We start from the raw sequence: 228,031 nt of genomic DNA on the forward strand, positions 1-228,031 counted from the left end.
TGATGCACATGTGCACAGTTTCTGTTGGGATGTGCTGTGGCATTCCTAATGGTCATTGCTGGATCATTGGGCTCAGCTTTCGTAGCTGCTACAAAACATGTTTCAACTCCCGTGATCAGTGTATGACCAATCTGGTTGCTCCACAACTTCACCAATACTTGGTTTTGTTAGGCTTTGTAATTTTAGCCATTCTAGAGGTGTAGTGGTATTGGGTTGTGGTTTTAATGTTCATTTCCTTGATTTTCAATGAGGCTGAGAACTTTTCACATAGTTATTGGCTATTTAGATAGCTTTCTCAGGATTTGTAATTTTAGTAATGTACTTGTTCAGATTGCTTGCCCATTTCTTACTGGGTTGTCTGTTTTTTTCAATCAGTCCACTATTGATGGATATTTGGGTTTCAAGTATTTTTCTGTTACAAAAAGTGCTACCACTGTTGCCGAAACATGGCCTCTGTACCCCACTTACCAAGTTGAGACTCAGGGACAGAGTTTTGGATGAAGTAGAAAAGGCAGCTTTGTTTCTTTACCAGGCAAAGGAGGTCACAGTGGGCTAGTGCCTCTAAGACTGTGAGCCTGCTGGGGAGAGAAGGCAGGGGGTTTACAGTAAAAGTTCAAGAGCTCAAGGGGCAGAGCTGGTTTCCACAGAGATTGTACACACAGTAACAAATTGTTGCAAAGTTGTTCTTGTTTTTGTGGATGCAATAGTCTCCTTCCCTCTGCTGGGTATGAAGTTCATCTCCAGCTTTGGGACTTTCTTAATATTCTTACACCTAGAAGGAAGGGGCTCCATGGAAAAGAGCTCTAGAGAAAAACTTGTGCAGTTTAAAGTCAGGTTGGTAAATGCTTTTAGCCTTTTAAGCAGACTGAGGCCCAGGACTTCCTGCTGCAGGCTGAGGCCTACAGCCGGAACAATACCCTACTGTCATTTCTGAGGTGTTGGGGTCAACAGCAAGGCACTGGGGGCAAAAGCAGGGCACTAAGCATGATCCCCTCACCCAGCACCACGAGGGGGTTGGGTGGAGCACCCAAGCCTCCTTCCTCTCCAGCCCAACCCTAGTCAGAAAAAGCATGAGAAAAACCCTTTAAGCCATTATACAGTTAAGCAGTTACAAACACCATTAGAGATATCAGATGGTCCTGATGACAATAGAGTCCTGCTCAGTTACAGTTCCTCCCTTTTCTTTGATACTCCTCAGTCTTGAGGAGGAACAGGTGTGGAGCAAGAGAAGTTAATCATAAACTTGGCAGAGGAACTTGGTCTTACTTTCCATCTCTGTTTCAATCTTTCCCCAACTCTTTGAAGGAATGGTGTGACAACTGAGCTCTGGTTGCTTCCGGCTGGGGCGTAGTCCTGCCTAATTTGGGGAATGGATACAGAGTTGGAAATAGTCTCAAATTCCAAGCTTAGTATTAATATTTGTATTATGGTAATAGCACCTAGACAAACATTTGAAAATAATAGACATATACAATGAAGGTAATAGTCAAAGTGCATCTTTGTAGTATTTCCCAAAAGGGAAATTTTAGATGACAACCAGGAAAATAGGTTTTGGAGTGTTTTTTCATGTATATTTAGTAACAAAGTAGCCTTTCAAATTATTCTACATTTGGATTTTAACATTTCTAGAGGTATTATTTATACATAACAGGGGCTACTGGCCACTACACATTAATTCTCTCTTGTTAATATCTGATATAATGCAATTTCATTGTCTAAAAATGTACTAATTAGAAGAGGAGACCTTGAAATCACAATGACACAGCTTTGAGAATGGCTGGTGGAGTCCCAAGTCTGACATAGCTCAGAAAATTCAAGTTCTCAGCAATAGAGAGATTTGTCTGAAATCATGTCCAAAATGGCTAACCTAGTTTTACCTTGGATATCTGAGCCACAGCTATTCCATTCTGACTTTCAAATGCATTTCTCTCCTTAATGGCCAAAGCAGATGTACAATGCATGTCTGAAAGGCCAAAAACAGGATGCTTTGGTCAGTAAAGTTTAAGTTAAACCATATATGAGCCAGAAAGACTTCCCCATATCTCATTTTCCCATCATTTCCGCTTCTGATTGCAAATCTTTCAACAGACCAAAACATGTCCTTCGAAGTCAGTCAGGGTGGCCATCACTTGCTTGCTGTGGGTCTAGATCATGTCCCTCAGTGCCAGACCTTTCTCATATTTGCCTAGTTATTCATGTTGGGGGAAAACTGATCAGATATGATGAACAGGCTCAGAGGAATGTTAAAGGGGAAACATTTTATAGGCTATACACTTTACTATTTATACCAAATTGTTACACAAGCATTGGACATGCACTTTTAGCAGCAGACTTTTAAGACTTTAGCAAGCAGTGATGTGTCATGAGTAGTTACACTCTGTGACAATGAAGGATTATGAAGCAAACTAACAAACTGACTTCCCTGATGCCAGAAATGTTTGCTGATTCATTCTTTACTGAGAATAACTTTAACCCAGAGGTTATGCTCCAGGAAGGAGATAACAGGCTGATAACCTCAGAATGGACAACTCCTCTGGAGCTCCCCCCAAAGATTCACTGAAGTTAAGGGGAATGTAGCACCCTGTAAGATGCCCCTATTGTTATCACCTTTTCTGTTCCATCCAGTTTTTCTATAAAATCTCAAGACCTCGAACCCAAGATGGGCTCACAGTCTTCAAGACATTAGCCTGCTATGACTCCCTTTGCCTGGCAAAGCAATAAAGCTTTTCTTTTCTATCCTCCCAAAACTCTGCCTCTGACTCAATTTAGTTATTGGAGTACAGAGGCTGATTTTTCTGCAACAATTTCTGGTAATCACAAAGGGATCCCCTTTCCTCTTTCCTACCCCTAGACACCTCAGCTTGATTGGATGCTCTAAGGGCAACCCCTGCACCACCCTCCCTTGGGAAGGCAGATAGTTGAAGGAGCCCTGCGAGGCCAAATCACCCTGGTAATCTGGAATAGGAGAGGAGAGAGTCTGTGTCCAAGTCAGTCACTCAGGTTGCTGTAACCAATGGCCAGGACTCTGAGGCAGGAGGACGGGAGCAGAGGAGAATGAGCCCCAGCAACTGCTGAAGACTTTGCTTCAAGGACTATTCCTTCTTCCAAACTCAGTCCTGATCTCTGGCTACTTGAAAACTTGAGAGAGAAAAGAATGCTAGGGACATCGAGACTCCTCAGCCAGGACTAGGGTAAATTTCCCAGTGATGACAGAGGCCGCCTCGACCCTATCTGGGGACTCCCTAAGGCAGGCAAGGGATTCCCACTTGACGGGGCTCTCTCCTTGAGAGAATTCCCATTTGATAGGTGCTGATTGGATGGATAGCATTCACATAGTGAAACTAGGAAGCTGCTGTTTTGATTTGTGTCAGCATTGAATTTGTGCCTGCTTTGAGGTTTGAGGCTTCCATTTGCTGGCTGAGGTTCAGATCTCATGGTGTGTGTAGGAGCATATGCCCACAGAAGACCAAAATGTGAGGTACTGTTTCAATTCCATTGGACAGTCCTTTGGATCTGCTGTTTGTGTTTTTGAGTGTATTGTTTTGGGGTGAGTCACTTTGGGCTGCATCTCATTTGGAACAAGCTGATGAGCTCTAGGAACAGGTTACATCTACCAGAGTGCGCTTGGGCAGCTTTTCCTTTTTGGCCAATAGATTCTGATGTGCATTTGTCATGGAGGATCGTTTGTGGGCACCAAGTACACTTTGGGCCAGGGTGCCACTTGGGCCAGTTGGCTCTGATGTGCATCTGCTATTGAGAGTCTTTTGTTTAAAAGGAAAAGTCTGTTTAAGACCCGGAACTGGTCATTTGGATTTGTGATGGCCATGTGAGTTTTGTATCTTGTGTCTTGTGTTTTGCGATTACCCTTCTGTCTTGTAAAATGGGAAATTCTGCTTGTGTTCCTCCACAGAGCCCTTTGGATGAATTCTGCCTGGATGGAAAGATTTTAGTTGCTAAGATCACTTAGAATCAGATGATAACTGCCTTTGAATGGTTCATTGAATTATATATGCTTGCAAGTACTTAATTGGGAACTAAAGGAAATCAGGCCATAAAATGGCCACGTTGGGGTTCTTTTGACACTCCAAAACTGAATTTTGAGTGTGCAGTTAAAGCTGGCAGTCTTCTGTGCCTGTCGAGTCTACTGGAAATAACAGTGGTGTTTTTCTCTTTTTAAAAATAAGATTAGCAAGGAAAAATATTTGTACAGCTAACTCCATGGACCCTTTGAAATGGAGAAACACCTAAATTGTGAATATTTTAGAGAGCTTGAAGGAGGATTAATAAAATGGCCACATTTAGACTAACAGGTTGCTTATTCTTATGCTTGCCCTTAAAAAGGTTAACTGACCTGACTGACTGGTTGCTACTCACAGGTCCGGGCCCATTATTAAAACTAAATGTTAATTTTATGGTTTCTGCTTTATGCCAGTAATCAAATGTAATAATCACACTTGGCTTCTGAGTTGTTCCCCAGGGATAAGGTCACAGAACTGTAACCTTACAAAGTAGGCTCAATACCAAGAGGACCATACCTTGGGTGCTTCTGAGATAAGGAGATTGAAAAAGTGACAACCTCTAGCTTCTATAGAATTGGTGCCCTGGAGGCATCATGACACCACTCTAAGTCTTATGAAGTGAAAATGATTCTCTTGATTGTTTATTGTTTGAGCTGTGGCTGTATAACCAACCCTGCCCCGTCCCCAAGGGGGGTGTACAGCTTTGAAGGCACCAGCCTGCTGTGAGTCTTCTTTGCTCAGCTAAGTAATAGAGCTGTCTGTTTTCTTCTAAGCTCCAAGACCCTATCTCTGAGTTATTTAGGCTGATCTTTGGGCCACAAGCTCTTGTCTTAAACTATTGCACCTATCTTAATTAGTCTGTGGAATCCCCCCATAGCCTCAATTCTAAAACAGCTTAACTGAAAGATTTGTTGTAGAAGGCCAATGAAAGCAATGATATAAAAGTTACCTAAAATTTTAACTACTGCTCCCCTCTACCTTTTATTTGAGTACTAATTTTAGTAATCTCTGAATTGCTTTTCTACTCAGAAGGCACTATTAAATAGGACCCTGTGAGGTTGTAGACAAGCCTCTTCAGATCAAAGGCTTGAACTGAGGGCCATAGTTAAGAGAAATTTTAAGACCTGGGGAGGATCCTGAAAAGTGTTTGTAAATGGATTACCAGAATGAGAGGCCACTGGTCTGACTACATCGACCATAGCTGATATTCAGAGTCTGACAGAAATTTTGGGGGAGGCCTTCTCCCCTAAGCTAAATGAGGAAAAGTAAAACAATCCAACATATTTGAATAGGTGTGTCAGTCCTTTGATATCATGAAGGCCACCCAATTCTTTGAGGAAAACAGAAAAACCTCCTTATTTTATAAATCTAGTCTTTGCAGGACAGGAGGTGAGGCTCCAGAAATAATCCAAGGCCCACTGATCCTTTTACCACTCCCAAATCTCCCCTACTTAAGAGACTTGTAAGTATTGAGGGAAAAAAACCCAAACAAACCTTAAGGGAAGGAAGTCATCTAGGAGGAACTCACCTTTCTATGCCTTTGAAATGCAAGTGTTCTACTTGGTCTTCTCCAGGAATTTTTATTTCTGCCATCTTTTTAAAATGTAAATTTTGATAAAGGGGGTAGGTAATTTGGAACTTGGCTTAATTAAAGACAAATAGAAATCTTAAATGTCTTCCATAGAAGTTAGTAAAAATATTTAGCCATCTAGACAGGCAATTTTGATTTGTTCCATCTGCCAGAAACCCAATTTGAATCAAACCTCTTGTAACTGATGGGTTTTACATTGTGTACTGATGTAAATTAAGTGCTTATATAAATATGCAGAATATAAAAAGAAACTAGCCAGAATAAAAATCAAGTTTACATGATCTAGAAAATATTCAGTATTGAATTGTAGTAGAGAATAACCTTTGTTTTGTTGGAGGTTTACAGGGATACCATGACAGGGATGGCTGCAAGAATAAAGAATGCCTGCAGCAAGAAGACTACAACAATCAACCACACCCCCTCCCTTATTTTTTGTATAAAAGGAGCCTGTATTCTGACTAGAACAGGATGGTTCTCCAAGACATTAGTCCGCCATCTTGTCGATCTGCCGGCTTTCCGAATAAAGTCGCTATTCCTTGCCCCAACACCTCGTCTCTTGATTTATTGGCCTGTCATGCGGCGAGCAGAATGAGTTTGGACTCGGCAACAGAATCAATACCTAGTATTGAAGCTAGCTTAAATCTATTGGTTTGATTAATATAGACATGTCTTTAGAGTCATTAATGTTAAGCATAAAACTTCTATTGTACCTAGGTTTAATGGAAGTCCAATTTTATATCTGTTACCAATTTTTTCAGCAAGGAAAATAACTTGATATGATGAAATTCTTGTAAGTAACTTAAATGCAAATGAGAAAGAGCTTTTGGGTAAACTGTTTAGGGATAATTATTTCAGGACTGTCTACTCAAAAATGATTTCTCCAGATATTTAGTAACATTAAATTTTAGAATTGTGCTAAATTAAATTAAATGATGAAGGCTTATTAGCTAGATAATTTTCAAAGAAAATAAGATACCGTAACATGAATTGGTTTCACTTTGCAGAGAAACTAAAGGTATTTGGGACTGTTGATGAATATGTTTCGTGCCAAAGTGAAATATCTTCTATTAAAAAAGAAGCTCATGGTTTTTAGAAATTATTATTGGTATTTATGTTTGCCAGTCTACAGAATGCTAATGTAAAAGACAGTTCAATAATTGCTTACTTCTTAAAGTTTTCATTAGAAATTAAGGTTTTTAGTGGTTAAAATTATAATATATGTAATTAAAGCTACTGAAATAATAAGAGAAACATCATCTCAGTATGCCAGGAAAGTAAGATGAGTATTTTCAGTAAAAGAAGGCATGAGGAATGAATTGTATTTTGTTAAAGGGAAAAGGAATATTTTTGTCCTAAGAGTTGGTTGCTTCTGGATGGAAAAAATAAAGGACAAACTAATATGAATGCAGAAAGTGATGAAAGTTTGTGAAAGAGGTATCCTGAAAAAAAAGTGCTTTGTTAATGATCATGATTGATTAAATTTAGATTGATTTAAATCAGTAAGTGGATTTGGTTATTAAAAGTAAGCTAATGTAAAACTAGAATTTGATTCTCTCTGTAAAAAGGACAAAGTTTTCTTAAGATGTTAATCTGCTTTTGGTAACAGATTGTAAAATTTCTTTTACCACTTAAGTGATCTGCTCTGTATTTGCCTTTGAAATATTTTATTGTAATCTGGGGAGTAAGTGTTGGTTCACAGTGACCTATGATCTTATCTGATCAAGTGTTTTAAAACTTTTAAACAAGTTTCCCAATACCAGACTCTGATTAAAGTTATTTTGACCTAGGGAGAGGGCATAGCTCAGTGGTAGAGCACGTGCTTAGCACGCATGAGGTCCTGGATTCAATCCCTTGCACCTCCATTAAAAAACAAACAAACAAAATACCCCAAAAAGACAAATAAAAAATAAAGCCTATTTAAATAAATAGTTATTTTGACCTCCAGCTAACTTTGGGATGCTTCAGAGAGTCCCTGAAATATCCCACAGAGAGATATTAAACTAAGTAGGTTCATTTGGTATGTTAAATTGCATGAGAAGTATTATAAATAAAAAATAAATCTGCTTAGGTTATATTGTATCAGAAATACTATTAATATGGATATTCTAAAAATTATATGGAATTCCTAAAAATCTGGTATGTCTAAAATGTTATCAGTCATAATTCTGGTTATTGTAACTAGGTTTCTTTATCAATTACAGTGTAACCAGGTGTTCAACCATGCTTCTTAAGTCTTTAGTCATTCATAGGCAGTTATGGCTTTACTCTGATGCCTTTGAAAACTGTTTCATCTTCAAGAAGATTTATAGAAAGGACTTTATGACAAGTACAGATTTCTGATGACTTTTAAATCATATGGCTGAACTAGGTAAGAAATTTAAAAGGTCTAATAGAAATTCTAATTTCATAAAACTGTTAACAAAAAGGAATAGCTACATGGGACTAAGTAAACTGATGAATATGTCATAATGTTTGGTTTTGTCTAAAATATAACTGGCTTTTAATCTGTGTTTTCCAGATATAAAGAAACCTTTCTCAAGCAAATTATGACTTACAGCAACTTGGTAAACTATACCTTCGAAAGCAGATTTCAAACATTTATCTTTTCTCTCTATCTGACCCCTCCAAAGCCTGGACACTCTTAGGTTCCCAGCAGCTATACCAGGTAAATTAGGAAGGCCACCTCCTAACAGGTGCAAAAATTTCAAGGTATTTTGGGGACCTCAAAAAGGGAGGAATTCACTTAAGTCTGTAAGACAAAATCTGTAACAGTTCCTTGATGTGGCTTTCCTGGCCTTGAAAGTCCTTTTGGGAATTCAGTCTGAGACTCCTGAGGAATTCCAATACAGCCAATTTAAAAGAGCCTATGATCAATTAATCTTTATTTGGCTATATTTGATTTAAAATGAGGGTAATTATAGAGAGAGAAAGATTATATTTCAGTGGATATTAAATTCTAGTTTTGTTAATTGAGGTCTGTATTTACTAAGACTCACTTCCCAGACCATTCCTTGCTGTTATGGTATATCGTTGCAAAGTTTAATTGAATTATTAGAAGGACAATCTAGTTTTGTTTTTGAAGCTTAGTAATCTATCTTTGGATGAAGATCAGATGCCCCATGACCTGAAACCAGGAAATTATACATACTGGGAATGACATAATTTAAAGTCTATCTCCAACCTAGATGGAAGGACCTTTATCAGATACTCTTAACTAGCTCATATACAGTAAAACTGAAGGAAATTGACTCTTAGATTAATTTCCACTCAGAAAGGGCCCCTACACTGGACTGGCATATAGAGAGGACTGCTACATGTTAGTACAATGCTCAAATGGAGAAGAAGCTACCAGACCAGGATGAGAAGGAGATGACATCCGAGGTAGACAACTAGCCCAAGACACCAGACCAGGTCTGTATACTGGTTACTCTGATAACTGTAAACTTTTGCTTAGAAACTAAATGTATCTCACAATCTTAAGTAGAGCTAAAATTAATCCAATTGGTAGGTTTATGGTCAATTATATCCAGTACTTCTGGGTAACCTTGGTGGATTTATCCACTCCAAGGCTCTAACTGGATAGCCTTTAGGAACTTTATTTTAGAAGAAAGAAGTTATAGTCCTATTCAGGCCACTAATGATATTACTAGGTAGCATCCCCTCACCTGGCCAATTAATAACACCTGCTCTGATCCTGGCCATAAATATGAATTTTCTTATAAGATCACTCAAGCTCAATAAAGGCAACAAGAAAATTTCAGCCAAAGAATATAACCTCCCTCATCAATTGCGGGATGGACTTACATGGTTGACACCAGACTATGGTCATTTAAGTTCTCTTATGTTGGGAAAATTAAATCTTAAGGATACCAGCCTAATAATACTAGGAAATTGGGCTGGGTGCCTTATGGAAAATGCCAATGCATAATTTCCCTTAAAAGATAAGGACTGGTGTGGAACAGACTAAGTCAGACAACCTGGGGATAAACTAGGCTGCACCTAAGGGAAGTTCTTAACTTAAATTCTTACTTATGACCTTACTATACTGCTAATATTTGCATATTGCCTGTTTTATGAAATTGTTTCTTACATTACCAAATATGTGACTGAACCTCTGATAAAATAATGACTAGACAACTTGAAGCAGTTGACCAGATATATAGTTCTATACAAGATTTGTAATTATAATAGTGTAACTCTAGATTTGTGAAGAAGCAACAAGAGGGAATATTTTCCTGGAATATAACAGACTAGTAAGGCAGGTGGTCCAGAGACTTTTGGCTGTTAACAAGGCCTAGTCCAGTAGTAGCATACTGAGTGGCCTATCAACGAAATCCTCGCCTGACCTAGGAATGAGCATTCCTAACACTGTGGGATGAAATGGGCATGAAATGCCTCCCAAGCTATGGTCGAATTTATGATCATAAGTAGCCCTGCCAACTACAATTGGCACTTGCCATCTGCCTCTACAAGGAATAAGTCACAAGCCACTGCAGTCGCTGACCTTGCTGACCTTCAGCGCACCCTGAAAGGAACTCAGGGTAGAGATCAGGAGGACAGGCCTTCAGACAGTTAGATATTTTCAGGAGAAGATTATCTGAGCCCAAATTCTTGCATCTTCTCATATCTAGAAAAACACTACAATCATTAACAGTGACATCTGCTCTGGCCATTAAGGAGAGGAATCCATTTGAAAGTCAGAATGAAATAACTGTAGTTCAGACATCCAAGGTAAAACTAGGTAGCCATTGTGGACGTGATTTCAGACAAGTTTCTGTATTGCTGAGAACTTGAGTTTTCTGAGCTATGTCAGACTAGGGACACCACCAGGCATTCTCAAAGCAGTGTCTGGTGGCAACTTACAGCTGCAACCTTATGATTTCAAGGTCCTCTCTTGTAATTACTAAGTTTCAGACAGTGAAATTATTTTAGATCAGATATTAACAGAAAAGACTTCTGTGTAGTGGTCAATAGCTCCTATTACGTACATGTAAACACCACATCAAAAGTTAGCATTAGACAACCGACTACCTGGCTTTAAGTCTCCCAAAGTGACAAGCCTTCCCGAGGGGTCATGGTGACCTGGAGAGATAAAATGAATGATGACAGTTAATAAAGGAAACCCAGGGTTCCTGGCAGTCTTAAAGAACCCAGTAACTATAGCTTCTCAGGAACCCTGGATAAAACTGTGAATGGAAAATATTGCAAGCTATATCAGTAAACAAAGAATGCTTAGGCCATCAAGTCATCAGCTGCTACCACTAACCCTGACAGTGAGCTCAGGACACAGACAAGCAGGCAGCCCAGCTTCGGGAGCCACCCCCTTGGTGCATCCTGAGGGAACTCCGGATGAGAAAGAACAGGATCCTGGCCCTAGATAGCTAGGTGCACATCAAAGGAATGATTTCAATGAGCCCATACCTTTTGCACCTTCCCATACATAGAAAAGAGCTAAATTCCTTAACTTGAGCTATCTAGTTTTCTTTAATTAACAGTATTTTTTGTTGATGTTCTGACCACCTGGTATTTGTTGTAAAACTCCTATATATCCTGACTCCTCCCCTACCTCTTCACAGCAGTCTCTCAGAGTGATCTGAAAGGCTGTCATCGAGTCCTCAGAAATGTCCGCCCAATAAAACATCATTCCCAACTTCTAGGTTATGCATTTATTTCAGTCGATTCAACTAACAGTGGGGTCTCAATTAGTTGGTTTCTTAGTGGACACTGGTGCCACCTACTCTGTTCTAAATTGTAAGTTAACCTCTTTAGGCAAGACCGCCATTCCAATCTCGTGGGGGTAACTGGGTAAGCACAACACCGAAGCCTGTTTAATGCAAAAGGGTTTGCAGGACAGCCAGTGGAGCCCGTCTCTGCTGAACACCAGGGTCTTTAAGGAGGAAAGTGGCATCACAAAACCGGATGCCCTTAGATGTTTCACTTGCCTCACAAGGAGGAGCTTGCGCTGTGATTCACACTTGCTGTTGTACTTCTATATCTGATGAATCAAATTCAGGACAAAGGAGATGCAGAGGCCTGTGCATCAGAAGTGAGTATCAAAGTCCCTGACCGACCGGCCCCGGGCAATGCCCCAGTTCAGCAGGAAGCAGAGGGAGGAGGGACGACTCCTGTTCCCCTATTTCCATAGAAATGGAAGAAATGAACTAACAGCAGGGGTTTGAAGGAGTAGGAAGCAAACTAACAAACTGACTTCCCTGATGCCAGAACTACTTGCTGATTCATCCTTTACTAAGAATAACTTTAACCCAGAGGCTAAGCTAGAGGAAGGAGATAACAGGTTGATAATCTCAGAAGAATGGACAGATTTCCTCCTGAAAATTCACCGAAGTTAAGAGGAATGTAGCTCCCTGTAGAATGCCCTGATTGTTATCACCTTCCTGTTCCATCCAGTGTTTCTATAAAACCTCGAGACCTCAATCCCAAAACGGCTCGTGGTCTCTGAGGCATCAGTGTGCTGTGACTCCCTTTGCCCGGCAAAGCAGTAAAGCTGCTCTTTCCTGTCCTCCCAAAACTCTGCCTCCGACTCTCAGTTTGGCTATCAGGGTACCGAGGCTGATTTTTCAGCAACAATAACTCACTCGATAATTTTCTTTTTCTCCTGAACATCGGGGTAAAAATGTGGCTAACACAATAACTTTTATAAATACAGACTTTAGTTAACAGAACTAGAATTTAGTATCAATTTTTTCCTCTAAAGTTACCTTCATCACCAAACACAGCCAAATTGAGGCTAACTTGTTTCCAAAATAAGCCTGGTCAATTGACCACAAAGGCGCTTCCAAACTGGCTGGGGTGGAAGGAGTCTCAGACTGAATTCCCCAAAGGCCTCTCAAGACCAGGAAAGCCATGCCAAAGGCCTGCTATCAGATTCTGCCTCAGTGGATTCTGCCTCTTCTAGTGGTCCTCAAAACATCAAGATTCCCGCACATGCCAGGAGACAGTCTTTGCCATTCACCTGATAAGGCTGGTCAGAAACCAAGAGTTTCCAATTTCTGGAGGGACCAGGCAGAGAGAAAAGTAAAATATTTCAATTTTACCCACAGAGGTATAATTTACCAAATTGCTATAAGTTGTGAGTAACTTGAGGGGAAATGCTTCCCTATGTCTGGAAAACGCAGATCAAAACCAGTAATATTCCAGACAAAAACCATAAACATTTAAACCATATTTACCAGTTCACTCAGTAACCAATCCTTTCCTTAACTTTTTATGAAATCAGAGTTTCCATTAGACTTTTAAAATTTCTTACCCAGTTTAGCAGTATGATTAAAAAGTTATCAGAAACCTGTACTTGTCAAAAAGTCTTTTCTATGAATCTTACTGAAGATGAAGCAATTTTGCAAAGCATTAGTTTAACTGTCTACGAATGACAAAAGACTTAAAAAGGCACAAACATCAAATGACAAAGTAATTAACAAACTTGGTTATAATAATTAGAATTATGACTGATAACATTTTATCAGGATATACCAGATTTTTAAGAATTCCATATAATTACTAGAATATGCATATTAATAATATTTACTCATACAGTATAAGCTAAGAAGTTTTCTTATCACTCATTTGACAATACTTGCCATGTAACTTAATATACCAAAGGAACCCAATCATTTTAAAATCTCTTTTTGGGATGCTCCAGGGGCCCTTTGAAGCATTCCAAGGTTAGCTAGAAGTAAAAGAACTTTATTTCAAATTTGATATTTGGGAAGTTTGTCAAAGAATTTTAAAACCCTTGGTCAGATAAGACCATAGGTCACTGTGAAACAATACTTGTTCATTAGTGACAATAAAAGATTTCAAGGGCAAACAGGGAACAGATTGCTTAAAGGCAAAGAAATCTGAGAGATTTCTGGTCAAGATGGTGTAGTAGTAGGACCACAAGCCCACCTCCCCTCGCAACTACAACAAAGCCACAACTGACTGCTAAATAACCATTGGAAAAAAGACTGGAACCTAGCAAAAAAGATCTTCAACTGGAAGCACAGAGGGAACCCCAGCAGGATGGTAGGAGGGGTGTGCTCATGATATAATCAGGTCCCATAACCCCCAGGTGGGCGACCCACAAGCTGAAGAATAATTAAGTCACAGAAGCCCTCCCATAGGAGTGAGAGTTGAGCACCACGTCAGTCTCCCCAGGCCAGGGTTCCAGAAGTGGGAGGAGGAGGAGGAGACCCCAGGATATCTGGTTTTGAAGGCCAATGGGGCTTAACCCCAGGAGCCCCATGGGACTGGGGGAAACAGAGACTTCACTCTCTTGGGAAGTAAACACAGACTTTTGTGTGCACCAGGTCCAAGGGCAGAGGTAGTGGTTTCATAGGAACCTGGACCAGACCTGCCTGCTGATTTTAAAAGGTCCCCTGGGGGGACAAGGGGTGGCTGTGGCTCACCCTGGTGACATAAAAGCTGGTGATGGACATTCGGGGAGTGTTCATTTATGTGAGCTTTCCTGGAGACTGACGTCTTAGGTCATTAGCACCAAGACCTAGCTCCACCCAATAGCCTGTAGGGTTAAGTGCTAGGAAGCCTCAGGCAAAACAATATTCTGGGTGAGAATGCTGCCCCACCCATCAGCAGACTTCCTGACCCCACAGCTGCCCCTAGACACAGCTCTGCCCACCAGAGGGCCAGGACTAAGCTCCATCCAGCAGTGGGCCTGCATCGACCCCTCTTAACAGGAAACCTGTGCAAGCCTCTAATCTGGCCTCACTACCAGGGGACAGATACCAGAAATAAGAAAATAACAATCCCAAAGCCTGTGGGAGGAATTCACAAACACAGGCCAGATACTAACCTGGGATCTGCTGACCCTGGCCCTTGGGTGACAAGAGAGGAGTGCACTGCTGGGATGCATAGGACAAATGTCTCCCACAGAGGGCCACTTCTCCAAGGTCGAGAAATGTAACTACCAATCTAAAAATACAGATAGAAATTTAGACAATATGAGGCAGAGAGGAATATGTTCCAGGCCAAGGCACAAGATAAAATCCCAAGAAGAAATAAGTGATGAGGAGATAGGCAATCTATCCGAGAAAGAGTTTAGAGTAATGAAGGTGAAGATGTTCAGAGAATCTGGGAGGAGACTAGATGCACAGAGCGAAGTTTTTAGCAAAGAGCTAGATAATATAAAGAATACCCCAACAGAGTTGAAGAATACAATTACTGAAATGAATAATATACTAGAAGGAACCAAGAATAGACTAAATGAGGCAGAAGAATGGATCAGTGAGCTAGAAGACAGATTAGTGGAAATCACTAGCACACAACAGAAAAAAAAGAAAAAAGAATGAAAAGAAATGAGGATAGTTTAAGACACCTCTGGGACAACATGAAGTGTACTAATATTCACATTATAAGGGTCCCAGAAAGAGAAGAGAAAGGACCTGAGAAAATATTTGGCAAGATAATAGCTGAAAACCTTCCTAGCTTGGGAAAGGAAACAGTCACTCCAGTCCAGGAAGCGCAGAGAGCTCCAGACAGGATCAACCCAAAGAGGAACACACCAAGGCACATAGTAATCAAATTGACAAAAATTAATGATAAGGAGAAAATATTGAAATCAGCAAGAGAAAAACAACAAACAACATACAAGGGAATTCCCAAAAGGTTATCAGCTGATTTTTCAGGAGAACGTTTACAGGCCAGAAGGGAGTGGCACAATGTATTTAAAGTGATGAAAGGTTCTTGTTCAGATTTGATGGAGAAATAAAAGCCTCACAGACAAACAAAAGCTAAAAGAATTCAGCACCACCAAACCAGCTTTATAACAATAAAGGAACTCCTCTAGGTAAAAAAAGAAAAAGCCACAACTAGAAACATAAAAAGTAATCATGAGGGGGGGAAGGTATGAATTCAGGGTATCCAAAATGCATCTGAAATTAAGAGTTCAGCAACTTAAAACAATCATGTGTATGTGTATGTGTATGTGTATGTGTATGTGTATGTGTGTGTGTATATATATATATATATATATATATACACATACACATATAGACTTCTATACCAAAACCTCATGGTAACTGCAAACCAATGTAACTCTACAGTCATCAAATCACAAGAGAAGAGAACAGAAAGAAGGAAGAAAAAAAGGCTTACAAAAACAAATTGAAAACAACAAAATGGCAATAAGAACATATGTATTGATAATTGCCTTAAAAGTAAATGGTTTAAACATTCCAACCAAAAGACATAGACTGGCTGAATGGATACAAAATAAAAGACCCATATATAAGCTGTCTACGAGAGACCCACTTCAAAGCTAAAGACACATATAGGAAAGTGAGGGGATGGGAAAAGACATTCCATGCCAATGGAAACCAAAGAAAGCTGGAGTAGTAATACTTATATCAGACAAAATAGATTTTAAAATAAAGACTGATACAAGAGACAACGAAACACACTACATAATGCTAAAGGGGTCAATCCAAGAAGATATAACAATCATAAATATGTATGCACTCAATATAGGAGCACCTCAATATATAAGGCAACTGTTAACAGACATAAAAGGAGACATCGGCAATAACAGTAATAGTTGGGGAACTTAACACCCCACTTACATCAATGGACAGATCATACAGACAGAAAATCGATAAGGAAATACAGCCCTTACATGATGCATTAGACCAGATGGACTTAACTGATATTTATAGAGCACTCCATCTAAAAGCAGCAGAATACACATTCTTCTCAAGTGCACACAGAACATTCTCCAGAATCAATCACATGCTGGCCCACAAAGCAAGCCCTGGTAAATTTAAGAAAATTGAAATTATATTGAGTATCTTCTCCAACCATAATACTATGAGATTAGAAATCAATTACAAGAAAAAAAACTGCAAAAACCACAAACACGTGAAGGCTAAACAACATGCTACTAAACAACCAATGGATCACTGAAGAAATCAACTTTGAGACAAATGAAAATGAAAACACAATGATCCAAAACCTCTGGGATGCAGCAAAAGCAGTTCTAAGAGGGAAGTTTATAGCGATACAATCTTACCTCCGGAAACAAGAAAAATCTCAAACAAACCACCTAACCTGACACTTAAAGCAATTAGAGAAAGAAGAACAAACAAAACACAAAGTTAGTAGAAGGAAAGAAATTATAAAGACTACAGCGGAAATAAATGAAATAGATACTAACAAAAAATAGAAAAGATCAATGAAACTAAAAGCTGGTCTTTGAAAAGATAAACAAAATTGATAAATCTTTAGTCAGGGACTTATCAAGAAAAAAAGGGAGAGGGCCCAAATTAATAGAATCAGAAATGAAAAAGGAGAAGTTACAATCGACACCACAGAGATACAAGTGATCATAAGAGGCTACTATGATCAACTATATGCCAACACAAAGGACAACCTGGAAGAAATCAACAATTTCTTACAAAGGTACAATGTGCCAAGACTGAACCAGGAAGAAATAGAAAATATGAATAGAGCAATTACCAGTACTGAAATTGAATCTGTAATTTTAAAACTCCCAACAAACGGAAATCCAGGATTAGATGGCTTGACAGGCGAATTCTACCAATATTTAGAGAAGAGTTAACACCTATTCTTCTGAAACTGTTTCAAAAAATTGCAGAGGAAGAAACACTTCTAAACTCTTTCTATAAGGTCACCATCACCCTGATATCAAAACCACACAGAGATATCACAAAAAAAGAAAATTACAGGCCAATATCACTTATGAATAATACATGCAAAAATCAACAAAATATTAGCAAATCTTCTTTATAAGATATGGTATATTTATACAATGGAATACTACTACTCAGCCATAAAAACTGACAACATAATGCCATTTGCAGCAACATGGGTGCTCCTGGAGAATGTCATTCTAAGTGAAGTAAGCCAGAAAGAGAAAGAAAAATACCATATGAGATCACTCATATGTGGAATCTAAAAAACAAAACCAAAAACAAACAAACAAACAAAAACAAAGCGTAAATAAAGGACAGAAATAGACTCAGAGACAGAGAATACAGACTTGTGGTTACCAGGGGGGTGGAGGGTGGGAAGGGATAGACTGGGATTTCAAAATTGTAGAATAGACTACACTGTATAGCACAGGGAAATATACACAAAATGTTATGATAACTCACAGAGAAAAAAATGTGACAATGAGTGTGTATATGTCCATGAATAACTGAAAGATTGTGCTGAACACTGGAATTTGACACAACATTGTAAAATGATTATAAATCAATAAAAAATGTTAAAAAAATATTAGCAAATCTATTCCAACAATATTTTAAAAGGATTATACATACATCATGATCAAATGGGATTTATCCCAGTGATGCAAGGATTTTTCAATATCCACAGATCAGTCAATGTCATACATCACATTAACAAACTGAAGAATAAAAACTTTCTCTAACACTTAAACAAAAATAAACTCAAAATGGATTAAAGACCTAAATGTAAGACCAGATACTATAAAAACTCCTTGAGGAAAACATAGGCAAAACACTCTTTGATATAAATCATAGCAATATTTTTTTTTGAACCAGCTCCTAGAGTAATGGGAATAAAAGCAAAAATAAACAAATGGGACCTAATTAAACTTAAAAGGTTTCGCACAGCTAAGGATACCATCAACAAAATGAAAAGACAACCTACAGAACGGGAGAAAATATTTGCAAATAATGTGACTGATAAGGGACTAATTTCCAAAATATAAAAACAGCTCATACAGCTTAATATAAAAACAAACAAACAAACAAAAAACCACACACACACAAAACAAGCAACCCAATCAAAAAATAGGCAGAAAATCTAAACAGACATCTCTCCAGAGAAGACATCCAGATGGCAAACAGGCACATGAAAAGATCACTAACTGTGATCAACATCACTAATTGTTAGAGAAATGCAAATCATGACTACAATGAGGTATTGCCTCTCCAGCATTTGTCATTTGTGGACTTCAAATGACGGCCATTCTGACTGGTGTGAGGTGATACCTCATTGTAGTTTTGATCTGCATTTCTCTGATAATTAGTGATATTGAGCATTTTTTCACGTGCCTATTGATCATTTGTATTTCTTCCGTGGAGAATTGCTTGTTAAGGTCTTCTGCCCATTTTTGGATTGGGTTATTTTGTTTTTTTTCTTATTAAGTTGTATGAGCTGCTTATATATTCTGGAGATCAAACCTTTGTCAGTTTCATCATTTGCAAAAATTTTCTCCCATTCTGTAGGTTGTTGTTTTGTTTTACTTATGGTTTCCTTTGCTATGCAGAAGCTTGTAAGTTTAATTAGGTCCTATTTGTTTATTCTTGCTTTTATTTCTATTGCTTGGGTAGACTGCCCTAGGAGAACATTTTTGAGATGTATGTGAGATAATGTTTTGCCTATATTTTCTACTAGGAGGTTTATTGTATCTTGTCTTATGTTTAAGTCTTTGATCCATTTTGAGTTTATTTTTGTGTATGGTGTAAGGGAGTGTTCTAGCTTCACTGATTTACATGCTGCTGTCCAGTATTCCCAACACCATGTGGGGAAAAGGGAACCCTCCTACACTGCTGGTGGGAATACAGTTTGGTGCAGCCACTGTGGAAAAGTACACAATATGGAGATTCCTCAAAAGACTAGGAATAGACTTACCATATGACCCAGGAATCCCGCTCCTGGGCATATATCCAGAAGGAGCCCTACTTCAAAAAGACACCTGCACCCCAATGTTCATAGCAGCAGTATTTACAATAGCCAAGACATGGAAATAGCCTAAATGTCCATCAGCAGATGACTGGATAAAGAAGAAGTGGTATATTTATACAATGGAATACTATTCAGCCATAAAAATGATAACATAATGCCATTTGCAGCAACATGGATGTTCCTGGAGAATGTCAATTCTAAGTGAAGTAAGCCAGAAAGAGAAAGAAAAATACCATATGAGATCACTCATATGTGGAATCTTAAAAAAAAAAAAGAACATAAATACAAAACAGAAACAGACTCATAGACATAGAATACAAACTTGTGGTTGCCAAGGGGGAGGGGGTGGGAAGGGACAGACTAGGAGTTCAAAATTTGTAGATACTGACAGGCATATGCAGAATAGATAAACAGGATATACTGTATAGCACAGAGAAATATATACAAGATCTTGTAGTAGCTCACAGTGAAAAAGAATGTGACAATGAATATATGTATGTTCATGTATAACTGAAAAATTGTGCTCTACACTGGAATTTGACACAACATTGTAAAATGACTATAACTCAATAAAAAAATGTTTCAAAAAATGAGGTATTGTCTCACATCAGTCAGCAGGGCCATCATTCAAAAGTCCACAAATGATAAATGCTGGAGAGGGTGTGGAGAAAAGGAGACACTCCCACACTGTTGGTGGGAACATAAATTGGTGCAGCCACTATGGAGGATAATATGGAGGTTCCTTAAAAAAGCTAAAAATAAACTTACCATATGGCCCAGCAATCTCACTCCTGGATGTATATCCAGAGAAAAATATAATTTGAAAAGCCACATGCACCCCAATGTTCACAGCAGTATTATTTACAATAGTCAAGACATGGAAACAACCTAAATGTCCATCAATAGATGACTGGATGGTAAAGAAGTTTTGGGATACAGACACACACACACACACACACACACACACACACACACACACACACACACACACACACACACACACACACACACACACACACAGTGGAATACTACTCAGCCATAAAAAAGAATAAAATAATGCAACATGGATGGACCTGGAGATCATCACTCTAAGTGAAGTAAGCCAGAAAGAGAAAGAAAAATACTATATATTATCACTTATATGTGGAATCTTTAAAAAGGACACAAATGAACTTATTTATAAAACAGAAACAGACTCACAGACACAGAGAACAAACTTATAGTTACCGGGGAGAAGTGGGTGGGAAGGGATAAATTGGGCATTCAAAATTTGCACCTCTTGAGGAGGAATGGAATTGTTAAGTGTCTCAATTGTGGTGGTAGTGTAATTGGTGTATACATCTATCAAAACTCATCAAATTGTTACATCTGAAATATGTGTCATTTACTGTACAGAAATTATTCCACAATAAAGTTATTTTTAAAAAAAGAGGTAAAAAAAAACCCAGTTTTACCAAAATTAATCTTTCCAGAGACATGAAAAGCCAGAATAAACCAATTCCCCTTTATATTATAGAACATTAGTTTTAATAAAATTACTTCATAAAGCAATATGACTATAATAAAAAACTAATAGAAAGCTAATGCTAATGATATATATTACAATTGAAATCATTAAAATGAAATAACAATGAGTCTTAATTAAACCATTCGGTGACCTTAAAAAAAGATAGACTTGAGTATCTGACAGAGTTTTTCCTCAAAAAGAACAAAGTTAGCCTTCACTTTAAGGAAAATAACTGACAAATTAGAGACAAATGATAAAATCCAAGCCTTCAAGGGAAAAAAATGCATCTGTCACCATATGCTTAACAACTTCCTAAGGTTTTCTGATGAGATCAATGTAGAGACTTATGACTATGATTTTTTTGATATTATATAAGGAAATGTTTCAAAATTTTGGGAAAGTCGAATAACTCAGTGAACCAATATTTTCCAAATGTCTCATGCATGGTGTTAAAAAAGAAACAATGAATAGGTAAAAGATCTATTCAAAGTGCAAGATAGATCAACAGATTTTTAGAAGTTTGTTGATATGGTTTCAGACTCCACCTTGCAACGAACCTTTAAGAAACTACCATGTGTAGAGTTTTGCTGTAGTATTAAAAAAGAAGATTTGCATTTATCTAAAAAGACTGTTACTTATACCCCTATATTATAATTGCTTGTATATGTGAGGCCAGATTTTCTTCATATACTTCAACCAAAACACACTGAGTGCAGAAGCAGAAACAAGAATCCAATTGTTTTCTACTAAGCAGGACATTAAACATGTTTGAACAACTCAAAACAATGTCAATCTTCTTAGCAGATTTTTTGGTGTGTGTGTGTTTGCTTATGGTTCTCATTAGGATTGATTAAGCCTACTATATGTAATCTCTCACTGATTACAACTAAAAGCTCTGGCCAGAATACATAAAGCAACTATATGAGGCCACTGAAAAGTAATTGAGGGCAGGCAGATTGGGGAAGGAAGTCAACATCTAAAAATTACTATTAATACAACATTGTAAATTAATAATACTGCAATAAAAAAAGATTGCTGACATGGCAGTAAAGTTTCTGTGGTTTTTTTCCCCTCTTATATCTCCCTATTTTAAACAGATGGTGATCCAAAACCCAGACAATAAATAAATTAAAGCAGCAAATAAAGACAGAAAAATTCTGAGAAACTTTCCAGTCAGAGGACAGGGAAGGATCATCTATAAGCAGAGGACAGGGAAGGATCATCTATAAGACCGTGTGTGTGTGTGTGTGTGTGTGTGTGTGTGTGAGGCAGGTTGTGGGGAGGTTGTTGGGGAAGCCAATAGAGAAATTAAATGGAAAAAAAATCAAACCCAAAACAAGGCAAAAGAGGGAAAGATAAGAACAAAATCCAGAGGGAACAAAGAGAAAAATTGTAAAATGGTAGACTTAAGTCCAACTTATGAATAATTACATTACAAGTAAATGGTTTAAGCATACCAATTAAAAGGCAGAGATTGTCAAGTTAGATTAAAACTATATGCTATCTGACTTTAGGAGTGACTACAGCATCATGTCTGCCCTCTTCAGTCCACAACCAGTAAAACATCCATAACTCAACAAAGGTGCCTCTATCCAACACATTAGGATGCTGGAGAATTCCTCACATCTGTACATCTAAGGGTGAGTGGACTGGAACACATAGAGGAGGCAGAATGGGGGTGGGAATGGCAGAGGTGTTTCATGACCTGATCCCTGGAACTCGGCCATGGTGGTTGATCCTGCAGCCCCAGAGACCCCAGTAGTATCAGGAGAGGCAGTGGGCATGACCTCAGCCTCCTAGCTTCAGTAATGCCCACAGCCACATGGCACTATGCCACAGCAGCAGTAGCAGAAGGGCCTGTGACCCTGCCCATCTAGCTACAGAGGCACCCATAACTCCAGCTCCTGCCTTGCTCACAGCAGCAACCCTGGTCATAACAGACTCCTGCCACCCTGGCTCCCATGACACCCTGAGACAGAACCTGCCACCCAAGAGATCCCAGATATGGTGGAGGCACCCACCACCCCAGTGCCTCAAGTGGTGATGCCACCATCACTGGCAGCAGCAAGGCACCAACGACCCCAGAGGCACAAGTAGTGACAACTAGGGCACTGAGGGACTGACAGAGGCAGTAGAGGGTGGGAAGTACCCAATCCGGAATGTGTATAACCAGAGGTAGCACAGGTAAGAGAACCCAAAAGCTTGTGCCAGGGCGCCACCTACTGGAAAGCAAAAGAAAGGCCTCTAGTTGCTAACCTGTTGAACCCAGAATCAAGGGGTTTTTTGCTTGTTTTTGTTTTTTTAAAGCTTTACCTAAAGAAGAAAATTGTTCACTACTCGAAATGCACCAGCTGAGTAACAACTTATAAAGCACCATGAAGAACCATGGTAACATGGTATCACAAAAAGAAAATGACAGTTCTCCAGAAACCAAACTTAAAATCACAGAATATTGCAATCTGAGAGAATTCAATAGCTGTCATGAAGAAACTCAGTGAGCTCAGGAATAAAATTAATGAACAGAAGGAATACTTTATAAAAAGAGATTGAAACTTTAAAAACTAACCAAACAGAAAGTCTAGAACCAGAAGAACTCAATAAATGAGATGAAGAACCATTAGAAAGCATTGGAAATAGAATAGACCGTATGAAAGAGAGAATTAGTGAGCTTGAAGATAAAAATCTAGAAATGACATAGGTAGAAGAGAGATAATTAAGATATTTAAGGAGCTATTCGGGGTTTTGGGGTCTCTCCCATGTGTACATGTTCCTAAACTTTGTTTGATTTTCTCCTGTTAATCTGTCTCACGTTAATTTAATTCTTAGACCAGCCAGAAGAACCTAGAAAGGTAGAGGAATATTTCTTCCTTCCTGCTTGTCCCAGTTGGCAACAAGGATGGAATGCAACTTCACTGGCTGAACACTACTCATCCTAAGGCTACTGCAGTTAAGAAATCCTGGGATACCTAACAAAAGCCAACAAAAGGTAAGAATTCTTATTTTGTTAGTCAGTCTCCCAGATCTCTGCCTGAGAGAGGTTCTTTAGGAAACAAGAATGGTAAGAGTTTTTCTCTCTTTTAAAAATTAGATTCACAGGGGAAAATATTTGTAGAGCTAGCTCCTTGGACTCAGTGACTCTTGGTTTGAAATTTGGCAGGGTACTCTTGGTTTGCGGATCCTTTTCCTCCCTTTTTCTCCCATTGTTTCTCTTTGTCTCTGTCTTTTGTGTCCTTTGTCATAAGGAGGAAAACCATTGGTCTGACTAGGTGTTCCTTTTGTCTTGCTGTATGTCCCAAGAATCTCACTTGTTGACCAGTGAGAATATTCTCTCTGGTCTCTGCCATCCAGAAATTCCAGGTACCAACACACATTTGGTGGTCAGTTAAATAGACTGCATTTCCAAGCTGGGAGTGTTCTTTATCTAACTGTGTCAGCTCCCAAAGCAGTTTTTCATCAGGATCTCAGTCCATAAGGGGCCTCTGCATGTCAAATTTTGTTGTTTCTGCTTGTACAATGAAGGTCTTTGTTTACACTGTTTTGGGGAGTGCACTTTCTGGATCTTGTGAGGATTGCATCCTTTGAACTCTCTTGTGGGGACACCTCTTGTATCTTATTGGTTTGAGTTGCTATTAAGATGATGGATCCTATGAACTTGAAAATTTTCCAAATTGGTAAATTTTTAGAGAGTTCTTATCCTAAACAAGCGTATCTATTTAAATTGGTATGCAGAAGCCCCAAAAGGCTTCAAAATTCCAAAATAGATCCATTGAAGGATTTGTCATAGAGAGCTAATGAATGATTAAAGGTATAAAAAATACATAAAAGACCAACATAGCTTCTACTGCTCCCCTCTAGCAGAAATAAATGAAATAGGGACAAAAAAGACAATAGAAAAGGTCAATGAAATTAAGTGCTGATTCTTTGAAAAGATTTACAAAATTGACAAACCTTTAGTTAGACTCACTAAGAAAAAAAGAGAGAAGACTCTGATAAATAAAATCAGAAATAAAAGAGGAGAAATAACAATGGATACCACAGAAATACAAAGGCTTATAAGAAAATATTATGAACAGCTATACTCCAACAAATGGGACAACCTAGAAGAAATGGGTAAATTCTTAGAACAATACAATGTCCAAGACTGAATCATGAAGAAACAGAAAATATGACTAAACTGATTACTAGTAAGGAGGTAAAACAATAATCAAAAATCTCCCCAAAAAACAAAAGTCCAGGACCAAATGGCTTCACTGGTGAATCCAACCAAATATCTGAAGATTTAATATTTATCCTTCTCAAACTCTTCCAAAAAATTAAAGATAAAGGAATGCCTCCTAACTAATTTTATGAGGTCTGTATCACCTTGACATCAAAACCAGACAAGGACAATACAAAAAAAAAAAAAAAGAAAGAAAGAAAACCAAAGGCCAATATCTCTGATTTACATAGATGCAAAACTCCTCAAAAAATATTAGCAAACTGAATACAATAATACACGAAAAGGATCATACACCATGATCAAGTGAGATTTATCTTAGCAATGCAAGGATGGTTCAACATCAGCAAAATAAATCAATGTGATACAGCACATTAACAAAATGAAAGATAAAAATGGTATGATCATCTCAATAGATGCAGAAAAAGCATTTGACAAAGTTCAACACCTATTTATGACAAAAAGAAATATCAATAAAATGAAAGGAATGTACCTCAAGAGAATAAAGGCCATATATGACAAACCCACAACTATCATTCTCAGCGGTGAAAAACTGAAAACTATTCCTTTGAGATCAGAACAAGACAAGGATGTCCACTCTCATCACTCTTATTCAACATAGTATTGGAAGTCCTAACCAGAGAAATTAGGCGAAGAAAAAGAAAGAAGTCTAAATTGGTAAGAAAGAAGTAAAACTGTCACTATTCATGGATGACATAATAGAAGACTATAAAGACTCCACCAGAAAACTATTAGAAATAATAAACAAATATAGTAAACCTGCAGGGTACAAAATCAATATACAAAAAACAACTGTTTAATTTCTATACACTAACAATGGGCTAGCAGACAGAGAAATTAAGAAAACAATCCCATTTACAATTGCGGCTAAAAGAATAAAACACCTAGGAATAAATTTAACCAAGGAGGTGAAAGACTTGTATACTGAAAAATATAAGACATTGTTGAAAGAAATTGAGAAAGACACAAATAAATGGAAAGATACTCTGTGCTCATGAATTGGAAGAATGAACATTGTAAAAATTGTTCACATTAACTAAAGCAATCTATAGGGCTAATGTAATCCCTATCAAAATCCCAAGGACATTTTTCACAGAAGTGGAACAAAAAAAAAAATCCTAAATTTTATATGGAACCACAAGACCTTGAATAACCAAAGCAATCCTGAGAAAAAAAGAACAAAGATGGACACATCATACTCCCTGGTTTCAAATTATATTGCAAAGTTGTAGTAATCAGCACAGCACTGTATTGGCAGAAAAACAGACATATAGATCAATGGAAAAGAACTTAAATCCCGGAAGTAAGTTCACCCATATATGGACAATTAATTTACAACAAAGGAGCAAAGGACATATCGTGGAGAAAGTATAGTCTCTTCAATAAATGTTATTGGGAAAACTGGACATCCACATGCAAAAGAACAAAACTAGACCACTATCTCACACCATACAAAAATCAACTCAAAAGTGGACTAAAGACTTAAATGTAAGACTAGAAACCATAAAACTCCTGGAAGAAAACATAGGCAGTACGCTTTTTGACATTAGTTTTAGCAATATCTTTCTGGTTATGTCTCTTCAGGTAAGGGAAATTAGTAAGTGATTTTCACAAGGTCACAGGATAATATGCAAAAGTAAATTGTAATTCTATATACTAGGAACCAAAAATTGAAATAAAAAATTTAAATACCATTTAAGGATTATTAAAAATAGGAAATACATAGGGATAAATCTGACCAGACATGTACAACATCTGTACACTAAAAACTAAAAAACAGTACTGGGAGAAATTAAGAAATACCTAAATATAGTGGAAAAATATACCAAGTTCACAGGTTGGAAAATTTAATGTTAAGGTGTCAGTTTTCTCCAAATTAAATGTATAGAGCCAATGTGTTCCCAAATCCAATCCTGTAAGGATTTTTTTTTTTACAAAAATTGAAAAGCTGATTCCAAAATTCTTATAGAAATGCTAAGTACTTAAAATAGTCAAATAATTTTGAAAAAGAAGGATAAAATTGGAAGACTTCCACAACTAAACTTTCAAGATTTATAAAGCTAAGACAATGTGATTTTGGTGTCAAGATAGAAAAATAGATCAGGAGAACAAATAGTCCACAGATGGATCTAAATATGCATAGTCCACTGAATTTTGACCAAGTTTCAAAGCAATTCAGTGAGAAAAGAGTTTTTTCCAACAAATGGTGCTGGAACAACTGGGTATCTATATGCAAAAAGATGAACTTCGATCAATACTTTGTACCATATACTAAAAAAAAAAACCCTCAAAATGAATCATAGATCTAAATGTAAAATATGAAACTATAAAATTTTTAGAAGAAAACATAGAGGAAAAATCTTTGGGAATTTCCATTAGGCAAAGAGTTTTTAGATACAACACTGACAGCATGATCCATTTAAAAAATGGATAAAGTGGATTTAAAATCCAGAACATCTTCTCTTCAAAGATCCTATTCAGAGAATGAAAAGGGAAGCCACGTAATGGGAATATATTTGTAAATAAGATATCTGAAAAAGGGCTTTTTTTTTTTTTGCACAAGATTCTGGGTCAGATATCACCTTTAAAAGTCAGTAAATATCTAATACTCCAATTAAAACACATTTTTACTTGTTACGTTGAAACGTGGGCCTACAACCTGATGCCTATAATTGTGAGATGCTAAGAAAATTAAATTTCAATTGCCCACTTTACTTTTCTTTCTTTTACTTAAGCATCACTTGTTATTGGGCATAAAAATAACTGAATTCCTTTGACAAAACTCATAGAATGTACAACATCAAGAATGAACCTTAATGTAAGCTATGGACTTTGGTTGATAATAATGTGTCCATGTTGGTTCATCGATTGTACCAAATATGCCACACTGATGAGGGATGTTGAGGGTAGGGGAGTATAGATGTGGTGGGGGGAGGGCTGTGTGTGAACCCTCTGTATTTTCTGCTCAGTTCTACTATGAACCCGAAACTGCTCTAAAAAAATAAAGTCTATTAATAAAAAAACTGTTTTAAAAAGAATGTCAGGTATGGATGAGATCAAGTTACAGTTTTAGATTTTATGTTTAGCTTATTAATCTGGGAGCTAAGCAAACTAGAAGCAGAACAGGCTTTAAAATATCTGACTCACTATTATAAGTAATAACTGTTACCCAGCCCATTCCATTTACCTTTTCCTCAATGAAATTCTCTATAATAAAGAAGCACTCATATACTAAAACAAAAAAAAAACCAAAACCTGCATTCCAATTGTTTCTGGAAAGCAAGACTGTTAATGGACAATTTAGGCTGACATGAAAAAAATTGTTTCTCTGTTGCTTTGTTGTATCATACTTATTCAGGAGAGTTAAAGTTTTGTCAGCCTCAAGATTAAGTGTTTTTAAGAATGTAAACATATATTTTTGTATTTTTATGGTAATTTTGCATACTACTTCTAAGAATTGTTGAGTGTCATGGACTGAATGTGTCTGTCCCAAAAGTCATTATGTTGAAGCCCTAACCCCCAGCGTTACTCTATTTGGAGACAGGGTCTGTGAGGAGGTGTTAAGGTTAACGAGGGTGAGGTCTTAAGCCTGGGGCCTAGTGCTATGAGGATTGTGCCCTTATTAGAAGAGAGAGGGACACCAGAGCTCTCTTTTTCCATCCTGTGAGGACACAGTGAGAAGCAGCCATGTATAAGCCAGGACGAGCATCCTCACCAAGATTCAAATTGGCCAGCACCTTCATCCTGAGCCTCCAGAGCCTCCAGAACAGTGAGGAATAAATTTCTGCTGTTTAAGCTACTCAGTCTGTGATATGTTACAATTACAGCCCAAGCAGGGTCCATAACCAGGATAAATAAGGAACTCTTGAAACTCAATAATAAGGAAATAAATAACACAATTAAAAATGGGCAAAAGATTTTAAGAGACACTCCACCAAAGAAGATATATGGGTTGTAAAAAAAAAAAAGGTTCAATACTATTAGTCATTAGATAAATTAAGATTAAAACCACTCCTATTAGGATGCCTAAAACTGAAAAGATAGATGAGAGGATCAGGGAGTATTTTGTGAGGATGTGGAGCAACCAGAACTCTCACACTGCTAATGGCAATGTAAATGGTACAGCCAGTTTGGAGACCAGTTGGGCAGTTCCTTAAGAAGTTAAACAGCCACCTACCACATGACCCATTTCACTCTTAGATATTTATCCAAGAGAAATAAAAGCACATGTCTGACTTGTACATGAAAGTTATTAGCAACTTTACTTGTAATAGCCAGACTGTCAATCAATACAGGGGAATATTCAGCAATAAAAAAGAATGCACTACTGATACATACAGTAACACGGATAAATCTAAGAATAATGCTGAGTGAAAGAATACATACTGTACGATTCCATTTACATAAAATTCTTAAAAGTGCAAATGAATGAGAGTTTTCTGGAATGGAGGCAAGGAGAGGGCAGGAGGCAGTACAAACAGACATGAAGAAACTTTTGAGGGTAATAGATATGTTCATTGTCTTGACTCTCGTGATGGTACTGTACATGTATGCCCAAACTTATCAAATTGTATACTTTGAATATGTGCAGTTTTTGGTATATCAATGGTACCTGTTTTTATAAAAGTCCTATTTTAAATAGCTTGAAAAAATGTAATAGGTATAAATCTACCAAAATATGTGCAGTATCTGTATACTGAAAGGGACAAACGCTAAAGAAGGAAATCAAAGAACTAAATAAATGGAGAGATATACTACTTTTATGGATGGAAAGACTCAATATTATTAAGATGCCAGTTCCCTCAGTATTTATCTATAGATTTAATGCAATCAAAATAAAAATCCCAGGAGTGGTTTAAAAAAATTGTGGCAGTGTGCATGTCTGTGTGTGTATATATATACACACACACATGGCTAGATATACGTATAATGTATGTGTATACATACACGCACATATAAGAATGCATGTATAGAGAAAAGAGAATGGTAAAACAAATGTGTTAAAATGTTAACATTTGGGGAGTCTGGGCAAAGAGTATGTATCATTCTTACAAGTTTTCTGTAACTGAAATTTCAAAATAAAAAGGGTTTTTGAAGGGTTTATAGTTTATTGCTTTGTCATCTTTCTCTTTTAGGTATTACTTATTTTGTGAACACATGGCATATCATTAAATATTCCACACCATTTTTTGAAACTGTGCAATAGCCTATAATGGATGGTTTTATTTAACCAATCAGTTATTGTCAGACATTTATATTTGCTTTCCCCTGCATTTAATACTTACATATCCTTTACTCCATATTCTTGCTGCCTTCTAAATGGTTCGGACCCCTCCCTCCACTTCTACCCTAGGAGTAAGTAAAGGTCTTCATTTCTGGGCCTTTGATAGTAATACTGGGGACAGGTGTCATCTATCTTCTGTATGAGGCCCACACGTGAGTTTTATTTGGCCTGCCTGGTGTTTTTAAGTGTTTGAATTTACTTTCAACACTTAGAAATTAGAAGACTTGACTTGAAAATCTGGATTCTTGACTTCTGTTGAAACATCAGATCTGGCAACAATGGGCCAACACCCTTGGCATGGCTCTTGTGGCTGGAGTTGCGTTTCAGCCATTCTCTGTAGATGAGGAATAGGTTCTCTGCCACTCTAGTTCTCTTTCTTGACTTGTCTGCAGGCCCCTGAATGCACTTAGCCTCACGCAGGGCTATAAAGACACAGATTCAGGAACAGCCTCACTCAGAAAAGGAGCTGCTGGGGACTTTTGTTAGAAGGCAGCATAGCTGAGAGGAAGCCCTGGGCTTGAACCAGAGAGTTAAATTTTAGTCAGCTGGGCTGATCCTGGCTCTCATTTGCCCACTGTTAGATGACCAGATGTGTGGTTCTTAACTGGGAGGTGGAAGGGACGGGCATAATGATAGGGTGCAGGGAAAGGCGGTTCTAGCTTGCAAAAACTCCCTAATTGATCTGATGTCCTCCTTCTTGAGAACAACTAGCCTACCTGTCGAAGATCATCTACAAATCCAAATGATAACTATCAGGTGAGGTTAAGAGCACAGACTCTGGATTTGAATGCCAGTTTGACTATTTACTTGCTGTGTGATCTTTGGCAAGTGACCTCACCTTTCTAAGCCTGGTTTCTCATGTAGGTCCCGAGAAAGAAGGATGTAAGCCAATAGCTCCCACTTCAAATCCCACTTGAATCTGAGATTAAATTATGATATGTGTAAAACACTTAAGCATACCTGGAACAAGGTAAGGACTCTGTATAAATGGGTACATTTACTACTCACTTCCTAAGGTTTTTGTGAAGATTAAATGAGATAGTGAGGTAAAATGTTTAGCAAATAACCAAGTACATAGTCAGTATTCAGAAAATGGCTGTTTATGACTATTCTCCATTAAGATTCCAAAGGGAAACATTGATTTACCATTGACAAAGGCTGCAGAGAGAATCTGGAGACAATTTGGGCTTGGGGGAATAAAGGCAAAGCTCTCACTTAGGTTAGAATCTGAAGTCTGGAAACTGGGAGAATAGGGAACAAGAGGCAGGGGGGCCGATAATGGATTCCACTTTAAGGTATAGGCTCTAAGGCTCAAGTAGAAATCCGGGATGCCTTTTGGGTGTTAGGTAGAGACCTGAAAGACAGAACTGAGAGTTGTCAACGCAGAGAAAAAAGGAAGGCGTTGTTGCCATTGTTTTCCCTTTTTTTTGTGGAAATAAAGACACTGGGAACTTAAACAAGGAAGACAGGGACCAGATTTGATCCTGGGTTCCCCCTGCATAGGGCTGGGACTGAGCAGGAACCAATAATTCTCTTTGAGTTAGTGAAAGTGGCTTTCCCCTGTCTGAGAGTCAGTTTCCTCATCCGTAAAGTGAGGAAAAGCAAACCTACCCTTGAAGGTGTTGTAAGGATTCAGAGTTCATGGTTTGGAAATTGCCTGGCTAAAAGTAAGCGCACAAAAGGGTGCGACAACCCATCACACCCCCGAGAATGGAAAAAAAAATATAAAGACAAAGAATATCAAATGTATGCTCAACTGGTGGGAGTGTAAGTTAGTAAGGTTTAACAGTGTCTGGTAAAGTTAAACACATAGCTGTCCTCTGACCAGCAATTCTGCTTTTGAGTGTATTTTTACGTTTACCAAAGAAATGTGCTAGAATATTCATAGCACCAGTATAGCCCCAAACTGGAAAATACTCAATTTTAGGCATATTCACACCACGCAAACCATATAGAAATGAAAGTGAAAGAACTATCCCTTACACACAGTATGAATCTCACAAACGTAATGTTAAGTAAAGGAAGCTAAATACTCAGTACACACTGTATGGGTCCATAGAGAGCTTAAAACAGACAAAAGTAATTCATGCTGTTAGAAATCAGGTAAGCGATAATTTCAGAGGGGATGAGGGTGGCAGAAAGAGTACGCGCGGAGGTTTTGAGGCCTGCTAATATTTGCTTTCTTATCTGACTATTGGTTATATGGGTGTGTTCACATTGTGTAAATTCGTTGAACTGTACACTAATGATATGATATGAGTAAGTATGTATCTGTATTTGAATGAAAAGTTTACTTAACAAAACTGTAGCTGGTGCGATGAGCAGCAGTGTATCCCTGGGGGTCAGGCACAGGCTTTGGGGACAGACAGATGTGGGGCCCCGTGTTCTGGTTTCTTTCCCTTTAAGAGGGAACATAGTGTCTGTCAAGATTCAGTGAGTTGAGCACGTAAGACAGGGCCTGGTATAGATCTGCAAGGTCTCCTGCATGACCCAGCTCCCAGCACCACTGCCTCACTTTCTCCATCCCTAGTGCGTGGCTTCTACTTGATTCCCGGTAATGGTGGGCTTGGGGCTCAGCACCCCCGGGATGGAGACAAGTAAGAAGTACTTCAGGGCAGCCCGGGTCTTCTCGCCCCCGCATGGGGGCAATTCTCTGCCGCAGCCCACGTGGAGACCCCCTAAAAGACCTGTTCTACGGAACCCAGCCCAAGGTATCTTCAGTCCCGCCAGTAAACAGGAAAGAGCACTTGGCCATCAGACTGAGATCTCTGAGAAATTCCTCAGTTGAAAGAACAATGAGGGCAGCGCCGCCTGCTGGCGAGAACACGCGCGCTTGAAGATGCCCCGCGAGACGGCGCCACTGCGCGCTACTGCGCACGCGCGTCTCCCTCGGCCCTCCAACGCTCCCGCGAGGTACGGAGTGCGCAGGGGTGTATCTTAAGGGCGGGGCCCAGGACGCGGTCGCCCCTCCCTCCACCTTTCCGGCCCATCCGGCCCATCCAGCCCGCTCTCAGCGTTGTCTTAAACTACGTTTCCCAGAATCCACTCAGGCCCTGGCTTTCCGGTGGCGTCAGCGGAAGCGGTGACTGGATTAGGCCGGGCCACACAGAGGCCGGCTTGGTCACTATGGAGGAGATAGGCATCCTGGTGGAGAAAGCTCAGGTCTGGTGGGCCTGGCTCGTGGGGAGAGGGCGAAGCCTTCCTGAATGGGGTGCCGAGTGACCTCGGAGATCCAGGCCTGGATCTGGGTGATTTCGGAGGCCTCAGGGAAGAGCTTCGTGCCGTCCCGAGGCCTGGGCTGGATGTCTGAGTGATGTTAGGAGGGCAGTAAGGCTTGGAAAGCGGGGCTTGGGAATGGATGACGTTAGAGGTGGTTTGGGACTGAATGATTTCAAGGTCTAACTGGGAGTGCTCAGTGACATTTGTCGCCCCTCGGGATTGGGGATGGGTCGGGTGGTGAGTGATATATGGGACCCTGCCATGGGGCCCAGTGGTATCTGAGGCTGGGCTGGGGAGTTGACTGATAATCGGGGCTCAGCTGGTGTTGGAGGGCCAGGTAATATCTGTGGTCTGGCCGAGTGATGTTTGGGGCCTACCTGGGGAGATGCATGACATGAGGGCCTAATGTGAGTTGGAGTTCTGTGACATGAGGGGTCTTTTGGCGGTAATGGAGTAATACCAGGGCTGTTTGAAGATATGGCAACTTCAGCAGTCAATTGAGAGAGCTGTATGACATTAGGAACCTGTTGAGGAGGGGTGGAGGGTATTGGGGTCTGGTAATGAGTTGATGACACATTTAGGCCCTAGTTGGGATTTGGGTGACATTGGGAACATGTTACAAGTAGCATATGATAACAAAAGATCTGTTTGGAAGGCTGGTTGACAGGGGCCTGTTAGGAGCTAGGAGACTTCAGGAACCTGTTTAGGGGGCTGAGAGGTTTACAGGATCTATTTAGGAAGCTGAATGATAGCAGGAGCCTGTTAGGGGCCAAGTGACTTCATGGTGAAGTGGGGAGAGGGATCTCAGATTCTTTCACGAGGGGACCCTCTTTTCCCAACCTGAGTTTCCCTCCTTACTCTAGGATGAGATCCCAGCCCTGTCTGTGTCACGGCCCCAGACTGGCCTGTCCTTCCTGGGGCCTGAGCCTGAGGACCTGGAGGACCTGTACAGCCGCTACAAGGTACATGCAGCCCCAGTACGGACCCTGCACAGGGCCTAGTATCCCATACTTCCTCTGCCTTCTACCACTCCCTGGCTCAGCAAGGCCTGGAGTCCATTCCCTACCTGTCCTCTCTCTGCTCACAGAAGCTGCAGCAAGAGCTAGAATTCCTGGAGGTGCAGGAGGAGTACATCAAGGATGAGCAAAAGAACCTAAAGAAGGAATTCCTCCATGCCCAGGAGGAGGTGAAGCGAATCCAGAGCATCCCACTGGTTATCGGGCAGTTTCTGGAGGCTGTGGATCAGAATACAGCCATCGTGGGCTCTACCACAGGTATGTGGGAAAGAGGAGATGGGGGTGGGCTCATTCAGCCATCTGTTCACTCATCAGCTGTTAACTGTTTCCTGCCATGTGCCCGGAACTTACAGTGGCAAAGGAGATAAGACAGTGTAATGGTGTTTTTCAGAACATTATGAGCCTGATGCAAAAGTGGAAATATATTTTATGTTCTCTCTCTTTCTCAGTGTGTATGTGTATATAACTTATATAATAAACCAGACGATAGTTGGCCTTACTATGTGTGACATGCCCTAATTAGTTTTCCATTCTGTTCTAGTCTGCTTTGTTTTAAACAATGTTCTGGTCATAATCTTCTAAATTGATTTCACAACTACTACTAGGTTGGGATCTACAAATTTGAAACTGTGGGTGAGGTGTTAAGAGACTGAGTTCTGGTGAGGACTCGATATACTGTAGCTACTTTTATTAATGTGGGTCTGGGCTCTACCTTCATGATGGCTGTTGTCCCTGTGTCTTGTCTGTCTTTTCCTGCTTCTGGCCTCTGCTCCTTTGGACCAAGCCATATTCTTGTAAAGCCTCTGGGGAAAGATGTGTGACTGGGCCTGGACTTGGACTGATGGTCTGGTGGTGAGGTAGTGAAGGGGGGCAGATACCTAAAATGAGGCCTGTGTCTTTGATCTGTAGGACTCAGGGGGACAGTGAGGCTATCCCTGAGATGGTGACATGGGCAGAAAAGTAAGTTTGCAGGGAGACAGTGAGGGCAGTGTGAGACACCACAAGGAGGTGTCTGAGAGGCTGCTGGACAGCCAGGTCTGAAGGTCAAGGGAGAAACTGAGGCTAGAAAGAGATGGGTGTCTCTTTTCAACATAAATGTTGAAAGTGGACTGGAGAGGTGAGACTGGAGGCTGGGTGAGCAAGGAGTCTGGTGCAGAGACCTAGCTGGGAGAGGATGGGGCTGAATCAGGGCAGGTCCCTGGGGAGGAGAGAGGGGATTGGTTGGAAAGATATTCAGGAGGCTGGTGGAAGGTCATAGTGACTGATGGGCTGTGGAGGGAAGTGGAGAAAGATCTAGGGGGAGGCTTAGGGCTCTGGCTGGTGACTGGGGACCTTGGTCCTCCCTGAGACAGAGACCCAGGGGAGCAGCACAAATAGGGGAAGGGTACTGAGAACAGAGTGAGACACAGTGAGTGAGACATACCCTAGGGACATCCTGGGAGATGAATTTCAGGAGGCTGCTGGTCACTCAGGGCCAGATCTCAGGGCTACAGACAGACGGGGAAGTTGTTAGCATGAATGTGGGGGATGGACTGGAGGAGGCAAGACTAGGGGCCAGAAGGGCCATTTGGGGTCTTAGTGAGCAATCTGGGTGGCCTGGAGGTGCAACTGTGAGGTCGGGGGAAGGGGACAGTTTTGAGGTTCTGGCACTTCTCACTTTCCCCCTCCCTTGTCCTCTTCGCAAAGGCTCCAACTACTACGTGCGCATCCTGAGCACCATTGATCGGGAGCTGCTCAAGCCCAACGCCTCGGTGGCCCTCCACAAGCACAGCAATGCCCTAGTGGATGTGCTGCCTCCTGAGGCTGACAGCAGCATCATGATGCTCACCTCAGGTGAGGGGGAGCCCAGGGCCAGGGAGGCCTGAAGGGACCCTGTGGGCCAGGCTGGGAGCCCCAGCTCTGCTCTCCCACCAGACCAGAAGCCAGACGTGATGTACGCGGACATCGGGGGCATGGACATCCAGAAGCAGGAGGTGCGGGAGGCCGTGGAGCTCCCACTTACGCACTTCGAGCTCTACAAGCAGGTGCGGAGCTGGGGCTGGCAGGGGAGAGGGAGAGGCTGGCTCCACTGGGGCTCAGGTTGACAGACCCCTGGCTCATCCTTCTTTCCCCACCTCTGTGCTTCAGATCGGCATTGACCCTCCCCGAGGCGTCCTCATGTATGGCCCGCCTGGCTGCGGGAAGACCATGTTGGCAAAGGCTGTGGCTCATCATACGACAGGTGAGCCGCTTGGCTTCTCCCCCAAGCTCTGACCTTTGGGGCTTTTCTGACCTTGCTTTCAGCTCTCATCATCCTCCCCAGGAAGTGGCGTGGCCCAGTGGCAAGGGCTCTGGGGTCAAAGCCCCAATGTGGGTCTTACTAACTGGCTGTGCCTTACTGGGGAGGTGACTGCACTGTTGTGCCTCATCTAATAGGAGACTCCTTCACAGCATGATTGTGAGGAATTAATGAAATAATGCCATGTTTTTCCTACAGTAGCTCATGACCCATTAGTAATTATGAATTCAAATTCCTGGGTTGTGGGGAGGGTATAGCTCAGTGGTAGAGTGCATGCCTAGCATGTACAAGGTCCTAGGTTGAATCCCCAATACCTCTATTAAAAACAAACAAACAAACCTAATTACCTACCTCCAAAAAATTAAAAAAAAAATCCTGGGTTGCAACCAGCATTTAAAAAAATGAGATAGAATAGAAAACCTCAGAGTCCACCCCACATAGTAAGAGCTCGTATTGTTTGTGAAACATAACACACACACGTGCACACATGTATGCTGTGGTGGTTTATAAGTGTGCTTCTACTTGTAGGTTTCCAACAATGTGTCTGAAAATGTCTGAAAGTCACTGTGTGACTGCAAAGCCTAAGGACAGGGCTCTGCGCATCTTAAAATCTTAGCACACATAACCCAGGGAGCAGTAGAGAGCAGTGGGTTGAGCAGTGTGTTTTCTGGGCCAGGCTGCCTGGGTTTGAAATCTGGCCCCCATAAAACTGCTTATGTAAGTTAGTTTACGTAACTACTTGGCAAGTTAGCCTCTCTGTGACTCTCATTTCTTAATTTTCTGGATTATTCAGAGGATTTAATCAATATAGAGCTTCTAGAACCATACCTGGCAGGTAGTAAGTGGACCGTAAGTGTTAGCCATTGTCACGCTTATTCCTTTGCTTGAACTTCACTGAACTTCTGCTCTCCCAGGTGCTGGGATACAGTGATGAGTCAGACATGTCCCCTGCGTTGGAGACTCTCCCTGTGTGGCTGGGGAAAAAGGAAATAAACATGTAGAACTCAGTCATTCAGTTAATATTTATTACACCTAATATGTACCAAGTTGTGTTCTGGGTGCAGAAGACATGGCAGTGAACAGAACAAAGTCTCCATTCCTCGTGGAGCTGATGTCTTAGTTGAGGAAGCACTTAAACAGAGAAATAATTAGATTATATGTTGTGTGGTGCTAAATGCCCGAAGAGAACAACTAAGCAGGGCCGGGGGATGAGGAATTAACAGGGGTTGCAACTTGAAGTGCTGGTACTGGGGCTGGTCAGAGAAGACTTTTCTGAGGTGACATTTACATAAAGACCCAGAAGAAGCCTTGAGGGAATAAGTCCCATGGACGTCTGGGGGTGGGAGTGTGTCAGGCTGAGGGACTCTGTGGTGTAAGGGCCTTGAGGCAGGAGTGTGCTTAGTTTTCCAAGAACAGTGAGGAGGCCCCTGCAGCTGAAGCCAAGTGAGCAAGGGGGTCATGGTTGGAGGTGAGCCCAAATGGGGACAGTCTGCAAAGTAGCAAATGCTCCAGGGAAGCAGGGAGGGTAGTGGGATTGCCCTAAGGAAGGCTGTCAGTCCATCCTGGGCCTCTCAGGTCGGGGTTCCCAGAGGAGGCGAGGCAAGAGGACTCTGTCAGGCACACAGTTGGGAGAGGGCATCCAAGACAGGGAATAGCCTGTGCAGAGGCCAGGGGGTGGGAAAGAACTCATTTGGGGAGCCCTGAGTTGACTGTGACTAAACTCCACAAGGGCAGGGATCTTGTGCATTTGTCATTTTTTCCCCAGTGCCCACCCAATAACCGCACTGCGGTTGGTGCTCAGAAAATAACTGTTGAATGGGCTGTGCAGGTCCAGGAGGCGAGGCTGAGGAGATCAGAAAGGGCGTGAACAGACATGGTCTTAGTGCTAATCCAAGAGACTTCATTTGATGTCCTGAGAGCAAGGTGGTTTTAGACAGGTAGGGTTCAATAGAAATATAGTTGACTCTTGAATAACAGGGGCTTGAACTGCAGGGGTCCACTCACATCGGGTTTTTTCACATGATCCCAAGTTGGATGGATCCACAGATGCAGAAGTGTAGCTATGAGGCCAGCTCTAACGTTATACCCGTTTCCTACTGCACAGAGGGTCGGCACCCCAAACCCGTGTTGTTCAAGGGCCAACTGTACACTGCAAGCTACACATATAATTTAAATTTTTAAAGTACTCATGTTTTAAAAAAACAGGTTAAAAGAAATAGGTGAACTTAGTCTAAAATAATTTTTTTATTTAACCAGCATACTCAAATATTATTTTGACACACAGCAGATACAAAATTTGAGTTTTCCTATAATTTTTTTAACATTTATCGAGTTATAGTCATTTTACAATGTTGTGTCAAATTCCAGTGTACAGCACAATTTTTCAGTTATACATGAACATATATATATTCATTGTCACATTTTTTTCGCTGTGAGTTACCATAAGATCTTGTATGTATTTCCCTGTGCTATACAGTATAATCTTGTTTATCTACTCTACATCCTGTAATTTTTTATTGCAGTAAAATATATATAACATGAAATTTACCATTTTAACCAACTTATAAACATTTATAAACAATGTTGTGCAACCACCACCTGCATCCATTTCCAGAACTTGTTCATCATCCCAAACTGAAATCCCATACCCATTAAACTAACTCCGTTTCTCCCTCCCTGCAGTCCTTGACGACATCTCTTCTACTTTCCGTCCATGAATTTGCCTGTTCTGGGTACCATATATGTGGATGAATCATACAGTATTTGTCTTTTTGTGACTGGCTTGTTTCACTTAGCATAGTGTCTTCAGGGCTCATCCATGTCATAGCATGTGTCAGAATTTATTTCCTTTTGAAGGCCAAATAATATTCCACTGTGTGTATACAGCACATTTTATCTACTCCATTCATTTGCTGATGGACAATTATTGAGATATATTACTTTTTTGGTCCTAAGGCTTTTGAAATCTGGTGTATATTTCACATAGCACATCTCACTTTGGATCAGCCACATTTTGGTTGCTCAGTAGCCACATGTGGCCAGTGATCACCATATTAGAGATGGGCAGGGCTGTGACTTGCACAACTCCTAGTTTATGACATAAAACCACCAGGTCTACATAGTGGACTTTGTGTGTCCCTTCTCTATGGTAGCTGGAAGGAGGGTCCTGGAGGTTGCTCCCTGCAACATCCAGTCACTAACAAACAAGCTAAAATCTAAGAAGAATTAGAATGGAGAGGGAGGCTCAGAACAAACTTGTCTTCAACCCCATTGCCACTTGTTGATTATGTCCGAATAAGTACTTGTGTACTTGACTCTTGCATGATATTCAAAAGTGGGTCCTTATAGCAAATGGAACTGAGCTCTTGGTGAGGCAAGATGCTTTAGTGTATGGAAAATCTGTTTCTTATTGATTTTTCAAGCACTCTGGAAATCTACTTTTTTTTGTATGTTGGATTCCATGAATGTCTCTAGCTCTAGTTTTTTAGGCATATTGGAGCACAGACACATTTTAAAAAAAAATCCTGATTTTTAAGTTCTGGGCAAAAAAACGACATAATTGTGGGCAGAATTTATTATTTGGGCTGCTGGGTCGCTGTGGGGTACAAGAGGGAGCTGGTCCTCCTGCCTGGATCTAAGACTCAGCCCAGGGCTTGAGAGAATGACCTGGCTCTTTGGAGTGGGTGTCCAAAGAAAGGGACATCCTCGGGGAGTTCTCAGTTTTGTTAAAGCAGCACCAGGCCCTGCAGGAGACCTGTCCTCATGTAACCCCTGTCATCCTGCCATCAGCTGCATTTATCCGGGTCGTGGGCTCGGAGTTTGTACAGAAGTACCTGGGCGAGGGCCCCCGCATGGTCCGGGACGTGTTCCGCCTGGCCAAGGAGAACGCGCCTGCCATCATCTTCATAGATGAGATTGATGCCATCGCCACCAAGAGATTCGATGCCCAGACTGGGGGTGAGTGATGCCCAAACAGGGCCTGGGGTCTTGGGCAAGCTTGCTGAGCTGCTGGCTGACCGTGTTACTCATTCACCAGCTGACAGGGAAGTTCAGAGAATCCTGCTGGAGCTACTGAATCAAATGGATGGATTTGACCAGAATGTCAATGTCAAGGTTTGGAGTTCAGGATGGGCAAGGGGAAGTGTGGTGTGAAAATCAGGGAAAGGTGGAGGCTGGCAGATGAGGAGGCAGGTACCACGATGGGATGGAGGGTATAGTGGGGACAGAGGTCTGAGCCGGCCTGTCCCCCAATGCCAGGTGATCATGGCCACAAACAGAGCAGACACCCTGGATCCTGCCCTGCTACGGCCAGGACGCCTTGACCGTAAAATTGAATTTCCACTCCCTGACCGCCGCCAGAAGAGACTGATTTTCTCCACTATCACCAGCAAGATGAATCTTTCTGAGGAGGTTGACTTGGAAGACTGTATCCTGCTCTAGAAGTGAGGGGAGGATCACAGCTGGGAATGGGGATTGGATCTTCATCTCCTCTGTCATCACCACCACCCAGATTGTGCAGGTGGGAGGCCAAGGTCCAGGGAGGAGTGGTGGTGACAAAAACACCCCAAGGATGACTTCTGGCTCCAGGCATTCACCGCGTCCGATGCAGGGAGTGATTTCCTTAATTCACTTGCCACAGATGTGGCCCGACCAGATAAGATTTCAGGAGCTGATATTAACTCCATTTGTCAAGAGGTGAGTAATGTTTTCTCTCTGGATGGGGCAGAGGGTGTGAGAAGACCCTTCCTCCTTGAGACCACTCTGCTGCAATCCTTCTGTCCCTCCTTCCCTCCCTGGCTCTTGGGCTGAGTCTGTCTCTTCCTCCATCATCACTAGGGGCGGGGAGTGAAGGGAGTAGATTTTAACTCTCATTCCTCAACAGAGTGGAATGCTGGCTGTCCGTGAGAACCGCTACATTGTTCTGGCCAAGGACTTCGAGAAAGCATACAAGACGGTCATCAAGAAGGACGAACAGGAGCATGAGTTTTACAAGTGACCCCTCCCCTCACACCACAGGGGCCGAGGACTTCGCTCACCCCCAGCCTCTGTCCTCAAACCTAGTTTTCTTTTCTCTTTACCCAGGATTGATTTATTCAATAAACAGACAAGACTGAATCTGCGTAATTTCTTCTTACAAGTTTAACTCCTTTGGAGAACCTGGGATCCTCTGCCCATCCTGTTCTCCTGGCAGATAAGCAGTTGACGTACATGGCCTGGGTTACAGCTTGAGAGAGAAGCAAAGAATTCGAGCTAACTGACTTCACAAATTTGGGGAAAGGGGTGGAAAATGAACAGACTCCGACCCCTGACCATAAAATAAAGCCCCTGTACATCTATCTCCCCACCCCATTCCCTACAGGTAGAAGACCGTTAAGAGTCCTGGGCAGTTCCTGCCTTCTTCACACTCAGAGGGAGTATCAAGGACAGACAGCCCCGCAGAGTCTCCCAGAGCAGGGATGAGGGGGGAGGTTGATGCCTGGGGGTTCTGTGAATGTCTCTGCTCTTATCCATAGTCTTGTTGGGGCACAGATGCATTTGGTTGGACCAATTCTCACTTTCTCTTGAAATCTCCATTTAGACACTTCTCCCTCTGGGGAGCCTTTGCTGGTGCCGAGTCAGGAAGTAACCTTTCTGTGCTGCCCTGGCATCGTGCACACGTTCTGCTTGGCACTTCTTACGTCCCCGAGTGATTGCCTTCTCCAGACTAGAACCTCATGTGGAGTCGTCAGGGATTGTAGCTTGATCACAATTCAAGGCCCAGCACCTACATGTGGTAGGCATTCAGTTCATGTCCTTTGAACAAATATATAAATGTCACTATATATTTGGGTGTGAGATGGGAAGAAGGTATGAGGAAAAATAGTTGGGGAATCGTAGGTCCTTGAAGGGACGGGGTGATTCCTCAGTAGGTAAGCAGGTTGAGCAGAGAAGTTAATTCTTCCTTCCTCCTGGAACCTCACTAAAACCAGAGTAAGGTATAAATTCACAAGGACACTGGAGGAGAGAGGAGATGGCAGCAACACAATTTTGGAAGCAGGCTCACCGATGTAGCAGACCTGAGGAAGCGTGAACCTGAGCTACAGGGAAGCCCAGAAACAAACAGAGTCCCTTTCAGAAACCAGAGGAGCCAGGTTCTGAAGGTGAGGACTACCTGAAAGGCTATATAAAAACCAGGATTCATAATACATCAGTTGTGCAGGAAACAAATGAGCGGTTGTTACTCCAGGCCCTGTGACCTTTCTCCAACCTGGCTGAAGACCTCAGATTTACTCTGGAAAGGCTGGGCCAGCAATGTCTGGGCTGGAGGGCCTGGAGTATGGATGAGAGGAGTTGCCATGCTGAAGACGGAATGAAGTGAGAGCCCTGGGCAGGCAATTGAAGGATTCCTTCTGAGGAAACCAAGCAGCATGAGAGAAAAGAGAGGAAAGCAGGCTGTTAGGAGACATCTTTCGCATTCAGTAGCAGCTAATATCTAAAACTGGTGAGTGTACAAAAGCATATAATTTAGAAAGATGGAAGTAAATTTCAAAAGAAATGAGAGGATGGGAAGTCATTGCCTCTTGGAAGTAGACAGGGAACTACGGGGTGAGGGTGCCATGGGAATGCTTTTTGTTACACACCTTATACACAGTTGACCTTTCAAATTAGGTACTTAAAACAACAACACAAAACTATAGGAGGAAAAAAAAGGATTTTGCAAGTCAGTTGGTATTTGGAAGGAGGAGGGTAAAGGAAGGAAATTGCTAAAGTGACAAAACACATCCTAAATATCAGCGATAAAGGGCAAAAAGTCTGGGAAGAGAACAGAACCATGTACCCCAGAAATGACAGCAGACCAGAGTGAGCCTAAAACTCTAACTGGCAAGAAGTAGCAGCCACTCACATTAGCTGGGAGAGGGGGTATTTGGTATATTTTGTGGGTTGCCTAGCAAACTTGTTTTTGCCTGTTCTTAGACAAAATTATTAAGTGGCCTCCCATCATTATGGTCTCAGAGTGACTTTGATGTTGGTGTTCTGTGAGACTGTTTATGTCCAACTGGAGAATAACATGGCCTAGCTGTGAGCACCAGGCCAGCTTTCAATACCAGTGAGGCCTACCTGTAAGTGTGAGGTGAGTTCCTGGATGTCAGGGGCTGCTTTTTTCTGTTCTCAATTACATGCTACTGTGTGAAGAGGGAAAAAGTAAAGCCAGTTTGCTGAACAGCCCAGGCACCAGTACATTTTGGAAGTGGAGTTTTTAAAGCAAGTGTTTCCCTGCCAAGGGAGACATGTATCCCTTTTCTCTGTTCCACTCTGCAAAGACAAGAGGAAGAAAAAACTTAAATATATGTAAATGTTTTTATTTGTTTTTAATTGTAAAAATAATACACATAAAAGTGCCCAAAATATAAATGTATGATGTAACAACTTATTATAAATAGAACACTTGTGTAAGCATCATCCAAAGAGCAGGCAGTAGGTTTCCACTGAGAAGGAGATTCCTGCACAACTGTTTGCCCACAGGCAGTGATGATCCTTTGTGTGAATACATCTTCTGCAGTTACTGCCATGGTGAGTGAACCCCAGCTTGATACAGCAACAGCTGGACACATGTCGACTGTTTCCCCAGGTTTCATGTATTCTTCAGTAACATTTCCTTTGAGGACAACCAGAATCTGTTAGCATATCTCAGATGAGACTACAATCTGTGTACTGCTACGTTGTTAAAAAGGACTCTGTTGATCAAAAATGACTCTGTACCAGTACAACAACATGACAAATGTCACCACTGTCTGCACAAACCAGAAGCCATGTCTGATGGCACAGACCACACCACAGCCATCCCAGAAGACTCAAACACCGTCTTCCATGTCAGCCTCAGAGGGAAAGGAAGATGATGAAGCAGAAGCAGCAGCCAGAAGAAGATGGTGCTCAACGCCACGATGACTGCATCACTTTTTTTTTTACTTCTCCTCACAAATTATCCCTAAACATTACTTGGACATTTTGCCGTTTCTTCAGGATCTTAAGATATATATGTTGTCTTATGTGATAGGACTGGGGGCTCCAGTGGAACGCTCAGCACGCTGACTCCTCCTGCTGAAGCAGGGACACAACAGGCCAGGCAGATGCTGGAACCCAGAGCCCTGAAAGGGAGAGCAGGGTTCTCCGCATAAGTGAGCTCGGTGACCTCCGCAAACCAGAACCTTCTTATTTTTATTTTTATATCAATCCATATAGACAATAGTGAATTCATACATTACAGCTAGTTTCAACCTACCATCACAAGGGTCACTCTAGTTCGCTCCTTTTCCATGTCTCTACTTCCCCGCTGACAGGGAGAAGCCTGCCTGCTCCCGCTGCCCTTCATATATTTACTAACTTGATAAGCACCTTCACCCCCATCGTGTATAACAGACTCCAATAACTCTGCCACCCCGCCCCCATGCTTTTTTCACCCTACTTGGGTTCTGACACTCATCGCCTCCTGTTCAACCAACATGAATGTTTCCAACACCGCCATTTAGGTTCCAACACCCAATACTGGACAGTACCCATTCCCAGAAGCCATCTTCACCCTGCTTGGGCTCTGAAATACCATTCAGAGCCTTCCTCCTGTGTGGACACCCTCCTTATCCTGGTTAGGCTGACACCATGATAGTCTTTTCCACCACTTGGAATGCCCCCTTAGTAAGCCTGGTCACCCTGCACCAAGCCATCCCTGCATGGACACCTTCCTCATCCTGCTCAAGCTCCAAGACTCTGCTCTGAGCCCACCTTATGGCTTTAGGACTGAATTCTTCAAAAAAGGAGAGGAAAAGCAAAATGTGTTATCATCTGACTTAAATTGTGGCCTATCCTACAGCACACTGCCTTCCCAAGCATAAAGCTATTTCCTCATTCAAGGTTCTCAAATTTATCTGCCAGGGACCCCTAACAGCACAGAAGAATGGAGAGGATTCCTTCATATTTTAAAAAAGTTACTATAACTTACATTTTTCTCCATGAAAAAATTCATCTTATTTCCTACAAAAAGGCAAAATTATTCGACAGATTGGAAATCTTTGGTCCAAATCTTGAAATAAAGCTGAAGCTGCAGGAAGATGCAACGTATTCTCATATGATAAGCCTATGGCTGCACACGATCACACATAGCACACACACCCAGTCATGAGGCCACTGGCACCCGTGATGTCCCACACGCATTCAGGATCACACAGATCCACCTTCACACGGCCTCGCTAGCACCTGGCCGCTCAACCACTCCAGTCACACAGCGCCCCGCACACACCGCCCATCACACCCGAATCACCCGGGTCTCAGTCCCGCACAGCCACAATCTCCCACCGTGCCTCTCACCTCACTGCTCAGTCACGAATCACATTCCCAGGCTACTTTCTCTGGCCTCCCTCCAGTCAGGCGCCGCTGCAGGCACACACCGTCTCGCACCCAAAGAATTACACACACGCAGAAGCAAGACTCACTCTCGGACAAAGAGGCGCGGTCGGTCCCGCAGCGCTCACACATACACACACGCTCACGAGGCCGGGGACCGAGGGCCACGCACCGTTCTCAACGGTACACCTGCAAAGCTCCCGCCGCAATCTAGGCGCAGGGACTCCCTCGGGGAAGAAACTGACAGAAGACACTTCGCACGCGCCCGGCCTCACGGTGGCACCCATGGGTGCACTGCGCGGGCCAGCCCTCTGGGGTCCGGCGAGGCGGCACAGCCCACACAGCCCCCGGCGGCCAGTTCTCTCAGCTTACCTTACTGCGCGTGTCCGCGGATCTGGCGGTGGGAGACGGCAGCAGCCGGGTCCGCGCGCGCCTGCGCCTGCGCACTCTGAGCACAAGCCCACCAGCCGTGGACTACATTTCCCAGAAGCCCCGGCGGTGTTAGTCTCGAACCCTGAGGGCCCCCAACCGTGCGTTCTGGGTGGCTCAGCCCCCGCCCAGGAGTTGGTGGAAGCCTGGGAAGAAGTCTGTGCTAGGTGAGCTGGAGCAGTACTCGTCTCGGGTAGGGATGGGATGGAGCTGCCATCCAAAGCGAGAAGCCCAGGGGGCATCGTGCCCGGAGCCTCAGGCCTGTGCGGGCAGGAGGAGCAGAGGAGGGGGATTGCGTGATAGGGAGTGTGTCAGGGTGTGTGTGTGTGTGTGTGTGTGTGTGTGTGTGTGTGTGTGTGTGTGTGTGTGTGTGTGTGTGTGTGTGTGTGTGTGTGTGTGTGTGTGTGTGTGTGTGTGTGTGTGTGTGTGTGTGTGTGTGTGTGTGTGTGTGTGTGTAGCGCGCGCGCCCACGCTTGCCAGGACCGAGGCAGGCCTCCTGATTGTGGGCGCGGCTCAGTGGTGGTGTCCCTAACCCACGTTCCTACTACCTTCCCTTCCCTCCCATCTCAGGTCCCAGTGTCTGCACAGAGCTATGTCCCCAAGAGGAAAGTCAAATGTTGAACCCTAGAATGAAGGTTCTCAGCAAGAAGGCAGAGTCCTGGTTTTGGGGTGGGACTTTTAGAGCTAGAAGTGTCTCCAAGACAGACTCCTGGGACGAAATGATGGCAGGGCTCCCTACTTAGCGGCGCTGTGGGTGCTGCTACATTTTTCAGAACCTCAGTAGTCCCATACCTCTGATCCTCGGAATCTGCTGTGAATTCAAAGGCGGGTTCCAGCCTCCCTCTTCCATCTGGTTATATGTGCGAGGTCAGGACTGATGGGGCTCTGGAAGGGACATTCTCCGCCTGAGTCCCAAGAAAAGCCTGATGTCTCATGATTTTCTTCTACCCCAGTCCTGCCATTCTCCAAAAGAAGGATCCTGAGGAGGACAGAAAAATTGTTGTTGCACATCTAAAAGTACAGATCAGGTGAGTTTCTATTTCCTCTTTGTTCATAAGTGCATTTTTGTTTTTGAAACATGGAAACATTTGCTTTTATTTTCCTGAAATGTCCAGTGGCCTATTCTAGGCCTTCCTTTCCAGTGAATGAGGGGTCAGGCAGGTGAATCTCATTCACTTTTTTGTAGTAATAAGAAATACTCATCCTGGAGTCTAAAGTTAAGCTTTGTTTTATTGAGATTAATATTTAGGTGGAATCACCTCATTCGTCTTCTCCAGAACCTCAGTTTAAAGCAATGCAGTATCAGAGGTGGTTTGACTGGTGTCAGTAAGTGAGTGACATGGGCATCTACTTTTTAAGGATTTAGAAACAGAAATGTGAATTCAGGTTTGAGCCCTGCCATCATGGGCAGGGATTTTTTCCAAGGAATCAATGGGTTTGGATTTACGTTTATAAAGAGTTTGTCAAAAGAAAAAAACACATGTAATGAGTAAAGTAATACTCGTTGTGATGAACAATAATACTTAAATTTTATATGAATGTCATTTACTAATATTGGGGTTCAGAGACATTTTACAAGGGTTATATCCAAAGTGATATTTCAGTTGATTATTTAGTGGAGGAGAAAGAGAACGAAACACTGTTCTGTCTGCTTTGCCCAAATTTTATTTAGTTTGCAGATGCCCCTCACCTGACATGTCCGTTCAGAACAGAATCTTGTCAGTAAAAAGGTCTTATTGTTTTAAGAAGAATGTTCAAAAATTGGTAGGCTTTACTTATAATGGTCACATTGATTGCCTTACTATTCCCACACATGTCAAACTGAATGATTCAAGACTTTAAAATATTTTAAAATTGAGTATCAATTTATTGTATACTTAATTGGAATTAATGGTCATTTTTGGAAAAAAACAGTTACTCAGTTATATTACTTGAGGGACTTATTAAAAAGAAACTAAAACTAGCACCAGCATCACTATTAATATTTGGGGGAGGTTTATTTTAGCAAAATTTTTCTGTGCACCTGTGTATGTGCTTGTGTGTGGGTGTGTGTGTTTGTGTGCAGAATAGAAATTGTTCTAATTGAACATTTAAAGGACACAGACTATCCAATTCCTATTTAGAAAAATTATTTCTAACATAGTTTCTTTCTTTTCCTTTCTGGTGGGGGTCAGTTATCAGGTTTACTTATTTATCTTTTTAATTTATTTTTTTTTAAATGGCAGTACTGAGGATTGAACCCAGGACCTCGTGCATACTAGGCACTCTACCACTGAGCTATACCCTCCCCCGACCATAGGTACCTCCATGAATATAGGAAGAAGAGGAAAATGCCAATGAACCCCTCTAGTTTGATAAACCTTCCAAGTATTTACACCTCCAGATTTACACCATTTAGGGTTATGTAAATCAGTTAAGAGTAATTATTATGGCACAGTTGTCAAATAAGGTAGCCCTTCAGGATGACACTTTTCTAGATTTTTAAGGTTGCTTTCACAGGACATCACAATACCCTCCCCAGTCCACATATCTTTTAATGCAAGTAAAATTTGTAAGACAGATTTATAATAGTACAAAACAGAATAAGATGGTAATAACTATAAATATTCATGTACATCTTTACATAGGATGGGAGAATGAGATTGAATCCCTTATTAAAGTTCTCCATTTAAGGCATTATTAGGTTCTTTCTGTTAGTTTTATGTTGAAGAATGGTGTCTCATCTTTGGTAGCTGCAGGGACAATGAGTGATTTCTTGGTTAGCTTTCTAAGAATTGTTTGGCTAATATTGTTAAAAATATTTGCATTTCCAAAATTGGCTCTAAAATATTTAAGATGTCCTTATAAAGAAGAGTGGGTTTGAGCCTCAAATTTTACCATAAAAAAGAAAATAGAAAATAATTTTATCTAATAATATGTAATTCTTATTAAAATATAGGACATTACATGTCCTTTAATACTATCTAATTTAGTAATTATATGTCATTAAGTGGTATATATGTACTATCCCAATCTTCATGACAGCTGTAGGAGATAGGTGCTATTTTTACCCTTTGTTTATCAATCAATAAACTGAAAAGTTAGTAGCTGTCAAAGATTCACATTCTACAAGTCTGACAGCAGAGTCTGTGTTATTAATGACATTATAATCCCTCCCATAGTTTTAGAGACTTCTTTAATTTGCCTGTATCAATAAGTAATTCATCATGATTGTCTTTCTCCAACAATAAATATGGACCAGTATAATCTGTATTAATAAGGCCTTAGAGTGCCATCACAGCTGACTAGATTTATTTAACCTGTTGCCTCCTGTAGCTGTAGTTCTGTTAGAAATATAACCTCAGTTAGTTATTCTAACATCTTGTGCATGTATCTTAATGTGAGTTTATAGCCATTTCCTAAGAAAAAACTGCCTAAAAATGGAATTTTAGTCAAAGATCAGACATAAAGGCTCATAGTATGCTGAATCTTGTGATAGTAACTAGAGGAATACAAGCACTGAAAGCATTGTTACTGCCGTTAAGTTTCTTGTAATACAGCACATAATATAAAATCAGAATAGACTGAATAAGCATGAGATAGGAGGTAATAAAGCCATCTGGGGAAATTCAGGTCACATGCCTTGGGAGTTCATAGGAAGGAGATGTTATTTCTCTAGCTATCTCTGTCAGTTTTTGACCAAATTATTCTGAACTCAGGGGACCTCCGTGGCGATAAATGGATTTTATGCTGTATGCTTCATACCAGCTCTGTCCAGTAGAACTTTCTGTGATGATGGGTATGTTCTGTATCTACATTTTCCAAAATGGTAACTACTAGCCACATCAGCAACTAAAATGTGGCTGGTGCAACAGAGGAACTGAACTGAACTTTTAATTTTATTTCATTTAAAATTTGATTTGATTTAAATAGCCAAGTGTGGCTGTTGGCTATCATACTGGACTGCACAACTTCTTATCTTACAGTTTTTATTCTAATTATGTTAGACTCAAAGTGAGACTAATGGGACAGTTGCAGATCAACATCATCAGAAATTTGGGTGAACTAGAGACCCTTCTGCTAGAGTGCCTGGCCTGGCTGCATGCAGGAGGCCTCTGCACAAAAAGGCCTGTGTCTACACTGGTGCAGGTGGTTCCCTGTGGTATAGTGAGGACTTGGCTTCATCCAAACTCCCTCTTGTCTCTCCTGATTTGTATGTGGGGCACTGTGGGGATGGAAGTAGAAAGAAGGCAAAACAGGATGATATTAACTTGGATTATATTAACGTAAGTCATTTGGGGATTTCTGAGACACACCTGGTCACAAAGTCTCTTGTTCCTCCCTCAGCCCTGGCTTCTCTGTACTCTGTGCTTTTCCAGTGGAGAGAGCCCAAAGAGGACTAACAAGGTCTTGCAGGGCTATAACCATGGCCTATGTAAGTTCACATTTCTCCTCCTTGAAATGCTGTGGTTTTGAATTCATGTGATCATTTTCTTTTTTGGGGAGGGAGCGGGGGAAAGGTAATTAGGTTTGTTTGTTTGTTTGTTTATTTAATGGAGGTACTGGGGATTGAACCCAAGACCTTGTGCTTACCAAGCATGCGCTCTACCACTGAGCTATATCCTCCCCACCCCTTTGTGATCATTTTTATTATCCTGAGACTTCTTCCTAAGACAACCCTATTGCTGCAGCTGCTTGCTCGCTAGTTACCCCAATCACAGTGAAGGATGGTGTCACACAATCTAGTCTTCTCATTTGCCTCTCTTGTCTCTTCCTGTGTCCACTAATTCATCACCTCTCCAAGTACTCAGTCTCTCTCAGGAGCATTGATGGAGCTGTGATGGGTGAAGTTGCTTGAGTGAAATACTTGAATTTCCCTCGTTAGAGTCATGATTCCATGAAAGAGATGACAGTCCCATTAGACTTGAGACTTGCAGGTTGATAAGATGGAATTTCGTGTTGAGAGTTCTGCATGTGTGAAATCTCATTCCTTGAGAGGCTTATAGGACTAGATTGGAGTGTGATGGAGGGCCTGCTTGTGGGGATTTCAGGGATCTATCCAGGGGTACCCAGAGGAATGAACAACAGGACAAAGGTCACTTTTGTGAAGAGGTTGTGCTGGTCTCTGGTGACATCTTCATCAGCATCCTCCAGCTCCGGGTCAAGACAAGCATCCTGGGGGATGGTGGTGACAGCAGATAGGAGAACCCTCTAGATCCTGAGTGGGAAATGAAGAGAGGCTAACGTGTTTAGGGGAGCCCTCACACACTTTGTACAACCTAAATGCCTAAATGTGACAGAAAGATTCGTCTGACATAATCACAAGATAGATGATTAGCCAGATAGTAAATAAATTAACTAAAGGTTTTGTCACTTGTTTTTGTTTTTAACATTTTCTTATTGAGTAATAGTCATTTTACAATGCTGTGTGTCATTTGTTAAACAGGGAAAATGCTTATGACATTACATAATGATAAACCTGAATTTTGTTGAAATCAAATGTCAGTCAAGTCCTACTTTCTAGGCCACAGATTTTAGAGTGCTTTTGGGGAAAAACAATGCATTACTTCTTTTTAAAATAAAGTTTCTTGAAGGGAAAAGAGAATGGAACTCACGTTTATTCAGTGCTTAAAATGCAGGCATGTGATAGGCAATGTGCCTATTTATCTGAGTTAATTTCACTGGGAAACTTTGAAAACTACTTTATTCATTCCCAGAACCATGTTATCCCATGGTATACAGGACCTTTTGTTCATACCAAGAGTATCCTTTAAAAGCAGATAGCACTCCACTTTAGAAATAACTGATTTTCTTACTCTTCCCTGCATGTCACGAGCTTGAACCCCAGTTTACTGCTTGCTGTATTATTGCCTCTTTCCTGCAAAGTGGCTTTCCATCTTAAAAATACATTTAAAACAATGTTTACAATACATGGGTCTGTCATTTCAGATGTCCTTGGCATTCAAGGATGTGGCCATAGACCTCTCCCAGGAGGAGTGGGAGTGCCTGGACCATGATCAGAGGACTTTGTACAGGGATGTGATGTTGGAGAACTATAGCAACTTGGTCTCATTAGGTAAGGGTATCTGTGCAGATAAGTTACATCTGTTTTTTGGAATATCAGTTTTCTCCATTGTTGAATTTCAGAGCTCTAGCTGAACGTCTTTTAAAGTACAAGCTGAATGTCTGCCCCCTATTTCGAAAGAAATGGTTCCAACATTATTGGGTTGGAAATGGGCCCATGTGTTAAGCACCATCTTCCCCACCCTTCAGTGACCTTCACTCCTCTCTCTGGCCCTTCCTACAGTTGTCTCTTTTTCTTTTCTTCTTCTTCTTCTTTTTTTTTTTTTTGCTTAGGTTTGTCTCTTTTTCTAAATGATTCCCAGTCTACAACATTTTCAGAGAAGCCAGGTTTCATACAATGTGTATGCTCAGAATTCCTATAGCTGCTCTGTGTTCATGTCTGGCCCTTCTGCAGACAGATTAGCTAGTCTCAGGGTTCTGCATTTTTCGATCATCAAATGAGCCTCTACAGTTTATATAGTGGTGGACTGGGTTAACAACATCCATTTAAAACTCAAGCAAACACATCCCATCCTTAAAAGAGACATAGTCTCTTTAACCTACTTTGTGGTTGAAAATTCTAGTCTGAATTTTATATTTTCTTTTGAAAGAATTCTAAGGAAGAAGTTGGAAGTATTTTAGGAAACAGTATTTTTCTTTTAATAAACTAATGAGAACAACAACCAAAATAATACTGCATGTTAGGCATCCTTGTAAGCCCTTACATATATTAATTCATGTAATTCTCACAAATGCCCTATGAAGTAGGTAGTATTTACATTTGATAAAAGCATAACACATGGAAGGAGTAACACCTAGTGGGTGACAGAAGACTTGAACCCAGGTCATGGGGCTCCAAGGTCTGTGTTCTCAACCTCTTTCTATACTGTCTTTAGACGCAGAGCAGACCTTTTCCCTCCCCTATCTGGCCTCTTTAGTCCTCTGATCATGAGTCCATCTAAATGTCAATATTCTTCAATGACCTTTTTCATTTTAAAATATACAATTCAGATCTACAGTTTAATATAAATGTAACCAATTCTAGATTAAGACATTTTTGAACTTACGTTTTCTTTGTTTGTTCTAAATCCTGTGACATTTCTTTCCTGTGAGTAGGATGTTCCACTCCTAAGCCAGACGTGATTACTTTATTGGAGCAAGAGAAAGAGCCCTGGATGGTAATGAGAGAAGGAACGAGAAGTTGGTACACAGGTGAGTGATGGCAAATCAGGCGAGGGGGATGTCGTCACACATTATAGCCCCCTGGGTCAGGGAGAGGCACGCCCCTGAGATGTTTGGAAAGCTCCTTTCAAAAGTCCAAGGCCTGTGGAGTGAAGGCCTGAAATGTGGGAAAACATTAATATCCTCCAACATGACCTCCCAAAGGCACTTCATCTTTACCCCCATCTGCCATGCTCCTTGTTTCTCTTCTGTTTCCCTCCCATTTCAAAGAGGGAACTGCCTTCTTTCTTCCCCATTGAAACCATTTTACCTTTGTTTCCAAGTCCTCTTTTATAGTTATACCTCTGTTCACTTCTCCATTGCCTATGATTATGTTATTCAACACTTATTTCCTATTTACTTGAAACCAGCACTGTGCTCAAGTCCAGGCACTATTGACACAGGTTTCTATTGTCACGGAGGTGTTGATATTGTAGGAAGGGAGCTAGGTAGTAGAGATAAGTAAAGTAATATGTGATACTTTGTTTATCTGTGCTGATATGTTTGAATTGTATTCTAAGAGTAAAGAGAAACCTTAGGAAAAAGAATTAGGTACAGATTCTCAAAATGGTCTGCATCAAAATCATCTTATGAGAAAGATTAAAAATGCAGACATTCAGGACTTGATCCTATAGATTTTGATTCTGTTGGTCTGGGTCAGTGCCTGAAGAGCAGTATATGTAAGGAACTCGCCTACATCCACCCTAAGTAGGAGGACCACTGATTTAACTTGTTCCGCTAATCACTTATTTTACCTTCTTTTAGAGTCATATTATTTTCTGAAGTCTTATGCCTTCTTTCAAATTGCTCTACAATAATCTAGCGTTTTCTCAGTCAGATTCAGGCAAACTAAGGCCCATGGGCCAAACAGCTCACCATCTGCTTTTGTATGGCTCAGGGGCTAAAACCAGTTTTTACATTTTTACTGGATGAAAAAAAAAATCAAACAAATATTTTGTGACACATAAAAATTTTGTGAAATTCAAATTTGTGTCCATAAATAAAGTGGTATTACAACATAGCTACACTTATTCAATTACATTTTGTCTGTGACTGCCTTTGAGCTGTAACAGCATAGCTGAGTAATTGTAACAAACACCATGTGCCCTACGAAGGCTACAATTTTTACTCTCTGGCCCTTTACCGAAAAAAGTTTGCCGAACCCTGCTCTGAACCTTTACTTCTAATGTGTGTTGTTTTAGTTTGCCTTTCATTTCAACTATGAGATGCAATCCCTTATTCCACCTTCAATATAGAAAAATCCCATCACAGCATTTGTTCCTTTTTGCTTTTTTTTTCAGACTTGGAGTCTAAGTATGTCACCAAGGAGTTATTTCCAGAAAAGGATATTTGTGAACTATATTTATCTCAGTTGCAGACAATGGACAAAAGTAAAACTTACACCCATGAGGACACCATTTTCAGAAGTGATTTGCAGTGTAAACATGAGTTGGAGAGACAAAAGGGACATCAAATGAAATGTGTTAGTCAAATGATAATCCAAAAACATACATCTCTTCCACTACATCAGAAGATTCATGCTAGAGAGAAATCATACGAATGTAAGGAATGTTGCAAGGCTTTTAGACAGCAGTCATACCTTATTCAACATCTGAGAATTCATACCGGTGAGAGACCCTATAAATGTCAGGAATGTGGGAAGGCCTTTTGTCGTATGGGGGACCTTCGAGTACATCAGACAATTCATGGTGGAGAGAGACCCTATGAATGTAACGATTGTGGGAAGACCTTTAGACTTCATTACCACCTTACTGAACATCAGAGAATACATTCTGGTGTGAAACCCTATGAGTGTAAAGAATGTGGGAAGGCCTTTAGTCGTGTTCGAGACCTTAGAGTACATCAGACAATTCATGCTGGGGAGAGGCCTTATGAATGTAAAGAATGTGGGAAGGCCTTTAGACTTCATTATCAACTTACTGAACATCAGAGAATTCATACAGGTGAGAGGCCTTATGAATGTAAGATTTGTGGAAAGACCTTTAGGGTACAACGACATATTAGTCAACATCAGAAGATTCATACTGGTGTAAAACCCTATAAATGTAATGAGTGTGGGAAGGCCTTCAGTCATGGCTCATACCTTGTTCATCATCAGAAAATTCATACTGGTGACAAACCCTATGAATGTAAAGAATGTGGTAAGTCCTTTAGTTTTCATGCGGAACTTACTCGACATCATAGGATTCATACTGGTGAGAAACCCTATGAATGTAAGGAATGTGGAAAAGCCTTTCGTCTCCAAACAGAATTGACTCGGCATTGTAGAATTCATACTGGGGAGAAACCCTACAATTGTAAGGAATGTGGGAAGGCCTTTATTTGTGGCTATCAACTTACTTTACATCTTAGAGCTCATACCGGTGAGATTCCCTATGAATGCAAGGAATGTGGGAAAACCTTCAGTAGTCAGTATCATCTTACCCAACATTACAGAATTCATACTGGTGAGAAACCCTATGGATGTAAAGAATGCGGGAAGGCCTTTCGTCTTCAAGCAGAACTGACTCGACATCACAGGATTCATACTTGTGAGAAACCCTATGAATGTAAGGAATGTGGGAAGGCCTTTATTCGTAGCAATCAACTTATTTCACACCAGCGAATTCACAACAGTGAGAATACCTATGAATGCAAGGAGTGTGGGAAGACTTTTAGTCGTCGCTACAATCTCACTCAACATTATAAAGTTCATACTGGTGAAAAACCCTATGTATGTAAAGAATGTGGAAAGGCCTTTCGCTTTCAAACAGAAGTTACTCAGCATCACAGAATTCATACTGGTGAAAAACCCTACAAATGTCAGGAATGTGGGAAAGCCTTTATTCGTAGCAATCATCTTTCTCAACACCACAGAATTCATACTGGTGAGAAACCCTATGAATGTAAAGAATGTGGGAAGGCCTTTAGTCGTCACTATCACCTTACTCAACATCACAGAATCCATACCGGAGAGAAACCCTACACATGTAATGAATGTGGGGATGCTTTTATTTGTAGTTATCAACTTACCTTACATCAAAGAATTCACACTGGTGAGATTCCCTATGAATGTAAGGAATGTGGAAAGACTTTTAGTCGCCGGTATCACCTCACTCAACATTTTAGACTTCACACTGGTGAGAAACCTTATGGGTGTAAAGAATGCGGGAATGCCTTTCGTCTTCAAGCAGAACTTACTCGACATCACACAGTTCATACTGGTGAGAAACCCTATAAGTGTAAAGAATGTGGGAAAGCCTTTAGTGTTAATTCAGAACTCACACGACATCACAGAATTCATACTGGTGAGAAACCCTATAAATGTAAAGAATGTGGGAAAGCCTTTATTCGTAGTGATCAACTCACTTTACATCAGAGAAATCATATTAGTGAGGAAACCCTATGCATAATGTAAAAAGGATACAGTGGCCTTTAGAAAATGCCTTTTATAACAACAGTAAATACATATTTGATTTAAGAAAAATTTTGCTTGTTAGGGAACATGTGGGAATCCCTTTTGCTTCATGCTCAAAACTGAACTGAGAAATAGTTTTACACTATCTATCTATCTATCTATCTATCTATCTATCTATCTATCTATCTGTCTATCTATCTATCTATCTATCTAGATTTAAAGGGCTTGAAAAATTGTAGCATTACCCAGTCTTGGTTAACTTTTGCAGACTGATACTGGTACAGTGCACGCAAACCAAGATGAAGGATGTCTTCCCCCCAAAAAAACTGTTGTTGACCAATACTTTGCTAAGAACAATGAAATTGGGTAACCATGAAAAATGAAATTGAAAGACAAACAGACGTACAAAATGAAAGTCCCAATTTTTTATGACTGGATTTAACAGACATAAATTAGTTCTGTTGTGTTTATGTAAATGTCTCTAAATGTTTGCTCTCAGTGTTTGTACCTTAACTCATGGCAGACCAGAAGCAAACAATCTGTGGACCAGCATCAGTACGTGGACCACACTTTATATAGCATTATAACAGAAAATAATTCTGTTAATGTAACAGATGTGGGGAAAGATGTTAGCCATAGCGTATCTTTACTGTAATTCTCATAATTCCACCTCTGCCTGTGTGGTATTGGCAAAACACTCCTCCCTTCTGTGCCTCAATTTTAAAGAGGTAACTAGAATATCTACCTAATAGTACTTTTGTTAAGGATGAAGTGTTAATAAAAAACAAAACCTATAGAAGAGAATGTGTTTATATGCATTATTTTTATCAATAGTGATATTAGGTAAATTCACGTGAGAGGATGACCCTATGAATGTAAAGAATTTGTAAAAACTGCCCATTACCTTTTACTTCTTAAATGAATAATTATGGATAAAATCTAGTAACACAAACTTTCATTCCTAAAAACAGCACTCATTTCTGAAAACTAAGGTGAGAAAGAAATCTCCAGAACTGATGAATGTGGACATTAAGAGAGTAAAGCGTTTGAAGAATCAGGGAGAGCTGTAATGTTTTTTCTTTTATAAAAGAAACATGTAACATGTCCTTAAGCAGACATATTACAGTCTGCTTTTTCTGCCCCAAATTCATGATAAATTTGAAAGTAACAATGAAAAAGGCCACTGTCCACTTGGAAAAAAATAAAAGAATAGTACAATAAATGCTGGTATGCCTTCTCTAGATTCAGTTATTATTAATATGTTGTCATATTTGGTTTGCTTCTGTATATTTTTGATATATATTTGCTGTAGTATTTGATGGTAAATTATAGACATCATGACATTACACCTTTCTACATATATCATGCAATGCCTAAGAATAAAAGTTGTGTTCTACTTAATCACTATATAACTGCACACCTAAGGATATTAACAGCAATTCCACAATCCATAATATTACAGACAGATAACCAGTGCCTTAACCCAACATATCGGAAAGAGTGTCTCTGGGAACAGTAGTATTTAATGGTACTTAAAAAATGTTCTGTGCTCACGGACTTAGGAAGTTCTGAATACTAAAAGCCCTTCTAGGGGAAAAAAAATGCTTGTTTTCAGGCTATCAAAGGACTTGAGTCCTACAATAAAGAAAATTTGTTGTTCTTTGTTTATCTTCTACTGTAACTCATACCTTACCAAGGAAGTCCCATTCACAATACCTAATACTGAAAATGCTGCCATAACCCCCCAAAAAGTGACCCCAACGGATGGACTGTCCAGATATCCTGGCAGATGCTTAGCTATGTTGAGAAAGGAAGTGCATGACATACTTCTCTGCTGCTCACATCTTCCTCTGCAGTCAGCTGCTTGCTAACCGAATGTAGGGCTGATACTTTTCTACAAAATTAAAACCCACTTGGTCCAGTTTTTTATATGAACAAAGCATAATGTATTTAAAACATCTTTTTTTTTTTTAGTGTTTAGGTTTAGCAATTTTTCACTATTTCAGATATACTTCAGTGAATATCCTTGTCTGTGACCATTGGTTGGTGTGAGCTGGAATGTCTCTCATTCTATACATGTGGGAGTAGACTTGAGCATACATTTTATACTCTTTCCGTTATGTTAGATATTGCTGAATTGCTCATGGGTTACGTACACTTCCAGTTGTACTAGATATTGCCAGATAGTTCTCTTAGACTCCTATCAAATTGAGTATTCCAACATCCTCACCTTAGATATATGTTTTAATATATTTTTTCATAAATTTCAATTTTAATTGAGCGTATTTTTCAAACATGTTTCTTGGCCAATCATTATTTCTTTTCTTTGACTTTCCTATTCTTGACTTTCTCCGTTATTTTTGTTCTTTTGTTTGTTTGTTTGCTTGTTTTCTAATTGACTTGAATGTCATTCTGGATACTTCATTTGCTATTTTGATGCAAATATTTTCTACATTTAATATAGCATTAGTTATGTAACCACTGAACACTCATTCTATTTTTATTGGACAGAATTTTAGGTTATAAGTTGTATAATCTACATATTAACAAATTTAAGTTATTTTTCAGTATTTATATTTGTTATACTGTTTACTCTTCTTGCAATAGCTTGAGAAAAGGTCAGATATTATGGTGATAGCAGTCATCAGTTTCTTCAAATTTAATGGAAATTTCCCAACATTTAATGATTTTCTACAGTGTTCACTCTGTGGATAAATTCTCTTTGTTGCCTCTACTAATCTCCTTCAATATATGTAGGGGACCAGAGGATACCTACTTTGGTTGGTAGTGACTGCTGAATTTTGTCCAAGACCATCTTGTTATCTGTTGATATAATCTTATGATTTTCACTTTAAATTTACTGAAATATTGATTTGTTTATTAAATTTTAAACAATTCTTGTATATATTGTGATTTTTGTCATACTGCTGGAACCATTTGGTAATATATAGAATTTTTCTACCTATAATCATTTGTGAGACATTATTACAGTTTCCTTTTTCTTTTATTGGTAAGATTTTGGAATTATGATTAACTTCTTTAAAAAACAGAAGGAGCTTGTTTTTAAAATATAATGTGTTTTTGTATATTGGCTTTGTATTTTATGACCTTGCTATAAATTCACTTAGTTCTAGAAGGGTTCATTTTTTTAAAGATTACTTAAGAGTTTTCTATAAACACAATCAAGACATATTTGAAGATAGTTCCTTTTTCATTTTCATTTTCTTTTACGTCCTCCACTTGCCTTATCACACTGGCTAGGACAGTGTTGCATAGAAGCACCCAGAGAGGACCTTGTTTCTGACTTTAGGAAAAAAGTATTCAATACCTTGGGAAATGTATGGTTATGCAGAGAGAAACTGGAAAGTTTTTTACAGTTTAGTATACCCACAGTTCCCTGGGGAGAATATAGCAGGTCATGCAGGATCATACTCTAGGGAAGCATCAGGGTCATATACAAGGCAGAGGGAGAGAGAACTGTGCATAAGCACCTTTATTGTGGTTTCTGTGGAAAAGAATGGACACAAGGTAAGGTAGTCATGCTTATGAATGCTACTTTGAATAATTTCAGTAAGCTCTGGGGACTACAGTCTGTCCTTAGTTGTCTAGTACCTGGCTTTAGGGCAATAAGGGCAAAAGGATAGTGGCCTAGAGTGTGAGAACCCAATAAGGGAAGTGGTTAGGGTGTGAGAATTCTACCAAACATTTAGAGAAGAGTTAACAATAACCCTTTTCAAACTATTTCAAGATATTGAGGAGGTAGAAATGCATCCAAACTCATTCTACAAGGCCAACATCACCCTAATACCAAAACCAGACAAAGACACCACCAAAAAACAAAAAGAAAATGACATCACTGATGAACAATATTACTGACGAACAGTTACAACAGATCCTCACCAAAATTAGCAAACCGAATTCAATAACATATTAAAAGAATCATACACCAGGATCAAGTGTGATTTATCCAAGGAATGTAAGGAAGGTTCAATATCTGCAAATCAGTAAATCTGTTACAATACATTAACAAGTTGAAAAATAAAGATCATAGGATCCTCTGAACAGATGCAGAAAAAGCTGTTCACAAAATTCAACATCCATCTATGATTAAAAAAAAAAAACAACTCTCAACAAAGTGGGTGTGAGGGGAACATACTTCAACATAATAAAAAGGCCAAAAAGACAAACCAACAGTCAGCATCATACTCTAATGGTGAAAAGCCAAAAGCATTTTCTCTAAGATCAGGAATAAAACAAGGATGCCCACTCTCACCACTTTTATTCAACATATATTAGAAGTTCTAGACATAGCAAGTGGACAAGAAAAATAAATAAAAGGAATTCAAATTGGAAACGAAGAAGAAAAACTGTCACTGTTTGTAGATGATGTGATACAATACATAGAAAATCCTCAAGATGCCACCAAAAATCTATTAGAACTAATAAATGAATTCAGTAAAATTTCAGGATACAGAAATCTGTTGCATTTCTATCTACTAATGTACTATCAGAAAGAGAAATTTGAAAACAATCCCAGTTACAACTACATCAAAAAGAAAAAATTCCTAGGAATAAATCTAACCAAGAAGATAAAAGACCTATACTCAGAAAACTATAAGACATTGCTGAAAGAAACTGAAGTTGACACAAACAAGTAGAAAGAAAATTGTTCTTCTCACGAATTGGAAAAATTACTGTTCTTAAAATCACCATACTCACCAGGCAATCTACAAATTCAATGAAATCCCTATCAAAATACCAATGGCATTTTTCACAGAATTGGAACAAATAATTCTGAAATTTGTATGTAAACACAAAAGACCCTGAATAGCCATAACAATCTCAAGGAAGAAGAATAAAGCCGGAGGTATAGCACTTCCTAATTTCAAACTATACTACAAAGCTACAGTATTGTACTGGCACAAAAACAGACACATAAATCAGTTGGACTGCATAGAGAACCCAGAAATGAACCCACACTTACATGGAAAATTAATCTATGACAAAGGAGGCAAGAATATATAATAGGAAAAAGACAGCCTCTTCAACAAATAATGCTGGGAAAACTGGACAGCTACATGTAAAAGACTGAAATTGGAACATTTTCTTATGTTCTAATTTCAACGAATACAAATACAAAAATAAACTCAAAATGTATTAAAGGCTTAAATGTAAGCCCTGAAACCATAAAACTCCTCAAATAGAACATAAGCGGAAGACTCTTTGACATAAATCATAGCAATATTTTTTGGACCTTTCTCCTAAGACAAAACAAACAAAAGAAAAAATAAACAAATGGGACCCAATTAGCTGAAAAGCTTTTGCACAGAAAAAGAAACCACTGATATAAAGACTATCTACTGGGGATTTTCTGGTCAAGATGGTGGAGTAGCAGGACCATGAGCTCGCCTCTCCTTGCAACTACAACAAAACTACAATTGACTGCTAAACAACCAATGAGGGGAAAAAGACTGGAACCTAGCAATAAAAGATCTTCTTCAACTGAAAACATAAAGAGGGAACCACAGTGGGATAGTAGGAGGGGCGTGCTTGCAATATAATCAGGCCATTATCCCCCAAATGTGGGACCAACAAAGCTGAAAAATAATTAAGTCACAGAGGCCCTCCCACAGGAGTGAGAGCCCCACATCAGGCTCCCCAGCCTGGGGTTCTGGCAGTGGGAGGAGGAGACCCCAGGACATCTGGTTTTGAAGGCCAGTGGTGCTTAACTTCAGGAACCTCACGGGACAGAGACTTCATTCTTTTGGGAAATTTACACAGAATCTCACGTGCTCCAGGTCCAAGGGCAGAGGCAGTGATTTCATAGGAACCTGGGCCAGATCTGTCTGCTGGTTTTGCAAGGTTTCCTGAGGAGATAGGAGATGGCTGTGGCTCACCCAGGGTACATGAAAGCTGGTGGCAGATATTCCAAGTAAGTGTTCACCTACATGAGCTTTTCTGGAGGCTGACATCTTGATTGGATCATTACCACCAAGACCCAGTCCCACCCAACAGCCTGTAGGCTTAAGTGCTGGGAAGCCTCAGGCCAAACAACATACTGGGTGGGAACACAGCCTCACTTGCCAGCAGATTTCTTGAGCCACAAACACCTCTTGACATGGCCTTACCCACCAGAGGTCTAGGACCAAGCTTCACCCAGCAGTGTGCAGGCACTGACTACTCCTGCCAGAAAACTGGCATAAGCCTCTAGTCCAGCTTCATCCACTAGGAGGAAGATACCAGAAATGAGGAAACAACAATCCCAAAGCCTTTGGAAGGAATCCACAAACACAGGTCAGACTCTACCCTGGGACTGGCTAGACCCTGGCCCTTGGATGACAAGAGAGGAGTGTACTGCTGGGATGCATAGGATGTCTCCCACTGAGGTCCACTTCTCCAAGGTTGAGAAACATAACTAACCTACTTAAAAATACAAATAGAAAGATAGACAATATGAGGCAGCAAAGGAATATCTTCCAGGCAAAGGCATAAGATAAAATCCCAGAAAAAGAAATAAGTGATGAGGAGATAGGCAGTTTATCTGAGAAAGAGTTTAAAGTAATGATGGTGAAGATGTTCAGAGAACTCAAGAGGAGTATAGATGCACAGAGTGAAGTTTTAGCAAAGAGTTGGAAAATATAAAGAATATCCAAATAGAGTTGAAGAATAAAATCACTGAAATGAATAACACACTAGAAGGAACCAAGAATAGACTAAATGAGGCAGAAGAATGGATCAGTGAGCTAGAAGGAAGATTAGTGGAAATCACTACTGCAGAACAGAAAAAAAGAAAAAAGAATGAAAAGAAATGAAGATAGTTGAAGAGAACTCTGGGACAACATGAAGTGCACTAATATTCGCATTATAGGGGTCTCAGAAAGAGAAAAGAGACAGAAAGGACCTGAGAAAATTTTTGAAGAGATAATTACTGAAAACTTCCCTAACTTGGGAAAGGAAAGGTCATCCAAGTCCAGGAAGTACAGAGAGTTCCATACAGGATCAACCCAAAGAGGAACACACCAAGGCACACAGTAATCAAATAGACAAAAATTAAGGATAAGGAATAAACATTAAAATCAGCAAGAGAAAAGCAACAAATAACATACAAGGGAACTTCCATAAGGTTATCAGCTGATTTTTCAGCAGAAACTCTACAGGCCAGAAGGGAGTGGCATAATACATTTAAAGTAATAAAAGGGAAAAACCTACAACCAAGAATACTCTACCTAGCAAGGCTCTCATTCAGATTTAATAGAGAAATCAAAAGCATCAAGAAATCAAAAACAGATAAGCAAAAGCCAAAAGAATACAGCACCACCAAACCAGCTTTAAAACAAATGTTAAAGGAGCTTCTCTAGTCATCAAACCGTAAGAAAAGAGAACAAAAAGAAGAGAGAAAGACCTACAAAAGGTTGCTTTGGCAATTTGGGGTCTTTTATGGTTACATATAAATTTTGGAATTATTTGTTCTAGTTCAGTGAAAAATGTGGTGGGTATTCTGACAGGGGTTGCATTGGATCTGTAGGTTGTTTTGGGTAGTACGGCCATTTTGATAATGTTGATTATTCCAATCAGCACAAGATATCTTTCCATTTCTTTGTATCATTTTCAATTTCCTTCATCAGTGTTTTACAGTTTTCAGAGTATAGGTAACCCCCTTGGGTTAAGTTTATTTCTAGGTATTTTGTTGGTTTTGATGCAATGGAAATGTTTATGCCAGTTATAAAATTCTGGTTTTTGAATTAAAAAAAAGTGAATGTAGGGCTGCAAATGGCAAAATATCCTTCCTTCTTATGGACATGAGTTGTATTCCATTACATATATGTGCTATATCTTCTTTATCCATTCATCTATTGATGTGCACTTAAGATGCTTCCATATTTCGGCAATTATAAATAATGTTGCTTTTTTTTTTTTTTAAAGAATCCTCTATCTTGCAAAACCGTCCTTCAAAAGTGAGGAAGAAATTAATACATTCTCAGGTAAACAAAAGCTGAAGGAGTTCATGACCAGTAGATCTACCCTGCAAGAATAGCTCATGGGAGTTCTGCCAGGTAAAATGAAGACACTGAACAATTAACTCAAATCCACAGAGAGAAACAAAGATCTCAATAAAGGTAAATATACAGACAATTATGAAAGCTAGTATATAATGGTTTATAGTTCTTTTTTTGCTTTCTGCATGATTTAAGACACATACACTTAAAGGAAAAAATTATTGGTATAAAAGCTAGTGAGGTGTGTCTGAGATTAAGCTTTCTGATTGCAGAGTAAGTGCCTGGCATAAGGCTTTTGATTGCTGAGGCATCTATTTCAAAGGACATTCATCTTGAATAAATATACTGTCAGCAGTTTGACACAACTACTAGCAAAACAACAAGATAAGGAATTAGGCTGCCCCACCCATGAAGTTCCCTCTTTCAAAAATTCCTGGGTAATCTAGATAACTGTCCACTTGAGTGAGCCTAATTCTCCCTTTCGGTGCCCTAATTTCTGCTCTTAGGCTTTATGTTAGCCAACAAAGAGTGAACCTATGAAACCCTACACACTCCATCCTCAATCCCTAATAAAGGCAGAGCACTGGGTCTGCACTCTCTACATGCGATCTCACCATGTGGCCCTTGGACATGCCGTGCATCCTCTAGGACCTGTGAGTAATAAAACTGTTCTTCAAGGTTCCCTGATAGTTGTTGCTGAGGTGTGTACATAATAAGAACTACAAGCACCAGTCTAGTCACAACAGTAGCTCTAGTGGGGGAAATGTCTGTGAGGATTCACTACAAGTCATATGGGCTTCGACAAGTATCTCAGGTATTCTTAGCCAACAGTATCACTATCAATAGGCTGGGAATGACACAACATCTAGAATTATTGTAACTTTGGTTTGTAACTTCAAATCTTATTTTCTACATAATTTAAGAGACTAATGCATTTAAAAGAATACTAGCTTATGTTTTGGGGCACACAAGTATAAAGACATAATTATGTGACATTAGCAACTCAAAGGGGTGGAGCAGGGCTACAAAGGAGCAGATTTTTTTGTAGGTTAATGAAATTAAGCTGGTATAAATTCAAATTAGGATGTTAAATGTAATCCCTATGGTAGCTACAAAGAAAACACCTATAAACTATACATAAAAGGAAATGAGAAAGGAATTTAAACATTTCACTACAGAAAAAAATCAACTAAACACAAAAGAAGACAGTAATACAGGAAGTGAGGGACAAAAAAGTTATAAGGCATATAGAAAGCAAATAGTACAATGACATAAGCAAGTCTCTACTTATCAACAATTACTTTAAATATAAATGGATTAAACTCTTCAAATCAAAAGACAGGTATTGGCAGAATGGATTAAAAAACATGATCCAACTATATGCTTTTTATTAGAGACTCACTTGAGACCCAATGACACAAAGAGGCTGAAATTAAAAGGATAGAAAAAGATTTTCCATGTAAATAGTAAACAACAGAGAGCAGGTGTGGCTATAGTAATATCAGAAAAAATAGACTTCAAATTTTAAAAAGTCACAAGAAACAAAGGACATTAATATATATTAATAAAAGGTTCAGTACAGAAAGAAGATATAACAATTACAAGCATTTATGCACCTAACAACAGAGCATCAAAATATATGAAACAAAAACTGACAGAACTGAAGGAAGAAACAGACAGCTCTATAATAATAGCTGAAGACTGCAATACCTTACTCACAATAATGGATAGAACAAGACAGAAGATAAGTAAGGAAACAGATGATTTAACACAATAAACCAACTAGATCTACCAGACATACAGAACAATCTGCCCAACAACAAAATACACATTCCTCTCAAGTGCACATGGGACATTTTCCAGGATACACTATATGTTAGGCCACAAATTAAGTCTCAATACATTTAACAAAACAGGTATTATACAAACTATCTTTACTGACCACAACATGATAAAGCTAGATATTAGTAACAAAAAACTGGAAAATCCACAAAATTGTAGAAATTAATTCATTTTTAAACATCCAGTGGATCAAAGAAGATATTACAAGGAAATCATAAAATACTTAGGCATGAACAAAAACAAAAATACAACAGACCAAAACTTATGAAATGCAGCAAAAGTGAAGCTAAGAGGAAAATTTATAACTAAAAACAATTACATTAAAAAAAAACAAGAAAAATTTAAAATCAACAACCTAACTTTAAAACTAAAGGAATGAAAAAAAAGATGAACAAATTAAATCCAAAGCCAGAAGAAAGGAAATAATAAAGATTAATATAGATAAGAGAGAGATTTATTCCTAGGTGTTTTATTACTTTGGGTGCTATTTTAAAGGGGATTGTTTCTTTATTTTCTTTTTCTGTTGATTCATTGTTAGTGTAAAGAAATGCTACTGATTTTTGAGTGTTAATCTTGTAACCTGCTACCTTGCTGAATTCTTCAATCAGCTCTAGTAGTTTTTGTGTGGACCTTTTAGGGTTTTCTATATATAGTAACATGTCGCCAGCATATAGTGATACTTTTACCTCTTCTTTTCCAATTTGGATCCCTTTTATTTCTCTCTCTTGCCTGATTGCTGTGGCTGGGACTTCCAAGACTATGTTGAATAGGAGTGGTGATAGTGGGCATCTTATACACAGAAAACTATAAAACATTGATTAAGGAAATTAAAGAAGACTTTAAAAAATGGAAAGATATCCCATGCTCTTGGATTGGAAGAATCAATATTGTTAAAATGGTCACACTGCCCAAGGAAATCTACAGATTTAATGCCTATCAAATTACCCAGGACATATTTCACAGAACTAGAACAAATCATAATAAAATTTATATGGAACCACAAAAGACCTAGAATTGCCAAAGCATTACTGAAGAAAAAGAAAGAGGATGGAGGAATAACTCTCCCAGACTTCAGACAATACTATAGAGCTACAGTCATCAAGACAGCATGGTATTGGTACAAAACCAGACATATGCACCAATGGAACAGAATAGAGAGCCCAGAAATGAACCCACAAACTTTTGGTCAACTCATCTTTGACAAAGGAGGCAAGAATATACAATGGAATAAAGACAGTCTCTTCAGCAAATGGTGTTGGGAAAACTGGACAGCAGCATGTAAAGCAATGAAGCTAGAACACTCCCTTACACCATACACAAAAATAAACTCAAAATGGATCAAAGACTTAAACATAAGACAAGATACAATAAGCCTCCTAGAAGAAAATATAGGCAAAACATTATCTGACATACATCTCAAAAATGTTCTCCTAGGGCAGTCTACCCAAGCAATAGAAATAAAAGCAAGAATAAGCAAATGGGACCTAATTAAACTTACAAACTTCTGCACAGCAAAGGAAACCATAAGTGAAACAAAACGACAACCTATGGAATGGGAGAAAATTTTTGCAAATGAAACCAACAAAGGCTTGATCTCGAGAATATATAAGCAGCTCATATGACTTAATAAGAAAAAAACAAACAACCCAATCCAAAAATGGGCAGAAGACCTAAACAAGCAATTCTCCAAGGAAGAAATACAAATGATCAACAAGCACGTGAAAAAATGCTCAATATCACTAATCATCAGAGAAGTGCAAATCAAAACTATGATGAAGTATCGCCTCACACCAGTCAGAATGGCCATCATTCAAAAGTCTACAAATGACAAATGCTGGAGAGGCTGTGGAGAAAAGGGAACCCTCCTACACTGCTGGTGGGAATGCAGTTTGGTGCAGCCACTGTGGAAAACAGTATGGAGATTCCTCAAAAGACTAGGAATAGACTTACCATATGACCCAGGAATCCCGCTCCTGGGCATCAATCCAGAAGGAACCCTGCTTCAAAATGACCCCTGCACCCCAATGTTCATAGCAGCACTACTTACAATAGCTAAGACATGGAAACAGCCTAAATGTCCATCAACAGATGACTGGATAAAAAAGAAGTGGTATATTTATACAATGGAATACTATTCAGCCATAAAAATGACAACATAATGTCATTTGCAGCAACATGGATGTTCGTGGAGAATGTCATTCTAAGTGAAGTAAGCCAGAAAGAGAAAGAAAAATACCATATGACATCGCTCATATGCGGAATCTAAAAAAAAAACAAACATAAAATCAAAACAGAAACAGACTCATAGACATAGAATACAAACTTGTGGTTGCCAAGGGGGCAAGGAGTGGGAAGGGATAGACTGGGATTTCAAAATGTAGAATAGATAAGATTATACTGTATAGCACAGGGAAATATATACAAGATCTTACGGTAGCTCACAGAGAAAAAAATGTGACAATGAATATATCTATGTTCATGTATAACTGAAAAATTGTGTTTTACACTGGAATTTGACACAACATTGTAAAATTATTGTAAATCAATAAAAATGTTAAATATATATATATATAGAGATAAGAGATAAACAAAACAGAATAGAAAAACAAAAGAGAAAAACAATAAAATCAAAGTTGGTTCTTTGAAAAGACCAACAAAATTTACAAATCTTTAGATATACTAAGAAAAAAAGAGAGACACTTCTAATTACTAAAATCAGAAGTGACTGTGGGAACATTACAAGTGATTAATCAGATATAAAAAGGATTATAAGAGAGTATTATGAACAACTGTATGCCAACAAACTGGATAACCTAGGTGAAACAGACATATCCTAGAAACATACATTCTACCGAGATTGACTGTGGTCATAATTCATATGAAGAAATAGAAAATCTGAACAGACTAATAACAAGGAGATTGAATCAATAATAAAAATCTCCCTATAAAGAAAAGCCCTGGACCCGATGGTTTCACTGGTGAATTTAACCAAACACTTAAAGAAGAATTAATACCCATCCTGCTTGAACTCTCTCCCCCAAATTGAAAAGGAACATTCCCAAACTCATTTTACTAGGCCATCATTATACTGATACCAAAGTCAGATCAGTACACTACAAGAAAACTACAGGCCAATATTCCTGGTGAATACACATGTAAAAATTCTCAAAATACTAGCAAACCAAATTTATCAGCAAATTAAAAGTACCATATACCATGACCAAGTAAGATCTAGCCCTGGGATGCAATGATGTTTCAACATACACTGGGGATCAAGTACTGAATAATGACAAAACAAGGTTCTGGTCAAAAGAATCTTGGTTTCCTGTATATACTTGAAGGATACAGATTTTTTACAGAATGCAGCTTCAGCCACATTCCATAAGTTCAATTATGTTGACATCTTAATGTCATTCATTCCTGAATAGTCTATTTCAATTTTTATTTCTGTTTGATCCAGGATTTAAATACACATGATTATAAATTTCCAGAGAGATGACAAAGTCTCTCCACACAAATTGCTTACCAACTGCAAACCACATCTTTACAATGGAGATCCAGAGCCATTATCTCAGTTTCACTAAGAATGGGATGGCCTGTCCTTAAATGTTTTCTGATGTGTTGCAGTATGACAAACATAACCTACAAAGTACTCTTCCCTCAAACATTTAATGTGAAACTAATGAAACCTCTAGACATAACTTCCTTTGTACAGAAAATAACAAAGGTCAGAGTAAGGCTAAATGACATTATAAAGAAACAAAAAAACCTAAGCACACGGTAGATAATTTTCCTGGATTTCTCAAAAAGTCAACATTATTTTTTAAAATGAAGAGAAATGTTCTAGACCAATGGCTCTCTAACAGTGGTGCCCATCAAAATCACCTGGAGAGCTAGTGAAATATTCAGAGGCTCAGAGTCACTGAGGTAGGATAAGGCCTGGACCTTTGTAGTTTACCAAGTTCCACAGGTGATTCTGATACCCAAGAAAATTTGAGAGTCACTGTTGCAGACGAAAAGAGGCTAATGAGAGCTAACAACCAAAAACAATGCAGAATCTGGAATTCATTCTCTCTAGAAAATAAACAGCTATAAAAAAGCATTTTAGACACCAATGAAGAAATCTGCATACAGAATAGTTATTATTGAATTATGGGTAATTTCCTTATGGGTAATTATGGTGCTATGGCTATATCTAAGACTGTCTTTATGTTTGGGAAATACATACTGATGTAATAAGGGGTACAGTATCATGATGTCTAAAACATATTCTCAATGGTACAACAAAAAATACACAGAAAAATAAAGATGTTAAATTGCTAACAACTTTGAATCTAGACAGGAGTATTTGGGTGTTTATTCTTTATGCGTAACAATTTTCATGATAAAGAGCTGGATAATATATGTGGATAGTTTCTATTTTTGCTGTTATTAAATTGTCTTTACTTCTGGACAGAGAACATAAATTACACATTTTCTGCCTGTTGAAACTTTTATAGGCAAATCATTTTAAAAACTCTCCCAGATTCTTCAACAGCTGTTATTTTCAACATTTTCCCATTCACAAAATCCACAGGGTTTCTTTCCAGCATTAACTTTTTGATGTAACTTAAGGAATGAGGCCTTACTGAGAATCCTCTCACGTTCTTTACCTTCCACTAGATTTTATCAAGTATAAGTTATTTAAAATTTAATTACAGATGAATGGATGTGGCTCTTCTAAACTACTCACAATAATACAATTTTCTCTCACATCAATAACAGTAATGCAAGTGAAACAACAAAGTAAAGCCATTCTTTATGAGTACAGGCATGTGCCAAATACTATTTCAAGGATCTCGTAAGTACTACAACACATTTATTCCCATAACTGTGCTACTAAGTACTCTTTATTGTTGCCATTTACCAATAGTGCAAAATGAGGATAAAACATCTAGCCTCATATCACACAGGCAGTGAAATGGCAATGATAATAAAGTATGTGCTTCAGGTAGACCTTTTCCTACATTTCTTCCAGTGAGTTTTTCTCTAGTGAATTTGAAGGCTTTTCCAAATTTATGAAATTAACATATCTAGTAAAATATATTTATGGTTAGTAAATTATGACTATGAAGGCTACCCTATATTCTCACTAGAGAATGTCTTTTCTGAACTCTAAGGTGTTTACTGTGATTGTAAGTCTTTTAACGTTACTTAATCTGACTTCTTACCAGTATGAATACTGCACTGTTGGGCAAACATCAGATCAGGATGAAAGGTGTTTCCACATCTTTTATAGTCATAGGATTTCTCACCAGTATGAATTCTCTGATGCTGAGTAAGTTGTTCATACCCAGTGAAGACTTGTCCATATTCCTTATATTCATAAGACTTCTGATGATTATGAATTTTCTGATGTTGAGTAAGCTGATCATTCATAGTAAAGGGTTTCTGGCATTCTTTACATTCATAGGGTTTCAGACCTGTACGAATTCTTTGATGGGCAATAAAAACTGAACTAAGTCTAAAAGCCTTACCACATTCCTTACATTTATAAGGTTTTTCACCACTATGAATTCTCGCATGTTGAACAAGGTTTGAAATAAAACTAAAGGTCTTTCCACATTCTTTACATTCATAGGATTTCATAGCAGTATGAACTCTCTGATGCACAGTAAAGACTTAACTAAGTCTAAAAGCTTTCCCACATTCCTTACATTCAGAGAGTTTCACACCAGTATGACTTCTCTGATGTACAGTAAGTTTGTAATTATTGCTAAAAGCCTTTTCACATTCCTTACCTTCACAGGGTTTCTCACCAGTATGAATTTTAACATGTTGAAGGTTTAAGCTATGACTAAAAGCCTTCCCACATTCCTTACACTGATATGGTCTCATTGGTATGAATTCTCTGATGTACTCTAAGGTCTCTACCATCAGTAAAGTATTTCCCACATTCCTTACATTCATAGGGGTTCTCACCAGTGTGATTTCTGTAATGTCTGAGAAACTGGTAATGGTGTTGAAAGGCCTTCCCACATTCCTTACAATCAAAGGGTTTCTCACCATTGTGAATTCTCTGATGCTGAACAAGGTTCAAGCCACAACTGAAGGCTTTCCCACATTCTTTGCATTCAAATGGTTTCTCATCAGTATGAATGTACTGATGTTGAGCCAGCTGTATCAGAAGACTAAAGGCCTTCCCACATTCCTTACATAAAAAGTGTTTCTCACTAGAATGCATTTTCTGATGCTGTATAAGGTTTGGACCATGATTAAAGCCTTTTCCACATTCATTACATTCATATGGTTTTACACCTGCATGAATACTCTGATGTTGAGCAAGGTATGAATCATGATTAAAGGTCTTATCACATTCCTTATGCTTAAATGGCTTCTCGCCTATGTGAATGTTTTTATGATGATTAAGCTGGGTGGGAAGACTAAAAGCTTTCCCACATTCCTTACATTTAAAGGGTTTCTCACCAGTATGAAATTTCTGATGTTGCGTAAGTTATACATGAAGTCTAAAGTTCTTCCCACATTCCTCACATTCATATGGTTTCTCTCCCATATAAATACTCTGATGCTGCATAAGATTTGAACCATGACTAAAGTACTTCCCACATTCCTTACATTCATATGATTTATCTGTATTGTGAGTAAGAGAAGCATAATAAGTAGGCATTTTTTCATAGCTGCTTATCTTTTGACTGATGGATCCCTCTTGATGTCCCTGTTGTCTCTCAAATCTCCTTTTATATTTTGAGTTATTTCTAAAACTGAAGGCTTTGAGGCCAAGGGTTTTACTTACTTGCTTTATACCTTGTTCGAGCAAATTTATTTCATAAATCTCATTTTCTGGTGATAACTTCTCAGCTCCATAATTTGACTCAAGATCTGAAAGAAAACACATATTTTCCTGTAACACACATACAAAATCCATTAAAGAATGGCTTAAACCTAAAATACTTTCAGAGAATTTGAAAAAAGGATTAAGAAGAGCTCTAATAACAAAGATAATTTATGTAAGATGGTGATGTTCACAATAGGGGAGCAGATTAATTTTGTGGAATTTAGCTGTTAATCAAAATCATTTCATAAACTTGTTACAGGTATTGATATTCAAGTAACTCAGATAAACAGAATAAGAACTTTTAGGAATAAATCTTGAGAAGCTGTATTTTTAACATCTCTATCAGATGATTCTGATGCAGATTAGTTTAAGAATCTGTATTTAAAATTGGTTTGAATGCTTCGTTTTTACTATAAAAATCCAAAACCTTTACCATGGATAATAAGAATTCATATCAAGCCACTGTGCCTTATGTCTTTCACGCTGCCTCTTTTTTGTACCTAGAACATGACACAACCTTTTTTCCATATCTTCATGCTTTGCTCAGACCGTTTCATCTCCCAAGAATCCTCTGGCCTGTGCTCTTTGTAAGAAACATCCTTTTTATCTTATAAGTCTCAGGGTAAATGTCTTCCTCAGAATAGCTGTACCTGCTGGGCCCTACCTAAATAAATCCCTGTCCTTTACTCTCTATTCTAGAGCTTCATTCCTTGCCTTCATAACTGTGTTTCAATTACATTTTCGTTCATTCATTCATTAACTCATTTCTTATTCTGCATATTGTCTTATCCCCAAATCCACAACGGCAGACACAATCCTAATGGCATTCATCACTGAATAATAAGTCCATAGCACATAATGTGCTAAATAGATTGGAGAATTACTGATAAATAAAGGAAATTAGGCTGAGAGTAAAGGTTTATAATACAAAAAATAAGCTACTGGGAGAGGCTTATCATAATGAAAGAAAAAAAGACTGAAAAACAAATGAACACAGCAACAAGGACCAGGACGACAATAAAAAAAGTTCTGACATTAACATCATTAGCATCCCAGAAGAAGAGGCAAAATGTGCACAGCAGAAAAAAGTGTTGAAGAAAAGGGGCTAAAACCTTCCCGAGTTTGGCAAAACTCATAAACCTACAGACAAAAACCTCATTGCACCCCAAAGAGAATAAACCTAAAGAAATCCATACCCCTACTCATCATAATCAAACTGGTAAAAACTAAAGCAAAGGAAAAAAATACTTGAAAGCACCTTAAAAAACCCCAAACTCATTACCTATACAATATCCAAATAATGATTCAAATGACTCTAGGCTTCTCATCAGAAACCATGGGGGCCAAAGGGAAGTGGCACAACATTTTAAAGTGCTGAAAGAAAAATTCAACTCCAAATTCTATACCCTGAAAAAATACTGATCAGAAATGAAGATGAGATAAAGACATTTTTAGATGGTAGAAAACTTTGTCACCAACAGGCCTACTCTAAAAGACTTGCTAAAGGAAGTTCTTCAGACCAAAAGGAAATGATATCAGAAGAAAACGTGGAACACTAGGAATGAAGGAGAAGCAAAAGAAATGGTAAATATCTGAGTAAATTTAATAGACCATTTTTTTCTCTTGAGTTCTTTAGAGCATGTGCAATGGTTGAAAGAAAAACTGTATCATTGTGTGATGGGGCTTTCAATATATGTAGCTGTAATGCTACTATAGCATTCATATAAAACAAGAACAACATAAAGGGAACTATATATTGATATGTGATAACCACTGACTGAAAAAAGCAGGTTATAAAGCAACAATTTCAGTATGATCTCATTTTGCTCGACAGAAATAACTATATGTGTGTGTAAAGGTGTAGGAGGAGGGTGCTGAAGTAGGAATTACTAAAAAGTGTGATTGTCGGGGTTAAATTTTTAATTTGGACTAGTCTCTACCAGTTTTCTATAATGTACCTGTATTATGGCCATTATTATAAAGAGATATTAAATATTCTTATGCTCCTAACAAAATACAAAGGAAAATAGAGAGATCCATAAACTGAATGGGAGATTCTAACATACCTCTTTCAGTAATTTGCAAAAGTATGTATTTTTAAAAATTAAATAAACAAATTTACATAAAACACAAAACAAACCTGACACTACAAATACATGTTCCTTTTTCAATCACACACCACTTTATATAATTTGAACATACACTGCACTATAATATAAAGAAAGTCTCAACATACTTCAAAGGAGTAAAATCATATATTCTCTGATTGACCATAATATATTCATGCTATTATTAATTTATTTGGAAGTGGTTGATCAAAATTATAGTAATCTATACAGAGACAGGATATTATGTGATTCTTCACAGAATGCTATTGGAATTATGCATCCACCATGGAGTTTTCTGAACCAACTTAAGAGAAAATGTTTAAATCACACCAATTCAGAATGCCATGCTTTAAGAAAACTGGCCTGGATTTGACTGAAAAAAAAAAAAAAGCCAAAGTAAAAGAAATAATAAAATAAAACAATTTTAAGGTACAAAAGTTCTTTAGATTAAAAAAGGACTAAAGAAACCTAACAATAAATCAATTCATGAACTTTGTTTTGACCCTGAATTGAAACATGCTCACATAAAACCAAAAATAATAGTAATAATAATAATAATAAAGAAAAAGGAAACAGGAGAAATTTAACTATCAACTATACTTTAGAACATAACCCTGAAAGAATAACTTTCCTAGATGTGATAATGATAGCTTGTTTAGTTTAATTAGGATAATGAAATTAATTAGGAATAATGAAAGGTTATTTAGGATAATGTCCTATTCTTAGGAGATGCAAGCTGAAGTATTTAAGTATCTGGTGTCATGACTTACTATCATATGGTTCAGCAAAAAAGGTTTAAATCATTTAGATACATAAGTACATACAGCAAATGTGGGAAAATGTCAGCAACTGGTGAATCTACATAATGGTTTTAAATGGAATTCAATTATTATTCTTTTAACTTTTCTCTAGGTTTGAACATTATCAATATAAAAACCTGGGAAATAAAAGAAAGAGTACTCTTGATTCAAAGAAATAATCATGAAAATTAGAAAATATATTGAGGGAAAATGAGGAGTTACTGGGTATGGGATTTCTTTTTGGGGTGAATGAAAATGTTTAAAAATTGATTACAGTGATAGATGCACAACTTTGTGAAAAACTATTTAATTGTACGCTTTAAATGGGTGAATTTTACGGTACGTGAATTGTATCTCAATTGTTATATTTAGAAAAAATAAGACTGCAAACTGTTATCAAGATACAAATACTCTGGGAATACTGTTCCTGTGACCACTTACTTCAGAGTCTAGAAGAGAAAAAAGTTCAAGCAACCAGACTGACTAGAGATACAATCACGCACACATACATTCATACAGAATTAACACAAAATGAAGATTATTAACATGAGATTACAGTATATAATGGCTATTTATTTTGAAATGTAGATAGAGTAAAACTAGGAAAAATGGGAACTTGCAGGAAAAACTCAGGACTCTAATGAGTTCTTGTTTCTACTTACGGTTTTGTTTCTTTTATTTCCCAATCCTTGAACTAACACTAAGATGTCTATTTTTATCTGTTAGAATAATTTCTAGGAAAAATGTCTATAAGTCCATAAGCAATATCTTGTATGTGTCAATGACAGTCTCATTTGCTGCTTCTTTCATGTCTTCTTCACAAAGGTTTATTATGTTTCTGAACCTAACATTTTAGCTGCGATGTCCTCTTCACAACTGCTGAATCATCTTCTGTTAGGTCACTTTGCATCTAACATATTTAGAATTTCAAAGTAAGGTACAAATCCTACCACATTATTTTATTTAACTCTACAGAAATCCTATGGGCTTACTATAATTTGGTCAAAGTCTGGTGAATATAGACTAAAAAAAATGTCAATTTCCTGTAAACTCTCAAAGTATGATAGATGACTTTCTCTAATGGACTTTATAATAAATACTCTGCCATTCTTATTCAGATTTGATCTTCTTTACTGGATAATAAGAAATTTAAATATGGTGGCAGTTTCTTTTTAGTCATTACATCTTCCAAATATCACACTGCAAGTATCCACCATATTGCAGGTACCTGACCATCTTATGATTAACCCAAATTCCAATTCTAGGAATTTTCCATAGAAAACAGCTATGAAAGCACACATAATAAATGCACAAGAATGACCATCAGAGAATACCACATGATAACCAAAAATCAGAAACTTTAATATCTAATCAGCTGGCAGATAGTTAAATAAACTATGGTCTGCTATATGATGGCATATCAGGCCATTTTTCATTTATGATGTCCAAACAACTGATGAAGAAAAAAGTTAATGATGAATTACAAAGTGAGGCAAGCAGGATTTTAAAAGTATACCTAATTTCAGATATGGTACCCTGTCATTAGTAAAACAAACAAACAAATTTTGTTTTCGTATTCAGGATGTGAATCTGAACAAGGACAATTAGTAACTGCTCAGTGCCTGTTTCCTTATTAGGAAAATAAAAATAAGAGTAGCACAAAGGGTTGTCGGAAAGAAAAGTAAGAAAATGCAACTAAAATACATAACTACATATTAGTAACTGCTTGTATGTATTATTATTATTGAGGATAAAGAAAGTCACATTTGTTAAAGAAACTTAATTCTACTATTTTCCTTTTTCTTATATGTCATATAGTAAAATATAGTATAAGGCCTGCTTTCCTCGAATGCTACACAAGAATATTCAGAGCCTTGCCTGGAGAATGCAATTCCTAAATAATAATATTAGCAAAAAGGGTTCTCACAGAGACTAGAGAAAAGGTGCCTTCTGGCACAGACGCTTCAGAGGGAGAGGCACTGACACTTTGCTCTTCTCTCCACAGACCCAGAAATGAATGAAAACCGTGACTGAATTGGATTCGTTTTTCAAACTGATTCTCACATACCCACACAGAAAATACAACTGGAAAAATATAAACCAAAACATCAATAATGACCATCTCTAGAGTGGGACTATAATACTAACTTTCTTCTTTTTAAGTTACTTAGTAAGAACAGCTCCACACTATTACATCATCAAAAATACACAATAAAGCTACTTCCAAATTAAAAATAAGAACAGTTATCATGAAGTCAATACTTCCAACTATTAAAAAACTGAGCTTGTCACAAGGGTCATCAGAGAAATCAAAGTGACTTAAAGAAATAATATTAACCCGTTCTAATATCCTTTAGTTGTATCTTACCAATATCATTAGACACTTTTATTATCAAGATTCTTCTGTGAAAGAACACAATGCAGTAAGTGGCATCTGCAGACTGAGTTAAGAAAATGCGTGAAATATATAGTATTTCAGTTCTCTTCTGCACTTAATAACCAATTAAAATATCATTTTGGATATCATCCTTACAAAATGCTTTATAAAACCCTCATTTAGTAAATAAGATTCAACTACAATGGAACATTTTCTTGAATACTATTGTTCATAACATGAATACTGCTTAACATTATATCAAATATTTTTTTCATGATTCCTTATAAACTTAATTTTATTAAGCATATAATATTCTACCACATGAGTCTAGTGTGATTTGTTTAACTACTCAGTTTGTACAAGATCATTTTAAATGTCACCCCAGGTATCATAGTCTTTTGACTCTAGAGTAAGATTTCTAAATCTTGGCATTACTGACATACTGAGCCCAACAGTTCTTTTTGGGGAGTTGGGGTGAGAGGGCTATTCTGTGCATTGCAGAATGTTTAGTAGCATCCCTGACTTCTACCCGCAGGATCCAAGTACCATTGCCCCCCAGTACAGCAACAAAAATTGTTTCTAAGTATTACCAAATGTCCCCTGGAGGGCAATCACCCCTGGTTGAGAACTACTAGATCACTGTCATGCACACTTTTGATATTCTCATGAAATTACTATATACTTTCTCTCCCCTCAAAACCCACATTTAAAATGTTCTAACCATGTCAATATACTATTTCAAGGGGTTTGTGGTCCCCTGAAACCATAAATAGAATCACAGGAACTCAGGTTAAGAATTTCTATTCTAAATCACTTGAGTATCTCACTCATTTTCTTAAAATGCAGGCAGCAATCACAATGTATCACATATTACTAATGTTCCTGTTGTGCAGAAAGTTGAGGGGAATATGCTAAAATCCCACTCCTGGGCATATATCAAGAGGAAACTCCAATTCAAAATGATACATGCAAAAAAAAATGATACATGCACCCCAATGTTCATAGCAGCACTATTTACAATAGCCAAGAAATGGAAGCAACCTAAATGGCCATCAACATATGACTGGATAAAGAAGTTGTGGTATACTTATACAATGGAATACTACTCAGTCATAAAAAAGAATAATGCTATTTGCAGCAACATGGATGGACCTGGAGATTGTCATACTAAGTGAAGCCAGAAAGAGAAAGAAAAATATTATTCATCACTTATATGTGGAATCTAAAAGAAAAAATGACACAAATTAGCATATTTACAAAACAGAAACAGACCCACAGACACAGAAAACAAACCTATGGTTACCAAGGGGAAGGTGGGGTGGAGGGATAAATAGAGGCCAGAATTTGCAGATACTAACTAATACATATAAAATTGGTATGTATTTTCTACTTTTTTCTAGATATATATTTTCTATACAATAAGGTCTTACCTTGTATAGAACAGGGAACTGTATTTAATACCTTGTAATAGCATACAATGAAAAAAATATATACTGCTTTTCATATTATATATTATATATATTCCTTTTCACTATATATATAACTGAATCACTATGCTGTACACTAGAAATTAACACATTGTAAATCGATTATACCTCAATAAAAAAAATTTTTAATGGCCATACATAAAGAACAGCTAAAACTTACTATATGCCTGGCAATGCTCTAGGGGGCTTTACACATTTAACTTACCTAATGTTCATTACAAGCCTGAGATAGCTAGAAAGAGACAGAGCCATGATGCCAATCCAGATACTCTGGATCCACAGTCCCTATTCTTAACCACAGCACTGTACTCCTTCTCAAAAAGGCACATAAAAAAGAAGTCCAAAACATAAGTTGAGTTGCCAAACCTCAAAGGAGACCTGCACTACAAATTTAAACTGATGAGACTCCCTGCCTCCTACTAATACCAACTTCTGTGCTATTCCTTTCCCACTCCTGAGAGACTAACAGGCTGATTGAAATCATCTATCTCCATTCTTCATTTGCTTTGAAAAGTATGCCCTCAAAAAACAAGATATCTGATGTGGAATTCTGCCTAAACACTAATTTCCTCCTTACCAAATCAGGGTCTGAAACATAGCTTTAACATTCATCTCTGGCGGTTTATTTCCATATCATCTTAGAAAAAAATCAAGTGCACTGGAAGAGGTGAACGATTTGCCAAATGACTAAATTAACAGTTAAATGGAGAGATGAGGAATAATGGGGTACCACAATGGTGGGCTGCAAAACTTCTCATAACATCTATATTGAAAAAGTAAAAGCGCATTTCCCAAACAAAAACCAAGTATGAACTCACCCTTGACTTTCAGACGTGTAGCAATAAAACTCATCCTCTTTGGGGTTCTTTTGGATAATGGTACGACTGGAGCGGGAGAAGTCAAGCATGACTCCCTAGGCTTTTCTTGCAACCCAGACTAAATATGAAAGCACCTTCAGAGCCACACCTTCCCTCACATTGCACAAAATGGGACGGAAGTAAATAGAGGAATCGGTCCCTGAGTTCGCATCTGATTCCTGGGGACAGAGCTCTGAGAATGCTGTGGTTCTCAACGCATAGCTGTCCTCCTGGGGGACCCTCAGAGGCACTTCCAGCTCTTAAATTCCCGTCCCAGTTCCAGGTCTGTGCCTTCTTAAAAAAAACGTTTCATTCTAGGCTCAATATCTGACCTTCCTACTGGGGCCATTGCTCTCCTGCAGCCCCTGTGCCTGTGAGGGAGAAACAAAAGAGGGCCACGGGTCCCACTGACATTCACACAGCCACAGCAAAGCACACCCAGTCTCCCCGCCACAGCAGCACGCGGGAACCCTGCACACCGTGTGTGGTGCACGATGTGCACTCTCACGCCCACACTCTGGTCGGCCACTTGGGAAGGCACGCTCCCCACCCCCGCCCCTCCTCTCCTCAGGGCTGCACGGCAGCACGGCAGCACTCTCCATCATGCGTCAGTCATCGCCCCCAGCTCCTCCTCCTAAGCGCCCCTCTCTCCCAGCCACACTGACCGGTCTGTAGGACTGCAGAGGCCTCACACAGACACTAAGTTCTTCCTAGGACCTGAAGGCCTCACCTCACTAAGTCAACGACCATGGGGAGCAGAAGTGGGCCGCTAATTCAGCGCGGTGGCCACTGGGAAATACAGCCCGAGAGGACCGCCTCCCAAGCCTAGAACTGGGCTGGTCCGATTGATCCCAGCATGCAACTCGGGCCTGCCACGAATAGTGCGCAGGCGCAAGCTGCTGCCACAGTGAGGCTCGCTTGTCTGAGAAGAGTTGCTCTTTCTTGAAGCATCGCCTAGCGTTCTTTTCTCTTAATGGAGAAAAAATGCACTTGAGCATAACCACTAAAGAAGAAAGAGCCTTATATATAGAAAGCCCTAAAAACTTCACCAAAAAAACTGTTAAAATAAGCAGATTCAGTAAAGTTGCAGGGTACAAACATACAAAAATAAATTGTTTTTATCCATTTACAACAAACCATCTGAAAAAGAAATTAAGAAAACAATCCATTCTCAATAGCATCAAAAACAATAAAATACTTAGGAATAAATTTAGTCAAGTGTACACTAAAAACTAAAACACTGATGAAATAAATTGAAGAAGACACAAATAAATGGATAGATATTCCATGTTTATAAATTAGAATAATTAATATTGTTAAAATGTCCATACTACCCAAAGCAATTTACAAATTTGATGCAATCCCTGTCAAAATTCCAATGGCATTTTTCATAAAAATAGAAAAAACAATCCTAAAATTGGTATGGAAAAACAAAAAATCCTGAATAGCCAAAGCAATTTTGGGCAAGAACAAAGCTGGAGGCATCACATTGCTGAGTTCAAATTATATGATAAAGCTACAGAAATCAAACTATAATACTGGCACAAAAACAGACATAATGGATTAGTAGAACAGAGAGCCCAGAAATGAATCCACACTTATATGGGCAATTAATCCATAACAAAGGAGGTGAGAATATACAGTGGGGAAAAGCTAGCCCTTTCAATAAATGGTGTTGGGAAAACTGGACAGCTACATGCAAAAGAATCGAACTGGACTGCTTTCTCACACCATATATGAAAATAAACTCAAAATGAATTAAAGACTTAAATATAAGACTGGAAACTGAAACTCCTAGAAGAAAATTCAATTAATAACAGTTTTCATCCTTCCTTTCCAACTTGTATGTCTTTTAGTTCTTTCTATCCTCTTATTTCAATGGCAAGGACCTTGAGTACAACGCTGAGTGGAGATTGTAATAGCAGACATGCTTGTTTTATCCTTAATGTTAGGGTATGCTTTTAACATTTCAATATTGAGTATGATGTCTTTTGTAGTTTTTTGTTTGTTTGTTTTGGGGGATATTCCTTAACAGACTCAGGAAATTACCCTCTAGTTCTAGTTTGCTAAGAATTTTCATCATGAATGGGTCTTATATTTTGTCAAATGCTATTTATTTATTTCACATATCAAGATGATTGTATAATTTTTGTCTTTTTCTTTGTTAGTGGTAAAATGTACTAAATGTTAAAAAAAATTATTTCCTGGAATAAAACTCACTTGTTCATGATGTAGTATCTTTTTGTATGTCACTGGTTTTGATTTGCTAATAGTTTGTTAAAGATTTTTGCATTTGTGATTATGAAAGTTTGGTCTGTATTGTTTTCCTTAAATAGCCTCATTAGATTTTGGAAACAATTTTATTCTAGACTTACAAAAAAGTTAGGAAGTGTTCCCTTTTTATATTTTCTGTAGGAGTTTTTGCAAGATTGACACAATTTCTTCCATAATGTTTAGGCATAGGGTTTTCTTTATGATAAACTGTTTTTTTTTCTTTTTTATATGATGAATTGTTAAACAGACCACTCACATTTTCTATTTCTTCTTCTGCTAAATTTGTAAGTTTTTTTACAATGAATTTGTCCATTCACCAGATTGTCCAATTTACCACCTTCACATTTTTCTTTTCTTTTTTTTTTAAACATTTTTTATTGAGTTGTAGTCATTTTACAATGTTGTGTCAAATTCCAGTGTAGAGCACAATTTTTCAGTTATACATGAACATATGCATATTCATTGTCACATTTTTTTTCGTTATGAGCTACCATAAGATCTTGTATATATTTCTCTGTGCTATACAGTATAATCTTGTTTATCTATTCTACATTTTGAAATCCCAGTCTATCCCTTCCCACTCCTTGCCCCCTTGGCAACCACAAGTTTGTATTCTATGTCTATGAGTCTGTTTCTGTTTTGATTTTATGTTTGTTTGGTTTTTTTTTTTAGATTCCGCATATGAGCGATGTCATATGGTATTTTTCTTTCTCTTTCTGGCTTACTTCACTTAGAATGACATTCTCCACGAACATCCATGTTGCTGCAAATGACATTATGTTGTCATTTTTATGGCTGAATAGTATTCCATTGTATAAATATACCACTTCTTTTTTATCCAGTCATCTGTTGATGGACATTTAGGCTGTTTCCATGTCTTAGCTATTGTAAGTAGTGCTGCTATGAACATTGGGGTGCAGGGGTCATTTTGAAGCAGGGTTCCTTCTGGATTGATGCCCAGGAGCGGGATTCCTGGGTCATATGGTAAGTCTATTCCTAGTCTTTTGAGGAATCTCCATACTGTTTTCCACAGTGGCTGCACCAAACTGCATTCCCACCAGCAGTGTAGGAAGGTTCCCTTTTCTCCACAGCCTCTCCAGCATTTGTCACTTGTAGACTTTTGAATGATGGCCATTCTGACTGGTGTGAGGCGATACTTCATCATAGTTTTGATTTGCACTTCTCTGATGATTAGTGATATTGAGCATTTTTTCACGTGCCTGTTGATCATTTGTATTTCTTCCTTGGAGAATTGCTTGTTTAGGTCTTCTGCCCATTTTTGGATTGGGTTGTTTGTTTTTTTCTTATTAAGTCATATGAGCTGCTTATATATTCTCGAGATCAAGCCTTTGTTGGTTTCATTTGCAAAAATTTTCTCCCATTCCATAGGTTGTCGTTTTGTTTCACTTATGGTTTCCTTTGCTGTGCAGAAGTTTGTAAGTTTAATTAGGTCCCATTTGCTTATTCTTGCTTTTATTTCTATTGCTTGGGTAGACTGCCCTAGGAGAACATTTTTGAGATGTATGTCAGATAATGTTTTGCCTATATTTTCTTCTAGGAGGCTTATTGTATCTTGTCTTATGTTTAAGTCTTTGATCCATTTTGAGTTTATTTTTGTGTATGGTGTAAGGGAGTGTTCTAGCTTCATTGCTTTACATGCTGCTGTCCAGTTTTCCCAACACCATTTGCTGAAGAGACTGTCTTTATTCCATTGTATATTCTTGCCTCCTTTGTCAAAGATGAGTTGACCAAAAGTTTGTGGGTTCATTTCTGGGCTCTCTATTCTGTTCCATTGGTGCATATGTCTGGTTTTGTACCAATACCATGCTGTCTTGATGACTGTAGCTCTATAGTATTGTCTGAAGTCTGGGAGAGTTATTCCTCCATCCTCTTTCTTTTTCTTCAGTAATGCTTTGGCAATTCTAGGTCTTTTGTGGTTCCATATAAATTTTATTATGATTTGTCCTAGTTCTGTGAAATACATCCTGGGTAATATGATAGGGATTGCATTAAATCTGTAGATTTCCTTGGGCAGTGTGACCATTTTAACAATATTGATTCTTTCAATCCAGGAGTATGGAATATCTTTCCATTTTTTTAAAGTCTTCTTTAATTTTCTTAATCAATGTTTTATAGTTTTCTGTGTGTAAGTCTTTCACCTCCTTGGTTAGATTTACTCCTAGGTATTTTATTACTTTGGGTGCTATTTTAAAGGGGATTATTTCTTTACTTTCTTTTTCTGTTGATTCATCGTTAGTGTAAAGAAATGCAACTGATTTTTGAACGTTAGTCTTGTAACCTGTAACCTTGCTGAATTCTTCAATTATTTCTAGTAGTTTTTGTGTGGACCTTTTAGGGTTTTCTATATATAGTATCATGTCATCTGCAACAGTGACACTTTTACCTCTTCTTTTCCAATTTGGATCCCTTTTATTTCTCTCTCTTGCCTGATTGCTGTGGCTAGGACTTCCAAGACTATGTTGAATAGGAGTGGTGACAGTGGGCAGCCTTGTCTTGTCCCAGACTTTAGTGGGAAGCTTTTGAGTTTTTCACCATTGAGTACTATGCTGGCTGTAGGTTTGTCATATATAGCTTTTATTATGTTTAGCTATGTTCCCTCTATACCCACTTTGGCGAGAGTTTGTATCATAAATGGGTGTTGAACTTTATCAAAAGATTTTTCTGCATCTATTGAGATGATCATGTGGTTTTTGTCCTTTCTCTTGCTGATGTGATGTATTACATTGATTGATTTGCATATGTTGAACCACCCTTGTGTCCCTGGGATGAACCCCACTTGATCATGATGTATAATCTTTTTTATGTGCTGTTGGATTCTATTTGCTAGTATTTTGGTAAGGATTTTTGCATCTATGTTCATCTGTGATATTGGCTTGTAATTCTCTTTTTTGGTGGTATCTTTGCCTGGTTTTGGTATCAGGGTGATGGTGGCTTCATAGAATGAGTTTGGGAGTATTCCCTCCTTTTCAGTCTTCTGGAAGAGTTGAGAAGGACTGGTATGAGTTCTTCTTTGTATGTTTGGTAGAATTCCCCAGAGAAGCTGTCCAGTCCTAGACTTTTATTTGTAGGGAGGTTTTTTATTGCTAATTCTATTTCATTTCTAGTGATGTGGTTTGTTCAAGTGGTCAGTTTCTTCCTGATTCAGTCTTAGTGGACTGTATGTTTCCAGAAACTTGTCCATCTCCTCTAGGTTATCCATTTTGGTTCCATATAGTTTTTCATAATATTCTCGTATGATATTCTGTATTTCTATGTTATTTGTTGTAACTTCTCCATTTTCCTTTCTTATTTTGCTTATTTGTGCTCTCTCTTTTTTCTTCTTTGTGATTTTGGCCAGAGGTTTGTCAATTTTATTTACCCTTTCAAAAAACCAGCTTTTGGTTTGATTGATTTTTTCTATTTTTTTAAAATCTCTATTTTATTTATTTCCTCCCTGATCTTTACAATTTCCTTTCTTCTGCTGACTTTTAGGTATTTTTGCTCTTCTTTTTCTAATTCTTTTAGCTGGAGGGTTAGATTGTTTACTTGAGATTGTTCTTCTTTTCTGATGAAGGCCTGTATTGCTATAAACTTCCCTCTTAGCACTGCCTTTGCTGCATCCCATAAATTTTGTGTGGTTGTTTTCACCTTCACATTTTTCATAGTAGCTAATTTATGTTTTATAAATTATGTTTGTAATATCTTTGTAATATGTGTTAATGCTTCATTTTTCATTCTTGATATTGCTAATTTGTGTTTTCATTCTTTTTGTTGGACTAATCAATTTCATAAATAACAGGATTTTTAACTTGGTTTTTCTCTTGCACATTTTTTCTATTTCACTGATTTCTGCTCTTTATTATTTCTTTCCTTCTAGTTTGTTTAGGCTTGATGGGATGATCATTTTCCAGTCTCATGAGATTTGGAAACTGAATTCTAAGTAGGAACATTTTTCATAGCCTGTAACTTATAATATGAAACTTAGGTTCTTTGATGTGAAAGAATTGAAAGCTGGCCTGAATTAGAAAATGAAAATTCGTTAGGAAGATATCACAGTAATTCAGGGCAAAAATAATGGGTTAGACGAATGTGGAAGTAACAGATATAGAGAAACTGATATAAGAAAGGTCATATTTTATAAATAAAGCCAAAGGCACTAGTGAATAAACTGGATTGTAAAAGAAAGAAAAGATCACTGAAATGTGTATTTTCCATGTGTCCCTCCAGATCTACTCTCCACCCATCTCTGCCTTGTTCTGTGCCTTCAAGGCTAATCATTATGGGCTCCATCAATAGGCTGGACCAGTTTAAGACTGGAGAGCAGGAAGAGTGAAACTGGATTGTATATATTCCCTGGCTCCCTCCCTACCTTATCAAAGTTGGCTTTGACCCCCCACCAAAGGTCACACATCTTATTTGAGGATCCCTATTTCCTCTGGGTCCAGTAACTGCTCCTTGCTTTGCCTTTTCAAGCTTGGACACTATAATGGTTCCCTCATGATTGGAAGCCTCAGAAAACCATACTATGCTTTATTGTTTCACCTTAACCTGTCCACACATTTGTATATTGTCATTCTGTCAAATTCTCAGCAATCCTTTAAGACCTTCACTCACATAAGAAGTAATCAAGACTGATTTCTAAGGGATTTATTGGAAAAATGTATGGCCTCCTAGTGTCATTTGCTGAGATACAGGAGAAAGAGAAAATGGGTGAGGCTAGTAGAAAAAAATAATTCATTTTTAGATACATTACTATTAGACATCTGGGGGAGGGTATAGCTCAGTGGTAGAGTGCATGCCTAGCATGCTCAAGGTCCTGGGTTCAATCCCCAGTACTTCCATTAAAGATAAACAAATACATAAAAACATAGTCACCTCCCTCCCAAAATAAAAAAAAAATAAAAATTTGTTAAAAATTAGAAATTCCATCAGATATCCAGTGAATAGCAAGTATTAAGCTGAAGAGAAAGATTACTGCAAGTGTTGTAAAAGTCATTTACATATGGGAATGATTTGGATATTTTTTAAAGCCAAATAACCAGATGTGCACACACAAAGAGAATATGAAGCTACAGGCGAGGAGAACAGTCCCTGGTATAGTACAGAGTTAACAGATCTAGCTCAAAAGGAGTGGGTAGCAAAGTACAGTGGGAAATAGCCACCACTGGGGCAGGAAAGAACCCAGAGAAGGTGGCAATTTAGAAACTATGAAAACAAAGTGTATCAAGAATCAAAGAGTTGCCAGTTGTGTCATTTTGCTTCAACAGTAAATAATGTGAGGCCTGAGATCTGCAGATAGTATCCGCAAACACAGCAGTCACTGATGATTTCTTAAGAGCAATTTTAGGGGGGAGGTATAGCTCAGTGGTGGGGTGTGTGCCTAGCACATACAAAGTCCTAAATTCAATCCCCAGTACCTTCATCAAATATAAATCAATCAATAAATCTCATTACCTGCCCCTCCAAAAATAAAAACCATAATGAAAAAAAAAATTTTTAAGTGTTATTTTAGTGGAATGAGGAGGAAGAATGCTCAATTATAAGAGCATGAAGAGAGTCTAGTAAGTGACATGTGGAAACAATGACTACAAATTGCTATTTGAGAAATTTTAATATCCCAGAGTCTGACTTTTAGTTTCAACGAACCAAGTAGTTGTTCTTGAAATTATGAAAGTTATGCACTTACGGTCACATGGATTTACCCCACAACCACAGGGAAATACCCTATGATTCTTCTATTGTGGCTTACATAGTTTCCATACATCTAATTGATCTACCTCAGATATCTACCACGTGGGGGACCTGCAGAAGCTGGCACTCTGCCGTGGACTGCACACACACCTGGCCCAGCACTAGGAGCCGAAGGAGGACACCGGGCAGGAGCCAGCGGGGTGAGTCAGCAGAGGAGCAGCCACCTGGAGCCCGGGGCCCGCACTGCCCTTCAGAGCATATGGCTACTGCTTCTCTGCTAAATTCTAAATATGGCGCCAATGTCACCTCTGCCAGCCCTAACCCAAAACCATTCAGGAGGGAAGTTCTTGGAAACATGGTTCCAGCTTAGCTAAATTGATACAGTATAACACTATCACCATCATTTGTTCCAAAAAAATAAATCTGATCATGTCATTCATCTGCTCAAAAACCTCTAGTGGTTCCCTTTCTCTTTTGGGATGAAAGTCAAAATAGTGACACTGCCTACAACACTTCACATAAGCTGGCACTTTTAACTCCTACTACTTGCTCCTCCCTGTGTCTCCCTGCAGCCACACTGGTCACCTAACACACAAGTAATGCTCCTTTCTGTGTCTTTCCTCTACTTGTCCCCTCTACCCTCTACATTCTTGCCACCAGCTCTGTGCCTTCATTCCTCCCTCAAGTCATTCTAGACTCTTCAAATATCACAGTTTCAGGGAGGGATCTCCTGACCAGATTATTTAAAACCAAACCAGCTGAGGCATTCCTGCTCCCCCGCCTTCCTATCCCTTACTTTTTACTTTCCAGCAGAGCACTTAACCATGAACTGAAATACTACAGTGTTACCTGTTCAACATTTTCTGCCACTCCCAGTAGAATGTAAGCTCCATAAGGACCATTATTTTTTTCCAATATTATTTATTACTATATCCAAATTGCCTATAACAGTGACTGGCCTATAGTAGGGGATCATTGAATATTCTGGATAAAATGAAAAAATGAATTAATGAACTGAATGTATAGCTGTATGTTCTCCATCTGATCTTTAAATGAAGCTCACCACTCTCGAGTTCCCCTTTCTCTTATTTCAACCCTACCTAAGTTCCTATTACCAATATATGTTGTTGACAGCCAAGTGTGTATTTCCAAAGCAAACCTTCCATCTTTGTTCCACTCACATATACGTGTGCGTGAACTCTGATTAGACATGTGCATAATGCAGATGCCTTAGATGCCTTTTCAGCACTCCACGTGCTAAAAAGAATGTGCAATATCGTTAAACCCAAGCTACAATTCCCCTGGTTTCTTGATATCAAGAAATACCACCACAACCAATTCAGTTGCTCAAGTTTTAAGAGAATTGTAAGTCATTGTCCACACCAGCTTTAAACCACCCCTTATGACACAGTCACTAAATTTAGTGCATGCTTCTAAGGAGGTGTGTCTCAAGTCCATGTGCTCCTCTTTTGTGTTTATTTTCATCATATTTATTAGAATCATCATCTTCTCTCATCTGGTTTGCTTCAAAAGTCTCCTAATTCTTTTTTTCAAGTTGACTCTTGCTCAATTCAATAAGCTATGCTCATAATTTTTAGGCAAACTGGATAATTTTTTAAATGCTCTCTTTCTCCTTGATAAAAAACCTTAAATCATTTTACCTCCTTGATAAAAGCCTGAAATGACTGTTGGGATTCATGGTACACATTCTTAACCTAACCTGTAAAACCCAGCAAACTGTCATCTGACCCTAACTCAGTAACCTCAGCTCATGCCAAATTCTCTTGTTCTTGGCACCTGAGGCACACGGGCTTTCTTTCAGTTCTTTGTATGTCCTATGTTCCTTCCTGCAAATGGCGTTCGAATGTGCTTTCCATTTGCCAAGAACACCCGCAAAGCTGATGAACTCCTCCAAAATATTCAGGGAGTAGCCAAAGCTGCAGACACAAAGGGAAGCTTTCCAAGATCCTGAGATATACTATTCCGAATGCCTCATTGCAGCACCTGTACAACTACAATTACATAATTATTTGTGTAATTGTTTGTCCAATGTCTGGATTCCCCACAGATACCCTTGCTGTCCACCACTGTGTCTAAAACACGAGTGGTACAGAGAGGGTACTTCACAGAATGAGATGAATGGATGAATGACTATTGTGCAGTGCTGTCAGTAACTGGGTAAATTCTATAACTTCCTCAGCAGGAAAAGCAGAGGCTGGAGACATGGGTGTTACTTTTTAAGAGCAAAAAGGGACTGAAGGTTGGAAAACAAGATGCTAGGAGCACATTGGTGTTCACAAGCCACAACTGTAGATTGTCAAAAAGGTAAGTGTATATTTCAAAGGCAGAAGAGAGAGAATAAAATATGAGAAAAGTGCTCACAAGTATCATGATGGATTTTGTGGCTCTAGCCTCTGGGGACATTTCTGGGGGTTGCCTAGTGCTATGAATGTATTGGACTTGCTGTTTGTGCCTGTGAAGAAAAAATATAGATCCACTGGCCCATATCTTGAGTCCCAAACAAATAACATCAACACAGGAGTAAATAACTGAGCATATTGATTCTGTAATTGTGTTCATAAACAAACAGGAACAATACCCAAAATTTAACTTCACACTGATGTTTCTGCTGTTCTTCTGTCCAATCATTCTCATGGGAACCATGACATTTATCAGCAAATGAAACAGCCAGCTCAGGATACATGGAGAATTGATATACTTCGGGGATTTGAATTTGAGTTCTGCCCACTTGGAGTTCATGGGGTTAATACTTAAGGCCTGGAAGCCACCCAAAAGACAGGTGGTGCTGAGGGAACTTCCCCAGGCCACTCTGTGAAAATAAAAGACAAGTTTACATCCTATATCATTTAGGAAATATTTCAATCCAAAGACTGCCATTGTTGGAGGGATTCCTCCACAAAGAAGGGTCAAAGTATTGACTAAAGCAAGATGGTTGATTATTTGCTCTAATGGTCTCAATCCATGCCTCCTTAAAAGACAGCAGATGTAATGACAAAGGAGTGAAACATTCCCCACAGTCCCTATTCCACTCTGAGCGAGGATGACCATACCCATTGCCATGTCAACAGAAATCTTCTCTCGGGGGCTGAGGTATGATGATTTTGCTCAAATCCACAGAACCTGGGGAGAAACAGAACACATGTGTGAATTTCTTCAAGTCAAGTGAAATATGGTTCTCACCATAATTTCTTTAAAATCTCCTTTCTGGGACCCTAGTCTACTGTCATGCATAAAAATCCATCCCTAAAGTTTGTTTCTCTTAATCACCTAGTATATCTGTCATAATACTTATAACAACTGAAATTATCTCATTGGATTATCTTATTTTATTGAAGGATGACAATTTCCTCTGATAGAAACATGAGGGCCATGAAAGTAGGGATCTTGTCTACCTTGTTTTCAGTCCATGTCTAGGGTTGAGAACATTCCGTCACTAGTAAGCAGTCAACAAATATCTATTAGATGAATAAATGAATGGAGTCATTATTTTCATCTCAAAAGTTATTTTAATATGTCTTTTATGTTAATAGATTTCTTAACATGGAATGCAGATTCTCTACTTAATAATTTAAAGAGTGCATTAAGCTCACTAATTGTGTTATTCAAAACTGCATATCCTTGCTTGGTTGGGAGGTTTTGTTTGTTTTTGTTTATGTAAAAGCGTGGTCTTCCTGAAAAACAGATGATCAAGGGTCTTATGCTGCACCGGATCCTATCAAATACTCTTTGTCCAAAGTTATCTTTCTATAAACCAGTTCAATCTTTGAATAGAACTTTTGAGTCAACCTAGACTGAATTGAGCAGTATATCTTAATAAAAATACAACATAACAAAGATATTTTCCAAGACTATACATGGTTAATGTGACAGTGAACATTCAAGCAATCTCATTCCATTAGGAAGAAAAGACTAACATGACCCCAGGCACACAGTTATTCAGTATTTTTCTAACTTGTCCAAAAACTTGGCAAGAAAAATTACTCCTCTTTGAAAACTAGATTACTTTCTGTGTTACATTCAAAGAACCAGCTGAAATACTTTAGAAGTAATAAGCTAGTAATTTGCCCAGATATTACACAAATATGCAAAATTTTAAAATAGACTGTGCATAAACACTTCAAAAACCTTAGGAATAAACTAGGTCAGTGATACGTTGGAAATATGAAAGTAAAAAAAAAATTAAATAGCGTAAAAGAAATCCTTAATGAGTGGAACTAAATTCCATGTTCTTGGATGGGAAGATATAACATGTTGTCAAGATTTGAAGTTTCCTCAAATGTGTAGATTCAAGTCAATATCAATCAAAATAGTAGATAACTTGGGGGGAACTAGGCAATTTGCCTTAAAATTTAACTATAATTGCAGAAGAAAATTCAATTCATTTTCCCCAATACTTTATTATCAAAATGTTCAAACATACAGAAACCAAGTCTTTTTTAAAAAATAATAATGATTAAGTGGACTGACCTACCCAATTTCTTAAAATTTAACACAGCAGTTAAAGTATATAGTACAAATGATAAACAGCCAATAGGCACAAGAAAAAATGCTCAATATTGTTAATTATCAGAGAAATGTAAATCAAAACTACAATGAGGTATCACCTCACACCAGTCAGAATGGCCGTCATTCAAAAATCCACAAATGACAAATGCTGGAGAGGCTGTGGAGAAAGGGGAACCCTCCTACACTGCTGGTGGGAATGCAGTTTGGTGCAGCCACTATGGAAAACAGTGTGGAGATTCCTCAAAAGACTAGGAATAGACTTACCGTATGACCCAGGAATCCCACTCCTGGGCTTGTATCCAGAAGGAACCCTACTTCAGGATGACACCTGCACCCCAATGTTCATAGCAGCACTATTTACAATAGCCAAAACATGGAAACAGCCTAAATGTCCATCAACAGGTGACTGGATAAAGAAGATGTGGTATATTTATACAATGGAATACTACTCAGCCATAAAAACTGACAACATAATGCCATTTGCAGCAACATGGATGCTCCTGGGGAATGTCATTCTAAGCGAAGTAAGCCAGAAAGAGAAAGAAAAATACCATATGAGATCGCTCATATGTGGAATCTAAAAAACAAAAACAAACAAACAAAAACAAAGCATAAATACAGGACAGAAATAGATTCATAGACAGAGAATACAGACTTGTGGTTGCCAGGGGGGTGGAGGGTGGGAAGGGATAGACTGGGATTTCAAAATTGTAGAATAGATAAACAAGATTACACTGTATAGCACAGGGAAATATACACAAAATGTTATGATAACTCACAGAGAAAAAAAATGTGACAAAGAGTGTGTATATGTCCATGAATAACTGAAAAATTGTGCTGAACACTAGAATTTGACACAACATTGTAAAATGATTATAAATCAATAAAAAATGTTAAAAAAAAAGAAGTTGTGGTATATTTATACAATGGAATATTACTCAGCCATTAAAAAGAATACAATAATGCCATTTGCAGCAACATGGATAGATCTAGAGATTGTCATTCTAAGTAAGCCAGAAAGAGAAAGAAAAACACCATATGGTATCAATCATATGTGAGATCTAAAAGAAAAAAGAAGACACTAATGAACTTATCTACAAAACAGAACCAGACTCACAGACACAATAAGTAAACTATGGTTACCAGGGGGAAAAGGGCTGGGAAGGGATAAATTGAGAGTTCAAGATTTGCAAATATTAACTATTATATATAAAATAGATAAAAAAAACAAATTTCTTCTGTATAGTATAAGGAACTTATTCAATATCTTGTAGTAACCTATAATGAAAAAGAGTATGAAAATAATATATGTATGTATATGTATTTACATAGGAAACATTATGCTGTACACCAGAAATTGACACATTGTATGTAACTGACTATACTTCAGTAGAAATAAAGTATATGGTACATATAAGAACAATCAAACACAATGGCTTAGAACGAAGTGTACAGAAAAATATTATAAATAGGAAATTCAACAAATGAGAAAATAACTGCTCAGTGTAAGAGATTGAAACTGGTGAGTGATTTGGAAAGTATAAAGTTGGACTGCCAAATCAAATCTTACAGACAAATAAATTTCAGGGCTGAAAAAAAAATCATCAAAAGAAGCAGGAGCCAGACACCTACACACAGAAAGAAACAGTAGCAGAGGTGCAACTGACCAAGAGAGTACCGTGGCCGATAATGAATCCTGTACAGTCTCTGTGCTTGAGCAAAAAGTGTGGCAAGGCCTCCCTCAAGTCTATTTACCTTGAGGTTTATCAAGATTTCATTAAATTATTAAATCCTTGTGAGCACTGACCCTGTACTGACCACTGTCCTGATCTGTCATATTTGCTTTCAAGATTTTTATGTTCCTCTGAAACAGAACAGAAGACAGGATCCACATCAGATGCCTGATTGTGAGACCAATATAATATCTCAGAACCAAGTCTTGGACCAAAGTATGCTATTTGGAATGAGAGACTATTCAGCTGTGAGAATATTCACTGGTAAACATACATCTTCTGTAATTGGGTTTGGCATTTATTTCAAGGTGTATTATTTTGATCTGAAGATCAAAATTTACAATAATATAATTCCCTAATGCACCAATTCTGATGAAAATTCAGACAATGTATTTACATCGTCATACAGTGGACACATAGAATTTTTCAGAGTAAACTAATTCCCCAAATTTAGTCTCACCCAGACGAGGTCCAGTGGAAACAAAAGACATAAACATTCATTTAAGATAGTCTGTGCACCAGGCCTATAATTTGCTCTATTACACATTTAATTCATCTTGACCCCATGCTTAGGGAATCTCAGACCAAGAAGGTTTAATCAAAGGACGCAGGTGAAAATTAGGACAGAACTAATGCAGAGGAAGACTGGAGATGACACTATAGGCACATGGATGAGAGGGAGAGAACCTCTGCAGGATCAGAGAACAGCCCTTCACCGGGGCTCTCTCAGGGACTCTTGTATATTCTCACGAAAAGGTGTTACTATCCAGACCTTGCGTAGATTCCCATTTTCAACTAGTCACTTCTTTTTTTCCCAGACAATTTCTAAGTCCAAAATAAAACTCCACTCACCTGAGTAACCTTTGTTCCAGGATGCTGGACCCAATGTTTACTTGATTTGTTGTGGGAGGGAAAAGCTGAACCCTGTTATAGTTTTGGTTTTCCTGACCTCATCTCTCTAGAGCTGTGATTATTATGTGTGTATTATTATGTTACTTTTAGCATCAATGACAGTGCCTCCAAGAAAAATCTCTAAACATTTTTTCTCAGCACTAATTATCTAAATTATAATTATAAGTGTTTAAAGCAACTATCCCAAGATGCTGTCAGAAGTAACTGGAAGAAAACATTTCTTCTGTACTCCCTATAGGGATGAGGTCAAATAATTGTGAAGCATAAAAAGTGAGACCTTAGAGAATAAACATATGACCTTGACTATGCTCTGAAAATCTCTGAGGGGTATATTTCCTGGAAGAGAATTCTTAGATTCCTAAATACCTTGATTAAATACCTATTAAAGATCTGGTAAGAAAAAAAGAGGCCTTCCCAAAGAAAGAGCGTGGGGGACATCTAAGTAAGGTAGCAGGTATTGACAGAGAATCCATTATAAAAGGTAAAATAGATAGGGCTGTGTGATGGAAAGTCAGCTTACTATGGACTCACAGTGCATGGGAGTGAGGAAATGGAGGGAGTACGATCATGCTCTCAATAAATGTAAGTGTAAAAGGGTAACTAGCACTTTATGAGGTAAAGGGAGACTTTAAATACTGATGGGTAAGAACTAGTAGATCAGGATTTGTTGAATTACGGTAAATATAAATTCAATACTCATGAGATCAAAGTCTATTATTAGCAAAATAAAAAAAGAGTGGGATCCATGCTCAAGAAATTAACCTTAGTTTTAAAAAGGGATCTATTACCAATTTAATATAAATTAGGGAAAAAGAATAGATGGAAAGGGAGGATTATTCTGAATTGTGGAAGGAAATGGAGGGATTTCTCAACAGATGGCTTCAGCTTCTTTATGATGCAGGAGACAAGCATATCTAGAAAGAGAGGGAGAAGATTAGAGATGAAGATAACTAAAAATATTTGAAAGCATAGCAATAGATAATGGCATAAAGAGTTGAGATATGAAACAGAAAAGATCTGTTGGGCAGAATCATAAGAGGAGTTCAGGTTATTAGCAATGAAATATTTACACTGACATCAATCTACCTAGTTGTGTATTCAGCTGCACAAAACTACCATAGTGTATCCATAGGGATAGAAATGGACACTACATTCAATTCATGCCGAGGTTTCTCCAGGTCAGGGTGATGGGATGAAATAAGAAAAGAATTAAGGCTATTGAAGGAGACTGAAAGGATTGACCAGAAAATTTCACAAAAGAGAGAAAGCAAGAAATATTGGTATAAATTGACATGACAGAAAAGTAAGAATATATATATTGGGCTCAAAAGGCAATGAGAGAGAATAGGGAGCTATGTAGAAAAAGAACTCCAGAAGTCTGCCTGGGGCTCCCTTGAGTCTTTGCTGAACACTAAGTTGTGCATGCATAGGGTGAAACTCCATAAAACTGCACATATACATACCAGGTAACTTTGAACTAAACAGTTTCCAGAGTTCATTCAAAGCTGGAAGGTATTCAAGATATGACCACCCAGAGAGCAGAATCTTCACTGATTACTTAGGGCATTCAACAGAGACACCAGAAGGGTTACACCTTAGTAGTTGGACTAAGTATCTCTATAAAAAGATTATTCAAACTCACTTAACAAAGCTTAAATGTAAGCTTTGAAAGAATCAAACTGAACCACAAGTAAATTAACTGCATATCAGAAAACAATCTAATACTTCTTTTTAAAAAGAAAATAAAAAATAAAACCCAGGCACTCAATGAAGTAAAATTGACAATGTCCTTCACCCAATTAAAAATTATTAGACAAGCCAAGAGACCAGAAAAATACGGCTATAAATAGGAGCAAAAATAGTCAATAAAACTGATCCATACGTTCTTTCTGTGTGTTGACTTAAGCATTAGTTGGGATTAATAATAGATTACTTCCTGGAGAAGAAAAAAATCAGTTAACTAGAAGAAATATCAATAGAAACTATCCAAAATGAAGCAAAATAGAGAAATAAAAAACTGAATCTTAAAAAAGTAACAGAGTTTCATTTATCTGTAAAATAATATTAAGTGGGCTAATATATACATAATTAAAATCCTAGAAGGAAAGGGGGAAATATACACACACACACACACACACACACACACACACACACACACACACACGTATATAATTTTCTAAGTTTGATGAAAACTATAAACTCACAGATCCAAGAACCACACTGAAGCTCATAAAAATTGAATCCCTGAAAACTAGAGTTAAACTTAAAATCTTAAAAGTGGCCAAAGAAAAACACATTTAGTAAAAGAGGAACAAAGATAAGAAATACTGATGATTTCTCATCAGAAATCATGCATGCATAGTATATCTTTACAGAGCTGAAAGAGAAAAATTTCAACCTAAAATTTTATACTCAAATAAAATATCCTTCTCAAGTGAATTTAAAATAATTTATCCAATGAACAAAAACAGAGAATGTATCACAGAGAACGCATCATCAACAGAACTTCACTATATGAAAAGTTAAAGGAATTTCTTCAAATGAAAGAAAAATAATACCAGATGGAAACCCAGACATACACAAATAAACAATAAGCACCAGAAGTGGGAAATATGTAGGTAAATGCAAACGTTTTAATCTTTGATTTCTTTAAAATATTATTTTTAAAATAAAAATTATAACAATTTATTTTGAGGTTTATAACATAGGTAGAAGTAAAATACATGACAATTGCATATGAATGAGTGGAGGAATCGAAATAGCTTGTAGGGTTATCATATTATATGTGAAGTGGTCCAATATTATTTGATGGTAGACTATGATAAGTCATCTACTGTAAATCTTACAGCAGCAACAATAACAAAACAACAACAACTAATAAGCCAATAGAGGGGATAATAAGAAATCCTTTTAAAATACTCAATCCAAAAGGCAAAAAGGAGGGAAAATAATCAACAGAAGGGGAAAATAGAAAAAAAATTTTAAGGTAGATTTAAACAACAGTATCAATAATCAGATTATAAATGTTCCAAACACTCCATTAAAAAGTAAAGGTTGCTAGACTAGATAAAAAAAGGACCCAACCATTAGCTATACAAAAGAATTCATTTTTTAACTTCATAAAAAGATATAGAGAGCAATTCCACACCCATATGCAAAAAACAAACAAACAAACAAACAAACAAACAAACAAACAAACAAACAGTACTTGTACCCATACCTCACACATTATACAAATATTAACTCAAATTTGATCCTGGGACTAAATATATAAGTGAAAACTCTAAATGCACTAAGAGAAAATACTACTTCCCTGAGGTAGGTGTGGAGTTCTTAAATAGCACAAAAGAAGTACAAACCACAAAAGAAAAATTTGGACTTCATCAAAATGAAAGGCTTCTGTTCTTCAAAATTCACAATTAAGACAATAAAAAGGCAAATCACAGATGGGAATGAAATATTCACAATACTATATCTAACTGGTATACAGAATATATAAACAACTCTTGCAAATCTGTGAGAGTCCAAACAACTCAATTGAAAAATGAGCAAAACATCAGTCACTTTCCAGAGCAGATATATAAATGGCCAGTGAGCACTTGGAAAAGTATTCTACATCATCAGTCATCAGGAAAACACAAAGCCACAGTGAGATCCCACTATACAACCACTCAAATTGTTAAATTTAAAAGACAGATGAGAAGGAGTAACCGGACCTCTCAAATATTGCTGGCAGGAATGCAGAAGTTACAAGCAATTTGGAGGACAGCTCAGCAATATTTTATAATGTTAAACCTATACTTACCACACAACCCAACAGTTTAACTTCTAAGTATTTATCCAAGAAAAAAAAATGTATGTCTACACAAAGACTTATACATGACGTTCATAGCAGCTTTATTCATAATAGACAACAACCCAGGGAATAGACAAGCAAATTATGGTATAGTCACAGACTGGAACACTGTTCAGCAATGAAAAATGATGTAATTGAATGGAATTCTGCTCAAGAATGGACAACTGATACAATTACCACAGATAAATCTCAAAAACATTTTGCTGAATAAATAATCCAGGCACAAGAAGGTACATACTGTATGATCCCTTTTCTGTGAAATTCTAGAAAAGTCAAAGCTAATCTGCAGTGACCGAAAGCAGATCAGTGGTTGCCTAGTTGCTTGTAACTGGAGAAGGAGGTGGAACTGACTACAAAGGACCATGACAGAACATTTTGGGGTGATGGAATTATTTTATATCTTGATTGTAGTGATGACTGCATGGGTATATACATTGGTCAAAACTCACTGACCTGTATACTGAGAGTGGTACATTTTACTATATGTGAATTATACCACAATAAGGTTGATTTAAACAGAAAAAAATCAGAAGACATTCACGTTTCGGTAGGATGGAGTAGTTTGAAGCAAGTCAATGCTTCTGCTAAAAGCAACTGGAAAAGCCTTATCAAGTACTATAATCATATTTGAAAGGTATTAAAGAGCTGTGACAGCAGCAAGAGTTAAGGAAATAAAATTCCAGAGAGGGAAGAATCTTCAGACAAATGCTGAGGATACTCATGTCTCTCTAGGGTCCTTTGCCAATGTTGGGTATGGTCCAAAGGTGGTGAATCTGGGCCTCGTGCAGGGCCACTTCTGAAACATAGAGAAACCAGTAGAACTTCTGGAAGCTGTGTGAGGGTAGAGGGATCAACTGGAGATCTGAGAGGCTTCAAGAAACTGATTTCCTATTTAAGACATTTGCTGAATTGCAAAACTTGACCAGGCAGGAGGCTAAATAACTAAACCAAAATCTCAGAAAACTGGAGTTGAATTTCTCATGGTATCAGGTACATAGAAGACAGTCCCATTACTCGGAGGGGCCTTGAGAAGTACAGGTGAGATGGGGAAGTTCTCTAGGGTGTGGTAAATTGCAACTGATGATAGACAGTGACTTTCTCTCTTGGATTACCTGCCAATCTAGACTCAGAAACAGGCTGAGAAACTGTGGTTTTTACTCCAGGCAAAAGTTTGCCTCCAGAATTCAAAAAGAAATCCAAGTGGCTTCTTCCTCAAGTTTCTGTATGAAATTTTTGCCTGGCCCAAGGCATCAACTCAGGCACAGCACACTCTGGCTGGGAAGCTGAAGCTGACCCCAAAGCCTTCCAGGGCTGAGGCAGTGTCAGGGCACAGCACACATGAAAAGAACCACCCCAGAGGACACACATGGTACCCCTGGAAGCAGAGTTTACAATTGTTAGGGTGCCCTGAGCAGGACACGCATTGGTCAGGCAGAGGGGTTAACAGAGTCCCCTGTGTGGCCTCCTGCCCTGGGCCTTCCTGCTCCAGGGTTGCCAGTCCAGTCCTCACTTTCAGAGCGAATGCCCAGGCAGTCAGTTACCACAGTTTGCTTTTCCATTACACCAGCTCATCTGCCTCATGAGTGTGGATGTCTAAAGATGTTTTGCATGGAACATGCAATAGTCAGGGCCACCTCCCATTGTCTCCTAATCAGCTGTCAGGTGTGTTCATAGGGTCCAATGTGAGAATTCAAAGCACATGAAGCACTTTGGAAAAAAGAGCAGGGGTATTTTTCTTTAGGAAGGGAAAGTTTCCAGGAACAGTTTTGAAAAACAAAAGACCATTAATGCCCTCCCTTGCTCTCATGCTTTCCCCGGATGCTGGGATTTTGGAGGGTTTTTTCTCCTTCATTGATACAGAGTTAATGTGTCACTCCACAGTCAAAACATTACTTTTTTTTTTTTATTCATTCCCTACTCTCACTCAGATCCTTCCTCTGGAAAAGTTGTGTGAAACAGAAACAAAAGTATTTTCATAGAAAAAAATTTTTATATAACTTAAACAGAATGACACATTTATGCAGCAATTGGTCAGGATAGAATCCTGAATTTTCAAAAATTTCAAAATTGGGTTACATATCCTCCTATCCCTTTACTCCTGACTATTTATTCAGTAAGTAATCTACAAAAGATCAATCCCTTTCTGAGATAAGTGCATTTAATAATCAAGCTGCCTTCCTTAGGGTCTTTGTACCAGAAGAAAGCTGAAAATGGTAGAGTTAGGCTATCAGTCTGTTGTTGCAAACTGCAACTAATCCAGAAAGCTGAACACAAGTGAACAGAAATGAGACATCCCCCAAGAGAGGGGTCAAAAGTTAGATCTGTCAGCAGTGGGTGGAGGGGTCACAGTCCTTGTGATGTCCTCCTCCAACATGCAGCTTTGGGGCAGGAATCACAAGTTCGGAAGCGATTACTCTGCATCAGAAATACAGAGCTGATCAGGAACCATTTCATTTAATTTCATTTTTCTATGGAAATACTAGGGATTAAACCCAGGACCCTCCTGCACGCTAAGCACACGATCTACCACCAAGCTATACCCACCGATCCACCACTGCTTGATCTTAATTTTAGATAGTCCTCTCAGAGAATAAGCCCTTTCCTGTGAGCACTTGTAAGTGACCCAGATGGTCCAGCCAGCATGCACAATGTTCTCACAGTTCTGGCCCCCACAGAGGGATGCCCTAAATCTGTAACACTCCTAGAGGCTGAATTCTATTTATTCAGCCATATCTGCCTTCAATTCAGCACAGCTTGTAGCAGGTTTTCACTTAGACACAGGACCAGGTTATAAGGCTCTGTTGATTCAGATTTTTTAAAAGCCAGCAGGTTTTCTTCAGCAGCAGCAAAGACACTACAGGGCCAGACAGTCATGTTCCAGGCATGACTGACAAGGAAGATTTCCCTAAACCCTTTTTATATTGTCAAACTTTGAGTTCAAATTGATCCACTCAAAATGTGCACCTCAGGCCAGAAAACCATCAGCCTCCAAAAGTTGTCAGATATATGATCTCATAAAAGCTCATTAGCAAACTGAAAACTGCTGCTTAAAGCTCCAAAAGTGTACCTCCATATGGAGATTGCCTCTTTTTCCCTTAAATTCCAACAGGCAAAAATCATAGTAAAAATCATCACCTATGGAAATTTGTTTGGTTTCCAATACTCAGCAAATTTAAACCTAGTCCACCCATCAGTGGCAAAAAGGAATTTGTGTCCCTCAACACTTCTTTGCAGCTTTTTCTATAAGGATGATCCCTCTAGCATTTATGAAATTAAAATCATTTAACATTTTATATCAAAATTTTTCATACATCCATATACAAGAGTAACAAGACACAAAGCACTTAAAATATACCCCTTTTCTTTCTCATTGAAAGTTTACTCAAACCTCTAGAAGTACATGTAACATTTACAGGTTAATATTACAGCTTTCAGGAAAAAAATCATGGCTGGAATGCAAGTGGAGAAGGGGAAGAGAGGATTTAGGAGCCCTTTCTCCTCTTCCTGGAGGAGACAAAAACTAAAGGCATCACTCAGGCTGCATTTCCCCCCTCACTTCAGCCAGCATGGCCAAAAGCAGCCAGGGCATCCAGCAAGCCAACTGTCCTGGAGATGATCTATTTTTTCATATTACATAAGTAACTTTTACCTCTCATAACAGACTGCAGCTCAGTGCTGTTTCATACCATGGATGACTCCACAGTCACCCAGGAACCAAAGTTTCATCATGCTCCACCCTTTCATCTTCATTTCCTTTTCCCAAATAATGCTTTTGCTGAATTTCAGTGAGTCATGGGGGAATCTAACGAATCCCACTTCTGACACCAACTGTATCAGAGGTCCCCAAGACCACCACCCCTGGGTTCAACAATTCACTAAGAGGACACAGAGGATTAAGCATCTAGTCATACTCTTGGCTGTAATTTATTTTCCTCATTAAGGGATACAAAGGATACAAAGCAAAATTAGCAAAGGGAAAAGGTCTGCAGGAAACTACCTACAAGCTTATGAGTCTTCTACCAATAGAGCCACACAGAATGTGCATAATTCCTTCAGCAATGAGTTGTGTGATATACTGCACAGTAATAAAATGGATGAACTGCTGTTATATACAGCAAACTGAATGAGTATTCCACATATAATGTTAAGCAAATCCAAAAGAGTACATACTGAATGATACCACTTACATAAAGGTTAAACCCCAGTGAAACTCATCTAGGTTATTAGAAAATAAGATAAAGTTTACCTCTCAGAAGGAGGAAAGAGGTAGTACTGGAAGAGACACGAGGGGAGCTTTCTGAGATCCTGTTACTGTCCTATTCCTTGTTTGGGTGGTGGCTACATGGGTATACTCAGTTTAGAAAATGCATCAAGCTGTGCATTTATCAATCATGCATTCTTCTCTGTTACTTTTCTATTAAAAAGTTTCTTAAAAACAAAAAACTGTTAAAATTTCCATTATTTTTATTTTGTTATATTTTTCATCATGCAAAATTTTTGATATGCTGGTCATAATTTTTATTTTTATGAGAACGCTAACGAATTTACTGTACTTATAAGTAACTAAATATGAAAACTATACTATAGTTTCTAGTATCAGATCTAACTCCTCCAACTCAAAGACCTGTGATAACCTTCACAAGTGTAAATAAGAGGAAGTTCTGGCATAATTCTAAGTCTCCTTTTCTATGTCTTATACTGGGATTTTTCTACCAATTTGTGACAGGATGTCTCTATACACACCCACAAAACACACACACACACACACACACACACACACACACACGGATTTTCTTTGTTTTACAAATGTAGTATTATATTATATACCCATCTTTTGATGTTGATATTCCCACAACACAACATAATGGTAATATCTCTACTTTGACTTGTATTTAACTCATTCTTTTATCTGTCTGCAAAGTATTTCATAAACTTGATGTACAATGATTAATTCAACCACTCATTAATGGTGATTATGATTGCTTTAGTGTTCTGCTTCTATAAACTCTGATATAGTGAAAATCTTACACATATATCATTAAGTACTGATACTTCTGTCATACAGTAGACTCAGAATATTTCTGGATTGAAGGATATGTGTATTTTTTATTTCAATGTAAAATGCCAGATTGAAAATCTCAAATTTCTCTAACAAATCACACTGCCACCAGCAATATGTGAGAGGATCCTTTTCCCAGCATTCCAACCAGCACTCACTCTATAAGTCACTTTCTGTTTTGCCAATGAATGGCTATACAATGATGATGTCTCATTTCTGCTTTAACTTCCATTTCCCTGGATACTAAAGACAGACCATTTATCGTATGTTCATTCACCTCTTGTGTTTTTTATTCTATAATTTGTCTATTTATATCTTTTGCCCAATCTTCTACTTGGTTAGTATGCTTTTATTTGTACAACTATCTGCATTGTTTATGGTCATCACCTGCCATGTGATTTTTATTTTGTCAAATATATTAATATTGTAATATATGGACTTGAGCTTCCTTATCTTAGCTAAAGGGACCTGCCCATCACAAAATTGTATGTAAAATTTCTTCAGTTTTCTTCTGAGATCTTTACTGATTTTTTTTATCCGTAAATATTTTGACCATTTGGAGTTTTTCTGTACTGCATGATACAGGGATCATACTTTATTTTCTTCCAGTTATACCAGCAACATTTTAAAAATAAGTCATTCCCCTCCCAAATTCGAATACCATCTTTACGTGTGATAAAATCGTATCTTTTTTAGGATCTATTTCTAATGTCTGCCTAGTCACATGGCAGTGCTACACTATTTGCATTTCAATGGCTTTAAGGTGAGTTTAAATATCTAATAAGATTAACCTTCTCTCAGCTTTCTGTATTGTCATAATTTTCTTGCTTTTTATGAGACATCATTCTTCCATATAAGCTGTAAGATTATTTTACTCAATTAAAAAGTTCTTTGGGGATTTTAATTGGCACCATGTTGAATTTACAAATTATATGATTAAGTCATTAAGCTTCTTATTCAAAAGCATGGCATGGCTTTACTTTTGTGCAGATTTTGTTTCATGTTCTCAGAAATTATTTCATAGAGTTCATTTCATGTGGGTCGTATAATGTCTCTTGTTTTGTTGTGGAAAAATGTGTTACAGCTTGGCATTACAACTCAGTTGTGACAGCAACATAGATCTGGGTGAGAGACCAAGAAGCACTTGGAGAGTTGGAGAACTCAGGTTTATTACGCCAGCACGGCCAGATAAGTTAACACTTCAAGCTCTGGACCCCATCTGTAGGTTTACACAGGCCTTTTATAGGCTGCCCATTTTACACTTTGCAACATCATATGCAAATTAAGTATAACAGAAGTTGACCAAACAGGAACAAGCTTTGTAGAAATAGAAATAGGAGTGAGAGAAATAACCAATCAGGAGTAAGAGAAATAACCAATCAGGAGTGAGCTCCATGCAAATGAAGTACTACAAACGGACCAATCAGAAGTTAGGGAAGTGGACCAATCAGAAGTGAGAGTAATAACCAATCAGGAGTGAAGGAAATAACCAATCAGAAATGAGCTCAGGGAACCAACAGAATTTTAAGGTAAGTTAGCCGCTTTAGAGGCAAAAAGTGAGATAGAGCCTCTGGGCCAGGGAACCAGACGGTGCTGGGAGGAAAGCAGTGGCCCTGGCTAGGGGTCCTGCTGGTCTTTTTATGGGGCTTCCTGCCTCAGTTTAACGTATTGAATTTTAAGTATTCTGCTGACCATTATTTCTTACTGCAGTTTATTTCATATTACTTTGCATTCTTTCAACACAAACCCACCAGGCACAAAGAACATGAAGAAATACTCTTCATGTCCACAAACAAGTATGCTTTTATCCACTTATGCCACTCAGGATAGGCTCAGTTATGCTGCAATAACAAATAGCTCCCAAAGTCATGGTGCTTTAACATAATACTAGTATATTTATTTGCTCATGCTACATGTCCACTATGGATCCACAGGAGGCTATATTCATTTTCATCACTAAAAGACCCAGTCTGATGGAGAGTCATCTCAAAACGTGTTTCCATGATCACTACAGCGATGGGGAAGGGAAGAAACAAATTACACATTGTCACTTCTGCTCATATTTTATCGACCAAAGCATGTCAGTGGCTATGCCTAACAGGGTGTGAAGAAGGAGAAACTGAATAGTTAAAAAGCAGTCCAGATGACTACAATATTTTTCTGGAAGCATGTGACATTCTCATCTCTACTCTCATCACATTACACAGGGACAAGGATGCATATTAATATTTCTACATCATAAGAAAAATAATAGGAGTGGCATCAATATGAATGAGGAGTAAGGACTACCAAAACTTTTCTCCTCCATAAAATTAATGTGAAAATTTGCAAAAAGAAAAAATAGTTCAGAATCAGCCCTCTCAGAATTCTAGAAATTAATCAAAGACCTGCAGCAATATGGAGAGCATTTATTTATTCAAGAAAAATGGCCAGATCTCAGTAAGAACAGTGAGATTTGTAGCATTTCAACCTACCCTTGTCCCATCTCCTACTCGCCACCTACACAGTAGCCTTGAAAAACAACAGCCTTCATTCAGGGGGAAAACCAGCAGCCTTGCAATCACCAGAGGGAGCACAACAGGGCTGGAGCGCTTATAAAGCCGCATTCACAAAGAGTTGTCATTATTCGACCTGCCTAGTGGGTCCCTGGAAGACCCTACTTGCAAGGCTGGCTGTATTTTACCTCACTTAGAGTTTTCTCAGTGAAAAAAGGGTTCTCACAGGAGGTGACATTTGTTTTAAAAAATATTACAGGCATATAGGCAATTGTTTAACTCCACGGTTGCCTGAAATTGTGGATAACAGTACAGGCAAACAATATACTAACAAAAAAGATTAAAAGGGAGTGCTGGAGAATGAGATGTCCATAGGAGCTCTGAAAATCTCTAACACATTCTGAGAAGCTTTCAATGCCATGAACATGCACTGAGTATGGGCATGCCCAAGGCTGTGTGCATGCTCAGGAAAGACCTGAGAAAGTCCTAAGCTTTCACCTTGTGCTGACTTTGAGGCTCTGTGTAAGCAGAAAGTGAAGGCTAAGGCAGAGTTTTAAACTGCCTAACAGAGTTGAAAGCATGCCCCAAATACACACAGAGTCCCTCGGTAAAAACTGGAAGGCATATTGGTACCAGGCATTTCAGGAAATCTCTGTCCAATCATTAGCTGATCCATAAGCTAACTGAGCAGATATTTCAGGATCTACACACACCAAAGAGAACAGACTTTACAGAATTAGTTAAGAATAGTTGGAAAAAAATCACTAAACAAATAACTAATATAAAAAATGGCAACAAAAACAAACTTGAGGAAGAGGGCAGCATATGATTTCCAAAGTTACCCATTATAATAGTCAAAATGTTCAGTTTGCAACAAAAAATATAAGACGTGCAAAGGAGTAAGAAAGTGTGGACTAGGGGAAATGTTAAGAAACTATTCAAAATATATATATACTAAAAAACACACAAGGAAATTAAAGTAGTACACTAGAAAAAATATATATTAACACAAAAGAAGGCAGTAATGGAAGGATAGACAAATGAAAAAAGACAAAATGTATATAGAAAACAAATCAGAAAATGGCAGACGTGAAGCCTACCTTTAGTAATTATAACAAATGCAAATGGATTAAACACTTCAATTAAAAGACACAGATTTGCAGAATGGACTTTTAAAAAATATGATGCAACTGTAAGTTGTCACAAAGAGACATACTTTAGATTCACAATACATATAGGCTGAAAGTAAAATAATGGAAATACATACAATGTAAACAGTAGCTAAAACATGCCTGGAGTGGCTATAATATCAGACAAAATAGGCTTTAGGACAAAAATCTTTTACTAGAGACCAAGAAGAATATTTTATAATAAAAGAATCAATCCATCCAGAAGACATAATATGAAAGATGCTCAACATCACTAATTATTAGAAAAATGCAAATCAAAACTACAATGAGATATCACCTCATACTGGTCAGAATGTTATCATCAAAAAGCCTACAAATAATAAACGCTGAAGAGGTTGTGGAGAAAAGGGAATCCTCCTACACAATTGGTAGGAATATGAGTTGGTGCAGCCACTATGGAAAACAGTATGAAGGTTCCTTTAAAAACTAAAAATAGAGCTACCATATGATCTAGCAATCCCACTCCTGGGTATATATCCAGAAAAAATGAAAACTCTATTTTGAAAAGATGCATGCACTCCAATGTGCATAGTGGCACTATTTATAATAGCCAAGACGTGAAAACAATCCAAATGCCCATAAAGATGTGGAATATATGTACACAATGGAACATTACTCAGCCACAAAAAGAATGAAATATTGCCCTTTGCAGCAACATGGATGGACCTAGAGAATATTATCCTTAATGAAGTAAGTCAGAGAAAGACAAATACTATGTGGTATCACTTACATGTGGAATCTAAAAATTATACAAATGAATCTATATAAAAAACAGAAAAAGACTCATTGATATAGGAAACAAACTTATGGTTACCAAAGGGGAGAGAGAGGGAGGGAGGGAGGGACACATTAGGAGTATGATATTAACACATACAAACTACTATACATCAAATAGATAGATAAGCAATGAGGATTTACTGTATAGCACAGGGAATTATATTCAATATCTTATAATAACCTATAATGGAATGTAATCTGAATAAAATAACTGAAACACTTTGCTGTACACCTGAAACTAACACAATATTATAAATCAATTATACTTCAATAAAAAGAAGACGTAACAATTATAAACATATATGACCTAACAAAAGAGCCCCAAAATACGTAAAGCAAAAACTAACAGAATTAAAAGAAATAAACAATTCAACAATATTTGGACACTACAGCATCCTACTTTCAATAGTGAACAGAACAGCTAGACAGAAGATCAACAAGAAAACAGAAGATATGAATAACACAGTAAAACAACTAGACATAATAGACAACTATAAAACATGCCACCCACCAACAGCAGAGTACATGTTCTTCTCAAACATGCATGGGACAATCTCCAAGACAGAACCACTAGCTAGATCACAGAACAAACTTCAGTAAATATGTAAGGATTCTAATCACACAAAACATGTTCTTCAACAACAGAATTAAATTAAAAATCAATGGCAGAAGGAAGTTTGGAAAATTCACAAAAATATGGAAATTAAACAACACACTCTTTATTAACCAATGAATTAAAGAGGGGAATTTAGTAAATACTTTGAGATGAATGAAAATGAAAACACAACATACAAAAATTTATGGGATACAGTGAAAGCAGTGCCCAGAAGAAAATTTTAAATGACTACATTTTTAAAATCTCAAATCAATAACCTAACCTTCCACCAAAGTCCATTCCTTCTCTATGATGGTTTCCTCTCCTGTTAAGTGGGATGGAAGCGGCCTCTAGGCACACATCATTGGGAAAGGTCCAGACCCAGACTGGGCATCCCTTCACTGCTTCCCAGTTCCAGCAAAGAGCCTGGGTTGAGTTGGATGCCATACACCAGCTGGAATGTGGCGGCAGAAGAACACACACTCCAAGCACTGCAAAGACTCAGGCCTGGTTAGAGGAGGGGAATTCTCTCCTGGACCACCCGGCCTAGAGCCTCAGGCTGGAAATCAGGTTGGCAGCCCTAAGTGTTAGCCCTCCTTACTAGTGACCTCGCTCTTGGGCTTTACCCCCTCTCAAACCCAGAGCCTAAGTGAAGGAAGGTGTTTATCTTGGAAGCTCTGCCATGCTTTTGTTTCTGATCCTTTTCCAGCTGCAGATGATTTGGGGCAAGAAAAAATCCTGTGTGTCTGCTAGCTGGTGTCCCTAGACAGTGACTTTTCCATCACTCAACAGCAGTCTCCTTTTGTAGAAAGTGATAATAGGGAGACACGCTGGGACTTGGGACCCTGGGCTGCAATGCTTGCAGGGCAATGAGCACCAGAATACAAAGAAACTATAAAGAGCTAAAAAAGAACTGTGTACATGCGCAGCTGGGGCCAGTTGTGAGAATAAGATACAAAAAGACCTAAAACCCAGCTGCTACTTTTGAGGTGTCAGGAGCAAAAGCAGGGTACCAGGAACAGAAGCAAGATACTGTGCATGGTCCCTGCACACAGCACCACCAAGGGGGTGGGCGGACCACCCAAACCACCCCTCCAGCCCCACACTTGTACCCGCCCCTACACTCACCCCATTTAAGGGACCAGCTGGGAGCAACAGGGAAGCTGTTACTTGTTTTCACCCCCTCCTGCTGCAGCACGAGCCGCAATAAAGCCTTGTCTGAATTTCTCGTCTGGCCTCTTATCAACTTCTATTGATTAAGAAGGCCAAGAACCCTGGTCGGTAACAATAGCGCCTGCCTGTTATGGTTATTACAAAGAATATCAGCTATTCTTGTTGGTGCAAACAACAAGAATAACCCGAATCAAATGGTTTAAAACAGTAAGGGATTTATTTGGTTATCTCATTTATAAGCAGGCCATATGTAGGGCAGGCTCCACTATTTATAGTCAAAGCGGTCCCAGATGTATTTCTGTATGTCTTCCTTTTTATACAGAGTCGGGGGAAGGAATACACAAAAATAAGTTACCCACACTTTCATCTCTTTGTTAATTATGCAGAGCAAGAAGTGAATGTTTTCTGATCTCAATCCCTGGAGGGAATTCCTGCTTAGAATTTGTGGCTTATTTTTTCAGACATTTTTTTCCTACTCATCTACAGACATCTATGCGTGTTACAGAGAGAGAGACATGCAAGTATACTTTAACCAAAATAAAATCATGCTAATATATGTTGCTTTCCAAACTAGTTAGGATTTATCTAGGGCAGTGATTAAAAATTCATAATAATTTAGAATCCATTGGGTCAGAAAGCAGATTGGTGGTTGCCAGGGGCTGCGGGGAAGGAAAATTGGGAGAAAATGCTTAATGGATACCAGGTTCCCATTCAGAGTGATGAAAAAGTTCTTTTTTTTTTTTTTATGGAGGTACTGGGGACTCAAGAATAAGTTCTAGAACCATCAGTGGTGATGGTTTATAACACTATAAATGTACTTGATGCCACTTTACAATGGTTAAATTGGTCACAGGTAAAATTTTATGTAATATGTATTTTACCACAATTTAAAAAAATGGTAGGCCCAAAAAGAACAGAGAGAAAAGGTAAATGGGTGAAGACAGACAGGCATAGGGTTAGGGGGAGGGTATAGCTCAGTGGTAGAGCACATGCTTAGCATGCACGAGGTCATGGGTTCAATCCCCAGTACCTCCATAGGAAAAAGAGAAAGTTAAAAAAAAAAAAAAAAAAGACAGTTGTAGGGCAATAAAGAGGGAGGGGGACTGGGGCAAACTGAAAAAGTCAGGTTGGTGATCTCTACCCAGCTCTTTGAATTGGCACCATGGGGGAACGTGGGCCCAGTATTAACCAGATTTTAGAATTCTTCACAATTAGACAGAAGTGGGGCTTTCATGTGAAAAGGACCAATTTGGGTATGTGGCAAATAAATGAAGTATTTAGAAACAGTGTGGGCCTGCAGGTCCCCAACTTACAGCTTTGCTTTTTTTTTTCCTTTTGTTTTATGAGGGGGAAGGTAGTTGGGTTTATTTATTTCTTTATTTGGAGAAGAGGTACTAAGGACTGAACCCAGGACTCACGCGTGCTAAGAATGCCCTCTACCACTTGAGCTATACCCTCTTCCCCTTCAACTTACAACTCTGGCAACAGATTACCCTGAAGGTTCGGCCAGCCTGCTCTAGGAGTGTGGTATACAGGGACAGGGACCAAGCGCAGGGAGGTGTCCTGCATGGGTGACACGCTCCTCCAGGGATACAGGTCAGCTCGCTGACTGTGGAAAAGGAAACCAGCCGCACATACACTGGAGGGCAGAATCCCTATGTCTGAGCCTCAGAATAGCACACCATTTCACATCCAGCTGGTTGTCAAAAATTTAAAAGACTTTCAATATCAGGTTTTAACCCATAGAATAAAACAAATGCCCATGGGCTCATGCTGATCTAAGTCAATAATCAAATAAGTAATGGGGAGAAGGGATGGCTCCTTTTTTCAACAGAATTTCAACTAATAAATGTAAAAGGAGAAAGGGACATGAAAAAATCACTGTTAGGCAAATGCCCCAGTAACAACTGTTCCAGACCAGATCCATCAATGGATGCTAAAATTAGTAGGTACAATGTTGAGGAGAATCTAGATTTGTGTAGTCTGAAAAGTAGCTTCCCTAAGATACTTATTAATTGCAAAGAGAAAGACAGTACCTTTACAGTGGGGAAGTGCAGCACACAGTGCCTTAACCAACTGACCGAGGTCAACATTGCCTGTAATAAGATATACTGACATGTCTGATAGAATATGCACTGGGAAGGACACAACATGATTTGTGTGGTATTCCCGGCAAAAATGCCTAACTTTCTTTCAACCAGGAGAAACATCAGACAAACCCAAATTGAGGGACATTCTATAAAACCTCTGATCACTTCTCCTCAAAAGGGTCAAAGTCTTGAAAGACAAGGAAATGCAGAGGAACTGTCACAGACCACAGGAGGCTAAGGGCACCTGACAGCTAAATGCAGTGGGGGATCCTGGATTTGATCCTGGAACAGAAAAAGGACATCGACAGAAAAATTGTTAAAATTCAAATCAGGCTGGTAGTTAAGTTAATAATGTGGTACCAATGTTAATTTCCAGTTTTTGATCATTGTACTATAGTGTTAATATCAAGGGCATCAGGGTAAAGATACATGGGAATTCTGTACTACATGAACATTTTCTCTTAAGTCTAAAATTACCTAGTATTGCAGTTTCCACCTCGCTCTCTCTGGGTCCACTTGCTCTAGGAGGGGAAGCCAGAAGCATGTCATGAGGACACCATGGAGAGGGCCACATGGTGAGGAACTGAGACCTCCTGCCAACAGCCAGTATGGCCTTCCAGATGTGTGAATGAGCCACTTTGGAAGGGATCCCCCACCCCCAGTCAAGCCTTGGGATGAGTGAAGCCCTGGCAGTGAGGATGAGCCAGGGCTCTGAGCCAGAACCATCCAGATAAGCCACCCTGCAATACCTGACTCACAGAGTATGTGTGAGATGATAAATGTTTATTGCTTTGAGCAGCTTTTTTAGAGAAAATATTGCTGTTGTGAACAACGGCCACCAGATGGCGCCTAGATTCCAAAGATGCAAACAAAACGGCGGCCAACAGTATAAAGAGGTCAGTCTCTGAGATCACTTATAAATGTATCACAAGCCTAATAAAAATGTCATCGGGTATTTTTTTCCTAGAGCTAGACAACTTGACTATAAGGGTCATTTGGAAGTACAACAGGCAAAGATGGAGAAAAAACTGAAAAAGAAGGAGAAGGAGGAAAAAACAAGGGAATAGCTCTACCAGATATTAAAAAATAATATAAGGGGCAGGGTAGAGCTCAGTGGTAGAGCACATGCACGAGGTCCTGGGTTCAATTCCCAGTACCTCCACTAAAAAACTAATTAAATAAATATTCCTAATTACCACCTCCCAAATACATATATAACAATGTGTTATTGGTGCATCAATGAGTATACAGATCAAGGGAAGGATTAGAAAATCCATAAGTAGAAGCAATTACTTATGGAAATTTATGTGCTCATATAATAGTTTTTAATTTGGGAAGGGACTTTAGGGAAATTTTTAATTTAGTCGTGTTGAAGCAACTAGATAAATAAAAAGAAAAGCTTGAATCCATTCCTCGCATCGGTTACCAGACTAAATTCAAAGTGTATCAAAGACCTAAATGGAAAATTACAACCTCACAAATAATAAAACATCCACGAGTCTCCTAATGACCCAGGAGTGGGGTAAACTTGCCAAAATGTTCATCAAAATCCAGAAGCAATGAAAGAGAATTTTGTTAAATGACCAAGCAAAAATGAAAACCTCTTGCAGGTTCGAAATGTTAGCCTACCATACGCAAACTAGAAACTACAGATGATAAAATGAAAAACAAATTTACAGTTATATCATATACAAAGGGCTAGTATTCCTAAAATATAAAGAGCATCTAAAAACTGTGGCCAAAAAGACCAAGAAAACTATTGAAAGTGGGCAAGATCTATGAAGAGGAAGTTTACATAAAAAGGAATGCAAATGTCCCCTTCATATACAAAAATATGCTCAACCCTACTCATAATTTTTTAAAACCACAAATTCAAACCACACCAAGATCCTTTTTCTCACCTATCCAATTAGCAAAACTCCCAGCATTTGACAACACTCTGTCGGCAATGCTTTAGGAAAACAGGGGATCTCACACCTTGCAGGTAGAATGCAAAAGAGTAAACTCCATGGAGGAAGTGGGGGAGGGTATTGCTCAAGTGACAGAGCACATGCCTAGCATGCTCGAGGTCCTGGATTCTATCCCTGGTACCTCCACTGAAAAATCAAATAAATAAACCCAATTACCTCCCCCTTGCAAAAGAAAAGAAGAAAAAATTCCATGGAATGCTCCCTTTGACCCAGCAATCCCATGTCTGAGATACTATTGCAAAGACACACAGATGGAAAGATGAAATGCCCTAAGAACATGCCTCTTCATTGCAGCACTATTTGTAACAGCAAAAGCTGGAAACTATTGAAGCGGCCATGAATAGAGTGCTGGTTAAATCAACTGTGCTTCATCCACAAAAATAGAACACTCTACAGCTGTAAAAAGAAGTAAGATCTATTAGGAGTATACACATAAAGGGTGTGTATGCATGTGTGTGTGTGTGTGTGTGTGTGTGTGTGTGTGTGTGTAGTGACCTCCAAGATATAGTTAAGTGAAAAAAGCAAGGTGCAACTGGAATGCACAGTATGCTACCTTTTGTGGAATAAGGAGGCAAAAGGTCTCCCCTGGTTGTCTGGGACCTGGCCCTGGGGTGATTCGGGCAGATAGAGAGCGGCTGGAGTGTGCGAACCTGATAGAGGAGGTGAGGGGTTGGGGGGTGGGCTCTGGATTGGTTGGTTTGTATTTGGAAAGCATGTTCCTGGGTAAATTATTTGCTATCTGTAAGAACTGGCTAGTCCTGACAGGGGCAGTCCTGACAGGGTCAGCAAAGCCCCAGATGTCAAAGAGTCAGAATACAGGAGGGAAAAAGAGACCTGGTTAATACACCCCCTTGGCCTCTCCACTGCGTCTAACCACTTTGAACCTCCCTCGGCCCTCACTTTCTGTAACTTCCCACCCCGCCAGCTCTCCTCCCACTAGCCTGCTTTTCCCTTCTTGGTGCGTCCTGGTCTCTAATCCTATGACACCTGGCTCGGGGTCCTCCTTCTCATGCTGCCTGCATCCTCAGGTAGGCTTATCCAGGCCCATGGCATTAGCTGACATCTAGATGCTGATCATTTCCAAATCTCACATTCAGACATCTCTCCTGAGCTCAGGAACCTATAGCCAACTGCTGATGGGATGTCCGCACCTGGGTATCTCTGTTGGAATCTGATCAAATCCAAAACCAAATCGGTCATCTCCACCATCATTCCCCCAACCCACCCCTCTTCCAATAGTGCCTGTATTTCGTGAATGGGCACCACAGTCCATCTGCAACCTAGGCTGGGAAACTGGGAGCTGTCCTAGACTCCTCCCTCCTCTCAAATAGTAACCAAGACCTTTTAAATATCTCCTATGTGTCACCTCTTCTCCACCTCACTCCCACCACTCTAGTTTGGACAGTTTCATCTTTAACTTGTATTATTGAAGTGGGCCCTGGATCAGACAGGGTCCAGTAAGGAAAGAGAAACCACACCAGTTACTTTAACAGAGAGAATTTAACATATAAACTATAATATAAAGAATTGCCAGCTTGGTATAAAGTAGTTATCAAGATAATTGAAAGAGAACTTTAAGGTAGGGATTCTTAAAGTTTAGCCAAATCGCCTGGAGGACTTGTTAAAAGGCAGACTCCAGAGTCTCTGACTGGTCTGGGATGGGGCCTGGAATTTTGCATTTCTAACAAGTTCCCGGCTGATGCTGACACTGCTGGTCTGGGGACCACACTCAGAACCACAGCTCTAAGACAGCACAGAAGTAGCAACTGCAGGAAGCAGGTGCCACACCTAGAGCTGGGGGACCAAAGAGGCAGAAGAAGGGGCACCAGCCAGCTGATGCTGATGTTCCTGATGAAACTGGTTTTGCAAGTGTCAGAAAACTACAAACTGGATTCAGCAGCTGCTACAGGAAGGCAGTGCCGCTGCCACCACCACCACCGCGAGAGCGAAGAAGTGTTGCTGGGGTAACACTTACAAGAACAGCAGGCAAGTCCCTTCTGCATAAGGTGACCAACCATCCTGAACAGAGGTTCCCAAGGAAGCAGAACTTTCAGTGCTAAAACTGGGGAAGTCCTGAGCCAACCAGGACAAGTTCATCACCCTCCTGCAGACTCCAACAAACCACATTGCCGAGGTCTAACACAGAACCATCTGACAAAGCAGGAATTTCCCAGCCCAGCATCACAAAGCAAAGCCCAGAAGGGTGGGTTGGGAGCTCAGAAACAGCAGCTTCATCATCTGTGCTGACTCTCAATGATCTTCCTGGTCCTCTGCAACCCATCCTCAGGGCTGCCATCAGGAGAAATTTTATAAATAGGTATAATTGATCATTTCAAAGAAACAAATTTTTTTTGCCCAAAATTTCTCAACAGCTACCTGTGATATTGTGATTTAAAGTAAGAAGTATATATTTGGTCTTTGTCCCCTCTCCTGACACAGCATCTCTAAAACCCTGGAAAAACAATAAGAGTGACAAAAGTGAAATGAGTGTCTCTTATTATTCCTAATGAACCCCTTTCAACCATACCTCAGTTTAGAAAGCGAAGGGTTGGGAGCAGGTTGCCAGGGAACCAATCACGTGATTAGAAGGTTGGAATTTGCAGCCTTACCCCTAGACCTCTGGGGAGGGGAGAGAGACAGAAGGTTGAGTTAATCACCAAATGCCAATGATTTGATAAACCGTTCCTAAGTAATGAAGCCTCCATAAAAATTTTTTAAATTTTTGAAAAACTAACTGAAAGGTTCCAAGAGCTTCCAGGCTGGTGAACACCTGTTGTTGGAGGTGCTGGGAGGGTGGCGTGCCGGGAGAAGGCACGGAAGCTCTACATCCCTCACCCCACACCTTGCCCTGTCTGTGCCTCTCTTCCATCCAGCTGTTCTAGAGTTGCATCTTTTTCTAATAAACCAGTCATCTAGTAAATAAACTGTTTTCCTGAGTTCTGTGAGCTGTTCTAGCAAATTATCGAACCTGAGGAGGGGCTTGGGAGACTCCCCAACTCGTAGTCAAGTCGGACAGAGGTTGCAGGTAACCTGGAGACCCCTTACTGGTGGGACTGAACCTGTAACCTGTGGGATCTCATGCTGACTCCAGGTAGGTAGTGTCAGAACTGAACTGAATTGTAAGACATCCACTTGGTGTCCCCAAAGACCTGGAGAATTTCTTGGTGTGGGAAAGACCACACTTTTGGTGACCAGCATTGAGAACAGAGTGGCAAGTAAAGGGAGAAATAGAGTTTTTCCTTTTCACTGCCTACCAGCCAATTAGGGTAAAATTCCTGCTTTTTAACACAGCATAAAAGGCTCTTCCAAAAAAATTTTTTTTGAAAAAGGCTCTTCAATGTTATCTTCAGTTATAGCCCAGTCTCATCTCCTTTCCCGAACTTTATGCTTCAGAAGTATATAAATCTTTGAGTTTCTGAAAGCAAAACATATTCTCAAGTTGCTATCCTTTGAATACGCTATTCCCTCATCTGGATAAAAAGCACATAAACCCCTTTTTTAGAGGAAAACATAAGATCAGAATATATGCTTTCCCTTTAAGAATGGAAATTAGTTTTCAATCAATAAAGTGTTAGCTATATTTGAAGGCCAAAGACAATCTCAAAGCAAATGTATTTTTGAATTCTGCAGTATTTACTGTTCTCAAGCTTCTAACACCCAAGGAGAAAAAAGATAAGAACATCCCCAGTGCTAATGAAACTTGTTAGTTTTTCTTTCCTGTTAAAGATATTTATACTTGAATTCTTTTTAAGGCTTGAAACATTTTTAGACGAAATCCATAAATGAAAAGCAATGACTGCTGTAAAACTTAGGGATGGTTTATCATATCATATCAGATGATAAAAAAGATTTAGTAATCATTTACTAAGCTTGTTCTTAAATTCAAAGAATATTATGACCCTTATGTGGTTATATGGTTAAGACAGCACTTTTGCTTTTTTTCTCTCTACTGTAATTCTTTTTTTTTTTTTTTTTAAATCAGGCAACATGTGCCAGTCTTGTTTGGTTTTTCTCTAGCATAAATTCCCTTGTGAAGAAAGGCTGTCGAGGCAAACTCTGGGCTATTTATAGGATCCCACTGGATTCAATACCTTCCTCCAGTTAATTGAGTTATAACTGTTTGCATGACTGTCTTTCCACTATGCTGACCCTCCTGTTAGGCAGTAACTGTGGGCTCTGGTCTTCAGACTCCAGATTTTTAGTCCTAGGGTGGACACTCATCAAACATTTGTTGCATGAATGTAACAGCACTTCTGACAAAACTGAATTCCAGTGCAGCCCCAGACGATAATTATTAACGCTGGACAAGTCTGTGGTTGCCCAAGTCTCTGATGACTTGCGGACGGAAAGCAGAGTGTAGCAGGCAGGAGTGAGCGCTCTGGAGTCAGAATGCTCTGTTTGGCAGCTGCCCACTCTGTGGACTTTGGCAAGTGACTGAACTGCCCAGGGCCTGCCTGCCTTTCATACAGAATAGGGATGGTAATGACGGTTCCTACCTCCTCTATCACAGTGAGGATTAAATGAGGTGATGCTTGTTAGGTCCAGAGCACAGTGCTTGAGACTTTAGAGCATAAATATTCACTGTTGGAATTATTTTCCTTGAAACGTGGTGAGTGGTGCTCACTTCACAGTGTTTTGTTTAAGGAGTAGTGTGTTCAGTGACTGGCAGTGATCTGGCACACAGCCAACACTCCTCCTTGTCTCCTTTACCTGTTATGGGCAGCTCTGTCTCCCTAAAAGGCACCTGGCTGAGCAGCTAGCTCTGCTACTTCTTGTGTATTGCCCAGAAAAAAGAAGTTCAAAGTCCTAAAGCAAGACCTGGCTTATGCCAGGAGAGCTAATGGAGTGGAGTTTAAGGGCAGCACCAAGGACTGGTGAGAGACAAGGTAGGTGTTAGTTTGCTGGGGCTGCCATAACAGAATGCCACAGACTGGGTGGCTTAGACAACAGCAATTTATTTCCTCACAGTTCTGGAGGTCAGAAGTCCAATGTCATGGTGCCGATAGGGTTGTTTTTATTGAGGCCTCTCTCCTGGGCTTGCAGACGGCCACCTTCTTGCTGCGTCCTCACGTAGCCTTTGCTCTGTGCACACATGCCCTTGGCATCTCTTCCTTTTCTGATAAGGACACCAGTCCTACTGGATTAGAGTCCCAGGCCTGTGACTTCATTTAACCTGAACTACCTCCCTAAAGGCCCTATCTCCAAATTCAGTCACACTGGGTGGGGGGGTGGGTCAGGGCTTCAGTGTATGGATTTGAAGTGGGGCATGATTCAGTCTATAACAAGGTGATAAGGCAAGAGGTGACTAGGGACCAGAACTAGATCACAAAAGGCCTTGGGAGACGTGTTTGGGGGCTTTCTTCACCCACCCACCCATGGAGGTCTCCCAAAAATTGGCTCCATGAAGAGTCCTCTTTCTGTCCTTTACCTTCCTGACAGGACTAAGCACTGAGTGCAGCTCAATGGTGCACTTTTCAACGTTGTCCAGACAAGAGTGGACCCAGTGGGAATCACCTGAGAGAAGCTGCCTGGAAAGCAAGCCAGCCTGGGAGGGGTTATGCAAATTAGATGCAAATAACCCATCTAGAGAGGCTTCCTTCTTTGGGTTAGTGGCCCAGGCAGGGCTTTTGAAAAACAGCCTAAATCTGAACAGAACAGTCCATTAATTCCTGTGTTTGACAAATCTGAGCACCCACTGTGGCAGGGACTGTTCCAGGCTCTGGGGCCTTTGCAGAATTTATGTTCCAGGCCTGCACTAGTCCAATATAATACTGTCAATATTAAGCACTTGACATACAGCTAGTCTGAATTGAGACGTGCTGAAGTATAAAATGCACACCCGATTTCAAAGACTTAATATAAAAGTTTCATAACATATAAATATCTATCAGTTTTATAGTAAATGCATGCTGAAATGACAATATGTTCAATGTACTGTATTAAATACAATATGTTATTAAAGTTAATTCCATCTATTTCTTTTTCCCCTTTTTCCCCCACAGAACTCCTAGAAATTTTGAAATTACATCTGTGACTCGCATCTGTGGCTCGCATTCTATTTCTCTTGGACTGTGCTGGTCTATAGGCTCCACCTGGAGACTCTGTCTGATCAAGCTCATTCTAGTGGACATAGTTAGAGGAGACCTTAACTTGGACCACCTTTCTTAAGGATTAGGCAATTTGGGGCAAATGCCTCTATCTGATGATACCTGTTTTTATTTTGGGGGGGTGTTTTGGGGAGGAGGGGTAACTGGGTTTGTTTGTTTGTTTGTTTGTTTGTTTTTAATTAACTTTTTTAAAGAGGAGGTATTGGGGATTGAACCCAGGACCTCGTGCATGCTAAGAATGTGCTCTGCCAACTGAGCTATACCCTCCCCCCAACGCCTGTTTTTAAATGAGCTGTAAGGACTGAGAAAAGGAGGCAAAGAAAGAGATGAGATCAGCACACAGCTGGGGAGACCAGAGAGGGACACAAAGAGTGTTCTTATGCCTGGGAGCACACTTCCAACTTGCCCTCTGTGGCAGGCAGAAAACTGACCCTCAATATATGTCCACGTCCTAATGCCCAGAACTTGTCGGTATATTAACTTACATGGAAAAACGGAGACTTTTATGATCAAGCTAAGGATGTTGAGGTGGGGAGAGTATCCTAAATTATCCAGGTGGACCAAATGCAATCACAACGGTCCCTGTAAGTGAAAGAGGGAGGCAGGAGAGCCAGAGGAGATGTGATGATGGAAAAAGTGTTTGGAGTGATGCCGTGCTGGCTCTGAAAGTGGAGGAAGGGGCCATGAGCCAAGGAATGCAGGTGGTCTCTAGGAGCTGGAAAAGGCAAGGAAATGGGTTCTCCCCTCAAGGCTTCAGAAGGAATGCAGCCCTGTGACATTTTGATTTTAGCCTAGTGAGAGTAATTTTAGACCTTTAACCTCCAGAACTGTGCAGTAGTAAATGTGTGTTGTTGTAAGCCACTAAGTTAGTGTAATTTGTCACAGCAGCTGGAGGAAACTAACACACTCCCTTGCCTGCTGGATATTTCTTTGAGTCACATTCCTCAGCAGCCAAGAGAGCCACTTCCTTCTAAGGTATAGTGGGGAAAGCCCTTGTTGGGTCTTCAATATACCCTGTGGATCTTTGGAGAAGCCACTTTTCCTCTAGACTAAGGTTGAGGAGCAAGGAGATTGAAAAACTGTGTGCAGTTCTAGTGGAGAGGAGTGGCATATTTGTCTGCACTGGGCATCAGCATAGATGTCATTTCTAAAATTAAGATGAAACAAGTATCAACGAATTGGATAGTTGTTCAATATGTTGAGTCCTTCACATGAGATAAATCATCTCATTTAATTCTGAGAACAGCCCTATGACTTAGATAACCATTACGATCCCATTTTAAAGCTAAGAAAACCAAGGCCAGAGATGCTGGGTAAGTTGCCCACAATGACAAAGACAGAAAAATATGAGTCAGGAGTCAAACCTAGGCTTACAGACTGTTGAGAATCACCCTTCACTGGTGGGAGAGACCATGATGAACAGGGTGGATCCATAAGTTTCATTCATTCATTCATTTATTCATCCATCTTCCAGGAATTTGGGCCCCTGTGCTTGGCATTCAGGGTAGAGTGATGAAACAACTCAGGCCAGACTCTTGTAGCATGGAAGTCATATTCTATCAGAAGGACACCAACAACTGAGAAGTAAGCCCATTATGATGAGGATGATGATGAACATTAAGAGAGTGAGGTGCACCTAAATATCCAACAACAGATGACCAGATAAAGAAGCCATGGTATATTTATACAATGGAATACTACTCATCTATAAAAAAGAATAAAACAATGCCATTTGCAGCAACATGGATAGACTTGGAGATCATCATTCTAAGTGAAGTAAGCCAGAAAGAGAAAGAAAAATACCACATGGTATCACTCATATGTGGAATCTAAAAAAAGAAAAAAGAAAACACTAAAGAACTCATCTATAAAACAGAAACAGATTCACGGACATAGTAAACAATCTTATGGTTATCAGTCGAAAAGGAGAGGTGGGAATGGATAAATTGGGAGTTAGAGATATGCAAATATTAACTATTATATATAAAATAAATAAACAAGTTTCTTCTGTATAGCACAGGGAACTATATTCAATATCTTGTAATAACCTATAATGAAAAAGAATATGAAAAGGAATATATGTATGTATATGTACCACTGAAACATGATGCTGTACACCAGAAATGGACACCTTGTAAACTGACTATACTTCAATTTAAAAAAGAAAAAAGAAAAGAAAAAAAACTTTTTTAAAAAAGAGAGAAAGAGAGAGTGAGGTGACAGGGAGTGGATGGGCCTGGGAGGCTACTTTTTTTTTTTAAGTTCTTTTTTTTCCTTTTTTTCCCCCTGGGGATTGAACCCAGGACCTTGTACATGCTAAGCTCGTGCTCTGCCACTGAGCTGTACCTTCCCCAAGGGAGGCTACTTTCTGAAGCACTATGTGGTTCTGAACTTGAGAGCCCTCTGTCCTCTAAGGGGTGTCATGACCAAACTCATCATGTTTCCTATCTTCTTTTTTCCTTGGTAACCCCCCCAGAGATAAGCTCCTCTCATCATCCTAGGTTCTCTCCTCTCCATCATTCTGTGTTGTCTTTTGCTCTACCTACTCCTGACTCCCTCCATCCTTCCCAAACTCTTCCACTGTCACCCCTGTAAACCTTTCACTGAATGTTCCCTCCAACTCTTACCTTAACTAAAACCAGATCTTTCCCCAAAGATAACCCCCACAATCCTAACTGAAGGTTCTTCATCCCTCTACTCACCAAACACCTCAAAGTCTGGAGGAGGTGGGGAGCAGTCAGGATATGCTGTGGAAACAAATGATCCCAAATCCCTGTGACTCACATAAATGTAGAGTCACTCACACCCAGAGCAGGAGTGATCTGGGCTCTGCTCCACATATTCATTTGTGGACCTGGGCTGATGGGGCAGCCTCTGAAACACTGCCAATCTCCTGGCAGAGGAAAAAGAGATACGGATAGCCATGAGGTGGCTCTTTAAGCTTCAGCGTAGAAGAGATAGACATCACTGTGTTCACATTTCATTGGCTAAAGTGAGTCATATGGCTGAGCTTGGTATCAAGTGGGTATCTTTCAGGAGAGACGGCAAATACTGTATACAATAATACAATCTGCCATCACTTGGCATCCCAATGCTGCTTCCAGATATTATTATGCCTTTTCTACACTCTTTAAAAATTTTTTTAAATCCTGCTTCCCCTTTAGAGACCTCCTAGAGTAACAGCTAGACCCTCTACTATCTTCTCTACTAGCTCTTCAGTCTCCCTAGAAATCTGAGAGTCACAACTTCTTGCTGCTCCCTCATTCCAGAGCAGATCCTTTAGAATGTTCCAGAGGTTCAAAATCTGTCACTTCTCTCAATCCCCACAGAAGCCCCCCTCCTCCAAGCCACATCATCTCTCACCTGTACTATTACAACAGCAACCTTCCCAGTCTTGCCCTACAATTCATTCATGATCTACCCAACAACGGGGATGGATCAAACCGTCACTCCCCTGCTTACTCATTCTGTAGCTTCCCATTGTCCTTGAGGGAGAGTCTAAAAGCCTCACCCTTTCCTAGAAAGCTCTTCCCAGCAGGCTGCCCCGTCCACCATCCCGTCACTCCGAAGTCCAGCCACATGGGGCTTCCTCGGTGTCAAGAACTGACACTGTAATTACTTTAGGGCTATCACAACCCTGTTCTCTTCGCCTGAAACTCTCTCCCTCCCCTGCCTCTTCATCTTTCAGGTTTCAGCTTCCTCACTGAGGCCTTCAGGTCTAGCTGGTTCTTTCTGCGCATGCGCTCCCGCAGCGCCCCCTACTGCCCCTTCCGACACACTCACTCCTTTCAGCGTTTGCTCAGTGCCCCTGCCGCCCACCCAGACTTGGAGCCACATGAAGGCAGGCACTGTCTCCTCAACACTTTTTCAATGACAATGAATTTGTGATACATGAAGGTTGGGGGAAGGGGATGATAAAGGTGAACAGAGGCAATTATTTTTGATTGAATTAGCCTCCCGAATTAATCAGGAGAGGTAGAAGAGGGCTGCGACACGGGCGCCCCCTCTGAATCATTTAGTCCTAAACTCCTTGAACATCACTCCCTTCCTGCATTTCCCACTGTGCTTCTAGACCTCACGAAATGCCTTCCTCACCCACATTTATTGAAAGAAATCTGGTTTCGTGCCTGAGAGGAGTGCTTCTGTCCCCCTTCCTCCTCCCTAACTCCTGCTGTTCTCACCTCTCCCCCAGTCCTCCTTCCCAGCACATCCCACAGGCCCTCCAAACCAAGTAGTCTGGAAAGTCTGAAGCGTCACCGACAAGTTGCCTGTCCTCAGATTCATTTTTGAACAGAAAGACTTGAATGACACCCTGAAAAAAAGAAACACGATGCATGAGTGAGACGCATCCTAGGCTGGGGTTTGTGAAGTCCGTCTGACAAACCAGGCTGTGCTACCGGCCTGATGGGACCGGCTTTGGAAAGGCCCTGGAGTCAAACCAGCATTCCTCCCTCTAGGCTAAGACGGTGTCTGAATTACAGCACTGGAGACAGCTTTAGGCTGCAGTAACAAAGTACTGCAGGCTGGGTGGCTTAAAGCAACAACAGAAATGTATTTCTCACAGTTCTGGAGGCTAGATGCCCAGGATCAAGGTATGGGCAGATTTAGCTTCTCCTGAGGCCTCTCTCCTTGGCCTACATATGACTGCCTTCTTGCCTCTGTGCACATGCATCCCTGGTATCTCTGTGTTTACATTTCCTCTTCTTATAAGGACACAGGTCATGAGTGAATTAGGACCCACCCTAAGGCCTCGTTTTAATTTAATCACCCCTTTAAAAGCCCTATCTCCAAATACTGTCATTTAGAGGTACTGAGGGTTAGGGCTTCAACATATGAATTTGGGGGTAGGGGTCGGGGAGACACAATTCAGCCCATAAAAGACATTCCTTGGTTTTAGGATATCAACAGTCCTTCAGTGTTCTCTGAATAAGAGAAGTAACTATTAGATTAATGAGTAATTGAATTTGTTGTCCATGAAAACTAGGGACAGGATATCACTAATTTAAAAATGAATAGGTACAATTAATTGTATGTAAACTAGCTCTATAATTTAATGAGAGCAGGGGAGGCCTGGGAACCAGACACTTCCTCTTGGTTGTGCCACTCTTGAAGGAAAGACAGTGGGCCTTAAGTATATCCTTGCAGACCAAAAACAAGAAAGCATGAATCCAGAAAAGTAGAGAGCTCTAGACTCAGAACTTTTCCTGCAGTTATCCGCATAAAACTTGGGTGTTAATGGGCCATCTTCAAAGAAGAAAAATCCTAGGACTTAAGCAGAGTAAGAGGAAAGACCAGAGACCTATACATAAAATTCTAGAACCTGAGGGCAAACCCTCAGTTGGTGCTTTTTAAAAAAAAAAAAAAAAAAAAAAAAAAAAAGCTCTCCCCCTGAAAAAGATATTAGGAATATATGTTTGTCTCTGCCTTTATGATGAGTAAAGCAAGTGAAAAATTCCCCCTGAGAATTCCTAACAATAAGCACATATTCCTGTGAATTTAGAGCCTAAATTTGTACTATCTGTATAGCCTGAAAGACCTCCAGACAAAATTTTATAGTGGTCCCACACTGGCAATTCCCACAAGGACATGGCATAAGCAAAAACTAACTCTATTCAGGGAAATTCATTTTAAAGCCCCAGACTTAAAAGAATTTCCACAGACAAAATCACAAGGAACATGAGTTCTACAAACCATGCAAGCAGAAGCAATAAACCTCAGAATCAGACTTACGATTGGTAAAAATGTTGGAATGATAAGGCACAGAATATAAAATAAATATATTAAATGTTTAAAGAAATCGAAGATGGTATTTTAAAAATACTGAAGGGAAAACAGACTCTCAAGATTGGAAAAGGAGATTTGCTTGAATAAGAAAAGCTAGAAATTGCAGACATGAAAATTTTAAAACCCAGTGGACAAATTAAGTAGATTATATTACAGCTGAAAGGAGAGGAAACTAGAACACACACATATATATGAAGAAATTACACAGGGTGCAGCACAGAAAGAAAAAAAATGGGTAAATGAATAATGGGCTAAGAAATATGGAATAGAGTGGGAAGGTCCAACAAACATCCAATTCGTGGTTTAAAAAAAAGAAACTAGGAGGGAGAGAAGCACATTTGAAGAGATAATATCCAGGAATTTTCCAGAATTGATGAAAGATTATTCCTCAAATTCAGGAAATCCAATGAATCCCAAGCAGAATACTTTTTAAAAGACTCACACTAGATACATAGTAAGCCTTAGCACACCAAAGAGAAAAGCCAAAACATTACTTTATTTTTTTTTAGTGGAGGTACTGGGGATTGAACCCAGGACCTTCTGCATGCTAAGCCTGTGCTCTACCACTGAGCTATACCCACACCCCCAAAGCATTACTTTTTATTTCTCAACAGCAATGACAGAAACCAGAAGATAGTGGAACGAGATCTTCAAAGTGCTAAAATAAAGTAACTGTCACAGTAGAACCATATGCCCGGCAAAATATCTTTCAAGAACAAAAATAAAATTATTGTTTAGACAAACCAAAAACTAGGAATTGATTACCAGGATACTCTCCTCAAAAGAACTTCTAAAGCATATACTTCAGGAAGAAGGAAACTCATCCTAGAATGAAGATCTGAAACACAAAAAGGAATGATAAGGAAAAAAAAGTAAACAAAAATGAAAGGTAAACATATCAAAAATATCAAAATTCTATCAAAAGTACAGTAACAATGTCAAATTTTGGTGTTAAAAGAAGAACTAAAATTTTGAACAACTTACAAATGGAGGGGATTTTGTTGAAAATATATGATAATATTTTTAGAGTAACCACTTAAAAAAAAAAAGAAAGTTACTGTTAAACTTTCAATATAGCACAGAGGGGAAAATGGAAATGTTGGGAGGAGACAATCCAAAAAATGCCAGAAGCAGAAGAAGAATAATAGGAAAAGCAAAACAGGAATAGATAATATAACTGGAAGAATTCTGCATCTCCCTTCTTTAGAGAACAGATGAGAGCATCTTTGTTCAAGATTAGGTGAAATGTGATGTCTTATGGTTGTTAAATAGAAGTTCAAATATGCGTAGACAGACACTTACGGGTGCTGAGTAGTCAAAAGGGTAGATGGACTGTGTTGGTGACTAATCCATTGGTTCTTAGCCCAACCGACCCTTTTACACTCTGCTTTGTGGCACTGAGGCCGCCAGCTCCCTATTTGGTTCTGCTGAGACGGAGCACAAGAAAGAGAGACAAAAGGCTAGAAGGAGAAATTGTGTGCTTCTTCCTGTTTTACATCCTGTTCCTGACAGCATCACCCCAGCAATAGTCCTTCCCCTTGATGGCAGCAGTTGACTCCTGTTTCTTCCACATTCTGTCTCATTTTTCTCTCACTGACACACTAGGACCAGCTGTCCCCTTGTCAGAGGCCTGGGTCCTGGTTTTACAGGAGTATTCCTTCAACCTTCTAGATTCTAATAACCCCAACCTCTTCCCTTTGTTGCCCTGGTCCTAGGGGATGAAAGCTGATTTCTGCATCTATTATTTCTGTCTATATTAAGACAATATTCCCATTTTGTCATCTCAACATGTATTTCATCAATTCAACCAATTTCTTCTATTAAATTCTCTCTGTTAACATAACTCGTTCAGTTTCTGTTTTTCTGGCCAAACCCCAGTTGACACACTTTGTCTCCTGTAGCCATATGACTAATTTTTGGCCAGTGGGATATGAGCAGAAGTGGGCAACTTCATATCCTTAAAATGAAGCTAATTGATCTGTACTTCTGCATTCTGTCTTCTCACTGAGGGGAACACAGATTTGGTGACACTAAGAAGGCTTCAACCATGCGAGTCAGCATAGTGCTCAAAGCAGAGCAATAAGAAAGATTGCTTTGTACCTGAAGCTAATACAATATTGTAAATCAACTATACTTCAATTTAAAAAGAAAAGAAAAGAAAGGACCTGATGACTTCTTTGGGTGGGGCCACCTACATACTCAGGGATGTTTTGTGAAATAAATAAATGTCTTCTGAGGCATTATGTTCTGAACTCTTTATTATATCATAATTATCTACCCTAGTGTAGACAGCTCTAAAAAAACAAAAATACAGAAGCTCAAAACTTAAATAATATAATACAAATAACTCTTGAGTTAAAAAATAAAACATAAAAGAAATAAATCCTTATAACTGAATGGTAATAAAAGCACTACCAAAACAATGTTTCAAGAGTAATGTATTCTTTTGAAAATTTGTATCAACAGGTTGACAACAAATGGAGGAAGCCTCAGTTTAGGAACTTAAATGTGAAACAATAGAGAAAAATCCAAAAAATAAGAAGAAAAAGATTTAAGGCAAAAACTGATAAAGCAGAAAAATAGAGAAGATCAACAGCAATCAAAACTTGGCAATTTGAAACTCTAATAAGATAAACACTCTTCAAGCAAGACCGATAGAAGGAGGAGGGCATAGCTCAGTGATAGAGTGCATGCCTAGCATGCACAGGGTCCTGGGTTCAATCCCCAGTATCTGCTTCCATTAAATAAATAAATAAACAAACCTAATTACCTTCCTCCCTATAAAAAAAAAATGAGAAGTTTTTAAAAAGACTGACAGAAAAAAGAAAGAGGCAATTAAAAAATAAATATCTAAAAAGGGGAGAAACTATAGCTATAGATATTTTTAAATGATAAAATAAATTTTTGAAATATATAAACCAATACACTTGAAAACCTTGACAAAATGGACAAATTTCCACAAGAATAGAAAATACCAATACTGAAACAAGAAACAGTAAACTCTGAAGAGACCAACAACAATTAAAGAACCAGAAATGTAAGTTAAAAGAAGCCTCAGGAGGTTTAACAGGGGAATTCTACTAAACTTTCAAGGAACAAGGAACACTTGTGGTATACAGATTAATTATTACAGGGAAAAAAGAAGAAAAATTCACTTTACAAAACTGGTATATCCTTGATTCCTAAACTGAATAGTGACAATTTGGGAAATGAATATTAGAGACCCATTTTACTTTCTAAGTGTAAATACAATTTCTAAATAAAATATTAGGTAAGAAAATATAAAAATGTATGAAAAATAAAAATAAATCACCATTGAGGAGGTTTTAGTAAACATTAGAAACTGAACAATGTCGTGCACTATATTATGGAATAAAGGAGGAAAGTCACATGGTCACCTTCATAGACTTAAAAAAAAACTGATAAAGGTCAACTTCTGTTTATGATAAAAGCTCTCAGAAAACTAGGGGTAGAAAGGAACTTCCATAATTTGATAAGGGCTATCTACCAAAAATCTATCATACACTTAACACAAAACCTTAAGCTCATTCCGTTCAAGATCAGGAAGAAGACACAGCTGAACACAATCCCTACTACTATTCATTCCTTGGGGTCCTGGCCATTGCAATGAATCATTATAAATATGTATATAAGTAATGGGATGAAGGATGACAAAATTGTCATTATTCGGATGTGATCTGGTATTCCATACAGAAACTCCAAACCATTAAAACTAATGAGAGTCAGCAAATTGGCCACATGAAATATCAAATTGGAAAAATGAACAGCATTTCTCTACATAATAGTAAACAACTAGAAACCCTAACAAAAAATAAGGTTCCATTCATAATGGTAACAAAAGTTTAAAAGTAATCTAGGATGGATAAATAAATAAATAAATAAATAAATAAATAAATAAATAAATAAATAATCAATCGATTGATCAATTGATTGATCCATCAATCTAGGAATTCACCTGTCAATCCACAAAGCTGTTTTTGAAGAAAAAAAATTTAATGTTACTATAGGACATAAAAGTAATCTAACAAATGGGGAGATGAACCATGTTCATGAATGCAACAATTTAATATTATTAAGATGCTTCTGCTACCTAAATCAAGGTGTAAATTCAATGCAAGCCCAAATTCCAGAAAGTTTTTTTTTTAGAAACACAATAAATGTATTCAAAAGTACATGTGGGAGAATCAAGACTCACAAATAGACAAGAATGGGGAAAAAAAAAAAAGAAAGAAAGAAAGAAAGAAAAGAAAGAAAGAGAGAGAGAGAGAGGGAAAAAAGAATTTTCTGTATCAGATAAAATATACCAAAAAGCCAGAGTAAAGAAAACAAAGGTGGACTGGCACGTGAGCAGACAAACTAATCAAAGGAACAGAACAGAGAGAAAAGAAAGAGACACGTATACATAAAAGACCTTAAGATATTTCAGAATTAGCATCCCAATCAGAAGGGAAGAGATGGATTGTTAAAGAAAAGTACTGGGAAGCTGGCTCCTTATCAGGAGAAAAGAAAGGTTGGTTCCCTACCTCTCACCATAATACAGAAGTCAAATAAATGGATTAGAGACCTAAATATGACAGATACATCTTACAAAGACAGTATACTCATTTCATAGGGCTGCCAGAACAAAGTACCATAAACCGAGTGGCTTAAAACAACAGAAACATATTGTCTCACAGTTCCGGAGGCTAGAAGTCCAAAATCAAGGTGTCAGTGGGGCCATGCTCCCTCTGAAACCTTCAGGGGAATCCTTCCTTGCCTCTTCTTAGCTTTTGGTGATTTCTTGTCAATCTTTGGGTTTCTCCATTTGCAGCTGCATAACTCCAACCTCAGCCATTCTCATCACATGGCGTTCTCCCTCTGTGTGTCTGTCTTCAAATCGCTGTCTTCTTATAAGGACATCAGTCATATTGGATTAGGGTTCACCCTCCTCCAGTATGACCTCATCTTTGTGGGGGGACTAGATTTGTTTATTTATTTTAGCGGAGCTACTGGGGATTGAACCCAGGGACTAGTGCTAAGCATGCACTCTACCACTTGAGCTATACCCTCCCCCCGCCAGTATGACTTCATCTTAATTTAATTAATTACATCTGCAACTACTCTATTTCCAAATAAGAGTGCATTCTGGAGTACGAGGGGTTAGGATTTCAACATATCTTTTGGGGAGAATACAATTCAATCCAGAATAGCTAGTAGAAAAATGCAGAATATCTTTATGATGTTGGAGTGAATAAAGATGCTTAAACCAAGAAAATGCAAACCATATAGTGAAAATGAGATGAATTTGACTATAATAAGATTAAAGATTTCTTCCAAATGAAGACATGATTGAAAAAATTAACCAATGAGTGACAAACTGAGAGAAGATATTTTCAGCTTCCAAAAATTGTGATTAATATATAGAATATACAACAAAATACTGCAAATATTTGAGAATAGGAATCCCAGTATAAAAAAGTGGGCAAAAGATATGAATAGGCGATTAACATAAAAGGAAATCTAAGTGGCTAAGAAGTCTGAAGAGACACTCAACCTCCTTCATAATCAGTTAGAAAATTACAACATATTTTTAATCCACCAGAGAGTCAAAATTAGAGGGAAACTAGTATTAGTGAGATATGTGGAATTTGGAACTATCATGAACCTTTGGCTGGCATATTTCCATATGTATATCCTATGATCCAGTAACCCCAATCTTGGTATGTAATCCAGAGAAACTCTCACACAAGTTCCAAAGGATCCAAGTACAAGATTGTTGATTGAAATATTGTGTGAGTAGCAAAGAATTCAAGGCAATGTAGGTCTTCTTCATTAATAGGTGAGTAATTAAGGATGGAGAATAAACTGGAGTGCTATGAAGCAAACAGAAGCAATGAACTGCATGTACAAATACCAACATGGCATGCTCTTGAAACAATACTGGACAAAAAATGTAAAAGCAGAAATTTACTCACTACAATTTTTGTAAATTAAAAAAATATATATATAAAGCACTATACATCTTTTACAAATATAGACATATCCAAGAATCATAAATTAAACACAAATTAGAAAGTGTGTCTTTGAGGTGGAGGAAGAAATGCAGGTGGGAATGGGGATATGGAGAAAAAATAACAGAAGAGAATAGCTTTACACAAACTATTGATAACTGTGTCAGAAATGAAACAGTATGGTAACAATTAGCTCTCAGAAAAACAACAACAAAAAAAAGCAGAATGAATGAATGAATGGGAAAAGAAGTGCCAAGGAAATGTTAAGAAAAAAGACACATTAAAAGCAAAAATCATTAGGAAGGACAACAAAGGATATTTCATACTGACAAAAGGAATAATTCACTGATGTCATACTAATATCACAAACCCTTGTGCACCTAACAGCATAACTTCAAAGTATACAAAGCAAAAACTGATACAGCTGAAAGGAGAAATGAACATAACCTCACTCATAATGGGAGATTTTATTACACCTCACAGAAGCCAATAGATCAAACAGGAAAAAAAGAGTAAGAATATAATAGTTAAAAACTAGATCATTAATAAACTTGTATAGTCAAATCTCTGATCCCAATAACTAGAATGTACATTCTTTAAAAGTACATACAGAACACTTCCAAAACAAAACAAAAAATACAGCATACTAACTCAAAAAGGAAATCTCAACAGATTTCTAAGAAGTTACATCATTCAGAATACATTCACCAAATAAAATTAGAAATCAATCACTAAAAGATGACCCAGGAAAAATCCACATACCTAGATATTGAAAACTGAATTTCTAAATAATTTGGGAGTAAAGGGGGAGTGAAATTATGAGGTTTTTTTTTTTTTACTTTTATATTTTTGAGGGGGGAGAAAATTAGGTTTATTTTAAAATTATTTTTAGTGGAGGTAACAGGGATTGAACACAGGACCTTGTGCAAGCTAAGCATGCACTCTACCACTGAGCTATACCCTCCTCCCCCAAAATTATGGTTTTTTGGAACTGAATGACAATGAAAGCACTGCGTATCAAAACCAGGGGTATACATAATAAAATAAACACTAACGTGGAAAAAAAAATGAAGTCAACAATTAAGGCAGAAACTAATTAAATAAAATAAATCCCCTCCCCAAAAAAGTAGGAGAGATTATCAGTAAAACAAAAAGCTGAGAGCTTTTAAAAGACTAATAAAACTATAAAATTTTTGGCAAGTTTGATCCAGAAAAATAAGGGAATGAACAAATAAATATCAGAAAAGCCAAAAGAAATATAACTCTGGACCCAAAAGATTCATAAGAAGTAATGTGCAGAAACTTATGCTAATGAATCTGAAATCCTAGATGAAATAGATATGCTTTAGGTAAACATAAATTACAAAAATTTATTCCAGGAGAAAGTAATAAATCTGAATAAACCAATATCCACAGAAGAGGATGAAATTGTAGTCAAAGACCTACCAAAAAGGCACCAAGCATGGATGATCTTACAGCCAAATTTTACCAGATGTTCAAAGAACAGATAACTCCAATATATCACAAACCATTCCAGATTACAGGAAAAGGTAGGTGGTTCCCCCAAATCATAGAACAGGGCGAGCATTCCCCTTATGTCAAAACCAGGCAAGGAAAGCACAAGAAATAAAACCACAAGCCAATTCCATTCATAAAAACAAACGCACAGCAACCCTAAATAAAATATTATTAAATCAAATCCAGCAATAGTGAAAGAGAGAAGGACGGTTCAGCATTAACAGATTAAGGCAGAAAAGTCATCTGATTACATCAATAAATGCATAAAAAAGCATCTGATAAAAGTCAACCTCTAATTTAAAAAAAATCTTAGCAAATTAGGACTAAAGTTTGATAAAGGACTTCCACAAGAACTACTGAAAACATCACACTTAATGATGAAAACCTTAGGGGAATTCCTTTAAAAAGTCTAGAACAAGACAACGATTGTCCATTATCACCACTATCATTCAACATTGTACTGGAACTCTTAGCCAAAGGGGAAGGGGTGAGAAATGAGTTATAAAGATTGGAAAAACTAAACTAAAAAAAACTAAAGGCTTTTTTTTTTTTTCAACAACGATGTCATCTAGCTAGAACAGTGTGGAGAATTATCTGTCAAGCTATTCTAGAACAAGTAAGAGTAAGTTCAACAAGTTAGCCAGATCCAAGATCAGCATTAAAACCCCAACAGCAGTAACTGATTAGGAAAAAAAATAATAAAATCCCAGCCATAAGTAAATAAGTAAAAACAGTAAAGTTCCAGTGAACGGACCAAAGAAAGCAGGTACAAGATACCCCCGGACAAAATTATACCAAAGTCCAAGAATAAAAGACTCAATATTACAAAGTCATAGTCTCTCCAAATTAATAATTTATTCATTACAATTCCAATCAAAATCCAAAGGATTTTTTATGGATTTGACAAATGCCATCCCACGCCCCATTTCCACTGCAGAGCCCACCAGGTTTAGAACCAAGTCAGATCCCTTTCCTCACCCAAGTCTAGGCACCAGCTTGGAGACCACCTGTTCTACCGCTCTCCTGTGTCTTTGACTTGCATCACCCCATAAGCAATTGGTAAACAGTAATGATATCAGCAAAGCACAATCATACTGGTTAATATGCAATTTTCTCTAGGAAGGGAATGTTTTGAAGCAATCTGGGGCAAGATTTCTCACAGTTAAAGAGGAAGCCTTAGTAATAAAAGATCTTAAGAGGAAAAGCTGCAACCCTACAGAAATGCATTCCTTTAGATCCACAGCGGATAGTTTAGTGATTTCAAAGACCGTAACGCTTGCTACAATGGTATGGTATGTAGCAAAGATGTGAACTCTGATGAAGAAACTGCAACGATATTTTCTCAAAATAACAGATTAGTGAAGAAGACTACACCTTGGATCCGAATTTTAATTTTGAAACAAATGGTCTCCATCAGAAGTTAATATTTCCAGACCATCATCTCCAAGGAAGAAGCACAAGCCCCAGCCTTTACGATTGCAAAGAAGGCACTGAAGTTACCGCCAAGCTCAAATGCCGGTGGAAATCTAAATGTCTAGTATTTCTATTAGAATCGTTATTGGCTTTGTAGCACTCTGATTATACAGTTGCATACTTCTTGAGCAATCCGTCCTAATTCTATTTTTCCCATAAAATAAAGCCTTTTATTTTGAGTGCACTGTCTTGCACAACTCCAGGTTTTTCAGGAAAGCATGTATCGGGTTACAGCAGAAGCGCCTGTACTTAGAATAAAATGGGGCTTCTCGTTCAACAAGCATTCTTGACAGACCCTTAGTTTCCCTCACAAGTAGCCAGGAGAGCAGGTACCCACTTCCCTCCGAGTGTGGAACAACTTCTCAGGAGATCGTGCGGCAAGTGTCTGGAGTTTGGGCACCGGAGCCCACGGTGGTTCCCCTCTTCTCTCCTCGAACCAGACCCCCAGGCCACTCAGGAGAGGCTAGGTGAAAAGACCCAGAATTTTGCGGCTTACAAGCTTAAAGATCACGAGCAAGGCCGAACCTCTGCAGGGTTCAGTTTCCTCATTCTTTAAATGGGAAGGCAGTGTTGTAAAAATCATGGTTGTCGTGGTGGCGGTTTGTAACTTTAAAATCTACCTTTGATTCTTGTTGTGCCATTTATAATTGTGACCTTGGACAAGTAACTTTACTTCTCTATGCGTCATCTGTAAAATGGGGACTTTGCGAGGATTTAATGATACCATGTGTGCAAAGCACTTAGCATAAGATGCACGTTAAGCCCCTGTTAATAAATTTGAAGTTTCCATTACGGAAGGCGGGGGATTCTCGAGTTCTGACTGAGGAGGCAGAGGAACCCAGAGCTGGTGGGGAAAGCAGACGTGGCTGTGATTTCCCTAGGGACACCACACACATCCTCCCAGCCCCGTTTTCCCCTTAGAGGCCTTACCGTCAGCCCGACCCCCCAGCCTGCTGGAGCCCGTGCCCGCGGTTTGGGGGCTGCCTCCCACAAGCGCGAGTCGGAGAACGGACTACACTTCCCGGCGTGCACCCCGGTCGGGGCCCCGAGGGGCAGTCCAGCCGCGGGGACCTCTTCCCGGCCGCGTTAGAGGTTCGGGGCAGTAACCACCATTCACGAAGCTCCTGTTTTTCGCTTTACGAAGCGCGTCAGTCGCCATCAACCCCACCTTGGGCAGCGGCCCCCGCAGGGTCTGAGGAGCGCTGGGCCCTCTCCTTTCCTCTTCCAGGCGTCCAGCCCACCGCGTCCCAGGGAGGGCCCGAGGCCAGGCGTATCTCGCCGGGAGGATTCCTTCGGCCCCGTGCAGCCCTCACTTTGGCCCGAGGCCAGGTTCTGGAAGCTGAGGTCCGGGCAAGGACCTCGAGGCCGCGCTGCCAGAGACTACAACTCCCAGGTGGCACAGCGGCGCGGCGGCAGCGAGCACGTCACTCAGGCACCGCCAGCGGCCCCGGGAAGCGGCGCGGGCGGGGGCAGGGGCTGGAGCTGAAGGGGAGACCGGTGCTGAGGATGGGGGCCACCCGGCCGCCCCGCGCTTGAGGAGGCCGAGGGGCGCGCCACCCCGTCCTGGGGCGGGCGCCCCCCGGGACCCGCCAGCCCCGCCCCGCCCGGCAGTCGTGGCCCGGGATGCGGAGCCGGGGGCCGCCGGTGGAGCTGCGCGGGGTGAGAGGCGCGGGGAAGGGGGCTGCCTGCTTCCCTCGCCCTCGTCCCCCACCGGCGGGCCCTGGCAGGAATTCGGCAGCCGCACCGCCAGGCCTTCTAAGCGCGCTGACGTATAGGGGGGACAGGTGAAACCCCCGCCCTACCCCCACCCCGCCCTGCTGGGACAGCTGAATCAGAGGGGACGACCCTGCCCTTTTAAAGAGGCTTTTTCTTGCTCCTGCGGAGGGCCTCCCAACCATGGCCTCCAGGAGCTCCCTAGCACCCGCAGGGACTGCGCCCCATCCTGGCCGCCGAGACCCGCCCTCTGCATCCCGCGGGCAGCCTGTGTGAAGCGGCCTCCCGCAGCCCCCGGCCCCTCCCCCATGGAGGAGGAGGAGGGGGCGGTGGCCAAGGAGTGGGGCACGACCCCCGGGGGGCCCGTCTGGACCGCGGTCTTCGACTACGAGGCAGCGGGCGACGAGGAGCTGACCCTGCGGAGGGGCGACCGAGTCCAGGTGCTTTCCCAGGACTGTGCCGTGTCGGGCGACGAGGGCTGGTGGACCGGGCAGCTACCCAGCGGCCGTGTGGGCGTCTTCCCCAGCAACTACGTGGCCCCCGGCACCCCCGCCGCCCCCGCTGGCCTCCAGCTGCCCCAGGAGATCCCCTTCCACGAGCTGCAGCTAGAGGAGATCATCGGTGTAGGGGGCTTTGGCAAGGTCTATCGGGCCCTGTGGCGCGGCGAGGAGGTGGCAGTCAAGGCCGCCCGGCTGGACCCTGAAAGGGACCCGGCAGTGACAGCAGAGCAGGTGCGCCAGGAGGCCCGGCTCTTCGGAGCCCTGCAGCACCCCAACATCATTGCCCTCAGGGGCGCCTGCCTCAGCCCCCCACACCTCTGCCTGGTGATGGAATATGCCAGGGGGGGCGCACTGAGCAGGGTGCTGGCAGGGCGCCGGGTGCCCCCTCACGTCCTGGTCAACTGGGCTGTGCAGGTGGCCCGGGGCATGAACTACCTACACAATGATGCCCCTGTGCCCATCATCCACCGGGACCTCAAGTCCATCAACAGTAAGTGGTGTCCTCCCCCAAATACTTGCTACCATAGAACCTTGTGAGGCTAAGCCTAGGTGGCGGGAAATGGGGACACCAGAAGACACTTCCTGGGGCAAGAAGGGGCAGCAGTATACCTTTAGGGCCAGGTGAGGCAGTCCTTGCCCGATTAAGGGAGGAAAAGGAGGCCCAGAAAGGTTGAAGGAATACCTGCCTCCTAGGCTACAGTCACAGTAGCTCAGTAAATATGTATCCATGGACTCTGTGACAAGCCTTGTGTTCCCTGCTGTGAGCAGGACAGATGCGGTGCCTGGCTTCATGGTGCTTACTGTCCAACCGCGCTTCCAGAGTCCACCAGGCAGATACAGAACCTGGCCTGTAGCCAGGGTCTCTCAACCTCAGCACTGTTGCCATTTGGGGCCAGATGACTGCAGGGGGCTGCCCCGTGTGATGTAAGTTATTTAGTAGCATCCTTGGCCTCTACCCACTAGAAGCCATTAACATTCCCCACCTTCCCATCCCCAACTATCGCAACCAAAAATGTCTCCATACTTTGCCAGATATCCTCTGGACGGCAAAATAGCCCCCAGTTGAGAACCACTTCTGGAGTACTTCTAGCCTCTACCCCAGCTCACCAAGACAAACTGGGACAGATGAGGGAGGAGGGAAAGGGGTGTGGCTTATGTAAAAGATTCCAGGCTGCCTGACCTATCATAGACTCTCCAAAGTTGATTGGTTGGTTGAATGTGGACTGGGGCCAGATGGAAGGCAAGGTTCCTCATGATGTCAACAAATATTAATTGAGCACCTATCAAGTAGAAGCCCAGCAGAGACCAAAACAGCCATGGTTTCTGCCCTTATGGCGCTCACAATCTAGGAATTTCATTCATTTTTCCAGATATTTCCCGAGCACCTGTTGTGTTCCAGACCCTGTCCTGACTGACCCTTAGGATACAGCAGGGAAAAAATCCTATCTTCCTGGCTCTCCCGTCCTTCCTCTGCCCCGTCTCACGTCCTTTCACTTCTTCATTTATTTGTTCATTCTTTCATTTGGCATTTACTGGGCCAGATCATATCCTAAGCAAGAAAAGCCAGCATGTTCCCTGCCTTCACATGAAATGTGAGGGTTTCCTTTTTGCCCTCAACCCTCACATCTCCTCTATTTCTGATTTCTGTCAATTCCATGTCTTGAAATTTGTTTGACTCCATCCCACTGTGTCCACGTTAGTTGCTTTTCCCCACCACCAACAACCAGAAGCCCCTAGAACAGAGGGGCTATTTCTTCCTTACCTCTCAGGCCTGGCATTCGTACACTCAACAGAGAGCTGCCAGGTGTCCTGGGTGGGCCAAGCCCTGTGCCAAGGATGGGGAATTGAACAAGACAGACACAGATGGTCCCCACTTTCATTGATGTTCATCATATTCTAACTCCCCTGAAATGCTGGGAAAATGGAGGCAGGACTGCCGACATACTCCTCTTGAAGGTTGGGATCCCTTCTTGGCCCTTCCTCACCCCTGCTAATTCACAGCCTGCAGGTGGGATATCAGGACATGCTCCCACACCCCCAAATTTTTCTGTAGCCAGTGTCACTTAGACAAAAGGTCAGTGGGGCTCTTAGCCGGGGCTTCCTGCTCAGGCAGGGAAACTGCTCCATGCCTGAGACAGAGGAATCAAGGTCTCCCCTAAGGAGCACCTCACTGATGTCATTCATTCATTGATTCATTCAACCAATAACTCTGAAGTGGAATTAGGCGTTCTAGGCACTGTCCTGGGTTCTGGGATTACAGATGTGAACAAGGCAAGATTCCCCCGCCTTATGGAAATTATATTCCAGTGAACAGAAATAGATGGTTAATATTTAAATAGATAAAATTTCAAAGAGCTTCAGGGGCTCTGAAGGAAATAAAGCAGATTAAGGATGGGGCAGAGGGAGCTCTTTAGATCAGATGGTCAGGGAAAGCAATATTTGAGCAGAGACCTCAACCCAGAAGACCCGCCTTACAGAGATCTGGGCAGGGCACAGGCCCTGAGGTGAGGATGAATTGTTAGAGGAGCAGCAAGGAGACCAGAGGTGTTGGAAGAGCTGGAGTGAGGCAGAGGTGGAAGAGACAGGGCAGAAAAGTAGACGGGCCAGATCATGTTAACCTCGGGGGCCATGGTGAAGACTCTGGGTATTTTATTCAATGTAGTGGAAGCCATTAGAAGATCTTGGGGTGACATAATCAGATATACATATTTTTAAGTCAATTGATTTAGGACCAGCCTAGGAGATACAGAAATAAAGTATAAGACCATGGGGTGTTCCCTCTGTCACAGGGTCACTCCACAAACAGGAGAGGTAAGGACCCAGAGAGGGAGGACTTCTAGGAGGTGGAGTCACATGCTAGAGGCTCAGGAGGCTTCCAGGAGGAGGGAGCATTTGAGTTGGGCTTTTAAAAAGAGACAGGATTACCAACTGTGTTACCTTGGGCCATGGTCTGAGCTCTCTAACACTCAGTTTCTTCATCTGCCAAATGGGCATGACGAAGAACTGCCTCATTGTTATTCTGACTGGAGAGATAGCCAGGCATGGTCAAACGCAAAGGTGGAGAAATAAGGAACAATTCTGATGATATCACACACTGATAATAATAGCTAATGCTTTTAGAGGGCCTACTATTGCTTCAGCCAAGAAATCTTATCCCCAACCCTATAAGGTAGATGCCATTATCGTCTCCATTAAACAGAAGAGAAATCTTAGTGTTAAAGTAAATTGTGTAAAGTTATGCAGCTTATAAGTGGCAGAGCTGGGATTCAAACCCAGGCAGGACACTGTACACTTTGGGGCCTCTGTTTGACAGAAGGTAGTAGAATATCATAGCAGTTAAGAGATTGGGCTCTGATGACAGATCTAGTTTGGGTCTTTGCCCCACCACTTTCTTAGCTGTGTGATCTTGGCCAAGTGACTCTGAGCCTTAGTTTGCTAGTCAATTAAATGGGTTGCTTGAGAGGCCTCTTAAGGCCTAGACTTGGAACTGGCACTCTTGTCACTTCTGCCTCATTTTATCAGCAAAGCCAGTCACATGGCCAACCCAGAGTAAAGGAAAGGGAGATACACTCTGCATCTTTCATGGAAAGAATTTTGAAGTCACGTGGCAAAGAATATGACACAGAAAGGAAGAGAATTGGGGGCTGTGAATCCAGCTATCCCCACAGCAGGTGACAAAAAGGAAGACCATCCCCTTCTGCTCATGGTTGGTAGTTGCCACTTCTGGGGTGGTTGGGAATTCAAGGCCAGGACCAAGGAGAACCAAGGCCTTGGCCTTTCACTTGACCTTTCACTGAGCTCCCTAGAGCCCAGGTTAGAGTCAGGAGGACAAGGAATCCAGGAGAAGTTCACTGAAGCCTGGGGCAGGGATGAGACCAGCGTGGAAGGGTTCATGGTATTTGAGGCCTGGAAAGGAGCTGGTAGAGGGGGGCCACCCAAGGCAGCAGGGGAAGAACAAGGAGGAGCTTCCCACTGAGGCGGGGGCAGGACACGCGAGTCTGCAGCCCCGCAGGCCAGGGTGACCCACCTTTCTTCCTCCCCTACAGTCCTCATCCTGGAGGCCATCGAGAACCACAACCTCGCAGACACGGTGCTCAAGATCACGGACTTCGGCCTCGCCCGCGAGTGGCACAAGACCACCAAAATGAGCGCCGCAGGGACTTACGCCTGGATGGCTCCGGAGGTTATCCGTCTCTCCCTCTTCTCCAAAAGCAGTGACGTCTGGAGGTGCTGACAGTGGGACCGGGGAGGCCTCCTGGAAATGGAGGCGGGAGGAAGGGGGAGAGGGCAGAGTGGGAGGGACAGTCACTGGCTGAAGCTGGAATCTGGCCTGGCAAAGAGGCCTGCCCAGTAGGTCAGACCGTCAGCCCGGCACCAAAGCAGGTGTCCCCTCTGCTAGCAGAAGTGAGCTGAGGAGGACTTGGATTACAGTTTAAAATTCCAAAGATTATAAAGATAGGCTGGCAGCACCCAAGGCCCCTCAAACACCATCAAGTATGCTGCCCCCCTCATCAAACAAGAGATTGAGATCTTTGGAGGCAACCATTCATTCATTCATTCATTCATTCATCCAACTGTGCTGGGAGGTAGGGATACAGCAGTATATAAAAACAGACTCATTTCCTGCCCACAAGGATGATACATATAAACATACATCATGCACAAGAAGCTGAAAGGGCTGTTTTTAAATTAAGAAAATTGTAAAATAATTTTTAACAGATAATAAGTTAATTCATCAGAAAAAGTATTAGATGGTCTTACAAACTAAGGGGTTGATCGAAAAGCACTCTTGAGGGCTGGTGGTGACCTCGGAGAAGGCTTTTCTGAGAAGTGATACTTGAGCTGAGTTCTGGATGACAAGAAGGAGCCAGCCATGCAAAGTTTGGTGGGGGAAAGTTTCCCAGGCAGAGGGTACAGCTTCCACAAAGGAGAGACTGAGGTGAGAACGAGCTTGGTGTGTTCCAGAAACAGCCACGAGACCTGCGTGGCTGGAGTGGAGCAGGCAGGGAAGGACATGGTAGGAAATGACATGGGAGAGAGAGCCAGAGGACCCTGCAGACGAGGGACCAGACTCCAGGTTTATTCTAAGTGTGTTGGAAAACCATTAGGGGTGTTTGTGAATGACATGTTCTGATTTAGCATCGCAAAGTCTCCCTCCACTGATAGGTTGTAGGGGGCAGGAGTTGGGGCAGGAGGCCAATGAGGAGGCTTTTCATCACCTGCGAGATCTGGTGGCAGCAGAAACTCAGCCTTCTACTGGGGGGAAGCCAAACCCAGATCAATCCCCAGCTGAGGCTCCAGATGGACCAGGCTGCACAGTCATGGTATTGGGGCAGATAGATCAGGCAGGAGGTCCCAACTAGAGCAGCGCAGCCCTTTTGGGGAGAGTTTAGGCTGGTTTCACATCAGCTATTCATTTATGGTCCTAACATTTATGGAAACCATATTTTAGTGGCAAAGAACAAGAAACCCCCCCCCCAAAAGGCTGATATTTTTGTGCTCATGTAAAGCCCAGGACTGAAATGGTGCCCCCAGTGTTAGGGATTCAGGGTCCTATGTTAGGATTTTTAACAGGGGTGTCATTGACATTGGGCAGGATAATTCTTCCTTGTGTGTACCTAGTGAGGTACTGTCCTGTACTTTTCAGAATGCTCTGTATCCATGGTTCCAAGCCACCAAGTGTAGATAGCACTCTTCAGTCATTGTGACAATCAAAACATCCCCACAGGTTTCCAGAGACGTGGGAGAGTTGGGGAGGGGCGTGTCTGGCCACCTCCAGTTACAAGCCACTGTTATTTTCCTCCACCTTGTATGGCCTTCATTCCCAGTTCACTTCATGGTCCAAAATGGCTGCTTGAGCTCCAGCTTTTATGTCTACATTCCTACCAGTAGGAAAGAGAAATGCCCCTTTAAGGATACTTCCTAGAAGTCAATTGCACACTACACACTCTCCTATATCCCACTGGCCAGAACCATTGTCATATAGGCATACTTAGCTGCAAAGGAGGATGGAAAATTATTTCAGGTAGCATTTGCCCAGCTCAGATATACCAGTGCTGTCACTGAGAAAGAAGGGGAGGCTGTCAGCATGAGGGCAGGGGTTGTGTCTATATGTTCCAGTATCTGGAACAGTGCTTGGCACACAGCAGACGCTTAATAAGTATATGTTGACTGAATGTGTGTGGGGATGAGTGGGGGGAGACACGGAGATCTTTTACGTGTTAGGCACTGCATAAAACAGTGATCAGGATCCAGAAGGAGCACAGTTTACTGGAGAAGATGGACATGCAGGTGACTGTGGTACAGTGATGCATGCTCTGGTATCGTGCAGCTATTAAGGATGCTGTTGTGGGCATCTGGCAGACCTGAGTCCAAGCGTGGCTTCATCACTTATGGGCTGTGAGACCTTAAACAAACAACTTAACCTCTCTGAGCCTGCACCTGCTCATTGGATAAAATGAGGGTCATATCAGTGCGATCTGCTTTACAGGACTATTGGGAGGCCTAACGCAGTGCTGGCCTGGCATAAGTGCTTTGTAAATGTTACTGTTAACTTGTTTTTAGAGGTAAGCGTGGAGGGTTCTATGGGAACATAGTAGAGAGGCCTCCAACCCAGCTTTGGAGGCTGTGGAATTAAGGAAGCCTTCCTGCCAGAGGGAGCACCTGAGTTGTGACTTAAAGGGCAGTTACACAAAGGAAAGGGTGTTCTCGACAAAGGGAACAGCATATGCAGAGGCCAGAGGTTAGGAAGAACAGGCTTTGTTCAACTGTTCAGTGTGGCTGCAAGATGACGCTTGGGTTGGTATGAGGGCTGAGAGTGTTTAGAGGCAAAGCTTCAGGGGTCAAGATCAGGGATAAGAAGGGTGGATTTGGCCAGTAGGCACAGGGAACCCACTGAAGGTTTTCAGGCAGGGGAGAGGGAAGAGAGGCAGAGCAACGGAGAGACATCAGAGAGCCAACTCCACCACATCTATTTGAGACCAGGCCGCTGGAGATCAAATCAGTTTTTTGTGGCCTCACTGGCCAGGGCTGGATGTTGGGAGGAGGGAGGCCCACCATGGGACTCGAGGCAGGGCTAGGGTGTAGGTGAGGATTGGGGTGGGCTGTGGCATCACCCCTCCCTCTCCCCCACCTGCAGCTTCGGGGTACTGCTCTGGGAGCTGCTGACGGGTGAGGTCCCCTACCGTGAAATCGACGCCTTGGCCGTGGCATATGGCGTGGCTATGAACAAGCTGACGCTGCCCATCCCCTCCACGTGCCCCGAGCCCTTTGCCCGCCTACTGGAGGGTGAGCCAGGGCCCCGTGGAGAGGGTAGGCTCAGCTTGGGGTGGCAGGCGCCCTCAGGTCCAGACCTCACCCCTTCACACCCATCGATACCAGTGGGCCTGGGAGTGTGGGAGAAGCGGCTGGAACCCTTGGACCATGAACAGTCTCCCCAGTGCTTGGCTTCATGGCCTCCAGACCCTTGTTCTGGCCACACCCACAGCTCTTGAGGGCCACCTGTCAGGATTCACTGGCCCTGGGAGTCTTCCCTGATCCTTGATTCTGCCACCTCTTGGGGAGCAGGTCCCTGAGTTTCTCTCCTCAGAGTTTCACCAAGTGAAACACTGCCATGAATTTGGCTTTAATTCCTTCCCCTCAGCTCCATGGGAGCTATTTGTCCACAGTCCCTTGAAGTCCTTCCTCCACTGAGCAGGCTGAGGCCCCAGAGTGTGACCACTGACATTTCCACTCCCACCCCAGAATGCTGGGACCCAGACCCCCATGGGCGGCCAGATTTTGGCAGCATCTTGAAGCAACTTGAAGTCATCGAACAGTCAGCCCTGTTCCAGATGCCACTGGAGTCTTTCCACTCGCTGCAGGAAGACTGGAAGCTGGAGATTCAGCACATGTTCGATGACCTCCGGACTAAGGAGAAGGTAACCCCTGGACCGAGGGGGCAATGTGGGAGGGATGGAGCAAGATCCCTGAGTCCTGATACTTTAGACCGGGCAGAGTCCCTTCCCCTGAGCCCAGGATCTTTGGGTCCATGCAGGGCCAAGGGACCCTTTTTTGCATATTAAGAAAAGCTTCCTGTTTGCAGATTGATAAGAAAAAGGTACCCTGCACTGAAGTACTTACAAGTGACATTGCATGAGGTCTGGGATTGGCTTTAAAATACTACAGCAAAAATGACAGGGAGAGGGGAGAGAAAGAAAGTGATAACATGAAAAAAGACTTGCAAAGTATAGATAATTGTTGAAGTCAGATGATAGGTGGGTGGGGTGCACTTTCTCTCTCTGCTTTTGTGGATGTTTGAAGTTTTCCAAATTAGACTTAAAAAATTAAAAATTGAAAAGGGAAAATAAAAAGAAAAGCCACCTCTTTCTTTGGTCTAACACAGTCCCCTGACCTGTGAAGTGAGTTAGATTGTGCCCGGAACTTGCCCCACAGCAGGATGCCCCTGCGCAGAGCATCAGCCAGCCCCAGCAGCCCTGGATCCATCCCTGGGGAAGAGTAGCTCAGCCCCTCTCCCCAAGCCACCCCTTTCTTCTCCAGGAGCTCCGCAGCCGCGAGGAGGAGCTGCTGCGGGCAGCACAGGAGCAGCGCTTCCAGGAGGAGCAGCTGCGACGGCGGGAGCAGGAGCTGGCCGAGCGCGAGATGGACATCGTGGAGCGTGAGCTGCACCTACTCATGTGTCAGCTGAGCCAGGAGAAGCCCAGGGTCCGCAAACGCAAGGGCAACTTCAAGCGCAGCCGCCTGCTCAAGCTGCGGGAAGGAGGCAGCCACATCAGCCTCCCCTCTGGTACCCGCCCGCGTCCCCTGAGCATCCCCCAAGAGGCTGCTGGGAGCATCCCTAACCCAGGGGTTATCTCTTCTATTTATTTATTCATTCATCCATTCATTCATGCTTTTTTATTGCTAAATTTAAAGATGACAGAAAAACTATACAGCTTAATGAGTGAGTAGAGTCACTCCCACAAAAGCAGAGGGCCTATAGCCACCTCAGATGCCTCCACATGCCCCCTCAAACACATCCCCCTGCCACCCCAAGAGTAACCCCTGTCTTGACTTTTAGGGCAATCACTTCCTTACTTCTCCGTGTAGTTTTGTCTCCCAGCTATTTGTTTAATATCTTTTAATCTGCCTCTATTCCCTCCTTGCCAATAATTTTTTGAGGAACTGCTTCATTTATCCTGTAGCATTTCTCACAGTCTGGATTTTGCTGCTTGCATCTCCCCAGTATCTCTTAACATATCTCGCTGTGCCCTGAATTTCCTATAAATTGGTGTTAGGTCAAACCATGTGAAATTGCTGATGTTCGGCCATTTTTGACCTACAAAAACAGAAGTTTCACATGGACCAACCTAACAGTTGGATCTCAGGACTTAATAGGTTTCAAGTTCAGGTTTGATTTTTTTTTTGAAGACTGCTTTCTAGGTAATGTCACAAGGCATATTGTGCTGGTCGTTTCTCCCTTTGTGATGTTACAAGCCCCAGAGCAGTGCCCCAAACAGCACTGGCCAACAGAAATATAATTCGAGCCACATGTGTAATTATAAATTTTCTAGTAGTCACATTAAAAGAAGGGGGACAGGAAATAAGTGAAATTAACTTTAATAATATATTTCATTTAGCCCAATATACCCAAATGTTATGGTTTCATGTATAATCAGTACAAGAACAAAATTGTTAATGAGATTTTTTACCTTCTTTTTTTCACACTAAATCTTTGAAATCTAGTGTATGTTTTATATTTCTAGTGCATCTCAATCCAGGTGCTAAGTTTTCATCAAAAATACTTGACCTGAATTGAGATTTCATAAAATGTACAGTTGAAAAAGCAGATTCACTTACCCAAGTAGTTCCAAAGACACTTAAACGTTTCCAGTAACCAAACCGAGTATCCGTTTTTAAAGGTAAATTTAATTAGCTGCAATTAAACAAATAAAGGTAAAACCCTCCAGTTCCTCTGCTGCACAAGCCACATGTGAAGCACTCAACTGCCGCATGTGGCAAATGGCCACTGTATTGGATACTCAAGCCTAGATCCTCAGAGCGGTAGTTCTCAAACCTGAGTGTACAGCCCCGGGAACTGGGGGACTGTTACACCAGGTTAGATTGCTGCACCTCACCCCCACAGTTCCTGATTCAGGGAGGGCCCAAGAATCTGCATTTCCAAGCAGTTTCCACTAGACATTGATGCTGCTGGTCTGGGACCACACTTGGAGAACCACCGCATTAAGGAATGCAAAATGGTGATATTCCTTCTGTCCTTCTACAAAGGGAACCGCTCTTTTGCTACCCATGGAACCGTGTGCTTAGGAAAGCCTCTTTCCCTTTGCAGGCTTCGAACATAAGATCACAGTCCAGGCCTCTCCAACCCTGGACAAGCGGAAAGGATCCGATGGCGCCAGCCCCCCTGCAAGCCCCAGCATTATCCCCCGGCTGAGGGCCATTCGCTGTGAGTATCTCCCAAAGCCCTGACCAGTCAGTCGGTGAACAAACTTATCTGAGCACATACCTTGTACCAACCCAGAGCAACATCAGGGGATGAGACAGGCAGGGTCCCCTCCCTCATTCTCATCAGGAGAAACATAACAAACGAGTAAACAAGTTGGTAGGCAGGATAATTTCCTGTAGAGAGAAGCACTGTAAAGGAAATCAGGGAAGGGAATAAAACAGAATTGCTATTTTAACATCACAAGGAAGGCCTGTCAGAGAAGCTGAGGTTTGAGTGGGGACCCGCATGGTAAGAAGTGACATATGTGGAGATCTGAAGGAACAGTGTCCCTGGCAGAGGGAACAGCAAAAGCGAAGGCTCAGAGGTGGGAACAAGCATGGTGTTCGTCAGCCAGGAAAGCCGGCTTGGCTGGAGCAGAACACAGGGAGGGAGAGCAGTAGGTCTGTGGTCAAGGATTTGACAGGGCCCAGATCACACTGGGCCATAAGAGCCAGGATAAGGAGTCTGGATCTTATTTTAAATGTGATGGGGGAGTCTCTGGAGGGCTGTGAGCAAGGCAATGATAAGATAAAATCTACCTTTTCCCTCAGGCTGCTGTGAGGAGTAGGGATGGTAGGAGGTCAGGAGTAAAGGCGGGAGACAAGTGAGACGAGGGGTCTGAACCAGGGCAGGGGCCTGGGAGAGGGGAGGTGGCCAGTCAGCTGCGTGGCAGAGATGCGGGTGTCAGGGTTTGCTGATGAGTTGAAGGGCACTTGGCTGACTCCTTAGTTTCTTGTGCCACATTGTTCAGCCCTGTCCTCACCCCACACACCACTCCCCTATAGCACCTGCTTTGTACCAGGCCATTCTCCTGAGGGGACGCAAAGACAATGACCAACGGTGGCAGGTGGTACTAGTAGCAGGGTACATTCAAAGTGTGGCAGGAACAGAGGCAAGAGAGCAACTGACTCTAGCGAATAAACGGCTCCAGAGCTGGAGGCCTGAAGGGCAAGCAGGCAGGAGAAGGGACTGAAAGGGAACAGAATTCCATTGAAGGGAACCGCCTGTGCAAAGGATGGAGGTGTGAAAGCTGGGAACCGGAAGACACGGGGTCCCACCACAGCACTATTGCCCTCTACCCAAGTGTCCCATGCCATCTCTCACCTTCCTCTCCAGCACCAGCCACATTGGCCTCCTGGCTGTTCTGTGAACACTCCAGGCATGTCCAGCTGCAGGGCCTTGGCATCTGCTGTTACCTCTGCCTGAAATGCTCCTCTCCTTTGTATCTATTTGACTCACTCCCTCACCTGCTTCAAATTCTTGCTCAAATTTCTCCTCACACATGAGGCCTTCCCTCACTCCCCAAACCCCCATCTTGCTTCATATTTCCCTCAGCACTTACCACCTTCTAGCTCCCTACCCACAGGACTTACCTAGTGTGATTCTTGTTGGCCGGCTGTCTTTACCCACTAAAATGTAAATCCCCTCAGGGCAGGGAGTTTTGTCTGCTTTGACCACTTCTGTCTTCACAGTACCTGCCCTGGGGCTTGGCACAAAGTAGGTGCTGTAAACATTTGAGAATGAATGGACAGCTGAAGGGTCAGGCTGTGAGGAGTGCAGGGCTGGGCCCTTGCCCTGGCAGCAGTGGGGAGCTCTGGGAGGAGGTAGAGCTGGGAAGAGTCAGGACTCAATTTAGAATCCAAGCTCCACTGGGCTTCCCGCTGGAGGGTGGAACCATTGTGGGAAGAGGAAGGCTGGGAGCTCAACGGGGACAGACTCTCCAAGACCCAGTAACCAAGTGGCTTCTCTTGGCCCAGTGACTCCTGTGGATGGTGGTGGCGGTAGCAGCAGTGGCAGCAGCAGTGGTGGCAGTGGGACATGGGGCCGCAGCAGTGGACCCCCAAAGAAGGAAGAACTGGTTGGGGGCAAGAAGAAGGGCCGGACCTGGGGGCCCAGCTCCACCTTGCAGAAGGAGCGGGCTGGAGGAGAGGAGAGGTACTGGCCACATGGAGCCCAGCCTTGTCCTGTCCCCTCCCCCAGGCCCTTGGCGGCCAGAAGGCTTATGACCCGACCCCACCCCCGCCTCATCTGTGGTGCCCTCTGCAGGCTGAAGGCCCTGGGGGAAGGAAGCAAACAGTGGTCATCGAGTGCCCCCAACCTGGGCAAATCCCCCAAACACACACCCATCGCCCCAGGCTTTGCCAGCCTCAATGAGATGGGTAAGAGGGTGAGGGCCCCTTTCAAAGGGAGAGGGAGGGGTGATCATTCCCCCAAGGTTGTGGGGAGAAAGCGGGATTTCACTGGGCCAGCCCGCAGGACGCATTCCTGGGCTCCAGACAGCCAGTCTCTGGGGGTCATTCCCAGGGCAGGAGGATTTGGGGGGAGAAAGATTCGAGAACCATGCTTAGTGGGACTTGGTGGTTTCGCTGTTGGAGGGGTCACTATGGGCAGCCCCGTACCTCCAAGTCCCCGGGGGCTGAGGGGCCAGGGGCGAGCCCCGGAGCCCAGTGAGTCGAGTCCAGTGACGGCCCTCTCCCGGTTGCAGAGGAGTTCGCGGAGGCGGACGGAGGCGGCAGCGTGTCCCCCTCTCCCTACAGCACCTCGTCCTACCTCACGGTGCCGCTGCCCGCCCAGCCCTCCCCGGGGGAGCGGGCGCCGTGGGAGCCCCCGCCGCCAGCCCGGCCCGGGCACGGCTCCCGGCGGCGCTGCGAGCTCGCGCTGCTGGGCTGCGCCACGCTGCTGGGCGCTGTGGGCCTGGGCGCCGACGTGGCCGAGGCGCGCGCGGCCGACTGCGAGGAGCAGCGGCGCTGGCTCGACGGCCTTTTCTTCCCCCGCGGGGGCCGCTTTCCGCGGGGCCTCAGCCCGCCAGGGCGCTCCCCGGGCCGCCGCGACGACGCGGCCCCCGGCCCGGGCCTGGCGCCCTCGGCCACCCTCGTGTCGCTGTCGTCCGTGTCCGACTGCAACTCCACGCGTTCGCTGCTGCGCTCCGACAGCGACGAGGCCGCGCCGGCCGCGCCCTCCCCGCCGCCCTCCCCACCTGCGCCCCCGCCCAGCACCAACCCCCTGGTGGACCTGGAGCTGGAGAGCTTCAAGAAGGACCCCCGTCAGTCGCTCACGCCCACTCACGTCACAGCCGCGCGCGCTGTGAGCCGCGGTCACCGCCGGACGCCCTCGGACGGCGCGCTGGGGCAGCGGGGGGCACCCGAGCCCACGGGCCCTGGCCCTGGTGAGTGAGGCTCCACGCGCCCAGGGCACAGAAAAATGCCCATCTCCCCTGTCCCCGCCGAGGACTAGTGTCCTAGCCCAGCAATGACCCCTTGGATGCCAAGGCAGCCTCCTCCGGCTTAGCATGGGGAAGAAGGGTCTGGGTCCCCGTGGCCCCCACTGTTTTGCGAGGCCTTGTGGGTCACCGGGTAATTGAGACACAGAATGCAGCAGAGGTGACAAATTCTAATGCCTACAAGGGCCAGGCAGGTGACATTAATGGCAACAGTAATTACTAGCGTTAACCCCCATGTGCCAGGCACTTTTCTCTGTACGTTTACTAACATGACAAAGATGATTAGAACAGAGAGGAGCTAAGTACCTCCCATCAGGCACTGTGCTACTTGTTTTACTGTTACTGTTATTATTTTATTTTATCCTCACCTATGTAGCGAGGTGCTGTCATCCCCAGTCACAGGTGGTGGCATGCCTAACGTGTCTCTGTGGGTCTTTGTGAACCTGGCCTAGTGGAGAAGAGGTGTGAGGGATGAGGGCTTTGTCTGGAGTGGCAACAAGGAAATGGGCTCTGAAAGATTAAGGATTGTGCCCAGAGTTGCACCCAGATGGGTGAGCAATTAGGAGAATCGGGGGGTGGCTAGGTAAAGGTCTAAACCCTGCTGGAAAGTGGGCCCAACAAAATCACCAGATCTTTTTCAAGAGAAGTCAGATTCCAGTTTTCATGTACATGCTCCTGGCTTTTAAATACCACCCTCTGGCCGACCCTACTCACCTCATTTCATCCTCTCTTACCAGGCCCTCGGGATCCCCTGGACTTTCCCCGTCTGCCTGACCCCCAGGCCTTGTTCCCCACCCGCCGACGGCCCCCCGAGTTCCCTGGCCGCCCCACCACCCTGACCTTCGCCCCAAGACCCCGGCCAGCTGCCAACCGTCCCCGCCTGGACCCCTGGAAACTGGTCTCCTTTGGCCAGACACTCAGCATTTCGCCTCCCAGCAGGCCGGACACTCCGGAGAGCCCTGGGCCCCCCAGCATGCAGCCCACGCTGCTTGACATGGACATGGAGGGGCAGAGCCAGGACTGCACAGTGCCCCTGTGTGGGGCCCACGGCTCCCGTTGAGGCCTGCCCACCACCGCCCGCCTGGGCAGCCATGAATGTAGCGCCCCAGGCCCCGCCCCAGCCCACCATGCCACAAGGCAGGGGAGGCCCTGGGCAGGATACTCACTCTATTTATTGGGGAAGGGGGGTGGGAGGGCACTTAATTTATTCCCTTGTACCCCGGGGGGGGGCCCTGTGCCCACCCTGTGGTTGGGGGGGAGGGTGGGCAGGGATACTCAGGGACAGGGCATCATGGGGAGATTCGGCACAAAATGCAGCATTAAAGGTAACCCCTACCCCCTACCAGGCATGGCTGTGTGTCTTTCCGTGGCCCAGGCCCTGATCCTAGGTCATCCCCAATGGGACACCCCCACCACCCCATGCTCCCTTACAGGCCTCTGGATTTCTGAGGTCCAAGGGGTGGAGCCCAGGCCCATGTCCCCTCCAGGGCCCCCATAAGAATACCACACAAAGAGGTTATGGTCACCAGTGACAAGTGCTTTACCAGTGAACACTAGTTGGGGGAAGTTACATGGTGAGTGGGGAGTGGGGTGGGGACTGTCCCCCCTGGTTAGCCTCAGCCAATGACATCCCGAGTCCCGGTCCCGGCCCCACTGTCTTCCCGCTGGAGGCTGCAACGGTTCATCTTCAGCTGAGTCAGCTGGATGTAGCGCAGGACATTGGTGTCTGCAGGGGAGTTGGGCAGGTCATTATCTGGGAGTCCTGGGGCAGCAGGTGATAACTGCATCACCTCGGTTCACACCTCATTGTCCCCAGCCTTCAGTGGCTCCCCTGCACAGCTGGTATTGCCAGAGCCCTTTTCCAGAAGCCCCAGCCAAACAAGCAGAGCACGGCGTGTCACACCTCTGCCAGGCTTGCATCTGCTCAGAGACTCCTGTCACACTTCTCACCCTCTAGTGACATCTGCACGAAGCCTGTTACTCATCAAACCACTTAGCAAAACTAATCTTGCCTCTGCTCGCACACCCTGTATCGTGCACCTGTTGTGTTCCCTCTTCATTGGCTTTTAATAGAGAACCAAGTTGGGTGTCTGCCCGCCCCCAACCTCCCACCACACACACACCCGTGATCTCCCGCAGGGTAAGGACAAGCCTCCAGCTCTGCCAAACCCCCCCCACCACCAATTTCCTGGCATTCCCAGGAAACAAGTGAGTGAATAGGTGTGTGAATGGATTAGTGAGTGAGTAGATGAAAGAATCTGAGGGGAGGGTAAATGGAGTTAGGGGTGAGTGGCTAGGGAAGTGGCTGAGTAGGTGAACAGGAGGCATCAAGATGGGTTAATGGCAGAATAGATGAGAGGTGGTTGGATGAATGTTAGAGGAATGATAGGTGAATGGACATGAGTGAAAGGCAGGGGATTGGATGAGAGGGTGTGTAAGTTGTAGATGGGTGGAGAGTGGACGTGAGGTGAGTGGTACAGCACTCCCTGAAGCAGCTCTGCGCTGAACCTCCTGCCTTGTTTCCTCCGCCCTAGCCCTTTTCCCTGCTCCCAGCCCGCCCCTCACCTGTGGGCTCCCGGCTGCGGGCCTCCTGCAGGTAGCGCAAGGCGCGTGCATAGTCGCCCAGGTGGTAGAAGGCAATGCCGGCGCGGTAGGTAGCCTTGAAGTTGCCCTGCTGCTTCTCCAGCACCTTGAGACAGTACTCGCGCACCCGCTCATAGTTCACCAGCTCCGACTGCAGCAGACAGGCTGCGGAGGCACCAGGATCGGTGCTCTCAGAATCTGTCGACACCCTCAGACCTCACTTGACCGCGAGGAGCCTGGCCTTCAGACTACAGGGAACCCCTACCCTTTTCCGTGGCTGAGCCCTGCCTAAGGGATTGCTCAGGCCACCCGGGGCCGCCAAGCTTCCGACCAATCAGGATAGAATAAATCTGCGCCACCGCTAGAGGGCGCGAAAAACACAGACAGGGGGCTCTCCAGTGCTTACTGGGAGGTGTCTATAGGGGAGAGTACTAAGGGCGATCTCAGAGGTGAGGGTTGGGTTCTTAAATGGCTTATCCAGGGTAAGTTTATCTCACCTGAGGTTCGCAGGTGACAGCCCAAAGTCCATTTCCTGCATCCCAGCTCCTTCCATCCCTAGACTCCCAAACCCTCTCCCTGATCAAGCTCTGAGTTCTCCCCACCACAGACGCCAGCCCTGGCCCCTTTAAGCCTCCAGCTACCCTCCGCAAGACTTGACGAGTGCCCCTCACTTCCTACCCCTGTCACATATGCACCCTCTTCTCCCCCCGACGGCCTCGTACCCGTGAGAGAGTCGTAACATTCCACCTCCGTGTTCTCCACCAGGCGCCGCTGCTCCTCGCTGAGGCGGGCTGGCCCCGGGCTGGTGGCGGGCCCGGAGGCGGGGGCGGGAAGGCCTCCAGGGCGGGCCCCTTGCGCCGCCTTCAGCTGCAGCAGTGCCCGATGATACTTGCCGATGGCTTCCCGGAACTTCTTCTCTCGGTAGCAGCGCTGGCCCTCTGCCTTAAACGCCACGGCGGCCCGCAGGCTGCTGTCGAGCGCTGCACCCAGACCCCCCGACGGCTCTGGGGCAGGACTGGACCGAGCCGACCCATGGCGGGGCCCAGGACCCGGCGGGGAAAGGGCGGGAGGCGGGCGCGGCGGAGGCTCAGGGGCAGCGCTGAGCATCAGCACCGGGGACAGCGCGCCGCGCTGCATTGTGGGAAACTCCTGCGGCCGCTGCTGCAGCTACCGCATCGCCCCCCGCGGGGCCGGTCCCCACCCTTTCTCCGCCCCCGCACCTCCAGCAGCCGACTCCGGCTGCCCTCTATGGGTCTAGAGAAACCCCTCAATACTTCCCCACTCTCTCCTCCAAATCTCTTCTTCCCACTCCCCTTACCCTCCACGCTCTCCTGCCTTCCCTTCTCTCCCATGCCCAAAGCCAACAAACCTTTCTAGAAAGAAAGAACAAGTCTGGGGAAAAGAGCAGGAAGATAACCTCGTGGAAAGCTGGTTTCAGCCCGCTAAGCATTTGGCATAGTGGATAAGAACACAGGCCATGGACTCAAGGTGCCCCAGATTCAAATCCCTGACTATTTTCTCACTAGTTACATGGGTTGGACAAATCACCGAAATTATCTGGAGCTCTGTATCCTCATCAGTAACACAGGACTACGATAGCTACTTTGGAACCCATTCGTTTATCTCTGCAACAAACAAATACTGATGTTTCTGTGTTCATCTGGGCTGCACGATGCTGGGACATAGGAGAGACTGAGAGCCTCAGGCCCTACCGTCACTGGGTCCCTGGACAAGTGGGGAGACAGATCAATGATGCAACAGTGGGCCCCCAGAGTTGGCCAGCCTGAGAAGTCCAGGCAGACGGGTCGGGGCTGGGATGGGGGAAGCGCAACAGGCTCTGAGGGCTTAGAGGAGGCCCCTGGCCTAGGAGAGGTGGTGAGTGAAGACTTCCTGGAGGCGGCGAGAACTGTATGAACTAGAGAGATCTGCTTCTGCCTTCACTGAGCTCAGTCTCTGGATAGGAAAAGCACCGGGAAAGCAGTCAAATGATAGCCCAGAGTAAGGAGCACAATAAGAAAAGTGTACAGAAAACACCTGAAAGGCTTCTGAAAGAAAAACTGATGGTGAATGATTATCCTTCAACCCTCCTTAGCCGCCTTCTCAGCTGTGGGACCTTGTCCAAGCGCCTGGATCTTGCTCCACCTTCCTTCTGTGTAACACGGAGATAACAAGCGAGCTAACTTCTGAGTAGCTGTAGGGACTGAATTATATTATGCGGGTAAAGCACGTAGCACAGTGCCTGGTACAGTAATAGGCAAACGACAACCGGTGCTTATCACCCCGAGACTGTGAGATATGTGATAATAAGTGCCTGACTCTGAGCCAGCATTCACAAATAGTTGTTGAATGAATGAGTGAATGGGTAACTTAATGTGTTAGCAGCATTACCCGCAAGGCCATAGCTTGGGTCTCATTCACAAGCACCAAGACTATATTTCCCCCATCCCCACCTCCTCCCACCATTCTTCCCCTGGAAGCCCCATGGCAGGTCCCACCCAACAGGCCCAAACCTGAACTTGACACCTTCCATCTCAACTGCAGCATCTGTTTCTATATTTTATTGTTCGTTGCTGAGTTTCTCCCTGACCCCTGATCCTCCAAACTTGAACACCTCAGTGGTGGAAATTTCTTCCTCTCTGCACCTCCAAACCCAGGCTTGGTTAAGAGTCTAATATTCCTGAGATTAGGTTCCAGAACAGCATCTGTCACCTTTCTGCACCTCGGGCGTGTTTTTGTTTTAATTAAAAACATGGAGACACACTGATTCATAACAATTACTTGCTGAGCACCTACTAAATGTCTAGGTGCTTAGGAGACAGTAGTACCTAACTCACAGTCCTGCTGGGATGCAATGCTAGCACTTTCACAACACCTACTAGGTATCAGACACGGTCCTAAAGCTTTACCTTTATGTTAACTCACATCCTCATCACACCACCGCAAGGTCGGTGCTATAGTTATACCCATTGCCACTGTGGCACTCCAGAGGTTAAGTAAATTAGATTCCATTTAACAAAAGTGCGTGCTATCACAAATGGATGACCCTCACAGGCCAGCATTTGTGATGTGCTGGGCTTGTGCAACCATTAAACAGATTGAATTCGTTGCTAACATATAAAAGCAGAGAGATTTATAGAATCACAGATTGTCAGCTTCACGAAGTCTGAAAATCTGGCAACATCAAGGTAGCTTTCCTCATGAGTAGGCCGGGGATTCTCAAGTTTCTCACAGTCCCCCATTCCTCCTACCTTCCCTCCAACCCAAAGATCGAGGATCATTCAGCTTGTGTTGCAATCTTCCTCTCAGCATCTCGAACTCCCTCAAGCATTTGCGTTCGGGATCCCCGGTTTACCCCGCTGAGCGGCGCTTTTGGAAGCCCGCCAGTGCCCCCTGGCGGCGGAATACAGAATTCTCATCGCGTCTCCCAGTCGCCTTTAAGAGATTTGGTGAGGACATCCAATCAGGTGGACGAGACGCCAGAGAAGTGACCAATCAAAAGCGAGAGATGGGCCAGAATTCGACCAATGAGGACAGAGAGCGCACGGAATAAAAGAAACTCTTTTATTAAAGTGGGAGACGGACGCACACAGTATTTTTTGATGATGTCTCCAGGCTCAGGGAGGCCCGGGCAGGGGGTGGCGGAGCAGGCGGGCGGCGGCGAGGCTGGTGCCGTGGCGCTGGGGCCGCGCATACTTGAGGAAGATAGCGGCGCGGCCAGGAGCCGGGCCTCGGAGAGCGGCGCGGACCATACAAGGCTCGAGGGGGCTCAGCTCTGCCCCGCTGCGATAGGGAGACAGAGAAACTGAGGCAGCGGCAGGGGTAGCGGGGAACAGGAGAAAGCCTGTCCTCGGAGCTGGGAGCTCGAGGCTGAGAAGACAGGTTGACTCGGGTCCCCAAGGACTGCTCAGGAGCTCTCTGGAGGTGGGACACGCGGCCCATTATCTAGAGTGAATGATGGGCGCCGAGGAGGGGCAGACCCTCGATTCTCCCCGCAGGGTGCGGCTATGGGAGAGCCAGGACCCACGGAGAGAGAAGGAGTGAGACTCAGGATGGGCAAACAGCTTTATTCCAGAGGCACCAGCTGGAAGAAAAGACGATTCACCCTGCCCACCCCACCCTCCATCCCCGGTGGCATGGCTAACAAGAAGAAGGGCTCTAGGAGATAAAGGGCCACCACATTCGCAGCCAGATGGGGAGCTGGGGAATTAGAGGCTGGCAGACCTCTCATTGTCAAATCTGGAACGCACTTAGGATCTTCTCAGGCCCAGAAGATGCTCTATTTTTCACCCTAGGCCAAGGTTAAGGGTCCCCAAATCTGGACAAATACTCTATTCTCAGACAGCCCCAGAGAAAAGCAAGTGGGACCCTCCAGTCTAGAGAAACACCTCATTCTCTCCCACCCAGAAAACAACTCTCGCTCCTCCTCCCCTCCAGTTGTCTCATATACTCGGAGATGGTAAAGACGGCGACCAAGAAGTCAGGTCCCTGAAACCAGAGACCTTCCGCCGCGGCCATACCTGTAAATTGCCGGCTCGGGTCCGGAGCCTACCCCCTCGAGCACCCTGTGCGCCAGGCTCAGCGCCGCAGCTGCGCGGCGACCGGGCTCCCATACTGCGGCCTCAGCCTCCAGTAGAGACAGCTCCAGGAAGTAAGTGGCAAGTAGCAGCACCTGCCATTGCGGCGGGGAGCACATCAAGCCACGCCCCTAACCACGCGGGCCACGCCCCTAACCACGCGGGCCACGCCCCTGCCCCTCGCACCTGTGGGCTGCTCCGCGCCAGGGCAGCGAGTAGCCCGAGGCAAAGTAGCGGTCCTGGGTGGTGCAGCCGGAAATCCAAGCGGCTCAGGATGCGGCGCTCAGCGCGCAGAAGCTCAGCCCGCGAGAAGGAGCCAGCGCCCAGGAGGCAGAGGGAGGCAGACTGGGGATTGGGGGAAAAGAGGTGGGGTTGGACCCCAGCTCGTTACTCCCTGCCCTTGAATGCCTGGGATCGGTTCAGTTCCCTTGCTGGACCTCAGTTTCCTGGACTACAGAATGGGGTCATTGATTTGTTGTCTGAAAGTTGTGGAAAGCTTCAGAGACAGTCTTTGGAATCAGACAGACCTGGCCCTGGGTTTGAGTTCAAACCCTACCATCCACTCACTGTGTGTCATGGACATCCACTGAAGCTCTCTGAGACTCAGTTTCTTCATAAAATGGAGGTATTACTCCCTACTTCAGGCAGTTCCAGTAAGGCACTAAGTTTATGCATGTTAACTATAACTACTCAGGAAAGACTATACTATAACTATTCAAGAGTCCAAGTCCCAACTGCTTGACTTTTGACAAATGTCTTCCTCTCTCTGAGCCTCAGTCTCTTCCTCTGTTAAGGGGACACATTAGTAGCCTCTACCACGAACAGACAAGCTGGGATTCCAAGAGTAGATATAGCGCTTGCTTGGCACGCAATAGGCGTTTAATCCGTGAAGCAAAGAGGAAGGGCTCCACCCTCCCAAGCCCCACCCCGTAAGTACCTCGGGAAGCACGCACTCTTCCATTTTGCACGCCAAGAACAGGCAGGCCACGCCCAGCAGCTGCAAGCGGTGTAGGCGCACTCTGCCCGCGCACAGGTAGGAATCAAGCAGGTGCACGGCCAAGTAGAGTGTGTCCCCCTCCAGGCCCAGGTACTCCTGGGGAGGGGCACGGGTGACCAGTAAGGTTCTTGTTCGCGATACAGACCCAGCCCTGCCCCCTCCTCGGTACATACGTGCACCTGGACCAGCCAGTCCACCACTAGCGCCCGCATCTCCGGGGTCACGGTGCGAGGCAGGGCCCTCCGGGGCAGCGCGCGGCATACCTGGTGTGGGGTGAGGACGGCCTCATTCTCCACACCTGGGCCTCGGCTTCTCTCCCGAGCTCCAGCCCTGGGTGCAGCCATCTCCTCACACCAGTTGGATGTAGCACAAGTGTCACACCCAAGCAGGCCTCCAATGTCTCCTCCAAATGTGCTCCTCTTCTAAGTCCCCGTTTAGAACCCTAGACTTTGTTGTGAACGACTCCCTATCCATCTCTCCAGTCTGGCCACAGGACTTCCTGAGTATCTCCCCCTAGGTTCCTGGACTCCACTCTAGGTCACCAACCCTCAACCCATCCTCAGAGCATCCAGAAGGGTTTTTCCAAAGTAGAAATCTGACCAAGGAACTCCTCATCTTAAAACCCTTCCATGGCTTTCAGTACCCTTAGGAGAAAATCTTAATTCCTCTCAGAATACCTCAGGCCCTGGTGCAGCATCACCTGTTCCCTCTCTCCCCTCACAGTCCACACTCCAGCTACTGCAGGCTTCTTTCGGCCCTAGATTACATCAAGCTCGCTCCTACCTCAGGACCTTTGCATGTATGTATTTTTCCCTCCACCTGAAATGCTTATTCCCACTCCTTGCATTGCTGACTTAGTCATTGAAGTCTCAGCTAAAATTTCCCTTTTTCTTTACTTTCCCTTGCACCCCATCATCACTTTCTATGTTATCACTTTATTTTCCTCATAGATTTTTCAGTCTGGAGATATCCGGTGTCTCCTTGAATGTTTTGTCTGTTTGCCCCACTAGGCTGCTGGCACCACAAGGGCAGAGATTTCTGTCCAGATCACAGCTGTGTCTCGGTTCCTAACAGAGACACTGACCTGGGAGAGATGCTCACAAGATGTTTGTTAAATAAATGCACTCCTTCAGTATTTTTTCTGGCAGGCCTATCTCAGACAGGTATCTGTGGATTACCATGGCCTGTGTATTGGTTTTTGTGGCCCTTCTGAAACTATCACCTACATTTGTTGGTTTGTTTCCCCACAATGAGGACAGACTGTCTCATGTTGTTCAGCAGAGCATCTCCAGTGCCCAAAACATGCTCAGAAACATTTGTTAATAAATCGCTAAATATTTACTAAATGAGTAAATGTGAGGGACAAGTATGAGGGGCTATGCAATACCAAAAGAGGGGCTGCAAACAGCCTGAGGAGTCTGGCAAAGGGCCTTCCCAGCACGAGTAACCATGCAAGAAAAAAACAAGTCAAGAAGTTGTGGGGAGCGGTGGTGTAAGGACTGGGAAGTCAGTGGAGAGAGATGAGAACTGAGACTGGCGAGGTAGGAGTTCAGAAATGCTTGTTGAGTGAGCATCGGGTGAGCAGGACAGTTTTAGACTCTAACCCGAACCCCTGGGCTGCCTTCTTGGTGGCGCCAGAGTTGCCTACAGTCTCTGGTCTAGGAGCATCCCGCCCCGTATCCGCTCACCATGACTTCGGCGAAGATGTCCCCAGCGTACTCGCGTTCTCCCTCCAGCCCCAGCGCGGTCAGAGCCTCCTCCAGCCCTGGTGGCGCGCATGCGCCCCGGGGCCTCCCCGGGCGCCCTGGGGAGACTCTCGTGCCCGCAGGGGCGCTGTCAGGGACCGGGGTGCTTCGAGGTTCTGGGTCGAGGAAGGCAGCTGGACTCTGCAAGGAAGAGGAACTGGGGTCAGCACCTGGAGAGAGGCCTGAGCCGGAAAGTGGAACTCTGGCTCCTGAAACTCACCAGCATCCTCCAGGCTGGCTTCAAGGGCCAAGCCAAGCGCCCAACTCTCCTCTGGAGCAGAGGATCCGTGACATGCGCTTTAAATGCGCCTGGGCGCATGCGCACTGAGCACGCCGCACCTGGCCAGGTGCATAGGCAGTGACGAATGTTCTACAGGCTAGCCCGGCCCCCTCCAAACCCTCTAGGTCAGACAGCTGGATCAAATCTTCGTCCTGCTACTTACTACATAATGAGAAGCAGCCCCTCTAAGCCTCACTTTCCTTAGCTATAAAGTAGGGATTTCAAAACTCATCTGACAAGAGTTGTCCCGAGGATTTCATAAGATTATATTTGCTAAATGTTCAGCATGGAGCTTAACACAGTAAAACCTCAAGGCATAGAAGTTATAAGTCACTTAACAAATACCGATGGAAGGCTTCTGTTCCTTGCAGTGGGTACTTAAGAATGAGCAAATCACCTGTAGTTGCTGCCTTTCCCCAAACCCACAGCCTACCATGGAGGTGGTGATTGGGACCAGTCACCAGCGACCTGCCTGGACTAGTGCAGCGGCCTCTTCATTGCTCTCCCAGTACCTATCTGCAGCCAGAAAGGATCTTGTGACACCTGAAAGTCATAGCACACTCTGCCTCTGTTCAGAATATCATGGCTCCCATGTCCCTCAGGTTGAAAGTCCAAGAGGCCCTATAGTACCTCCCTACCTAAACACGACTCCCATCCCCCTCCCTCATCCCTCTTTCATCACACTGGCCTGCTGTTTCATCCTCACCCACACAAGGCACACGACTACCTCAGGGCCTTTGTACTGGCTAGTCCCACTGCCCAAAACCTCAGAGAGCCCTCACTTCCCATAAAGTGTTTACTCAGATGTTACTTTCTCCATGAATAGTGCCGCCCTGAGCATTCCCTGTCCCCATTCTCTGCACTTATTCTCTCCTGAGCACTTACTGCCTTATTTACTCTTTCCTGACTAGAATGTGAACCCCATGAGGGCAAAGCTTACCTAGGTTTGGGTTTTGTTTTTTGTTTCTTTTTTCATTGCTGTATTCTCAGTGCCTAGAACAGGGCTTGTCATATAGTAAGTACTCAAATATTTGTTGAATGAATGAGTAAACAGGATGGATGTAATCTAAAAATGATGACCTGGAAGGGCCTCTCTGATGATGTTGGTGATGAGGTGATGTTGAAACTGAAACCTGTAAGAGGAGGAGCCAGAAATGCAAAGAGAAGGGAGAATATTCCAGGTGGAGGGAACAGCATGAACAAAGGCCCTGAGGGAGGAAAGAACTTGCTATTTTCAGGCATGGAGATGTCAGTGAGGCTGGAAAAGAGGAGTGTGATGCTAGGCCAGTGGCTTCCTGTCATACTTGCTCCTTACCTTGGTCACAAGGTCCCTTTGGCCCATGGTTACCTCTCTAACCTTACTTCCTCCCACTCTCCCCCTCCCTCACCCCTGCTGGAGACACCCTGTCTTCTTTATGTACTCCAAAAACATCAGGCACCTGCCTGCCTCAGGACTTTTGCATTCGCTGTTCCCTTTGCCCGAACACCTGATGAGAACCTGAATATTTACATTCTCAGAGTATCTCTGCACAATACAGGCAGACCTCAGAGATGTTGCAGGTTTGGTTCCAGACCACCGCAGTAAAGCAGATATCGTAATAAAGTGAGTCACACAAATGTTTTGATTTCCCAGTGCATATAAAAGTTGTTTACACTATACTGTAATCTGCTAAGTGTGCAACAACATTATGGCTAAAGAAACAATGTACACACCTTAATTTTAAAATATTTATTGCTGGGGGGAGCATATGGCTCAGTGGTAGAGCACATGCTTAGCATGCACAAAGTTCTGGGTTCAATCCCCAGACCTCCATTTAAAAATTTTTTTTAAATAAATAAACTTAATTACCTCCTCACTCCCCCCTGCAACAACAATAACAAAAAATACAAAAAAAAAAGCACGTTATTGCTAAAAATGTTAATCATCATCTGACAACACAGGGTTGCCACAAAGCTTCAATTTGTAAAACATGCAGGATCTGTGGTGAACAATAAAGTGAAACACAAGACGAGATGTGCCTGTATCACACGACTACAAAGGGAAAGCAGTGACTTCACAGAGGGGAGACCTGACAGACGCCACCTTAACCAAGGATCAAAGTCACCACCAGGAACAGGACACTGTCTCAGGATGCACTGACAAGGGCACACTATTTCTGGGAACTCCTGTCAAAAATAGCTTCCATGTAACCAGAAGGAAGCATCAGGCAACAAACCCTGACTGAGGGACATTGTGCAAAATAACTGCCCTGGAAGCTTCAAACCTGACAACGTAAGGCAGTGTGTGAGCCTGGACTGAGTCTCTAGCCAGGACTTTTTTTTTTCTTTACTTCTTTTGTATACAGGGACATGAGTGTGACCATTAGGAAAATCTGATTAAGGTCCAAGAGAAAATCATTCCTTCAATGTCAACTTCCTGACTTTGATCACTGGACTGTGGTTATGGGAGAGAACGTTCTTGTTTTAGGACACACATATAAATATCAGGGTGGGGGGATAAAGTCAATGGAGAATATCATGGGGAAGCTGCATGAAGGATAGATGAAAATTCTTTGTACTTTTTAGAAATAAGTGCTGGAGATTTATGGGAAGTCACATAGAGGACAGAGTTCTCATATACCTCACACCCAGGTCCCCTATTAACACCTTACATCAGTGTGGTACACTTGTCACGATTTAAGGAACCAGTAGGGATACAGTATTATCAAAGTCTGTGCTTTATTCAGATTCCCTGAGTTTTTACCTAATGTCCTTTCTCTAGCCCAGGATCCCACTCAGGACACATTACATTGAGTCCTCACGTCTCCTAAGGCTTCTCTTGGCTCTGACAGCTTCCCAGGCTCTCCTTATTTTGAACAACCTTGGCAGTTCCAAGAACTAGTGCTCAGATCTTTTGAATGTCCCTCAGTTGGAATTTGTCTGATGTCTGTTTTCCCTTTATCGGACCGAGAGTATGCATTTTAGGGAGATCACAGAGGTAAAGCATCATTCTAATCACCTCCTATCAAAGGCACATACTGCCGCCGTGACTCATCACTGTGATGTTGACCTTGATCACCTGGCTGAGGGAGCTCCACTTTCTCTGCTCTAGAGTTGCCTTCCCCCACTTCCCACACTGTCTTCTTTGGAAGCAAGTCACCCTGCAGCCCACACCAAAGGAGTGGGGGTTATGCTTCCCCTCCTTGAAGGCAGAGTATCTACAGAAATTACCTGAAATTCTGTACAGGTATGTCTGTTCTCACCATTTGTCATTTATTTCAGCACAAATCAGACTCATTTATTTTATACTTTGGACATAACCCAATACTATGCTATTTATCGTGTTGCTTTCAGCTGGCTCCTGTGTCCCTTCACATGCCCCCACCAGTGAGGATTTGATTTGGTTTGAGCAGGTCCTTCATTTTGAGCACAAGGTGCTCCAGCCTCATCTTACACGTTTCCTGCTCCAGGCCTAGAATTCGCTGTAGTCCTATTTTTGAAAGTTTCAAAGTTTTCTACAAGTCTGTAATTATTTCAAAATGAAACTTAAGTGTGTGAATCGCTACACACTTTTGGAAGGCTACCTGACATGTACTGAAATACAGCAACCCCAGAACATAAGCCACAAAATTGTAAAAGCACAAACACAGTAAAGATGGATTTTTCCCCTGTTGAGGTTTATCACAGGACTGCTGGGAGCAGCGAACTGGAAACCAAATGAATTCTTATCCAAAGAAGCAGCTGAATCAGCGGAGGCATATCTACCCCAAGAAAGCTTATGTAGCAGCTGGAAGCATGACAGCACGGTGTCCCCGATGAGCCCCCCAGATGTACCAATGACCCAACACAACCTATTAACATATGGATACTGGCAGGAGGGCGGTTAAGATGTGCGAGAGCAGAGCCTGGCGGCTTGGCATTGACTGGGAAGAAAGAGCTACAAAGAGGGGCAGCTTTTCACGAGGCCGTGTTTGTCTGCACAGAGGTGACATGAGGACTAGAATGACTGCTCAAGGCCTGGGTGGTTTTGATTTTCCTCCTTTACTTTGTTTGCATTACTCTTTACACACACTCAGAAAGCTTGTGAAACCATCTACATGCACATGGCAAGAGACAGACTAATCTACTCAAAATTTAACTTTCCTAATTGGTGAAATTGTATTATTAGAACTCTTCCCTCTAAAACTCCCTCTTGGGGGAACATTTCCGAAGTAAGAAGCACTACTACATGTACGTACCCATCCAGCAGAGGGCAGGAGCCTGCAGGAGCCCATCCCCAGACCCAGACAACCCCCGACAGACTGAGGGAGACTGAGCATGGGCTGCCTGCAGCACTGGTCACCTCCAGGGGCTGCAACTACAGGGAGGACTAAAGGCTTTTCTTTACAAGCCTCTCTGCTGTTCATGTGATCTCCAGGACATACTTTTGTAATTCAATAATCATAAAGACCATACGAAGTCAGGAAACAAACCAAAAAATTCCTTGAGTCTTGGCTGTAGGATCTGACTTTTCTGCTACCCTTACTTAAGATCTCAAAGACTCCACGCATGGGAGGCCCTACACCTTCTGGCAAAATCTGACAGTAAATTCACCTGTGCCTGGGAACTCCAGGATTAAAGGATCAGCTGCCAGAGGGTTCCCAGCGCTGAGGGCTGTAACCCAACCTGAGGGGCTCCCAGCTGACGGCCACCACAAACCCACTGATCCCTCAAGGGTCCTGTATTGGAACTGTAGGCCAGAAATGGGGAGAAGGAATATACAGGTAGTGCCCCCTCCTGGGCTCAGGGGCCACAGGAAATGGGTCCACTCCCTCCCACACTTTCTCCCAGGGCTCACTGACACCTCGACCCCCTTCCAGCCCTTTCCCTCCACCCTATCTTTTTGCCTAAGCAGCTTCTGAGAGGCTGGAATGGTCTGTGTTCACAGTACTCCCAGCCCAGGCCTGGGAACCTACCCCAAACTCTTCAGTAGCCTTCCCCCCCAGTACCCCCACCCCTCCAACCTGAGCTTGAGCACACCCCCACCTCCAGACGCCTCCTCCTCCAGCTTCCCCATCTCCTGGCTCAACATGCCCTGCAAAGGGAGTGATGGGAGCCGAAGGCAGCTAAGGCCGGGGCCAGACTCCAGAAGCAAGAAAATGCCCAGGGTGGTGGCCCTCAGTCTGAAATGAGTGTCTTTATTGCTTGTACCGTACAAATACAAGGAATGGGGAAAGGCGAGTGGGAAGGAGGAAGAATTGTCAGATTAACGACATACACACACAGAAAGGAAAAAGGACCCCACCCACTCAAGCCAACCCCCACCCCACCCCAGGATGTCTCTCTGTGAATTACCTAGCACAGGAGATGGGGTGGGGAGATCAAAACCAGAAAAACTAATTTCAAACGCCCACAGATGTTGGGGGGCAGGGGACGACAGGGCAGCAAGTGGACCTCTGGTGTGGCTTCCCTGCTGGGCCAGAACCCCTCCCCTGGGGATGAAATGCTCAGGCCAGGGGTGGGGCTTGAGCCCACACATACCACACACACTTGAGGCCAGGACACACTTGCCCCGGCACACACATACCCAACACGCACGCACACACACACACACCATGTGCATCTGCTTCTCAGATGCACAGGAACGCCCACGGACACATAGTCCGAGGCACGTACACAAGTGCCCATGGCACTGACAAACGTTCACCTTAAGGCTGCAGAATGCGGGGCCCGGAGACGGGGAGGGGATGAGGTGGCCTGGAGCCTCCCTTCTCAGAGGCCCCCACCCTAGTACGTACCAGAGACACCCACCCCCACCCCCTCCTCGACCCAAGTCCACGGGGCCCAATACTGTCTCGGTGCGAGATGTGTAACAGCCGAGGCTGGCGCCCCTCCACCCCAGGCAGAGAGAAGGGGGAGATCCCGGCCCCCATCCTCAGACGGGGCCGGGGCCAGGCCCGGGGTCCAGCAGGAGGTAAGGCCGGCTGGAAGGAAGCCCTGGTAAGGCACGGGGCCAGTGGGCGGGGAGGTTAGCCGCCAAATGTTCCTCCTGCCTCATCCACAGGGTCAGGAGAGCAGCTTGGGGGGTAGGGGGGGCAGGGCCAGGAGGCAGTGCTCGTCCTCTGGGCCCCTCCTGGTTTCCCACACGGTAATTGGGCCCCATCCACGTGAGGGAGCCCTAAACCACCAATCCTGCACGCAGCTTCCAAAAGCCCACCCCATCCCCTCCCCCGGTCCCTGGACATTATTGCTTTTCTGCCCCCATGGGAGGAGGGGGCTGGACTGCCCCACGCCAGGCCTCTTGGAGCCTAACGATAGGGCAAAGAAGGCAGCACCAGGGTGCTGTCCACGGGGCAGCCCACAAGGGGGCAGCCTCTGACAGCAGCAACGCAGAGGCAGGCTGCCTCAGGGGCGCGGGCCAGAAAACTCAGGTAGGCCCCACAGCTCCACCCTTCACCCGTCAATGGGGCTTGTGTTGATTAAAAATCGGAATCTCTCCAACTGCCCAAAGGCCTGGTCCTAGGGCAGGCGGTGGAGAGTCTCCCCAATCCTGGTCTGGGCACAAAGGTGAGGGCAGGACAGGATCCTGGAGGCAGGGCTGCTGGGACCGCTGAGGTGAGTTTGGCAGAGGGCTGAAGAAAAAACTGGAAATGGGGGTAAGGAGGTGAGGGATGGGGACACAAACAAAAAAGCAAAATAAAAACTTAAAAAAAAAAAAAAAAGAAAAAGCCCCCCGGCGGTGATGGCAGCCGTGCGTGCGTCCCGTGCGGCGTCGGCGGCGGGCGGCGCTGCTCACTCTCGGATGCTGGCCGAATAGGAGAACTGGGGGAAGTGGGTCCGCTGGTCCAGTTCGAGCGAGCCCAGGCTGTCATCTGCAGGGGTCGGTGGAGGCAGATTGGGGAGAACCGCCTGCAGAGGGCCCGGGCACCCCGCCCAGCCCCAGGAAGGACTGAGGGCAGACCACAGTGCACCCCGACTGGCAGGCCACCCAGGAGGGACAGAGGCTCAGCGACTTCCTCCCTGCCATAGCCCCTTGGCCACAGCCCCACCCCCAGGCCAGAGCCCTGGTCCACGGGCCCCACGGGGTGCTCACTCAGTCTCCTGGGTGTCCTCTGCCCCAGGCCACACCGCTGTCTAGCCCAGGCCCCTACAGCCCAGTCCCTTGGCCTGGCCTTCCACCCCAAAAAATCCTCCCTCCACACACAGCCGAGGGGGAGGACTCCCTAAAGCCCTGATATAGCCCTTCTCTCCCCTGCACAAAACCTTCCGTGGCTCCCCATGCAATGAATCTTCACTCCTCCCAGTAGCCCCCCAAATCCTCCTGCTATGGCCCCATGCCCTCAACCCTCCCTCACCTACTCTGACCTCAGCAATGCTCCCATGGTTCCTGACCCTACAATGCTTCTGTTCCTGCATGTCCCATTGCTATTCCTTCCACCAGGAATGTGTCTCAGCTGCATTTCTCCTCCAGGAAGCCCTCCCTGACCCACAGGCCAAGTCAGGCATTTCCTCTGGGCTTCTCCAGATCCCGAGCTCCAGGTCCACAGGCCTGACCACTCTGGGCAGTCACCCCACTGGACTTCAAGCTCCCCGAGGGCAGGGCCCAGGACTGTCTTGTCACTGCCGTGTCTCAGCACAGCCCAGCACTGGACGGGTGGGAACTAGAACGCAAACAGCTACAGAGTCAATAAACCCACCCAGCCCCAGAGACCTGGGCGATTTGGGAAGGTAACTATGCATCCGCCATCTCCGTACTGGCAACTCCCCAAGTGTCTCCTGCCCAGACCCCACCTGAGTGCTGTGGCCAATGGCTCCTGGTGACCTTCACCAGGCCCGAAGGTGGGCCAACAGCAAAAGCCCTGGCAAGCACACTGCGAGGTAAACTGCCTAGACGTGGAGTGGGACCTGCAAACTTCCTCCTGGAGAACTGAGTGAGGAGTGGACCCCACCCCTCCAACGCCCAGCCAGGCCCACCAAGTGAGGGGGCCTCAGACACTCACAGCGGTCCGGGGGGGTGATCGTGATGGACTGGGCGGTGAACTCATCGTCAAAGTACCTTGTGTCAACCTCAGATGTGACCTGAGGTTTGAAGGGTGGCAGGAGCTGTGGAGGAGAGGAGCCCAGGCTCAGGACCCTGAGGAGGAGGCCTTGGCCAAGGTCACCCGTGAGTGGCTGGGCTCCTGCGTGGGGGCAGGCAGGCAGTGGCGCTCACCTTCTTCTGCACCACGTCCTGCCAGTTGACACTGAGGAAGAACCTGTGCTCCATGACCTCCTTGGCATCACTGGGCCCCCCGCCGAGCCTGGGCAGAGACGGCCATGAGAACCTGCCTCCCCAGGCAGTCGGATTCTGGGAGACGGGCTTTTGGTGCAGGCCTGGGCCTGCAATGTGTAGGCCCTGAACCACCTCTGATGATTCTGTCCCGGCCACAGACCAGCACTTCACAGAGGAGGAAACCAAGGCTCAGGGAAGGAGCCCACGTGCCCAGTATCAGAGCCAGGAGATTGCAACCTGGCTCCCTGGTCGCTTCACATCCTAGGCGAGGCAAAGGGCCATCCTGTTCCTCAGTGTCCCCATACAACAAGGCAGTGTGGGCAGGGGGCTAAGGACAGGCCCGGCCGAGGGGAGCACTCCCCAGCTATGGGGACAACACACACCAAGCACTCCACGGGGTGAGGGCAGCTGGGGATGCCGCCCCTCCGGGCCAAGGGAACGGTGGCAGCAGGTGGCACTGGGTGGGGCGGGGCCGATGCCAGCCCTCACCTCTGCTTGGGGTCCTTCTTGAGCAGCCCCGCAAGCAGGGACTTGGCCTCGGGGCCGAGCGTGCGTGGGAAGCGGATCTCCTCCATGAGGATGAGCTCGAAGAGGCGCTCGTGGTCCTGGTTGTAGAAGGGCAGGCGGCCGCACATCATCTCGTACATGACCACGCCCAGCCCCCACCAGTCCACCGCCCGGCCATAGTCGTTGTCCTCCAGCACCTGAGTAGGGAGGGCAATGAGGGGCCGGGCCCACGGTCCCAGGGCCAAGGTGCTGAGGGGCCCCAGGGGGCATGGCCCTGCCTGGGGCTGGGAGGGCCACCTAAGGAATCTGAGCCCTGCGCGCAGAGGGAGTGGGTGGAGGAAACACACGGGTCTGAGGGGCCCCTCCTCCCTCGGCCCTACGTGGCCCTGCACCCTCCGGCCCCAGACACCTCAGGTGCCAGGTACTCAGGGGTCCCACAGAAGGTTTTCATGGTGGCCCCGTCACTGATGCCCTCTTTGCACAGGCCGAAGTCAGTGATCTTGATGTGGCCATCTTTGTCCAGCATGAGGTTTTCCAGCTGTAGGAAAAGTCAATGTGTCAGGAATACATCTTCCCAAGGCTTCCTGGTACCCCACTGAAGCCCCACACGTCCCTGCCCTTCCCTGGAGGGTGCTGTAGCCTGGAGTGGTAGCTATTATATCAGGGGCCAGAGGGCACAGCCAGCACAGGGCTAGGCCTTCACCCTCTGAGATTCAGGAAGAGGCTGCCCTTCCCCGGGACCTGGAAGAAAGCAAGGCAGGGCAAGATGGGAGCCGGGTCCTGACCCACCTGCTTCCCTCACTGAGGGCTCCGGGTATAAGGAGTACTATCTTTCTTTCTTCTCTATTTTCCTAAACTTACACAAATGAGCAATTCAGTGGACCTTGTGTAACCTCCACCAGGTCAGGAAAGACCACCAGCACCCCTAAGAATCTGCCATGTGCCCCTTCCCTGTTCAGCCACCGCCCCCTCTCCAATAGAGCAAATTTCACTTCCCTGCTTTTCTTTACAGTCTCCCCCACCTCCACGTAGACACTGTGAACAACACGGATCTGTCCTGTCTGTTCTGGCTCTCCCCAGTGTTAGCCTGTGAGAGGCCTCTGGGCTACCATGTACGGCTGCAGTCTGTCCTCTTGAACTGCTGGGCAGAGTCCCACCGCGTGAATACACCACCCTTTTAGCTGTTTTCTGACAGTGGACACTCGGGCCGCTTCCAGTTGAGGGTTAGTGTCAACAGTGCTGCTAGGGGCACGTGTATCCACATTTTGAGATGGACACAGGCACCTGTTCCCACGCACGCCCTCAGGCAGAACAGCTGGCTCACAGGGGGCGCCCGCACTTAGTGACGGTGGACTCCGCCAGGCTAAGCGCTGACAGCACTTCACACCCTCCAGCTGCACAGCCGCACCGCTCACAGGAGGCCTGGAAGGGCCCCATGCAGGGCTGCCTGAAGCAGAACCACACTGTGGGCCAGCGTGAGAGGATTAGCTCCCAGAAGGACAAGACAGACAGACTCTCCCTGCAGGGTGAAGCTCGGCAGACGGGCAGGGCGGGCGAGTCTAGCACGTGCCAGGAGGCGACGGCACGCTCACCTTGATGTCGCGGTACACCACGTCCCGTGAGTGCAGGTACTCCAGGGCCGAGACGATCTCCGCGCCGTAGAAGCGGGCCCGCTCCTCCGTGAAGACGCGCTCCCGGGACAGGTGGAAGAACAGCTGCCGGCAGAGGGGGGCGGGGAGGTGAGACACCCCGACCCGAGGACAGAAGGATGGGACCCTGCGGGCTGGCCCCGGCACCCAGCCCAACGACATGGTGACCTGCTCCATGAACCGGCAAGTGACGGCAAACAAGACCAAGCGAGGGCCAGTGAGTAGAGAAGAACTCACGAGTCCAAAAAATAAGGAAAACGAGCAAGGGATGGAGAGCGAAGGACAGGCATGAGGTGCCAAAGGGAGACGGCGTGAGGAGACAGCAAACGAGGGAGAGTCAGCAAGGAAGCAGAGGAGCAGGGTCACGAGCAAGTGACAATGAGCTGTGACACCAAATGAGACAGAAGCCAGTGAGTTGCACCTGTGTGGAGAGAGAAGGGTGTAAGGGATGAGGGGTGCGCGACAGCAAGTGGCTGATTTCTCCCCAGGAGACCTCGCCGAAAGGAGAGGACTGGGGTCTTGACCCACAGACGCCTTCTTTGGAGCCTTTAAGAACCCCCTTTGTAGTGCTGTCGGCCAACCACCCACACAGCCCCCTCTACAGCTCTGTACCCTGCCCACCAACTCACTAGCTGTGTGAATGCAGGCAAGCCACTTAACCTCTCTGAATCTGTTTCCTCACCTGCAATGTGGAGCTGATGATGCCTGCCTCAAGCGGAGGCGGGTGGACAGAACGAGATGACATCCAGGAAGTCTCCCTCTGCCCCCAAACCCCCTCTCACCCACAGTTCCTCTCAGCCTCCCCCACACCCAGGATGGAGACATCCAGGAGGGCAGGTGAGGTGGCGGCCGCTCACCTCACCGCCGTTGGCATACTCCATCACGAAGCACAGGCGGTCGTGGGTCTGGAAGGCATACTTCAGCGCCTGTGGGGAAGGTGGGCAGCCAGGGTAGGAGGTGGGAAGAAGGCGGACTCTTGACCCAGCCCCAGCCTCTCTGTCCTGGCCTGGGCCCTGGGAATCAGGCAGCCAGGATTCAAATGTCAGCTTCACCTCTTGTGACATGAGTGAGCGTGTGGCTCTGAGAACAAGGGAACAGGTTCCAGTGCCGAATGATCCCGCCCTCTGAGGCACAGCCAAGGGAGAGACCATGTTCTAAGCAACCAGAGCTGTTTCACATCTCTCTTCCTATTTTACACTCAAATGTATTAAACACACACACACACACGCACACGCACACGCACATGCACTCACACGGTTTGCTGGCTGGGAGCTGGCAGTGGCTCGGGAGAAAACCCCAAAAACAGGATGGACAAGTGATCCACCAACAAACAAGCAGTTCTGAAACTGTGCTCTAAGGAGCCCTACAGAGAGTTCCTCAGAGGACCCTTAGGTGACCCTCTGCCTACAGCAACTTACTGCTCTGTCTTCTACACTGAAGAGTCTCTTAAGATTTCATTTGAACAAGTGTGGTGGCGCAGTAAGACACTTGGACAGTAAGTGAGCTAGAGAAACAACCCTTTAGCCATCCTCAACCTGGTCCATTCAGCTGTTGGCTGCTGGCCCTAATGGAGACTGTAGCTCAAAAAGATGTCCGCTCAGCCTGAGTTGCTAGGCAGCACAATTGTAATAGCTCTGCTTCTAGGATTACCTCTGAAAACATAAACAAAAAAATAATGCTCCCACTTGGACTAGCTGGGCTAAGCACCTCTAACTCGTAAAGATGGCAGCCGTGCTCTCCTGGGGCCATCAGATTACAATCTGACATCATCAATCGGCTGAGGCGTTGACATGAAGCCACCATCTATAAAGAAGCTGCTGCCCCTTGTGTCTTGGTTCAGGCCACCTGGGGAGCCCAGCAACACTGTGCCCCAGCCACCTGGCCAACATCAAGTCTGTGTTTCACAGTGGCAGGAGTCAGGCTCTCTCCCCGAGCTCTGTCCAAAGGGGCCAGGCCCTGCCTGAGATAAGAGGGCTACTCACAGTGAGGAACGGGTGCCTGGTGTTCTGGAGGACCCGGCTCTCGGTAACTGTGTGGGCGACTTCATCCTGCAGACAGAAGCTAAGTGAGGGGCTGGTGGGCAACACCATGTTGGCCAAACGCCCCCTGCCCTATACTGAGGGATGGGGGAGCAATGTCTTGGTGAAATCCAATTCTATTTCTGGTCAACACGCAGAGAGAATGGAAGGGGCAGAATGTTATCACTCGCAAGCGCTAATGAAATAATGGACCCAGACAAGGACAATCAGTGGGACGCTGATGAGGACTTTACAACGGAGGGTCAGGTTGTCACCAAAGGAGGCCAATTCTGACCTCCTAAGTGGGGGCAAGCAGACATTCTGAGACCTCTGAGGTGATGTTACAGGCTGTGGGAATCCCCATCTATAAACTTTCTTGCAGAAAGAAGGCCCTGGATCTAATTAGGACTCTAGGCTGTGAGCAGTGGTTCTCAGTGTGTGGTCCCCATACTGGCAGGGTTGCCTGGGAACTTGGAAAAATGTAAATTATTGAGCCCTTACTTGAATCAGAAACTCGGGGGGCAGCAGGGGCCAGCACCAGAGTCATGGGCCCTCCCAGGACTCTAACGTGGGCTAGTTTGGTATCTGAGTGCACAGCAGTCACTCAGGGAGCTGCTTAAAATCCTGAACCACCTGCAGTGCCCAGACACTGGCTCTCAGTGGGGCGAGTCTGTCTCCAAGGGATAATATAATAACGATAATAATGTCTAAGGACGTTTGTCACAACTCAGGGGAGGAGGGGTGCCCTGGGAGAAGCTACTAAAGTGCACGGGACAACCCCCACAGCAGAGAAATGGTCTGGCCCCAAGTGTCAGTGTTGAGGCTGAGAAACCCTGCCTTGGCCCGATGACATCAGGGGTTGTTAATTTTGTTGGATATGATCACGGTACCACGATTATAGTCTTTAAAATCATCATCTGTTAAAGACACATCTAAGAATGTATGGCTGAAATTATATGATGTCTAGAACAGGCTTTAAAATACTCCAGAACAAAAAAAAGGGAGTGCAGAGCTAATGAAACAAGATGGCCAAATGTTAGTACTTGTTGAAGCTGGATGATTGCTATGTGGGAGTCCATTATATTTCTTTTTCTTTAAAAATGTTTATGTACATCAGGCATTTTCCATTTTAAAAACTTTAAATAAGGAAAAAAGGGAATAGAATCCCACTCCTGGTCCAGGCACTGAGCCAAGCCCTGAGCCCTCACGGCCTCCCCACAGACCCTTTATCACCACAGGGACTTCCTTCAGGCCTGACAGCACCTGCTGGGTGCGACCTCAGTCAGACTCTCTACCCTCATCCCTGGTGCCCAGAGAGTGCAGGACTCAGCAGACAGGGCTGCCCTCTCTGGACCTCAGGCTCCCCTTCTCTGGAGAGTCACAGGACTGAGCCATGGGCTTGGCTAGGGGGAGACAGCAGTAGACACAGGTTAGTGTCTCAGCCTGGCGTGTGCCCCCAGCAGCGGCCAGCCGACAGCAGCCTGGGGAGGGCCTACCTTGGCGATGATAACCTCCTTCCGCAGGATCTTCATGGCATAGTAGCGGCCGGTGGCCTTTTCCCGCACCAGGATGACCTTGCCAAAGGTGCCCTTGCCCAGGAGTTTGAGATAGTCGAAGTCGTTCATGGTCTGCCCGGAATGGGGAGAGAGTGGGGTAGTCAGTGCCTGGCACATGGCCCATGGGAAGAAATTTTAACAAAGAAATATGAAAATCAAAAGACACTGTTGCCAAAGTGCTCAGGCATAAGCAGGAAGGGAGGCTCTGGGCAGCAATCGTTTGTTCTGAAGCGGCCTTCAGATCGAGGCCCTCCCACACTCGGCTCTCCCTCTCCCAGGCACAGGGCTCTGAGGTGGGGGTAGACGTGGCTTCATGTTCCTCCGAGATGAGGCTGCCTTTCACTTCATGGGCCCATAGCAGTGCTGGGGCATCTACAGCCTGGAATCACCCATCCTACAGGGCAGTCATGAAGTGCCCTGACTGGGCCCCTCTGAATGGAAATCAAGGGCAGCAGGGTCAGGGCTGGGGGGGGGGGTGCGCTAACAGACCGGCCGCCCCACCCCCTGGCCGCCTGCCCTCCCGCACTTACCACCTTGGCCCGAGCCTTGCTAACTGCCACCTCCATCTCCTCAGCCGCAGAAGAGTCGCTAGGGGAGCCACACTTGTAGTCCATGGGGTCCTCACCTGGGCCCCGCTGCTTGAGACTGTTGGCAACCATCTGGATGGCCCGCATCCACTCCTCCCTGTGGGGCATGTCCGGGGAGCTGTGAGTCCGGGGGAACCTGGGTCCTGGGAGGAAGGGCTGAGCCCCATGTCCCACAATGGCCAAGCAAATGACAAACAGCATCAGGCATTCTGCCAAGATCAGTCTGATGTGGGGAGAGCTGGTGGGACCAGGCTGAAATTTTACAGACCCTCTGGCTGTGGTGGGTGGCACAGGGCAAGACTGGAATAAGGAGAGACCATCTATGTCCCAGCAGGGGCCTGGCCTGAGGGCCACTTGAAGTCAGGCAGCAATTTCATGATTAGAGGGGAGACTGCCTTTCCTCACAGCCCCTTGAAAATGAGCCGCTGCCCTAAGCCTTGAACAAGGGAGAGACAGTGGTCCCTCCAAGTTTCTTGGAATGAATGACAAGCCTTTGTGCACGAGTGACCAGTATTTTGTACAACAAAACCAAGAGCAGAAGGAAGTACTCATTAGTCAAAGAAGCTGAAGATCGTACAAGGCAAGAGCTGACCGACAACGCTGCCCCGGAGGCCTGCCTGCTGGGAGGGTGGGCAGGGGTGTGAAAGAGATGGCGGGGGACAGGGAATTGGGTCCCAGCAGAGGGGAGCCAGCTTTCAGAACAATTAACTAGTTCTGTCACTCATGACTGAGAAATTGCTGGGAAAGATTTTCTTTTGATACTTGCCAATAGTTCTATCTGTAGAGAGGGAAAATGTACCTAGGAGAAATAAGTAAAAAAAAAGACCAGACACCAAAAAGAAAAAAAAAGGCTGAATGATACTAAACTGTCCACACATCCCCCATTAGGGAACCACCACACAATGTTAGGTGGCTCAACCCAGTATCTGTTGACCCACTTATGGATTTTGCTTATGTCTATAAAAGCCAGGTGACCGGTTCTTACTGAGCTCCAGGGCTTGCTGAACAAAGTGGCAACCAAGCCCATAGGCCCCAGTTCACACCCAGACGCTCTGCTTCTCAAAATGCCCTCACTCGTGTGAGATCACGCTTCCTAAGAAGGCGCGGGAGTACTGTCAGCACAAGTACCAAGGGCGGGCACAGAATCTGGGAGCCCATAAGCCATGTACGTCTGCCCATGAGGGCAAGGATTTCATCTACTCATACATAGTTCAACTCAGCACCTAGGCAGGTACGTGGTAGGTATCTGAGGATGACTTAGCAAGGCAGCCAAAGTCCTGAGTGGCCCTGGGTCCGGTGCACACCCAGACAGAGCACACCGAGGCCCGGTGCACGCCCAGGGCACACGGACACCCAGTGCAGACGGACACCCGGTGTACACCCAGACAGAGCAGCGCTGGCCTCTTCCCTTCCCTGACTCAGTGCCTCAGGCTGGCATTTCCCAACTTGTTTCACCCATACCCTCTTTGGAACAAATAATAACATAAATTCCTATCCCTACATTAATATTCCTGTTTCTCAAAAAATGGGGGCTGGGGGAGCATAGCCCATGATATGCTTTATCAGAGCATCACTGTCCTCTTAGAAAGTTTAAAATGCTGACTTTGGGTGTATGACCATGAATTTAAAAAAAAAAAGTCAACCCCCTAAGACATGCTGAATATACAAAACAAATAAATAAGTATGTATATACCTCACACACAGAGATCCTGAGGGACTGTCATGAAAAAAGCAACCTGCAGACCAAGACGTGGAGCATGCTATCATCTCTGTTTACAAGGGGGGATAACACAGTCCATCAACAGTGGCCTGAATGAACGGGAGATGAGCTTCCACACCGCGGGAGGGAGCACCAGAAGCAGGCCTTGGGGCCTCTCTCGGCCACAGAGCTGGTGATGAGAGCTGGGGCTCAAACAGCAACTCCGCCACCTGAATGAGCTCAGGACTCCCAGCTCAACCCCCTCCTCGGTACGCTGGGGGCGCTGAGACGCTGGTGAGCTGCTGTGTGCAAAGCCTGCACCTGGACAAAGTGCTCGACTCAAAGAAGGGGTTCAAGACACTGGCGGGGCCGGTGGGGCCTGGACCCATCCCATCTGGAGCCAGAACCCACAGGGTTGCGGAAGCTGGTCCGGGTAACACTCCTGCTGCCTGACAAGCCCCTGATCCTGTTCCAACTGGACCGAGGTGGCAAGGTTGCAGCACTCAGAATTCCAGAGGAAAAGCAAGGGCCCCCATCCAGGACACTCCTCAAGGGTTTGCAACATGATGTCTGGGACAGAGGGGAGCTCCCACCCAGAGCTGGGGCTGACATGCCTTCCACCCCTCAAAGGAGAGTCCCAGGGGAAAGAGCCTACTGCCCCCCCGCCAGGACAGGCTGAGAAAAATAACAGTTCCACAAACACCATCTCATTCCACGCTCCTCAAGAGGGTTAGTGGGGAGCGTGTTTCTGGCGTGGAAACTGAGGTGCACGGAGGTGGAGCCACGTGGGAGGTCACACAGCCATGAGTTGGCGGAGTGGAGGCCCAGGCCCAGGCTCCACTCCTTTGGGCACCAAACCGCCACACCCTGATGAAAGCTGCAGCTTCCGCCTGGACCAGGCCCCGGAGGATCAAGCAGGGCGCTGCGGCAGGAAGGCTCAGGGAGCAACAGACACCATCCCATGGAGCCTAGGAGCCAGGCAAAGGAAAGCTGTCTCTTGGGAATCATGACCTGGACCACCTCTCCAAGAGGGCCTCCCCGATGAAACAGCAGCACAAATGCCCTCCTCCGGCACGCAGAGCACACTGTGGCCAGACTCGGATGGAAGTGTTTTACATGATGCAACTCCTAAGTCCTCCCCGCAACCCTGTGAAGTAGGTACTATAATTCACCTCATCCTACAGACAAGGAGACATGAGGCAGAGAGGGGCTGGCATCTGCCCAGTGATGGGCGGCAATCAGAGGCCTAGGGGCGCAAACCCAGCCACGCTCCCCTGGGCAGCACTGGGCAGGCTGCAATGCAGGCCCGGGAGCAGGGAGTTGGCCTGCAAACTGGCTGTGGGGCCCCAAGCGGCCTCACTCCTGGGGCCTCCGTCTGCCTCCCATGTCCCCTGGGCATGGCACAGTGGCTGAGAACAGACTCTGGAACTGGATGGCCTGGAGTGAATCCAAGCTCTGCCCCTTCCTAGAGACAACACTGGGCAGGCCATCTGACTTTCTGTGCCCTCAGTGGGCTGCCACGTGGAGCAGGGACCAAAGAACCGTAGAAGTCTGTAGTGAGACACCACACAGAAAACGCTGAGGGTAGTGCCTGGCACAGAGTAAACACCTCAAAGGGCTGTGCGAATGTCACCCAGCCAGCCAGCCAACTCATCCTGAGTGCCCTCCGTGCACCAGGACTTGTTCTGGGTACTGAGGGTGCAGCAGGGGACAAGCTCTGTTGGAGTTCCGGGCCTAACAGAGAAGACAAGTGTGCAAAAGCTCCAAGGCAGGGAATGGAAAGGAAGCCCCTTCTCAGAGGGTGGTCAGGGAAGGCCTCTCTAAGGAGGTGGCATGTAAGGCAGGACCTGGAAGATGTCCGTGGAACATGGTGCCAAGAACAGGCACTTGGCACATGGCTGTGAAATCAATGAAATGGAGGGAAGGAGGCAGCCCTCTGAAGTGCCAAAAGGGAAAAGAATCCGGACTGAGAGACCAGCACCTCGAAGGCCCTGAGGAGGGAGCCCAGGGTGTCTGTGGAAGGCACAGCAGGTGCCAGCATGGCTGGAGCTGACAGAGATGAGGGTAGGACAGAGGACTGGCCACAATGGGCTCCATGGGGCACTGTGTGAGGAATTTACGTCTTAATCCTTAACATCACAGGAAGTCGTGGAAGGGTGTACGCAGGGGGAGTCAGGATCCGATTTCTGCTTTAAGTCAGCAGCTACCGTGTGGGGTACAGACTGGGAGTCAAGAGAGGAAGCACAAGGGGACTGTGGCAGTGAACGTGGCAGAGGTGCCGGTGGCAGAGGAGATGGAGGAGAGAAAAGGCACCAACAAGCACAATTCCATGGGGCGCCTGGGCCAGGTGCCTCCACATCTATTTCCTCTTTCGCTCCTCACGACAGTCCAGGGAACTGAGCTGCACTGAAAAGGGGCACAGTGGCTGGTCTGACTCCAGACCCTGGGCCCCAGCTCTGGGCTACCCTGCTGAGCAGGACCAACTGCACCTACAGGGGAGCTCAGTGACCTGGAGGTGGTGGGCCTGTCCTCATCGCAGCCTCAGGAATAACCGCTGACTGCTAGCCTGATGGTGGACGGGGACCTCTCTACCTAACCAGGGCCCTCCTCTGATCCAGAGGGGTGTTCACAGCTGGAGGGCAGCTGGGGTCCCTCTGTGTTCAGACACCCTCAGGTGGGCTGACTTGGCGATCCAGGCCCAGCCCTGGCTGGCAGGGAAACCTAGGCTCTTAAGATCTTCTTTTATTCTATAACTCTCTGTGCCTCAGTTTCACCACTGTGCCTGTTTAACAGGTGAGGAACTCCCTCCTAGAAATGCTGTGAAGATAAAATGAGCGAATATATGTAAAGACCTTAGGACAGGGTCTGGTTGAACAGAATACATTCTAATTATTCTTTTATTCATTCAACAAACATTTACTGAACACCTTATTATGTTCCTGGCACAAATAAATAAATTTAAAATGCGGGGGGAGGGTATAGCTCAAGTGGTAGAGTACATGCTTAGCATGCACAAGATCCTGGGTTCAGTCCCCAGTACCTCCTCTAAAAATAAATAAATAGACCTAATTACCTAATTACCACCCCCAATAAAAGTAAATAAAATGTCACACCTGGTAGGAAGGACAGGTGCTCTGAAGAGTAAAGCAGGGTAAGGCTAATAGTCACAGAAGGCAGGGCAGGACACTGAGAAGGTAGTATCTGAGCAGAGACCTCGCAAAGATAAGGAGAGAGTCATAATGATATCTAGGGGAAGAGGATTCTAAGTAACGGGAACAGCAAGTGCAAAGGTCCGGAGGTAGGAAGTGTGCTTGGTATGTTTAAGGAACAGCATGGAGACCAGGGTAGCTAAAGTGAGGGAACTAGTGGTAGGAAATGATCCTGGAGAGGAGATCAGATCATGTAGGACTTTGTAGAAGAGGACATAGACTTTGGACTTTACTGCAAATGGGACTAAAAGTCACTCAGAATTCTAAGCAGAGAAATTACATGATAGGATTTACATTAAAAATATCACACTAAGTGATGCACTGTGAAGTATACCTGCCAAGACCATGGGTTTACAAATTTCTTCTGGAAAGGGCCAAACTGTAACTATTTCAGGCCTTGCAAGTCACATGGTCTCTATCACAACTACGCAGTTCTGCCACAAGACAGCAAAAGCAGCCGTAGATAATGTGTAATGAGCATGGTTGTGTTCCAATAAAACTTTATGTATAAAAATAAGGAACACAGGCCATAGTTCGCCAACGTTGCACCAGACCTAATTTCTGGTTTACAGGAAATGTAGGCACAGAGGAACAAATAAAACAGTGCCAAAAGACAACAATATGACTCATCCAGAGCGTGGAACATTCTACAAGACAATTAGCCTGACTTGTCAAAAAAAAAAAAAAATGTGGGGGTTGGCAGAGAGACAAAAGCTGAACTAAATTAAAATATGCCAGAAACAATGTGTATACCTTGGTTTTTCAACTCTTGGTCTGAAAAACAACATTTTGAAGACAACTGGAGAAATTCAAGTGTGGCATGGATCTGGAGGGGATGTTAATAAATATATATTATAAATATTCATCTCATGTGTGACAATGGCACTATGACTCTGTAGGAGAAAGTCCTTATTCTTAGGTGATGCTGGCTGATGTACTTATGAAGGAGGAAAGTGCCCCAAAGTGTGAATAGAAGTTCAAGAAGCATAAAATACAGCCAGAGGAGGCAAACGTGGCAGACGCCAAACTGCTGAGCCTAGGTGCAGGGCGTCTAGCTGTTCACTTGTTATCCTATTCTTTCCACTATTCTGTCTGTCTGAAACACCAAGTTGGCAGGGGGCAGGGAATGGCGGAATCGCAGTAGCTGCCCTGGGGATAGCCAACTGGGGAGGGAAGGGGAGGCTACTGGGAGCCCAGCGAGCAGGCCGCTATAGCACCCAGCCAACGACCAGTCACCAGTGTGGCCCCTGTCGGCCCTCTGCCCACTCCTCCCCAGGTTCAGGCCCGAGCAGGGCAGTGAGGACAGCCAGGCGCAGAGCAGTCTCCCTCTTCCAGGTTTCTCTGCAGTTACGGTCAGGAATCTGGGGTTTGGTCTCAGAACAATCCCAGCAGATTTCTCTCCAGTGGCAACGGCAGGTGCTAAGAAAAGGAGGAAGGCAGGGGCTCTGCAGCCCCACTCCAGTCTTAGTAAAGGGATCCTCCCCACACCGCAGAGCACGGCATCCCACTAGAATGGAAACCAGAGCAGGTCTCTTGCGCTTTGCCAGCTCCCCACAGCTCCTGCTACAGGCTTGCAAAGTGTGTGCCAGGTATTGCTGAATCCAGTGCTTCCTGTTTATCATCCCCCGGAATCTTTCAGCAACCCTGTGACAAACCCCAATTGATTCACTGCTTGCCAAGCCCTGTGGGGACCTCCATTTGGAGTCCAGCACCTGCTGAGCTCGCCAGCTTCAAGGCCTCCAGTTCCCCTCTTCCAAGACCCCTGGCTATTGATTCTCTGTGATCTCTGAGATGACAAGCTGTCTCGCCTCCTGGCCTCTGCATACGCTGGTCCCTTTTCCTGAAGCTACCTCTTCTTCCTATCTCCGTGGCCAACTCCTATGCACTCCTCAAAACTGAGCTCAGCACCTAGACTCTATGCACCTTTTGATCTCAATTTGCTTTTACTGGCAGTCCATGTTTCCTGTGCCCAGTTTTCATCTGAGTAACACCTCAGCTGGCCTGACATGGTTATTGTGCTCCCCTATAGGACAAGAATATTTTTAACCTTGCAAAGGTATGTAATGATAATTACAGTATAGATTACAGCAATATGTCTTATGATACGGTTTTGCGTGTGTTCTAGATATGCACTGTCCACGAGGGTAGCAACTAGCTATGACTATTTAAATTTAAACTAATTAAATAAAATCCAAAGTTCCATTTCTCAGTCACATTAGCCACATTTCAAATGCTCAAAGGGCACATGTGACTAGTGGCTACCCTCTTGGACACCACAGGCATTGAACATTTCTGTTATGGCAGAAAACTTCTCTTGAACCACACTGTTTTAGGGTTCTCCAGAGGATCACCTGAATTCTCACCCCACAGAAAAACTAACAGAGTGTTCCTTAAAGTGAGGGCCTTCAAAGGGACAAAGTAGGGAAAAAATATCTGCTACTCATTACAAAGGGCTAAGCTCCCTAATATACAAAGAGCTTTGAGAAATAAATAAGAAAAAAAGCAATTACCCCAAAGAAAAATAGACAAAGGATATGAACAGACAGGTCAGAAAGGGAAACTCACATGGCACTTGAACACGTGAAAGAACACCCAAACTCACCAAAGAAAAAAGACAGTTAAAAACACCCAAAGGTGCCATCTCCCACTGATCAGACTGGTAAAGACTTAAACATCTGAAAACACATGGCTGTGAAGACACTCTCAGACATGGCCTAATAGAAGCATTACTCAGAATTACAAATGCATATTCCCTGTGACCCAGCAATCCCACATCTAAGAATTCACTTTACAGATTTACCTGAACATATGTCAAACAAGATAAGCACAAGGTATCTCCCTGTGGCACTGCTTCTAATGAGCCCCAAAGGCTGGAAACAATCCCAGTCATCATTAATAAAGAACTGCTCAACAAACTCGGGGACACAGATGTGCAGCTGTTAAAAAGAAAGAAAAAAAAAAGCGCAGCAGCAGCAGCAGCTCCATGTATACTGAAGCAGAGAGAGTCCCCAAGATACAGTTAGTGAAAAACAAATTCAGAACAGTCTGTGTACAATGCCACCTTTTGTGTAAAGGGAAGAACAAAGGCAGGAGGGCACAGAAGTCTCTATGGGAACGAGCCTGTCTGTGCCCACTGGGAAGAAGCTGCTGTAGGACACACAAGAACAGCAGTGAACCTGGGGTGGGGTGGGGGCGTGTGGAGCAGAAGTGAGAGTGAAGCTTTCATTAGACACCTCCTCATGCTGTTTGATTTTTGAACTAGGTGGATCTATATCTCTTCTGACTATTAAATTGATCTAAATCTGACTCTCTGGACCGCCCAGCTCAAAATCAGTAGAGATGCTCATAAAAATGCAGCTCCCTGACCCTTTGCAGACCTCCTCCAATCAGGGGCCCTAAAGTGGCCCAAACACCTCATTGTGAACAAGCCCCACTGTGATTCCAACACATCCTCCAGTGTGAGGAAACAGAGGGGGTCTGCAGACTGAGACCCCTGCTCTTCCTAGCTCACAGAAGGGCTGAATGGGAAACTCCTAAGCAGGGCCAGGAGAATCTGTCCATCTGTGCCCCTTCTCACACAGGGCCTGGCCCCTCTCAAAGGGCAGCCACACAGAGGCCCAGACTTGCCTCTCATCCGGAGAGTCTACATGGAAGGTCCTCTCAATGACTGTGGTCCACTGCAGGCAGCGTATGACAAAGGTGTTGGGCCGTGGTCTCTCGGTCTTCATCAGCTGGCATTCTGCAGAAGACGGGTGAGAGCAGGGAGGGTGAGGGGCAGCCCTGCCAGCCTGCAGCCCACATTCCCCCAGCCTCCTCCTGTGTGCCAGCCCCATGACACTTTAGTGACCCAGGCATCCCTGGCCTTGCCCCTACAGGGCTCAAGGTCCTGTGTGTGTGTAAGGGGGACAGCCTACCAGTGATGGCTCAGTGGTCAGGGCTGTGATGGGGTGCAGGGTGAGCTCAAGAGGCAGCCAACCCAGTTCAGGGGCTCAGGAGGGTTTCCCAGAGGAAGGGGCATCTCTGCACTGAGCCATGAAGGCAGAAGGGTACATTGTGCACAGAAGCCGAGAGGTGAGGGAGGTCCAGCATACTTAGGGAACAGCAAATCTGGTGTGAGGAAGGGAGAAGAGAGAGATAGGCGGCAGAGGTGAGCAGGGGCAGCTTGCAGGGCTCAGGGGCATGGTGAGGAATCTACACTTTGTCCTGAGAACAGCAGGGGGCCACAGAAGGCTTTAAATAGGGGAGGGATATAAACAGATTTAGACAGATTCCTCTGGCTGCTGAGTGGAGGGTGAGAGAGAATGGAGGCTGGAGCCCAGGGAGGAGGCTGAGGTTACACCAGAGTGGGGCAGGGGAAGGGAGGGAAAGGCAGGCAGGCAGGCCACAGGAGAGGTGGGGAGAGGCATCTAGGATGAGGGGGCAACCGGGCCCTCCCTGAGAAGAAGACAGGGAGAAGACTGGGGAGGAAAAGGGGACTCTGGGACATCGTGGGTATCCCACATGGGACACAGAGGATACAGGATACCCAGGGAGAAACATGCAGGAAGCCACTCAGGACAGGTGGGGAGTTCAGGCGGGAAGCCATGTCTGGGAACAGCCAAGCTGGGGTCACCACACACGGGAAAGCAACCAGGACAAGGCTTTAGGCAGGACAGAGAGGGCAGCGGGGCTGGATTCCAGAGCAAGCAGATGGGGGTGTCCTTGAAAGGTGAGGCTGGAGAAGAGCCTAGAGCAGGGAGCCAGTGGGGAGAAGACAGTGGCCTGGGCTACAGAGTGGCAGGGGAGATGACTGTCAAAGGACAAGGATATGGTGACCAATCAGGTCAGCAGGGAAGGAAGGTGGCAGGGGTCGAGGGCAGGATTGTAGTACTGTGAGGCCCAGGCCAGGGCTTTGTGCCTGACAAACTTTCACTGGTCAGAGTCTAGCCAGAAGGCACCACTTCGGGTAGCACAGAGTTGGGGACGGAAGGCTGGGTGATGCGCTAGCCTCTCTCTTTCCAGAACAGCCCCCTGGGCCCAGGTGACACAGAGGTGGAGCAAGGGAGGGGTGGGAAACAGATCTGAGGGCAAACAGGCCCAGACAGGCCCACAGCCCAAGAACGATCAAGCCCCATGTGCCCCCAAGACCTGCCAGTTGCTCTCTGAGCCCACCTAGAGACCCACCTGCAACAGAGAAGTTGTTTAAGGGGGGCAGAGTCTGGTCGGGGGCTTCGGGCCGCTCCTTGTATCCAATGAAGGAGCCATCGCTCTTCAGCAGGAAGTACCGGGGCCTCCAGGTCTTGATGTATTCACCTGAACCGAGCCAGGGCAGGAGGGAGAGGTCAGGGCAGTCATCCAGCGTGACAGTGCCTCACAAGGGGCGCCACGCTGGGAGGAGGACGGACAAGAGGGTGGGCAGGAGAGTGCATCTCCCAGAGAAGCCCTTGAAGTGGCCCCTGCTGACGCAGGCTGGGCCCAGTGATCCAGAGGTCAGATCTGGCAGGAAGGCGCCTGCCGCATTGTCCCAGGGCACCAGCTGCCTCAGAGTGTGGCCAGGGAGCCATCCTTGCCAGCGCATGGCCCTGTCCCAGGGGAGGCCCAGGCTTCCAAACACACACGCCCTGTGGCCCTCTAAGGCCAAGTCCCATGGGTTGGTATTCACCGGTACAGCTGGGCAGGTGGATCAAATGTCAAAACACTGTGCCAGGCGGGGTGTCACTGCTGCGGTGCCCTCCGAGTGCTCCCTGAGCCCTTCCATTTGTTCTGACCATGAACATCCAAGAGCCCTGAACACACACACACACACACACACACACACACACACACAAGATGGTGAAATATATCCACACAAAAATGTATGCATAAAAGTCCGCAGCAATAGTATTCATAACAGTAAGGCGGGGAAACTCAAAAGCCCATCAACCAATGAATGGATACACAAGGCGGGGCATATCTATACAATGGAATATTATTCAGTCACATAAAGAAATGAAGTACGAATTCACACCACAAGGTGGATGAACCATAACTTAAACTAAGTGGAAGAAGCCTGTCACAATGTCCACAAATTATATGATTCCATTTATATAACATGTCCAGACTAGGCAAACCTATAGAGATGAAAAGTAGATCAGTGGTTGCCTAGGGCTGAGGGGTGGGTGGAGTCTGGGAGGAGACTGGGGGGGTACAATAGCCAAGGTGGAGACCAGGCTCCTTTCAGGGTAGTGAGAATGTTCTGAAAGGGGTTGGGTGATGGATGCATAACTCTGAAGATACTAAAAGCCACTGAGCTACAAATGGCTAAATTGCATGGTATGTGAATTATATCTCAAGCTGCTAAAAAAAAAATAAATAAAATGGTAAATATAAAGCAAACATAAAGCACCCAGGCTCGCGAGGGCCCAGCACACCAATAAATAAATAATGCTCTTTATTATCAGCCCACTGGGCAAGCAAGGAGTGTGCCAGACCCTCACTCGTGGCTCACGGGGAGGCAGGATGGCAGGGTGGGCGCCAGTAAGTCACCTCACTTCTCTAAGTCTTTGTTTCCTCTTATGAGGATACCCATTAATTGATGATTAACTCCACCTCTAGTGGAGCTCTGTGCCAGGCACTGTCCTAAGTATTTTACAGGTTTTAACTTATTAAGTTCTCTCAAATGTAAGATACTAAATGATCCGATATATATAAAGTTCAAAAACTAGCAAATCCTCCAATGCAACAGCACAATAAAAGGATTACACACCATAACCAAGTGGCTTTTATCCCAGGACTGCAAGGGTGGTTCAAATCTATGAAAATCAATCAATGCAATACACATCCATAGAATGAAAGAAAAAATAACAAGATCATCTCAACTGATGTAGAAAAAGCATTCTACAAAACCCAACACCCTTTCATGATAAAAAGTACTCAGCAAGCTAGGAATAGAAGGGAATTTCCTCCACAGGGTAAACAGCATCTACGAAAAACCCACAGTTAACGTTATACTCAATGAAAAAGACTCAAAGCCTTCCCTTAAGATCAGGAACAAGACAAAGATGTCCACTGTCACCACTGCTGTTAAACACGGTAAAGGAAGTTCTAGCCAGAGAAAAAGAAAAAGAGACAAACAGCATCCAAGTGAAAAGGAATAAACAAAACCATCTTTATTTGCAGATAACATGATCCTGTATATAGAAAAATCACAAAAAATCCACAGAACAATTCTAGAGCTAACAAATCCAGCAAGATCAACACACAAAAATATGTTGTTTCTATAATCAGCAATGAATAATCAAAAAAGGAAATTAAGAATACAATTCCATTTACAATAGCACAAGGAGGAAAAGGTTTACATCCTAAAAACTACATAATGCTGCTGAAACAAATTAAGGACCTAAACAAATGCAAAGACATCCTGTGTTCATGGACTGGAAGACTTGATATTAAGATTGCAATACCACTGAAAGCAGTCTACAGATTCAACACATCCCCTATCAAATTCCAACAGCTTTTTTTGCAGTTGAGGAAAAGATCAATCCAAATAATTTACACAGAATTCAAATTTCACATGGCAACTGGTTCCAACAGCCAAGCAATTTTGAAAAAGAAGAACAAAGTAAAAGGACTTATACTTCCTGATTTTGAAGCTTACTACACAGTAATCAAATTAGTGTGGTGTAAGGACAGACATGTAAGACCAATGGAACAGAACTGAGAATGAAAAAATAAACCTACACACCTATGCTCAACTGATTTTTCAACAGTACCAAAACCATTCCATGGGGGGAGACCAGTCTCTTCAACAAACGGTGCTGCAACAACTGGATATTCACCCACAAAAGCAGAGACATGGACCCCTACCTCACATGATATAAAAAATTAACTCAAAATGGATCTACCTAAATATAAGAGCTAAAACAATAAAACTCTTAGAAGAACACACTGGGGTAAATCTTCATGACCCTGGATTTGGCAGCAGATTCTTAGTACAAGCAACAAAATAAAAAATAAATAAAAAAAAAATAAAGTGGACTCATTGAAATAAAAAAGTTTTGTGCAAACGATGTTATTAAGAAAATTAAAAGACAACAAACAGAATGGACAAAAATATTTGTAAATCATATATCTGATAAGAGTTTAGTATTCAGAGTATGTAAAAAACTCTTACAACTCAGCAACACAAAGACAGTCTGATTAAAAAAGGGTGAAGGACTTAAATAGACATTTCTCCAAAAATACGCAAATGGCCAGCAAGCATATGAAAAGATGCTCAACATCATTAGTCATAAAGGAAATGCAAGTCAAAACCATAACACTTAACATCCACTAGGGTGGCTTTTATTCCAAAAAGAAAAAAAAAAAAAAAAAAACTGAAAGAAAAAGAACGGGTGTTGGTGAAGGTGTGGAGAAACTGAAATCCTTGTGCACTGCTGGTGAGAATGTAAAATAGTGCAACCCTGTGGAAGTTTGGTGCTGCCTCAAAAAGTTAAATATAGAATATGCTGTAGATTATGCATATAGAATTATGACCCAGATTATATATTCATATAAATATTGTATTTATTATCTAATTACATAGAATATATTAGATTCCACACAGAGAATATACTACCTAGCAATTTTACTTTTAGGTGTGTATCCAAAAAAACCTGAAAACAAGTATTCAAATACTTGTCCACAAATGTTCATAGCAGCACTATTTATAACAGCCAAAAGGTAAAAATAACTCAAATGTCCATCAACAGATACATGGATAAACAAAACATAGTATACTCATACGATGGAATATTTTTTGGCCATAGAAAGGAATGAATGAATTATATGCTACAACATAGATCAACCTTAAAAACATTATGCTAAGTGAAAGAAACCAGACACAAGGGCCACACACTGCTTATTTCACTTATATGAAACGCCCAAAATAAGTAAATCCATAAAGACAGAAAACAAATTGGTGGTTGCCAGGGGCTGGGAGGAGGGTGAATGGGAACTGACCACTTAACGAGTACAGGGTTTCCTTTTAGGCTGATAATAATGTTTTGTAATTAGACTAAGGCAGTGGTTACACAACACTGTGAATGTACTAAAGGCAGCTGAATTGTGCACTTTAAAACAGTTAATTTTGTGTTATGTAAATTTTACCTCAATTTTTAAAAGCAAAGCAAAACTTGAAAACTTCACCTATGCTATTGGAGGTTAGGAGAACGGTTACCACTTGGGGGAGGCAAAGGGGCTTCTGGGGACTGACTTATTCTATTTCTTGATCTTAACACAGGCTTTAAAGTGAGCTTATGATTCAGACAATTACCTGTGGTGTTTTATATGTTGGTAACAATCTAAGAAAAAAAAAAAAGAAACCTAAAGGAAAAATGTCCTCACAACAATCTCATTTCTAGAGATGAGGAAACAGAGGCACAGAGAGGTTCCATTAGTGGCCTGAGGCTCACAGCTGTTAACTGGGAGAGCCAGGGCTGGAACCCAGGTTTGCGCTGTCCAGAGTCCATGCTCGGGACCACTATGCTGTACACCTCTAAACTGGCAGATGGGGCCTGGCCTGGTGGGGCCTGGCAGAGGGTATACTGAGGCTGTGTCAGAAAGGGGAGCACACCTGACATGACAGACCCGCCCCTGGAGCAGATCTCACTGAGCGACAAGCAGCCTGTGAGCCGGGCGCTGGTCCAGGAAGGAGGTGGAGGGCTCAAGCTCGAACCTCGGCGCTGCCACCTCCTGGCTGAAACCTTGGGCAAGTCGGTCTTCCTGCCGAGCTTCAGCTTCTGGCCTGCAAGACGGTGCCCATATCACAGGGCAGTAATGGAAACGCAACAAAACCAGGCCTGCCTAGAACAGAGCCCCGTGCCTGGCACAGAGTGGGCACACGGTAAACCAGAGCTGCTGTTATTTTAGGAGTGGGGTGCGGTAGCACAGATGTCCAAAGAGCCACCCTGCCTGCCCACCTCTGCCAGCTGCTGCTCAGAATGACAGGCACTGGGTTCTGCAGAGTGACGCACACGCACGTGTGTCGGGATGGTGCAAACCCAAGGCAAGTGGCTATCTCAGTAGTTCGTCTGGTCCACATAGATGAACAGAGACACTGAAGGCCTGGCGGGGGCTGGTCCACTTAATGCCATCAGCAACCCTAGACCAGAGACAAAGCCCTGCCCCAGCCACAGTTCTCTGGCCACCTCCAGAGCTCTCACCCCAGCCTAGGGAGCCCGAGACCTGGCACACCCTGACACACATGCACCACCACCCTCACAAACCCGATCATTCACCCAACAATCAGTTATTGAGCACCTGCTGCATGCCAAGCACTTTTTTAGGGCACTGGGGATATCTCAGTGAATGAGCCAGACAAAAACCCTGCCCTCATGAAGCTGACAATTTCCAGCAGCCTGGGTTGTTAACCCATTTTACAAATGTAAAACCAAGGCTCAGAAAGGTGACAGAGTTTGCCCACAGTCACACTGAGAGGAAGTGGCAGAGCCAAGTTAGAACCTCGGCACCTGCCAAGGTTCAGAAAGCTCCATCAATAACCCCAAACTCAAGGCTCAAGTTGGGCGAGTAGGCCAAGGTGCCATGAATGTCATCCTGCCTGGAAAGGACAGCAGGAAACAGGTCTCCCCGGCTCAGTCTGATGGGGGAAGCCTGGCCTGGGAAGCCGCCTCTGTCTCTCATCCCTGCTCCGTGTCTGCGGGCTGGGACAGGGCAGGAATGGGCAGGCACATCTCCCAGTTCCCACAGGGCCAGCCCATCAGCCTCCTCGCCTCCTTCAAACATGCCTGACCCACTCCCCTCTACGGACTCACGGGCTGTCCCCTTCGTCCTTGCCCCAGTTAACTGTGGAACTCACTCCTTTGCCTCCTTCAGATCTTTATTGAAACACCTCCTTCTCAGCAAGGCCCTCCCTGACCATCCCGTTTACAGCCCGCCAGCCCGCCTCACACCCCTCACTCCTCACATTGCTGGATTTTTCCCCATAGGCACTCACCACCACTGGACACGCTTGTCTACTCAGCTGCCACCTGCCCTCCCCATAAAGGTAAGACATCAACACGACGATGGGGACTTTTGCCTGTTTGGTTCCCTGCTGTCTCCCCAGTGTCTAGAACAGTGCCTGGAACACAGTAGCTGCTCAGTAAATGTCTGCCGAGTGACTGAAAGGACAGAGAGTGGCTACCCCCAGGCCTGGGACCCCGTCCCCGGGCGAAGGTCCGCGGAAGCCAGGGCAGTCGGCCCCCTTCACTCCCTGACGCCTGGACAAGCTGACTCTCAGTACGTGCTTCTTTCCAGCCGTCCCTGCACATGGCAGTGAGGCCGTCAAGTGTGGCGGTGTGGGACAGGGGCCTTGGGCCTCAGGTCTAGTCTCTTAGTCTCTTCCCTGTAAATGACTTTACTTCTCAGCCGCACACCAGCACAACCAGATCTGGACACACACTGGCTCACGACAGCCTGGAGAGTTAAAGCTCTCTCTGTGCCGCCAGGGCCCAATGGTTCGATGCTGCATCGCCGCTCTGCCCACCTCCTCCAGCCCGCCCTCACTCACTCTGCTGCAGCCTCACTGGCCAACTCTCCATGCAGGTACATTCCTACCTCTGACCTTGCTGTCCCATTCGCTGGGACGCCCCTGCCGGCTCTCTGTGTGGCTCACTTCCTCACCTCCTCCAGGCCTCTGTTCACTGCACCCTCCTCAGGGCCGCTTCCCCTGACCACCCCATTTCACTCCCGCCCCTTCCCTCTCACAGCTCTCACCACCTCACATATGTCTGTTCATCTATTTATTGTCTGTCCCCACCCCACAATGGATCACAAACTCCATGAGGGCACCAGAGTGTCCCCAGAGCCTGGGGCGGCCTGGCACACCACACATGTTCCAGGAGTATTTGCTGAATCAATAAATGCTGTGTTACTTCAGTTAAGGGACTTCTCTGAGCCTCCATTTCTTCATCTATAAAATGGGGCCAGGAATGAGATCACTAATGCAGAGGCAGAACTGGAGGCCTGGCCTGGGAGCTCCTGCAGGGGGTCCAGCTGGGCCTGGGCCTGGAGACTCAGGCCCAGACACAGCCCCAGCTCCTCTGCCCAGACCACTCTCAAACACTTCATGAAACCGGTGAGTGAGGAGCTACTGGCCTAGGGCAGGCAGGCAGGGCTCGGAATACTGGCTCCTCAGATGGGAAAGACCCTGTAGCTCTGCCTCAGGAGGAGAGCCAGGCCAGGAGGGGGAAACATGCGATCCCGTGGGCAAAAGCAGCCCCTTACCGCGCTTGTGGAGCCAGCCTTCTTTGATGACAGACACCTCGTTCATGGTGGCAGCGTGACACGCTGTCACCTAGTTTGGGACAGCTCAGGGCAGCAGGACATGCAGGAGGCACGGTGGACAGAGCACGGTCTGCAAGACAAGAGAGGAGCCATCAGAGTGGGAGGGGTATTCGATCCCAGACAGCCTGCCTCTGGCCCCTATGATGGGGTAGAGCCAGCAAGGGTGGGGAGAGATCTGCCCTCGGGGCCAGTCTGAGGGGGGGAGACGTGGCCGTGTCCCCGGGGACCCCAATCCTGGGGGAAAAGGACACGACCCTGCCTTCAGAGCCCTAATCTGGCAGGAGCAGAGCTTCCTGGCCTGTGTCCAGGCCAGGCCCTGCACGTCGAGCACCCATGAACAGAGGCAGCCCCCTCCACCCACCTTCATTTCTGACAGGGGGAAGGCAAGGGAGCAGTGCTCCGCCCCCCGCGTCACTCCCGTGCCCCAATGCTGAGGTAACCTGGGATGAATCACCTCAGGGAGTGCTCGAAGCCACCAGAAACTGCCTGCCACCCCCGATCACACACACACAGACATACTCCTTCTCTCACTCATCTCCTTTCCAAACCAAGGAGCCACCAACCTGCCACCTTTAACAAACCAAGTCCCCCTACCCCCTGCACCAGGCTACCCCATGTCACTCCCTCGGCCTCAGTCCACTCGTCCCGACAGATGACAGAGGAAACAAAGTTCGGAACTCCCGATCTTGAACAAGAAAGCCACCTACTGTGTATGTGCTTATCTGGGGTCTAGGAGCCGGTCCTGGGGGCTCGACCAAGGCCCTCGTCCCTTCCCCGAGACCTCTGCTTCTGTCCTCAGGGACCAGCAGCCGACAGACTGACAGACGCCGAGGCCGCTGCTTCGTCTCAGGTTCCCGGGGCGGAGGGGAGAAGGGGGGAGGCAGCCACCAGCTGGGCCTCTACCTGGAGCCACAGGCCTGGACAGGGGCCATAGAGCCCAAGGCGCCTTTTGCCTTTCCTGGCTTGGGGTTATTTGCGGACAGCAGGTCAGGAGCTATGGTGGCCCCCAGAGAAGTGGCAGCTGGCTCTGGGGACACCGTGGGCATCAGCTTTCTCTCGTGCCCCAGGGGAGCTGGTGGGCCGGACGCACCACTGCCTGGCATGTGACTGTGGCAAGCTGCCCAGGCCCTGGGCAGAGGGGAGGGAGGTAAATGGGAGGAAGAGAAGCGGAGGAAGAGAAGATGGACAGTGACAGGGAAGTAAACAGCAGGGTGAGAAATCACATTCTGGACTCTGAGCAGCAAAGACAGGGCCCAACAGGGCTCCCTCCCCCAGCAGGCATGGCCAGCACCCCAGGGGCTCATATACACAGATGGAACACACCCAGGACCACCACCAGTTTCTTGGATCCTACATGACCCCCAGTCTGTGCTTCAGTCTCTAATGTGACCAGGGTCTCCATTCCGGCCTCCCGATGATATGGCTCAGGTCCAGCACTGCCCTCTCCCATGAGGACTCGCTCCACATCCTCCCTGGCCTCCCACCCTCCAATCTGTCTCCCATTCAGCAGCTAGAGGGACTCTCACACCTGACCTGTGGCTTCCCACTGCCATGGGATTCCTCAGCTTGGGATTCCAGGCCCCTTAGGACCTGGCCTCTGCCGACCCGCACTCCAGCTGCCTCCCATCACTGCTCAACCACCAGCTTCCTGACTGCCTGGCCTCCTGACCACCTCTTCCACCCTCCCCTCACCCTTTTCCCTTTCCCTCCCCTCCCCTCCCACCCTGGCTTTCTCCCTGGGCTCCCAGCCTCTGCTCTCAACCCCCATACTCCATCTCAATCTGACCCAGTCCCTCCCTGTTCAAAACCCTTCCATGGCTCCCCAGTGTGCTCAGAACACAGAACAAAGTCCTTTCCACCACAAGAAGGCCCTGAATAAGCTGAGGCACCTAGAAAGCCCTCTAGAAAGGCTAATGACCACGATGATGATCATTACACCAGCCACTACCCACCTCTCCAACCCCTCCTCCCTCTACTCTCTGCCAGGCTTCTGTCACTCAGGCCCTTCCCTCTGGCCTCATCCCCAGTACCCTCTGTGAGTTCTCCCTCCTCCTCAAGGTCTTAGCTGAATCAATGCCTCCTCCAGGAGGCCCTCCTGACCTCAGAGGTTGCGTTGAGTGTTCTCTGTACCTCTCCTTGGCCAACTCTCCCCACACCTATAAATGCTAATTCCTATTAGCACCTGTAAGTACACCAGCCCTGTGTCCGGCTCTGTGTTGAATGCACAATGAACCAACCCAAGTCATCCCAACAGATCCCCAGTCCAGGACTAGACACAGCTGCAGAAACATTTCTAGAATCTATTAACACCACCAATATTTTTTTTGACTATGTTCTAAACTCCAGACTCTGTCCCGGGTGCCAGAGACAGAGCATCCTAAGACACAGCCCCTGCCTTCATGAAGCTCACACTCCAGTGGGGGAGGTGGACGATGCACAAATACAAGTGCAACAGCATCAGGTGGTGGTGAAGAAGCAGCAAGCGGGGAAGAAGACAGCAGGCAAGGAGCGCTGTTAGCTGTGTGGTACAGGGGACATGTGAGCTGACACCTGAATTAACTCACGGAGTGAAACTTGCTGACATTAGGAAACAAATTTTAGGCCGGGCGGACAGCAAGTGCAAACCTCCCAAGGCAGGAAGGAGCTTGGGGAGTGTGGAGAACTGCCCAGGCCCAGTGTGGCTACAGGGTAAGGAGCCGGGCTGGGGTGGATGGGGAGAGCACGCAGGGCCTGGTGGCAGGTGTGGTGGGCAGTTACGGAATTAGGGAACTCCTCTCCAACACAGGGGCCCATGCTGCACTTTCCCCTGGTACGAGCTCAGTTCAGAATGGGCCTGGGTTCCCAAACAGGGCTGGGGTAGGGAACCCAGAGTCCAAAGGACAGGTGGATATGGAAGGCAAGGACAGCAGCCTGGTGTCCAATCTCAGCTCTCTCCTCCCCTGACCCCTCTCTCCCAGGCAACTTCATCTCTCAGAGCCTCCAAGATTAGCAGCACCAGGGCTGTCAGTAGCACTAAAGCACCCACTGTGTGGCTACTGCCTGGCCCCCAGTGGACACCCAAACATGTGGCTGCCACGATTGGAGAGAGGAGTGAAGGTAGCCAGGTGTGGTCAAGAGTGGTCAGGGCTGCAGAGTCCAAGAGCCAATGCCAGCTGGGTGGCCTTGAGTGGGCCGGTACTCCCACAGAGTCTCTCCTGTCCGCTCTCAGCCACCCCACCAGAGGGCTGGGGCCCTGACCATGACCGTGACCGTGCCCAGGGGAGGGCAGAGGCTCTGAGAGGGGAGGCATTTACCTTGGGTTTCCCAGCTGAGGGGTAGTGGAGGCCCTGGCTGCTACTCAACACACCAGAGCCACTTTTTACATTCTAACTCCGGGGACTAAAAAGCCAGCAGCAGTTTGGGTGAGGACAGGGGGAGGGACTGGGAGATCCCCTGCATCCTGCCGGGATCCTGATCCCGGGATCCTGCATGTCCTCCCACTGAGGGTGGCGCCTCCGCTGAGGTGTCTGTGACGCAGGCCTGCAGTGATGAAACACCATCACTGCAGCCAAGAAGATGGCCTGCTCCCGTGGGAGCTGCCGCTGGAGGACACCCAGGCGGGAGGACACAGACCTGCTTCTGGAAGTGGGTGTCAGCCCACAGGGGCCTGCCTGGCCGCCTACCTGCAGGCACCACATCCCACAGTCGGGAATGCCTGCACGGCCCCACCCCACTCGCTGCTTCCTAGGGTGCCTGGGCCTCAATCGGCAGAGGGTCTGAGCAGGAGCTGTAGCTGTTGGCTAGGGGTTAGCCAGCTGGGAGGCAAGGTGAAAAGCGCAAGGGCACCTCACAGGAGAGGACACCCTCACAACCAAGAACGCACATAGCCTCATTCATTACGGAAATGCAAACTGAAACCATCCACCAGAATGGCTAAAATTTTTTAAACTGACGATGCCAAGTGTTGTCAAAAAAGTAAAGGAATTGCTACTGGTGGGGGTATAAAATGGTTCAAACCACTATGGGAACTCGCTGGGCAACAGGAATTAAAAACTCAATATATCCCTCCCCAACGGCCCAACGGTTCCACAGCCCCCCAACAGAAATGAGCATATCTGTTCACCAAAAGACACATGCTAGCATGTTCACAGCAGCAATACTCACAGCAACCTCAGAACTGGAAACAGACCAGGTGTCTACCCAGAGGAGAACAGATAAACAACCTAAGGTAAATTCACACAGCGCAACACCACTCAGCAATAAAAAGGAAAGAACTACTGATACCTGCCCCAGGGATGAAGTGTAAAAACCTGAAGTGGAGCGAAAGAAGCCAGACGTAAAACAACACATCAAGTATGAGTCCACAGACAGCAAGTTCAGAATAGGCAGCACGACACTGTTTCTCACTCATAAAACTGCGCAGAAAATCACGGAAGCAAATGTCCAAAATTCAGGAGAGTTGTTACATTCGGGAGCAACAGAGGAGTGGGGTTTCTAGGAGCAGACAATATTCTATTGTGACCACACAGAATTACAGCTTTACAGTTGTTACACTATACTGTGTAAAATATGTTGAACATATTTTTCAGTATTTTTTGACAAAAGAAGTATCATTAAAAAAGAACCTGGGTGTAGCAGTCTAGAAGATACAGAGAGCTGAAATCAGGCTTCCTGGCTTCCAGGGCACCCCCAAACCCCCAAGACTGGCTTGCCTGGATTTTCACCTCAAGGCCAGTCACCAGTGAATAAAGAGGAGGAATCTGAGGTCCGAAGGATCCAAATTTCAACCCCAGGCGCTGCTGCTTCTTGGCTGTGTGACTGCAGGCAAGTGACACTCTGTGCGCCTGAGTGCTCCCATCTGTACACGATCCGGCTGGAGGAGGGACCCGCAGCCCTAGAGGGAGCAGGGCCCCAGGCTTCCAGCCCTGTAGCCCATGGTGGGCAGGGCTGGAGTTTTGGTGAGAACATGTAATAGAGAGGAAAGCTGACGGGGAATGAAGATCACCACCCGCAGTGGTCAGCTCAGGGCAGGGAGGGCGAGGGGACTGGAGAGGGGTCCCTAAGGGGGCTCTGACCGCACTGGCAAGGTTTTATTTTTTAAATAGTTGCTGAGTACATGGGTATCACTTACTCACTCTTTCATTCTGCCTCAAACATCCTAATAAGTTACTATTTTTCTAAATTTTAGCCCTTTCTATTCCCATCTGTCTGCCTCGGGGATCCCGTTTCTTGATGATTTCCAAACTGTAGCTCCCTCCGAAGCTTCACCTCACACTGCTGGGTCACTCACGTCCATCAGAAGTGACTGACAGGACAATGCAGGGCCAAGAGGAGAGAGGCCCTCGCATGACTGCCTCGTCCTAGCCAGCAGCCCTGAGTAGGGACTGGGTGGGAAAGGGTCCTTTCAAACCTCTTTCTTCATCTGTAAAATCAGTGTTGTCGTGGTTCCTGCTGCTAAGAAGGGTGGTGTGGCCTAGCGCTTCTGTCCTCGCCCCTCCTACAATCCAGGACCTTGTGGCCACCTGAGTCCGAGCCCCTTCCTCCTCTGCTCAAACACTCCCATGGCCCTATCTCACCCAGAGTAAAAGTAGCCAAAGTCCTTACAGGAGCCCCAGGACCCTATGAGGTCTGCTCTATCCCCCCTCATCACTTCTCCAAACACATACTATGGCACTGGTGCCTCCGACACACAGGGACACCCCTACCTCAGGGCCCTTACACATGTTGCCCCCTCACTTGGAACTCGCTTCTCTGAGTATCCATAGGGACCCGCCCCACTTTCTTCAGCCTCTGCTCACATGTCTCTTTCTCTGCAAAGCCTCCCTACCCTCCCTGGTCAACAGTGCAGCTAGCTGATGTCCTCTTATCCTTTACTTTTATTCCTAAGTGCTTATCATCACAGACACAAGTGTATCTATTTACTTGTTCATCAGTTTACTGTCGACTTGTGCTGGGTTCACAGTGGGCACTTAATATTTGTGGAATAAATATAAGAGTGAAGCCCTGGGCCCAGAACAGGCTCAAAATAAGTTAAATTCCTTTCCTTGCCACTTGTCAAGTCCTTTCTCTCTCACCCCCTCTCCCTGACCTGCTTTCTATGCCAGACAGCACAGATGGGATAAGGGAAGCAAGAGGGGGAGGTGGAAGCTCTGTGTCTCCTGGAGCTGCAGACAGTGAGGGGGCTCCTTCCTGACACCTTGACCCCCTGGGAGTCTCTGTCATCTACTCTCTAATCTGCACCTCACCTACAGCTCCCAGAGGAGGACTTGCTCAGGAGAGAAATTCAGACACAACAGGAACCTGGCATTTGCCAGGCAGCGCCTGCCCGTGGGACCTTGGAAGGAAAGGCACACAGGGCAAGTGGAGAGAAACGTCTCCCTCGTTTGTCCGCAGCCCTGCGAACCGATCCTGCGTTCTGTGAGGGCGCTTCAGCGAACGCGATAAAGCGGAAAAAGCACACGTCCTTGGAGGAGTTTCTCTTGTAGAACAAGCTTATGCCTGTGCATAAGGTTCTCAGGCGGGGTTTCTCAACCTCAGCACTAGTGACATTTGGGGCTGGATAACTCTTGTTGTGGGGGCTGTTCTGTGCACTGTAGGAGGTTTTAGCAGCATCCTTGGTATGTCTCTACTGGCTAAAACCAACAGCACACCCTCCCCCAGAGTTGTGACCATCAAAAATGTCTTCAGATATGACCAAATGTCCCCTGGGTGTCAAGCCATCCCCTGGGTGAGAACCACTACTCTGAGAGTATTGTTGCTGGACTAATGAAACCCTGGAAGCAATCCAAATGCCCACAACAGGGGCCTAGTACGGTCACAACGGTCAACGGGATACCAGTGCTAAAAAGAGTCAGTGCCCATACAGCACTCGGTACATGCCTGGCACACCTAAGTGCTTTACCGGGGAATTCAACCCTCACAGCAACCTTTGTGGCAGGTGCTCTGATCATCTCCACTTTAATGAAGAAACTAAGTCACGAGCGTGAAAAGACCTGTCGCATCACCAGCTCAGGAAGTTTGGAGCTGGACTGGGACCACATGCACCATGCAGCCCGTGGAGTCGGGCAGACCTGGATTCAGGTCCCCGTGCCTCGGATGCACAGCCTCCCGGGTCTCAGCTTCCTTCTCTGTGCAAGCGGGGTGACAGAAGTGCCCTCACCACCACAGGCGCACGCACGGGAGGAGCCCAGCACAGCGCCCGGCCCTTGGAGGAGGGCCACCCATCAGACAGAACATAACGCAGTCGTCCCAAGTGTGAGAACCAACCTGGACGGGCCATCAGCATTCAGCGTGCTCACGGCACTCCTCATCGCCTCACTTCTGAGGTGCTGCTTTCTTCACAGATTGACGTTCCTGAGACTGACATGCATCTCACAACCCACAGATAAACTTCACCTGCAGCATCCTTTTCAGAAAAGTGGTTATAGGATCAACGAATGGAGATTACAGGGAAGTTTTCGGCTGGAGGACACAAGGCATGTTAAATGCCATGTGCAGAGAAGGAACTGTGCCAAAGAGACAACAGAGGCAGAAATTTAATGGGAGCAGGAGTCAAGGTGGCCTCAAGAACCAAATGCATTTCAACCTCAGCTCCGCCACTTGCTGTGTGACCAGGCAAATCGCTTCCCCTTTCTCTACCACGGTTTCCTCATAACAACGGGACAGAGCTCCCAAGCTGCTGTGAGGATTAAATGAGTTCATCCACATAAAGTCCTCTGAACAGAGCCCAATCCGGCAACTACTCAACACCGACCTGGAGTTATCATCTCCTCTGAAGGGGGAGACATGGGGACCGTCACTTCCTACGTTACACTTTTCTCTAACATGAATTTTTACCTATTCTACCTCGTTGCTAAGAAAGAGGCATTAAAGACCCTTTTTTTTTTCTTCTCTTGAACACCACACGCTCCCCGCAACTGCCCCATCTGCCTACTTGGAGCAGGTAGGACAGGAGACAGGCTGAAGACGTGGGTGGGCTGTGAATGATGCTGGGACAAGAATAAGCACCAGAGTAGGTTTTCTCTCTTGCCACCACCCACACCGCCCGTCTCCTCGCCATCCAGGGCCTTACAGCACCCCCAGAAAACATGTCGAACGTCTCAGTCTGCTGGGCCGCAGACGCCAAATACTCTGAGAACCCCATGCCATAGCCAGAGGGACCGTCCAAACACAGCACTGGCCCTGTCCATCCCCTGCTTGGGGGTCACGTCACAGGCCCCTGTGGAGACTGCAAAGGCACACCTGAGGTGGCCCCTGCCTGTCCTCCAGCCTCACTGGTCAGCACACTCTCCCCCTCACTTTCCCCTTTTCTCCTTGCTCTCTCTCACCCCAGAGCCTTCTCACATGCTTGTCCCTCATCTGGGGGACCATCTTCACCTGCTAAACCCTCGTTTCCTTAGGAAAGCCTGCCCTGACTACACCCTGCCCCATGAGTCACAGGCCTTCAGAGCTCGGCTTTTCTCCCCCCACAGCACTTACCGCAACTGTCACTTGTACAAATATCTGGGTAATGGTGCCTCCCCCATGGGACTAGGCACTCCACAAGGCAGGGACAGGGTCTCTCCTAGTCCCCAGTCTGTCCCTGGCCCTACCCAGCACAGGGCCAGGCCCAGAGCTTTCATTAATTCAGAATGGGGGTGGCAAACAGAACCACAGCTTTTGAGCTCAGAGTTCTGCCAACTGAAGGGAAACAAAAAACTCTGCATTCATTCATTCCACAAACACGGAAACCGTGCTGTGTCAGCACTGCTCTGGTCACAGGGAGACAGCAATGACCAAACCAGAACTCCCTGCCCTGGGGGAGTTTACAGAGGGGTGGGGCAGGAGGAGGGTGGACAGGCATTAACACAAGTAAATTAAATAAATAGGTAAATTACACAGCACGTCAGAATCTGACAAATGTTATGGAAGAAAGAAGCAGAGAGAGGACTGAGTGTGTAGGAAAGGGTGAAAATCTCTGGTTTTATATACGGTGGTCAGAGAGGGGCTCACTAAGATGGTGGCACCTGAGCAGGACCTGAAAGAGACAAGGCAGCCCCATGGAGACCTGAGGGAGGGCAGCCTAGGCCGAGGAAGAACAGTGCCAAAGCATGGCCTGCGAGAGACACTGTCAGGTGGTACAGAGGGGAGTGAGGCACAGGCAGCTACCCAGGAAGCTGGGGGCCTGGCTGGGCAGGGCCTGGATGTCCACTGGAAGGGCTGAGGCTATTTCTTGGAGAGAAATGGGAACTGTCGGCTTGAGAGGGGTGCAGTGTGCAGAATCCTCTGGCCCCAGTGAGGCAGCGGCTGGGATCAGTCTTCTCTTCCAGGAACTGTCTCCCAGAAGAAGCCCTGTGCGCTGGCCTGACACTCCACCACCTGGCTCACTTGGGGACCACAGGACTCATACTTCACAGACGGGGAAAACCAGGGACAGGAAGGCGGGACAGCTAGGACACAGCCAAGGAGGCTGGATAATGCTGTCCCAGCCTGAGCCTTCTCCACCTCCCTCTGGCCTCGCTCCCAAGAAACCTAGCCCCATCCCACATCCCTGCCAGCCCTCCCTTATCACCCTTGATGCCTTGCAGACCTGGGCTGCTCACACACACACACACACACACACACACACACACACACACATGCACACGGGGCCCCTGCAGTCTGGTGTAGGGGGTCCTCCCTCACAGGTGTGGCTCCATACCATTATCACCATCATCCACCTGGAAATGAGGAGAGGCCTGGTGGCGTGAGTCCCCACCTTATCCCTAGGACACCCTGGAGCCAACAAGCAGGGTCCTAACCAGGGCCAATATTTACTGGGTGCTCACAATGTGCCAGGCCTGGATTCATATCAGTAATCCTCAAAGCAACCCTGTGAGGTAGATGCAATTATTATCCCCATTCTTCAGAGCAGGAAACTGAGACCCAGAGAGAACAAATCTCATGCCCAAGATTATACTGCAGGTGACTACAGGAGATGGCTGATATAGACAAGAGAACTTTCTGAAATGACAAAAACGTGGCTACTGGCGCTAGTCCAACTAAAGAACTGAATTTTCACTTCAATTTCAATTAATTAAAATCTAAATAGCCACACATAGCTAGTGCCTAGCATATTGGAGGTGCAGCTCTATAAAACTTCTGGTAATGAAGCACTGGGAGCCTCAAGGTAGGGGTTGGGTGGGGTGGGGTTGAGGCGAGCACCATGGATGTTCACAGGCCCAAGAAGCTGGATCATACTGGCCTGATGAGGAGACGCTCCCATGATACACCATCTCTCCTGAGCCCTGGCTCTCACCCCAGAGCCAAAACAGGGCTCTGAGGCCCATACTCACACCTGGAGTCCAGGATGATTCAAATCCCAACTAACACCCGGCTGCAAGGGTCTCTTCTCTGAATCCTTGTCTATAAAACAGGATCCTAATAATGATCTGACCAGGCACTTACTTACACTTCAAAAGATGCTTTTTTTTGGACAACCCAAGGTCATTGTGGAGATCCAATGAGATGTGCTTCAAGCACAGCTAGGGATGAGGCCGGCGCTTTAGAAGACAGGCAGCAACTACACAGAGGGGAACTCCAAAGTCAAGGGCCACCCTGAGCCTAAGTCAGAGCTATGGAAATAGCAGCTACCCTAATACTGTCACTAGCTGGTTAAAAGGAATCATCCACACAGGGAACTATATTCAATATCTTGTAATAACCTTTAATTAAAAAAAAGAATCATAAAAATGATTCATAACATGTCCATAGTAACTTCTTGAAAATATTATCTAAATGAAAACACACAGCTAAAAAAGCAGACAACGCTCAGATGCTACCCTAAAACACATGCTTAACACCCCGCTGCCACCCCTCCCCCCAGGTTCTTGAACACAAGTTTGAGAAGCGCAGGGACCCCAGACCTGGGCCCTGCCACCCTCTTCTCTCTTCCATCCCTCTCCCCAGCTCCACCAAAGTGGCCTACTCTCAATGTCATAGTGAGACCACCAGCTCCACCAAAGTGACCTACTCTCATCATGGTATCTCCCGCCCAGGGCCTTTACCCGAGCTGTACCCCTGCCTGGCCCATTCCTTCTGGCATTTCATATCACGGCTTGAATGCCTCACCTCAGGAGACTTCCCCAAGACCCAGCTAGATCTCTGTTCCCCTATCCAGAGCACTGGTGAGGTAAATGCAAGTCCTCTGTTTCCTCCACTAGACTAGGTGCTGCTCCCTGGCGTCCAGAACTATGCACAGCACATAGCAGATACTCAATACGTTATTTGGTGAAAGAATGGAATATATACAAATGACGAGAAACAGCCAAGGGCTGGCTCCGGGAGCCATTCAGAAATCAGACCCCAAGGCGGGGGGTGGGGGTGGGGGGGCAGGCGGGCGGGCAGGGGAGTGCCTTCCACCCTCATCCCTTCCCCTAGCCTCTGGGGAAGGATGGGGCTGGCCAACGCCAGGGTTCCACAGGCATTAGGGGGTGGAGAGGGGCAGCCACACCCCATCTCCCAAGCAGGCATCTAACGGATCTAATCTAGTCATTTCTGGGACAACTAAGGCCTACTTTGTGCCAGCTCTATCTAGAAGAGAAAGCAAAAAAGATTAGAACAACGGTAACCATCTCAGAAACAGTGGCCATGGCACTGCTCAGAGGCAAAAGAGCCAGTCTTTTTTTGTGTTGTTTTTTTGGTGGGGGGAGGCAGTGGGGAGAGGTAATTAGGTTGGTTGGTTTATTTTAATGTAGGCACTGGGGACTGAACCCAGGACCTCAAGCACGCTAGGCAAGCCCTCTACCACTGAGCTATACTCTCCACTCAGAAGGGCCAGTCTTAAAAAGGCAGGCTTGACCCCAGATAGAGTTCAAATTTCATGTCTGTCACCTACCAATACTTTAACTTCGGTTAAATCCAATAACCCGCCCTGGGCCTTCATTTCCTCGCCTGTGAAATGGGGAGAAGAGCTGCACCGCACTCCCAGCTTGTGGCGGGACTGGCGGGAGCAGGCACTAAGCCCCGCGGTGGCACCTGGCACAGACAGTCCGCTCTGCCAGCTCTCAACCACAACACAGGCTTTCCGCACAGCGCTCTGAACCTCGGTTTTCTATCCACAAAATGGGGTGATGCTGCCTACCTCACAGGCTGCTGTGTGTCCGAGGGAGTGTGCGCAGAAGGCTCAGTGTCTGGCCAAGCAGGAGCTCTGCGATGGGCATGATGGATATTCCCGTCCTGTGTCCTCCCCAGCAGGAATCTCCGCTAATCAGCCTGCCACTGCCTCCCTGCCAACCAACAAGCCCAGGCCGGCTGCATTCAGAGCCCCTTCTCTGCTCTCAGGTGCCCAGCTGACAATCTTCAGCAGCAGCAGCAGCAGCAGCAGCAGCAGAAGCAGCAGCAGCTCAGATCCGTCGAACACCTTCCCTAGAGGCCCCGTGCCAAGCACTTTCTGACACGTTAGCTCCCTGAATCCTCCCTACAGCCCCTCTCAGCAGGTATGTTCCCATACCAGCTGAGCAAAAAGCATCTCAGAGAGATGAAATGAGGCCCCCAGGGTTGCATGGCAACCACGGGAGGAACCAGGAGCAGGGTTCACACCCAGGTTGGCTGCCCCCAGCCCAGATCACTATACGATAACCCACCAGACAATGAACACCTTGAAGCCAGGCTGGAAAGGCCTAGAGAAGTGGGCAAGGGAGTGGCAGCCACCGCAGTCTGTTCAAAAAGGGCCCACGAGGTGGCAAACCAAGGCAGCCTTGGATTTCTGGCCTCACCCTTAGAAACAACATCTGCGGACAAGCTTCCTGGGCAGGACAGCTGGGCTTGAGGAACTTTCTGCAGGAACCTTTGACATGTAGTCTCCCCTCAGCCAGCCCCAGCTTGCTGTCCCCTGTTTCTGCACCCAGAGCAGCAGAGTCCTGACGTGGGTGCAGAATTGGTGGTGGGTCCTGCCCCCAAGGGGCCAGGTTGAGCTTCCCCTCCACCGCCCCTCCCACCCCTGCTCCCTCATTTCTTCCCTCCCTCCTGGTCCTGCTCCCAGGGCTGTCTCCCCAAGCTGGGCCTCTTGCTGCTTGGCTGGTTGTCCAGAAGAGCCTGCCACGGAACCACCCTACCGTGCAGCCCAGGCCTGGTGGTTGAGAGCCTTCCACCGAGAGCTCTTGGGAAGTTGAAGAGAGGCCCAAGGAGGGGAGTCCCTGGGTCCCCAGAGGCTTGGAGATCAACTGCAAAAGACATTCCTCTCCATCCCCCCATCCCAAGGGATTTCCGGAGGCCAGAGGAGGTTTATTCTGAGCGGTTCCGTTCCTTCCAGGCAGACACCTCAGAATGAGCACTAAGTCTTAAGTTCCAGGCTCAGGTATGGGATTAAAAGTCACCCTCACCCATGGTTACCAAGTAGCTTCCTGGGCTGGGGGGACTCCATTCTGCCCAAATTCAGAGCCTGTCAGTGTTGGAAAACCCAGCACAGATTACTGAGACTCCAGGTCTCAGTTCTCACCCCTGGTAAGTGGGAATCAGAACTAATTCCTCTTCAGCCTGAGGGGTCTACACTCAAGTCCTCCCATGGCTCTTCTTTGCACACCAGTCCCTACCTACGTGTCACCTCCTCCAGGAGGCCCTCCCTGATGATCCCAGCTAAAACACAGCATCCCTACTCTCCTTCCCATGATTCTCATTCATTTTGCCTTTGTAACATCAATCACAACCTGACGTCCTATCATAGGTTTGTTTGCTGAGTACCTGCCTCCACTAGAAGGTAGGCCCACAAGGCCCAGACTTCCAAGTTCTAGAGCAATGCCAAGAATGTTGCAGGCCTTCAGGCACATAAGCTGAGTGGAAGGCAGAATCAGCAAGTGGTTTTTATCAGGTATTATTGCTATTCTGTGCTGTTATCTGATGTTAGCCCAGCTGTTTGGTTGGGAGGGGTGGACAGAAAATCAGCCCATTGAGCCTCCCCCATCTGTCCCTAAAGGGAACAGCCATGGGCCCTGGGGAACACGGTGTGAAAACCACAGAGTAGGGAGGCAACTATCAGGCCTTCGCTGTTTCTACAGCAAAGATTCTACTCAAGGGGGAAGTGGGAGGCATGTGAAACTCCCTGACTGGCTCTAAAATCTACCCCCACCCCAGGAAGACGCCTGAGAACCTCTCTTATGGCAAAAGGCATCTTCTAAAACCCAAATCTGATCAAGCCGCTCCTCTAGATGGTCTACAAGGCTGAGTAACTCAGCCCCTGCCGGCCCTCAGCCCCTGGCCTCCCCCCCACCCCTTCCATCGTTCGCCCTGCCCGGCCACACAGGCCTCCCTGCAGCCAGTCCCTGCACCTCACCAAGCTCAGTCCTCACTGTGATTTTTGCATTGTGGTTCCCTGCCATGCCCCAAGGCCGTTCCTTCTCCTTTAGGTCACCTTGTCAATCTGGGATCAGTTCAGAGGCCTTCCCAACGGCCCATCACCTCCCTTCAACCTGCCCCTGTTTATTCACTGGACTTAGGGTTTGTCTCCCTCAGCTCCACGGGGGTAGGGCCTTTGTCAAGTGCACCGCTGTATCCCCAGCACCTGCAGCAATGCCAGGCATGCAACAGGTGTTCAATAAACAGTGGTAGATGAATGAAAACCTTTCCTCAGCTCTGCAGTGTCTACGGAATCAAAGCCACACTTCCTGCCCAGGCTCACGAGGCTCTGGGCAGCCTGGCCCCTGACTCTCACGAGCATTTCTGCTACCCTCCCTACTCGAGACCACTCTTCTGCTTCAAAGCCTTCAAAAGGGCTGTTCTCACCTGGGTCCAGGCCGTTACTATCACTCCTGGAGCTATGGTGGAGAGTCAATAAAGTACATACAGGAAAATGGTCTAGTAGTGCCTGACATCTGGAAAAGGGCTAGAATTTCGACCTTGGGAGGGGCTCCAGGCAGCAACTGCGCGGAAGAGGGAGAGGGCCTGGGGGCCGCATTTGCAGTCTCTCATTATGTATGTCCCCCACCCCTCAAGACTCCAGAGCACTGCCCCCCCACACCCCCATTTCCTCATCTGGAAAATGGAGATGTTAATTTCAGCCCTGCCCTCAACTTGGTGTTACCTGATAAGGCTCTGTAACCTGGCAAGGGCCTTTTAAATCCTAGCAGAAATAATAAGAATTACCATTACTAAGACATCCTGAAGTCTCATCATGTGTCAAGCACTCTGCTTAAATGAGAACAGGAAATGTTTACTGCAGGCCTGCACAGTTACAAATGTGGTTAATTTCCACAAAGTAACTCATTTAGCCTTCACAATAACTTATCAAGAGGGAATTGTCATCTTCCCATGACACAAATGATGAAACAGCTCAGAAGAGTTGAGGAACTTGCTCAAGGTCACACAGGCAGTGAGTTGTAGGGGTGGATTTGAACCCTGTGCTCTGAATCACTTCAGCACAGCTCTTTACCAAGGTTAGAAGCCAGGACACCAGATTCCTGGAGGCTGGCTGGGGGGCTGGATTCCAGGATGCTGGACAGGGCTGAGGGTGGGGGATGAGGAAGGATAGATGCCCTCGGACTGCCAATTGAGCAGTACCAAGCACCATTCTAGCAGCTTCTCTTGGACTAACTCATTTAATCCTCACAACAGCCCAAGATGTGTGCCATTCTGAGCCTACTGCACAAAGGTGAACACTGTGGCCCAAGCCAGGACATGGAAGTACCAGAACTTGCACAAGTGTCCACTACACCATCCTTGTGCAGGGACTTCAAACACAGTCCCCTGGTAGCTATGTCACCCCCTGCATGTCTCATGTCTCGCCTGCTGTCTCCTCCCAGCTCCCAGCAGACACTCTGCCCTGGGTTAAAAGGTGCCCTGGCTCAACTCTGAGGAGGGACCAAGTTTTATCAGCAAGCCCAGAACTGCTGGACTGGCTGTCGGCAGAGGTGCTCGATGCAGCCCTAGGCTCCAAGGGTGAGGGGAAGAAAACGCCCCAGGGTTCAGCTGGCAAGGTCCAGGGCAGGAGCTTTGAGGTGACAGAGACCGACACCAGCTTGGGACCTGGTGAACAAAGAGTTCAAACTGCAGCCTGGCCCCCTAGGGTCTGACAGACCTAGGACAAAGCAATTCCTCCTGAGTCCCAATTTCTGACTCTGAGAAATGAACAGAAACATCATACCCACCCCTGGGTGCCACTCAACCACCATTCTAGTTACATGTTGACAAGAGGTTCACTCTGAGGCCAAACCAGGCCAGGGGTTCACATTCCAACTCTACCACTTCTGGCTTTAAGATGTGGGCAAATCATTTCATTTCATAGCAAGCATCTCCGTTTCCTCATCTGAAAAATGGGCAGCACACTTCTACCTAGCTCATAGGAGTCTCAAAAATGGGCATAACCACACCTACCCCATGGGCGTGTTTTGAGATTTAAATGAGGTCACGTGTGTAAAAGGCCTGTCACGTGCCTGCCATACGGTGAATGTTCAATAAATGCTGGCTATTCACTAGCTCTGAAATGATTTGCTGCTCTGGGACTCGGTTTCCCCTTCTTAATGGAGATCATGACGACAGTACCCACAGCTCTAGGATGTGCGTATTCAACAAGTTAATCCATAGGAAGTCTTCTGAACAGCATGTGGCACATAGAATGCACTCAATAAACATTAGCCATCGATCTCATGATTATTGTTTTTACTGATGGTGTTAACCTCATCAGGCAAACTCGCTAAAAGCTGGCAGACCAGAGGCACAAACCCCTAGTGCAGAAAAATTCTGCAGAGCCACCATGGCCTCATAGAACTCAGGGACCATTCTCTCCAGCAACCACAACCCATGAAAGCCAGTCAGCTTGGAAGCTGATGGTGTGGACCAGAAACGACTGTCTGCCCCCTTTGACCACATCACCAGCCCACATTAGCTGGGTCAATCAGGGACTGTGGCCAGCCCTCCAGCAACTCCAGACCCAGGGCAAAGGTTACGGAGCAAGCCAAGGTCACAAACTGGCCTGGGGAGCAGGGGTAGTGGCCTCATGTCTGGGGCTAGATGCTCCAAGAACCCACCCAGTAACCACAATGAGAAACAAGACCCAGGAGGGCTTGGCTGCCCCAAGTCCTTCAGAGCAGCCTTCCTGGGTCAGTGTGGCCCAGGGGCACCCCCAAGTCCCCTTGGCCTATGCAGAGAGGAACAGCTGGGAAAACAGCACTCAGCCTCACTGCCGCTTAATGGTGAAGCCAACTGTTATCGCCTGGTGGGGAGCGTAAACATGACAGGCGCTGGACTGCCAACCAAGGAGACACAAACATGTATCTGGCCTCATGGCCAGGATGGAGGGGCCTGGGTTGGTGCCTGGCCCTTTTGCACCCTCCACCAACCATGATCAGGCCAGGGTTCCTGATGCTTCTGTGAGAGGAGAGTAAACAAGGTTGAAAGGCAGACCATGGAGGACCTAATTATATGCAGGCCTCTCTGAACACAAGCGGCCCCCAAATGAGAGGAAAGGGGTCCTCAAAATCCCAAGGATAAAGACGTTCCCAGCCACCCTGTTCTCAGGGAGAGGTGTCCTTCCAAACACTCCTTCCTCCCAAGTCTTAAGCAGGTCCAAGTGCACAGCTCCTCAAAACCAAGTTCGGTATCCCCTTCCCTCCCTAATATGGAGCCGAAAGCTCAGAAAACTTCAGTGGCTTCTAAGACGTCTCCCCACCCCAAAACCACGGCAAGAATTTACCGCAGAGATGTCCCACACACCTTAAAATAAGGCCTAATAATATGAAAAGGGTAGACAGCAGTCCGACTGACCACCCAGTTACCCCCAAAGTCAGTAAGTTCAATAAAGGCTGATTCCACTCCAGCTCAGCGTAGACCCCCAAGCTCCACCCACCAAACACAGGAGACAGAACCCCTCTCCTCATCACAGCGCTCCCAAAGTATTCCCCTGGACCCCCACTTGGGCCTGTCCCCCCGCCCCGCGCCATGCCTCAGGATTACAAACTTCACAACCCTTCTCCTTTGATACAGCGAGGCTCTACGTTCTAAGGATGGCTCCCCCCCAGGACCTCAGTGGTACAACCCAGAGGGCGCTACCCCGGCCACACTTGGTTCAGCTCCCTCCCCAGAAGCCCCCACCTCCCTAAACAAGCTCTAGGAGCTGTTTCCACAGCCCCGTATAGGTACAGCCCCCTACACTTAGTAAGGTGCTCCCCTTCAAAGGCTTAGCTCTCGCACACCAGGCGCGCTCTCCCCTCCCACCCCACTGGCTCAACCCCTAGCCCGCACACGGTGGGGTCGCATCCCCGCACTTTGATATGCGCCCCCTGCCGCTTCAGTGGTACAGCCCGCCGCCCCCGCCCCCTCAGGGCCAGTCCTACCGCCCCCGCGCAGCCACCCCCACTCAGTCCCGGAAGGGGGGGCTCGAGGACCACGGTCCCTACCCGGCAGGCACCGGTGGTACGGCCCAGCGCGGCACTGCGGGGGGTCCGGACGCGACCATCGCGGGGGGGGGCGCTCGGGGACACGCGCTGGCGCACTCACCTGTCACCGGCGGCCGCTCAGCCTCTCTGGCGGGGTTCTACTCCTGCCCATCGCCACGCTGCGCTTGATCCCGCTCCCTGTGCTTCCTGGCAGCGGCGGCGGCAGAGACAGCAGCGGCAACGCCTTCGCCAAGCCAGGCCCAACGGCTCGCGCGGCGCGGCCCCCCCGCCCCCTCCCCCCAGCCCCCGCTTACCACCCCCTCCCACCCTCTAGACGGAAATACCGCCTTCTCCCGCCACAAACAGGAACTGACGTAAAAAAGCGAGATGGGCTTTGGAGAGCGCTTAGAGCGCAAGCGCAAGGAAGGGGAGGCGGTGGACTCAGCCGGGCGCCTGCGTACCTTAGGCAAGTTCAAGCCGGTGCGGGCAAGGGATGTACCCCGCGCAGGCGCCAGACGGAAAGAAGAGATAGGATCGCGCAGGCGCGGTAGGATTCTGACGCCCGCTTTCCCTGGAGGCTAGCCGCTGTGATCTTTCCCGGCAGCCCCTGGTCCTTATTTACATACGCTTTGATCTCTTTTTACTCTGCTCTCGGCTTTCGTCCCGGTTCAGAGGCTCTTAAAGAGCCCTGGAGCTGCCATTAGGAAGGGTTTCTTTCTCATTGTATCCCCTCCTAGCTAAGCATAGACTCTGAAGCCACACCAACCCAGCTTTACATTTCCTTGCTGGTGACTGTGGGCAGAAAGCTTGGTTTTCTGTGCCTCAGTAGCCATACCTGCAAAATGGAAGCAAACGTGGCTGCGTAGCTGGGCTGTTGGACTATTTTGTATAAACAGAACGATTTATATCAATTAGACGTGCTATGGCTCCAAAATATTAATACCATCTGCTCCTCATATGTCTGCAATTAAATATGGGATATAACTTTTTTACAGGGCAACTTGGGCCTTCAAAGGCCTTAAAATCGCCCTGTAAAAAAAGAGCTTTGCATAGATCCTGGCCCGTTTACTAACTAGTGTGTTAGACCTCTGTGAGACATCTTGCTCCCAGTCCCTTCTCTCTCATAGGTTGGGTGGGGCTCCCCACCTTCTGATATTCCAGTAATGCCACACGGCTTGGCAAGTATGTATTGGTTAGTGCATACTTCTAGAAGGTCTGGCTGGGACTTGAAGAACACTGGGTCCACTTTAGTCTCAGGCAAGTCCTGCTCAGGGGTGGTAGTTTCCCAAGAGGTAAGCCTAACGCTGGAACTAGCCCTTGCTAATGGGTCTCCAGCTTGGAACGCCCAGCTTTGTGTTCCTAATTCCTGGTCCTCCCACATCACAGTGTTGATAACTCTAAGCTATTCCTTCTCCCCGCCCTACAGCCCTGACCATTTTGGTCTCTCATTGCCTGGTGACAGGTCTATCTCCTCCACTGCACAGAGAGCCCCAGAAGGGAAAAACCCAAAACTGTCTCAGTCATCACTGGGTACCTAACACTGCCCAGCAAAAGTCCTGGCACAGAGTGGGCTTTTGAGGAATATCTGCTTCAAGAACTAGCCTTTCTGGAACCCTCCTATACTGCTGGTGGGAATGTAAGTTGGTGCAGCCACTATGAAGGACAGTACAGAGGTTCCTTAAAAAACTAAAAATAGACTTACCATATGATCCAACAATCCTACTCCTGGGCATATAATCTGAAAAAATTATAATTCGAAAAGACACATGCACCCCAATATTCACAGCAGCACTATTTACAATAGCCAAGACGTGGAAGCAAGCTAAATGTCCATAAATGGATAAAGAGTACATGGTATATATTACTCATCCATAAAAAAGAATATAATAATGCCATTTGCAGCAACACAGATGGACATAGAGATACTAAGTAAGTCAGACAAAAACAAATATCATATGATGTCCCTTTTATGTGGAATCTTAAAAAAAATAAAATAAAATTTTATTTACAAATCAGAAATAGACTCACAGACATAGAAAACAAACTGTGGTAACCAGGGGAGAAAGGGGAGGGGGATAAATTAGGACTTTGGGATTAACAGATACACACTACTATATATAAAACAGATAAACAACAAGGACCTACTGTATAGCCCAGGGAACTATATTCAATTTCTTGTAATGAGCTGTAATGGAAAAGAAACTGAAAAAATATATATGTGTGTATGTATATGTATAACTGAATCACGTTGCTGTACACCTGAAACGTAAATCGACTACACTTCAATAAAAAGTAAGACTACACACACACACACACACACACACACCACACACACAGAATTAGCCCTTCTGCTCTAATCCAGACTCAAAGTGACTTACTCATAGCCCTACCTCTCAGTCTTCCTGGGCTAACTCGAGTCCCTGCCCCTCTGGGGCACACGACGGATTATAACACACAGAGATCTCACCGAAAGGTCCCATGTGCTTGTGCATGAACTTACTGGGGCACTAGTACTCAAGGGTAATGCCTTCAAACTATTTTAAGACCCAGTACATACAGATGTACACATAGAGCCTAATGAAACAAAATATCACCAATTACTATTTACCCTTAAGTGTCATATTTAACTTTTTTTTTTCAGTGCTGTTTGAGACCCTGCTGAACTGATTTTTTGACCCTTGCAGTTTGAAAAACACTAGTCTGGGATTGAACAACACTCACTGGCCTTGGAATTAGGCCCTAGGTCTCATCATGCCTTTCTTGTGTCCTTGTGAAAATCTCTTCACTTCTCTAAGCCTGCCTTTCCTCATTGCAAAAAAGTATCAACAGAAATATTTAGTAATTGTTACAGGCCAGGTTCTGTTCTCAACATTGTCCCACCAATGTTATCCTGTTGCTGTCAATGCAGCTTTGAAGGTCAGGTGCAACAGTGTCTTCAGGGACTTGCTCAAGGTCCCAGGACAAGTTAGGTGTCGAGGCGGGATTTGAACTCAGGAAATCTGATACAAGAGGCTGTGCTTGGAATTAAGATCATGCTGGAAAATGGAAAGTAATGGCTCTACTTCTGTCCCTTGTGCTGCTTTGGCCAACCACTTAATTATCGTCTGGGGGCCTCAGTCTCTTAATTTCCACTTCAAGGGTGATTGAAGAGAAAATTCCCTAAAACCCCAAATTGTTCTCTACCCTCTAATCTATTCTGTGAACTTCCTGCCTGTAACTATAAATATGAGCTGCACAGGCACTTTGCTGGGGAAAAGGGCCTGTAGCTTCTCATCTGAAGTCTGCTCCAAGGCCTCTTGATTCAGAAACAATGATGAAGAATCCTACCCTGAGGGATGGAGAGAGCATCTCCTCAAAGTCCCCCTTTGTCCCCAAGGAGCGGAAACCATCCCCTAGAGTCCATTTCAACCCTTCTCAGAGACTGGGCTCTCGATGGTAATTAGGCAAAATGCCTAGACCAGCCTTGAAGAACCTCTTGGTAGCCCAAATGGGGAGGCTTCCACTCTGCCCTGTAAGGTCTGGGGGTGAGGGGGTCTCTCCCTGGCGGTGATGGCCATGGGGGAGGGGACCCTCCCTGCTACCTGGGTAATCAGGAAGTCCAAGCAGGAAGACTCAGTTTGCCCCCTTTCTTCATCCTAAGCAGAGCATTCTCAGGGGAGAAAGTCCATAGCGTTGATCAGATTCTCAAAAAAGTCGGGAACTCTTAAAAAAAAAAAAGTTTTAATTTGAAAGAGTTTCCCACATTATACAGAAATGTTGAAATAATATCTTTGAGTCCCCAGACAGAAGTTACTAAGCCCCACCCTAGATGCTACTGTGTTAGAAAGATCCTTTTAGAGTCATTTTAAGTGTTTGGCAGAAGGACAGATAAGCCTCAGGGATTCTGTAAATGTTGGCTCCAATTTCCTTTTTATAAAACGTTTTATCTTTCACAAATTCTAATAGAAGATACCATGCATCATGCACATTCAACTTCTTAACACATTGACCATTTCCAAAATGTTTAAGTGGTCGCGCTAGGCTAAACGCGCTTTCGTGCAGACCTTGGGATAAAGCTTTTTATTCTCTGAGACTGAACACCTTATTGATCTGCTCTGATCACATAGGTGGCTTTCCATCACGTGAAATAAAAGCCAAAGGCCTCACCATGGCCTTCAGGGACCTGTGTAACCTGCCCCTGCCTGTCTTTCTACCTTTATCTCAAGCTATTCTTGCCCTTGACCACCATGTCCTAGACACACTAACCTCTTCTCTGCCCCACCAAAAAGACAAGCTCATTCCCAACTCGGGGCCTTTGGACTTGCTGTTCCTTTTGCCTGGACCCCTCTGGTCCTGATCTTTGCATGACTGACTCCTTCTTGTCTTTCAGAACTCAGTTCAGATCTCACCTCTTTAGAGAGACTTCCCCTGTCCACCCAAAATGCAAAAATCCCATGCTGTCACTTCTTAGCATATTTGAGTTTCCTACTTAAGCACTTAACACTAAAGAACATTTTTGTTGTTTATTTGCTATCTTCCCCCAAAATCACAACATGAATCTGCCCATAAAGGCAAGCCTCATCTTGGGCACCACTATATTCCTGGCCTTTATAACAAAGCCTAACACATAGTTGGGAGTTGGGGATCACTAGATAATTTGTTGACTGAATGTGGTTTTGATTAGGAAGTTTAAAGCTCTGTACTGGGGTGAATTTTACTTCAGGTCTGAACTTGTCTACTCACAAAAAAGTTGAACAAATAATAATAATAATCTCTTAACCTTTATTGAAGAATTCCCACATATCAGGCACAGTGCTGGGAACTATATCCATGACCTGAATATGTTCCTGCAAGCAGAAGTCTCTGTAAGGCTTATTTTGTAGAAGTAAACACAGATTCAGAGAGGTGAAGTCTCTTGCAAGATATCACATAGCCAGAATATTGTGGTACCCAAATCCATTTCCAAAGCTGTCTGAGGCCAAGCAAGTGCGCTTTACCCACAGCACTGGACTTCACCTGCAGCAGTCCAGATTTGAGATGCAGCAAAATATCATTTTATGCTGAAGTATGTGGAATTGAATATGAGAAATACTTAAAACATAGCTTCCCACATTATTAAGAAAAACTGAGATAATACGAATACCACCATTTTTAGGTCAAGAAGGGAATCATTTCACAGCTGCTGGAAGGAAAGATTTATAAACTCTATTCATGCTATTGCCACAAGATGGCGCCACAGAGCTGGCCATCCCTGCTGGAACTCAGCTGACTTGCCTGCATTTGGCCATTTTGGAGCAAGTTGGATCTTTGGGCTGTTACTGAAACATTCACAGTTTGAAAGGAAACTCTGACAGGACACCTAAATGCAACACATGATCGGAACTGGATTCTGAGCCAGGGGAAAAAATGGCAATAACAAACGTTATTGGGACAACTGATGAAGTTGGAATGTGAACTGGGATTTAGATAAGAGGAGTGTATCCATGTCAAATTTCATGGTTTAAATAGTCGTACCATGCTCAGGAAGCAAAATGTTTTTATTCTTAGGAAATACACACTGAAGTACCACGAGGTAAAGGGGCATGATGTTCAACTTAACTCTCAAATAGTTCAAAAACACATGTGTATGTATGTGTATATGTGGGTGTGCTTATGGAGAGGGGGAGGAGAGAAGAGGGACCCATAAGACAAATGAAACAAACGGTTGGCAAATCTGGATAAAGAGTATACAGGAACCCCTTGTACTATTCTTGCTACTTTGCTGTAAGTTTATAATTATATTAAAATAGTTACCGCTCCCCCCAATGCTCTTTCTTTGTAGCCAATGAGAATGTCATTAAAAGGTTCTTTAAGTGGTGGTACTAATGCTGATGCTGAAAATCTTCCCTGAAAATCATTAATTTCAGAGATAAATTAGAACACCACACTGTACTAGGCATTGTTTTAAGCCCTTCACGTGAATTGACTCATTTCATCCTCACAATCATCCTGTGAGGTAGATGCTACTATTACTCCCAATTTAGTGAAGAGGAAACTGAGGCACAGAGAGGTTAAGTAACTTACCTAAGATCACACAGCTACAGAGCTCAAGCTCTTAATCTCAACAGACCATCAGGAAGGTCAAAAGATCGCCAGGATATGCTATGTTGGTCATTTAGGGAGCAAGCACTGTATTACATGTGAGGGAGCAGCAGGGAGAGTATAGCTCAGTGGTAGAGTATGTGCTTAGCATGCACAAGGTCCTGGGTTCAATCCCCAGGACCTCTGTTTAAAGTAATAATAATAATAATAATAATAATAATAATAATAATAATAATAATAATAATAATAATAATAATAATAATTACCTGTCCCCCAGAAAACAAAAACAAACCAAAAAATACCAAAAAATTTTTTTAATGTGAGGGAGCAGAAAAGGCAGCTTTAGGGGAAAACTTTGGAACAATGAATGTGGGTTTTTATGTGCTCTGAACCCCTGCCTCAACCCGACTTTCAAGTCCATATAAGTCAGTCTTGAATTATGCAAGATTTAGCCAAAGTAAAATAGGCAAATAAAATGGCTGCTGATGCTGATGTCACTGGACCTGCTAGCTGATAACACTGGAGGAAAAATTAGAGTGTTCCTCAAACAAATCTGATTATTCTCAATATTTACTGTAAAAATACACAAATGGCATAAATTTGAACTTATAAAAACTAGGTAAATTCCCTTTGCCCCTGCAGTTTAACTCCTAGATGTTCACCCTACAAATATGTTCACACACGAGCACAGAGCAGGGGATGCAAGAGGCGCCGTTTGTGATTTAAAAAAAAAAAGATTTGGAAACCACCTAAGTGTCCACAATAAGGGACCAGTTCAAAGGTACATCCACACAAGGAATGTTATGCAGTTACTTTAAAAGGAAGCTCTTTCCAAATAAGGACAGGAAAAGATGTTTATAGATCATTAGCTATCAGGGAAGTGCGAATCAAAACCACAATAATAAGACGCCATTTCACACCCACTAGGATGGCAATAATCAAGAAGACAGATAATAAAGTGTCGCGAAGGACAAAGAGAAACCAGAACCCTCATACACTGCTGGTAGGGAAGTAAAATGGTACAGCCACTTTGGAAAACATTCCAGCATTTCTTCAAATGGTTAAAAATAGAATTAACTTACGACCCAACAATTCTACTCCTAGGTAGATACCCAAAAGAATTGAAAACATGTATCTATACAAAAACTTGTACACAAATATTCACAGCAGCATTATTCATAACAGCCCCCAAATGGAAAGAACCCAAATGCCCAGCAACTGGCTAAACAAAATGTGATATATCCATAGAATGCAATATTAGTCATCAATAAAAAGAAATGAAGTACAGCTACTTGCTACATCAGGAACCTTGAAAACATGCTAAGTGAAAGGAACCAGACCCAAAAGCCCACAAATTGTGTGATTCCATTTATCTGAAATGTCAGGGAGCAGGGTATAGCTCAGTGGTAGAGTGCATGCCTAGTGTGCACAAGGTCCTAGGTTCAATCCCCAGTACCGTACTGCCATTAAAAATAAATAAATAAACCTAATTACCTCCCCTTCAGCAAAAAACAAAAACAAAAAACACCACAGTGAACATTTATTTGAAATGTCCAGAAAAGGGAAATCTATAGAGAAAGAAAGCAAATTATTGGTTGCCAAGGGCCTGGAGCTGGGGGCAGAGTATGGGAGGACTTGGGGATTGATGCTTAAGGAGTGTGGGCATTTTTTTGCAGGGTAATGAAAATTTTCTAAAACTGTGGTGATGGATGCACATGTCTTTAACTAAAAGCCATTGAATTGTGCACTTTAAATGGGTGATCTGGTAAATTGGTATGTGAATTATATCTCAATAAAGTGGGATTTTTTAAAAAGCTCTTTATGTATTGATATGAAATAATCTCCAGGATATAGTAAATTTAAAAAAGCAAAGTGCAAAACTAACATACATGCTTCCATCTGAGTGGGAAAATATTTTTATAAATGAAATATTTCTGGAAGGACACATCAAACCACGGTAACACTGATCGCTCCTGGAGAGGGGCCTGGATGGCTGAGGGATCCTGAGTAGGAGAGAGAATTATTTTTTAATGGTTAATAGGTGCCCCCCAAAAGCATTAAGATTAACACAATGAAAACCTGTGTGCCCACCATTCAGCTTTAAAAACCACGACCATCCTGTTGAAGGTGCACCTCCCCCATCAGACCCCATCCCACCCCTGAAGGGCTCCACTGTCCTCCGTTTGGAGTTTCTCATTCCCATGCACTTTATACATCTACACTTATCTGCACCTATAGTATCTATAACCAACATGCACTATTTTGCATATTTTATAACTACACATATTCTTCTGTAATTTGCTTTTATCACTCAATATTTTGCTTTATTCATATTGAAACATGCACCTTTAGTTCATTTCCACTGAAGTATAATACTCCACATCCAATACATAAGATAATACATCCAATACTGATGTGTAATTTTCCAAGATGGCCATAAAACAATCTCTCATCCCATACACTCTTCATACGGTGAGACACTGACATTCCCGTCATTGAGAGGTAGGGCCTATGTTCCCTCCCTTTGCATCTGGGTGGGCTAGTGACTGTGGAAGAAGTGAAGCAAGGTGACTTCCAATGCTAGGTTAGAAAAGGCAATGCAGTTTTCCCTGGCTCCCTTGAGAAGCTTGCTCTTGGAATCCAGCCGCCATGTTGTAAGGAAGCCCAGGCCACATGGAGAAGCCATGTGCAGGCATTCTGGCTGACAGCCCAAACTGAGGTTTTAGCCAAGTGTCAGTATTGGTTAACCACCAGACAACTGAGGCTGCTTTCAAGAGGACACCAGTCCTAGCCAAGATCTTACAGCAAGCACCTGAGCGCCCCCAAGTTATAACAGTCTAATCGAGCACAGTCAACCCCCAGAACCATAAGAGATAATGGTTACTGATTTAAGCCACTACGTTTTGAGGTGGTTCATTATGCATTAGATGATGAGAACACCTATGGCACAATCTGTCCTTTCTCCAGCTGATGGTATTGGGTTGCTCCTAAGTTTATGCTGTTACAACAGTGATTCTATGAACATTCTTACACATGTCCTATGTGCACATGTAAGTTTCTCCAGAAGGGTTATTGCTGGGTTGGAGAGTATGTCATCTTCAGTTACACCACAGCCTATGAAGCTATATTCCAAAATGGTGATACCAACAAACATTCCAACAGCAGTATATATACTCCTATTACTGCAAATCTTCCCCAACTTTAATTTTCTTTGCCAATCTACTGGGAACAAAGCAGTCTTAGTATATATGTATCCTTTTGTACCTTACAATTTTGTATTGTTTGCATGAATTAATTCAAAATAAACATTAAATGTATTCTAAGAAATTACTGCTTTTCTGTTTTAAGCATGTTTTATATATTGGAGTTCCATATTAAGGTGACATTTTTTAAAAGGAGGTATTGCTCCAGTAGCAACAAATACATCTTGTGCCTAGACCTTGGTTTCTAACACCATTTTACAGTGAAAGGAACTGGAGCTTCTTGTACAGGACAAGCCTGAAGTCTTTGTAGTGCCAGAAAGTAAGGAAATGTTAAGAAAACAAATTTTTAAAACCCTAAATCAACCCCACAATAATGAAAGTCTGTCAAAGGGACACAGGAGCCAACTGAAAGAGCGCCCAATGGCCAAAGCTGGAATAATGTAACCAACAAAATAAATACAGTATTGGATTCCAACCCGAAGTACAAAATAAATATCCATGAATTGGGGGAGGAGGGCATAGTTTAGTGGTAGAGTGCGTGCTTAGCATGCATGATGCCCTGGGTTCAATTCCTGGGACCTCCACTAAAAATAATAAATAAATAAACCTAACTACCTCCCCCTGACAAAATTTTAAAAAATCCATGAGTCCATACTGATAAAAATAAATGATTAAATAAGGTAATGAATAGAAAGAAGAGACAAATCTCCCTTGCAGAATAATTCTCAGTAATTTACATCAGTACCTTGCCCTCAAGAAGGTGGAGTATAAGGACCCCACGCCTCAGGGGACTGACTTCTTTTCAAAGCGTCCCATATGGAAAGGGAAGAAGAAGTTTAACCTGACAGTAGAGAAACCTGACAGAGGATGACCAAGCCAGGTGATCAAGGGTAACATAAAAGCGATAAATCACGTCAACAGCATGCACCCTAGATACGATGTAATAAAATGGTACTTTCCCTATGAGCTCTTCCTCTGAAAAACATATAACCCCAGTCTAATAGTGAGACAAACATCAGACATCACAATTTGAGGTACATCCTATAATATACTTCAGCATATTTCAAAACTTTCGAGGTCATCTAAGACAAGTCTGGGAAACTGCCATAGCCAAGAGGAGTCCACGGAGACACGACAACCCCTTATTTGTGGACATAAACGTTTGGCAACATAATGCTGTCAAATTTGACAACATAAATCTAATACAGTATCCTGGAATAGAAAAAGGTATTAAAACTAAGGAAGTCTGAATCAGTTATGGGCTCAAGTTAATACAAATGTACCAGCAATGGTTTGTTAATTGTAACAGATGGGTCATATTAATGTAACATGTTAGTAACTGTGAATAACAGGGGAAACTGGATATGAGATATAGGAGAACTCTGTACCAAGCATATTTCTTGATTTTTCTATAAATCTAAAAAATAGCCTGTTATCAACCGAAAGAGGAACATGCCAAAGTACACAGTAGTCAAACTGACAAAAATTAAGGATAAGGAGAATATATTAAAATCAGCAAGAAAAAAGCAACAAATAATATACAGGGGAACTCCCATACCGCTATCAGTTGATTTTTCAGCAGAAATTCTACAGGCCAGAGGGAAATGCATAATATATTTAAAATGATAAAAGGCAAAACCTTACAACCGAGAATACTCTATCCAGCAAGGCTCTCGTTCAGATTTGATAGAGAAATCAAAAGCTTCACAGATAAACAAAAGCTAAGAGAATTCAGCACCACCAAATCAGCTTTATAACAAATGTTAAAGAAACTTCTCTAGGTATCCAACCACAAGAGACCAAAAAGAAGAAAGGGGAAAAAAAGACCTACAAAAGATTGCTTTGGCAATTCAGGGTCTTTTATGGTTCCATATAAATTTTGGAATTGTTTGTTCTAGTTCCATGGAACATGTGAGTATTTTGACAGGGGTTGCATTGGATCTGTAGATTGCTTTGGGTAGTGTGGCCATTTTGATAAAGTTGAGTCTTCCAATCCAAGAGCACAAGATATCTTTTCATTTATTTGTATTATCTTCAATTTCCTTCATCTGTATTTTACAGTTTTCAGAGTAGAGGTAAGTTTATTTCTAGGTATTGTATTACTTTTGATGCAATGGAAATGTTTATGCCAGTGATAAAACTCTGGTTTTTGAAATGCCCTGCCCCCTAAAAAGTGAATGAAAGACTGCAAATGGCAAAATATCCTTTTTTGTGGGTGAGCTGTATTCCATTGCATATATGTGCTACATCTTCTTTATCCATTCATCTACTGATGTGCACTTAGGATGCTTCCATGTCTTGGCAATTATAAATGGTGCCACTGTTAATAGCCAGGTGTATGTATCTTTTTGAATTAATGTTTTTGTTTTTCTTAGGTTTATGCCAAGGAGTGGAATTGCTGGGCTGTATGGTGGTTCTGTTTTTGGGTTTTTGAGAAACTTCCATATTGCTTTCCATAGTGGCTGCACCAACTTACACTCCCACCAACACTGTACAAGGGTTCCCTTTTCTCCACATCCCTGCCAACATCTGTTATTTGTGTTCTTTTTGATGATGGCCATTCTGACAGGTGTGAGATGATATCTCACTGTGATTCTGATTTGCATTTCCCTGATATTAGTGATGTTGAGCAACTTTTCATGTTCCTGTTGGCCATCTGCATTTCCTCTTTTGGAAAAATATCTTTCAGTTCTTCAGACCGTATTTTAAATGGGCTTTTTTTTTTGGTTTGCTTTTTAATTGAAGTACAGTTGATTTAAAATGTTGTAATAGTTTCTGGTGTACAGCATGAGTGGACTTGGAAGGCATTAAGCTAAGTGAAATAAGTCACAGAGAAAGACAAATACTATATCACTTACATGGGGAATCTAAAAAAATACAACAAACTAGTGAATATAACAGAAAAGAAACAGACTCACAGATGTAGAGAAGGAACTAGTAGTTACCGGTGGGGAAGGGAAGGGGGAGGGGCAAGATGGAGGTGGAGGATTAAGAGGTACAAACTATCAGGTATAAAATAAGCTTCAAGGATGTGCTGTACAACATGGGGAATAGAGCCAATATTTTACAATAACTACAAATGGAGTATAACCTTTAAAAATTGTGACTCACTATATTGTGTACCTGTAACACAGAATATTGTATATCAACTATACTTCAATTTAAAAAAATATGATATTGTAAAATAAATAAAGTTAAAAAAGAAAATAGCCTGTTACTAAAAAAAAAAAAAAGGAGGCATTGCCTAATTGAAGAAATTTGCGAGGGTCCAGTTTGCAGTTCACAAAGCAGGTAAAATTCCATATAGGTAAGAGTAAGGCCTTCAAAAGCAGGTCTGTAAGAGCAGCACTCACAAAACTAAGGTTTGATTCCCAAAGGAGGGGTCAAGGTGGCTGCCACCCACCTCCTGGCCCGTCTGAGCGGCACCAGGCTCGGGTACTGGAGGAAGGGGCAGTGAGGTTGGCCTGGCCCCAGGCTGCCTGTCACAGCCACTGCAAGTTCCCATCTTGCTTTAACATCCACTGGTATGAGCTACCAGAGGGGGTGATGTGTCCATCCAAAGAGAATCACCCGCCTGGGCTGGCCCAGATCGGGCTCTGCGATTTAGCAGGAGCCCTGGGCTCACTGCACTTCCACTTCCACGTGTTTCTGGGATGAGAATAGGAAGTTCCTGCCTTTCGTGGTATTGCCCTCAACCTGAGGACTCGACAAGTCCATCAACTTAGCACAGCACATATTTTATACTTCTTGGCACTCAGGTGGTGGTCAGTATTAACCCTTAGCACCCCCTGACTCACCTCCTCCAGCAGTCTCCAATTAGAAGAGCCCAGCTGCTCTTAATTCCTTTCTGGGATGGGGTGATGTATGCATAAGTAAGTCATCTAAAGAATGCCAATCATCTTGGGGGAGAGCCTAGTTCAGATCTGCTATTGACCCAGTATCAGCATTTGCACTGAGGTGATATAATCAGGGTTCTTCAAGTTCACCTGAGTGGACCCCACATGTGAACAAGGTTATCCACTGCAGCATGACTTGAAATAGCAAGGAACTGGAAACAACCTCAATTCCCTTCCAAAAAGGACTGGTTAAGTAAGCCAGGCCGTTAATATGCGTGTGTGCTCGTGTATGTGTACCACGTGCTCCTCCAGTTGTATGTATGCATGCGTGTCTGTGTGTACGCACACACACAAACACGCCTCTGAAGGGTTACTCAAGACACTGGTAACATTGGTGGCCTCTGAGGAAAGGACGGGGGAACTAGGAGACTTAGGAAGAGACTTCTCACCATGAAGCCCTTTGTATCTTTGCATTTTGAACCATGTGTATGTACTATTTATGCTCAAAAATGTTTCATAGAACCAGAGAAAAAACAATGCACCCCTGTGGTTCACAGCTGTTGGGGCTGGTTTGGGGGAACCACCAAATCAAATGGGTGGGACACTGTGGCTCTGGAGAGGCTAGGAGGCCGAGGAGGTGTCCGGCTCCGGTCTGTCTGGCAGACGGTGGCTGGATGCACATGACTCTTAAGGCCTGATGCCTTCCGGAGCTGCAAATGCTCCCCAGGGTAAGTGGGTGGGGCAGAGTAACACATACACATAGATGACTCTAGAAAATCCAAAACCACTATCCTAGGACCCCACCCTCCCCTCTCCTAAAGGGCCCTGTTTCAAATCAGCAACTGAGGCAGTGCAGGACAGGGGTTAAGGGACGAGGATCTCGGTCACCTCCCTGATGTCAAACCCAGTGCGGCCACTCACCAACTGGTGAGGCCTTCAGTTTACTCCCCTCTGAGCCTCTGGAGAGAGCAAGCAACAAGACTTACCTCGTAACAGGTAAGCTGCTCATGATAAGTGAGCCATACATGTTTTTGTAACATTTTAGTCCCAATTACACATCAAGAAATTACCCTGTGCTCATAAACTTAGTAACTGGAACTCTTCTAGTTAATTCTGGCAGTTGCTAAAATTATCCATGACGTGGAACTTGAAATTACTAGGGGGAGAGAAAGAGTTGATCAGCAAGGAAAGCGTGTATGGGTATGAGCGCCTCCTTGTGGCCCTGATGTAAAAGGGCAGCCTCTGGAACCAACTTCGCCATCACTTGCTGTCCTGAGATTTCAACCTCAAGGAGTCCCACGAGGGTATGGCCTGGGCCCTCACTGGGAGCAGGGTCTGCAGCTGGTCTCTCTACCACTGTCCCTTATACTGAAGTCCGGCCCCTCACAGCGCAGGCCCAGAGCTTGGGACACTGGCTGACACACAGTAGCCTCCCAACACAATGTTACTGAAAAACTAAGTGGATGGTCACTTTGAGGGGACAAAAACAAGTCTGGAGATGGATGATATGGTGAAGGTTATACAACAATACGAATGTACTAAAGGCCACTGAACAGGACACTTAAAAATAGTTCAAATGGTAAATTTTATGTTACATCTATTTCACCACAATGAAAAAAAAAATGGATGAAGTCTAACCTCATCTTTACCTGCCATTAGCAACCCCCCTGCAAGCCCCTGACCACTCCTTCGCAATCTCCTTATCAGATCCTGTTCTCTATATGGGAAAAGGGCCCAACTCCCTTCCAGGCCCCCTCCTCTCTCTACGCCCTTTCCCAGCTGGTTATCACCAGGCCCTTGATGCTCTTCCCTGAGCACTCCCTGAAGCCGGCCTAGGTGGCCCCTGAGCACCAGTGGCCTGCTCAGCTCAGTCAACACGCTGAACACTGAGCGCCCTCCTGCCCCTACCCTGTCTCCCAGCCTCCCCAGCCTCCTGTT

The 228,031-nt window shown here is 43.9% G+C and overlaps 7 protein-coding genes, 1 long non-coding RNA gene and 1 other non-coding gene across 15 annotated transcripts; 3 read left to right on the forward strand and 6 right to left on the reverse strand.

Moving 5' to 3' along the window:
* Positions 1–33,371: 33,371 nt before the first annotated feature.
* PSMC4 (proteasome 26S subunit, ATPase 4) lies at positions 33,372–41,952 on the forward strand. Its single transcript, XM_010985188.3, has 11 exons — positions 33,372–33,486; positions 34,407–34,505; positions 34,631–34,817; positions 36,246–36,392; positions 36,474–36,583; positions 36,687–36,780; positions 40,627–40,794; positions 40,874–40,950; positions 41,095–41,263; positions 41,477–41,532; positions 41,720–41,952. Exons 1-11 carry the CDS (start codon positions 33,451–33,453, stop codon positions 41,831–41,833), a joined length of 1,257 nt encoding a protein of 418 aa, XP_010983490.1. The 5' UTR covers positions 33,372–33,450; the 3' UTR covers positions 41,834–41,952.
* A 2,209-nt stretch (positions 41,953–44,161) lies between these two features.
* LOC116154909 (uncharacterized) lies at positions 44,162–138,174 on the reverse strand. Of its 2 annotated transcripts, none has more exons than XR_010382361.1 (6): positions 138,029–138,174; positions 92,662–92,731; positions 73,955–74,040; positions 53,751–53,854; positions 47,434–47,620; positions 44,162–44,963 (listed from the first exon to the last, which is right to left on the reverse strand). It is a non-coding gene; the product is annotated as an uncharacterized LOC116154909 (long non-coding RNA). The 2 variants fall into 2 exon arrangements; XR_004138973.2 differs by lacking the exon at positions 138,029–138,174 and adding an exon at positions 137,791–137,946.
* On the forward strand, positions 46,722–59,670 carry LOC105093332 (zinc finger protein 546). 4 transcript variants are annotated; one of them, XM_031458694.2, is made up of 7 exons: positions 46,722–46,808; positions 47,595–47,669; positions 50,340–50,419; positions 50,968–51,055; positions 52,570–52,696; positions 53,800–53,895; positions 55,206–59,670. In XM_031458694.2, the coding sequence occupies exons 4-7, from the start codon at positions 51,047–51,049 to the stop codon at positions 57,320–57,322; spliced, it is 2,349 nt and encodes a 782-aa protein (XP_031314554.1). In that variant the 5' UTR covers positions 46,722–46,808; positions 47,595–47,669; positions 50,340–50,419; positions 50,968–51,046; the 3' UTR covers positions 57,323–59,670. The 4 variants fall into 4 exon arrangements, with proteins under 4 accessions (XP_031314554.1, XP_010983493.1, XP_010983492.1 ...); XM_010985191.3 differs by lacking the exon at positions 50,340–50,419; XM_010985190.3 differs by lacking the exons at positions 50,340–50,419; positions 50,968–51,055.
* TRNAT-GGU (transfer RNA threonine (anticodon GGU)) lies at positions 51,175–51,247 on the reverse strand. The gene has a single exon. It is a non-coding gene; the product is annotated as a tRNA-Thr (tRNA).
* LOC105093390 (zinc finger protein 780B) lies at positions 72,355–73,900 on the reverse strand. Its single transcript, XM_031459211.2, is given in 3 exon segments — positions 72,355–73,033; positions 73,035–73,507; positions 73,592–73,900. Coding segments are annotated over 3 exon segments (1,389 nt in total). The 5' UTR covers positions 73,829–73,900.
* Positions 138,175–138,211: 37 nt separating the features above from the next.
* Positions 138,212–154,161, forward strand: MAP3K10 (mitogen-activated protein kinase kinase kinase 10). Its single transcript, XM_064489328.1, has 10 exons — positions 138,212–139,563; positions 143,120–143,300; positions 146,212–146,360; positions 146,817–146,992; positions 147,612–147,858; positions 149,401–149,517; positions 151,314–151,491; positions 151,603–151,715; positions 152,042–152,722; positions 153,514–154,161. The coding sequence occupies exons 1-10, from the start codon at positions 138,882–138,884 to the stop codon at positions 153,834–153,836; spliced, it is 2,847 nt and encodes a 948-aa protein (XP_064345398.1). The 5' UTR covers positions 138,212–138,881; the 3' UTR covers positions 153,837–154,161.
* A 131-nt stretch (positions 154,162–154,292) lies between these two features.
* On the reverse strand, positions 154,293–156,525 carry TTC9B (tetratricopeptide repeat domain 9B). The gene is made up of 3 exons (XM_031458696.2): positions 156,082–156,525; positions 155,342–155,524; positions 154,293–154,502 (listed from the first exon to the last, which is right to left on the reverse strand). Exons 1-3 carry the CDS (start codon positions 156,494–156,496, stop codon positions 154,393–154,395), a joined length of 708 nt encoding a protein of 235 aa, XP_031314556.2. The 5' UTR covers positions 156,497–156,525; the 3' UTR covers positions 154,293–154,392.
* A 2,381-nt stretch (positions 156,526–158,906) lies between these two features.
* On the reverse strand, positions 158,907–164,297 carry CCNP (cyclin P). Its single transcript, XM_064490007.1, has 7 exons — positions 164,271–164,297; positions 162,619–162,891; positions 161,104–161,193; positions 160,871–161,026; positions 160,120–160,278; positions 159,877–160,028; positions 158,907–159,139 (listed from the first exon to the last, which is right to left on the reverse strand). Exons 1-7 carry the CDS (start codon positions 164,295–164,297, stop codon positions 158,974–158,976), a joined length of 1,023 nt encoding a protein of 340 aa, XP_064346077.1. The 3' UTR covers positions 158,907–158,973.
* Positions 164,298–168,091: 3,794 nt separating this feature from the next.
* Positions 168,092–213,257, reverse strand: AKT2 (AKT serine/threonine kinase 2). 3 transcript variants are annotated; one of them, XM_064489330.1, is made up of 14 exons: positions 213,116–213,257; positions 194,633–194,762; positions 187,574–187,702; positions 186,038–186,149; positions 177,446–177,599; positions 176,856–176,987; positions 175,324–175,389; positions 174,199–174,267; positions 173,285–173,407; positions 172,102–172,230; positions 171,675–171,889; positions 171,126–171,213; positions 170,914–171,016; positions 168,092–169,785 (listed from the first exon to the last, which is right to left on the reverse strand). In XM_064489330.1, the coding sequence occupies exons 2-14, from the start codon at positions 194,676–194,678 to the stop codon at positions 169,706–169,708; spliced, it is 1,446 nt and encodes a 481-aa protein (XP_064345400.1). In that variant the 5' UTR covers positions 194,679–194,762; positions 213,116–213,257; the 3' UTR covers positions 168,092–169,705. The 3 variants fall into 3 exon arrangements, with proteins under 3 accessions (XP_064345400.1, XP_064345402.1, XP_064345401.1); XM_064489332.1 differs by having other exon boundaries at positions 177,446–177,595; positions 186,034–186,149; XM_064489331.1 differs by lacking the exon at positions 213,116–213,257 and adding an exon at positions 213,016–213,036.
* Positions 213,258–228,031: the final 14,774 nt, after the last annotated feature.

The sequence above is a fragment of the Camelus dromedarius genome, chromosome 9, assembly GCF_036321535.1.
Source record: "Camelus dromedarius isolate mCamDro1 chromosome 9, mCamDro1.pat, whole genome shotgun sequence".
Taxonomy (NCBI): domain Eukaryota; kingdom Metazoa; phylum Chordata; class Mammalia; order Artiodactyla; family Camelidae; genus Camelus; species Camelus dromedarius.

Excerpts from the sequence above, each read along its gene's own strand:
- PSMC4 (XM_010985188.3), top strand. The coding sequence starts at position 33,451 with ATGGAGGAGATAGGCATCCTGGTGGAGAAAGCTCAG. Across the intron at positions 34,818-36,245 it reads CATCGTGGGCTCTACCACAG|GCTCCAACTACTACGTGCGC; the intron begins GTATGTGGGAAA and ends CTCTTCGCAAAG. Across the intron at positions 41,264-41,476 it reads GGAGGTTGACTTGGAAGACT|ATGTGGCCCGACCAGATAAG; the intron begins GTATCCTGCTCT and ends CACTTGCCACAG.
- LOC105093332 (XM_010985189.3), top strand. The coding sequence starts at position 47,575 with ATGATTTTCTTCTACCCCAGTCCTGCCATTCTCCAAAAGAAGGATCCT. Across the intron at positions 51,056-52,569 it reads GGGCTATAACCATGGCCTAT|ATGTCCTTGGCATTCAAGGA; the intron begins GTAAGTTCACAT and ends CTGTCATTTCAG. Across the intron at positions 53,896-55,205 it reads AACGAGAAGTTGGTACACAG|ACTTGGAGTCTAAGTATGTC; the intron begins GTGAGTGATGGC and ends TTTTTTTTTCAG.
- MAP3K10 (XM_064489328.1), top strand. The coding sequence starts at position 138,882 with ATGGAGGAGGAGGAGGGGGCGGTGGCCAAGGAGTGGGGCACGACCCCC. Across the intron at positions 146,361-146,816 it reads CTTTGCCCGCCTACTGGAGG|AATGCTGGGACCCAGACCCC; the intron begins GTGAGCCAGGGC and ends CTCCCACCCCAG. Across the intron at positions 149,518-151,313 it reads CCGGCTGAGGGCCATTCGCT|TGACTCCTGTGGATGGTGGT; the intron begins GTGAGTATCTCC and ends CTCTTGGCCCAG.
- TTC9B (XM_031458696.2), bottom strand. The coding sequence starts at position 156,496 with ATGCAGCGCGGCGCGCTGTCCCCGGTGCTGATGCTCAGCGCTGCCCCT. Across the intron at positions 155,525-156,081 it reads ATGTTACGACTCTCTCACGG|CCTGTCTGCTGCAGTCGGAG; the intron begins GTACGAGGCCGT and ends GTGCCTCCGCAG. Across the intron at positions 154,503-155,341 it reads CCGCAGCCGGGAGCCCACAG|ACACCAATGTCCTGCGCTAC; the intron begins GTGAGGGGCGGG and ends ACTCCCCTGCAG.
- CCNP (XM_064490007.1), bottom strand. The coding sequence starts at position 164,297 with ATGGGCCAAAGGGACCTTGTGACCAAG. Across the intron at positions 162,892-164,270 it reads AAAGGGACCTTGTGACCAAG|GTTTCAGGAGCCAGAGTTCC; the intron begins GTAAGGAGCAAG and ends GGATGCTGGTGA. Across the intron at positions 160,029-160,119 it reads TGGCGCGGAGCAGCCCACAG|GTGCTGCTACTTGCCACTTA; the intron begins GTGCGAGGGGCA and ends CCGCAATGGCAG.
- AKT2 (XM_064489330.1), bottom strand. The coding sequence starts at position 194,678 with ATGAACGAGGTGTCTGTCATCAAAGAAGGCTGGCTCCACAAGCGCG. Across the intron at positions 176,988-177,445 it reads GCAAGGCTCGGGCCAAGGTG|ACCATGAACGACTTCGACTA; the intron begins GTAAGTGCGGGA and ends CATTCCGGGCAG. Across the intron at positions 173,408-174,198 it reads AGTATGCCAACGGCGGTGAG|CTGTTCTTCCACCTGTCCCG; the intron begins GTGAGCGGCCGC and ends CTCTGCCGGCAG.